Here is a 288,358-nt window from a genome sequence, read left to right as displayed (position 1 = left end):
TGAATGGTAAAACTGTGTGACTTGGCTGAGCTCTCTCGATGTATCACCCACAGATAAATCTGAAGCTGTACAGAACAAAGTACTCCGACATATTCATGGAGTCAACCAAGTTAAACATCATTAATGATGGAGCTGAAACTGTGCAGCATTTTTGTAAGCACTGCCCCGATACTTTTTATTGCTGCTGTATAATTGTTGCAGTTTCAGCAAATGGGATTTACCTGGGAAACCAGTGCAGAGATGCATGTTTAACTCAGGAAAGACACCATACTTCCACTGATGTTTATTAAAGAAGTGAAAAGTTCTTTGACAATGAAAAGCCCATCAGTGAAATCAATTTATGGGGGGGAAACCATATAAATTGCAGTCATTCCACATATCCCATAGGGAGCCATGGTGGGGGCCCTTAGACTAGTGGTGGAGAGAAGAGGCAGTGAGGCAGAGGGATATTACCAGACAGGCAATGCAGAGAGTGACCAGGTGGTGCAATAAATCTACACGCACAAAAACAAACACAAAAAGTGTGATGGTTTGCATGGGCATATTAAAACTTTGCATGGGTATATTGTATGCATCACAAGCACACTTTGAGAACTGCAGTGTTGGGGGCCTTAATATATTTATCCTCTGACTTAGGTACAGGGGGGGAAATTTTTTTGATGCGCTCTCTGAAGGACTTAGAGAGCTTATGTAAAGAGAAGTGGGCCAAGATCCTTCCTGAGACCTGAAACCAGGTGATGAACAAATAACGTGTTTGCTCTTATGCACATTTTATGTCATTTTTTTTCTAGATTTTTTCGTTGATATTCTATCTCTCTTAATTAAAATAAAACTACCAACAAATTGGACTGCAAACTGTTCATTTTTTTGTAAGATAGCATACCTACAAATTTAGCAGGGGATCAAATAATTATTTTATCCACTGTTGGTACTTATTATTATTATTATTATTATTATTATTGCTATAACTTTCTTCTGTGTGAAGTTACACTTATATGTTGTACCATGCGAAACATAACATGATTCAACACTGACAAAGATGCATTGTAAACCTGCTTTTCCAGATTAGATTAGATTAATCACAGAATATGCAGTACAGTATAAGGTACATCGGTGTGTCTGGTACTACATTGGTCAATCCGTGGACATCACTTACAGTCTCGTGAAAAAGACAGTATAAAACATTCTTTAAGATACATAACATTGCCATTTCAGCTCATATGAGAGAAGATGTGAACAAACCAGTTTCAGTTCACACACTAGCCATTGCTGAGCACTATTAATATTCATTATGACTCATTCATATGATACATTTTCATTCAGTGTCCTTTTAGTTCTGATTACAGTTTTCTACATATATTATATTATAAAAGTATTATTATTTTAAATAGCTAAATACAATGATTTTTCCTGATAGGCAGATAGCACACTGTAGCTTGAGTATTACAGTCTTGTGAAAACAACCATCTGATGTTCATTAACTGCTAATGAAGTTAATGAGAGCTTTGGTAGTAAACCAAATAATTTAAAATGGTAACGCAAGAAAGCTCTTTCACAATGCATGTGGTAAATTATCTGTGGTTATTATAAAAATATTGATTTTAGTAGGTTTAATTATCGCTACCTGAAGTCATTGGTAATGAAGGAAAAAACTGCTGTTTTGCAGTTTTGTTCTATAAATTGACTTCCCTCAGTTGATTTGTTTTGGGTGTTAGGTATCCGCTCTAAGGGACTGATACTCCTTAAAGAATTTAATTATGTTTTATAGGAAAACTGGTTTAGTATTACTTGCTTACCCAAATGCTGCTTCAGCAGCTTTTCCTCTCAGTTAGCACTATAAGTGGGTGAAAACTCCGGATACTTAGAGTGTTGTGGGATAAATCATTGGCAGCCAATGTATTTGCAGCATCAACCTATGTTAATGATACTTATAGGGGAGGTGAAATAAGGTGTCATGGCACACTGGGAAAATAAACATACACAACATAAGTAGCAGCTCAGCAGGACTACATAAATGAGTTCCACTCACTTCAGTGGCACACCACAGGACCAGGGGGTCCGCGGTGCGGATTGAGCACAAAGACACTCTGTTCTCTGAGATCTTCTGTCCTCTCAGCACAAAAATGACCTCTTCAAACCCCCAACCTTGACAGCCAGCTTTTAGTAGTCCCCGACTTGGAGGCTCTGCATTACACAATTATATTGCAACTCAGTGTTTTAACCATAAATACCAAGCCAGCTCCCCAAGGGAAGCTTTTCTGATACAGTGGCCCTTTTGAGTCTTACTAGGCAAATATTAAGGGTGAGTTGTTCAAATTAAAAGGGGAGGTAATCATAATACTAAACTGGAACATAGGAATGCATGCAGCTCATTGGGGAGGCATGAACCTCATGTGAAATGTGGTTAAGGATATTGACAAACTCTCTGCAACAGTTACTGTTAAAGTTCCTTTAGGCAGGTTTTCCTTCAAGCAGTTTGTCTGTGGACAAAGGTAGCCATCTAGCTGTGCTGGAAAGTTTTGTCGGTGAGTCTTAGTGAGTAAAAGACATTAAGATCTGGCTCAATTTTTGCAAAATCTGAAGGACCTTAGAGCAAAAGAGGGGAAAAAATTAGGACTCACTTTCCATTTTTTGTATCCTACAGAGGCAATGTCCCACCTCTGGTGATGCCCACCAGTGCAACTGGGTACTATTGTTCTGTTCAGTGGCCAGCCACACTGGATAAGATAGGATGGAATATAACTTTACTCAAGTACTGAAGCACAGTTTACATTTACTTACACTTCATTTAAGTATTTCTACATTATATTATTTAACTTCTACTTCACTCTAATTTGGATTTTAGTTACTTCTTTTAGTAAGTTGCATTATTAAATCTATTTCACAGTATATAAATGCTTAAATTTATCTCCACCTGCAACATTAAAGTAATTTACGAATTCATGACTGCAGCTTTGAATCTCAAAGCATCCATAATGACCAGCGCTGATGGTGGACAGATGACCAGGCCACAGTAATTCACTAAGTTAAGGTTGCTATCAAACTCAATGTTCAGTTTTTTCAAACGTTCCAGAGAATTTGAATGAAACTGTAGCTTTAAGGCCATAGTATCTCTTCTTTTTTAACCTGTAGTAACCGCACAGCTGACATCATTGCTGAACTATGCCAATGACCCCAGTGAGGCCCTCCTGGTGAGGTGATTGAGAAGGATCTGAGCTAGCTTTTGGCATCCTGCTTCCTCTGGTTAAGCCATGTGTACTGACCTATAGCTAGCCCGGAGGAGGTTTTGGGAGGAGATCACACACACAGTGAGTGGAAACACACAGTGTAACAGAATGAATGATTCCCATCTGGGGATATTTTCCCATTGCTTCAGGATTCCCTGTGGAAAGGGTTAATCCTCTCTGAAGATTGATACGACTCTGTTTTTTGTGCTTCCTGTTCTTTTAATTCAAAGCTTTGTTGAGTTATTGCCTGTGACATTCTGTTAAACACTGAATTTGTTGTTTACTTTTCCTGTAATATCATTTGTATTGCCAGCTTTTTTACAGATTTTTCTTTGCACGCAAATTGAACCCTCATCGGGCCCAGTTAAGTAAACATATGGTAATTATTACTGATTAGTATCTCTCATTGGTTGAGCTAACTAGGGAGGTCTGATGGCATTCTGCATTTGCCATTAGTGTTCAATAGGATTTAATGGCACTAAAGCCTAATCTAAGCCCTTGGAGTGATTTATGCTATCAAATTAAGAGCGTTGGGCAGTAGTGCCTGTTTCAAGGCCTCCCTCTACATTCTGGTCTAAAGGCTAATAGATTCATTAGGCCTCCTTTTTCCTTTAAACTGTTTAATTGCCAGCATTAATCAAAATTAAATCCTTCACCACTGAGCAGCACCAGAAGTTACTGACGCTCCCTTACGAGTGCTTTTACACCTTCTACAGTACCCGGTCTCAGCTCACATACGGCTATCGAGGCTTTGGCTGTGCTTTAGTTTTGCTGTAATTGTTCCCTCTGGATTTAGCTCAAGTTGCTAATGATCAGATAAATGCTTGAGTGTAGCTTTTGTGGATGAAGTCATGTGTTTTTATGAAATTGGGTGAAGTTTACAGCCAGCTGCTGCTGAGTGGATTTTATTTAAATCTATTGGGGAACACAGAAAGTTTTGAAAAGTAATAATGATGCAGTCTGGAATGAGTTGCAAGTGTGAAGCTACAGTGTCAGAGTAACATGCTAACAAGTAATGCAGCTGTGTGTTATTTTCATTCATAATAACAAGACCTTATACTTATACGACACACAGCACATTTGTCATCTATCCAAGTATCTGTATGGAGGATATAGATAAAAAATACTTGTGTTACATGTTTCAATAAAACAATTTCTTCACAAAAGAGGTAGAGATGTGTTTATAGTGACAAAGTACTGTAACTGAACTGGTAGTTCTGCATGTGATTATTTCAGTGGAAACTGCTTGAATTAAACAGTTGTGTAGTGTCTGCTAGGCTTCATCAAGTACATCTTTCAGACTTGACAAGATCTGTCAATATCAGTATGACTGTGAAAGACTGCTGACTGAGAATCGGGAAATTCTAGGAGAAATCTTTACAGTACCTGCTCATTTCTCTCTAGCTGTTCTCAGCACAGAACAAGTAAAATATGAATTTTATTGATCACACCTCAGCTCCTGTCTGCGTGCATTGAGTTAATATAGCATGAGCAGGACTGCTTTACAATCAGCCTTGTACTTAACCCTCTATTATTGTACTTCTGATGAATACAACCAGGCAGGCTCTTTTTCTAAGCTCTCCAAACTGGGGCACACTTAACCCTCCAGCAAGTCCCCTTTATTGAATGCTGTCTGGCTGTACAGACTACATATAGTCCTACCTGACAAATTGTGTCCTCTTAACTGTTTCAGACCAGCTGAAAGGGTTTCGAATTTCACCTTATTCTCCAGAATAAGGTGAAATTCGCAACCCTTTCAGCAATGACCTGCCTGGAAAGCTGTGTGAGGTTCTATTGAAACACACTAATTAAAAACACACGCACACAGATTGGGAGTGAGTCATGCTGACAAACTCATTGTACTGACATGTCAAAGCAGTTTATTTCAGCACCGACACACTGAGAAAAATAAATCCCATAATTTAAAAATTTACTTTAAAAAGTAAAGTGTATTTACTTATAAATGAGTGAATTTTGACTCTAGCCTGTGCAGGTGTAGAGTTCAATTCAAGTCAATTTTAACAACAACAGTTACCTCAAGGTGCTTTATTTATCGGGGTGATATGAGGTCTTTAAGATAAGCTGGGGCCTGATTATTCAAGACCTTGTTTTTAAATTTAATTCTGGATTCAGCTGGAGACAGTGGAGAAAAAAGCCAATATGGGAGAATTATGCTCTCTCCTTGTCGGTACTGTCGCTGTAACATACTGGATCAACTGAAGGCATTTCAGGGAGCTTTAAGAACAACCTGATAATAATGAAATAAAATAAATAACAAGTCTGGCCTAAAAGTAATACACATGAACTAGTTTTTTAGCATCATTCTGAGACAGGATGTTTCTATTTGCTGTCCTCAAAGTGGCTTTGCTGCAGAGAGTGATTAAAAGGCAATAAGACAGAAATAGTGCGATATCAGTTTGGAGTTGAGTTAGGAGTTAAATGCAGTCTGCTTGTGATAATCTGATAATCATGGCAATTTGATGCTTTGAATCCTTTTGCATTTTTGACTATTATTCAGAGAAGAAAGCAATTTGAAGACCTTACTATAATTGTTTTTTTTTTTTACGCTCAAACCCTGACATAACTTTAACTCGAGCATAAACATATGTACACTTATCTCTGCACTAGCTTAGGATCCTGCACCTGGTGTTATGGTCAACGATTAATGTTAAAAAAGTAACATAAAACTGCTAGATTTTTAATAACCTGGCTGAAACTTGAATCATGGCCATCTCATTCTTTACAGTTTCACCTGCAATTTTAATTCCTTCAGCAACATTTCAGAAAATATATTGATATATATTTATTTTGTTGATTTCAATTTCAGAATTTACTTACCCGCAGGAACCCTGTATATAGCAAATTTATTGTGTCCCGTGTCACCCATCACATGGAGTACAAAAACAATTTCAGAATGTGAGTGGTGCATTTACCTGCATTTACCCTCGACTACAACCGTGGCTGAGGTGCTTACACATAAATACAAACTCTCGCTTGAGTAAAACACTTAAACAGTCTTTGAACTTCATATAAATGTGTATATGAGCCATTGTGGGTTTTAAGCATAGAAACCCTTCAGGGAACAGGTGTTTGTAGAATGACAGTTTCCCTTTGGATATTAGCAAAGCTTTTTGTAAAGTGTGCCCAACCCCCCAGCCACCCTTGTCTGGCTTGTAATGCAGTGTTTGGCCTGAAGGTGCAGAGAGAAATCATGGTGCTCATTCACGGTTTATAAATAGAAGGCATTTTTTCTGCAGGATCTTTTGTGCCTCCTATCAGCTGGGCAGTGATGTCAGAGGGTTTGGGGAAGCCCTGAGTCTGCTGTGATCTAAGCCAGTGGAACAAAGCCACGTTGGTGGGGGCTGGCAGGGGATGGAAGATGGGGGTGGAAACCCAGCTGTCTGCCTCATAGTGCCACTATTGTCTCCACATTACCCAGACCTGCTCCCAACTCCCAAACCGTTTCAGAATGCGGTCTGTCTCTGAGCTTCCACCACAAACAGTATCCTGTTGAACCTCATATAAAATGATCATTGCAATAAAGTACGTTGATGGGTCACTTCTGTTCGGCCTGATAGCTACTTCTGAATTTCCATCTATGCCTTCAAGGCCAGTCATTATGAGACTGAACAGAAGAATTTTGCTCAATAGCTCACGCAACCATTGTGTCTCCACCCAACATATTTTGACTTTCAAGTTCACTTCACTAATGTGCACATTTGCTCTTTGGTGACCTACCGAGTCCCCAGAAGACCTGCGCCAAACTAGTACAGTTTAGTCATCATTAGAACATCGCAGCAGTTTGCACTATTCTCTTGCACTATAACTAGCCGTTAGCACCTTCACTAGGTCAAATTTTACAGTCTTTTTGTGCACCTTGTGATGAACCCTTGAATTTGCATTCATAAAAGCGACTCCAGCAATGATGTTCCTGTGTTCCTGTTACTCAGCTTGGCCATATAGTTGTTTTTCTTAAGTAAGGAAAAAATTCTGTGATCATTCACTTTTTTCCTTTTGGTGTTGCTGAGCCGGTCACTGCTTTACTTCTTTTTAAAGATGTATCAGATTATTTATCTGGTTGCTCTTATGGTTTATTTTGTTTTATTCAGCCTAATTACAACATCCTTGCATTTCATTGGCATCTCTTTGGACCTTGTATTGAGATTTATTAGCTAGCAAATACATATTCAACATCTTGACCGGGTAATTTAAAATCCAGTGTTGCGCTGCAAAGATTGATAAATAATAAGAACGGTTTCATTGTCCAAATACCCATGGACTTAACTGCACAGCTGCCCTTATTTACAATATCTATAAAAATTTGAAATCCCAAAATGCTTTTCAATACAACATAGAATATTGGTGAACCACCTCACATTGTCAGTCCTCTGGCTGTGGTCCTGGCCCATTGGAACATTGTTGGCTTTTTTCCTGTCTAAGATCTGGTGCAGTTATTATCCCAACAGAGAGAAGAGAGCACTGTAAATCATTCCCTCTGCATCGTCTTCAGATGCCAATTTCTACTACTGTGCAATCCTCCATGAATGTCTGGGTTGCTGAAAAGGCAAAATTGTGTTACAGTCATCTAGGGAGTCACCACTACTACGTGAGAGCCAGCCTACTGAAAGAAAAGAAATTGTAAACCCACATGGAGCAGACATTTACACTTTGTAGTTGCAGACACAGAACTGGCAACATGCTGCACTACACAGATGGTAAAGTACTGTGGACCTGAACTTTGTGGTTCAGATTAGGTTCAGTTTAGGTTCCTACAGCCCACTGTAAAATCTTGCTATCTTTGTGTGTGCAGGCTGACATATGTTTTAATCTAAATCTGACAAATTATTCAAACTATCCTTCCAAAACACTTAAGCAACATAATCAAGGGCACTCAGAAAAGGACAATCGGAATGACAATAGAGTTCAATAGTCTGATCTTGACCCTAACATTTAGGGAGGTCAAGTTCTAAATAGGTTGGAGATGTCGGAGGACACCGGCCGCCCTCCCTACTCTGACGTCGACATCTCGGTCAGAGATCCCCTCATTCGAGATGATGCTGCCAAGATATGTGAAATTCTCCACCTCTTCAGCACGGTGATGGTTGATCATGACAGGAACGCAGGCAGACAAAGATAACACATTACTTTATTTCTATAAATAAAAGTAATTTATTGGCTGTCATGTGGGACGTTTTGGGGTTTGTTCTCATTCTTTTTCAGTATTTATAGTTCCGTTATATATGTTATCAAACATGTTATAGTTTGATTATTTTAGTTAACCTTTTTTCCACTCTGTGTTCCTTATTAGGTTAGGTTTCATCTTTTGTGTTCCCTTTCTTTCCACCCCAGTCAGTCATGTCTTTGCATGTTTATTCTCCTGTTGCACAGTCAAGTTCATGTCTTAGTCCTGACCTCAGTGTTTGTTACTTCCTGTTTTATTTTGTTAGTCTCGTGTGTATGATGTTCAGTTTTGCTTCCTCCGTCTGTCCCTTCTGAGTTCTTCTGTGTGGATAGATTGCCCAAGTTTACCTTTGTTCCTTGTTGCATTCTTCCTCTAGCTGTGATTCTTCCTTCCTACTCATGTTTTCTCCCAGATTAACTGTTTTGCAGTTTTTGCAGCTATAAACAAGTTTTCATGTTGTGCTTTGTGAGTCCTGTGTTTGGGTCCTGCCACACATACTGTTGGCACAGTGTAGGCATACTGGGAGAAAACCATATGGTAGTGAGTAAACCGTGGGGCTAAGTGGGCACAATGCTGAAGTTTCCCCTGAGTTTGGTACACCACACATATAAACATTATTGTTGATGCAAATCCCAAATAACTGCACTTGCGTAAAGTAGAATTATTAATTTAAGTCATGTTTTCAACACTAACTTGTTTTCAGAGAATAAAAATATATCAAAAGAGAAAAAATTAACAAAAATAAAGGATAAATTAAGTTAAAGTTATAGACAAATACACAATATTAACTCACAAAAAGTTGTACTGGTCATCTGTTTGTTAAAATAAAAAAAGAGTAATAGCTTCATTGAGCAGGCTGGAAAAAAACAAACAAACACATTGAACCCCTTTGGCATCAACAACTATTTCCCGTAGTTGCTCGTAAAACTTTTAGAGATTTTGGTGATTCAAAAAGGTTTGCAATCTTTTTTTTTCTTTTTTTTTTTTTAACTGTACCTATATATCAAAAGTCAAACTCTGCAAAGTTATTCATGTTATTTTTGTCAACTCCTTCTGATGCTTTCCCAATATCAGCATCTAGCGTCATAGATCCATGTACTCATCGGAGCTTAAACTTGTAACCCAAATGCTTTATTTTACACCATTTTAGAGAATAAGAGAACATTTTAAATGCATCTAATGTTGATCTGAGTCAGAAGAGTTTATATCTGCTAAATATAAATTCCTTCCCAATTGTCAAATGGTCGGAGATCAACAGATGCTATGCTTCAATGTACACTATAACGTTTTAACATGCATGGCAGTGCATGAGACTGAAGCCCTGCTGACAGGAACTGAACACAAGACTTCTGACTTGGAAGCTTTTGTAGGTTGTTTGACATCTTTGTTCTCTGAGTAGGTATTGTGAATCAGTGTCTTTCATGTCATAAAGGGTCTTACGTGTGTTTTCAAGAGTTGGGAGTGAGAATGCTTTGGAAGGGGTTTGAATAATTTTGATGAAAGAAGAAAATTTATTTATACTACTAGTCAATACTGACAACAAATTCATTATTATTATTATTATTATTATTATTATTATTATTATTATTATTATTATTATTATGTTCTCAAAAAAATACTTTAATGCTTTAAAAAATAAAGTTTTAAATTTTGAGGTTTTTTTTTTTAAAGTTAAATAAAGTAGGTTAATATTATTTGCAGCTACATGAAGTTTTGCTTCTAAAAGACTATTTTAATAAAGTGAGAGGAGTGTGCATTGTATACCAGGAGTAGCATTAATTACTGCTTTCATCATCCAGCTGTACTGCAGCTACTGTACATTAACAAATGTTAACAGTCCTCATGCAAGCACTGATGAGAACATAAAGCTTGTCTCTTAGATCAGCGGTCCCCAACCCCCGGGCCTCGGACCGGTACCGGTCCGTGAGTCGTTTGGTACCGGGCCGCGAGAGTTGAGGCTCAGGTGTGAAATGTATAGTTTTCAGGGTTTTTATCAGTTTTCAGCGTTATTTCGTTATCGTTTTTATCGTTTACTCGGTTTTCCTTGGTCTTTTCACGTGTGTTATGAATAAATTTTCTTTTTTTCGGTACCGGTACTAGTTTTATTTTGTTGTATTTATCCGCGACACCTTAAAGGCCGGTCCGTGAAAATATTGTCGGGCATAAACCGGTCCGTGGCGCAAAAAAGGTTGGGGACCGCTGTCTTAGATCAGTCCAACAGTGTGTAGTCTGTGGGAGTTCTCCACACCGGTGTGGGGATGCAGCAGCACTAGCTTCAGCAGACAAATGTCAACAGCTTATGATGCTGGATCACAGCAATAATCTGATCCTTCCTTTTGTAAGTCACAGACCCGTTGCTAATGGGATTCCAGCTATCAAAGGATTATGATCATCTGGCTCCCTATGCACATCAGTGCTGCTACTTTACACATATTCTTTACCAATTTGACAACTACTTTGTCAATGGCAGTTAATGTGCCTACTCAGAATCCCTAAAAATATTTAAACTATAAGGAATGTAATGTGATTGATGGTGAAAAAAGTAAAATGGATTTGAGGTGTCAGAGTTTTTTTTTCTCTTTAAAGACAGTCTCATCAATGAGAGTATTACTTTGTGGAATGGTTCAGAGGATTACTGTCCATTACACTTCCTCAGTGATGGCAGGAGATTAGTCCAAATGACAGGCAGCGGGAGAGGTAGCAGAAAGGCAGGGGGTCACCGGCAGTCTGGACAATTTATTTCTTGAAGAACCATCTAGTCTTCAGTGCAGGAATAACAGGGTCCTTCATCATGAACATTGCCATGTAACTGAGAAATGATGAGGCTTTCAGATAAAAAAAAAAAAAAGCTCAGAGGAACACACCTGGATTCTTTTCTTTAGTGAACCACTTTCTATTACAGCTTATGATGATGTGTGAGCGTGTATAAGAGGTACTCAATGTCACTGTGTCCTTATCCTGAAAAAAGGTTGTGCTTCGTGTCCTGCCACACTCAAAACACATCCCTTACAGCTGGCCAGAGCTATAATGATGAAGCCAGGCGTGACGGACTAAACTGACCCCTCTCTCATGTGAGTCCTCTCAAGCGACCATTATTGAGCCAATGGTTTCTCCTGCTTGTCTACATATCTGTCCCTTTGCATCTTTTGGATGAATGCAGCAATGACTGAAGGGATGGATAGATGGGGAGCCACAGTATGAAGCTCAATGAGAATTAGGTCATTACCCGGAGCGAGTTCAATAGATGATTAGAAGGAAACGCCAAAAATTGGGCCGGCCCTCCATTTTCCTGATGCCACCGCTGTTAAGCAACATGAGATTCTCCCTCAGATCAAAATTCTCCAGGGTCCTGGGGGTACACACCAGAAATAAATTGTTGTTGTTTTACTTAGCAATTTCCTCTGGGAGAATCTTCAAATGTGTAACAGGTTAGAGCTCAAAAGAAAGACAACTTCTTTGTATGATATTTATTTTTTTCAGTTTGAACTACTTCAACTCTTTATTCAGAAACCATCCACAGACATGTTGCCATAGCAACGGTCTCTTTCTTTCAGGCATTCCAGGAAGTTGACTGAGTCTGCTTCCTAAGCTGACAGAGCAAGAGGAGGGTATCGACCATATTCTTCTTCCCACAGGACAAACAGTGCAGCTACTTTTTCTGCTGTCTGCTTTAGCTGAACACGCAGAGACTTACAAAGTGATCCCTCACATGGCTTGCGGCATGTTTTTACTTTGCCTACATCGAGTTTCTCTAGGTTCAGTAAGAAGGGTCGGAGTACTTTTTTGCTCCATGATGATTATCTCTGTGCAGATTTTCCCCGGAAATCTCATGAAATGATACAGCATACTGACTAATATCTTCCCACAAGATACATTTTGTATTTTATGCGTTAGTGGTTGCATTGCTTTGTTGTTTCTAAACTGCAGAGGCATCTCATTAATTTGTAGGAAAAATTTTAACATTTCCTTAATCTTTAGCTGTTTCCCCAATATCTGTGGTACTCATGCAATCGTGAAGAATTAGATCCATCAATCTAATTCTAATTCTAGGAAGTAGCCACCAATGAGTGAAAACTAGCATTACATCTATATATACACAGCCCTAAATGTTATTTTAATGTAATATTTAACATGGTAGCATAACCAAGAAAAGGGGGGCACAGTCTAGTGTACTCCTAGCGCAAGTCCCAAGTCTGCAAAAATAGGGAGGGTTGTGTCAGGAAGAGCATCCTGTGAAAAATCTTTCCCAAATTAAATGTGAATCATTAAAAATGTGATTTTCATATCAGATTGGTTGGGGCTTGGGTTAGCAAGGACTATGTTGCAGAATCATTACCAGATGACTGGGAAAGTACAGCTGCAGTGCTGAGGCAAACTACCAAGAAAATGTGTTTGGTGTATTCTCTCGACAGCAGATAGAGGACAAGGAGACATGGTGCTGGAATGAAGAAGTACAGGAAAGTATTCAGAGGACAATCTCACCAATGGTATTCGTAAAGTGCTTTTCTACTCTAACCTTTCCAATGAGCACGTTAAAAAAAAAAAAAAACTATAAGCCTGATTCACCTAATCACAGAACTTTTTTCCATAGCCACATTTTGGTGAGACTATAATCACAGAAGACAGTGTGAACTTTTCTTTCGTGTTAATAACAGTATAACGTCTAGGGAATACAAGGCATACTAATTAGAAACTTTGCCTTGTGTACATTATAAAAACCTCTCTTACAGATGCAGGGCAAGTCAGTAATCGGGTTATGCTAATCCATCCCTTCAACAGTGTATCAGAATGCTAAATGAAAGCTTAGTTGAATGACAAAGCTTTGAAATTCACAAATCTGAAGGATTAGATGACTTTCAAGAATTAGACATTTGGAGTGCAAGGATACAGCTTCTGCATATATGGATATCATTTTAGTTTAACAAAAAAAGAGGATTTTACAAAAAAATACTGATAGCATGGAAAAACAGACAGAAAACCTAGGTGGATTCTAACATCCAGGTGTTACATGGCGTTGCAGCTAATGAGAGCCATAAACTACCCCCATTGTTTAAAAGTGATTACCAGTTCACTGGGGGTTTTTACAGACAGAGAGAGTGAGAGAGACCATGTTCTACATTACTTTTTTTTGTCAGAGCTGTTGATAAAACATGCATCTGTTTTTGGCATTGAGTGTTAAATTGTGACAGTTTTAATAAAGCCTTTAAGTTCCTGCATTTATACTGAAGAGCAAAGAAAAGTTAGATGATGCTTGTACTATTGAAAATCACTTTACCCATAACAGCCACATGGACAGACATGAAAAAGAATGTGTTTGTAAAACTAACAGTAACATCTGAGAACTATAAGACAGACTGTTTCTGCTTTAAAAACAGTTCGTGTTGTCAGAGTAATCATCAGACAAAGATCATTTTACTCCAAACACAAGATGATTAAGCATCCACAGTATTGAGATGCTAATCTTTAGTATTTGAGATTGATAAAGCAACATCATTAAAGAAAAATACCTTTCCATGTCACCGTGCTTTCATTTGAAAATATAAAATGCAATAATGCAATAAGGTTGATCCTTTGCAAGTGACAAATCACATTGTTTTGATGTCATAGTATTTAGAGTACCAAACAAAACACCTTAAAAAAAATCTACTTCACTTGAGAGATCTCTAATCTCCAGCAATTAAAATTCTGTACCCTTAGGAAGATCACACATTTTTCGTGATCTTCTTAAGGGTAGAGAATTTGAAAAGTAGTTTTTAAGGCTTTTTTTTTTTTCGAAGTCGAACAGCTGTGACGTTTGGTCACTTGCCATGTTGAACCTGGAGCAACAAATTATGATGATGTGGGAACAATGCAAACACAAGGATATCTGATCCAGCCCGCAGCACTGAGTTTTGGGACAGCTGGTAAGGACTTGTTTATTTCTGGGGCGTCTGCAAAGTTGTCTTGGTTGATTTCAAATACTCTGTGCGCTTCCCTCGTCAGAAGAAAAATTGGGCTCATTGGTCAGATCAATACCGTCCCCAGGTCTCTTAGTGGCTGAAGCAAGAGCCTGCCTCTTTGGGGTGTTTTTTTTTTTTTTTTTTTTTTGGATGGAACAGAGGTTGAGAAAGATGAGGCTACATCAGGTGAAGAAGCAGCAGCGTCCCTCCTCCGGAACAAGCAGAAGCGTTTTTTCTTCTTTTTCAGTTGCTGTTCCACGAGTGTTTTTTTCTCCAGGATGAGGGTTCTCAATTCATTGATTGTTTCTGCATTTTGCATCTCAAGTTTCTTGCATCTTTGCTCCACTTCTTCTAATTTTGCTTTGTTTTTCTTCAAGCTTTTCTTTCAGTTCTTTAGATGCTGCCTTTTGCGCCTGCATTTCAGTGTTTTTGCACTTTAAGTTGTTAAAAGTTCTTCAAGCTTTGTGTTTTTTCTCAGCATTTCAGCAATCCTACTCTGCATCTCTGAGCATTGTTTTTCCAGTTTTTCCTTTGCTACTTTCAGCCCAGTTGTTTTGTCCTTCATTTCAAAATAAAATTCTTGCAGTTTTAGATGGTTCCTCATCTTGCGCTTTCTCTTGAAGTAACTCTTTCATTTTGTGCGCTGTGTCATCAAACCTTTTTTCCAGCACTTTGTATTTTCCCTCCACGTGTTTGAGTTTGTCCTGCGTGCCTTTGTGCTTTATGTCCAATTCTTCCTTCTCATAAAGAATTTCTTTATTTCTTTCCAGCGCTTCATCGAAATTTCCTTGGAGCTCCTGATTCTTTATGTTCATTTGTTGGAGGTCACACTGTAACTCCTCATTAATAGCTTCCCTGTCTTGAAGCTGCTTGGACATTTCTTTCAATTCAGCTCTTTTTTTCTTGATTTTGTTCCTCAGGAACAGAATCTGCTCTTGGGCTTGTGTACTGTTGTTAGTTTTTTGGTCCTCTGTGTTCTGAAGATTACGATCCATTTCTTTCTGTCTTTCTTGTAGTTGCTCGTTCTCATGAAGTAACTGTTCATTTCTATCCAGTGTTTCATCGAGTTTTTGTTTGAGCTCCTGATTCACTGTGAACATTTGTTGGACTTCACAATGTAACTCCCCATTAAGAGTGTCACTGTCTTGAAGCTCTTGGCCATTTATTTTAATTCAGCTTTCTTTTTCTTGTCTTTGTCCATCAGGTTCATAATCCTCTCCCGGGTTTGACCAAATAAAATTCCCCAGCCCTCATTAATAATCTTTATGTCAGGCTGGCGCTGCTTATTGTTAGTTTGTTGGTCCTCTGTGTTCTGAAGATTACGATCCATTTCTTTCTGTCTTTTTTGTAGTTGCTTGTTCTCCTGAAGGAACTGTTCATTTCTTACCAGTGTTTCATCATGCCTTTTTTGGAGCACTCTGTATTTTTCCACCATGCCTTTGAGGTTGTTTTCCACGTCTCTTAGCTTTATGTTCAAGTCTTCCTTCTCAAAAAGAATTTCTTCATTTTCTTCCAGCGCTTGATTAAGCTTTTGTTGGAGCTCCTGATTATTTTTGTCCAGTTGTCTACAGGAAGGAGAGTCAGTGTGAACTTTTGGTCTTTTCTGGTGTTTTCTCTGAGACATGTCGTGGTCTGTAAACTGTGACTCTGAAAACAATCCAAATGTTTCAAAATACTTCTCTGGTGAACCTTTGAAAGCTGTGAAAACAACTTCTGCAAATACAAATGCTGCAAAAATACTGACTACAAGCTGTTGCCTTTCTACCCTATTTAAAGAAAATCTTCAAAGGTCAGGTCACAGTCCCAAAGCGGCGCAAAAAAAAAGAAAAAACGCCACAAAACAGTCTCAGGCGGCCCATCACTACGACAAAAGAGTTCAGGTGGCCTACCTCGGGTCCCGTGATGGCAGTGTTGCAGCTCCGGCGGGCGGCCACGGGTTCGGCAGCAGCGGTGAAACAGATCCGGCGGCCTGCCCCGGGTCTGGCGGCGGCGCTGCTCCTCCGGCGGCCATTAAACACTGACCCCCGCGGGCACACACACAATCTGCACTTCCTAAACACACACACTGACTTGGAAGTCTAACGTAATGATCCTGCGTTGGAGAGAGCTCCACCACACTCTCAAGTAGCTCCTCCGACGAGGCCTGATCAGCTGCAGGTGTGTCACGGACTTCAGGTGTGGCCAATCACCTGCCAGGTCGCTCAGACCCAGGACCCTGACATTGAGAGTAACATCCTCCTCTCTGCCTGTAACTACTCTGGTCGAAAGAATCCACGCTTCGTACTGATGTCCACAATTCTTTTATTCCTCTCACAATCATGGAGCACCGTGAAAACTAGAAACAAGTAAAATAATATCAATAGCACATATGATATTCATCTCAGCCACTTATTTCGTTTCACAAAGTGCACAAGTGTTAAACAAATAACAGCATAATGATTTTTACCGTGTACGCCTTGTAAAACCAGCAGTAGAAAAGTTGTACATTCCGAAAAGTCCGCCGTGTTACCGTTCTGTCTTGTCTCTCCCGCGCACAACTTCCGGTTCCCGCGACTCACAGGAAGTGACTACTTCACAATAATATTTTAACAGAAACATTTCTTATAAGAAGGATATATCACTGGATTCATAGATTATCTTTTCCTACTGCAAATGTACACAAGCATGAGTAGCAAATAAAGAAAACAAATAGAAAACAATAACGATCTCAGATGCATTTTGATGTTGTCATGGCAACCCACACAAACATTTCAGCGTCAGCTACACTCCCACCAATTACCTTTGATTATTACAATTGTGAACGTAAATACACTTGCATTGCTCATTAAATCAATGGTAATTCCCAAACACCATGTTGTTGTTTTAAACATTCTTGCATTGACATAAACAATATTCTTTTCTCAACAAATGAATTCAACAATATGAACAGTAGATTTTACATCTCCATAACATGTGCATGAAGTACAGCATAATGACAACTTCTATTTTAGAAGGGAAATCTGATCAATGAATGACATTTTCCCAATTTTAGCTGTTTTTCACCAGGACCACTAATTTCTGAATGGGTCTCTGAATGATGGAGGGTTGGACGAGGCGTTCGCCTCCCTTTCCTAACTTCCGATCACCAATCTGGATTGTCACCTTCCGTACAAGTCCATCATCATCCTCCTGTGCTTCCACAACCCTAGCGAGTTTCCATTTATTGCGAGGAACATCTTCCTCTTTGAGAATCACAAGGTCACCCACCTCCACATTACGTCTTGGTGTATGCCATCGCTGTCTCAGAGCAATATTGGCCAGGTATTCCTTTCTCCATCTGTGCCAAAATTGCTCAGTCAGATACTGAACCCTTCTCCACCGTTTCTTAGCATACAGGTCCTCCTTGACAAATTTACCTGGAGGTGGAAGTGGGACTGAGGATTTCATGGTGATCAAGTGGTTCGGTGTGAGTGGCTCCAAGCTCTTGGGGTCGTTGATGTTATCAACAGTGAGTGGGCGGTTATTCACGATGCTCATAGCTTCATAAAGGAATGTCCTTAATGAAGCATCATCCAACCTTCCCACACTGCAGGCAAGGACCATGCTCAGTACACTTCTCACTGTCCGGATTTGACGCTCCCATGCGCCTCCAGCATGACTAGAGTGGGGCGTACTCATCTGGAAGTCGCACTGATTTTCTGCTAGGTATGCAGTCACTCTTTCCTTATCAAGTTCTTTCAGAGCCTTTGCCAGCTCGTTTCTTGCCCCCATAAAGTTAGTTCCCTGATCGGACCTAATGTGCCTAACAGCTCCACGAAGGGCAATGAAGCAGCGCAAAGCATTGATGAACGCGTCAGTCGTCAAATCCTCCAACATCTCTATATGCACTGCCCTTGAGCAAAAACATGTGAAGAGGAGGCCGTACCGTTTTTGATCTTTGCGACCTTGTTTGGTGTGAAAAGGACCAAAGCAGTCCATACCACAATAAGTGAATGGTGGTGTGGGATCAACACGGTCACTAGGTAGATCTGCCATCCGTTGCTCCTCTGGTGGCGTGCGGGCTCTCCTGCACTGTACGCACTGCCTGATGTATTGGGCTACAGCCTTACTTCCACCAGCGATCCAGTAACCATTGGCTCTCAGTGCATTGAGGGTTTGTCCTCTGCCTTGGTGTTGTATCTTGGTATGATGGTGTGCAATGATGAGATTTGTAACAGCACCATCTTTAGGAAGGATCACTGGGTGTCTTATCTCGAGAGGCACAGATGCCTTCCTCAGTCTTCCTCCCACTCTCATTATGCCATCTTGGAGGAATGGGTCAAGCTGAAAGAGTTGGTGGTTGCAAGGCAGCCTTCCTAGTTTCTGGCTGAGTGTGTTTAACTCCTCTTGAAAAGCATCTTGTTGTGCAAGCTTGACGAGAGTCTGTGCAGCTTGCTTTCTCTCTTCCACGTTTAAAGGCTCAGCGGTCCTGATCCTCTTTGCCAGCCGCTGGATACGAGCAATGACGTTGACAGCTGTAGTCCATCTTGAGAACCGCAGCAGATGCTTCTGGATGTCAAACTGCCTTGCTACATCAACCTTCAACGCCTGAGTAGTCCTCACCTCTGGGTCTCCCACCAGCAAATCTGAAGTAGCCTGTTTTGTGGCTATCTCTCTTTCCCATAGAAAGCTGGGACCAGAGAACCAATTTGACTTGATGAGGTCAGCTACTTTGAGGCCTCTCGAGGCATGATCAGCAGGGTTTTCTCCTGTGTCAACATAATACCATTTCCGTGCATCGGTGGTTTCTTGAATTCTCTGCACGCGGTTTGCCACGAACACATGGAACCTTCTTGCTTCATTATTGATGTAACCAAGCACGACCTTTGAGTCTGTCCAAAAATATTCGTCATCAATCTTGAGTTCTAGCTCCTCCCTTAACATGCTGCTCACAGATGCCGAGGTTACTGCTGCAGTTAACTCAAGTCTCGGTATGGTAACTATTTTGGTTGGTGCAACCCTCGCCTTGCCCATGACCAAGGAGCAGCATACCCTTTCTCTGCTTACCACTCTGATGTAAGAGCACTGGCCATACCCTTGACTGCTTGCATCAGAGAAATGATGAAGCTCGGCTCTCTGGATCTCACCAAGGCTGTCAGGTATGAAGCATCTTTGAATTTCAATTCTTTCCAGGTTCTCCAAATCCTTCATCCAAGTCTCCCACCTTAACTTCAAGCCTTTGGGTAGTGGTTCATCCCACCCTGTGCCTCTCTGACACATCTCTTGCAGCACTCTTTTCCCTTCAAGAATGACTGGGGCTAGAAACCCCAAAGGGTCATACAAGGAGGCCACAATTGAGAGAATCCCTCGACGCGTTGCTGGTTTCTCCTCAAGTGACACCTTGAAAGAGAAGCTATCATTTTCAATGTTCCACCTTATACCTAGCACTCTTTGAACTGGTAAATCATCGTGATTAAGATCAACATTCTTTACCTCCGTAGCACGCTCTGCAACATCAACAGAGTCAAGGACCTCTCGGCTGTTGGAGAGAAATTTGTGAAGGTGCAGCTTTCCTTTGGCACACACGGCTTGGGCTTCTTTGACCAGTTCAATTGCCTTACCCACCGACTCTACACTTATGAGACCATCGTCAACATAGAAATGTTTCTGGATGAAGTTAGCTGCGGAGGGGTACTCTTTCTCACATTGGCTGGCAAGGTGTTTCATGCCATAATTGGCGCAGCCAGGGGAGGATGATGCTCCAAACAGGTGAACCTTCATGCGGTACTCTCTGGGTTCAGAGTTTGTGTCTCCATTTTCCCACCAAAGAAACCGCAGGTAGTCTCTATCATCCTCGTTCACATGAAACCTGTGGAACATTTTCTCCACATCACACATGACTGCGATGGGAAGTTTACGGAAGCGGCACAGCACGGCTGTTAGGCTATTTGTGAGGTCAGGTCCTGTTAGCAGATGGTCGTTTAAGGAGGTGCCTTCATACCTTGCAGAGCAGTCGAAAACCACTCTGATTTTGCCTGGTTTTCTGGGGTGGTAAACTCCTTGATGTGGGATATACCAGACTTTCCCCAGCTCTGCTTGGTTTTCCACTTTCTCTGCATCTCCATCCTTGAGGACACCTTCCATAAATCTCACGTAGTCCATTTTGAATTTGGGATCTCTGTCCAGCTTCCTCTTTAGATGCTTCAGCCGTACTAACGCCAGTCTTTTGTTGTCTGGGAGATGCGGACGTGCTTTGAAAGGGAGAGGCATCTCCAGGTGACCATCCTTATTTTGTTGGATTCTGTCTTTCAAGATCTGCAGGAAGCAAATATCTTCTTGAGATATGCTTCTGTCACCAGGTTTTGTGTCTGCAAAATCAGACTCCAGGGCCTTGATGACAGCAAATGGTGTTATGGGTGGCACCTGTCTGACAGACACTCGATGGCAAAAACCAGTCACATCTTTAGCCTGCACACGCTGTGGTGCGCTTCCCACAATGCTCCAACCAAGATCCGTCTCAATAGCATAAGGCTCATAGTCACCCCCAGTGACGACCCTTCTTGGAATTAGCGCTCTGGAGCAGTCGTATCCAATCAACAATCCAACACCACAGTCCATCAACGGGGGTATCTCCTGGGCCATGCCTACAAGGTGTTTCCATTTGTTGGCTGTCTGGCAAGTGGGAATATGTGTGCGGTCAAGAGGAATGAAGTCCCTTGTGTAGGCTGGAGGCAAACTGATGGAAACATTAGAGGAAAATCCTCTAACTTTGAGCTTGCATACTCTTTGACTCTTCACGACTGAGTTTCTCCCCATCATGGTGGAAAGTTTAAGTTTCACTGGTTCCATTGTTGTTTGTAGCTTTTCGCACACCTCCTGATCAACAAATGTGTGACTGCTTTGAGTGTCCAATAGTGCATACACTAGGGTTTCAGTGTCCGGAGCACTAAGTGTTGAGATCCACACTGGGACTATCATCGACGTACTCCCACCTTCACCTCCACTCACACAACATGATAATGACGACGTACTTTCTTCGACTGCGCCTTGTGTTGATGCTGCTGTAGAACGATCTTCATGCAATGGCGTTGGGTGACTCTTTCTGCATATGCCACACATGGACCTGTTTCTACAGTCTTTAGAATTGTGACCCTTTCTTAGACATGCAAAACACAACTTATTTTCAAGTATGCATTTTTTCTTATCCTCTACAGACATGTCCATAAGCCTCTTGCATTTATGTATGGAATGGTTCTCACTACAGCAAATACACTGGCCATTATTGGAATTTTGTGTTGGTGTGGTCCATTTCTTTGGTTTCCCTGCATCTCCCAACTTGATTTCACCAGGGTCAGATTTGGCGGTGGAGCTTGATGGAATTGGGGGTTTCACATTTGTGGCAAACGTGTTTGCTTTTGAACGCTTCATCTCTCTTGGTGGTGCCTCTGCAGAGTGCCTTAAGGCATGTAAGGATGACACTGGATTGCATGCTATGCGTGACTCCTTAGAGATAAAGGAAGCAAACTCATGAAAGCTTGGATAGTCGTTGCCCCGATCTAGCTGCTCTGTGACATAACGGTTCCATCTAGATGTCACCCAATCAGGAAGCTTGACTAGTATTTTCTGATTCTCCTCACAGTCGTTAAGAACCTGTAAGCCCTTTACGTGAGGCATGGCATTACTACATGTTTGGAGGAAATCACTGAACTCTCTTAACTTGAGATATTCCTTTCCACCAATCTTCGGCCACCCATTTAGCTTCTCTCTGAAAGCCCGCTGCACTACAAAGGAATGGCCATATCTAGCATTTAACCTATCCCATGCTTGTTGATAGGCTTCTTCATCTTTTCTGTAGAAGCTGCCTTCAAGAGAAGATTTTGCCTCACCTGCTATGTACTTTTGCAGGTAGAATAGCCTGTCTGCAGGGTCAGAGCATCGTCTCTCTATGAGGGCTTTGAAGCTTATGCTCCATTCTGTAAACTTCAGAGGCTCGCCCGAGAATACAGAAGGTTCTGGAGTTGGCAAGCGAGTGAGAGCTAATGACTCTTGTAGCGATTGGACCAATGATGTCTCGTTTTGCACAACCTGCCGTTCTTGATCTGGGATGCGGAGAGCAAAGGGGTGTGCATCACTCACTTTGCTGAATGGAGGACTACGTGTCCCATCCCTTCCCTCTTCTTCAGTGTAGACATTTAGCTTTGCCTGAATTACATCAATGTCCCTCTGATTTTCAAGTTTTCTCAACTGCTGACGTTGAGCTTCGATGGCAGCTTCCATATCAATTTCGGCTCTCTTTGCAGCCAGCTGAGCAGCCGCTTCCGCCCTCCTAGCTGAAATGCTAGGTGACTCTGAGAGATGGTTAGAATTGTGACAACTGGGTGCAGTAACTCTGGAGGCTGTGGATCCATATATGGACCTAGCATATTCATTATCAAGTAGCATGCGTAACCTTGATCTTTCTGCCACCGTGTCAAACTCACCTTCATCTTCAGTCAGACGTACTCTCATCAGCTGCAGCAAGTCGGCCGTCACGGCTGAGCATGCATCGATCTTTCTTCGAATTACTTGACTTGGTGAGGTTTGGAGTCGAATTCTGTCATACTGTTCCTTTAATTCAGACTCTAGCTTCTCAGCCTCATCCATCATATCATACATGTCACTCTCAGAGCATACTTGCTTTAACCTTGTGCGAATGTCTCTTACGTTGCTTTTCCATTTCTCATATGTTGCTTTGAACCTATTCTCCTTTTGAGTTAACTCTTGGTCTTTCAGTTCCTGCATTTTTGGCGTTAATCGCCTTTCACGAGAGGATTTTCTTGTTTTTGTCTCAGATTTCTCAGACACTACACTTTTTTCCTCTTCCAAATCAACTGCATCATGTACTTCTGACATAACATCAGGGTGACTATGACCATCTTTAGACATTTTCAGACTTTAAAGGGGGTATCTTATGAAGAGGACAAGATATCTAAGGTAATTACAAGAATGGAATGGATGTAATAGGCGGAGAATTATTAAATTAACACAAAGGCACCTTAGCTTAGATTCTTGCGTATGACAGCAAATAAATCTTCAGTTTCAACCTTCATAAAGCTTGCAAACAATAGGTAAGAAAACAACAATAATTTCCAGAACTTCAACAGATTGTCTCTTTTTTTTTTTTTTTTTTTTTTTTTTTTTTTTACACAGTCCGAAATTTGAACACTATTAATTCCTTGTCCATTACAGCAAATTTGTAGCTCATGTTCTATCCATCAACTCATGAGGCATAATAACTGCGCAATATAGCCTGAGGACTCACGCTTTAGCCTGAAACCGCTTCTTGGAGTGTCCGCTGAATCTGCAGCTCCCGATTGGTTGTCACAAAATGCAAAGCAACGTGTCCACTGAAGCCTGTAGCTCACTGCAGGATGAGAAGCAACCGAGACCTGTAGCTTGCTGCAGGATGAGAAGAGCTTTGCACACCGAAGCCTGTAGCTTGCTGCAGGAGGAGAAGCGCGTTGCAAACCGAGACCTGTAGCTTGCTGCAGAATGAGAAGAGCTTTGTACACCGAAGCCTCCAGATAGATTGGGACACGTTTTCACTGTAACTACTCTGGTCGAAAGAATCCACGCTTCGTACTGATGTCCACAATTCTTTTATTCCTCTCACAATCATGGAGCACCGTGAAAACTAGAAACAAGTAAAATAATATCAATAGCACATATGATATTCATCTCAGCCACTTATTTTGTTTCACAAAGTGCACAAGTGTTAAACAAATAACAGCATAATGATTTTTACCGTGTACGCCTTGTAAAACCAGCAGTAGAAAAGTTGTACATTCCGAAAAGTCCGCCGTGTTACCGTTCTGTCTTGTCTCTCCCGCGCACAACTTCCGGTTCCCGCGACTCACAGGAAGTGACTACTTCACAATAATATTTTAACAGAAACATTTCTTATAAGAAGGATATATCACTGGATTCATAGATTATCTTTTCCTACTGCAAATGTACACAAGCATGAGTAGCAAATAAAGAAAACAAATAGAAAACAATAACGATCTCAGATGCATTTTGATGTTGTCATGGCAACCCACACAAACATTTCAGCGTCAGCTACACTGCCCCTTAATGCTCTCTCGTCGCCATGGTAACGCGCGCTGTGTTATAGGACAACCTGGGCAGCTGCCTGAACAGTAAGGAGTAGGACACATAGAGCTGTGATATTGATGCAATTTAGCTACAGTACAGCTAACGTTAGCCGTGTTGTACCAGATTAATGTATGCTTTTTGGGGATTTACTCTGGTTTACTCTAAATAAAGGCCAGACTTTAACTTTGCTTTAGCTGGGTGCACCACTGATATACTCAGACAACATCAAGTTCCAGTGTTTGCTTAAAACAGACCGACAATTTCATATTATCTTATTTATCGGTACATTTTGGGAATATTTAATCATCAATACATCCACTTTTTCCTTTAATGTGTTTCCATGTAAGCTTGCTAGCTTGTTAGTGTTAGCCTAGCGTTGCTGCTGCCGCTGTGCTCGTGGTACTTAAAAATTAACACCACAGCCTTAAAAACCTTATGTAAAAATATGTCTGTGAAATTTTCTGTTGATTGTTTGAAATAAAAAAGTGAGATAAAAGCCCATACAAAATTTTTCAGGAGGTGCAGGCGTTAGGGGTGGGGTGTGGGAGGTATTTTCAATCCATAGCCATAACTAACTAACTAACTAACTATATATATCATGTTTAACCTGAGGAGCAAAAGACCGCAGGGGGGGTTGAAAAACAATACGCCAGGAGTTAGCTGTGCTCGCCGGCTCTATCGAGCCCTGACCTCCCGGTCAGCTAAGGCGTTGGTGGATAACAGAGCTCTCCGAATACGTCGAAGCACTTTTGCAAATATGTGATATTTTGATAAATTAAGTAGATATTTGAGCATTACACAGCTACATTCTCGCCTGAAAGTATCTAAAAAGTTTATTTTGTGACCCAGAAAGGGAAATCTGGGGAAAAGGAGGCTCGCATTTGTCCTCTGCAGTTGTCGGAGCCTGTGGATGCGTATACTTGTGTGTACTTGTGATACGTCGGAGACCAAGTACTGTTCCAATTCAAAGTACACATGAAGCTGAGAACGCGAAAAATTGATGGGCAAAAACCCATCCCGTTTTATCGAGCATGAATCGGTGGTGACTAGTGATGTGTCGTTCGCGAACGAAACAGCTTTTAGAGCTGGATCTTTGAAGTGAACGACGCAAGCCGGCTCCTTATTGGGAGCCGTGGGTTTTTGTTTTTTTTCCCTTTCTCTCACCCTCTCTCTCGCACTTTTTTCCGCTTCACTCCGCATGCGAGCCTTGTGCTTTGCGCTGGGAAGAGGGGGGAGGGTATAGCGTTATTTTTGTGCCACTATTCTGAGCGCACGTAAAAAATGAAAATTGAGCGCACGTAAAAAAGGTTTGCAGGTGCAAGTGTTGCATTTTGAGGAGAAATTTATTTTGAGCGAAGAAAAGCTGAATTTGAGTGAACAAAATTCATTGCTGCATGCAAAAAATGTATTTCAGTGTTTGCTATTATCCATACACACACACAATAGCAGCCCCTCTCGCTCAGTTTTTGTATTTGCGCTCGCTCGCAATGTGTTACTCGCACTCTCAACATTTCTGCCCGTGCGTTCTCAACTCTCTGTGTACGCTGTTATATTTGTGCCACAAAACCAGCCAATCACAGACTTAGATGCAAAAAAATCTGATTGGCTGTTCTGGTCTCCAATCAGCTCAAAATGACGAAATGCAATATTCCAGAATCCATTAAGTCCAAAACTCAAACGAGGCAGTGGCGGAGGAACACAGAGTGGCGGAGTTTGAAATATTACTCTTTCTGGGTCACAAAATAAACTTTTAAGATATTTTCATGCGAGAATGGTGCTGTGTAAACTTCAAATATCTGCTGGATTTATCAAGAATCACATATTTGCACAAGTGCTCTAATGTTTTCGGAGTTGCCTGTTACCCACCAGCTGACCGCATAGCTGGACTGGCCATTGGGCCTATGGTGATTTTTCATTTTTATGTTTGTTTATTTTTGTAACGGTATAAACAATGAAAGGTGGTGGATTAGCCAATTGGTCATGATCAACTCTGGGCTGGACCAATTACAATTCATCAATATTGAGAGGAAAAGGAACGCGATTCGTCCCGTACTTCAGCTAGAATGAAAAAAAGACAAAGCTGGAGTTATTCTGTCTTTACGTTGCACAGCTGCCTCTTCTCCCCTCATTCTCTCTCCCTCCCTCTCCTGTTGCTACTTCAATCATGAAACTGATGAATGATCAGCTGATCGTCTCTCTTGTTTGTTTATCTCACACTTTGCGCCAGAAACAGGAAACCAGCGGATGTTGCGCTAAACAACAACAGCACGTTCAAGTTTGATAAGCTGTTGTTAGAATTTATTTAAGATTAATTTCTAGTTTCAGCTGATGTTTGCTGGAGCCACAGTTGTAAAAGCTGCTGCTCATGATATCGGTTTGGAAACATGAAGGTGATACAAATCATGCATATATACCAACAAGACAGTGTACATCACTGTCACAACAGCGTTTGTTTTAGTTCAAAAGCTTTATGGTTTTTCTTTATGGGAGAAAAAAAAATTACGATGAACTTTTGCGAGATCTCGCAAAACTAACTCGGGATCTCGCAAAAGTCCGTCTTAATTTTTTTTTTCTCCCATGTCCCTTGCGGGGCTCCGTATTTTTCCTATAATACTTGGTGGTGTAGTCGGTGATTTTTTTTGTCAGTTCAGCCTTATATATTATGTTTAACCTGAGTGACCACCCGGTCAACTGGTGGGTAACAGGTATCTCCGAAAACGTTAGAGCACTAAAAATCCAGAATAGTGGCCTGTTAAATGGTTAAAGTCTAGGTTGGCTTTATAATTGAGAATAAAGTATTATAGCTTGTCCTTCTAAAGAATTAAGTTAAATTCCACAGTTGAATCATAAGAAACATTATGTTACATATAAACCCTGCCATATGTTAGATCTGGTCCTTTTGCTTATCAGAAACTTTATATATTGGAAGTTAACTTTTAACAAACATGTAATGATTATATTTAAATTAGGTGGTCTTTTTTTAAAACACATCTCTTTAGGCCTGAACTGACATTGCCAGTACCACACATTCAGACACAGTAGTAGATGGTGTTTTAATACTTTATGTGTTAGTCTAATTTGGTTGTATGGGGTCTACATTGACCTTCTGTGTTGAAAGTTATAATGATTGCACAGCCATTAAGGATCAAATCAGCTTCTAAAAAAGTTCTGTTTTTTCTCCCTCTGCTTGCTTCTTGCTGTCTTTGAGGCTCGGGACCAGCACTCCTACTGTTGGACAGAAAGACATCAACTCAGTGGTAAGTATTTTGGTTTTCCAATATATTAGCAATTGTCAGTGACACTTTTATTAATCAGGCTGAACTTTAATCATACTTTAGATCAGCCTGTTTTACTTATTGTTTTATTTGTGCTTTGGTTTGGGGAAGTTGTTTCTTTACTGATCCTTTCCTGTCTTCTGTTATTAGACTTGAGATATGACTGCACTATGCTGTTGCTGTTGACTCCAGTTAATTCTACAAGACATGCTGTGTAAGTAAACAAACAACAACAGTTTGGTCTGCATTTCTTGAAAGATCACATCCCCCAAACTTAGTTTAGAGGGTCTACACTGTATATAGTGAAGTCTGCAAGTTTTCTAACAGCAAAATTTGTTTTGTGCCCAAATCATTTTGCACATCATTAGAATGAAAGCTATTGGCCATGTTTGCATAGCCCTTTTTAAAATGATGCTTTCATGACATTATTGTGTGTCGGGTGGTGGTCACGGCTATCCAGACTGACAAGTGGGACATTGAATATCACCTCTCCGGTAGGGAGGGAGCCTGAGATTGTCTAAATCGGAGTGTGTTCTATACAAAATGCAAAAAAAAAAAATGTTTTAAGAAAGCAATTAAGTTCATGTTCCAAAAAATATGATTGTTTGCTTGTGGTCAGTGAAGATGGTCGCCTGCAGGTTCAAGCTCATTACATCTCCAACCCACATCCACTGCCACTGTACTTAAGGGAAGACTTTCTTCTGCACCTACATTTGGATCACCTCGATCCATGACAGTCATTCAGGCAGTAATGCCTGGACTGGAAACAAGTCATCCTTAAAATATTACAACATTCCAGCTCCTGTGTTGGAATGAAAAACAAATGTGTTGTTTAAATCAGAGACTGCACTTGTGAAAGAACAATAAATATTTTTTATTTTGATTATGTAAGTAATGTAAGTACCAAACAAACTTGTGGTAGGCCTAAACTTATTTTCAGAATAATTAAATCTGAGACTTTGTTTAATTGTAAGATTATAACAGTGATGGCAATATAATTGTTATTCAGCAGAACAGTGTCCAGTATGTTGGCTGTTATACTTTTTTGCATCTGAAAATAAAAGTTGGGCTGATTTTAAAATCATTACAAAAAGTGTTGTTAATTATTTTTAATTATATTCAGGTTACCACAAATTGTTTTTTCGTTTAGTTGAACTTGAAATGTTTGTCAGCAGGTAAACAATTAGTATTGTACAGTCAGAAATATCAAGTTATTCTTAATACTGCAGACTTGCAATGAATACGTTGAATAAGTTGTCCTTTACTCGGTGTTTTTTGAGGCAACGAGTTTGCATATTTTTTTGAGTTCTAGAAACAAAATAGGTTTTTACTCTGTACTCAAAGTGAATAAGTTGCCTTAACTTAGTCATCTTAAGTAAACTTTACTCATTTTTTTTGATGCAACGTGTTTGAATAGTTTTTTTGAGTTCTGGGAACTAACGAGGTTGAACAGTGTACTCAAAATGAGTAAGTTGCCCTAACTTAATAATTTTTAAGTAAACTTTACTCAATTTCTTTGAGTTCTGGGAACTAATAATAATAATAATAATAATGGATTGCATTTATATAGCGCTTTTCGGGACCCTCAAAGCGCTTTACAATACCACTATTCATTCACTCTCACATTCATACACTGGTGAAGGCAAGCTACAGTTGTAGCCACAGCTGCCCTGGGGCAGACTGACAGAAGCGAGGCTGCCATATCGCGCCATCGGCGCCTCTGGCTAACTAAAGAGGCTGTACAGTGTACTCAAAATGGGTAAGTTGCCGTAGCTTAATCATTTTAAGTTAAACTTTACTCAATTTTTTGAGGCAACAAGTTTGCATAGTTTTTTTGAGTTCTATGAACTAATTAGATTTTACAGTGTAACTAAGAAACTTTTGAAAGAAATAGTCTTATAATTGTGTAATTGACCGGTTTGTGAATCGAGTCTGGTTCTAAGGTCTCGCGCCATCCAGGCAGCACACGCAAGGTTGATTGTTGCGGTTATAATTGGTATGGCTGTAATTGACACAGGTAATGATAAGTGTATGAACCATATACTGGGCCTCGCGCAAATATATGTATATGTATATATATATATTTGATTCAGGTATGTTGACCCAGGGTGATATCTAAAACCCACAGGACACCGGCCCTTGAGGCCTGGAGTTCCCCACCCCTGCCTTAGAACTAGACTCGATTCACAAAATTTATAGTAGCGTATTCGTAGGAGAGCTATTCAGTCTTTGCATTCATGTTGTTCTAGTTCTGTGGTCCCCTGGTTCACTATGGCCCAGAACCAAGTGATTCTGCAGATCCACTTTGCCCACAATAAAACCACACAAAAACAGAAATAGATATATATAAAAAGGAAAAAACAAACAAACACACTTGGCTTTCAATTATAAACTTGCAGTTTATTTCTACTGATGGATGTTTTAGGCATCTACAAATACTGTGTTAGATTCCCGTGTCACAAAATGTTGGAATTCTGCTTTAATGTAGTCATTTGACTGATGCGATATTCACTCTAGTCTTCCCAAGGGACATTATCTCACACGTGACATATTTTAAGTGAAGTAAAAGTCTGATCTATAGTTCAGTCATCTGGCAGTGAATGCAGATTAAAACAAACACAAAGATTTGCAGCTTCTGTGTAACCCAGGTCCTCTAGGTCTCCTGGTCCTCCTGCAAAATGTCAAACAGAGCTGCTGTGAGTTAACAGACAATGGAAATATCAGGTTCTCTGAGCTACAAGTAACAACCCTGCATCCTCTTTCAGTCTGGCATAGCTGAGGTCACAAATTATTAACAGTCACATACGGTAGATGAATACTGTAGGCAGGTGAGGCACAAGTTGTAAATGTCTGGTCTGGTCATAGGGATGGGGGCCGAGGATTACCTAGTGACAATGAAAATATCCTTAATGGTTTTTCCTCTGCAGCAAACATATGGTGGAGTGCAAGTTTTATGAGACACCATACAGAACTGAACGGGCATGGTCCTGCCTTGCTGTTGGCTGTAGACTGAAAAAAACCCATTACAGTCTGAGAGCAGTCTCTGTAAAAGAATTATGTTTTTTTTTCTTTTTTCTTTTTCTGGTGGAAATCGAGGCAAAACTTTGTAAAAGGTGAAGATAATTTAGTGGAACAACTCAGTGAAATCTGACCTTTTACACAAAGTAGTGAACACTGTGATGACAAAACTTGTTTGGAAGTGTTTCTAAATTGTCAGACTTTCAAAGACTGATACAAAGTGAGGGGACAACACAAGCTGAGATACAAATAAAGTAATCCACTAACAGATAAAACGTGGGAAAAACTCCCCTAAACTAAAGAAAAAATAATTATCGGGTAGAGCACACTGGTTCAGGCATAGCTCAGATTCTGAATGTGGTCTCAGACTATTGTTGTCATGAAGGTGACAGGATGATGTTCTCTATGTAAATTTCTAATTTTAACGCAAGCCTTTCTACATTGCTAGCACTATACATGCTTGAGAATGCATGCAAAAATATTAGAAAATGGTCGAGTAGATGCTTTGAATACACCTGGTACTAATAAAATACTAGACTTTTGCACACCAAAACTAAAGCACAAAGTTTGTGACTTTCCCCACAGCGCGACAGAAAACCATGCCTCTAAATTGAAGTCTTACGGTATCCAGATAAGATGGCTATGTTATTTTTAAAAAGTACAAAAGTAATATCGCTTTTTTTCATGTTTTAATAGACATATTTTACATGGTCTACTGGGCCTGGCTTACTTTGGAATCAACCTCAAGTAATCATTAGAGGAAGTGGACTGACATCATTTCAAGTAAGCTCTCGCACTGCAGGCCTACTTGTTGTTCCTAGAGTATTTAAAAGTAGAATGGGAGGGAGAGCCTTCAGTTTTCAGGCCCCTCTTCTGTGGAACCAGCTTCCAATTTGGATTCGGGAGACAGACACTATGTCTACTTTCAAGATTAGGCTTAAAACTTTCCTTTTTGCTAAAGCATATAGTTAGGGCTGGACCAGGTGACCCTGAATCCTCCCTTAGTTATGCTGCAATAGACGTAGGCTGCCGGGGATTCCCATGATGCATTGAGTTTTTCCTTTCCAGTCACCTTTCTCACTCACTATGTGTTAATAGACCTCTCTGCATTGAATCATATCTGTTATTAAACTCTGTCTCTCTTCCACAGCATGTCTTTTATCCCGTCTTCCTTCTCTCATCCCAACCGGTCGCAGCAGATGGCCGCCCCTCCCTGAGCCTGGTTCTGCCGGAGGTTTCTTCCTGTTAAAAGGGAGTTTTTCCTTCCCACTGTCGCCAAAGTGCTTGCTCATAGGGGGTCATATGATAGTTGGGTTTTTCTCTGTATCTATGAAGTGCCTTGAGGCGACTTGTTGTGATTTGGCACTATATAAATAAAATTGAATTGAATTGAATTGAATTGAATTAAAACTACCTGTCATGATCCTGGGTCGTTGACCCAGCGTTTTGTGTTTCTTTTTGGTTTCATCTTGTGTTTGGTGTTTATTCTGATTCTGTATTAATTCTTTGGGTTGGTTGTCGTGTTTATTATCCCTACCTGTGTCTCCCCTCTGTGCTCCGTTCAGGTCCCTGCGTTTTTGTTGTAAAACAGTCTGTGTGTTTCCGGTTTTACTGTGTAGGTCTGCTTCTCATCATGTCCATTAGTGTCAGCTGTGTCCACCCCTGCATGTCATCTCCTCATTACCTAGTGTGTATTTATAGTGTGTGTTGACTTCTGTTCATCGTCGGATCGTCTGTGTTTCTCGGTGTAACTACGTCTCTCTGCATTCTCAGCTCCCCGTTTCATGCTTAGGTTTGTCATTTAGTTTTCCCAGTCTAGGTTTTTTCAGTCATTCGTCTTTTCTCACTGCCTGTTCGGTCGCTCCACTTCTGTAAATAAAACATCACTCTCATCGCCAGTCCACTGCCTGCATTTTGGGTCCTTTTTCTCCTACACCACACGGCTCACCCCGCCAGCCGTGACACTACCAAGGTTGCCCAACTGTCCACAGGGTTACAACAAATTGGCGGGTATGTGAATGTCTGTATGGAACCACACATAAAATTCCCAAGCAGACTCTCACATAGACATGCAGACATGGAAACTGTAAAACTGCAATATAAAGCAAACAAATATTATCCATAGCAATGTTACATAATATATCTATTTTTTTAAACACTGAAGTATAACTCGGTGGCACAGATAAAATATGCTGTCCAGAAAACTTTAAATACAGCTCTTTGTCTATGATAATCTATTCTATAACTAATAAGTGTTTCTCTCTGAAAATAAGACATTAATCTGGTTTGAAGTGGTGAAAGTATCTTGTTTGGGCTTTGTTTGTTGTGTGGTTACCACACGTTTTATTTTACTGTTTGAAAATTTACCCTCAGTTCCAATCTTTTCGTTTTCCTGACACTTGTCCATTGGCTCGCTGACTTCCTCTGTCTCTGGTTTTCATCTGCCTTTCTATGTCCAGACCTAGAGTTATGTTCAGCATGGTAACTTGAGGATGACAGTCTCTCTGGGGGCTCAGTTCTCCGTGCTTGGGTGTTCCACTCTGCTCTGGTTTGATGGATGAAATCTTTTTTTGTGTTCTTTGGCAGGTGTGCTGTGGGTAAATGAGAAAACCACCTGACAAAAAGACAGACATTAAGTGAAAAAGGAAATGCTGACATCAGGGAGGAAGTCTCAGGGGTTATCTGATCACGCATAGATGTGAAGTGACTGGAATTTTGAGGTAAACTTAGTAACACAAATAAACAACAGACACAGATTACCCTTAAAATGAGTGTACCCCTGTACAAAGTGGAAAAATTAATAATCATATTCAAGGACACAGTACCTAGTTATTGTGGCCAAATGATGCACAACATATTTTACTGTTAATGGGCACTTGAAGGAGATTCAAATTCAATCGAATCCCTTTCCATCTTTTGGCGAAGCTACTGTCCACTGGCAGTAGGAACTACCACCTGCTTCTCTGTCTTCCTCTCGATTTTACAACTTAATCCACCTTTTGGGTGTGATGCCACCAATTGACTATTGGTTAAGGTTAGAAGTTAGGCTTCGCTGTTTGGCTTACTTGGAACAGGATGAGTGGTCCCATGAGGTGATGGGTGAATTTAAATGACAATTGGAGCAGATGTAATGTTCCCTATGGGATAAATACCAGTAGTGATCATGTGATGGCAGGCTTCCTTAAGTACAACCGAAAAGCTAAAACCAAAAAAGTTGTCAAAAAGTTTCAAAATCAGTTCCAATCAACAATTGTAATTTCTGTATGACTTTGATTATTAAATGTCAGCATGCTAACACTCTGAACATAGCAATCATTACATAAGCCACAGGGCATAGCTCTGTGGTAATTTCCTTGAGTTTTCAAATTTCTTCTACATTTAATGACACAATTCAGTTTCCCCCCAAAGCAGGAGCTAGTTAGTCAGCCTAATGATAAATGAATTTGTGAAAGAATACAAATATAAGTTTAGATGCTTGCTCAGCCGTGATGGAGTTTATTCAGGCTATAAAAACTGGATGACATACGTTTTATGTGCTTACCTTCTGGGAGAAACATGTCATACACTCCAAGTTCATGACGTGTAATTGTAATTTTAGGCAGAGGAAAACTTCAGTGTTCATGTTCTCTTTGACTAAAAGGAACATGAATGATCTTGAAATATGAGCTGTGGTTGGTGGTTGGGCATGACTCACAGTATACCGTAATCTACCTCTTTATGAATCACACTGTCTGCTAAGTGAATAAAAGCACAGTTTCTGAGGTGAATCTCGGCCAACTTAAGTAGATGGAAAGATGGAAAGTGTCCTATTACCTGCTGAAAGACTGAATGGAGGAAAAGACGTATTTGTGAATGTCTCTAACCATCTCTGTGGCAATCAGTCTTTAGTTTTTTGTGCTTTCATGGACTTTATTAAAGGTCATTTTTTATGTAGGTCACTTTTATTGTTTATAGACAAAATCTCATGTAATATAATCTCACTGAAGAATCAAAATGCAAGTTTACATTTTACTGTCATGTTAAGCACGGCCACTGAACCAAACTGATTTCATGGCATTGTCCAGTGTACAAGGACAGCTGTTAAATACTATTTTTATTTCTCTTATATTTCATTTGCATTGTTTTTGACTGGAAACTAATTTCACCAAAAAAATCCAACATCATAGTTTGATTAGATTGTGTTAGTTTTCCATTAGCATATTCCATTGTAAATGAAAATGGACACTTGCAAGGAAAAAAAATGTTTATATCAAGCAGTTAAAACAGAGCGCACAGTTTTGTATGTGCACATAAAAAACTCTTTTCCACTAGTACGTGTTCAGTTTTTAGCGTTAGGGTTAGGTGGTAGTACCTGGTACCAAGTACTTTTTTAGTACTTGCTTGGCCAGGGTCTTGGAAAATGTGATGTCAGCAGACCGTATGCCACCGATTGGCTAGTCAGTGGTGTCACTTGATGAGTCACGACAGTGCCTCCTTGACGAAAATCAAAACCGGCATTTTTGAAACCCAGTAACGAAGGAAGTGCCTGCACAAAAAGCAATACAATAGTCCCAGAATGAGGCACATGCTCCTTTGTTGTGGCATTCATGTTGCATACAAATGACGGCACGGGACTTTCGGCCGGTTTGCTATAACAACACGCACGTTAAGTGGTACTTGATTGCAATGGAGCAAATCTGAGTTAAGGCAAGTACGTAGTAGTGGAAAAAGGTTAAGAGTGTGTGGTGCAGACATGATCACTTATGCCTGAACATTCTAAAAAAAAAGGCAAAGGTATATTATATATATATAAATATATATTTTATGAAGTAAAGTGTTCAAAAGTGGAAATTGAGGAGCACCAATTGAACATCCACAAATGTACATAAGATTTACTGGTTGAACCACAAAGGATGCCCACCTCCACAAATCTGCATATGATGGCTTCTGAGCTTGACAACAAAGCCAGCATTTTTTTTTTTTAAGAAATCAGTGCTTACTCTTCTAAAGCTCCTTGAGGTTGAGAATACAACCCCCATGGGACTAAAGACAAGACAGTTTCTTGTGTCCCAGTAACCTATATTTGTTTATGAAATACTATATTTAGACTAGATTCACTTTCATTTGCATGTTATTTCATGTTAATGAGTGGATCAACCCCCACATCACAACAGTCCTTTGCAGATTTGTCTGAGTTGTGTGTAGCATGTGCATTTGTAAAAGAAAAATGTGGCCATACTCAGTGACTTTAGAGTAAAATTGCATAGGTAAATGCTCATAAACCCCATCAGTGCTAGAAAAAAAAAACATGATACTGTACCATCATAAGATGACAACAGAGACAACGGAAGGTACTCAGGATCACTGAGCATTAGTCAAAAGTAACATAAGTAACTGAGAGCAGCTCTAAATCTTACATGGACATGTGTTGTGTGGTCCAACAGAGTCAGCAGTGATGTGATAGGTAAAAGCCAAAGGGATAAAGGGAAAAACTACTGAAGTTATTTTTTATTATTCATCCTCGTGTATCTTTTCTCCAAGCCACATGTCCTGTGAAGTGCTGAAATACAGTATACAACATCTTCATCTTTTTAGGGAGCATAATTAAGTTGTTCCATTTATTTCTTTGTAAGAAAAGGCAATGAGGGGCGTAATATCTTCAAAAGACAATTTAATTTCTACTGTCAGCAAAGCCAGCATTGAGGTGTCTGTCACAGGCATAACATGCCAATAATCTTCCTTAGAACCTCCCATTCCCTGACCATGTTCAATCAATTTTCAAATTCCCACTGGCTACAGATAAAAACATTTGCCCAAGTCTAATGCCTTTCATTCATTTTAATGAGTTTCTGAGATGTGAGCATCTGTCTCCCCTAATTTCTCCTCCCCACACAGTTAACTTGTTTGGCAGTAAACAGCAAATGCCATTTTCAATACAACTTGATCTCATCTGGTGGCGAGAACAAGGCAAAAAAGCCCCATATTCTCAATATTTGGGTACACATCGAATATGATGTTTCAGGTCACTATACATTGTATATAGGCAACCTACATTAAATGTATTTCACTATACAGTCTCTAACTTTCACTTTCTGTAGCTCAGGACGTAAAGCAGGTCACCTACTGATCGGAAGGTTGGTGGTTCGATCCCTGGCTCCTCCAATCTGTGTGTCAAGTATCCCTTGGCAAGATACTAACCCCAAGTTGCTCTCCGATGCATCCATTGGAGTATGAATGTGTGTGAATATCGTTAGAAAGCACACAGATTAAAGAAAGGGCTGGTGAGAATATGTGTGATTGGGTGAGTGTGGCAAGTTATAGAGTGCTTTGAGTACGCCAGGAGAGTAGAAAAGCGCTATATAAGAATCAGTCCATTTACCATTTACCACTTTCACTAGACTGGAGCAAGCTGCTGTTACAGCTTTTGATGTTTTAAACACATTGTTTTACCAGTACAGTGCGAGACCCAAAGAACCAGTAAGTAGAACATGTTTGTGAAGTATCTTCCCAAATAGATATTCCTGTATGAGGTGATTTTTCAAAATGCAACCACAGAAAGTTATCATGAAGTGGTAGATCAAAGTTACAGAGATGCTGAGGCAAAATTCACCAATCACAGCTTGTATTTCAAGATCATTCATGTTCCTTTTAGTCAAACTCTCGTTAATCATACGCATAATAACTAAGAAACTGAAGAAGAGCAATACATTTTTGCATACAACATTCATTTATATCTATATGTGGAAATGGCTGCGTGTCACATTCTAAAACCAATGAAATGCCATATGTTGGGACGTAGTTGTTGTGCTTTGCCTCTGTTCACGCTCAAAAGGGTTGGACAAGGTCCAAGACTGCTGGGTGGTAAATCTGAATCAGGCCAGAAATCCAGTTTGATTCAAAGTTACTTCCAGATTCTTTGATACCTGTTTGGATTTAGGAAATAAATCTTAAAATCAGAACTTTTTGATTGGTTTTTGAGAACATTTTTCTTATTTCTTACTGTCATGTCCGAGTAAGAAACAGTCTTCCTAAAACTGGAGTCAGAAAACTCAAATGCCATTATTATCTAAAATGCAGTTGTGTACCATTTGTTTTTCTTGACCTCACTGAGACCTTAAAAAGCAGACTTGTCTATGCTTTTTATCAATCCCTTACCAAATGCAATTTTTATGCAATTAATTAACACATAACCACACACTTTTTTTTTTAAACTCCAGAGCTCCTTGACCTGACATGGCACAGTCTTTGAAGAACCCTCTTAGTGAATCAAATGTGGTGAAGTACAGTGGAGAACATTGAGAACATTGTCTACTGACACATTTTTATTAAGCTATTATTTATAGTAGTAGTATTTTCTTTCTTTTAAATATCCCCTCTGGACTGGGAGGGTGATAAGGTGGATTGCCTCATCCATAGGTTGTTTATTTTGGTGTTATAGTTTGGGGGCTGTTTGGAGATGTTTTATCATTAATGTGAAAATTAGCTTTGGGCCTATGGGATTAAAAAATGTTTGGGAGAGCCAATTGATGTTCCACTGAAATTAGTATTTCTTACAAACACTGTGTATTAGTATTTCCTGATCATTTCAAACCACTTCAAGGTCACTTTAAATCATTCAACTGTAAATTGTAAATTTAAAGTGTATATTTATTTCTTGCTCTTCTTATATTTATTGTTGTCTTTTTGCACTTACAACCCAGTATCACAGCAAAGAAGTATCAGTAAAGGCCTTTACACACCAAATGTGTAAAATCCTTGCAAGTATTTCATTAATTAAAAATATTTTTTGGACTCACCAATTCTTAATGCAGATGTTAACACTAACTGTGCAATTTTGCTGGACGGATTTGTGTCATTTATTTTTTCAAACAAAGCTCGATTTTCATATCCAAATAAACAGATCTGACCAATCAGACCACTGCATTTTGCAACAAGTGGGCAAATACTTTCAAACATTCATATCGGTGCTCAATATAAAATGATATGGAAATGGTAAAATAATACTATTTTACCTCAGGCACACACCTAGATACTGCTTCAGGTTAACCGGTTCTCTGAAATTAGTTCTTTGCCTCCTCAGATGTGGTCCTAACTCTGATAACAAGAGCTCAAATTGCCCCACTGACATCCTGAAATATGTAGGAAAGCATTCATGATACAGAATTTCCCCACAGGGATCAATATAAGTATACATTATTATTATTATTAGATTCAACTCTTGGATCAAACCATGAAATTCTCCCTGCTGCTGCTTCCCATGAGAATTGGACAAACCAAGAATGTCTGTTTCTGTCTTTCCTTGCTTAGAAACATCAGATTCAACTCATCTTCTCTTGATGTTGACTTTATTTTTTCAAATGCAAAATGTTCAGTGTGTATATCCATGATGTCACACAACAACTTTGGATCAGAAATTATTCACAATTTTGTCTCACAACACACTGGTATTGCTCCTCAATAATATTAAAAAAAATTTTCTATGTGCATATTTTACAAATGTGTAGAGGATCTTAAAATACTGGTGAGTTGAAGCTAGTTGTTTGTACACTTGTGTGTGTGTGTGTGTTTGTGTGTATGAGTGGGAGAGTGAAATTTGACCTTACCTTCACAATGAAGAACATTAGTAGAGGTGTGTAACATGATAGATGCAATCCCCTCACCGCAATGCCTACAGATTAGCCAGGCCTTTTTGACAGCCAGGTTTCTGTTGTAATGACTGTGTGGATTAATGAACCAGTTTAGCCATTCATCACATCAAAGAGAAAAAAGCTCTATGATCCACAGGCCAAGTTACAAAAAAAAATCAAAGCAACAGAAGCGCATCCACATCAATGTGTCAGACGTATAATAATGCAAACCCGATTTAGTTACACAGAATACAGGTTTTTATTGTAGGTTTATAGGACATAATGAAACCTTATCCACTGATAGTAAAAGATCTTGTTAGTGGCCTAACAAAGCAACAAATTAAAGTTTTTATTCATGAACAGGTAAAAAAAATATTAAGAGCAAGCTGGGGGCAGATACTGTTGCATGTTTTAAGCAATACGTTATAGAAAACATTCATAAACCTTTAAATGTTACCCCTCAGATAAGTTTTACAGTTTTTTCTGTTAAAACCTCTTTTATGTAGGTGTTCCAAAATAAATCCAAACAAGAGCTTGATGCAAATCTTACCCAAATACACTCTAGATGAGTTGCCAGTAATTTGGTATTAAGCGGTTAAGAGGCCAGGACACACCAAGCGCTTTGCAAAAAAGTGACATATTCTGAATGAATTTGAAAACAACATAAAGTTGACATCAAGCAGTGATGAGCTGGTTGTGATGTTTGATGTGATGTTTCTAAACAAGAAACAGAAGAAACAGATTCAGAGTCCACCCAGATCTCACGAGAAAACAGCAGGGAGAAATTCATGGTTTGATCCAGGAGTTGAAGCTGTATCATAAATTTTGTCCAAATTTCAGGATGCCAGTGGGGCAGTTTGAGCTGTGATTGGCAGGGTTGGGACCACATCTGAGGAGGCAGAGAAATCATTTTAGAGATCCAATTGACCAGCAGCGCCTAGCTGTGTGTCTGAGGTAAAATAGCATTATTTTACTGTATGTGTATTCAGGACCGGTGCACATTTTGAGCTACACTGCACTTGTTGCCAAATGCAGTGGTCTGATTGGTCAGATCTGTTTATTTAGCAAATACTGAGCCTGGCTTAAAAAAAAAGAAGTCACAAATAATCCAGTGAAATAATCACACAGATTTTATGCTTCACACACACTGGTGTGTGAAGGTCATGAGGCAACCAGCAACTTTTTGGAAAAGGGAAATGTAAATAGCATTTGATGTTGTCTTTTGGAAAGTAAAGTTTGGAAAGTAATTTTCATTGTTCTCTTGAAATTAATTTATTCATTAATTAAATTACAGCCTGTGATTGCACAGGGGCTAGACGCATCACTGGTGTCTTGGATATCATGACAAGTTTCGTTTCAGAACAGATGTGGTTTCTCGAATCAAACATTGGTCATAAATTGATCAGTAATGTCATGGAATTCTGAAATTGTGCCCCCTTAAGAACTGAATGCATGAAACCCCTGATTACAGAATACTCCCAGATTATCTTTTCTGCTACACAAGTTGAGAGCGTGCAGCTGTAATCACTAAAGAATGAGCACCACCACTGTGCAGCAAACACAGGGGACATCTGTCATTCAGATGAGGATAAATGTAGGTCACCCTTCCTTGTGTCTTTGCTGAGCAGGGCCTGATTAAAGCAGCAACCTATGACCTAAGGACTCACCCGACACTGCCAAGTTACACAACATTTTTTAATATATGCATATATATATGTGTTTATATATTTATATATATTTATACCGCATGATTAGATGTTCTTTCGAGAACTCTTGCCCTGTGCCTTGCAGACTCTTTCCACACTCTCACTCGGAGAGAATTGGAGAGATTGGATTACTCAACTGTCAGTCAATCATATGAGTGTTGATGCAATCACACCATGAAATGTCCCCAAACAGATGGCCAGCCACCACCACATGCGCACACCCCCACCCTCTGTCAGTAAAACACTCTAAGCTCCTTAGAATTTTTTTAACCATGCTTATCACTAATTTGTGTATTTTTGTGAAAGCGATCACAGTCATATTTCTGCACTGATGATGATGCTAACGACACCTCCCTTTGTTTATAAATTAACAGATCATTCCCATTAGTTTACATCTTTCACATCTCATGCAACAGATGAGAAATGTGCAAGCATGTCTTAATGAGTTCATGAATCCATGGCTGCGCTTAAGACAATAGCATGCCAGGGGGCTAAGTGCTGGGTGTATTTTGGGGCAGGGCGGCAACCCCAACGCCGGGCCCGACAGGCAGTGGAGGAGGAGGTTGAGCCAGAGCAGGTGTCTCGGCTGACATCTGCTTCAGTTCACTGGGGAAACACAAGCACCCTGCAGCTACAGCACTGACAGTGCCCTGGCTACATATGACCAAGGTAGAATCTTTCCACTTCTTCTTCTTGTTTTTGATTTATCATCCAGAGGATGTAGTCTCTTTTCCTTAAGAATTGTGTTTTTTTCTCTCCTTTGTTTATATAACATTAATGATTCATGTGGTAAAATTAGACTGTTGTGTGAACATGTGACTTTGCACTGGATAATTTTTTCCCTACTTTTTCTTGCTTCTTACACTTTTCTATATTCTATGTTCAGTTTTTAAGCTTAATCCATGAGAAAAACAGGACGTATTTATGTCAGGGCATTAAGGGGATTCGACCCAGATCTCTTACAGACATTAAAGAAAGAAATCGTTGGATCTTCAGTCTCATGTAATATTGATGCTGTCGTGTTTACTCATCAACCCACTTTCCTCCTGAATCTAATCAAGCTGACAACACAAACCCACAAAGCTGTTGATTCAAAAGCGCTATCGATCCAAGTTTGGGTTCCATTGACCCAAGTGCATTTTTAAAGACTTTGTAGTGTAATCAAAGGCTCTGTGGACAGGCTCTCTTCTCTATGACCTGAGCTCTGCAGACATATATTATATTTTGCCCCTATAGGTCATATACAGCCCAGATTGCCTTATTCTGTGCATTTCCCATGATCAGACATTGATTTCCCCGTGTGCTTCTCAGACAATGGATGATGATGATGATAAGACTAGGATATCATGGCAAGTGTGGAGGAGGATGATCTGCTGAGACAGATTTATGCTGAATTGAGGATGGGGAGGTGGAGATGGTGTTGGTGCTAGTGGGGGTGTCTGACAGCAGTATCTGATAGAAATTCTGAGCATGCACTGGGGTGATGGTGAATCCCAGTCCATATGCGTCCTGTAAATAAAAGAAGCATTATCACAGTAATCTAACCTATTTCCAGAACTCCACATTTCATGAAAAATAAACATGCAGCAGTTCTGATCTCTGCTCCTTTGCATATATTTTATGATCAGGGCAATTTTAGTAAGCCCTGCCAGAAATTGCACTGACTTATTTTGCAGCTAGTACTGTATATGTTTTTCTCTTTCCAACGATTTGCTCTTTTGCCCTTGTGTTCGAGGCATAATTTTATTCTGCTCACACACTCTCCCTTTCCAGCCAAGAAATTGCCATTGTTTATCTCACAGCAGCCAATAAGCTCCTGTAAAAAACAAAAATGTCAGGAGGTGAAATTGATCCTGGGTCATAGATGCTTTGTCCATTTTGACATATTTAGTCATCTTTCTGGGACTGAGGTATAGATGTCTGTGCAACACCTCCTGATCGTAGCCTGGGTTTATTGGCAGTAAACCTGCATGGTTGGATCTTTGAATGTGTCAGCTTACATTTGAGCATTTCATATTTAAAGAAGGTACATATATATGTATGTGCATATATATTTATATATGTATCTTGATGGTAAAGACACTGAAAGGCCTTATTAGTGATGTAAACTTTCAAAGAAGTCAATGGGGACAATCCCTGGATTTGTAAACTTGAAAAGCGGTGCTTTTTGTAGCCTTGTGATTTGGACTTTAAAGAGACCAGCACTCCACAAAGGTAATTAAATAGGCAAAGCATTTTGTAACTGAATGTGTTGGTACAAAATCAAACCTTTTAAACCTTTGTACTGCTGCTAGGTCACATGAGAATTATCTGAGGTAAGAGTTGGGTTTAGCTTTAGTCACAAACTAAATAGTCCAAACTGAAAAAACTTCAAAAACCATATCATGTTTCAAATCATGTCTGAAACAATTCGGAATGACAGTTTTTCTGACTTAACAGAAACCCTATACCTGTTTCCAGATGGATCATCAATGATCTTGGGGATGTTAAAAGGTTAAAAAAAGAATCAGTACTGTCTTACTGACCACTCAAGACTAGATCTACCTGGCCAGTCAGCCTAACATATTTCACTGGATTGCAGAAGAAAACTGCAGCACCAAAACGGAAGCCAAAATGGTTTTTTTCCCTGTGAAATGATAGTGCTAACCTCTGAACAGATTATATTATTAAATAAACATAAAAAAAAAAGTATTTTGCACCTACCTTGCATCTTAAGATGTAGAAGAAACAATACAAATCGGAACATAAATGGGAACATAAATTTACATTTTTGGCTGTTAAGAAGGACAAATTACCCTAGAAAGTTGATTTTATTTATCTGAAGGCAGTGTTTTCAGAAGTTATGTTGAGGCCCAGTAATCAGCTCTAATGTATTATTGGAGTAAATTGGTCTTTAGAGACAAAAATTGACTTTTGCTATCCATTTTTGTACAGTAAAAGTCCAAAATTATTGTCTGTTTGTGGGAGAATCCCAGCTAGAGGGCTTTTGTACCAGCAGCTGTAGCCTCATAATTATCTGCATGACTGAGCGTTCATGCAACAAAATGCTGAAAATAAATGACTTAGTGGCACTCGAGATGGGTTGTATTAATCAATAAACACATTTATAATACATGTTTAGCCTTTTTTGACTGGGGATTCGTGGCTTCTTTGTTTCTGTTGTTCCATTAAAAAAATGCAAAGAATTTTTCAAGCAGTGCAAAATTCTTGAAAGAGCAGTGTTATATATAATAGATTAACCTAAATAACTGGGCTTGTGAGTATGCTATAAAGAAGTACAACTTTTTTGCAGCTGCCAGGTGTGGAGCAGTTCACTGCACCATCCATATACTTGGTAAATACTGTTATAGGGGGTGTCTAACAGCCGTGTTTGTGGAGACATGGGTCCCTCCAGCCTGAAGTCACTGATGATCTGGCATCAGCCTGTCTGGGAACAGGATTAGTGGGTGAATACGGAGGTAAGGACTTGTAGATAGATCAGCGGCCACTAACTGAGCCACACATGCAAACAAGCGCATTATCAACAGGACTAATTTAGCTACATTACTGAGCACATGTCTGCAGTAGATCGATGTGCTGTTTAATTCCCTTCATGCAGATCCTAGAATATGATGTGATTGGTACAAGAATATAAGTTATAGGTAAACTGATCAACTCGTATAGTAAACAGAGAATCCCTCTCATTGATGGTTGTATTCTGCAGTAATTGTCTTTGTGGAACAAATTTAGTGTATATTGGCAGCAGCTATTTAATCCAATAGAGCTTTACTTTTATGGCAATATTATTGTTCAGAACAGTCGCCTCCTGCATTTAAGATTTTGCTCAAGTCATTATCATTTTGTTGTTACAGAAAGTCCACATTAGCTTTAATCCTTCTTATGAGAAATCCAAATAACCGTCTAGCTGGGATATAGCTTAATTAGATGGGATACTGAACGCGTATACACCCTATCCTATTAAGTTCTGGATTTTGCAGTCTTTGTTAATTGAGTTCAAACATAAGCTTGTTTTGAATTCTGGTCAGACTAAGTGTATGCTGTTTCAATACATTTTTCAGCATTATTTTACGTAGTTATTTGTCAGCTATAAATGTAAATACAATTATGACTGTAGATAAAATGTAATGTAAAAAAAATAAAATTGCATTAAAAGCAGTTTCTCAATGAATATATTCAAAAATCAATAACTAAACATTTCCTTTAGTTCTTTTTTTTTGGCTTTTTCTTAAAATTTCATCCCTAATAAAGCAATGTAATTATTATCCCATCTAGACCCAAATGTGAAATACTACTAACTGTGTTTAGTCTCTGTTTTGGCCTCCAGCAACACTGTTTAATGGATTGGTTTTATTGTGCAATGCTCCTGCTCAGAGCCTATGCACAGCTTTGCAGGCTGTTGCCTATATGGTGGAGCTGTTTAATGTCACCAGGTAACAAAATGTGAAATACGCAGTCTGTGGGCTACTGTAGTCTTGTTTGTGCTGCTCTTGGGTTTTCAGCCAGTTTTGGAAATAGAAATTATAATATATAAAGACTTTCTCTATAGTGAAGTGAAACTTAATGTCAAAAACAATAGACACTGTGGACATTGTTTCTCGGGGTGTTTCTAGAGAGTTTATCCAATGTTGTCCATCCATCTTGCAAAGTTAAACCAGAAATACTGTGAAAACATACTTAACTATACTGTGAAATAATTTTTGATTTTTGCTGGACATCAAAACTTGCATCCAGAGATTTTAAAAATGACGTGATGTGTACCTCCAGGGGTAGGTCCGTTTGACCTTTGACCCTTGTAGGATCAATTGTCTCCTCTAACCTGTTTAAACTGGGAGAAGGTCATGTCCCTTAGGGACGCATGGTGGTTACAACCTTGACCTTGTGTAACACAGCCACCCGCACACACTCATCTAAGTGCCTTGATGTATATTTAGGTGTGTCTCAACAGTTATTTGCTTTTGGGTCATCACCAAAGAATGCACTAAGTGAAGTTTGTCATCAAAGTGTTTTCAAAATCTTTTGAGTGCACAAGAGGACGGATGAAAGAGGAAGGTTAAATGGGGGATGAAAAATGCCATTAGCAAAGCCTGTTTAAGGATGGAGCTCCATAGCTGAAACACACACACACACACACACACACACACACACACATGCATGCATGGCTGTAAATACACATGCACAATGCCCTTCCGGCAGGCAGATATTCAGGAGATTTAGTTCCTTTTGAATATGTAATGAGTTTAACATGCATGATGAGCCGCTGGTTGATTCCTGGTGAAGCAGCTGTGATCCACACAGCACATTCAGGATTATCTGCCACCAAAGATAACGACAAGAACAAAGCCAGGGAGAGCGCTGCAGGCAGAGGAAGCCCTCGCTCTTCAGCAGCGAGTCCCTCATGGCTTATTTGATTGGAGAATTTCCCCCACATTACCTTTGCATGCCTCTAGGCTGGGGTCCCCTTTTGGGGGTGGGCAGCCTTGGGGGAGGCAATGTTGGCTGTGGAGGCAACAAAGCATTAGCAAATATTGTTCTTTGAATGATTCTGTTAAAAATAGAACAAAACTTCTTAGAGCTCTGCTTTCCATCAATTCAATCCACCCAATAGACTGAAGAGCCATGCAGCTCAATAGTATGTAATCTGTAGAGAGGTCTTTGGGAGTTTAGTTTAATTCTATAGTAGTAGCCAGATTCTAACTACCTAACAGACCTACAATCTCATCTGCAACATGTGTGCTTTGATTGAGATGTGCATGTTAGCAAAAAAGCAACTGTGCAAAAAGTTACAGCTCTCATATATGTTCAGGGTCCTGCAACATACCTGGTTCCACATTATTCTAACCTTCCCTAATAATGTCATCAAGCATTAGTATTATATATGTTGGCACTGTTTGGTGTTGCGCATAGACAGTAACATATTAGCTATTGTTTTGTGTTTAGTGTTGATTATTTTGTATTGTTGGCTCTAGTACCTAAGGTACCAGACTCCCATTGATCACCCTGATCAATTATCTTGAAGACGAAGATGAAGTGTTTTAAGTGGGCAGTTATTGTAGAAAAGCATAACTTCCATTCCATTTACTATTTTTAGTCCCTACAACACAAAAAAGAGACACATCAGTCAACAATAATTTATGACGGCTAATTCTGGCATTTAGATAATGCAAGGATAACTACTGCCCTACAAAACACATTTCATAAACTCAACTGTTGTGTACTTTTTTACTATTAGTTTAATAGTTTTAGCCTTAACCTATAATAGAATACGCATCCATCCATTCTCTAGTTAGAGAGAGGCTGGTTACACCTTGGACAAGTCGCCAGTCTGTCGCAGGGCTAAAACATAGAAACCTATCCCCACTAACTGCATGTCTTTGGACTGCGGGAGGAAGCCGGAACACCCAGAGAGAACCCACGCAAATACGGGGAGAACACGCAAACTCCACAAAGAAAGAATGTTACATAGACTACCATAGTCCACTTGTAAATCAGATCCAAAGTAGCGATTATGGAATAAAAGAGTTATAAAGTCATAAATCTGAAGCAATAATGTTTGTTATAAAGCTACCTTTCAAAAATGTAATAACACAAATCAATATTTTAACACTCTGTACACTTTATTACATATCTCCATACAATTTTTATACATATTTCCGTACATTGTTACCTGTATATATGAACTTCAGTTGGTTATGTATATAGGATCACTTTGTGTCTTCCTTCTATATTTCATATTCCCCTTGCTATAAGAGCTGTGTAACACCCAAATTTCTAATTCATGGGCTAATAAAGGTCTCCATCCATTCGCTTATCCTTTTCAGGGTCGCGGGGGGCGCTGGAGCCTATCCCAGCTGTCATAGGGCGAGAGGCAGGGTACACCCTGGACAGGTCGCCAGTCTGTCGCAGGGCCAACACACAAGGACAGACAACCATTCGCACTCACATTCACTCGCACATTCACACCTAGTGGCAATTTGGATTATCCAATTAACCTATCCCCACAAGCTGCATGTCTTTGGACTGTGGGAGGAAGCCGGAGTACCCGGAGGGAACCCGCGCAAACACGGGGAGAACATGCAAACTCCACACAGAAAGACCCCGGCCTGATGATGGAATTGAACTCAGGACCTTCTTGCTGTGCGGCAACAGTGCTAACCACCGTGCCACCGTGCTGCAAGACCTAATAAAGGTCTATTCTATTCTATTCTATTCTATTCTATTCTATTCTAATATTAGTCACTGTAAATTTTGTATTTAAAAAAAAAAACATAAAAAATGAAGACAGGAAATTCCGTGCACTTCCTGGTACTTTACAATGTATTCTTACAGATTTTTATTCAGTTTACTTAGGATGCCATTACTGATCAGACTGGACCTACAGTGAGCCTAGCTTTCCCCTTGTGCACGCATCATTTCATTTATTTATTGACTAGTAAATAGTAAAATGTAGATGCATTTATTATGGAATCCAGGAGTGGATAAATAAATGTGGAGTACAGGAGGTGTCACTCCCTGGTTTCAGATTTCTACTTTCATGTCTACTCTGCAGATAATGAAGTACAGTATTTCTCCTTGTATTGTGGAACAAAAAGAAGGTAGGCTGTCCTTAAAACCTTTTGTAGTGCTAAAATGTACAGTGCCAAACAGGTGACAGGTTATTGTGCTCCAAAGGCTTTTAAAAAGTGCTTCTACACAATGCTGTTGTTGTTGCTGTACACATAGTAACACAGTAACTCTTAAAAATATGGAATATTGGAATTTCTAATTTTTGTGAAAAATATAAACTCCATACAAAAAAGCAGTTTCAAATATTAACAAAAAACTGACATTTTTGATTGGCCCATAAACCATTAGCAGAAATTTTAAATATGCAATTAAAACAATCTGGTACTGGTAAAGGGAAAAAGTCATGAAAATGGAATGATTGGGAAACTATAACCTTGAAAGCGACATAGGAGAAAAGAGAAAGTCATATTTCCATCATGTTTTCTGCATCTCTCATGTTCTGTTCTCTCTTTTTTTTTAAACATTTCAGGTTTGAGTGGCACTTCATTTATATCATTGCGTCCCCTTTTCCTGCTGTGGTTTGATTGCACCTGACTGAGCACCATTCTAGCACCAATTAGTGCCGCCAGCTGTTTTTCTTGATGAATCAATCCCTAATATAAAGACACTGGGTAGAAACATGAATTCAGTTCAGTTTGTTTCTGCAGATTCTTTATTTGGCTGGAAAGCTAACTGATCTGAGTAGTAAAGTGATTTATACATATACTTCATCAGTGCAAATATTTCATATGGACAATTAGAATTCTGGGTCAAGACACAGAAATGTTAACTCCATCCCATTGAATGTCACATGGAAATTGCTTCAGTGATAACAGCACATCATATATTAACCGCAAAAGGCCTATACAGAAGTAACATCATCCTTTCATTCCCCTGCACTTCTTACCACAAGCCTTCTAAAAGTTTAATGGTTCTGCAGGTGCTCTCTTTTTCTGCTGGAGTCTCTCATTTTAACCTCAAGCCATTGTGGTGTAAGATGATCGGTGCAGAAGTCATTGAGAGTCCCAGCATTTAACTTGAGAGAGACCTTATTAGAGGCAATTCAGTGTGCTTCTTTTCAGAGCCACTGACACCTCAAGCAGCAGCCGCTCACTAAGGTTGTCCAAAGTTGAGGCCGCTGTTTCTGAAGAAGTGTATTTTTTTGTCACAAGTGTCTGAGATGGGAGTTTCTTGACTGACATGATGACGACCACTAAAACGAATGACTTGGCTTTTGTCTCGTATCTCCAGATGAGGCTCTTGACAGTGGCAGCGGTCGGGTAGATTTGTGTAAAATGATCCTCAACTTGACAACAGCATGCCAAAGGAATACTAAGCTCATAAAGTTATAAAAAGCCTGAATTCTTTATCAGTTTCTAGTGGTTATTTGACTATTCCCCGTAGCTGTAATGGCTCAGTAAATTGTACTCTATTGAAATAGGAAAGTGCATGAAATAGAATATCTGTGTTACACTTTTTTGTTCTAGAAATGAAATGAGGCTTGTTCTATTTTCCCTCTTCGTTTTCTGTGGCATCTTTAAACAAGATCTCCAGCGGCGGGTGAGGGGGAGTTTCAGTATTCAGCCTTCTCTTGCTTCCAGTCTCCTGCTGGACTTGAATAACACAGTGACCTAGTTAGGAGGGAGCTGATGATCTCCCCCCACCTTGTCACCAGTGGAGACTAACGGATGAAATAATTTCCTTCTGTACGTGATGCCTGAAACAGAGCTTTCATCCAAAAAAGAGTAGACCCAGGCTTAGCCCAGACTTGTGTGACACACAGCGCCTGTCTTATCAATGCAAATGATCCGGCTCCCTGGTGATTTTGGCACTTAGACCTGGCAAAAAACAAACCCCCCCAAAAAAAGCCCTCCGCTCATCTGGCCCCAGCTTTTCTCTGGACAGAGCGAAAAACCTGCCAAGTGGGGGAGGCTTCAACTTGCTACAGTCAAGTGGTGTTGGCAACCAATTAATGGGAGCAAAAGGGTATAAAAAAGCACCTTGCACAGCGCTTTTCTCAGGCTCCCGTTTCCATGGGCACAAGCTCTCCAGGGGAGCTGGTGTCAGATCGTAACAGGTAGCTACACAACGGTGCAAACTCCTCTGAGGTCAATTATGCCTTTGGAGGAGTTTTCTTCATTTATCAGCTGCAAACTTTGTGACTTGAGGGCTGCAGGAATGTGTGATTTTGCAGTTTACCTTCAGGTCTGGTGTGAGGGCAGACTCTGCTTGAGGCTTGTATTTTTTCACCCCCTCTCCTCTCTGAGAGAAGGCGGAACTGTGCTACTGGATCATCTGCCAGCAGAGCTACCCCAATGCCAGCTCCTTTTCATTCAGACAGAACAAACGCCTGCATTATTCAGACTGCCATCTCTCTATAATGGATCTCCTATTACTCTGCCAGGCCGCTGGGCTGCAGACTTACCAGCAGATATGTTTACTGTTCTGCTGCTAGTTTCCTGCAAAAATGCAAAGGCATGTTCCAGACAGCATTCCAGAGGATCACTCTCAGAGCTAACACCCTAGCAATGTGGGATGTTTTCTGTTGATTTATTAGACAGCGGTGAGCCTGAGTAATATTTGAGTGTGGCTGTGAAGTGTGCCACTTTACATCACCACCACCACCGAACTGCCAGCAGAGCAGATTTAAGCATGTCCACACTCCATGCATCCTGGGATAAATGCGTTTACATAGTGCACTTAGGTCTGGTGTGCACTATTGTCCTTCTCCCATCCTTTTACCTGGTTAATGGCCAAGTGGTGATGTATAGAAGGTCACACGGTAAGCTGCCATGCCAGTGGCCCAGTGTGTGAGGGCGACCTGTTTGCCTGCTGCTCAGTGTCTTTCCACCCACTGTTTTATTGGCATCAGTAGCAGTTGGGAGTGCTGCTCTCCAAGATGTAATCAGCACGTACATTCCAAAGGCCAAATAGGATTTTGCCTTAGTCCTTAGTTTGGCTCCCAGGTGCTTGCCAAGTGCATTGATGAGGTCATTATCCTCTGAGGCTGCCACACCAATTAAAAAAATTGGTGTCACAGGTCAGGTCATATAACAAGATTTACACTCCGAGCTACTGGATTCAGACATAGTTTCAGTGTCTGTGAATTGAAGCATTAACCAAACTCAGTAAGTGAGCTTAAATCTGGCTTTCATCAAGATAATACTGTGGTCTCATCAGACTACAATCAGATGTGTCTGTTCTGCAAATGCATGACTCATCTCCTCAGAACGTCCAAATGTAAATCTGACATTAAATCTTCTGATGTCAGATGTGTGCAGAGGTGCTGTTAGAATCCAGTTTTGCTCTTTAGCACAGACAAGGTCAGCCACATGTTAAAATCTTTGGGGTGATAAAGTCTGTGTCTCTACATACCTGCATGGCAACATCAGGCTGCTGTTGTAATTTACAGCAGTCACCACACAGAGTTTTCAAACCTCAGACTCAGAGCATTTATAGGCTGTGTGTAATAGTGTGTAGGGATTTTCCTTAATCATCATTTCCTTGCACAATATAACCACTGTTTGAAAAAGCAAAGGTGATGAGGAATCGGAAAACATTTTGAAGGAAGCAGTCAAAAAAAAAAAAAAGATAATAATAATAAAGAGAATGCCTTCATTTTTCAGCTTTTTTGAAATGAGTAGGCCTCCATGTCCTGCAACACAGTAAAATTTTGCCTTTTCATGTACTTAATTCAGCCGGGACATGTTCTTGTGAAAAGAGCAATAGCCACACAAGATCAGACCTAGTAATATTTAAGTGTCACTGCCAACACAGCACAAAGTTTTTAATTCAGTTACAACCAAATCGCTCATGCATCTTGATCTTTTCAACTCAATATGCTATATGAACCATATGCCTATGAAAAAAAGTGGTTATATATCAGTGCTGTTTGGTGACTTTTACAGAAATGCAGAAAGCACTACACTGTAACCCAGACCTGGCCATTACACAGCCCCCAGGCCACATCTAACCCTTCGGTGGTTCGTGAGCGGCTCTGAGATGCAGAATGGAAGGCAGATCTTGCATTTCCGTCTTAGACATTGAACCTGACTTTAATGCACTTGTTCAAGGTCAAAACAGACAACATTTCTCTCAGCGAACAAGTAAATAACTGAAAAGTGCAGAGGAAGCAATTAAATTACAAGTAAAATGACATTTTGCAAAAACATGCACATTTCAATAAATTAAACATTTAATAAAATGTTGGTGTTTTCACTGTGCCTGTTATTGGTGTGGCCCTACACAAAAGTCCCAGTTTTCATGGGGGCCCTTGGGAAAATCAGTTGCCCATCCCTGCCTTAACCCTCATCTCTAGAAACATAAAAAAAAAAATGCAACGATGCAGAATGGCGATTGGCCACTGGATTCAAGATGGTGAGATAACATGACAGCTTGGACTAACTGATGCACACTCCTGTGTAATTTTAATGGATTCATTCTCAGTTTATAAGTATGCATAGATTTGGTGGAAGAATTAATAATACACTAATCAATATTTATATGTAGAGTATTCTTTTTTTCTATTAAATAAACTCAAAAATGACTGGTCATTGGTGACCTGATAGATGTTTAGACGTAAAATCCCCAGATACATCACTCAAATGAATGCCAGTGTTTCTTCCTGTCAATGGGATATATATACAGATGATGTCTTGCTATAACTGTCATGGCGTCTGGGTTTTTTTGCTTTTGAATTTAGGTTTCAGTGAGGTTTAATGTATGCTCATGTTTCCTGGTTTAGTGTCCTCCTGTTCTTATTCTATAGAGTATCTTATGTCTTGAGTGATATTTCAGTCTGTGATTTTCGTCTCATTTTTTGTGGGTTTACCTGGTTCTAAGTTTCTGTTTTGCTTATCCTGTGTTTGGGGACTCCTGATTTGTTTCTGATCTCAGTCTCTTCTATATTATTTATTTTTAGTATTTAGAACCACTTTCTTCAGTCTCCTTTGTTTATGTAGTTTATTTATTTCCTGTTTATTTTGATAATTTTGCATCATGTTTGTTATACATAGTTTTTTAGATTCAATCCCCTCCCCCCACACTTTTGAACATAGGTCAAAGTGTTCTACATATTGAGCAGAACACTTACCCATGTTCTCTTCACATCTATTTCATATGATTTCCTGTTAAATTCTACTCGGCACACTGAGAAATTAAGTTAAAGTGGTAACCAAACCACCTATATTCATCCAGACAAACTGTCAGTATGCTCTGACTTGGGAACATGAGAACATATTGGGCTTAAAGTCAGTGGTCACAATTAGACACCTCACACAGAGTAATCTGAGCCATTGTTATTATGAGATAAAGATCTGAGTATTGTCAGTTTTATATGTGTATGCATAAGAATAATATTTCAAGAAATAATCTCGGGCAAAATTTGTACAAATATGTAGAAATATCATGTTAGTGGGATCTCCTTTCAAATTACTGTGAGCAGTGAGCTGTAGCCATACTGACGGTCTCTTCAAAATTAAGTGAAGGGCCTTTGTTCGCAGACCAGTCCTCTGTGCTGACATGCCATTCCGAGACCAGATGGATCATATGGCGTCTCCTTAATGTCCTGTGTAAAGCAGCTATAAAACTGGCTCACTCTATTCACAGCCTTCAAACAACCTCCCTCACAGTGAAAGCATTTATAAGAATCATAGCAATCACCAGAAACTGAAATATCATCTTACATTCTCTGTTGCCTCTTTTTTTCACATGCCTACTCATCTTTTCCTTTACCACAATAAGAAAAGGAGATTGATTGAGTGCTAGCCCTGCTACCTCCCTTCTGATTTCCAGACACATTTATACTTTAGTAAGTCTCCCCTGACTGCCACATGACTGTAATATACTGCCTGACTAGATTCACTTATGGCTATAAAAACCTATTGAACCCCCAAAGCTATTATTGTGTTCGGTGCTGCTCTGACTGTTTATCGAGCTGAAATCAAATAAACAGCCTGTGAGTGCATTTTGCAGTGTTTGGTATGTTCTGCAATGATTCCAAGCATTTTGCCGAGCCAATGTACACCTACATAAATGTCAAACTAAACTATAACTCGAATCCATTTAAATGGAAACAGTGAATGTGAATATTTCATATTTAGTTTTATTAGTCCAACAAAAGCATGTCAGGTATTAAGTTCCAGCCTGTCTTACATATTTGTCTTCTGAGAATGCAATGTACATAGAAATCTGCTTTAAAAACAGAGATCTTTCTGGCTGAGCATGTGGTAACACCTTGTCCTCTGAATACATTCGCATATTGTAATGCATGCATAAAACATCATTTTAATGTGATCTGTTAATCAGTGCAAAAGTTCAGAATCAAAGAGTAACATTTACCAGCTGCATTATGTGTCTACTTGGATGTGTTTTGCCATATTTCTGATGACCAGTTTTGACTTTGAATCATTGTCGTGAGAACATTTAAGTTGGTACTCATGACCTTAGAGGGAAATTAAATTAAAGTAAACCAGACTTTGCAGGTTAGGGACCCAAATGCAAACTCAGGAGGCTGGCAGAGTAAACAAAAACCAAGCAAAAAATTTTTTTATATTTATATTTATTTCTATTTATATGTACACTGGGTGATCGGGTATCGAGAGAAGACAAAAAATACACACTATCAAATAAAACAGGAATTGACAGGAAAGACACTCAAACTTGACACAAAGGAACTATGACATAGGACATATGGGGAAATAGCATAAAAACTGATATCATGAAAGTTGGATTTAGGAAATTTATAGAAAATTTGCAGTTCAAGGTCAAGGTTAGTTAAGCACTTAAGCCCTTTTCAAAAGTAACATTACTGGCTTACCCTGGAAGTGAGAGCATTTTGTCATTCAGAGATAAGTCATGTTTCTGTTTTGTTATGCTTTAGTAAGCAGTGTAGTAGTAGTAGTAAATATTAAACTGTTAAAGTACTTAATATGTCCAATGTTTTCACAGTTACTTATTATCAGGTTTAGGGATGGGAATGATAAGAATTTAGCAGCATATCCAATAATTACACATGCTGTTTAGTTTTTCCCCACTTTGTTATGATCAGTGTTGGGGTTGTTACTTAAAGTAATTTATTACACATATTACACAGAACAATATTCTTAAAAGTAATGCGGTGCATTACTTGTGAATTTCTCCATAAAATGACCTGAAACACACTGTTGCATAATTGCTATTTAACAGTATAAACCTATAGACTAAAGTGTCACACACCAACACAAATCAATATCCTAATGAGGACACACATATGATTTTTCTTTTAGCGTTAAGATATGAACACAAAGCCAAGAGCACAAAGCTCTGACAAAACTGATTCTACTGTAGAAACATGAACAGGTAGAAACGAAGGCTGACTGCTCATCAGTTTGTAACCTGTTGAAGTTCAGGGTCTGGCTGCTGTCAGAAATCACTCCACTTTAACATCACTCTGGGTTCATGGCTAGCTTAGCATTAACATGCTGTCCCTGAAGTTGTTAAGCAGCATACTGCAGTTGTTTTTGTCCTGGATGCTTCTTGCCCTCCAAAACGCACTCTCATCCTTTTATGCAATAAAATAAAAACAATGTCCATGTCCATGCTGTGGACATTACCCTTGGCTTCCATCTCCGGTGCATGAATTGAAATCAGCTGAGTGTAGCACAAGTGCTAACAATGCCAAGAAACCGAACAACTGGGAATATGTTTTCTACAAGAACTGGTTCTCCATGACAGTTGACAAAAGGCTGGCTAAACAACAATAAAAGCTGGTTATAAGCTAATATAACAGCTAATGTTAGGTTTACGTGTTCTAATAATCACAGCATTGAATCGCCTCTATATATAAAAACAAGTTTACTTTGAGGTGGAAATGGAGAAAGTGGTGACATATTGTAAGACGAAAGCCTACACGACTAAAACAAAACCAAAAAAAAAAAAGCAAAAGAAAGCAAACTAAAAAGCAGGAGAAAGTCTAACTGAGTAAACTGAAACAAACAAAACAAGTTTCTAAAGTGTTTCCATTACTGAAAACACTTTGTATGATGCTACTGCTTATTGATAATAATAATCTTTATTATTACTGCTATATATGTTTTTAAAGATGTTTTTAATTGTTTAGAACAAATCTCAGATTTTTACTTAGAGCGTTTGTATTAGTGGATAATGCACAGATTTGGACATATGCAGTGTTTGTCAATGAAGCACTGCTGAGAACAACGAGAAAGAACCAACACTTACAACAAAATATTTTTTCAGGTCATCTTGTAATGTGTAAAGGTTTAAGTCTCTGCTCTTGCCTTATATTCATACTGAGACCAATGCATTTATTTGAAACATGTTTGGTTTTCACAGCTTGTCTTTTTATCTCTCAGATTATCTCTTAGATTTTATCTCGTAGATTTAGATTTGCAGGTTGCTTGGGGTAAGAACTCTGGTAGTTACATAATCCTCAAATGCAACTAATCATCATGTATGTTCCCTAAATCCAACAATTTTGAAATCCAATGACAAAAATCTACAAATCCACTCTCCCTGCACAAAAAATAGCCAGTAGCTGAGAGTGTATTGTGGAGTGGAAAGTCTTTTCACCGTCTCTTCAGTCTTGAGCTCAAGTGTTCTTTGTTCGGGTTTGACATCGTGCTACTGTATACAGTGAAATTTTTTTCTCCACTTCGACATTCACACACTGAGCCCTTTTGTATATCTCACAATCCATCAGGGAGTAACAGAATTGTACAGCATAGAGGGGGAAATTACAGCAAAGAAACCAGTGGTCTCCTCCATTCAGTCACATCTATCCTAGCAGAGGCTTTATTCTGTTTGACTCCTCAGATCGCACCACTCAGCCATGCAATGAGATTACAAAAGCTGCAGCGCTTGTCAATCACTCCATAGGAAACTGCAGTGATACCCAACCCTCCTGGGATCTCAGTGATGTTTTTCCACATTTCAGAGGAATATGCAGACCTGTCACCACAGAATACACACACAAACATGTACACACACAGAGATACATCTACATCATCTACCAAGGCACTGTCTACCCATTTAAGGTTAAAGTTAGGGTTAGGGGCAGGGCTTGGATTTAGTTATCATCCATCACTTCTTCTAGAACATTTTGCCTGTTTGGAATACCCAAAGGGAAAAGCTTTTTATTCATGAAAACATGCCTGTTGAGCATTTGGCTCACATCTCAACCCTGTGTTGTTATCCTCACTCACCATCCAGCAGGTCTGACAAACTGTTGCTTTGGCCATATTCCAAATAAAAACAGAAAAAGTTAACTTTCCAGAGTTTTTCCATTTGGGTGCTCCAAATAGGTAAAAAATCTATAAAAGTTGGTTTATTTAACTAAAACCCAACTGCTAGGGTCACCAGAGACCTGATGGATGTTAAGAAGTTTGCTCAAGTTAGGGTTTTCTCCTGTTACTGTGGCCCAGTGCAGTGAGATGATGCTGCAAGTCTCCAAAGCCTATGGAAGACTGTGTTTACTAAACTTCTGAAAAATATGTTGGACTGAACAAATCCCCACTGTTTTTATAGAAAACACAGCTCTGCTGTAGATCTCTGGTCTCCAAATCATGTCTACAGGTTTACTGCAAGGTGTAGTTATAGTGATTGACAGATTGATACAGAACATTTCAGGGGGAGCATTTCGGAAGAAATCCAAAGAACGTATTTGTTTTCGCATTAATCCAAAAGAGCTTTGCAAAGGTCAGAAATGCATGTAGAAATACAAGTGACTTTATGAGAGTTTTGGCTCACAAGTTATCCTCATGTATACAGTAGTGGATCCATGTGGACCCTCTGGATATAGCAAGTGAGAAGAGTCAGGAGGGTCAAGGAGCTGTGTCTGCAGCTGGGCTTTGGCTCTGAATAAACACGAGTGCTAGTGAAAGCCGAGACAAGCTGTGGGGCTGCCCTCAGTGTTTTACATTCACATCAGTGTGCCTCATAAATCCCACGTACAAGTGCTGAACTGAATCTCCTTCATTCTCACACAGACCTTGACCAAACCTGTGCAGATCTTCATTTCACTGCCCTCTCAGCCTTTTCCCAGCATGGCAGTAGAATATGATTTACTTGTGCACAGTCTGAGGATTTTGAGGTATACCAGTTTTGAGCTGGGTTAGTGAAATGGTCCAGGGTCAGATTGGGAACAATCAAGGTTACTGTCTGCTGTTTTATTGCATACACAGCTCACTGGCTGTCAAGAAAAGTTAAAAGGAAAATTCAAGACGAAGCCAGCATAGTGCAAATAAGCACCCAGGAGGGGTTTTCTTCAGTTGTGTGTCCATATGTTCTTTATTTTTATTTAACATAATCTATACACAGTTTTTATAAACACTGCATACAGCAATACAGACCATACATTAGATGTACACATATACTTTTGTCAGTGGATTTGGTATTTTCAGCTTCTTACGTGGTTTAAGACTCTCTCTATTAATGTTTTAATAGTAAATGTTGTGTATTTCTGATGTTTATCTGAATCTAAAGCAGTCATACACCACACACAGTATATTAAAGATGGATATAACCACCGTGATGTCACCCACTAATTTCTGAATTCCACGTTTTGAAGTGTTGTCACTTCGGTTGTCTTCATCGAGCAACAACTGACCATATTTGGACAAGAGGATGGATATATTATTAAATACTGTCATTTCCCTCATAGTTGATGCACAGACTTCTTAGGTGTCCACAGTAGTTCTTTATTTGTGTATACACACAGCACTTGTATTTCTATATAATTACCTATATGCACAGTCGCTCCTGCTAAAGAATGAAGCTAATTAAAAAATTTCTTCACACTTTTGAAAATGACCGATTATTATTGGAACTCTATGCCCTGGTCTTTTGTATGTAGCCTTTTCTAAAGGTTATTAAAGCATTTTAAATACAACACATTAAAAAAAAATTGACCTTACTAATCTCCCTTACCAGAGATGGGCAGTAATACGATTACTTTTTCAAGTAACCACTAAAGTTAGGGATTAAACTTTACTAAATTAAACTAAACCTTGATTTTGTTTGTGAGAGTGTGTCATGACCAGTGTTGGGCAAGTTACTTTGAAAAAGTAATTAATTATAGTTACTAGTTACTTCTTCAAAAAAGTTACTGAGTTAGTAACTGAAGTACAAGATTCTTTTTTTTCCTTTATGTTTTATTGGTTTTCTTATTTATACAACATGTACAACAATACAACTTAATCACAGTGGGGGGGAAGAAAACAAACAAACAAAACAAAAACAAACAAACCAGCAAATACAACGACATTATACAAAATCGGGCCTCCCATTTTGTACATAGTTCAACCATTTCGACCAGTATTCGTCAAATGAGTCCGCCTGTAACTTTAGCCTAAAAGTTATATATAGTATATAGTATATAGCATAATAGTAGATATCACATCAATCCACTTATTTGTAGTAGGAGTATCCTCATTAAGTCAACGGCAGGTTATGGCCTTTTTGGAAGCTACCAACACCACACTGAACAAATATTTATCCTCTAAGTTACCTGGGTACAATACTGCAAAATGAAATTTTCTTTTGGAAGATTGTTTCCAGGACATTATGTATTTCCTTCAAAAATGGAGCCACACGAGGACATTCCCAAAAAATGTGGAAATGATTTGCTGCTGCATGTCCACACTGACTCCAGCATGTTGTCTTATGAGAATAATTGGATTTTTGAGCCGGGGTATTAAAATAACGAATTACATTCTTCCAACTGTATTCCCTCCACGAGGGGGAGCTTGTTACTGACCACTGCTGCCTACAGATCCCATCCCATTCCTCTCCTGTTAGGGATAGATTACCCTCTGTTTCCCATCTTGCTTTAACATATCTTGTATCATGACCAGTGAACGATATAATTTGGAAATAATTTTTTGATAGGATGCACCTCTATATGCATTCTCGAATATGTAAATAATTTCTTCATTCCCAGTCGATAACTGGGGATGTTTTAGCTTTTTATTCAAGATGTCCCTCAGTTGCAAATATCTAAAAAAGTCTTGATTTTGCAACCCAAACTTATTCTTAAGGTCCTGGAAACTCATCACTTTTCCGTCTTTCAACAAGATACTGTATGTGGTGAGACCTTTATTAGCCCATGTTTTAAATGTTGAGTCGGTCTTACTACGCAAAAATTCTGGGTCATATGCAAACCACCTAAGGAATCCGGCCCTCTAGTTTAATTGACACTTTTTAAGTACTCTTTTCCATGTCTTTATTGAGCTTACTATCCAAGGGTTGCCCGGGTCTCCCAGGAGACGCAACGCTGAGGGATCAGTGCCCCGACAGGGAAGTTACCTCCCAAGGAAAATTCCACTTCCTTCCATCTTGAACAATATCCAGGTTTATACCAGCCCACCAGAGTTCTTATTTGGGTTGCCCTATAATAGTCATGTAGGCAAGGGAGGCCTAGTCCTCTATCCTTGGGAAGCTGAAGTAAATCTAGAGAGGATCCTATCCCATTCTGCAAAGTATCTATCAGGGCTTTCTATAGAAACAGACTGGAACAAGTACAATATCCTTGGGAGCATATTCATTTTTATGGTGTCCACTCTAGAAGAGAAGCTTAGATAAGGAGTTAATGACCATCTGCTAATATCTACCATGATATCTTTTTTAAGTGGGGGTATTTGATTTCTTCCAAACTGGTTATATCCATTCATAAGTTAATGCTCAAATATTTAATAGTTTTTTGTCCCAGCCTAGTTTGTATTTGCTGCACAAAGTTTGGGCGGGGGCTATAGAAGCTACTGAGAACTTGTGTTTTTTGTACATTCAGTTTATATCCCGAGTAGGACCCATACTCCTTTAACACTAACATAAGCTCCATAAATGATTCAGTAGGTTTTAATATGTAAAGTAAAACATCATCTGCGAACAAGAAGTACAAGATTCTAAAAGCAATTACTTGAAAAGTAACTATTGCATTACTTTAAAAAAAAAAGTTTAACCCTCTGGGGACCAGGGTGTAATTGGCCATTTAAAACTACTTTTGATGTTCCCTCTACATTTCACCTTTAAAAACTATTGACTTTGCCTTGTTTGGTATCATCCGTTTCAGCACAACCTCACGTGTCTGAATTTACAGTTATATTTTCATTTTGACATACTGTATTAACACAACTGATCTAAAAATCAGACAAAAAAAACCCAAACAAAACAAAAAACAGAAAATCAGAGTAGAAAAAATTATATTTTTTACTGTAACAACCACAAACATGTTTAATGAATCATATTTCACAACTTTAAATGCAAATATAAATTGTCAATTTTAAAATCTTATGCACAAGTTTTGCAAACAATAAAGTTATTTGCAGCCGTTTACCTTTTATCCCTTTTTTAAATAACCATTTCAAACTATTTACATAACAAATCAGCTGTTCTGCATTCAATAAGATGCCACACAAATTATTTGTGCCACTCCAAAAAAATAATTTCTGTCCACTATAAAGGAGAACATCACAGCCTGATACCTGCAGGTCTGACAGCAGCAGGTGTATCACTCATCCTGTTTTCTACCTGGAGACAGCAGTCACCTCATTGTTCTGACACACAACACCAAACTATCCACAACACTACACACTAACTACACAAGACAACACATTAACTACACACTCCAAACACGCTAAACGTCACAAATCTCTCACATCTCTAAACTCTCTCTCTCTCTCTCTCTCTCTCTCTCCTAAACTTCCCCCTCTTCCTAAACAACTAAATGTCATGTTGCCATATCACTTTTTGATTGGTCGACATGGTACATTTTTCCACCAACACAAATGGGCTGTTTTTTGTTTTTTTGGTCATAAGCAGAGAGTGCTTGCTAGCGCTGTCCTTAGACAGTAAACGTGACGAAACTATTGAGGAAAAAACACCGCATATATATTGTTTATCACAACTCTGGTTTTACGTGGCCTATCAATACAATTTAAAAACTGGTATATATCACCTTGTTGCTTTGTCATCTTGAAGTGGTCATGTGATTGGCTTACCACGACTACTTTATTCTTCCTCAGTCAAACAGCAGCACTCATGCGATTGTTTTGCTCCCTTAGCTCCAGGTGTTGCGCAAAAAAGTGATTGTCGGGCAGAAAGTGATTGCCGTCTGCAGGACCGCGCGCAGCTGCTTTAAAGCTGTAGTGCCCAGACTACTTACGTAGACAGCTACTTCCGTGGAACTGATATAAGGTGCGGTAAGCTGAAGACAGCTTCAACCATCTGTTTGTTGAAAAATAGTAACGCGACCGCACCGCATTTTCTTGTTAGTAACGGTAACGGCGTTGTAACGATAGAAATAGTAATTAGTTAGATTACTTGTTACTGAAAAAAGTGACGCCGTTAGTAACACTGTTACTTGTAACGCCGTTATTTTCATCACTGGTCATGACAATGATGTATGAGTGTGCGACATCCATGGCAGCAACAGATGTGTGTAGATCAACAACGGATAACATGGAGTGCGGAAGAGAGGACGACTATGCAGCATTTAAAGCTTGGAAGTACTGACCGTACTTTGAGTTTGATTCTGTAAAAACTGTACACCGCTGTACACTCTGCATGGCAAGAAAATTTTCTATAGTGAAAAATGAAACTTCAAATCTGAGCAAGCACCGAGCACGCTACCACGGGAATGTGAAATTCACAGAGAAACCCCCGGATCCCCCCACTGACATGTCCACTGCTACACTGGGCAAACCTCCACCGGCCCCACTCCTGCTAAACAGGTGAAAATTTAAGAGCGACAGGACTCAGTGCTGCTGAATCTTTGATTTTTTTTTGTGTTTTACTTGCATCTTTTTGAAAGACTGAGTGTAAACACAAGAAATTATTTTATATGCAGGAATATGCAGAAAATAGGTTTAAATGTTAAACAAAAGTCAGAGAATGTTGCATATAATTAAATTTTTGGTTGATGCAATGTGCTAAAGTTAAAATATTAAAACTAATAAAAGAGACTTTTTCATTTGATTCAATTTTATATGATGGATTATGCAGAAAAATAGAATTGGGCTGAAAGATCTATTGCTTTATTATGTAGGTTGTGTACCATGTTTTTAAAAAGTAACTAAGTAATAAAGTAACTTTTTTACTTTTGAAAATAAGTAATCAGTAGAGTAATGGGATTACTTTCTTGGAGAAGTAATCAGTAATTAGGAACTAATTACTTTTTTCAAGTAACTTGACCAACACTGTCTGTAACCATAGTTACAGCCCTGCTTACTTCTGCAGCTGATTTTGTGTATTTACAGGTTATTTTAATGGTTCTTAAGTTTCACAAATCAAATCTGGGTGTTCAAGTTCTGCACCACAAATTGGTGGGTCATGTACATTATTTACATTTACATTAAGTCACTAATTTTTTTTCTTTTTACATTTTTGGTTTCGGCTCTTTTGGTCCTCTACACATTACTAATTTGATGCATCTACAGGAAAATGTGAGAGAATATCAGATGAAGCTCAGCAAACATGACCTATTTGAGCTGGATGCTTCACATCAGCTGAAGAGATGACATCTTCTTGAATAAACCCCCACTTGAGACCCATGTTGTGGTATTGTTATGTGACTAGCTTTGTTCTCAGAGAACCTCACATTTGTTGCAGTGAGCTGGTTGTATGCTCAAAAAAACATTTCACCTACAATCAACCAGTAAGGCTGCAGTCTGCTGAAAACTACTGGGATCCTAAGGGATGCGTAAGATTCTACTGGCTTGCCAAGACTTGTGTTTCTGTGTTTGCTTTTATCGCCTCTTTCTGTAATTACCAGCCCAGCCTCCTTTGAAGAGACTGCACCAAAGACATAAAACAGACTGACTTGTGTTGCTCATTCTGGATGTCTCTTATGCAGAAGGAAGTCAAGCAATACAGAGAATCACTTTTAATAAGTCTTCATTTGTTTTTCACTTCCATATTAGTCTCAACAGTAAGCTAAGACTCTACCCAAGGTACTGTAGAGCACAGCCAAAAGATAAACCTGTAGGATAACCTGTGTTAGATGTTGTCCTCTTAAGCAAACCAGAATTTATGTTTGTTAAAATTGATATTTATCTGTAGCCAGTGTTTCAAAGTATTAGCATAGCAAGGGATTCTAATGAACATATTCAGAAAGTATCAAATCAATTGTTTAACCCTTTAGTGACGTCCGCTTCAATTGGCTGTAGCAAAGAACTGGATTTTCAGGTCTGTAGGGGGGGAAAAAAAGTAGTAAATTTCATAAGGTACTGTTTTTTCATCATTTTTTGTGACTAAAGATATATTTTTATGTTGTTGTTTTTTTTGCAGGTTTCAAGTTTAGTAACAAACTTTTCAGGGTTGTTAGGGATATCAAGGCACCATCACCGTAAAGCATGTGCCATTTTAATTACAGATATGAAGTGAAGAGCAATAGAAAATTTCTAGCAGCAGCTTCCTGATAACATCAACCACCACAGCCAGCTGTTTCTTAGAGATACATGGAACTTTCCCTTTTAGCTTTATTACGCTCCTGACCTCTAGTTATCATTTGTAAACGGTTGCCCCTTAAGGGAGGAATTCATGTTGTAAATCAGTAACAGGCCAGTCAGCATGTATTATTGGAATGTTCACATTTTCAGAGCAGAGTTGGCTTAATTCTAAAACCTGTAAAACACATATTTTAAGAATCTGAATTGGCTGTGTTTTATTTTATGTCTTTGTTTTATGTCGAGAAGCAGGTATCAATACAAATTTTGTTTAACAAAGTCCAGTTCATTAAACACAAACTTAAAGCACTTTCTGCTGCACCTCAGGTGGAACTGTTTATCATACAGTTTCTGTATGATGGGGTTGGTACATAATAGAACGGCTCCTGTATGCTGGCTCTGAACGTATGAATTATCACAAAGGTAAAAAAATAAATAAATAATGCATGAAATAAAGCTAAAAACTAGGTTAAAAATATAGAGATTGCTGGTGTTTTATTGCACCAGCAAAAACTCAACGTATACTTATTTATTTAGGATTTATTTAAATCCCAAATTCATTCACATTTAGGATTTAAAGTAGTAATTTTTCAAAATTAGTCACATGAAAAAAATATTAGTAGTACCATTAGAGGACTATACCTATGTACTATATACACTGTACAGGTATAGTATGCAAATGATCAATTTAATACAGTACATTAAATATATAGTCTTTGTACATTCTCCATCAACCAGTGATGTTTCATGGCAATGGTGAAAGTTTAATATGTTCATTGATAAACATGTTGTGATCACATATAATCACATTTTTCTTTTCTTGTTTTCTTTCCCTTTTTTTGTTTTGGCCATGCTTGATTTCTGGAATAGCTCAATTTGGTCCATTGAAATAAGTGCTAGATGTAAAGGAGCCATATTTCCTCTGGTGCTCTTAGTGGCAATTACCCAGCAGGCACTCTGCTCTCACACTAAAGCTGCCTCTGTAATTATAGGCTGCTGGTACTGAGACTGTAGCAAACCAGACTTTTGCAAGCAACATATATCATATATACACACACATAAATGTTCACACAGAGCTGAGGAATGTGTAGAACATACGAACACACACACACACACACACACACACACACACACACACACACACACACACACACACACACACACACACACACACACACACACACACACACACGTCTAAGTGCTCCTAATCAAGATGCATTTTTGGTTTAGGTATATTAGCTGAATATGAAGGAGAACAAGACATGTCTGAGACACATGAGTTCTCAGTATGTCAGGAGCAGCAGCAGAGGCAGCTTTAGTAGAATCACATGTTAAATATGCACATGGAAACCATTACATTCTGCCTGTATTGTTCAAAGGCTGCATCTCAGCAGTGTGTGATGATTACCCTGAACAAGCAGCACCAAATCTTTCAGCAATTCTCTCTGTTCCAGACTGCATTCACCTCGCTTCAGGCAAGGAGTGTTGGTGGCAGACAGATGTGCAGTATAGCTGCAGGTCAGACAGAGAGTTACCTGTGAGAGGAAAAACAGCCCAATTTTTCCAATATATACAGGAGGGTAAACAAGTACCAACACTAGTACATAATGCAAAGCAACAATAATGTGATGGGAAAACTGGGTGGAGAGAGTCTTTTGTGTTGGCAGTTGCATTGTGGTTTGCTAACTGAATCAACTCAAAAGTCCTTTGAATTGTTAGATTACCAATATGCATCCATCCATACACATTTACACATCTTTAAAAACATTGTAAATGTAGTAAAAAACATTAACACTAGCCACATGCTCGGAGTATGTATTTTTTTGTTCTTGTTAAAACTTGTTCTCCCTTGACTTGGTAATCAAAGGAAAAGAAATCAACCATTCTACACAGATCAAAAACCTGTTACATTTTTTCCAAAACCTGCAGACTACTTTTGGCTTAGAGGTCCGGGCTAGGGTTGAATCTATTGCAGACAATAACTTAGATCACACAGGATTAAGGCTCCTTCTGATACAGAGTATAGAGTCAAGTCAGGGTTGGGTTTTGTTCTAGCCACACTGACCACAATTAACAACAGAATTTTTTGAAAATTAGACAATGTTGGCTTTAAATAAACTGTCATATCCTCATGTTGGATGTTCCAAATAGAAAATAATTGGATAATTTTAACCGTGAGTGAGTGAGGCAGGCAGGCAGGCAGGCAGGACACACAGCTAGATAATAATAATAATAATAATAATAATAATAATAATAATAATAATAATAATAATAATAATAATAATAATAATACATTTTATTTGAGGGCGCCTTTCAGAAACCCAAGGTCACCTTACAAAAAACACAATTAATAAAAGGAACAGTAGTCATAAAATACATGAAATAAGTTAAAATTACAAAACAGAGCGTGACAACAGATAAAATCAGCATTATAGGGAATAAGCCAGTTTAAACAGATGTGTTTTGAGCTGTGTCTTAAATACGGAGAGGGAGTCAATATTTCTTAGTGCAGGAGGAAGAGAGTTCCAGAGCCGGGGAGCAGAGCGACTGAAAGCTCTGTTCCCCATAGTAATAAGGTGTGAGGACGGAACAGTAAGATGAATAGCAGATGATATATGTAGACAGACATACATTGATTAGTACAACCAGCTTCTCCAGAAGATAAACCAGAGTCCATATCTGGGCAAGAAACTCCACAGAGTTGCTGAATTCTATGTCTGCTGGGTCCACGACGGCCAAAACACACTGTCATGATCTGCAGGACACAGATCGTGTTTTTTGCAGAGAGGACCCAAAAGCAGACACTAGAAGGCAGCTCTGGATTTAAGAAAAAGCAAGCTGTTTATTAAGGCTTCACAAAAATACAAAATGAAAGGCAAATGGAGACTAGACTTTTACTAACAGGAAAACTAAACTGGGCAAAACTAACAATAAGAACATAGAATGTAGAACCTGAAACAAGGAGAGAGATGAACTGATGTTCCAGGATGGAATAAATGGCAACTCACACCAAAATGGAGACACATGGGAACATAGGAGGGATAAATCAGGCATAATGAGGCAGGGGAAGCAAAACTGAATACAATGCACATGAGAAGAGGGACTCACAAAATAAAACAGGAAGTGACCCACACACTGAGACCCAGACCAGGATGGGTAAACTTGACATTAGGACAGTGCATAAACAGACATGGAAGCACATCACAGACTCAAGAGACAAAGGATGAAATACAAAGACACAAAGAGGGAGAGCGAGGGACACAGAGAGAGGGAGAGGGAGAGGGAGAGACAAGACGTGCTGGGGAGAATAAGGGAACGGAAAAGAAAGAGATGAAGCCTATGACAGACACAACATGACAACAAGACTGACATCCACAACAGACACTCAGGACAAAACATAGGGACAAAGACATGAATGGAAGCTAATATCAAACAAGGAGATTTCTCTCCACACCAACACAATCTTTTCTCACAGTTTGCTCTATTTGCCAGAGATTTGTCAGCCAGTGACTTCAATTTCTCCTAAATAATGAAAATCATTTTGAAGGATCACTAATTTGACACAGTTGAAGAGATCCAGAGATCAAGAGGCAAAGCATCAAGAAGACATGACAGGTCTTCTGCTTAGTGATCTAAAAATAGCATCCTCTAAAGGTTTGGGCTTTTTAGAGGGCCATAACAAAACTTTTTGATCACACCTCGAATGTGTGTAGAAGCACAGCTCCAAAGAAACATACATACAGTTCTTTACAAGTAAATCTGTTAGAAACATGTAACCATTTTATGCTTGTTCCATTAAGTCTCAAGTGGTTGAAAAAGTCCATTTACCTCTGCTTTGTAACTATGACGATAGTTAAAAGCTGCAATTCATCTGCTTTTGATACGTTACTGCTCATAGGCAATTATTCCTATGGTCAAATGAGGTGAAATACATATAAAAACACAAAGACACATTGTCATTATTTCTTAACAGGTCATTGTCATTTTTCAAGATCATTAATGTCAGTCATGGTTCCTGGGATTCATTCTGCCATTTTTTTTGTAGCCATGTAATCAGAGTAATTACCTGGTATCACAGAAAAATCAGCAATACTTTAGTTTCTGGGAATAAAACACTATTTTGGTTTCAACAGAACACTGCTGTGCAGAATCTACAGAGACCATTTTAACGATTTTGTTATGTTACTGAAACCACAATTTCTGTTTCCCCAAGAACACAGTCTAATTCTCCTACCAATAACCCCACTATTATAGTCTTTCACCATCATTTTTTTTAATGTTTCCATCCATAATTTGAATCCATTAGAATTCACACTGACCTACCGTCATTAAAGAAAGGCTCTGGGGTAAATCTGTATGTAATTCATGTAAGGGAGACATTTGCAAACCTCCATAAGTGAGCACAGCAGGGCTCCAGATATATTTTCTCTTTCTTTCAAATGGCTGACAGGTTGAGATAATAAATAGAGCAGACACCTCCAGAGATCACTTGAACCCTCCAGAGTCTCTGTAGCTAGTTTATCATTAATAAACACTTAGTAGTCCCATTTCCCTCCATCCTTCCCTCTTTGCTTCTGTATCTCCATCATCCATCCCCGATGAAACATTAAAAATGTGTTTTTTTCTTTACAGATGAACTTGCCTACAAGCTGCAAATTAAAAGAGCGCATTATAAAATTATGCAGTATATCGCAAGGGCAATATTTTCTGTGTTTTTGAACATTTGGAAGGATAGTAATCAGCAAAATTCACACATCTTAACAGATCATTTAAGCGATTTGTAGAAGACATTTTATGTGCAAAAGCAATTAAAAGTGCTTTACATGTGGATTATAAACATTAGGCAGGAAAGGCAACATAAATATTAAACAGCATATTAAAACTTTAAAAAATGAAAAAGATGGGATACTATTAAAGCCAATTTAAGTTAAAGCATGTCGCTGTTGGTCACTACAAGCTGCTTTTTACTAGCCGTTTTTCTGCTGGTAAGCTAGAAAAACGGCTAATGGGGGATATAAGTAGTTTTTGGTGTGTGTAGGTTAGAATCTTTTGTCCCTTGACAAAAACCTTGGAGAACAGTTTGTAAAAAGAACACGTTCTAGTAACACAGGATTAAGGGCTACAGCTACCGTTAGCATCTTCACTGATAATGGCTTAGACCTCAGAGAGTAATAGTAACCTTTACTATGGAGACTTTGTTTCATGTGTTCAGTTTTATTTTTGTTGGAAGAAAAACTGAGCTCTTTTAGAAAAGCCCAAGTAATAGGTACAATGACCTAGGAACATGACATTGTGACATCAGAAAGAACCTTCCCAGTGACTCTACACCGTAAAAAAAAATCCTAAAAAAACAGTAATATTTCGGCAGCTGGGGCACCAAAATAATACCATAAAATAACAGAAAATAACTTTCTCATTAAAATACGGTTATTTTCAGTAATGACAATACAGTTTGTTGCCCTAATTTTACATGGGATTTTGCCTTTTTCAAGTGCTTTTAAACATTAAATTAGGAACATTTTAATGTGATTAAACAATGAAATTACCTATAAACAAGGTCAATGAATGCGGCAATATGAATATTAATACTTAAATGTACAGAAATATACAGTTAACAGTTGGTTTAAATAATAATGGATTGCATTCATATAGCACTTTTTGAGACCCTCAAAGCGCTTTACAATTCCACTTTATAATTCCCCTCTGGCCATCACCAGTAGGTGGTAGGTGAAGCGTCTTGCCCAAGGACACAACAACCAAGAGTGTCAGAGCCGGGGCTCAAACCGGCAACCTTCTGATTACAAGGCGAACTGCCAACTCTTGAGCAACGATCGCCCTAAATAACAACAACAATAATAATAATTATTTGATGTAAAAAAAGTTTATAAGAATCATTTTATATATTTTTCTATAGCATTACATTTGAATTTAACAGTTCAAGCTTTCAAATAACGGACAAATATTTGTGAAATTATGATACATTTGTGAATGTATTTTAAATTTATTTTAAATATGCATATGTACAGACAAATACATTTAAAAAAACAAGACAATTATGTTTTATTACATTTACAGTGATTTTACGTTAATTTACATTTGAAATGTAAAATCACTGTCTATTTATGTAAATTTAATGATGTTCTAGAAGAACAGTACAAAACTGTAAAATACACAGTGAAATACTTTTATATTACAATTTTTTTACAGTGTATGCTCTCACTTGCTACTCCAGTTTCTTATTCAATTTAGCGTGATTATTTTGTAAATGATAGTCTTTACGAGTAAGAATTATAAAGGATAAAGTGCAGTATTTTTAACGGTGGGCCTACCTTGTGATGTGCCACGTCATGTTTCAAAACACCAAGAGGTTGAAAAACAGAAAATCAGTTTTTGCATTCAGTATGTGACAGTGTGGTAGAAAAAACTGATGTCATGATGGCTACATCCTGTCTTTTATATAGAATCTATACAGCGTGTGCTGTTGGTTTTCTGTTTGACTATAAAATCTTTATATTTACACTAACAGTCACTTGTGGAATAATAAAAGCAACATTCTGTACCAACAGATATTTTTATAATGGTTTCATGTTTCTGTATTTCCCCTCAGGTCAATAGTGTTTCATCTAGCGCATAGTTTGGATTTTATGGTCAGCACTTTCAGTGTTTTGATTCCACGGCTCTCATCATTAGCAGCAAGCAGCTATTTTCAGGAAAAATGACAAATCAGGTGGATCAGTAGGTGCCTTAAAATGGTAAATCCTCCTTTAACTCTCATCAAAAATATTTGGGTTGTACTGAGATTTAAATGAATGTTCTTATGAGAATTTTAAATTAAGCAGGTTACAAACTATCCACTTCTAACCAAACCACAGGGCCAATATCCTTTTAAACTGACTACCCACAAGTACTGTTTTGTTGATTGTCTTTCAGTTACATAATTGTAGTCCCTTCATCTGCGATGGCTTAATAATGAGCCTTCCAAAACCATGTGGTAATTATTGCAACCAATTTAAACAAAGCTTCAATAATGGTAATAAAGTAGTACTTGAACTCAAACTCAAGATCAAAATCTACCATGCTCTCTACATCTGTTTCTCTAGACATAACATTTTATAACAGTTGCTGCATTAAAGTGCTAGAGTTCATAAAAAACTGCATTTTAACCCAAACCAAACTTACTGTGCATTTTTAAGGATGCTTACAAGGAATGTATTGTGACATTTCATGCTTAACATCGACAAGGTCACCAGCAATCTGTCAAAGGGTTCAATGTGGGTTGTTTCTGTTTTAGCCACATGATAAATAGGCAGTTTCTCAGAAACTAGAAGATGCTACTTTTCAAATAATGCATGAGGGTTGTGTAGGAAGGGCATGTTTTTGACCGTCAAGGAGGGAAGCGTACCAAGGGCGTGTAGTTAAACTTGTCATACCATTTCAAATAAAGTCTTATACATTTTGATATTACAGTTTTTCTTAAATTTTCCATGTAGGTTCCTCTTACCCCCAAGCAGATGGTGTCTCTCCCTGAGCCTGGTTTTGCTAGGGGTTTCAGTTAAAGCCAAAGCCTGGATTTAACTGTCAAGATGTATTGTTGCCTGGATTTGCTTGTTCAATGGTACAACTCTCACAATTTAGTGCTCCAAACTTTCCTCTCATTAGAGTAAGAAAAATTTGAACCTTAAACAGTATTCCTCATCTGTGATTCTGTCTATCAGGTATGTTTAGTGGCCCTGTTCAGGGACACGTTGGCACTTGATGGGCTGCTGTGCATACTGCAGCAAAGACCTTTCAGTTACACAGTTGTTTCAGGAGGCAGTCTGTTAATGCACATTATCTGAACAAAAATGACTTTGACTTGACTCAAAACAGCTGCTAGCATGCTGAGATAACTTCTCTCATATCCAGAGCAGTTTCACTTATCTCTCACAAGCAAGGATTGCAACAGAAAATCCTTAAGTGGAATTACTCAGACAAGAAGCTAACATTAATGAGTCTGTTTAATCCTAAGCCTCAAACTTTTCCTATTTTATTCAGTTTTATTCTACTTTGTAAAGTACTTTATTCTACTGTATATAGTATTTTATTCTTGTTGTATAGTGTGTTATTCTATTTTATCTTGTCCTATTCTATTGTGTTTTTCTTAACTTTTACTGCTCTTAAACTTTTACTTTCTGCCGTGACCAAAACAGTTCCCACGTGTGGGACTAATAAAGGTTCATCTCATCTCATCTCATCTCATCTCATCTCATCTCATCTCATCTCATCTCATCTCACCTCATCTCATCTCAACTTGCCTAACCAAACATTAACAGCGCAAAAAACCTCAGAAAATACAAAAATATGTGTAATTATGAGGGAATCCTCAGACTTTGGAATAATCTTCCCTTAAATATTAGATCTGCACAAACACTTGATCAATTTAAATCGCTACTAAAGGCATATTTTTATGCCCTGGCTTTTAACACACTATGACCCAAGCATTTTGGTCTTATTTTAATAGTCTTACATGCCCAAATAATGGGCGTGTATGGTTACCAGCTGAGGATATCTGTCTTTTGAACTGTCGTTTGTCCTTTGAACTGAAATTTGACACCACCCACTGGTGTGTGTGTGTGTGTGTGTGTGTGTGTGTATATATATATAGATAGATAGATAGATAGATAGATAGATAGATAGACATATATAAAATCCAAGATTCCAATTTGACAATAAAGATATTTCAGTGGTCCAAAGACAAAGACTAGAGAATATTGAATATTCTACATCATTAAGAGACCTTGGTCACCTCGGCCCTTTTCCACACTGGAACAATGTTGATACAATGAATAGCCTTCTAATGGCTCCTTGTTGAAAGTGATTGAGAAAAGGTAATGGATGTAGAGAGGGAATTGGCATTTGGGTCTATTCACAGCTGCTTCATCTTAAGTCCACACTTCAACCTATTGTCCCACAGACCTTCTCCTCAGTGCTGACCTTCCTGCCCTCACCTCTCACCTTTATCCTTCCCAGCTGCTGCACTCTTATGATGGACAGCTGTTTCCTCAAGAGCCACAGGCTGTGCTCTTTGGCTCACAGCTGATTTATTCACGCTAGTAAATTTACACTGGAAAATCACTAATGACTTTACTAAATAAAGACAATGATTTATTCTGGTCATCTTTAAAATCTCATGAAGTCTAGATTATGAAGCTTCTTCTTCACTGTTTACACAAAAACAAAGAGGGAGAAGATTTTTATGCATTTATAAAAAAGGGAAATGAAAGGAGATGCACCCTAAGCCTTCCTTAGAGTGTTTATGCTTCCAGCTCTACTGTTGGGTAATATAAACTGTGGAGATAAGCTATAAAAGTTAACATCCCCCTGTCTCAGTTCCCATTAGAAACACCTCTTACAAAGTATTTCTAAGAGAATGGTCCTCATTAAAATTCATTGCACCACAGTTTCTCTAACAGATATCCTCACAGAGCTTAAATAGATTTACAAAGCATGCCATTTTTTAATGTCTCCGCCACTATAGCAGATGAAGATATTGTGAATGGCTGTGGCACTGTGACATGACTGAAACAAGAGCTACATTTAATTCACATTCAGGGACCACCAACAGCCTATCAGAGCCCGATCCTGAGGTGGGCATCAATCATGGGAGCATGGACCGCTCTGGCTTGTGTGTTAGCTCTTCTAAAGCAAAGGAAAAGGCTTTGACAAGGGCCCATTATTCAGTAGCTCATCTTATGTCACTTCACACATCACCTGTCAGCCTGCCAGCCCAGCTTTGCTCCCAAAGGTCGCCATCAGCGATCAGTCACATCACAGACATCCAAATCACAGCCTTATAGTCGACTTTAAACTGTGTTTTTATATGTTTAGGTGCTATTAGATGTCATTCAGGAGCACAAGGCACTCAGAGAGGACCAATTAACACCAGATACAGAATTATTTTTGATAGCAAAGCTTTAACATCTTTTCACAACACGGTTGGGCACTCCAAAAAGTGCTGATACTGAAGCCTTAGGCTATTTTTTCAAAGGAGACACTGCAGGTAAATAGAGAAAAATTGTAATGCATACATAATATGTAAACCCAATTCCAACCGTTACCATATATGAGCTATAAATAACATGATGGATGTTAAGAGGTTAAGCATAAAATTTCAGAAAACTGATACTGAATCATTATGGGTGGTACAGAGGTGCAGATCTTAGCACTGTTGCCTCTCAGGAAGAAGATTTGACGTCTTTCTGTGTGGTGTATGTTCTCCCCGTGTCTGTGTGCGTTCTCTTTGGCTTCCTCCCACAGTCCAAAGACAGTAGTTAGTGGGGTTAAGTTAATTGATGATTCTAAATTGCCCACAAGTGTAAATGTGTTAGCCCTACACCTGGGTGTACCTCACCTTTTGCCCTGTGGCAACAAAGATGACCCTCCAGTAAATCTAAATTTGATAAACAAAAGAAAATAGACAGACATTTATTTAGTTTGATTCAGAGACTCATTGTTATAATTGTAGGGTGTTTACCTTACAATACAAAGCACCTTGAGCCAAATGTTGTTGTAATTTGGTGCTATATAAATAAAATAGGATTGAATTGAATTGAATAGGTCTTCAAATAAATATTGGCATCAGTAGCTTTTGATCCGGCAATTTTAAGGCACCCACAGCTAACCCTTACAGTTAAAAAATGATGCTGAAGAATATCTTGTGCTGTGATACCAAAGGGTCCTGACTGCCCGTATTCTGTAAGTATTAAAAATACCAGTGTGTGAACACCAGTACATCACAATACCGATTGCAAAGGACACTGGGGATCTATATATAACCGTTTATCCATGCGCACTGTGTCCCTTGACTTTTCTAAACATTACAATCTTGGTGTTCAGCAAACAAATGATATACAGTGGTCCCGCACTGTAATGCAGTTCACCTTTCGCGGCCTTGCTGTTTTGCGGATTTTTTTAGTGTATTTTTTTTCCTGTTACAGCGCATTGTGTTCTGCGTTCTGATTGGCTGTAGACCATTGTCAATCAATCTTGTGCCGTACAGAATGCGTTCAGCTTGTCAAATTTACATAAATCTTCGATCGCTAGCAGTGTGACTCTGAAGGTCTGCACTGTATGTTTGTAAGTTTTCTCCCCAACAAACACAACAATGTTGACGAAACATTTTGCACCATCAAAGGCACCTGCGGGTTCCTTTGGTTTCATTGTATAAATCTGGACTTATTTTTCTACGAAGGTTTGAACTTTGAGAGTGTTTAAACAAGAGAGAAAAGTGTGAAAAAGTTAATACCTGTCTGATAAAAGTGTATAAAGTGTGTAGTCATTCTGTCATGATTTATGAGATAAATCATTAAATTGTAAATTCTGAAAACATTTTAATTACCACTAAATCACTCTATTTTTCATTTTCCACAATAATTGGTTAATATAACAAAATACACCTTTCCGTTTTGCATGTACTTTGATAATTGGTCTTTTGGAGAGCTGGAATGTAAATGTACCTGTCTCTAAAGCACTTGGGGTTAACTTCTGTTATTTAAATGTGCTATAAATAGAACAGATGTGACAGTCAACACAAAAAGGTTCAGACTGTTTTCATAGTGCATGTTTGATGTATATTTTTTCATTTTCAAAAAAATGATTTATTTAACACAATTCACCAGACTAAAATCTGAGGATAGAAACAAAGTATTGAGCCTATCGCGCTAGTATAAATCAGATATCAATACCAGCATTGGTATTGATACTATTGATATTTGGATGGAGCTAGCTGCCTGAGGGGTTTACTAAGAGTTCTTGGTCCTGTATCCTCTGATGAAGCAGCTCACTCAGCTAAACTGTGCAGTATTTTCAGTAGTGTTAGTGCATATGAAACCCATAATTTCCTATCGCAACCTGATTCTCCAGCAATTATTCATGGGTGAAAAACATCTTATGAGATAACTGCAATTTTAGGACGCCCTGGAAGAGAGGACAGCCTGGTTCTTCTTGGATTGCTCTAAGCAAGTGTAACTTCTTCTCTGACTTGCTGTCTGCAGGATGTGCAACAGAGAAAAGAGAAAAGCTTTTAAGCAAGCAACAACAGCAGCAGACAAGGAAACCCATAAGGGAGATGGGGAAAATGACATAGGGATGGTGTGGAGTGTGTATGTGGGGGGAAGAAGGAATGGTTTTTTTTTTTCAACAAAAAAGAAAGTGAGAAGCAGCAAAGGTGGAAAGAAGGATGGAATTTAAATGGCATTTGTGATAAGGTGACATTTAGAAAAATCTCAGCTCCATCTCCTTTGAACAAAAAGGTCTTGATCCCAGGAAAAAGGGGGTCTGGCACCTCACAGGTTGTACCGGTGAAGGAAAATACAGCAGCATATGAGACTGAAATGCAGAAGTGTACACATGGATTCAAATGCTTTAAATCCTTAAACACATCCGAATTTAGTATTCCTACGTTCTCGTGTGTTGCGGTAATATAAACTCTTGTGTATAAGGTCATTGTTTTGAATTGAGCGTAATGATATACGGGTGTTTTAAGTGTGTCATGATGATCACCAGCTATGGGTCAGAGTTCAGCCTCCTTTTTATGAGGACTACATCTCTGATCGGGACTAAGAGTTGCCATGGAGAAACATGCAATCAGCTGGTCTTTCTTTTCACTGCTTTTCACTGACTCGCTCCCTTCCTCTGCCCTGTAGACAGTACGGGCCCTGTTGTTGTCGTCGTCAGATAGTGACTAAATATATGCAGTGTGGGAAGGAGAATCTCAGCTGTTCATCCTGGAGAACTCATCTCCCCTCCCGTTCCGGTCCTAGGTGAGCCACAATACTTCTTCAGACCTCCCTTTCCTTTTGGCTGCCATTACCCAAACTAAGCTCATTTGTCCCCCCCAGTAGACCCATGATCTGCCTTTTGTTCAGACCCCAACCTCCCATTCATGTCCCCCAGGAGAGCAGACAAAAGAGGAAAAGACATAGGCTTAAACCCTTTTGCCCAGACAGACTGTGGTAAAGCAACCATAAAGAGATGCTGGGCGTGAATGGCTGGGGAGCTCTCTAGCTTCAACTAGAAGCTGTCTGTGAAGATGCCCTCCCTTGCCCACATCAACAGAAGTCTCAGTTATTGTGTGAACATGTGCTGAAATGAAGACAACATCTTTGGCAATTTGACAACACATATGCGGCACAGCCAGATTTTTACTTGCATTTCAAATGCTGAAAGTACATCCAGAAACCTAAGTTGAATATACACAATTGTTGAAATAAAAGCAGCTGTCAAACAGGGAAGTGGATACATCATAGACTGCATATAAGTATATGTTACCAACTGTTATGTGAAATTGGTAAATGGACCTGCTTCTTATATAATGTTTTTCTACTCAAGCACTCAAAGCACTTTATACAACTTGCCTCATTCACACATAGTCTATGCCTAAGTGCATTTGCACTCCAATGAATGCATCAGAGAGCAATGTGGGGTTCAGGATCTTGCCCAAGGATACTTTGGCACGCAAACAAAAAGAGCCAGAGATCAAACCACCAACCATGGTTGTTTTAATAGATGACCTGCTGTAAATCGGATATCATATGTGAGGTTTGGAGTTTCCTCTGAAATAGAGGAACACTTGCAGTAGGATCTTGTCAATAACAGGAGGCGTCCATCCTTAAGCATACCTCATCCATTTTTAGTACAGTAGGGGCCATATTTACAATTCATATTCACTTAGATTTTAAACTAACAACAGACATAAACACACCAGGAAAGTGTTTACTGGGCCTATAGGACACTCCCTCATAGATTTCTATAGAGCCTGATTTTTGCAGTCAGTGAACACATTTGAACCAAGGCTTGGCAGTGCAGGGGGGACATATCCACAGAGCACAGATGATGTCAAAACATTTTACAGGGTTCACGTTTTCATTCAAATTTCAATTTATATGGATCAGTTTATGAAATTTGAATCATGCCTCTTTATTCTGACTGAAACCTTCATATGGAGTTGTGGGTTTTTCTTTTAAAAGCTCTCACCCTGGAGGCTCCACTATCAGGCTTCATTTAATAAAAATTTGAACCTGACCCATTTTTCGAAGGTTGCTTAGCATGGTACATTCACTGAATTGGCCACCTACTACTAATAAAACTGATATGGAGGTAACATTTTTCTGCTTTGATTTAGTTACATCAAATTGGATTGAGTAGCTGAGCTGTTTTTAAAAAGAATAAAATAACACCAGCATCATCTATTCATTTATTTTTACAAGAGTGCTTTTTGCAGATTTCCAAATCTCCCTCTGTACATGCAGTAAGGATAAGAAGATTTATTGTGTTTCAGAATTCCCCCAAGTGTCTCTTATCTGTAAAACCCAATGTTGTTTATTTTGGCTCACAGTTTGTAAAGCTGTCACTGAGTTTTTGGATGTTTGTTTCAGGTGGAAATGTCAAACAACCTAAGGCTTAATGCAGTCAAACTGATTGCAATCACAATATCGGGCTTCATCTAAATGGAGCCAGCAGAAGCACGCACGGAAGGCTGGGCATGTCCCCATACCCAGCAAAAAGATTTAAGGTCATCTTTTGGGTCATTGCAGTTTTCCAAAGGTAGATGAAATACAGTCTCACTGGTGTGTTCTGGGTCTCCTCTGGAGCCTCCTACCTGTCTGACATGCTCATAAACTCCCAGTGGATTGGCTTAGAGCTCACAACATATATATATATATATATATAAAAACTAATTTCAACCACTCAGTCATTTGGTGAATATCCAAAGATTAAGACCATAGCTAATAACTGAATGATGGTAAATCAAAAAGTTTACCACAACACCTACAATATGACTGAAGCCAGTAAATAAATCAATGTTTCCTGTTCCCAGTTCTATGTATTATTTAGTTTTTATTCACAGAGAAAAAATGTCATAAGATGTTACTTTTTATTCAATGATTAAAAGTAATGCCTGTTCTCTGTTTAGTCATGTTGGTCATATTCAACTATTTGTTCTTGGCATGCTATACCTTTATCTTCCTACTGAAGTTCCTGAAGGTGTTGTTCTTTAAATGTGTCCCAGGTTTCACATCAGCTCTGCAGTAAGAGTGCTGGGGAAGAGAGATACAAAAACTTAAACTCCTCTAACGATGGTGCAGTGCGCCCCTGATAGTAAAATATCAACCTTATTGCCTCGTTGTCAGATTGAATCCAGCAGCTTATGCTTCTGTTATGGTTTGTGGCACAAATCACATCATATTCAAGCCATAAGCTATATTACTGTAGCTTAGGTTTTATAGGCTTGCAGAAATTCTCTGAACTTGCAGACACATTAATCTACAAAGCAATGCAGGCTGACATAGACACTAACTGCGTATCTGTCTCCACCTGTGTGATGTCAAATACAAGCTCGGGTTCAGCGAGGAGACACAGAGTGGGATCTGCCATACTATTCTATAGGGACTCCTCTGTAAGGCTTAAAATAGAAGAGATCCGTCTTTGCAAGCATCCATGCTGTTACACATACTACTACTACATAGATAAAGCAATAAATAAATGAATAAATAACTGTGTTCTCCACTATCTTAGTTACCTCTTGACAGCCTCCAGGCACTGGCAAGCTGTACAGTGTTGGAATTAGAGATTTGTTTTTTGGCCACATGTTAAAACACTACATTTTCAGAAAGAAAGAAAGTCCACCGTGCGTTTCAAGTAAAACACCAGTACAGGCTGAACATTTGCTTACAGAAACTCATAACTGATATAATACCCTAGTAACGTAAATGCATCATGCATTAAATATGGTTCATTTTCCTTCAAACCTGATTTTTCCAGCAATTTCTGACTATATTTCTGTGCAATATGACACGATATTTCAGGACATTTTCATCGTCTCACTTGATCCAAGCGATACTGCCTCATCAAGGTGCTGAATGCAGACCTGCCTACTGCTAAAGGCCTAGTATGCTTGAAAGTAGTCTCACCTCCGCACAGCTGGCATATCACTGTGTGAGGTGAGAACCTGTCGGATTGTCAATTTCAGAATGTGGCAAAAATTGTGCGTTGCAGCCCCCCAGGCTTCTGACATCAGAAAGATGTGTGGGGGAGGGGTTTCAGAGGCTGTGTGGCAATCAGACAAGCACTTTGTCCACAGTATAGTGAGAACAGGCTACAAATTTAACACATCTTGATCCTCCTTAAATGCATAATACAATTTTATTTTTGATTTATTTTGTGTGCACTTTCTTTAGATTTGAGTGGTCGTATATTTTTCTATTATTTGTTTTACTTCATTTAGCTTACTTACAAGCACATCAATCTTTGCTTCTATTATAACCTTTTTCTTGTGTTCTTTAGCTCTGAGCACTTAGCACAGCTTAGCTTGATCAAACAGACCAAAACACAACCATTAAAAAGATTTCTCAGTGCAGCATTTAGAAAAGTAAATGTAAAGGACATCATATTACAGAAATAGGCTGCAAAAAGTCATGTATATCTTTGTTTCCAAGAAAGCTAACTGGAAAACTCTGAGGTCTAAAATCAGATCAAGCCTTCATTCATGTTACGATCCAGCCTGTGGGTGCAACATTACATTAAGCCCGCACCAGAGAACTGACAACTGTAGACCTCACTTCCCTCAGTTGAGGTCAGTGTTTATGATTCAGCAAAAAGCAAGAGACTGGAAAAAATGGCATGCAGGAGAGAGTTACAGAGCAAAAGCTATTGCTGACCAAAAAGAACACAAAAGCTCATCGCGCATTTGCCAGAAAACATTTTGATGACTTTTGGGAAAATATTCTGGGGACTGACTTAAAGACTTGAAAGGTTTTCATCTTATTACATCTGGTGTAAAGCTAACACAGCATTTCATACAAAGAACACCACAACAGCAGTGAAACATGGTGAGAGTAGTGTGAAGCTCTCCTGCTTCAGGATCTGGGTGACCTGCCATAACTGATGGAACTGATGATCTTTACCACAATCCAGTGGGTGGCTGTAGCTCAGGAGGTACAGCAAGTCATCTACTGATTGGAAGGTTAGTGGTTTGATCCCTGGTTCCTCCTGTATCCATGGGCAATATACGAACCCCAAGTTGCTCTCTGATGGAGAGTATGAATGTGTATGAATGTTAGCTAGGAAGCATTAAAAAAAGCTTAGAAGAAAGTGCTTGTGTGATTGCATGAAAGTGGCATGTTGTATAGAGCACTTTGAGTACTCTGGGAGAGTAGTAGAATCAGTCCATTAATCCTGAAGGAGAATGTTTGGTCATCACTTTGTGCCCTGATGCTTAAGCATACTTGGGTTACACAGAAGCCCAATGATCTAAAACACAGTACAAATAAACCTAGTCAAAGGCTGGGCCTAAATCCAACTCTTCATACTCAAAAACCCTCTAGTGCTGCTGAATTTTTAAAATTCACCCAAAGTCCTCCATGTCAATGTGAAATACTTACTGCCAAATACTTTTCAACAATGGGTGAGGTAGGTTTGGATAATTGTTATCATTAATAAATTAAACAATCATTGAAAAACTGTATTTACTTGAGTTCTCTTTGTTTAATTTAAAAATGACTTTGATGATCTGAAGCTTATTCACCTGCCAAATTCTCTTGCACCGTCATCTCAGGCCCAGGGATTGCAGAGGTACATAACAAGCGCTGGGTCTCAAATTAAGTACTTCTGTACTTGCACTCACTATTTTCAGTACAGTACATGTAGTGTCGTAAAAGTAACAAGATGGTGTGCTTGCTGGCATTTCTCAGTTGTAGACGAGGTGTCCTTGGGTGGTGGAGCTTGCTGCACCATGCTATGACTTTAGTGAGCTTGGTCAACTCGTCAACTCATCAGTTTTCAGTGTGAACAGTTACTGTTATAAAGGAGTACATATGATCTCAAACCCTCAGTCTAACTAAGTAGTTTATAGTGTCTCAACCTAACCAGTAAATAAAAGTGGAAGTACAATGTAACTAATAAACAACTAGTCTCCCTGAGGCCCATTATGAGGATTTTGTCACTCAGTAAAACGGTAAAAAGCTGGTTCACAATATCCAATATTACAGCAGTGAGGGTGTGAAAGCACTGATGCCAAAAGACAACTTGTGTGCAAAGATGACAGTGTACATTTCTCATCTTCAATAGTTGCCATATGCAGGAAAAGGAAAGAAACCATCTTGTTGGTGAGAAAGATGAGGAAAGGTCTTTAACACCCAAAGCTAATGTTCGCCTATAATCATTCTATCGGACATGGATCAAAATCTATTGCAATTTGTCTCCTAAATTTAAGGTTAGGACTAGTTGTGACTAATGACAGCCTTAAAGGATTATGGTTATATATCTTTTGGAGTTGTTTGGTGGATATTTTGTCAAACAATCAAATGGATATATAGCTATATGTGTGATTAAAGGTTTTACCAGCTCTCAGGTGAGTTATTTATTTTGGGGCTATTATTTACTTATATTTTACTATGTACTTATTTAATCATTTATTTCAAGGTTTCATGTTTAAATGGTCTTTTTTCCTTTTATCAATTTTGTATTTGTCTTTCATTTAATTAGAGTTTTATTTTTTCATTTCTTTTAATTGTACATAGAAATAATTTCCTATTATTTTATTTCTAATGTGCCTTAATTTGAACGCTAATTCTTAGCTTGCCAGTCGCCTTTATGGCCCTATAATTTTGGAGCAACATCTGTCAAGGCTTGTAGTGGTAGTACAGCCCAATTTTCCCACCTTCTGTTTTTCTAACCCGATGTTGGAAAGAATGAGTTGAAAGATGGGAGTCTTGTAACCTCGACTCTCTTGGGTGTCCTTTTGGCATTGCTTTCTCCCCCATTACCACTGAGTAAGGTCAGGTCTCAGAGGGGTCAGTTCACCCAGGAGGGTCACCCACTTCATACTAGACACTCCTGTGTCTGGAAATGGACCGGACAACTGTGTTCACTCAGCTATACTAGCTGCCAGTTTCACTTTCCAAACCACTGGTTATTAATTCCTGTCGGCACAGATCATCGTTTCTCCTCGGAACCAAAGCACATGGAGGAAGCTTAGCATTTAACCTTGCGTTCCTTTACTGTAGCTTAGCTGGCTCCCTTGTGGTAAAATTCTTATTCACTCTAAGCCCTGAGTTTTTTGTAGGCAGCCAGTCAGGAGGAAATGGTTTACTGTCTTTGACATGTTCTATTTGTTTTTTAGTGCAGTGCAGAAAAGGTTGTTAACATTCTGTGCCATCTTGGAACATTTTAGATCTTGTGTATATTACGCAGATCCTGAGAGCTCAAGTGTTGAATCTGCACTGTCAACTTTTCTGAAGCAGTTGGCAAGCACAGAGATACAGAGCGCCAACTGTAGCAACACAAAAGTTATGTGAGAAGGATTATAGGGTCTGAGGTCAAGGGCCAGAGCACAGATACAAGCCCTGACTCTGTACTAAGGTCGTTTACCGGCCATTTGTACTGATGAATGCAGCAGTTGTGTCTGTGTGTGGTCTTTTCTGGTGCAATGCTCAGTTTGCAATGCTAAGCTTCTCACCTAGAAAAAAATGCATTTTGTATTTACTCAGGTTATCTTTGTCTAGTATTTACATTTGTTTGATGTATGGTTTTATAACACGTGAGCTAGTGAAACAATTTACACTTTGATGAGCTCCATTAATTCATTGTTGGCCAAAAATGTTATACGGTCTAGCTAGCGCCAACCTGGAAGTGACGAAAACTGCAGTTCCTTGAGGTGCCGCGCGAGGGTGAATGCAAAACTTCCCATTGTTTCTCACATTTAAATGTCTAACCTCACAGCATTAAAAAGCATATTTATAGTTATAGTCTACTCCCCACTCACCCACCACACACATACATTTTTTAATGCTGGAGTTAGGAGCATGTCTGTCTCTTTATACAGGTGCCAAGACACAGACAGCGGGAGCTGATATCTCAGCCTCACCCTCCAGTGGACCTCTCTATTCTGTTCCTGTTGTTTTCTCGTCATGGAGAATTTTTAATGGATTCTCAGCTCATATTCTGACTTGGCGTGTGGCACAGTTTGTGCTTCAGTTTTGGTGAGTGAAACTAGAGTATTTTGTTAGCTAATAATGAACTAATATGACTAACTGTTCATTGCACCCTTGCAGCTTGCTATCCAAATTTGAAATGCAGATGCTAAAATGCTAACAATGAAGTTTTAAGAGACCGGTGGCTATGTCCATCTTGTAGACTGTCTGTGGTTCCTGTATAAGAGATCTATTAATGAGTGAGCTTTAAACTGCTTGCTCATAGCGGGTCAGGTCTGATTGTTGGGGTTTTCTCTTATTGTAGGGTCTTTACCTTACAATCTAAAGCACCTGCTTTGAATTAAATTGAACTGAATTAAATTGGAATATCATTGTCAGCTACTCCCCCCACCTTACACACATCTTGTTTTTTTCCATCGCACAGAGCTCTTGAAAGCAGAGTCTATTACTTTGTTTCTCGAAATTACAGTCCCTCTTAGATTAAACCGGTTATTATTACAAATACACTCTAATGCAGATAGCCCTCAAAAAAACAGCTGATGGCTGCTGCTACCTGGACTCCCTGCCGCAGTGCTCGTCACTAACATTATACTCCCCATTGCTGTGTTATTCTCTCATTATTGAATCATAGAGGGGGTTTCAGTAGCTTGTGGAGGAGGGGGCAGACTGGGTGTCCATCCAAGTGACCCTCCCTGAGGACTTAACCCACACCACCCCACCTCACTGTTGCATAATGGATGAAGGACAGACATTGGGAGGGAGGAATGGAGAGCGGAGCCCTTATTACCTTGTGATTCATTTTTAATGAGGTAAACAGGTCTTTCCAGGTCACCTGAAAGCTCACACACACCAACTGCAGGTGGTGTGTCTTCCCATCGACAGCCTTATTGCTGCCCGCTTTGACATGCACCATGGCTGCAGGGGCTGCAATCGTATAATTAGGTCTCACTGTCATTGACAGAATGTGTCTCACTTCCCACAGAGTCCCTTTTCCTTCCTTCCTTCAAGTTAGACACCACCAATTATATGGTGGCAAGAAGACCTTATTATACGTGCTCTAGGCAACCTTTGCCTCACTTTTCCTTTTAGATGAAATTTTCCTGCAGTGAGGATTGCAAAGACCACCAAAATCTCATTATTGTGTATTGTTTCATAACTGATTTGATTGCGCTTTCCAGCTCAAAAATTGAATTTTATATTGATTATTTTGCAAGAACCAGTTCTTGAAAATAGCCCGTCCCTTGTGATGTTTCTTGCCCTATATAGTAACACTCCACTCAGGTAGCTGTTCTCTCTTTATGCTCAGTTATTGTACCACTTTTCCTTCTGTGTATATGTTAAGACAGCCGATAAAACCAAACCTTGTTTTGCTCTAATGGAAATAAAATAGGCTCCCTCAAGCAGACGTCTGGTTTGAAATTGGATGACAGGCGAGGATTCACGTACCAGGTGTCATCTGGGAAATCAAACCCGTTCAGTTCACTTGTTCCGAAAGTTGGCGAACAGGTACGCCTTTGCAAACAGGGAGGTGGAGAACTCCCACAGCAATTCTCTGCGAAGCCTGTCGGGGCTGTGAAGGAGGGAGAAGGAAAGAGAGAGTGCAACAGGAAGGTGAGAACAGGAACAGATGGAGAGACGCAGGGATTCTACATTTACAGTCATTTAAAACAGGTGCTATACATAGCCAAGCCTTCAACCAGTTCTCTCATCTAAATGATGTCATTACAGCAAGAAGTCATTAAAAAAATCTTTATCCCCCAGACTGTGTACATTTCCCTCTTCTTTCTGGGGAGCAGGGATGAGAACCAAAATTTAGGGGCCCCTCAAGTCATTGAATTTTGCTTTTTATCACCCTATAGCTGTGCTGCATGTGTGTCATTGTGCTTTATATGGGATTAGAGAAGATGTTTTCTGCCTGACTGGCCACAGGCTCTCAGCAGCAAGACGAGGATCATTTCCCCTGAAGAGAAAAGCGCCGCTCAGTCTTGATGTAAACCTCGGCACGTACACCCCACTGATGTTTAGAATAGATTGTCGCTCACATACCAGCAATCTTTATCAGTGTTTCATGCGTTTGAGATTAGAGAATGCATATTTCCCAAAAGGTGCTTCAAAAAAGATGGAAATGTACAGTCGTGTTGCTCGAGAAATTGCAGTTTTACCATTTTAGCATCCATGAGGTTACTGTCACCTGGGTTAGGATTAGGATTTGTTTAAGTTCACATTCACAAATTTTTTATAGAATGTTCACATCTTTGAAATGTCCAAATGGGGATTGTTTTTTTAACAGAAAAAACTGTAATGCCAAATGTCTGTTTACAAACCCAACCCCAACTCAACACCTAGCTAGATTGCTGGTAGCCTGATAAAGAGGTTAAGCACTGAGCAGAACCCAACCCAGTACCACCAGTAAAGGCTTTTACAATCAGTCTTAGGAGTGATATTTTGACTTACTGAATGTCACACCCTCCTCCACACTCATTCTCATGAAAGAGCTTTTCTCTCTATTTTAAAGTCACAGGTCCAGTGTAATCTGAACTGAGTAAAGCAGGATCCTCCTAAACTCTTTGTTCCTGTATTTACTTCAGGCGGCTCTGCCTGTTTACATAAATTATTTAGTGCAGAATTGCATCCACCATACAATTGGCATCCAAAGAAAACTATAGACATTGTTACTGACACGACTGTTTGATCAAACATGTCAGGTTTTAACTTGGCAGTCACAGCCTTAGTCACTAAATGGATAAGTCAATGAAACCCCCATTATTCTATCAATATAATCATCCAAATCCCATCTTTTTTTGTTGGACTTCAGGAACTAACTATGGTCTGTACCATAATCTGCAGTATGTAACCGAAATCTGAAATTCAAAGATACTAAAGTAATCATTCGAATAATAAAGTAATAATGCTATTATATGCCGTATATTGTCTGAATACAAGAAAGTCTCTGACTCAGTGGCCTACATGTGGGCACTGGAGTGCTTGGCACTATACAAGGCTACAATACTGAACTGGTAACCTTAATCAGGAACTCAATGGGACCGTGAAGGCTTGTACCCTGAGGCTGTACTGCAACGGAAAGGACAACTAGGATCAGCGGCAGTCAAGCCACAATCCAGGGTAAAGTATCCATAAACACATCACAAAGCTTGCATCCTGAGATGAGATGCTCCAAGAGTGCTTCAGGCAGCTGAAGACAGACCGTGATGAGGAACAGGAAGAGGAACTATCATGGATGATCAAGTCCCTGCATGGGTTGTACCAATTACCGAGGAAGAGGCTAAGACAAATCCTATCAGTGGCTAGAAAAGGCTGTGCCCGGGCGTTGGTTTAGCTCAGTGCAGGTAACCAGATGCCATATGACTGAGAATGGCGGATCCCGGTTTGAGTTCGACCTACGGCCCTTTTGACTCTTTCTCCACCTCTCCTTTACTTGCAATTCTTCACTGTACCTATCAAATAAAGCCAGAAAACAAAAACAAACAAACATAAGAGCAAGCCCCCGGCACCGGATCCAGGCAGTCTGCCACAGCCAACAGTACCCAAGTTGCAGGCTGTGCAAAGGTACCTCTGTACAGTACATAACAGCAGAATGTAAAAGCATAGCCAAGTCACTGGAATAGAGTGTGGGAAAAAGCTGAGCTGCATATGGACTAGAAGTCCCCAAGTACTGATGGGTGACATTGCCAAAGGTATTTGAGAATGGCAGGGCTGTGGGACTTCAAGTTCCAGACAGACAAGCAGCTACTGGCCAACCAACAAGACAGAGTGGTGGTTGACAAGGAGCAGATTACTGTTGAGATGGATGTGCCAACATCAGAAAGAACAAGACACCTAGATTGAACCATATTGTTGTGAAACTGGGTGGATGTGTATTTGATGTGTAACTGAAAGGAGAACAAAACTTTTTCCTAAACTTTTTTTTTTTTTTGCAAAATTGGTGAAGCCTTATGTAAATATTTCACTGCTTATTTTACATATAGTTTTTTTTCTCTGCAACCACTGTTCATTTACATAGATCAATCGATCGATAGATGCATTAAAGTAACTTCCCAGTTGCAAAGAAGGCTGCCAAGTTTCACGACTTGCATCTAAAAAGACTTACTCAAAGATGAGTTAGCATTCCACTGAAACTGGAGAACACTGATCACAAACATTTCACAAAAGTGTTATGGTTTGTTGACAGTTTTGACACTGACGGTTGTATAAACTGCAAACGTCAGAGAATTTATGTGACTTTCAGTTGGCGTCATTTTCCATGTTCAAAAGTAATTCCTCTGACATTGGTATGTTTCTGAACTTTAGGTCAGAAAGTGTAAAAATCTATAAAGAGCATTTAAATAGATGGATCGCTATTTCTAATCTTGAATTCCCAGATGGATTGTAGAGATTTATCTGGTGCCATTCTTTGGTGTTGTAAGGTTTTTTGCCCTTTTTTGTATAACCAATCAGAAACTAGCAACAGTAGCTAGTTAAAACTTTTGTTTTAATATGATATGTTCAACATGGGTCCAGCACATCATTTGAGTGCATATTCATTGTTACCCAGGCTCATCAATCTCACAAACGAAGCCTTTGGCGGCCCTTTTTCACTCCCTGCTTTCAAGTCCTTTAATGCTATGTTAATGCAGGCCCTGCATTCACTCATATCTTGCTTTCCATTGGCTTGCCCGCTGCAATTTGCTGCTAATGGTCCAACCACCACCCCATCCCATTCCACCCCTTCTACCCACCTCCCTTTCCCCATTTTCACTCTCCTACTCTCTCTCTCGGTCTCACTCTCTTCTTCCAGCCTTGAGGCGTCCTGTTTCAGCTCCTTCGCTTTCACTCACAATGCTGTGGAGAGGGTGAATGGGAGAGGTGGAGGTGGTGGGGTGGGCATTTAAGAGAGCAGTAGGTGGGAGTGGAGTCTGACCGCAGAGGGTCTAGTGTTTAAGAGAAAGGGAATTCTCTCTTTCACTCACTCTTTCCCTCTCTCAGCCTCTCGTTCTCTCTCGCTCTCTCTCTCTCTCCTCACTGGCTGCTCAACATCAGCTGGCTCTCTAGGTAGACTCGAGTAAACACTCAAAGAGAACAGAGAGAAGAGGGAAGATGACAGAGCTGTCAGTGCTCTGAGAGATACAGATCGGTGAGAACATTTGTCAGGGCTGGCTGATAAGGCTCTCCTCAAGGCTTCTTAGATTGCTCATCGGTGGAGAGGCTGCAAGCATTCTCTTCAAGGTAAGTTACCTCTTTTACCTGCACTGAGCCAGTGTTTGAATAAGAGCAGAATGAATGGGCTGCTTCACTTACCTAATTAAGATCCATTTTGAAAAGGAAATGGCAGTGAATGACAACTTTAAACACACTGTCTCAGCTCTGTTCTTCCATATTAGTGTATATTCAAACTTTTTACAAAGATTTCTGTCCTGTTTTGGCCAATTTTATTAAATGCATAGATAGTGCAATGGTTATTGGCATTAGAAAAAATCTTTTGATTATTCACTGGATTGTTTGCCCCCAAAAATGAAAATTTGGTGTAACTAGCGTAAGCCGACCAACATTTCAGATTTTTGCTTTGATTTCTGAGGTGCTTTGACAGGTTTTCATGGCAGTGATAGTGACCATGTTGAAATCTATACATCGATCTCACATGGAGAATGTGTGGATGATGTTAGCAAAACCATTGCTTGCTCTGCAAAGCAGTTACTGTAATTCATTCTATGTTTTGTAATTCGAGCCTTCAGGTTGTCTTAATTGTGCTTTTTACTGCATGCACCTGGCTGCCAATTATGTTTTACTGGGAAAAGTTTTTCCTCTTGTCGGCTGTTTCCCTATTATTACCAGAGAGCTGGTAAAAAAGAGTGATGTTTGTAGATAGAACAGTGTCATAATCTGCTGAATTATTCTACCTGCATTAGGGCTGATGCTGAGTTATTGTCCGATGGCACAGCAGTGCCAAGATGGTTAGTGTTAGTATGCGTTTGTCCAACATATGTGAGTGTGAGCATGCATGTGTGTTTGGACTACTTGCTGAAGTAGGTCCAGCTGTACACTTTATGGCTGCCAGCAGACAGTAGGCTTCTGTAACCCAGGAGACAGACAGCTGCTCTGCATTAGATGCTGCCGGTTGGTTCCTGTCCCAGATCTCCAACATACACAGTGCCTGTTGTAAAGCGGCAGCCTTACTGAAACAAACACACCAGCCTGGTCAGATGGCAAAAAATGTCTTTAGAAATAAGCTCTTTGATCGTGTACACAGACACAAATAGTTTTATTTCTTTAAGCTCAGCACGAGTTTGAAACAAATACAACAGGAAACGTGCTTTGTTTCTGCATGCATACGATCACATCTATGGATGAGATTGTCAGCAGCTCTGCATCACCCTGGCAACCAAGAAAATTTTCTAAGAAACCAAGTACTTGGCTAACCCTAGCTAGGTAGTTTTAATATCACAAACCTAACCCTACTTTTATTGATTGAGTTAAAAAAAAAAAGGGAGTCTCTTGGAGGACTTGAACTGTGGTCACACATAGACATGTCGGTGGCATGGCTATATGCACAGAAATTAAAATGTGTGAAATTAGCTGGATAAAAATCACGTTCAAGGAAATAAAAATAATGGGGTGTGTAGGAGGAACAAAGAAACGTGTTTCTAAAAGTATAAAATATTAGATTACATGTGGTGCTTATGGGTTGAACACACATCTCCATGTGCTTCCCAACCTCTTATCATGAGTTCAGCTTCATGTTTTTGTTTCCAACAGGAGTTTGTAGAGAGAGAAACCATCAACCTGAGGGTGTTTGATAGACTAGTATGCTGACAGTAAATATGGGATTTTTAGGGTTGCTGCCAATTGTGGGGTTTTTTTCTTCTTTTTTTGGACAGAAGATAAAACACTTAATGTTAGTCTTCTGCCATTTCTGTCAAAAATGTTGCCTTTGTGGTCACAACTCCCTAAAAGTGTGGTGGTAAAACATAGTAACATTAGCAGAATTATAGAGCTGTCATTGGTAACTGAAGCAGCAGCAGTATCAGTCACACCTACAGTATGAGGCAAAGAGAGTTACTAGTCCTTTTTTCAATTTGTAAGAGAATAAAAGGCATTTTTGCTAAAAAAAAAAAAAAAAAAAAAAAAAAATTCAGAAATATATATCTCTTAAAAGTTTTCAGTCTTGAAAACTTTATTTTGGGCCACTATAGGTTTTCCACCAAAAGCTGGTGAAATCCTTTAAGGTGTGTCAGCTGTTCTTCAAGGCAGGCAGAGACGGGATTTATTCATTTAAACTTTACACCTCGAAGCTGTTTGAAGAAAATCACATCCTCATGGTGGCTGATATCAAAACCTTTATCTACATCTTAGGGAGAATGTGAACGGGTAAGTTGGTGCAGAAGGCGAGAAGTGATGAGACCCACAGGAGACCCACGGGATACCAGGGGAGCATGTGCTGGATGGTAATTGTGTATGATGAGAAGATGCACACACGGGGAAGGAGCCTGGCTGTGTTTCAACAGCCGTCTAAGCCTTCAGGTCCACTGCAGACCTTTCATATCTTCCTCAAATATCTCTCAGAAGATTTACAAGTAATTTTAACCTATTTCCATGTCCAACATGGGTTTGAGTAATGTCGGTGTAACAGGAGTGCCATGTGACCTTCACTGGCAGCGCAGGCTCGGCATATTAATGTTTTATGATGCGTTGGCTATGCATATAAGTAGCCACTGACAGTGACACTTGGCGTAACGATGAGTGGGAAACAGGCCTTTGTTTGGACAGCTGTTGGCTCCGAATGCTCCGTGCCCTACAAAGCTTTATTAGAGGGCGACTGTCTTTAACCCCACTTTGCTCCTCCACTGGTGATTGAGAATGAACAATAACGTGGATATTCATGATGACCCACGTTAGACAGGACTCAGGAGAAATGCTCTGGTTTGACTAAATGAACCTCATGTTTAATTTAGTCTGGTCTGGACAACCTTTACTGTCTCTTCTGCTGCTCCTCTCTTTGTCTTTCCTCATTGACATTGTTGCTGGTTTTTGATGAAATGTCTCGCTTAAATTATAAAGTTAAGCCAAATTTGACATAATTTATTATTTACAGTGCAAGATAATTTAATCTGGACTCTGATAACAGATTCAGGGTTTACAAAGAATAAGTCAGACTGCCTTTGGTGATCCCCTAATTTTCACGTAGGACAATAGCAGAACATATTTTTTTTATTTATCCTCTTAAGGAAATATCTACCAAAATAATTCCCCAGATCTAAGACACTAAACACTATATGTGTAGATGTGTAAATAAACAGAGTGTGCAAGTTCAAAGTTCAAGCGTAGTCTAGTGGTCAATATCTCAGCTATATGAAAGAAATGCAAAAACCAGCAAACAATTTCTCGCCATTGGAAGGAAGATTTTGGGATTGATGATCTAGCTAGCAAGTTAAAAAGAACTTGTTTTTACATTACAGATACAACTACATATTGTATGTGTTGCGGCATTTTTTAGCATCTATGCTTATTAAATGGTAGTCCAGTAGAAATTATATGAAATTTGTCAAAGTCTCACTTCAGTTCATATCTGATCATGTTGTATACTTCACTCCTGAATTGAAAGGCATCATCATAGGGAAATCATTCAGCAGGCATCCAGTTTTATTAATTACAAGACGATGATGTGTCCATTTATAAGGGCTTTGCTTTCCTGTTCTCTCTTTTTTTTAAGTATTTGTCAGCCTTGGAATTTACACCGGTTCTTCAGAAAGTTAATTACAGCGTTGCCCCTTTCCCACTAAAGCTTACTCAGATTAGTCATCACCAAAAACAAAGGCACCCCTTCAAAGAAATCCAGTGTTTTAACCATCCCAGATGGTTGTTCCTCTAATGCTAATGGGTAACGGGAAAGAAGTGGAAGTCTTGGAGCTGTTGGATCCGGGATGCCTTTGTATTGCCTGGCCCTTCACTGAAGGCAACCAATAGATGAACATTTGTGGTAGACACTTTGCTCTGACACTTTGCCACCACCAGTGACCTCACACATTGGAATGTATTAGCCATAATGTTTTTGAAACGTGATGGGGGCCATTTCGAGAGGGGCAGACAATTTAAATTTGAGAAAATGGTAAAAAAAAAAACAGGGAAGCCAATGAAGAGCCGACCCCGGGCACCGGGGTCATTAGGCTCATACAAGTGTCTGAATGGAAGGCACTCCCAATTTGGACACGCAACACGCTTCAGGCTTTCATTGCAGACAAGGACAAACAGATGTCCGTGTATCACAGCCAACATGCTTGCTTCCATTGCTACTGAAGAGGGGGGAAAAATCTTTTCCATCCAGTTTGAATAGAAATAGCAAATAAACCTCCAGTGTAAAGCCGTGTAAAGTGCTAAAACATGCAGTCTTTGAATGGGCATGAAAACTCTTTGGCATGTTTGCCCAGAAATGCTTACATTTACCATTCCGGTTACTCTGGAACTCAGACATTTACGATAGTTGACATGGGACAAGGCCTGTTCCCTGAGTTCATATTGTTTTCATCTGCACATGAACAGATGTGGGTTAACAAATAAATTTGTCAGTAGTGACTTGCTGTCGGAATTTTCACATTCCTGAGTTTCATGACTAATAGCTGGCACCTCATTTCTAAGCAAATAGTGGCCTGTGGCCCAATTCCGACCATGTGGAAAAACACATAACCCTGTTGTTAGTTGACAATCTTGATTACATAAAAACGTACACTGTTCTTACTCACACATACTGAGAGAAAATATAAATAAATAGCTCCTGTTTTCAAAGAAAAATCTTATACTTCTTACTATTGTCTGTCATAGTTTTATAAAGACAAACATCAGTATATGAGAAGAACCATCAGTGGTAAAGTTTTTGTTCTTGAATGAATTAAAAGAAATGATCGTGATTGGGGATGCCCTAAAAATCTTTATCCAACAGCCATTGCCAATATTTCTTTTTCTTTTGTTCTTTATAAAAGAGTGACCAGTTTTAAAGTTTGTCATTATCCAGTTGATCCAAAAATGACAGAAGTGATAACCGCGAATACTTAATGGGAACTGACAGTGATGTAATCTTATCTGCAACATGCTGATATCAGTCAACAGCAACAGTATCATCCAATACCAATATTCAGCTAATATATTGGTACATTGCTAGAAAACAGATGAAAGTTGTTGACTGTATCTGATGTAAATTAAAAGAAACTAATTCCTGACCTTTGCGTGTGACCCACTGCATACTCAAAAGTATAAAATGACAGTCATGTAAAATTAGACAGATTGCAAGGAGATATTACACCCACCTTGCAGCTGATAAAGCCAGGTGTTTGTTACATGGTAAGTTTAGACAAGTGCCTTCAGTTGACATCAATACCTCTGTATAGCATTACAATACAAGCAGCGCTAGATAAAGTCAGATTTCTATAGTAACTGTAGTGCAGAGTACACAGTGAGGAGAGGAACTAGGTAGAATGGAGGGCCATGAGTACACAAGCGTCTGGAGAAAACAGCAGGTGGACGTGCTCTAAAGGCTACTCATATGAAGCTGCCAAGCCTCCACACCACACAGGGGTCACACTAATAAACAGTCGGTCACCAGCAGCCAGCATGTTAAAAAGCTCATGAACAATGAGTAGCATCCAACCTCTCCATCTGGACCCAGTGAGAACAGCAGTGCAAGACCGAGGCACCGCAGGGGAGGAGTCATAAAGAATATTAATGGGCATCACAGTAAGCCATGACTCAGATCACAATGCTGTAAAAACTCCGCCAAGATTTGAATGTCTGCTGTACTACTGACTCAGTCTCGTTTGTCAACATTCGTTTTCTCCATATCTTTGTGTCAAAGTGGGAAATTGGTTTTGGTTGAAGAAATAGACTTTCTGGGGGCAGTTTCAGTTTGACACGTCTGCTGAGGCTTCAAATCACTTTTTGTGAGACAGGGCACAGCATTGGCAGAGCACTCTCTCTGGTATCGAGATAAGTGTTTCTGCCGGTATCTCAGATACAGCCTCCCATGTCCACCTTATCAGCCGCAAACACACTAACCTCCACTAACTCCCCCGCTATCTGTGTCATCGGATCCAATGGGGTCACAGTGGAGTGCGAGCGAGCGCTGTCTCAGTTTGATGAAACCAGTCTTCTTTTCATCTATGAAAAACAGACTACTTCACTTCATTATTCTTTAGAAAGTCAAGGTATTGTTTTTATTTTCCATAAGAAAAGCAATAAGCAAATAACAGACACAGAGAGTTTTAGTGAAAATCATAATGTACTTAAATCAGGCTAAAGGCACTGACATGAAATCAGTTGTTTCTTTCAATCTTCAAATGGAAAGAACTGGGCGAAGGCTGCCACCTGGACCCCAGATCAGGACTAAAATAATCTTATTTTCCTTTATTGTTAACGTGAGTAGAGAATTAAACCGTTTGCAAATAATTTTAATTTTAAAAAAAAGCAGAAAAACTTTTAATGGTATTCATATTCCAATATCAGCTTTTGGAACAAAAATACAGATGGCTATTTTTAAAGAAAAATACTAATAAATCCAAACCTTTTTTTAGTCCAATTAACAGTCCAGAACTGGAAGATATTAATTTTTCTATCATGAAAACAAAGACAGCTTTTAACATTTGTGCAAGAAATACTGTTTAAAACAACTGATAATGAATTGTTGGGTTTTTTTCACATGCTATTTATGATTTTGTCAGCTAATGAATTTAGCAATAAATGTGTTAGCAAAGATGCCTGCTAGACATGCAGCATCATTAGCATTAATGCCAGTGGGAGTCTGACAGTTGATCAAATTAAAGTGCACAAAGATGCTAAGACCCTCTGTAAACTGAAGCAGACTGCTGTCCCTGTGTGGCTACACATTACTGATCATAAAAAGAGTTCAGCTCAAAAGACTATGATTGTATGAAATACGATAGTTTTACACACTGATCTAGCTAATGTTATGACTGAAAGCAAAGTCTCATTGATCTTATTTAGATAATAATTTACTATGCATGGACATATTATGTAAGATTTCAAGGACTGTGTTAAGTATGTAGGTTGTATGTAGTCATTTAGCCTTAGATCATAAAAATGTAAGCTCCTGGTTTTGTGCTTTATAGTTTTATGACCGTAGCTTTCTTGACTTTCTGAAGTGACTATACAGTATGGCTACTGTAGCCCAAAATGCCTTTAACAGCGCAAATATAATCAAGACTATCTAGCTCAGTGGCTTAAATTAGCCTTTTGAGGACTAGCAGACAGCAGCTAGCAGCCATACTTGTCAATCAAAGCAGGAACAGACCTTATTTTAAGCTTCAGGACAACACCAGGCTGTAAACATGTGAATTCTGTCCCATATATTTAACATGGCAGTCTAAGAAGATGGATTTGCTCTTGGAGCATTTTGCTTACACCAAACCCAACTTTAATCCTAACCATTAAAGTGAGCTGCTAGGTGGTAAGTTTAAGATTCTTTTTCTTACTGCCAGGTCTAGAGGCATCAGCTTTGTGCATGGCAATATTATTTATCTTGCACAAAGGGTGACCAACAGGATCAACATGAAAGTGTAACCAGGACAGTGAAGTCAGCACAAACTGCCCTGGAACAACTCAAAACCCAAACCTGACACATCACAAGGTTGTTGTATTTTCTCGGTCAATCTTGTTTCCATGTGGCCAGCGCTGTTTCCTTGTTGGTTAATGATATTACCAGTTTTCTCCTTTTCTCCAAATGTGCACTTCCTTCTCTTTTAGACGGAAGTTTGGGTTGAAAGATTGGCGAGCTGGCTTTGTTTTCTTCCTGCAGACTGCAAATGTAGAAACCAGAACTTTTAAACTCAGGGCCCAGTGATGACAAATTTAATTGTCACTGGAGTCCACCTTAGTTGAGACATCTACCATATGGCAGGTCCAAAATAAATCAGGGCATGAAGCTGTTACTCTAATAAGGCAAGCATTATTAGTCTTTGAAATGTATAGCAGAATAACACAGAGCCACAGTCACTACTGGTGGATAACAGGAGCAGCGTCAACAGACGACGCAGCAGCCATCTGATAACTCGACAACAAACAAACTGAATAATGAAGCAGTGTGCCCCACTTGATGTGTAAATGTTGTAAATATTCAATGACTACAACTACAAATCAAGTCCCAGGACTGCATGTTAAACAGGTCTGATAGGATGCACTTGCTTTCTTTTCATTTCTGAAGAATTTATCAAGCTTGCCTAGTTTTGTAGGTCACTGGTGACAAAAACTCAGCTTGCCTTCTTTGGTACAGAATACGGATCTGGGTCGCTATAAGAACTGAATGCAGCCTTATTGTCTGGGGTTCTTTTCACCTTGAGATTCTGTCACACTATAATAAGGGAAAATGACCAGGAAATGGGCCTCAGTCACGGATACGGAAAATGTGTTTTTTTCTCTTTATCCTACCTATATTTAAAGGGTAATGTCACATCCCAAGGAGCCACAAATCAAACTAAAGAGCTAAACCCTGCTGACAAATAAATGAACATATTTATCAAAATCAACCTGCCTTCAAGGTGGGATAAATTCCCAACATACAGCATCGCTGTCTGATATTGATTTGACTCTTGTTTTTCCATCAAGGTCACAACCAGAGAGAGATACCAAATTGCTGAGGACAGCACTACAGCTATGAGTTATAATCATCAAACACAGAAATGATTTTCCAGGAGGAGGCCTAGCTTGAGTCGGCTGCTCAATGACTGATCAATGATACGGTTGTTGCTTCTTCTCAGAAAAGGTTTTAGAATTTTATCACCTCGTGCTTTGGAGGACACACACTATATTTCTCTTTCTGCCTTCTTTTTATGGTCGATGAGGCTGTTTTGCTGAACTGCGTAAAATCCTGATGGCAGAGTGAAGAATGGCTGGGGAGATGCACTGTTAGTAGACAGGCCCAGAAGCAATCAGTTTTGGCTTGTTTCCTTGTGTAAGGTGGGATAAGGGGTGAATGAACAGGTGAGATGATGAGTGCAGGATGTGGTTCAAATGTGGCAATGATCGAGCCAGCCAATGATATCACAGCAAAAGAGATGGAGCTCCACTCTGTCTGCTCTTTTGAAAAGTCTTGCTCCAGCTTTGCCAAAATTCAGATTCTAGCAGTTAGTTAAAGTCAGCAGGTCACCACATGCTTTGCATACTGAAGTGAAAGGCCACTCCAAACTTGCTGCAAATTCTGTTTCAGAGGAAACTGTACAGACTTCACAAATTATATGATTTATATATAGGGGGTAGCTACGACTCAGAAGTTGGAGCATGTGGAAGATTTGTGGTTTGATTCCTGGATGCAAAGTATCCTTGGGCATGATAATGAATCCTGGGTCGCTCCGAATGCATTGTGACACAATGCACAGCGTGAATATATGTGTGAATGGATGGATGAGACATGTTGTATAAAATGCTTGGAGTGCTGTACAGAGAAGATGCAATAAAAAGTCAATTTAGAGTTGTAGTCAGAAGTTTAAATGATTCATGATTCTGTTTCTTTAAACTGTTCTTTTCAATGGTGGAATGATTATACAATATGCACCATTAATTATTACTTTAAAAAGACTTTGAAAAGAAGTTTGAATTTATTTTGTATTTTTTTCTGATACACACAAGGTCAAAAGTATACCTACAGACTAAAATATATATACATACACTCATTTAAATCTTCCAATAAGTAGTGCTGGAAGTTCTCCAATATCCTTACTTGGCAAGGCCAACTTTTTGTTAACTCTGTTTTTTAGTGATCATAATTATCTTCAAATACTAGTTTCTGTCTGCAGCATAAAAAGTATTTGTTTGACAGCACTCATTTGGATTGATCAGCAGTCAGGATCTATAATGGAGAACTGTAGATTTACACAGTTTGGGAAGGACTCTTGGAGCAATTTGTAAACAATGACAGATTCTAAAATCATCACTTCAAACAACTCTATATAAGTACAAAATATTCAGATTTGTCACCACTTCACCAAGGTCTGGAAGAACACCCAAAACAGTCACAGTCAGATGAGAGGAAATTGGTGACAGATATTTGTGAGTCTCGATGGTTCACGAAGGCTCAAGTCTCCTCTGTGAACTGTAAACTGCTGGAACACCAGCAGTTTACAGTTCACAGTGAAGCATGTTTTACATCGCTGTAGCTTGAGACCATGACAGACCATAACATGAAAAAAACTTCTGCTCCAAAATAGACACCTGCAAGTTTGCCGAAAATTTGCAGCTGCCCACGTGGACAAAATTCAGGGTCAGATGAGACAATGGGTGCAATGACAAGGGGTATTTTTGGACAAGTGAAGACGAGACTTTAAAATTTAAGAACACATGAAGATGAAGCGGGCAAATATTAAGCTTCTTGAATGGCTTTCCTAAAGCCCCAACCTCAATCAAGTTAACTATGTTTAAGTCACGTCCATGCAGGGAAACCAACCAGTTTAAATGAACTCTACCTATTCTTTCAAGAAGAGTTGTAAAATATCCAGCCAGAGCGATGTCAAAAGCTCATCGATGGCTATCAAAGTGTACGGCCAAGTTGCAACTTGCTAAGGAATGTTTAACCAAATAGAAGTGTGGGTTATATGTGTACGTTTGACCATGTGTGGATAAGAGAAAATTCGATATAAATTCAAACTTGTGTACCCAGTTCTTCAGATATAGAACTCTCTCTTCACAGTATGTACAAAAATCGATAATCCCTGCTAGAAACAGTGTATTTTAATCCAAGCCATGAATTATGCCCAACATGGACCAAGTTGTTTTGTTGTCTAAATCAGACAATATACAAAATCAAAAAGCAAAGAGCAGCCTGAAGTAAACATTTGTCTCATTATCACATGATTTTTGTTGTTGCTGTCACCAGCTATTGTGTTTCCCAGCCTGCTAGATTGTAAAGGTGAGTCTTTTTAGCAGCAAAGCAAAAGCACTTGCTCTCACTAGGTTGTGATCAAATTCATTTTGGATGATACTGAATGAAAAATTGTGCCAAGGGATTATTTTTGAATGAAAATAAAATATTGTCAATTTGTTAGCTTTTTGACAGCTAATCACTACCATCACTGACCAAAACCCCAGACTAAAGTGTTTAGAGTTTTCCTCTGTGTGAGGTATAAAACTTCAAATGTCTCTGTAGCGCTCATTCACAACGGGGCGATTTAGATCAGTTGCACCAAATGCTTGTGCGCCAGCAGGTTTCCCTGGGTGAAATTCTCCTCTCATTCAACTACAAGGCAAGCAACAAGCTTTGTTACTGTTTGAGAAGCTAACTATACAGCAAAACTAAGTGAGGGAATAACAAAGCAGCAGCAGTCAGATTGTATCAAGTCCATGTCTACAGTGCCAACAACCAGCTGCATTAGCATAGTGCCAGGACCACAGGGTGCCCATGAACGAAGTCCAAACAGACGGATCAGCTCTGTGTTTCTCAGAGTCACACTAAGATTCCCTCATTCTGAGTGTTCTGCTTCATATTAAAAACGACTTTATGGCAACTAAGAAGAGAAAGATCAAATCAAAATATTTCAAGGGCTCAGTGGAAGTTTCTTCTCTTCATCTATTTCTAAGTAAAGGCAACCTTTGCCAGAGCCACAGAGCTCATACAAAGCCCACTTTGGTCTCTGGGGGTTGGTTTCCCTTAAAGGTCCATGTGGAGAGCAGCCAGCCTTCAAAGTGAGAAAGCCAACCATCCGCCCAGAACTAAAACCTTAGCAGCAACTCAAAGCAATTTTCTGGCTATTTTGTTGATTTAATCCCTAGTTTGTGATGCTTGGGCACAGCGGTGTGACTGTATTAGTGTCTTGTGTGTGTGGAGACAGGAGGATGGTGGGGGGAGCTTTCACACCCCTGAGGGCCCAGATCTTCAGCACTCCCATATTAGAACTTTTACAGTCTACCCATCATGGAGGCGTTCATCCCTGTCTGTCTAACCATGGGACTGGTAATGTTGTGGCTGAGTAGGGGGTGAAGCTGTGGGATCCTTCCAAGCTGAGCTCATCTGTCAGCTTGCCTAATCATGCGTCAGGCTGAGATGAAGAGAACAAGTGGAATGTTACCTGCTGACTGTCACCCTGTGGATGTGAAAATGGCCAGTTAAGATGATCTTGAATCCCACATCATTGCAACTAAGTCTAGAGAGAGGAGAGCAAATTAAACCCCTCCATACATATTCCACTGCAATCACACATTTTTGTGTCTGCTTAGCTAGACATTTTCATGTTGACTTCTAACTGCTGCCATTAACCTTTAAAGTAGCCAAGGCAAACACTGGTTTTTATTAAAGGTAGGAAAGGATCAGTGTCAGCATCTTTGACAAGGTGGAGAAAAAGCACAATTATATAAACTCAACCTAAGCCAAGCTCCTCAAAAAGTAGCGAGTCTGTGGTGATGCATGGAATCTATATTTGTGGTTTTCTGTTATCCTCTTGGTTCCAATTGCTGAAAGGGCCAGGAAATTTACTTTACTTTACATTTCTGCATGTAAAAGAAAAACAAGAACCAAAATGCTTTAACTTCTTTACATCTACCAAGTTCACCAACACCAATTAGCAAAGATTTAGACAAAGGGTTCAACCTCTTTTAAGACAATTTTCAATGATTTTGAGCACCCAAATGTGAAAATATTTAACAGTAAAACAAATGCCAAAAACTGATTTGATTTGATGTGCAGCATATTCTGGTTTCTGAAAATGTACATTGTATGTGGCCAGAACAAAACCCAACCCTCACCATAGACATATTGCTGATGACCTGATAGATTTTAGGGTCTGGAAAATGGGATGACAACACCTTATTGTGTACACTTTTTAAAACTCTCTAACAAAGGCATGCATATAACAAACCTGTATATTCAAATTTAATATAAGATCAAAGCAATAAACAGTTTGGGTTTTTTTTGTTTGTTTTAATCCCACAAACTCAGCACATTTTCCAGCAGACCTTTTTAAAGAATCATGTTTCAGAAGCATTAAGAATCAAGTTACAGAACTAAAAGAAAACCAATTGGCTTTCAAGGGGGAGCGCTCCGGGAATGCTGACCTGCTGGTTTGCGGGAGTGGAAAGGAAGTTCATCCAGGCCCTCTGCGCTTTTATAGAAAGACCACAGATGGTTTAGCTATACACCAGTATTAATCTGTCAGCTTGGTTTGTGTTCTGGGCTGGGGGAATAGAAGAGGTTCTACACCGTGCAGGTGTTATTGGGGTTGTTTGTGTCATGACAGCCCGTCTTCATGAATGCTTCACTTAGATCCCTAAGGTCACAGGCCAGCCCTTGATCCTTCCCTGGAAACAACAGGGTGTATGTCTCGTCTATTGAGAGCAGAAGGGCAAAAACGGGTAAGTGGTAGCAACAAGAATAGAGATGGGAATTTGTTAGAGGCAGGTAGGGGGAGGTGTTATTATCATATTTCTGTCAAACAACCAAAAAAAAGCCCCAAGCACTTAGTGACTGTAGGGACAAAGAGGATGAGTCCTCCAGAAGAACCTGGATAAGGGAGGTGTAGCTATCGCTTGTGAACAGTTGTGGAATGTTGAGAAAGAGAAAAAGAAAAAAAGCAGCATAGTCAGACAATGAACAACAGAAAGTTTAAAATACAAACTATTGGAGCCAGCAAAAATGTACAGATGTATGTGTGTGCAATCGTGTGACTTTTTACTTTATTCTATCAAGAATGGCAGCAGAGAGAATGCAAAACATGTATAAATACATGTTTTTTTTACATGTGAATGTAATAAAGATATGAGACAAACCTAATTTCTTTCTCAAAATTGGTCCTCTGTTTGTTTGTACTTACTCTTTCCTATAGGAATCTGGAAGGGAATACCTATTTGCTACTAAACTCATAAGCTGCAGTGGCAGGGTGTCATCATGGGAATGAGAAGTTTCTTTTTGGGCTTCTTAACTGTGGCCCTCATCCTCCAGTTTGCCACTGCTGGCCTTGTCAGGAATGTCATCCGCCATCGCAGAGAGGCTCTGATGCCGAAGAAAACCCAGGAGAACCTCACACTCCCCCATCCTGACCAGCCAGTAGTTTTCAACCATGTCTACAACATCAACGTCCCCTCCACGTCGCTCTGCTCTGTGGACCTTGACTCACCAGGAGGTACTGACCTCAAGCACAAGACCGTCCCGATGGAGATGCAGAACACCGAGCACATGGAACACACGATGGATGGTGACAATCAGATCGTTTTCACCCATCGCATCAATATCCCCAAGCAGGCATGCGGCTGTGAAAACCAGCTGCCAGACATCAAGGCTATACTGAGCAGGCTAGAGATGCTGGAGTCAGAGCTGTCTAGTCTGAGGGAGCACTGTACCAGTGGAGCAGGTTGCTGTGGAGCTCAAGTTACAGGTATGTCTACATCTGTTACTGTATATGCACTCACTGTAATTAGAAGTGTTATAATGACAGTGTGTTTACTGTACATATAGGCTCACATGTGTACAGGCATTTTAATAAACATCGGCAAAAATGCACAGAAAAAGCTTTTGTCCTTAAAGGTGCACTCAATAAATCTTTGAGGTTATTTGATAAAATAAAAAATAAAAAAATTTTAATTAACCTATTAAAAATAAATATAAGTGGGCAGCAGTTTGTGGAAGCCACCATGTTCCCCAACATATCTATCTACAATCTACTGAAGTGTCCCATCCATGAATGAAATGTATTATTGAAAATTTTACACAAAAAAGGCATTTTTGGTCACTGAAAATAGCAGTTTTAAAAAATTCTTTCCAGGAAGAGAAGTTTTAGAAACTATATGTGGATGAGGAGAAGAATTTGTCTTGCAACATCTATAATAATATGCAAGTATGCATCTTTATGTCCTTTTCTGATGTCAAACTAGGTGGGAGTTAAGTTAAAGCTGTCCAAGGTAGATTTCTTTAAAAGACTATGGTATTGCATATTTGAAGTGAGTATAACTTATATGGCATATAAGCTATATTGACTTATATGACATAAAAGTCCTATGCCATTGACATAGGGCAGCACGGTGGTTAGTACTGTTGGCTCACAGCAAGAAGGTCCTGAATTCAATTCCACCATCAGGCCAGGGTCTTTCTGTGTGGAGTTTGCATGATCTCCCCGTGTTCGTGTGTGTTCTCTCCTCTGGCTTCCTTCCACAGTCCAAAGACATGCAGTTAGTGGGGATAAGTTAATTGGAAACTCAAATTTGCCCATAGGTGTGAATGTGGAAGTGAACATCAGTGGAAATGGTTGTCTATGTGTTAGCCTTACGACAGATTGACATCTTAGGGTGAGAGACAGGTGTACCTGAAACCTGAAGGTGTACCTAACTCTGAAAAAGGATAAGCAGATGGATGGAGGATTTGTATGACATGCACAAATGTTTTTCATCTCTCAAGACTGCCCATCAAAAAAAAAAAAAATGTCAGGCAACTAATCTGTAGACAGTAGCCGGTTATAAAAAAAAATTAATAAATAAAACAACTAACTGTTATTGAAGTACATAATTGTGCAGTCCAAATTCAGTTTCATCCAGAGAACTTATGGTTGAGTTGAATATTTAGAGCAGAAAAATATAAATAAAGTTTGGTGCCTGCGCTTTGAGCTTATATCTCCTTACCAATATAAAATTTTTATTTGGGGAGTGATGAGTAATTATTTCCCAGACTTCAGGTGGATGTTAGGGTGGTAGAGGGGTTAGAGAAGGAGCTGGTGATATGGGGCAACAGCAGCACTGACTTGTCAGTCATAATTACAATTTTGTTTCCAGGTTCTATATTGTATGGCCATCTGTTCATAACCATTTAGTAACCATGTTAGTCATCAGATATTGTTACTTTAAACAAAGGGCATATGCATTTCATTTCTTCATTAAATTAAAATGATGTTAATGTTTCTTGTTCAGAAGATAGTGTCAGTGTTTCTGCCATGTTTGCTGGGCAGAGGCTCCAATTACTTAGACTTCACTTTTAACACAGTAGCTTCTGTTTGTTTCATACTTTTGCAAAAAATATTATTACAGGACTAAGTAAAGCAGTGCCAAACTGGAGGATGAGTAGTGCACATTTGCAATAATTTAAAAGGAAATCCTTCTCTTTTTTGCCATTCCTCAGGTGAAGTGTCCTCAAAGCCCTACTGCAACGGGCGCGGAAACTGGAGTACTGACACCTGTAGTTGCGTATGTGAGCCTGGATGGAAGGGCCCCAACTGCACTGAACCTGAGTGCCCCAGTGACTGCCAGGACCAGGGCCGCTGTGTAGATGGCAAATGTGAATGCTTTGAGGGCTTTGGCGGGGATGACTGCAGCATTGAGCTCTGCCTGCTGGACTGTGGCGACTACGGTCACTGTGTTGATGGGTCCTGCCTCTGCGAAGACGGTTTTATCGGTGAGGACTGTTCTCAGACCAACTGTCTCAACAACTGCCTGGGCCGCGGACGCTGTGTGGACGATGAGTGCATCTGCGACCATCCATGGGCGGGTTTCGACTGTTCTGAACTCATCTGTCCAAACGACTGTTATGATAGAGGACGCTGCATTAATGGTACCTGCTACTGTGAAGAGGGCTACACTGGGGAGGACTGCGGTGAGCTCACTTGTCCGGGCAACTGTAACGACCACGGGATCTGTGTGAATGGCCAATGTGTGTGTCACACTGGCTACACTGGTGAGGACTGCTCTAAGCTCACCTGCCCCAAAGACTGCAGCGAGAAAGGTCACTGCTTCAACGGGAAGTGCATCTGTGATCCCGGATTTGAAGGTGAAGATTGCTCAGTCCTCTCATGTCCTGACAACTGCAGCAACAGGGGACAGTGCATTAATGGAGAATGTGTATGCGACCTAGGATATCAAGGTGAAGACTGTAGTGAACTCTCCTGCCCCAACAATTGTCAAGACCGTGGCCACTGTGTGAATGGGCAGTGTGTTTGTGAGAAAGGTTATGCTGGTGAGGACTGTAGCATCAAGACCTGTCCTAAAGACTGCATGGGACATGGAGAGTGTGTGGACGGTGAGTGTGTGTGTTTCACCGGCTTTACAGGGAAAGACTGTGGTGAGTTGACCTGCCCCAATAACTGCCTGGACCGTGGTCACTGTGTGAATGGGCAGTGCATATGCGAGAAAGGTTATGCTGGTGAGGACTGCAGCATCAAGACCTGTCCTAAAGATTGCATGGGCCGTGGAGAGTGTGTGGACGGCAAGTGTGTGTGTTTCACCGGCTTTACAGGGAAAGACTGTGGTGAGTTGACCTGCCCCAATAACTGCCTGGACCGTGGTCACTGTGTGAACGGACAGTGCGTTTGTCATAAGGGTTTCACTGGTGAGGACTGCGGTGAGAAGACATGTCCCAAGAACTGCCTAGATAGAGGCTACTGTGTAGATGGCAGCTGTGTGTGCTATGAGGGATTCACTGGTCCAGACTGCTCCATATTAACCTGCCCAGAAGACTGCCACAACCAGGGGCGCTGTGAGAATGGAGTGTGTGTCTGTGATGAAGGATTCATTGGAGAGGACTGCTCAGAGGGTAAGACAGTTTATATATACTTTCTAATAAAATCATTACCTACACGAATAACTTTCTACGCAACTTTACCCATGTTTAGGGTTAGGAAATGTTTTAGCTACATTCTCATCTGTTAAAATTCACCAGATCATTGGCAACACAGTCTTTGGGCAGGTGTTGGATTTTGTTTTGATCAAACGATTAACAGGTAGTCCATCTGCATCTAATGGACAAAGGTCACTCTTTTGAGGATGTCAATGTTCACATTATGGAAAGAGAAGACAGATAGTTTGAAAGAGGAGTGAAAGAAGCCATCTATGTCCACTGTGAACGACCATCTTTGAACAGAGGGCGGGGCTTACGACACCAACTGTCTGCCATCTATAATCCAGTTTTGAGATCCCTTCTCAGACACCTTAATGCCCACTCACATCCTGGGCCAATTGACCTCAATAAATCACATGATAGGGTGGGGCTAGATTTTACAGTGGGTTAACCCAGAACCTTGGCTGATTGTGACCTACACCCGTTTTCACACCTTGGTTCATGTGATTAGGTAGAGGATCAATAGGGGGTCCATGACCCACTTGGGGACACTCCCATAGGGCTTAAAATCTGGGACTCTCCACCAATTGCCCTTAAAACTGAAGAAGCTTCTTGGATGAAATGTCTCCAAGGAAACTTAAAGGAGTCCAGACACTTTTCTTTCCAAGCTCCTTAGACAATAGGTAGTTTACTTAAATAAAGACTCCTTATGTAATATTACAGAAACTTTAGCATTAAAATACACTTAAATAAGGTTTTTTAGTCTGTTGGTAGTGTGTGCCAAGAGTTCAATTTTATTTATATAGCACCAAATCACTATAACAGTCGCCTCAAGGCACTTTATCTTGTAAGCTACAATAATACATACAGAGAAAAACCCAACAATCATATGACCCCCTATGAGCAAGCACTTTGGCGACAGTGGGAAGGAAAAACTCCCTTTTAACAGGAAGAAACCTCCAGCAGAACCAGGCCAAGGGAGAGGTGGGGCCATCTGCCGTGACCGGTTGAGGAGAGAGAAGGAAGACTGGATAAAACAGCAGCTTTAAGTTATGGTGGCTTAAATTGTTTTAATTAATGAGAGAAACCTTTACAACAAAAAAAGTTTAAGAGTTGTAAATTTGTTTCATTTCTTGTGTGGGCAAGACCTAAAATGTGCATTTTCTACATTTATAATTTTTTATTAGATTGGATTATGTAGTGCTGACTAGGCAAGAAGCTGACACTAGGTAAATATTTATCTTATCTGAATTTATTTTTAGCCAAATATGCCAAATAAGTGAAATGTTAAACTTTTAGCCATTTGACTTGTGACAGTATAAATTCACATGTATCTAAACAATTCTAGACATTTGATTGAATTGGTTTATTTGTAAAAGCAATCACCAGTACCAAAGTAATTTACTGTGACTGGGAGTAACATGCCAGATTCTTTGTTATAGATCCTGGTTCTGCCGGAGGTTTCTTCCTGTTAAAAGGGAGTTTTTCCTTCCCACTGTGCTTGCTCATAGGGGGTCATATGATTGTTGGGTTTTTCTTTGTATGTATTATTGTGCGATCGACTGTGCAATATAAAGCGCCTTGAGGCGACTGTTGTTGCGATTTGGCGCTATATGAATAAAATTGAATTGAAGTTTCTAAGGCAATTTTTGCCCTTAGGACTAGGGATGGGTATTGATAAGATTTTCACGATTCCGATTCCAGTTTCGATTCTGTTTAACGATTCGATTCTTTATCGATTCTCTTATCGATTCTTTTTAAAAAAGGAGAACACTAAGGTCGATTAGCTTAGAACTTTGTTTTATATCTTCTCTTTGAACAAGATAGAAATTTAGGAGTAACATGGCCTTACAAACCCAACAGTGAGATCTTAAAAGATCCACAGCCTACGGCTCTTCAATGGGGTGTCACAGGGTCCCCAGGAAAAAAAATTGTAAATGTAAAATAATAAAATAAATATTCTTCTGTAGCAATAACAAAGTATAACATAAATTATTCTGTAGCAATTACACAAGAATATCCAGTAATGTCCCTGCCAACATTAAACATAATTTTGCATATTCGTAGTATTTCCCCTCTTAAATGAAATATCTACTTTGCAAGTATTGCAAGTTGTCATCCATTCTCGTAAAGTATAACCAAACTTTTGAGCGTTTGAGCCTGCCAGGTTTACCTGCCAGGTAAATGACGCTCCGCAACGTGGTGACGTCATTCGGGGCGACTGGAATCGATAAGGGAATCGTTTGCAAAAATGGCAAACAATTCCAAGGAATTGAAACAGTGAGAACCGGTTCTCAACAAGAACCGGGTTTCGATACCCATCCCTACTTAGGACAAAGCCTTGTTATGTTTTAATCACTGTTTTACATTGGCAAGTATGTCATTTTCGATTTGTGGATGATGATTTCTCATTACAACCAACTTACCTAACTTTACCCAAGGTAATATAAAGTCACATGGAAAAATGTTTAAATGCGGTTTTGGAAGCTGCTGGTTAAAAATCAGCTCTTTAGTGGTGAAGCTTGAATTTGCACAGAGACAGTAGTTAAAGTTCTAAAGAGCTCTGGTTACACCACAACTTACATTACCATAAAATAGGCATCAAGCTTGTATATTTGAATTCAATAATGCTATAAATTAAAATAATGAAATACCATAATAACCCTAACCATTGGATGGAAAAAAGTTTTTCTGACATGGACCAAAAGCTATTTCTTTTTTCTCCAAAGCAGTCCTTTTTGCCTGTCTCCAAAACATAGAGGGCTGGTATTTGAATTTTTTCAGATTTGGGAAACAAAAAAGGAAAAATTTACAAGAACTGTAAGAGTGAAATACACAATACCCTGTGTGAAAAGTAAAAAAGAAAGAGGAGAAAGAGAGGTATGAGGAAAACTTATCAACTGTATGCTGCTGTTACCTTTTACTTATGTTCATCTGTTTAGGCCAGGCAGTAAATACTTTAATAAAAACTTCCTAAGTTTCATGTTTAGAATAAAACTTTTTAAAAAGTAACAAAAAACAAGCTTTTATTAAGGTGAGGCTGAAAGTCCAAAATCAGGTAAAAACAAAATGCATAAAGCCAAAATGGAACAAATCAGGGATAACACACAGGCAGATAAACAGTACAACACAACAAAGGACTAAGGCATACAAATGACTTAAATACACACAGAGTTAAGGAAAGAAATGGAAAACACCAGAGTATACAGCAGAAAGTAATTAGGGACATCAAGACAAGGGAATCAAAACTAAATACAACAAACACGAGTGAAGAGAATATCAAAATAAAACAGGAAGTAACTAAACTATGGACTATAACACCATGACAAAGACTTAACAACAAGACACAGGGAAGACAGGAGAGGCGGGATGACTGAAACTTAGTAAATAACTTAGAAATAATAACAATTCTTGTGGATTACAAAATAGGCATAACTAAAACTGAAAAACCTCAGAATGGAATCATGGAAATAAAAACAAGAATACAAACTCTGCAAAATCCAAAGAAGAAGCATTCCAAGAATGTAAAGCTCACTCTCTGGGCATTATTTACTTATAATGGAACAGTATTGTATTTTGTATATATTCATTTTGTTTTCTTTGTTCTTTTTAAAACTACGTTAAGAACTTGTAGTGCAGTAGAACATAATTAAGGGTAGCAGGTAATGGATATTTACTTTGATTACATAAACACTATGGAGAAGAAGGCAATAGATAACAGGTATTCATTAGCTAATACCTAGGCATGAATAACTTGAGCTTATTATATAATATTATACTACAGAATATTTTTAACTGACTAGCCAACTAATTCTCTGATCCCCAGTATCCCCACTAGGTTTGGGTTTTGTTTCAAATGCTACATAGGTACATTTAAAAAAAACTAGAACATGGTGTATCAAATGAAGTGTCACATTATGGTGGTAATATATGCATTACCCAAACCAAACTAAGCTCTAGGTGAAACGGTAGATGGACTGGTTCTTATATAGCGCCTTTTAGCTTACTGGAGTAGTCAAAGCACTCTATACAACATCCTTATTTGCCAATTCATACATCCTTTTTCTACACCTTGCTATCTAACACTTACCCACATTTATCCACTGATGAACATACTGGAGAGAAACTTGGGATTGAGTATCTTGCCCAGGGATACATAGGCATGCAGACTGGAGCAGCCAGGGATCCTACCACCTTCCAATTAGTAGATGACCTTTTCTACCTCTGAGCTGCAGCCACTCCACTGTGAGCCACCAGTATCCACGTGGATATAAAGAGGTTAAAGTTATTCGTTCCACAGAGCACTTTACACTGTGTTTGTCACACCCACAAATAGCATGGCAGACAGTGAGGAGTAACATAACAAAAAGACTTTGGAGGTCAGCATGTTTTCAGCGTTGATGCAGATCAGTGATTTTCAATGTTTCTCTGCAGTGTCGCCACCTAAGGACCTGACAGTGGTGGAGGTCACCCCAGAGACAGTAGACGTATCCTGGGAAAATGAGATGCGTGTGACAGAATACCTAATCACCTATGTGCCCACGGCCTCTGGAGGCTTAGAGTTGGACATGAGGGTACCTGGGGACCACAAGAAGGCCACTATTAGGGAGCTTGAGCCTGGAGTGGAATACCTGATCAGTGTCTATGCTGTGCTCAGCAATAAGAGGAGTGTTCCCGTCACTGCTAGGGTGGCAACATGTAAGTGTAAGATTCTAAAATGCATATTTTAGTATAAATGTAGATGAAAAATTGTAAGAGTGTTATCATATTTCCCCTCACAGATCTTCCTGAGCCTGAGGGTCTCAAGTTCAAGTCAGTGCGGGATACTTCTGTGGAGGTGCAGTGGGATCCATTGGACATTGCTTTCGATGGCTGGAACCTCATCTTCAGAAACACGGTTAGTTCTGCTACCTGACCTCATGTGTTCCACGTAGTAGTTAAGCAATTATTTACACTTTCCACCAGGGGAAACCAATCATTAAGTGCATTAATGTGCATATTTGAGGATGGAGTTTAGAATCTTCCTCAAAAATGTTATAGCCACGCCAGAAGACAAAAACACAGCAGTTAAAACTGTGAGCAAGTCCTGACAGCTCCAGTGACCATAAAGCACAGAGTGAATGTCTCTGTTTAACACTTTATTTTCCTTTTAGAGGAAAATAAAACCTTTCCAAACAGGGCTACTTGGACTTGTTCAATACTATTAAACCAAATTCCCTGTCAACTCTTAAATTCAGTTGCCACCCAGAATGCTTTTATGTATGATCGGACTGGTTTATTTTCCCCTCTTTCGCTTTACGCATGATGCCAGGACAAGTCTTTGTAGTGGGTGCTGATTGGTGGGGGTTTTTGTTGGGGTTTTTTTTTGTTGGTGCTGGCAGAAAGAGGAAGACGGTGAGATTCTGAACTCCCTGGGCCGACCGGAGACCACCTTTGAGCAATCGGGCCTGGGTCCAGGCCAGGAGTACGAGGTCAAACTGGAGGTGGTGAAGAACAACAAACGTGGACCGCCAGCCTCCAAGAATGTCGTCACAAGTGAGTCTCCACATTTATACTGGCTGATTTATTTTTTTATTTTATAACAGCATCCTCTATGTATTTAAAAAAAGAAAAGCATTAACCATTAACCATACTGAACAGACCCTAACCTCTATATTTATGGTCTTGCTTTTTAAACATGTGCACATATAGCATACATTACTTTTGTCATTCATATCATATCAGGATTTTCTGAAGCCAATTGGCATAAAAAAGATTTATCTCAGCTGAAAGATGTTTATGTATTTTAATTTCTAAATACTTTTTGTATTTTAAGCCTGGGCAAATTTTTTAACATTTAGTCCTAAAAAACACAGACAGTGTAATATACAGAAATAGGAATCACAATTGTCATTTATAGTTGTCATAGTTAAATGCAAGTTGTTACTTTTCAATATACGTTCATTTGTTCCTGGGTTATCTGTCGTGTAGTCAGAATATACTGGAAATACCCTGACATGTCAGCATCAAGTGGTTTGCTCATTCGATAGCATTACACTGCTGTGGTTCAGTACGGGCAGTAAAATGTGATATGGATTTTCAGATGTCTGCTTTATTAACTTTATCTAGCTAAAAGCCCAAAAGGCTTCTACCACTCTGAGGGGATCAGGCCTGAGGATCATGTAAAATGAGGAAACAGGGTTTTAACTGTAACTTCATCAGCAGGGAAGCCAGCAACCAACAGTGAGTTTTAAGGTGTCCTGACTGGGGAAATATGGGGAACATTTTTATGTGCATAAGAAGGGAAAAAACACCTAAAACTGGCACTTCTCGTTATTTAACTTCAGCTGCTGCAAATGAATTTTACTTCAGACCTGGATGTATCTGGTTTCACTGGGTAAATAGAGAATGCAGATTTCACTGTTATCACTGTTATCTAACAGTACCGAGTTAAAAAAAAAAAAACACAAAAAAAAACAAAAAACAAAAGGCAACAGAAACATCAAATGTTAAATATTGTGCATCAATACTTTCTGTATAACAGTGTACAAATGCATGAAAATCAGGTCAGATCTTCCAACTTCCAAAAACAGTATTGTTCTTTGAGGTACGTACGTGGAGCCTCCTATGGGTTAGCCTATGTGCTTCATTTTGTGCTACCATTAAGATATAAGCCCAGATAGGCATTTTATACCCTTAGAAGAGAGTAAAATACTGTAGCTGTTTCTCTGTGTTTACACTTTCTGTATAAACACCTTGTTGAAGGGGGGGCAGGTATAGCCCCTCACCCTATCAGAGCTGAGATGGGCTCCTGGGGCCTTGAACAGGATAACTGGTGAAGTAAATAGTCAAAGGAGCTTGCAAAGAAAAGCGTCTGGACTTCTTTAAGTTTACTTGAAGACGTTTCACCTCTGGTGAAGTAAATAAATGAATGAATGAATACATTTCTGCATATGACATTTTTTTCAACTGATATATTTAAAAAGCTTTTTCACACACACACACACACACACACACACACACACACACACACACACACATACAATATAAAATGTAATGCATGTTTTATATGTCTTACATTTTCTTAAGCATACATGTGTTAAACACCACATGGATTATGAGGTCTGGTGTTCTTCTTGTCATTCAGGCTCTCTTAATGTCTCCCATTATGCCAGCTTGCAGGCCATACTCTGGGATTTGCATGCTGAAGGGCTAATTGTATGAAGTGTATCGCTCAGCTCTCCCCTCTCTGTTTCCCCTTGCTACCTAACCCACCATGTGTAGGAGGCACCAGTCAGTCAAGCAGTCAGACTCAGAGGGCAGCTGGCCTCCCAGAAGAATAGTACCATGACACTCAAACGACACTTTCACAGTCTCCTTAGAAGACAAATCAGTATTAAGCTCAAATGCAGATTTTTCATTTTATCAGCCCCACACAGCGGCTTGACTTTCCTAAACTTGCTTATGTGTGACAAATCAATTTGAGCAGCAGTGAAAAGGCACCCTTCATGGAGCTGGGAATTGATAGTTTGAATAAACTATTAATGCAAACAGGCTGACACATTTTCAGCACCTGCATTACTGAAATGATGATATCCCTCTTTTCAAGGTCTGTGGTCAGCAACTTATGAATAGGCAAGATATGACCGGCATGAAAAATTTCTTTTTCTGCTCATACACAAATTCTTGCTGAACACAAATGCTGTTTTTACATTTTAACTCGGGAAAATGTCAGGTGATTCAAGTTAGGACATTGTCCAAGTTGTTATACCGCATATGTGGCACCTAATACCTCATATGTGGCACACAGCAACTGAGTTTTGCTAATGACATTGTTACCTCTTCTTCAGTGATCGATGGCCCAAGCCAGGTGAATGTTCGTGATGTGACTGACACCACTGCGCTGGTGACCTGGTTCCAGCCCGTGGCTGAGGTGGATGGGGTCACCATCTCCTACGGACCCAGCTTGAACTCCGCCGATCGCACTTTGGTGGAGCTGACCTCTGCTGACACCCAGTACCACCTGGGAAACCTCACCCCTGACACAGAGTACGAGGTGTCTCTGACAGCGCGGCGGGGAGAAGGGACCAGCATTCCCATCTACGAGTCCTTCCTTACAGGTAACACCTGTCATTATTTGGGTTGATGCCCCTCCCCCTCCAGGTAGACTTCAGTATTGAATACTCTGTGTGCGCCTATAACACAAAAATAATTCTTGTTCGTGAATTAGTACAGCAGTTCTTCATTTTGTCAGAAAGAATGTTTACCAAAAATAACATGGAGGGAGCTTCATATTGTTGTAGGCATACAGTTTTAAAGAATTACAACTGCCCATTGCATTAACAATTATTATTAACAGCTTTACCATAAAAAAACTTCCTTTGTGTTTTCCACTCTCTGACATCACCTCCTGAAAGATTTGACAATTTTTCCAAGTGAAATCCCTTATTTTTTATGATGCATTAATTTTTTTAAATTTGCATGTGCTGCCCATTTCAAATCCCCCAGAACATTTCCTTACATCATAACCAAAGAGATCAGCAGGCTGCTGAAGCCACTCTTCCAGTTTTGGTGGTTACAGATCCTGATGCTCCTATTACCACTGGGATCACTTTGGACTTTACCTTCCACATCTGCTCCAGTTGCTACCTCAGGCCCTGGTACTTCTTTATTTTTCCATCCTCCTTCTTCCTGATGTTGCTCCCTGCTTGGATTCCCACATTCATCACAACTGCAGTCTCCTGCCCCTTGTCAACCAACCACTATGTCTTTCTGGAATTTAAAGTCCCATGGGACCTTATCCCAGTTGCCTGAGAACAACAGGACTTGGGAAATTTTAACCGATATGTAACACAGATGTTTCTGAACACTATCCCAGCCACTTGGTTGTGCCTCTCAGTATATGTATACACTGTCCCAGCTTGTATCTTATGTCTTGCTACTATGTGCTGGAAAGTCTCTGGGGCACTTTTTTACAGCCTGCAACTTGGACTGTGTTGGCTGTGGTAGACTCCTGCCTGCATCTGGTGCCTAGAGCTTGTGCTTGCATCATCTATGCTCAGGAGGTGGCGGATGGCCATTCTACTCCTGAATCCATATCTGTATCTGCTCTATGTGATATGATAGCTTAGCAGGCTGAGGCCTTTGCAAAACAGCAGTGGTGACAGTGTATCACCATCGGATATTCCAAACTTAATAATGCCTCTGACTTAGTCTCCAATGTTGTCTTTCACAGTTCCATTGAGTTCCCGATGAAAGTTACCACTGCACTATTAGAATTGTACAGTATACAACACTCTAGTATCAATGTGATTCTTTCTTGTAGCCGATCCATCCATGGATGAATCATTTCATTGCAGAATTGAGGGAACAGTAAAGGCTGATTTCAAAATGATCAGTATCTATTGTATGTTGGTCCCTGTCCAGACTTTCAAAGTTTAAAGATGACCATACCTGCTAGATATGCAGAGAAGAGATCTTTGCACCCTGATTGTAAATACGTGAAAGATTTTTTTTTTCTTTTTTTTTGGAATGCATAAATGTTAAAAAGGAACATAAAATTGTTATTCTGACACATTAGGGTTATCACTGATGATGATTTAGACCTCAGTTAATGCATGAAATCTGCTATTATCCATTATATATTACTGCTATTTTATAATATGATGATAAAATAATTATATGTGTGGCTTCTACCAGTACTGACATGAACCTAAAATTGTACAAAAAAGATTAACGATCTATGCAAGAGAACCAGGACCAAGAATGTGGAATGCACTGCTACTCCTAACAAGTCTTACAGTACATGTGGTGCACAACATATCCTTTGTCTTAATGCATGGAATAGAGAATTCTGCTCAACTAGCCTAATGGATCTTACCAGCAGCTATATAAGCTATATAATGTGCCTACTACTGTAAAAAAATACCGTACAATAAAGCTATAATTCAACAAAAATGTCTTCAAGGCACTTTACCTTTAAATATTAGTGAGAAAGCCCCAACAATCACTTGAGGTTTTGGTGTAAAGGGAACTTCTTGTTTTTCCTTTATTCATAAATGAGAAATCCATTTATGTTTAGGTCAGGGTAAGGTTACATCTATCTAAAGTATATTTCTGCATTGTAGACCTGGACGCCCCCAGAGACCTGCAGACAGTAGAGCTGACAGACGAGAGCATCACTCTTGAGTGGAAGAACAGCCGTGCTCAGGTCGACAACTACCGCATCAAGTATGGACCTCTGTCTGGTGGAGAGCATGAAGAGCTGCTGTTTCCCCCAGGACCTAAGGACTCCACTCAGGCCAAGATCACTGGTTCTGTATCACAAACAAACATCTATCCAAATAACATACTGCTGTTCAAAAATGAATCTAAATTAGCTGTATTATATTAGATGTCTATGTAGCTTATAAAGGCTTAACAAAGCACAGTTGATTGGAAAATGGTAGCATGACAGATTTTTGTGGAATTTCTGTAAATTTTTATCTGCTTATAATTAATGTGCAAAATGTTAGGAAATTATTAATAAACCATTTTATTGGTATGGATACAGAATAGTTATAGTGATTAGCTATATATAAGCCTACCTACCTTGTTCTTCCTGTTTCGTTATGCCCATAAACTGTTTATGCATGACCACTGGTTTGTCAACTTGGATTTTCAAGCCTTTAGCGTTGTTGCCCGTATCATGTTGGCATTGTGAACCAAAAGTAACAATATATTGGTAGGAAGGTTGAGTGGTGAGTTAGCAGCTAGTGCTAGCAAGCTTGGATAGCAAACTGCATCGGTAAGGGTAGTGCATTAAGGACAGGATGTGATTCAGGTGCAGCTCAATGACTCTACTTACATGAGGTGGAAGCTAGCAGAAAGCTGGTGTTCACCATATTATTCAACTAATTTATATGCACTTGTTTCATTTCAGCTTAGTGTGGGATTCTCTGCTGTTTTTTACATGTAACAGCTCTTTATGCACACAGAGTGGAAAGACATGTGAGCATTACGCAACTGCAGTACAAGCCTCCCAACAAGTGTATATCTAAGTCCAACATATCAGGTCTGTTTTTTAACATTCACAACTAAAGAGAGGCCAGCAGGGAAATGTGCTGTCATATGCTCAGTTAAAGCATGATTCAAAGACAAGCTTCCTACACATCAGTTAAAAAAAACACAAGGGAATTTGGAAAGGTCCTGACAGCTGAGTAGATGACATTTGCAGAAAAGTAAAAGGTTTATAATATAACACAGTGATAGTGATTTATTAGCCATTATTGCAGATTTGATATAGTAGTTAATTACAGCTGAAAGGATAGATCAGCGGTCCCCAACCCCCGGGCCTCGGACCGGTACCGGTCCGTGAGTAGTTTGGTACCGGGCCGCGAGAGTTGAGGCTCAGGTGTGAAATGTATGGTTTTCAAGGTTTTTATCGGTTTTCAGCATTATTTTGTTATTGTTTTTATCGTTAACTCGGTTTTCCTGGGTCTTTTCACGTGTGTTATGAATAAATCTTCTTTTTTTTCGGTACCGGTACTAGTTTTATTTTGTTGTATTTATCCGCGACACCTTAAAGGCCGGTCCGTGAAAATATTGTCGGGCATAAACCGGTCCGTGGCGCAAAAAAGGTTGGGGACCGCTGGGATAGATTATAGAGCTGTCCTGAAAATGACTTATAAAGGATCATTTTGTTATCCATTAACAAAGTTTTGATACCCTTTGTTTGACTTAAAAATGGTTATTTTTCTCAGAAACTATCAACCTCAGTTGATAGTAAAGTTCTCAGTACCTTAGTGCTATCATATACTCAGTGGGCACTTTTTTCCATACACCTCAGCAGGAACATGCAGTTGCACATGTACACATGCCCACAACTAGCTGCTGTAGTTGAAACAGAGCATCTGAATGGGGAAGAAAGATGACTGAAGAGACTTTAAATGTGACATGATTGTTGGTGCTAGATGGGGTGATCTGAGTATTTCAGAAACAGCTGATCTGCTGGGATTTTCCCACAAAACAATCTTTAGGTGTGTGGGCCACTGAGTCATAGCCCCTCTGGGTGGAAATGCCTTGATGATGCCAGGGGTCAGAGAAAAATGACCCGCACAGCTTTGAGCTGACAAAAGTTACCCAAATAAACCACTCATCCTCTAAGTATGAAGATACAAATCCATACCACATTGTATCACTGGGTCAAGTTAGTGGTGATGTGTGGTTTCTTAGCACAATTTGGGTCTCTTAGTACCAATTAAGCCATAAAATACTTGCGTGTTGTTGCTGACCAATAGTGGCTAGGCCTTACGTCACAGAGCAGGTTTTCTATCGGTTAGAAGATTAGTGGATTGATACCTAACTACTCCAGTCAACATGCTGAATATCCATTTATTCTTCTGTTTGCATCCATTGGACTATGAGAGTGTGTGCAAAGATAAAAGATAAAGACAAAAGTACTGTGAAAGTGTGTATGACAGAGGGACTAAGTCTTACAGTAGAAGCTATTTATTCATTTATGACCATAGAGTTCCCATCTTCTCACGGTTGCTGCCAGCAAGATAACACAAATCCTCTCAAACTTGTTTCTTGAACATGACAATAAGTTCACTTCACTCAAACGGGCTCCATTGTCACCAAATGTCAGTTCAATGGAGCTGGGATGTGGCGGAAAGGGAACTCCTTATCATAGATGTGCAGCCAACAACTAGGTGATGATACCATGAAAGTATTTTTCCAAAATCTCTGAAGAATCTTTCCAGCACTTTGTTAAATCGGTGCCATGAAGAATTGAGGTACTTCTGAAGGCCAGCTGTGTATAGCAAGGTGTACCTGTGAGTGTTTAATACTCACCAGGTCACAAGTGACCCATTTAGGGTTAGCAGTAGCGTTTGGGTTAAGTTCATGTCCACCCCTTTTTCTAAAAATTTCACCTATTTGAAAGAGCCAAAAAAAAAAGACAGTTAAATACAAAATCTGTAACTCTGTATCAAAATCACTGTAAGTTTCATTCTAGTTTCTTAAAATTACATGTATAACTTGGAGTACAAAACCTAATCCTTATTCCTAAACCACGCTGAAAGAGGGAAAACGAGCCATTAACAAAGCCATGACTTACAGCGATTGTTCCTTAGTTATGGAGAAGGCATCATGGACTTTTCCACAACCCATTAACCCAGATGATATCTTTAATATCTTATATAACTGCTATATCAAGAGAATAAGTAAATCTTTGTTAACCTGTACTAAAGGTTTTGTCTAATCAGGGATTTTGTAATTACTTCTTGCCAGTTGTTTCACTCAGCTGTTTTCAGGGTTTGTTTTGCTGCTTTGTGATCATGTTGGCTCATTAGTATTATGCATCCAAATGGCACAGCTGAAAGGCCCCTGTGGAAAACTAAATGATACAGTGTGAAGTGTTTATTTTCCAAATTCATGGGACAAGCGTTTGTGGGACTCTGTGTTAAATGGCTAGAGTTATTTTCAGCCTGCTCATTTTCCAAGACAGGTTCTCTTTGTTTTGTTTTGTGAAATGTTTGCTTGTCTACAAAAGACCCACTTTATTAGAAAATCACCCAGGAGGGGCTTGGCATTGAGACATTAATTGGAAAACATTGCCGCTTGTTTCGCTGGGAGACTTTGCTCAGACAAGAATAGCAGGCACGTTTTTCATCTCTCTGCATTGCTGACATTAAAAAGCTATGCTTTGAGGCGGATGAGTTTTGTTTTTATTGTTTGTTTGTTTGTTTGTTTCTACACTGTGCATTCAGCATGGTAGGATTAGAAACCATGAGAAAAAAGACCCCCAAAACAAGCTCGTAGTGTCTTTGTCTGGCCACATTCTTTGTCCTTGGGAGGCCCGGCTCATGAAAATAAAGCACTGTGTCCTTTCAGCTGACGCCCCCCTCTGCTCCACACACACCTCAGCACTTCTTTCACACACTTATTATCTGTAATTGCCTTCACGCTCGTGATTTTATTGATAATGAGTTTCCTGGGCATTAGGTGTAATTTCATGCTGTAAGGCTCTGTGTGCGATGACCTCTGTGGGAGTTAATAAAGGCGATCAGGCCCAGAGAGGGCTTAATTGTAGAGACTAAAGGGCCTCTGGAGCCTGCTATATCATAGCAAGTAGTGTTTCTGCTCTGCAACAAGGGCCCTATAGATCCATCAATGCAAATATAACACTGATGTTCTGCAGCGAGCGCAGGCTTACCATGAAATGCAATTAGGCTGCAATCTATTGTGCAATAAAGCCACAAGAGAGTGTTTTTTTGTGCATTTGCCATAGGCATTGGCGCCATTAGCTGAAACAGCTGGCCACTTGACTACAGAGGCTCCCCGTCGTTCATTTGTTGACACCTCAGTGGATGTGAACAAGCAAAACATGACATAGCTTTTTATTTCCGTATCAGTGTTTTTAATGTTACCCTGTTCTGTAGGCCTGAGACCCGGCACGGAGTATGGGATGGGTGTGACGGCAGTGAAAGATGAGAGGGAGAGTCTGCCCACGACGGCCAATGCTGTGACCGGTGAGATGCTGACACTGACACACTGTTTTTAATAATCACGTTCTATATGTAACGGGGTTTTTTTTTTCAGAGACAAGATATCCTTTTGTGATTCCTGCTACACTGATAGAATTTATATGCTAATTCTACAAATTGATATTTAAAAAGAAACATAAATTTTTTGGACATGGCTCAAGTTTTGGTTCGAAGGATGTAGTTTACCGTAGTGAGAGAAGTCAGGGTGGCACCCACCTCTCCTCAATATTCATATGAATGTTTTTGGCTTTATTCCCTCACGGCTGAATCGTCTGCTTTATTGTAAAATGTGCCATATCGTTATGAGACAGTCACCTTTGCTTATGCATGCTAATGTAGACAGGAGGTGCGTCCATTTTTAAAGTCTTTAGAATTGCTGAATTTTCAACAGATTTTTCAAATTGATTGACATTCATTTGGTATTTATTTGATCCTATAGACAGAATATTAGAACAGGTTTTAAAGCCAGGTGGCCCACTGGGCCTAAGTTGGTCTATAGCTGTTACATTTACTAATATATCTTATTAGCACTAATCGAGAGGTTAAATCATTTGTCTTCCTAGAATTTTGTGGCCTCATGCTGGAATATCTATAAATTTCTTTTTTTCTGAATGCGACAGTTAGCAGTTAATGTTATAATGGATAGATAGTCTTACAACTTTTCTGATGGGTATCCTATAGTATATTTAGCATAACAATAGTTTGGAGACTAAATAATCAGTGTTTCTTGACTACAATTGTGCAACAAGCTTTATTCCTTCAGAATCTATTACCTCTCGATAATTCTGCCCTCTTGTTTCACTGCTCTGATCAGTTCTTTCAAATCAGATCTAACCACGATAACATATTGCTTTTGCATGCCATCAAATGATGTTTTATTAACTAGTATAGTAGTGGACGTCAGTAAGCATCAGTAAGGCAGCAAAACAAATCTAAACAGGAAAATGCAACTGTTGAAAAAAGGTCTTCAGTGTAATACCTCCCCTCTTTCACACACCATCAGCCCTCGATGCTCCCAAAGACCTGACTGTAACAGAGATGACCGAGACTACTATGATGCTGGAGTGGAGGCGTCCCTTTGCCAAACTGGACTCCTACAGGCTGGTTTACATTTCCGCTGATGGTCACAGGGCTGAAGAAGTGATCCCGGGCAGCTCTGAAACTCACACCCTGAGGGGCCTGACACCCGGCATGCTGTATACCATCAACATCAGTGCAGAGAGGGGCCGCAGAAGCAGCGTACCCGCCACCATCTCAGCACCCACAGGTCAGCACGGCTGAACACATGTGAAAAGAGAAGTTTCTAGTGAAGCAGGAGTGGTTTGTTTGACATTATAGGTTTTCTGAATTGTCTGGCAGAAAAAAACATAGAAAGAAAAGAGAAAAGAAAAAAGCGTCGAGAGAGGAAGCCGAGCAATCTTGATAGCTTTTCTGCTGGCATTTATGCCAATGAGATAACATTTAACATTTTCAGATACCCAGATAAGAAATGATATGTAACCTGTATTAGCATTGCCACCATCCACTCCACATTTATTATACTCTGTCTCCAAACTGTTAGCCACGGCACTTGTGAACCCTGCGGTTAGTTTTGGCCAAAGCACTTCCACAACATTGCTTATAATGTAATACCGCACAAAAATAACTTAAAATCTGAGCAGGTAAAAACAAAATGAACCTGCATACCACTAGAACTAAGTCAGCTCTTAGCTGAGACTTGGTCTGCATAATTCTATTGCCTGGTTTCAGCTGGCGATGCGTGACAGACTCACTGAAGTTCTTATTGACCAGAGGTTTATTTACATTTCATCATTCGTTACAGCAGCCACACTGACGCAATGAATTGAACCCATTGTTTGCTTCTCAGTTCAGTGTCTTAAACTCCCTCATTCCCCCATTGATAAACTGTGGGTTTATTTTTTCTATTTTCCAAGTTTTCCTTGGAAGAAAAGGCAAATAAGGTGATGGTGGCAAATTTTTCATGCTGTGGTCTGAGAGCCTCCAAGGCAAATATTTCACTGTTAAACCTTCCGGTTATGTAACAAGTGCTCATTAAATGCATAGTTACAGGCAAAAATTGATAACCTTTGAGGGAAAAGGTGAGCCATTGGAATAAATATTTTTTGATACGTTATTGGCTGCTGCACCATGCTCTTTATGTTCACTTGTTTGTGTGGTCATGAATAGTACCTATGAGTGAACCCCGGAGTACGTGCGTTGTGTATTGGTAGGTTCATGAGGCTTGGGGTGGGGTTGGGGGGTGGTTGTATGGATATGTGTGCGCCATGCACAATGTTCATTCATGTGATAATTGTTGGCGTGAGCCCCGCTCCCCTCTGGGTTTGTGCGATTTGACCACGATGAACTGTGGGTCTGTCAGATAAAAGGCCACATGCTGAGACTCCAGTTAAAACATTGTCTCTGAAATCAGCAGCCCTCTAATCCACAGCCTGGTTGATACTTTAGCCTTTATCGTATCCAAACACGTAGTGCAAACACAGATCATGCTCTTGTTGCAGGAGGGGCTCAAGGAAAGAGGAGGGGTGGAGTGAGGAGTCTGGGAACCTTACAGTCATCAAAAAGTATCAAGAGTTTGATGTCAAGTCTTTCAGATAAGTGTGCAGGGAAATAGTGGCAAACCAAAATGCACCTTTCAAAATCCAAATAATTTTAGAAGCAGGATATACAATTTAGATACTATGCAATAAAAAAAAACAAAAATAGGGAAATCAGGTGCCACAGGCAAGGATTATCATAATTTAAACTAATCAGCTGACTGAGTTTGGATCACAATATCTGACTTCCGTGAATATGCGCATATTTGCACAAAGGAAAACTAAACCCACAGAGTTACCCTATAATCAGCTGTCCTGAAAGCCTTTTACAAAGTGTTGACATATTTGGATTTTGGCAGTTGCTGCAAATTCTGCCAAGAAGTCAGTTTATATGTGACTGTTTCCATCAAATTTGATTCATGGTGCATTAACAACCTAACATAATAGAACAGAAAGAGAAAGCAAAACATTGTGAATAAAGCAAGATCAATGTCCTGCATGCATTGACATGATCTGTAAGAAGGTCTGGACACTGCCTGGTGGAGAAGTTCAACTATCATTCTTTAAATTAACACACTGAGGATGAATGAGTATCAAATGGAAGATATCCATATAAGAAGGTGATATCTTAGGGGACCATTTGATAATGTCATTGCACACATCTTCAACCGCATGAGCAGATTTTAAGGGTTCTCTCAAATTCAAGAGGAAAAAAAAGACATTCCCATCACCTCTATAGTAGACTTTAACTAGACCTTTAAGATTTAATACATATAGAGTAAAACTGAATTTTGTTTGAAGAGCAGAAGTGCTATGTGTGAACAGCATCTCTGTAGGACTTGCTGTGGCCATTGCTACATTCTTATGTAGGGAAGAAACATAAAATGCAAAACAAGACAAACAAGCTTAAAAGAGATTTTTGTAAAGGCTTGTTTTATATGTTGAAAATTGAAATTTCATTCATCTCAATTTAAAGCAGCACACACACTAAAATCTTAGAGTCACACTTTGCTAAACCAAATATTGAAATCGCGGCTAGATCTCACTGAGTTAATGGGAAAGTTTTTTTCCCCTTCTGTTTGTTTTAAGTTAAATAGTATTTTTTGCCCTGTTAAAGACAAAGCGTAGGTTTAAGTTTAGAAGCTAGCTAAAAAGAAATTTATTTTTAGCTAACTATAGTAAATATATAGTTAGTTAGGCTAGCTAATAAGATTAGAGATCAACTTTAGAGCCTGGGCGAAGAGAAATATCGGTGAGCCTGGGCTGAATCACTGAACAGGACCTTTATATGCTACTTGCCTGGCATTTAAAAGTTTGGGCCCTATGAAGAGTTAAACGTGTGTTTGGTGAGTATCTGGTGTTAGCTTTTGTGAAACCATGGTGTCTCCATCTAAATACAGACTTTTGGTCCTTTTATCAACACCAAGGAATCCATGTGCCAGACACAGCTAAACTAATCGACTAACTGCTATGACATTTTAACACATTAACTAACTACCACTTTGTGCGTTTAAGACAGCCATGAAATTTATAAAAGATGGATGCAGCCACAGTGATGTTACCTGTTGGTTTGTAAGGTCCTGTTTTTGAAGATTTGGCCTGACAGTTTTGGCCTTTGACATCTTAGCTTTTTTTTAAACCTGACATCACAAGCAAGGGACAGATTTGACTGGGACTTTCCATGGACAGTGCATGCAGCACACCTAGAAAATCATATGGCAGGTGAGGCCTAAAGAAAACCCTGCCTTCAAGTTTCTTCTGGTTTGTACCATAATTGACAAAATAGGCATCATGTTGTATTTAATAATTGTTAGGTAAGGGGCTGGATTTTAGTACTTTGTATTTTATTATTAGACCTTGAAGGTATGTCCATCTTTTATATAAAGTCCATGGTGAGGGCCAGTTAAGCTTTTTTCTTTCTTTTTAACCTCAGATGAATTGTGACCAAGTGAAAAGCTAATGTTCACTTCTTGGTTTTCCTACATTAACTCCTCTGATTTCACATTCAAAAGCAATACACAAGCATTTCTGTAATGGTTTATATAGCACCGCAATGCAACCGAAGCTTACGTGGTCATAGGGATATTTCAAAGGGTTTTACTGATTTACAGTGTATGGTTTTGTTTTTCTATATATTTATCATCTATTATTTAACAGAGTCAACAAATTCCAAAATTATATCTACTTACAATTATAGATGTGCGGCCCTATGCTTCACCAGGAGTCTACAGGAAAATTGATTGACAATTATAGATGTATGTTAGAAATCACTTAAATCACTCTCTGCTTTTCATTGCTCAATCCAGTATCACAACAAAATATGTACATATATATATATGTCCATTTCATGCTTTAGAGAGGCAAAGCGTGAAATGGACATGGTGGACCAGCATGTCGATTACATGCTTTGATGTAATTCATATGATTGCTATATAAGGAAAATTAAAGAAAAGATTAGGGTATTTCCAAAAAACAAAAGACTCAATCTCTCTTTATACTGTAGGCACAGAAAATGGTCATGCATTTTCCTTGTCCGTCTGAGCTTTCGGTAATCAATGATCAGCTGATTCCAACCAACCCCCCACCTTACATTCCTATTGTCTACCATCCCATTTACTCTCTGCTGTGCCGCACTGTGAAAGAGGATAATGGGAGACTTGATGTTTACCTGAGCCATCTATCTCCATCTCTTTCTAATCTACTCTGTGAATGCTTGCACACACAATGGACTACAATTACAGGCTGTTCATGGCTCTGCATGGCCTCCCCGTAGGTTTGAAGTGGACAGCGTACTTCTGCCGCACTGGCCGGGCTCCGCTGCACCTTCAAATGTTAATGGCTCATTCACAGCCATTAATGCGCACAAGCTGCATCAGCATATCTGCCCACTGCTCTCTATCTTTATGTCTTCCACTGATATGGTAATATAGAGTAGATGGCTATAGGTAGACAATGATAATGGGGCTATTTGTTCTCTCTGGTCTTTTGTAGTGGAAATATGAGAATATTTCCATTCTGGACCTTTTCTCCTTTCTCCTGACGGTGAAATGAAATTACTGAGTGCTGGAGAATTGTCTTTCCCCCTACATGTGATTATATAGTTCTTTGTTGGTTGTTATATGTTTCACATCTACATTGTTGTGAGTTTTTGTCAACAGAAAATGTTCCAAAAGAACCTAAAAAAATTTAAAAATGTGTGTCCATCGTGTGATCAAAAACTTCCAGAAATTGGCGTACCCACAAAAAAATTTGCAGATCTCTATTTATTTGATAGGAATAATTCAGCTTAAGGAGTACAAAGCGTGACACTGGTAATTTGCACAAAGAGGTTGATTTCCAACTCGTGTCCCTTGTTGGGTTTTTCACATCCACCATACACAAATAAAATATTCTAATATTCAACCACATAAAACTAAAATACAATATAGATACATAATGACAACGAATTACAAATAATACACATAATCAGATACATTCATGAAAGGAGATACATTCCTAAAAATAATCTTCACTTCAATAATCTTCATTAAAAAATATAGTCTAATTAATTCAAATGACCTCAGCTCTGATTATTATTATTTTTGGGGGCCAGTTTGCACTAGCTCTCAATTGCATACATATTTTTAAATACAAGTATTTGAAACATTAATAAATGAATTTACAAGCAGCATATTGGTACATCCTAGTAGCCTACCACTAACTGAAGGAAATCCAGGTTAGATCGCATGGTCATAAGTACAGAGAAACCGTGTGACTTCCAGTGAGAGATTAAAAAAAACAGCTGTTCTTGATTTTTATAGCACTATTCCTGGAATGTTTTGATCAGCACTTGTATGTTTGTGTTTTAAGGTTTGACCAATATATGAAGCCAGATGTATTTTCTATCATCTTAACATCCACCAGGTTGGCAGTGATCATTCTTTATGGGATTATCTAGCCCTTGAAAAGCAAGCTTTACCCTACCCCTAAAGAGTTCACCGGTGACCTCGTGGATATTAAGCACTTAGAAGTGTAAAAATGAGTTGACCATCGGCTTTGCCATATGAATTGGTCTAACCTTTTGTTGATGTGTTTGTCATCACCCAGAGGAGGAGAAGCCCGTGGTGACCAACGTTACCATCAGCGATGTAACGTGGGACAGCTTCCTCTTGTCCTGGTTTGCCGAGGATGGGGCTTTTGAGTCTTTTCTGATCACGGTAACTGATGCAGAGACGGGCGCTGAGTGGCAAAATCACACTGTGCCCGCTGATGCTCGCAGCCTCGCCATCACCGGCCTCTACCCCACCACCTGGTACAGAGCTATTGTATACGGGGTGTACAGGGGAGCCCCATTAGACCCTGTCATTGCAGAAACCATCACAGGTATCAATGCAGTCAATTCTGGGGCCTAGCATTTTCCTCTGATTTCTTCTTTTTCTAATTGACACAGTCCTGTAATCTGTCCTTCTCTCTGTGAATTTTCTAAATTACTCTGTTCAGCACTGCCTTGAAGTGTGGCAATCACTAATAGGTGTTATACAAACACTTGTTCTTGTGCATTTTTTATACCTTTGGACCTCTTTCTTGATTTGCTCAAAAATGTATCAGATTGCAAAGAATTTATTTTTATAAATCTTTGAGAATGAAACTTTTAATTTAGGGATGAAAACAGCTTGTTTTGTTCATGCCCATGGGATTTCTGCAAAGCAACAAGTCGGGTCTTATTTTCTTGGTTAGCTTCAGGTTTGGAAATACATTTTTTTAAAAAGTATACATAAAGGCAATTTATCAGCCCTTGCAGTGGAGATTACTCTTTGCAGGGTAAACAAAATCTCTGCGCCTTCCAGACACTGTGAACAATCCAAATCCCCAAGCAACACTCCTTCATCAGCCATCCATCACACGCGTATCCCTGCCTTTGATGCAGGGATCGTGAAATGGGCTAACACTACAGCGCCCACACAAAACTCATTTAATCTATATTAGTCCAGCCGCGGAGCTGCGTTTGATCCACTTGTCAGTCTGCCTGTTGGTATGAGTCCAGCCTGAAACAGCACCTGGTCTGGTATGTGAACAGGGAGAAACACGTCAAATGAGAAGGTCAAGGTGCACTGGTTTCCCCTTCCCCAACACCAGTCATTATCAGTGATTAGCATGCTGTAAATCCCAGTATGTCTAATAAGAGGTCTTTAAACATCGAAAGCATATACTACCAAGAATGTTGGAGAATGTAGTTTTACATTAAATAAGGGATACAAAAAATATGACACAATTCTTTACAGGACCATAACAACTGAAATCTGAAAGACCCTTTAGACTTTGACTATCTTAAGCAGGTCTATGGTAGAATTAGGACTAGGATACTGAAAACAGTGGTACTAATGAGATATGGTGTGGAGTCGCTTCTGTTCTGGGGCATAAACGGTAGATAGAGTCAGTCAAAAAATTGTTTTATTTTCTGAGAGTATACTAATTCACGATTATAAAAAGCAGTGCTTTTGGTATTCATTTTTCTCAGATTAAAAAAATTAAGACCAGTCTAGTCATAAAGAAAATTTGTGGAAAAAGGCTAGAGAGAGAGAGAGAGAGAGAGAGAGAGAACAGTAATCACAAGCAGGTGAACTCACACACTAATGAGGGTGGGGAAGCCGGGAAGTAAAAACCGTGAAATGCATGTGCTCTAATATAAAACGGGATGGAATGAAAGAAAGATCAAGTGTAAGTGCACAATGACAGCACTGTCAATATTCAAAAACACTGAGGTAAACAGGTAACAGAAACACAGATCATTATAAAGATTTTGTGAAACACATGAAATATTGTGCAGGCTTAAAAGTCAAAAAATAAGTAGCTGAGTATCCAACAGTATCATTCAGCATTTGACTGATGAGGATCATTCATGTGGAAGAAAGATGGTAGGACTGATGGAGAGAGGAAAAAAACCCTGAGGCTCTTTTGTCACTTTGTGTGAGGCCTCTCTTCTGTATGCATCCCCAGTTCCCTCAAGCCTGGACTGCACTTCATTCTCATGCTGCCGTTGCCCCTGGGCTCTGGTGCTAGGGTGCCAGGGGCTTCTGGGGCCACGCAGAATATGGCATGTGCTCAACACGGCCCATTGTCTGCATGCTAATGGTGTGGCAAAACCATCTTAACATTTTTCATTAGCATCACTTAATCCATAAAACATTCCGACTTGTGAATACAAGCGCTGACTAATTATGTTATGCACGGTGGCCGTCGTCGGTCTGCTGAAGAAGGACACTGCAGGGAAAATAAAGTTGTCACTGAGGATGGAGTGAGGAAACTTTGATTAACAGAGAGGGTGTTTTATACAATGAATGAGTGGAACCACTGAGAGCACCCAGAGAAAGCTCAGTTCAGAATCGTATCCGTACAAGCTATTATCAGGCGAGACTGGGACCAGCCCTGGGGTTCAGCTTGCAGACCCCCTTAGCAGGTTAGCTGGCGCCGGTGTGTACCTCATCCACTAACAGGCTCCTTTTTGTTCCCTCAGGTCTTGAGAGGGGGTGGAAGTGTAGAGAAGGTGGAGGCGGTTGTGAGAGGGGGAAATCAGTAGCAAGCTAACACATGTTAGCTGATGGATGTAGCTCTCTTCTCTCTTCCGCTGACCAGCTGAAGCCGGCTGGCGGCTAATGAAGAGTGACAGCTCCCTGGGATTTGTGTGCTCTGCTTCTCATTTCCACCGCTTTTTCTCACAACAAATGCCTCATGGTTTTTCCCTCACATTAAAAAAAGGGGGTTTCAGGCTAGTTCAATGACCCCTGAGACCCTCACATTTGGTGTTGTGTTTTAATGAGCAGTGGCGCTGGGCTTCACTGAGCCTTTCTTGAGCCCACTTATATCTACTTCTATCCAGGCTGCTTTAAAAGCTCTGTCCAGTCCGTGTATCCATCTGCATGGCTACCGGAAGTTTCTCTGACTAATTAGCAGCAGCGAACACACCCTCAGGAGAAACAGAGCTTTTTCTCCTACAGCTGTAGACTCCTGCTGTGTCTCAGCCTTTCTTCCTATCACTGTCATTATTAGAAGCTGCTAACGACTGCTTGACTACCGGCTTTTACAAGTTCACATTCACACAACCCCATCTGTATGCACATCTGCAACTCAATCTACTTTCAGGATTTCACTGCTATTTTGAGTTATTTCCTTTGCTTCGAAATTCATAGTATTGGAAACATAAATCTGAAATGGGACCAAAATTGTTGCTTTTACTAGGCTATAGAGATTTTTATTTTTGCTCTAAAGTTGGACTTTTCAACATTTATTGAGATCATTTTTAATTTTGACAGCAAATTTTGATTTGGTTTTCGCCATCTGAATTCTTTTACTTTTAGTCAGCTAAATATCATAGGATTTCCTTACATCAAATGTAAAATGTGCCCTTATGTTTAATTTTCTGTTCCTCCCAAGTGTTGATATTTTGTCACATTTTCACGAGGAACAGGAACTTGTACCGTTTCCAGAAAAATTGAAAAGTTGTACCAGTGTGCAGAAAAGGATTATAGAGGCACATCGAACATTACTGTACAAGGAGATTACTTCAGATTATATCATTCGTGGCTTTCTACACGATTTATTTAGTTCTGATTGGATCTCATCTCTCTATGATGAAAATTACACTGATTAAGATTTACTTCTTTTTGGAGTTAGCCTCAATTCCGCATCTGAGGAAATGCAGTATTTTAAAGGCCAGAAAAGCTATATGTAATCTATACTTTTCTCAGACTTGATAAATTATTCCTGATCACAGTTTTGACTCAGTTTTTTTTATTTTATTTTATTAATACTGCCATTAAATGTAACAGATCAGTCACATAAGCCCTAAAGACTCCACTTTGAATTTTGTTTCTTTCATGTTGTTGTACTAAAACTCTTCTCTTTCCACTCTGCAAAGTCAAAATGTTATACGCCTTTTTTGTTTGCCATGTTCTTCAAATCTTAAAGTACTCCACAGAGAAGCCAAACTGACTATCACCCCTGTCACTCAGAGTACGAACCGGAGGTGCAGTCTCTCCTAGTCTCCGAAGTCACCACAGACAGCTTTCAGCTGTCCTGGATGGCCGAAGAGGACTCCTTTGACACCTTTGTCATAATGGTCAGCCAGGCCGAAGGCTTAGACCAACCAAGAGAGCTGGTGCTGGGTGGTGAAGAGAGAACTGCGGTGATGACAGATCTCAATGAGGATACCGAGTACAAAGCTGAAATCTTTGGCCTCATTTTGGGAAGACGCTCCAAGTCTCTCTTGGAGGTGTTAAAAACAGGTACACAGTGAAAAGATGGAACGAGAGGCCCAAGCTGTGAACTGGAACTCTGGATACGTCTTGTCTGCGTAGTCAATGTGGAATGGTGTCATATCCTGTCTTTGGTGGTAACAGCATGAGTAGTAGCTGTGCTCTAACTTTCGTCCTTTATAAAGTACATCTTTTTGTCTACTAACCTGGTACCAAAGCATTACAGTATTTGTCCAACAGACATTTGGGTTGTTTTATGTCTGACAGTACTCCTGAGATGCAAATGAACAACCAGGTAGATGGCTGTGCTGTTTTCAAGGCTGATGCTGGATAAGAATCTGACTTTCACGTGGGTTTTACTGAGATCAGCCCAATATTAAAAGTACTTGGTATGGTTGAGATGAAGCAGTAACACTTAGGATGCATTAAATTATAGTATTATTGTAGTTTTGACCTCACAGCATCCACCAGTACACCAGTTAACCACTAAGGATAGGGTTAGATTTGCTTCACATTTGGGTCACAAGCTTAAAAAGCAAGTCAAAAATCCAAAATCACTTGTATATGCCATATAGATGAGAAATTCATGTAGAGGTGTAGATTTGAACCTAATCCTAACACAACTCTGAATGTTAAGAGGGTAAAGGAGATTTCACTATTCCCAAAGTGGTATTAAGACCTGTTAGTAAATGATCCGGTATAAAGAAGTGTGCATGTGTGCACATGAGTACATCAATCTGAAGTATCAGAGAAGGCCATTCAAACTGCATATTTTCAGTCGAGCCCCACTCAGGACACGTACTTAGCGCTTTACTCTTTTTTCATTGTGTTGATGTGGTCTTTTATTAATTCTTGTCTGAATGCCCCTGCCAAAGGTTGTCTTTGATATCTTGACTTCATGTGCCGGTGTCTCTATGTAAAGAAGGTGGTGGTTGTCCATGTCATATAAAACTGCTGCCTGTGTCCTCCATCATCCCCCCTAAGGTAAAGGATTTAGTCTTGGGTTGCGTGGCGCATGCTTCACTTTTGTGTTACCATGAAATGGGAGCAAGTTAATCTCTTCAGGTCTGTCACGCAAGATACCGCAGCTCACTTTTAACTGGGAACAGTTCTGTCTGTGTGAGCCCGGGCCTCCGCAGGCCCCCTTTGTCTCTGGACTTCACTCTCTTTTATGCTTTCCTGCTTTCGCTCTGCTCTAAAATGAGTGCCTTTCAGTGGTGGATCTGCCCTGCTACAGTGTCTGTGTGTTTTTTCGTGTCTGTTTCTTCACTCAGTTGGAGGAAATCCTCACTAGAACATGTCAAAACTGTTCACTGATTGATGTTTGCTTCTATACAGTGCTTTCTTAGAATTCTAAAAAAGGCAGTACACATACTGACTGATGCTTCTGTTTTTGTCTTTGTCCCCATCTGCTGTTTCTGTCTTCCCTTTGCCAGACCTGGGTTCACCCAATGGCATTCGCTTCTCCGATGTCACTGACACGTCTGCAACTGTTCACTGGGTGACCCCAAGAGCTCGAGTGGACAGCTACCGGGTCACTTACATACCTGTCTATGGAGGTCAGTATTTTTATGAGTGCGGTGGGACAGGGAACATTTAGACATGCTGTTCTTAAGATCCTCCAAAAGTCACACACAGGAGATCTCTAACCATCAACTGCATCCATGATTGCATTAGGAAAAACAGATTTTAATATCTGGCACAGCAGTATGAAACAAGCCTAGATTTGGATGACTATAACCAGCATGGACATTCTCACTGCTTTTAAATTGCTCGTCCATTCATCAGTTTATGTTGTAACTGTTTTGTCCAGACATAGACAGATGCTGCCCTCTGTTGGCTACTGATAAGTGTGTCTACTGAAAATCAAGAAAATTGACCATCCTATCACAATAGAGTCCTGTATATTTTGTGACAAAGAATAAATTATTAACAAATTAGTTACATCACGATGCATGTACAATTCAAAACTCAATAAGTGATCAAGACTCAAATATTTTCAGCACCTAGATAAATTCCCACAAAAAACTGTATCTGTAAAAAAGGGTTTTTGTTCATCACTAACTTTAACAAGGTAGAATAAATAGTAGGAAAATACAAAGACATATAGACATATAGGCAAGGTTTAATAAAAATAAAATCAAATATAAAATCCATCCACCTACTAGTATTTTATCTGCTTAACTTAAAGTCAGTTCAATTCAGTTTTATTTATACAGCACCAAATCACAAGGCACTTTATATTGTAAGATACTTTATATTGTAAGATAGACCCTACAATATTATACACAGAGAAAAACCCAACAATCACATGACCCCCCATGAGCAAGCACTTTGGCGACAGTGGGAAGGAAAAACTCCCTTTTAACAGGAAGAAACCTCCGACAGAACCAGGCTCAGGGAGGGGCGAGGCCATCTGCTGCGACTGGTTGGGGAGAGAAGGAAGACAGGATAACAGACATGCTATGGAAGAGGAAGTGTACAGCCCAGACAGGTGGAAAGTCCAGCAATGAAAAGAAAGAAAATTATCTGCAAACTAATAAGAGTATTATCTGGCAAATGTTTACTTGTTAGACTTGAAGTGATGGTGAAATGCAATATAGAGACAGAGCTGCTAAATGACTTGGAAAAGTAACACGTTAACTGATGGCCAATTGCATGTGTATTGTTTATGGGTATGACAGAAGTGGTTAAATCATTCATCAGTGGGGAAATCCGCATGACTAGGAACAAGAAGGGATGAATGAAGATTCTTCTCCGATGAAAAACAAGTACTTCACTACTTCAGCTAAGTGTTTGTTCATTCATTGAAATGATGTAAGTTATCAAAATTCCCAGGTAACGCCAAGACACTGTCAGTGGATGGTTCTGCATCTCAGATTGTGCTGCCTAACCTGACACCCGGAGTCACGTACAAGGTCACTGTGATTGCTATCAAGGGTCAGAGGGAGAGTGAACCTGGATCTGACAGCGTCACCACAGGTAAAACACACACACACACACACACATTCATAATGCGAAGAACAGATTTGCTGGCCACAACAGTATTAGACACTATATTATAACTATGATATGATGTTGTAGTTTGGCTTTGTACCTTACAAATGTGCAGTGTTAAGACAAAGAGAGACAGTTAAAAACTCTGGCTAGTTAAGGTTAATTTTAGCCTAAGCCAAAGCTACACTAATTAAGCCACTGTTTGCTTTAAAGAAACTATATGTAGATTCTTGTGTGTAAAAGGTTCAAGCCTTCTGAAATTATCCAAAGCATTAAATGGAATGTGAAGAAACAATTGTGATGATCCTATGTCTAAACCATGTATTGTGTTGAAGCGATAGCAAGTAAAAAAGAACTTAGGTGTAACTGTACCTTTGTGTAATACCACTAATACTAGTGTAGTACCACAACAACTGGCAAGTTATTAAGAGCACATTATGTGAACAGATACATGTATGTCATTACCTATAGTGCTATTAAAAGCTATTAAATAGGAGCACACATCCAGAAACATCTCAACACATGCAGTGACAAAAGCTGTCTCCTGGAGTTTTACTCTCATTTTGCTAAGAGCGAGTACAAGTTTCCTATAATTAATCTGTTCAGTTGGTCAGACTCATCCAAAATATTTTTTTTTCTGTTTCATAAAACACTTAAAATATAATGGCGAGAGAATGTAATTAACAGGATACAAAGTCCTCTAATTAGGACTTTGTATCATGATGAACTAGAATACTAACAAACTTAGCTAACAAATTAGTTGCTTCTGGCTACTATTACACTAATGTATATATCTAACATATATCTATATATCTACAATATCAGAATCAGAATCAGAAGACTTTATTTATCCCCAAGGGGCAATTAACAAACAAACAACAGAGCAGCATAACATTGAAGATAAGGACAATAAGAACAGGCAATAAGAGTGAAATAATAAATACACAGAATATACAGCATATACAGTTTTAAAATTACACAGTTTTAAAATTAAAGTGACTGAAAGGTGAATAAATAACTAATAATATATGTTAGTGTAGTTTTCTCTATCTGGTTTTGTTTGCCATTTTGGTCAGCTCACACTCTTAATTTAGATGCTATGTGTGTGACTGTGTGTTACAGCTCTGGATAAACCACGTGGTCTGAACGCAGTCAACATCACGGACAGTGAGGCTCTGCTGCTCTGGCAGCCCGCCATCGCTACAGTGGACGGCTATGTCATCACCTATAGTGCAGATTTAGGTAAGTACTTATGTGTGCACAACTTAGCACAGACAAGAACAAAAGAAATGTTCAAACAAAAGACAGTTCAAATTTTCATACTAAAGCAACATGACCAATATACCAATACTGAGTTGGCATATTAAAAAAGTAACATGTGACACGTAAGTCATAAGAAAGTTTGCTGCCTTTTATTTAAGTGCTCTTTTATCTTCAGAGGTGTCCTGGCTAGAACCCCCCCCCCCCTTCCCATGCTAAAACCAGCCCTCAAGTGGCACGGCTACGTCTGCAACCTGTCCGCTGTTTAGGGCACAAGCATTTCACTATATGTTGTACTGTGGATCTGGCAAATAAAATTTGTACTTTACTAGAGTGTTTCTACTTTCTGTTTACTACACTTCCAGCCAATTATCTTTCACGGGGAAGTATTTTTCCTCTGCTATATTTTCCCAGCAGGTTTAGCTGCTTTTAAATTTTAAACGTTTAAATTTATTATTATTTCTAGTAATGACTTTATAAAAACAAACCAGTTTAAAGATGTTGTATGCAAGTATTCCATTTCTGTAACGCTCATAATTATAAGCATGAATATTTTGAGATTTACTGTGAAGGTTTGGTTCTTGTGTCTTGGTTCAGACAGATATCATTAAAGTACATTTAAAGAGTGTACATAACAACTTTAAGTGAACTAAAGTGAATTCAGTGGAGTATTTATTCATCATGATGTTAATGTTCAATTAGACAGATAAAGGCTGAATACTTCCTCTGCTGGTGTTTGTCCTTCAAGTTTGATTTGGTTTCTGTACTTTGTGTTTCTCAGTGGCTCCAGTCATGGAACGTGTGTCAGGAAACGTGGTGGAGTTTGAGATGAACTCTCTGGCACCAGCCACACACTACACTGTGAAGGTCTATGCTGTGCGGGACTTGGCCAAGAGTGCAGCCACTACAACAGAGTTTATCACAGGTGTTGTTTCCCTGGTGTTTTAAATGATTAGTTCAACTAATACAAATGGGAAAAGCTAGTAGAAATCAAGCAGTCAGTCAGATTTCTTCATTATAACTGTAACTGTATGTATGTCAAAATCTGAGAGAGCAACATCATAAGAACCGACTAGTGCTGCTGTGCTCTAGCTTGCAGGCACTACAAAGAAGGCTTCATGACTGTTGTGAAGTTATGTAGAAATCTGTAAACAAATGTAAACAAAGTTTGGATTCCTTCAGATGTGGATGCCCCCCAGGACTTGGCAGCCAGTAACATCCAGACAGAGAACGCCATGCTGACGTGGAAGCCTCCTCGTGCTGACATCACCGGCTACATGCTCAGCTTTGAATCTGCAGACCGCACCATCCGGGTCAGTACACAACTTATACTGCTCTCTGAAGGCCAATGCCGATCCAACTGTATGTTGACTATGTGGAACATGTTCAGGAATGTTTGTTTCATCCTTCAGGAGGTGGTGCTGAGTCCGACTGCGGTGTCATACAACATGGCTCAGCTCAAAGCATCCACCGAATATACAGTCAGCCTGCAGGCCCTCGCTGGACCAAAGAGAAGCAGAGTGATCACTACTGTCTTCACCACCAGTGAGTAGACTCCTGCACATTCAGTTTTAGAGATACTGAATTAAGCTGCTAAATCAGGGCTGTCAATTATATGGCCTGTGTTTAAAAAAAATTCCAGGAAAGGGTCAAACATGGTCCAAAGGATGACTTTAAGGAATTACAATCTGTTTCTGAACTCTTCATTTCACACAGCCAGAGGTCATCATCTTCATCAGTTTTACGGATTTCCTACTGACAGACTTTTTAAACCATGTGGTCACACTGGAGTAAGATAAGCCATTGAGCAATGCTAACCTGCCTGAAGTTACAGCAGCAGTGTTTGTAATGACATCGACTGGCTCAGTGTGAAAACCCAAACGCAATTTTTCAGTTCTGTAATCTGATGGTTGATTAAATGTGAATGTTTTCACAATTTGTATGATTTCCACACATTATTCAGGAAACAATAAAAAAATAAGATGGTTAGTGTTACACTGTAAAAAAAAATCCTAAAAAAAACAGTAATATTCCGGCAGCTGGGGCGCCAAAATAATACCAAAAAATAACAGAAAATAACTTTCTCATAAAAATACGGTTATTTTCAATAATGACAATACAGTTTGTTGCCCTAATTTTACATGGGATTTTGCCTTTTTCAAGTGCTTTTAAACATTAAATTAGGAACATTTTAATGTCATTAAACAATGAAATTACCTATAAACAAGGTGAATGAATGCGGCAATATGAATAATAATACTTAAATGTACAGAAATATACAGTTAACAGTTGGTTTAAATAATAATAATGGATTGCATTTATACAGCGCTTTTCGAGACCCTCAAAGCGCTTTACAATTCCACTATTCATTCACTCTCACATTCACACGCTGGTGGAGGCAAGCTACAGTTGTAGCCACACCTGCCCTGGGGCAGACTGACAGATTTTATGTTATTTTACATTTGAAATGTAAAATCACAGTCTATTTATGTAAATTTAATGATATTCTAGAAAAACAGTACAAAACTGTAAAATACACAGTAAAATACTTTTATATTACAATTTTTTTACAGTGTTGTTTTTAAATGAGGTTGAAACTAGATGAACTGTGAAGCAAGACTACTTGCTGAACTGAGGCTGCTGGCTGAAAATGTTAAATTCAGGCAAACACAAGAGTATAAAGAACCTCTCTGCAGCATCCTGGCTTTGCAAACAGGAAATTCTGGAAGGGAAAAATCCTATTTATTTATATAGCATCTTTTCCCCTTAATCATTATTTTGTGTGTGTGTCTGTGTAGCTGGCGTGTTGTACCGACACCCCAGGGATTGCTCCCAGGCCCTACTGAATGGAGACACCTCATCAGGCATGCACACCATCTACCTGGGTGGAGATGAGAACCAACCCCTGCAAGTCTACTGTGACATGAGCACTGATGGAGGTGGATGGATCGTAAGTCACTGGCTGACATACTTGTTGATAATGTGCAACCACTCTTTCGTTTTCAAAATCTGGCACATATTTGATCATCATTAATCATCATTCCATACTTTGTATTCAGAAATTTTCAGTTCAAATCAATTCCATTTTATTGGTATTGTGCCAAATCACAACAACAGTCATCTTGATGTGCTTTATATTATAAGGTAAAGTCCCTACAATGTTACAGAGAAAATCCCAACAGTCAGACGACTACCTATGAGCAAGCATTTGGCAAAAGTGGGAAGGAAAAACTTGGTTTTAACAGGAGAAAACCTCCATAGAGGTTGGAAAAACAGTTTCATGGCCAACTGAGACCTGCTCCCTCAATATTCCATGACAGATTAGCAGATAATAGACCTGGAGTTGATTCCAAGTGCTGAACTTGCATTTGGTAGCTGTTCACTGGAATGCTCAAAGACTGACAAGTGTCAGTGCAAGTGAACCAGCGCTATGCTGAAAAAACAAAATAAACCTATCTGAGAGACAGCAGAAATATGTAGGAATGGCCAAATCAAAAATGTGTTACATTTTTAAAAGAAGTACTGCACTGGCCAGCTCAGCAGCACTAAAAGACCCGAAAGACCACAGAAAACAACTAAGTGCAGACCTCTTTCTTTGGCTGATAAAAAACTGTTATGTCTGAGTATAAAAATATCATGAAGGTGAGCTAAGACCAAGCACATAAACAAACAGAACTATCCATCAAAACAAGCTCAGATGACCTGCCCAAGAGAAGCACACCAAAATACAAGTGCTTATCTCAATGGACTAATAAAACCAGGAGAAAATGGGTACAAAAACAAATGGCAGCTCACCTTACAAAACAGACTTTTTTTAGTTCAATGTGATGTGTTACAGCAGTCATGAGGGAAAACCGTTTACCTCTAGACTTTCATAGATTAAGACGTCTTTTTGCAACCACAGCTATGGTCATCTGGTTGCCTTCAAATAGAAAGCAGGTTCAACACTGCACTCTCTTTATCCAGCTCGAGAACTGCTTTCAAGTTTTATACTGTCCATTTGCTTTCCTTAACAAGATTTTTATTAAATCTATTCTTTGTTTTTCTCTCTCTTTGCAGGTTTTCCTCCGACGTCAAAGTGGCAAACTAGAGTTCTTCCGCAACTGGAAGAATTACACAGGCGGCTTTGGAGACATGAATGATGAATTCTGGCTGGGTAATTTTTTAACAAAGAACCACAGAGTTTTCCATAATACACAGGACGTGGTCATATATCAGGGTCCAAAATAGCTGCACACATAAGTTAAACATAATTTACAAAAATGCAGTTCAAACATACAAAAATCCAAAAAGTTAAACTTCCAGAAAGTCTTCCATTTCCAGAAATTTCCACAGCACAGAGTAATAGGACCACACTAAGAAAGTAACTCAGGTCCCAAAAGCAAGATCTGACAAAGGCAGAGAAACGGTTCTAAATACACAGAAGGAAAGCTGGCAAAAAGGATACAGGTGAGGATGGAACACATGAGGAAGCAATTAAAGGAAAGTAAAAATAATCAGGGAGGAGGAGGCAATCACAAAGGCTGAAAAGGGCAGAAAGTAAAAAAGGGAAAACTAGCATTCAAAGTAAAACAGGAAATGAGCAAACGTTAATTAACAAGTTATAGTTTTAACTACATAGTTTTAAAACGAATTTTTGTTTAAACTATGTAGAGCCTACAATGTAATTTCTGCATGTGGCCAACCTTGTTGATGACATACTTGTATGTGGTGGGCCAAAACACTACTTGGTTAGTTAGTTGTCAAACATAAGGCCAAATGGTCAGAACTGGCCTGGCAAAGACTCTAATCTGGCCCGCTCTGGCAGAAATTATGTAATTTTTGATTGTACGTTCATAGGTTTTACATCTTTTTTCTTCTGGTAAAGATCTCTGCCACATAGTAAACCAAAGTAATTCGATAATAAATGAACAAGTTACATGACAGAAAAGTTGCTGTTTTTTTACTTTATAATAAACATTTATGTGTAGTTAAACATCTTTACAGTTACAGAAAGGGGAGTTTGAGTTGTCCAGCCCATAACGTAAAATGAGCTTAGATTACAGAGTAGGTTACTGCATAAGGGATGGACATAGGCATAAATTTCATCTAAGAGCTCCATAGATAGTAGTCATTTAAATGCTAAACATTTGTAATGTGTAGAATGATACTTTTAGTTTGATAATAGGATCTTTTGTAAGCCATTGTTCAGCTGTCTCCTTTTTCACTCAGGTCTGTCCAACCTGCATAAGATCACAGCCAGCGGTCAGTACGAACTGCGAGTAGACCTGAGAGATAAGGGAGATACAGCCTATGCTCAGTATGACAAGTTCTCAGTCGGTGAACCCCGGACCCGCTACAAAGTCCACGTAGGAGGATACAGCGGTACAGCAGGTAAAGCTAGTATCTGTGCTCTACAGTTTATGCACAGTGATTTAAATGTCTCTTGATACTTTGTCTTTGACACCAGTACTGGCCTTGCACTAGCGATGCAGGAGCCTGTGTGTGGTAGATGGGCTTCATTTACCTTCTTTATATGCTGCCTTGCTTGTGCTTTTGTGTCACTCTGTTTTGCGATGCACGAGTCAGGTCAGGACTCGTCAGTACAATGTGTAAAATCTCACCACTAGATGTCAGTAGATTGCAGATTGCAGTTTTCTTACCCTTCTTAATTCAAATGCATAATCCTAGTTATGGTGGCGACTTAGGAGAAACAACTCTGGCTGTGTTCATCTGAATCAGAACAAGAAAAACACCAGGAAACTTAATCACAGCAAAAATGTAATGACTCTCTTGTTTGGCCTCTGTAGGCGACTCCATGACCTACCACCACGGCCGGCCGTTCTCCACCTACGACCATGACAACGACATTGCCGTCACCAACTGCGCTCTGTCCTATAAAGGAGCCTTCTGGTATAAAAACTGCCACCGGGTTAATCTGATGGGACGATATGGAGACAACAGTCACAGCAAGGTAATGAATAGTTCATTGCAGCACAACCTACAGTACAGTTATTGCACATTTAATGGGTCACCAAAGGTCCTGACTGGGTCAAAAATAACTGCCTGAATATGTGCTCACAGGCATTTTACAGTAGACATTAGAAATCATGAATCTGATTTATGATTAATGATTCCACTAATCGTTTTTCATTATCTTGATTATTTTCATGTTATTTTGATAAAAATAAATGTACTTCTAAATCTAAATTTAGAAGGAACAGTTGTAAATGACCAACTTTTCATTGGTAGTGCGCATAATATGAGTCTGGTAGAAACTGCCCTTCTGTTTCACTCTGTTTTTGACTTGCACATCTTGCCTGCCGCCTCTCCAGGGCGTGAACTGGTTCCACTGGAAAGGCCATGAGCACTCAATTGAGTTTGCTGAGATGAAGATCCGGCCATCCAACTTCAGAAACCTGGAGGGAAGGAGGAAACGATCATAAATGATATGAAAAGCTCCGCCACCACCAATACCACCTTCACCACCACCAACAACAAAAACAACAACTACTACTCTGGACTCCGCATGAACCACCTGGACTCCCAAACCCTCCCACCCTGCAGCAACCAAAGCCACTGCCAAGAGCCCTGCTGTTCTCACATGAAACAAATGCTCCTCGATGTTTTCTGTTCCCTCACAAATCTGCCTAAATCTGCCATATGACCCATCCCAGCCTTTCCCCCCTCTGATACGGCTACGCAAAAATGCTGCCAGTGCAGAAACTGACGTTACAAACTGGACTTGCATCAAACCCCATGAGGTTCACCAAAGAGAGTCTCTCCCTCTCACTCAATTCTGACCCTGATCTCTTGTGTTGCAGCATTTGCGGGAAAGCGTGAGCACAGCTTGGACATTATGTTGTGAATAGTTATTAATACAGTTTCCTATTTCATATCCATGCCATGTCTGGCATTTGACAAAAAAATCTGACTGTTTAGTACGATGCAATCTTGTTTAGGATCAGGGCCTCTTTGCGAAAAGTGTTAATGCAGCAGGATTATCAGAGAAAGTCTACTCCTTGTACAGCTCTGTACATGTCTCCATCTGATATGAACGTCTGAAAACTGATTCTTCAGATGTCACATATCTCCATCTAACTTGTCATTTGTTTGTCCATGTGCAACTAAACACATCTCAGTGTCACTTTATAATCCCCAGCCTCCCTTCACTCCCATCCCCCCAATAAAAAAAAATGTAAAAAAGGAAAAGAAAAACCTACGGAAACACATTTTACTCTCTACATCCCATGTCGTTGTGGACGGTGGTATTTCCGTTGAGTCCTTGAAGGCATCATGCTGTGGCCACAGTATTGTGTTAGCAAAAAAAGAACAGAGAAGAAAAGAAAACGTGTTTTGTTTCTCTGATGAATCTGAGACGGGACCTGTTATTCAGTATAAAATGACTTTCGGTGATAACATTTTGTTTGTTCTTTGTTTTTGAAAAATGTGAATACGGTACATATATGTGGAACATGAGAATGTTATGTGATGCTCGAAACTTTAAAAAAGGCCAATTTTCAATTGAATTCCAGTTGTCATAGTAAGGTCTCTATGCTTGTGTTAATGAAAATAGTGTTTGGACAGGCCAAAACTAGAGAACTAGTTACTGTTTTTACCCCTTTCACCTCCCCCAAACCCCGCCCCGTACCCTTTCCTGCTATTGCAGGATACTAAACCACTGACCTTCTAAAGAATGCCTGTGTAAATTAAGGTTGTTTTGATTGTTTTCTTTGTTTAAAACTGGGTGAACAGCAGGTGTTTCTCTGTAAACTGTATTACAATAAAACAGTTTGTTTAAAACGACAAGTTTCACAAGTTTTATTTTGACTATCCTGGGGTCTACTAGCTCTTTGTCAAAATGGATCTTTGGTGATTACGATTTTACAATGCTGCGCAAATCGAGGTCATTTAGATTAGTTACAATCACACTGGGGAAAACAGTAGCTGGAGACCAGAGCATGACCAAAATTATTTCAGTTATCTGCAATGAACTTGAAATCTCATTGCCTTTGAAAGACAGGACTAGGTCTGCAGCCGCTCACGGTCAGTTGGTGTCTTCAAAGTGACTTTGGTACATCGAGATGGCAATAAAGTAAGAAGATGGGGTTGTGATAATATGGTAATTAATTGTGACGAGTCATTAAAAATCGCAAATCTGTTGCCTCGTACATACACCGAAATTCACATTAAACAGAAAAAAAGAAAGAACTCACAATGAAATTCCTCATTTTAATGTAAGCTCTGCTTCAATAAAGACATTATAATTCAAAATTCACTTGAACTACTTATTGTCAGAGTCAGAACCTAACAGATTTGAAGCAGAAACTCAGATTGAAAAATTAACAAATACTCAGATTGGTTGGCAGTCTGTCTGTGTCTATAAATGAGATCGCAATTATGTGCCAACCTTCACCCTGGGAGTGACTCAGTCAGTCCAAAGTGGACTGCGATGAACATTTGAAACTGCTCCCTTTCGTGTGGTTCATACATTTTTCGACTGGGCTAATTTTCAGATGAAATTATTAGTATTAATTAATTATTAATATTAAAAGTAGTATTAAATGTAAGACCCGTTCCTAAAACTTTTAGTTTTCTAAACACGCCTAATGCTCCTTTAGCGGCCAGCCACAGGCCATGTAGCGGAGCTCCGAGCGGACCGATGGTAGTGCAGTATAATCAATCACCGGAAGCTTCGAACGGCCGCTGCTATAAAACTTCGTTTATACGCCTCTTGAGTTCAAAGCATACACCGGGAGAAACGGAAAGAAGCGGACGGCAACAGATGAGCTTAACCTGTTGGGCCACAGGTAACATACACGGTGTGGAGGAAAACGAGGAGTGAGGAAGGCAGCTGCTGCTTCAGCGCCTCTTAGCTAGAGACTAATATGCTAATGCTAATTGCTCTTATGTGTAGAAGAACGTCTAACGTGGAGTTAAAGCGAAGCTGCACGTATTTATTAAAGAATGACAAAGAGGCAGCTGAGGGCGAAAAACGGGAGGTTCACTGCTGCAACATCCCGACCCGTACTCAGAGACACGTGAACACATCACTGTGAGGTCAGGTTGTTTCGGATCAGAGCAACAGCAGCAGGGGCAGGACGCTGAGGGATACTGTGTGCGATTTTTTTTTTTTTTTTAGAGAAGGGGACATCCAGGAAATGTGTTATGAACTGAGGCTTCGGAACGATTGAAGCAACGAAGCTGTGATTGAAGTGCAGATCCTATATAAGCTTTAATTGTTTTTAACAAAATTGCAATTGCTGTACTCCTTGAAAGACCTTCATGCTGGGGGTGTACAGGGGCAAAAACTAGAACACTGCCACACTGACATCACACTAATGTGTGTGTTAAAGCTACGAACTTGATATAAAATACGGATTTAGCCACTGTGGTGTCACCCATTTGTTGTTCACTTGCCAATTGTGATTTTCTTGCTGCCATGTTTGGGTTTTTGTAGCCATTCACATAAAAAAAACGTAATTAGGACAAGAGGGTGGAGTGTTAAGTTATCCACTGACACTAGGTAGTCTAGTAGTTGGACCTGTGACCAGGAATTTAAGCCTGTCCCATGTGCTATAGGGAAAGAGGGAGCATACACCCTGAACATGTCACCTGTCAATCACAAGGCTACAATGCATCCAGGAAGTCTCCACATTTTTCCACATTTTTTAAAGGTAGTCTTATTCCAAAACGGGGTAAATTCATTTTCCCCCTCAAAATTATACACAACAGTACTCCATAATAGAAACTCTTTTCTATGCAGAACCTCTCAAGTTCCATCGGGTTAGATGGGGAATGTCGGTGCACATCCATTTTCAGATCTCTCCAGAGATGTTCATTCGGGATCAAGTCTGGGCACTGGCTGGGCCACTCAAAGACAAAGTGGTCCCAAAGCCACTCCTTTGTTATCTTGGCTGTGCTTAGAGTCGTCATCCTGTTAGAAGGTCCAGAGGTCAGAGGTCCAGAGCACTCTGGAGCAGGTAATCATCAAGGATGTCTCTGCATATTGATGCAATTCCCCAACCCTGACCCATCTCCGTGTTCCAACTGTTGACAAACATCCCTACAGCATGATGCTGCCACCACTATGCTTCACTGTAGGATGGTATTGGCCAGGTGATGCTTGGCATTTAGGCCAAAGAATTCAATCTTTGTTTCATCAGACCAGAGAACTTTGTTTTCATACTGCAGAAATGATTTCTCTTTTAGAAGGTTCCTCTCTCCACAGGGAAATGTTGGGGCTCTATGAGAGTGACTGTCACAGTCTTGGTCACTTCCTTTACTAAGGCCCTTCTACTCTAAATGTTCAGAATGACTGGGCAGCAAGCACTAGGAAGAGTCCTGGTGGTTCCAAAGTTCTTCGTTTAAGGTTAATGGAGGTCACTGTGCTCGTTGGGACCTTCAATGCTGCAGAGTTTTTTTTCGGTATCCTTTCCAGATCTGTACCGCGATGCAATCCTGTTTCAGAGGTCTACAGACAATTCCTTGGACTTCATGGCTTGGATTGTGCTCTGACATGTGTCTTTCCAAATCATGTCCAATCATCTGAATTTACCACAGGTGGATCCCAATCCAGTTTTAGTAACTGACAGATCTGTGGAAGCAGGATGCAGCTGAGCTCAGTTTTGAGAATCATGGCAAAAGAAGTTTGCCCTTAGGCACCCTTCCCGGGCCTGGCTCCAGGGTTGGGTACCACCACACCACCAAGCTGTGCTCGTACTGCACAGCTTGGTGGTGTGGTGGGTAGTACTATTGCCTCAGACCTGCTGCTCCACTAGTAGGTTATGGAGTTTGCTGTGTTGGCAGTTGGCCGTAAGTGTGAGTGAAACTGGTTGTCTGTCTCTCTGTAGTAACTCTAGATAGCAAGGGCTCCCTCCATAAACTGTACGGATACAGCAGACGCGTCTGTTTTAAGTAACGGACTAATAGAGTCCTGTAATGTCACTGACTAAAACTTCCTGTTCTTACCTCAGACAGGGTGTTGTATCTTCCTCCAGAAAGGGCAGATAGCACAAGAATGATAGAGAAGTCAATTTCAATGATGTAAAGAGGTGTGTGGTTTTTTTGTTTGTTTGTTTGTTTGTTTTTTGTTTTAGTTATAAATTAATTACTATTAATCAGAGGTTATATGTTCTTATTTTACAGTCACAGCTGTGTGTCAGAGATGCTACAGCTCCCCCTGGTGGTGACAGCCCAGGTAGACCTGCTCCTGGTGCTGGTCTCCTTGCTGGCCTTCTGGACCAGGCTGAGCCATCTTAGTTATCCCAATGCTGTGGTGTGAGTGCATCTGTTTCACACACCTGAACATCATGTACACCCACATACAAACTTACGTACCAAGCTTCATTCTGTTATTAACTGATTTTTATACCTTGACCGTTGTGCAGGTTTGATGAGGTGTATTATGGTCAGTTTGTGTCTCTCTACATGAAGAGGGTTTTCTTCATTGATGACAGCGGACCACCTCTCGGTCACATGATCCTGGCCTTTGGAGGTGGGTTATTAAAATACCAACACAGCCCTTTGTGAGTGTACAGCTATATTTATACTTTGCTCCAACATGTGCTTCTGCTTTTGCTGTTTCAGCATACCTGGGAGGTTTTGATGGGAACTTTGTGTGGAACAGAATTGGAGCAGGTACAAATCCCCAAAAATGATTTCATCCAGTTAGAGGTTAAACCAGAAAATTTGTTAATCTATATAAACCAGCGTGTACCTTCTTCTTTTTTTCTTTCTTTTTTTTTTTTTTTGAAACCAGTTTCTATATTTCCTCCTGTCTAACTTGGTTTTGGTCTGTTTAAAAGTAGTGTGTGTTTGTTTTGTTTTGCAGAGTATCCTAGCACGGTGAATGTGTGGAGTCTGAGGCTTCTGCCGGCCCTTTGTGGAGCTCTCTGTGTTCCTCTGGTCTACTTGTTGACTTTAGAGTTGAAGTTCTCCCACCTGTCTGCTCTGGGAGCTGCAGTGCTGTTGCTGCTGGGTGAGTGCGTCCATGCTGAGTAAGAGTTAGTGTCTTCCTGCTGAAAAGCCTTTTAGCTGCTGCTTTTTATAAACCAGTGAAGTGATGCTTTCCCGGTGAATATGCAGCCGGGTTGCTCTTTTCAGTCAAGTCTGACTTTGGATCTTTGCTGTTCCAGAGAACTCTCTGATTGTCCAATCACGTTTCATGTTACTTGAGTCTGTCCTCATCTTCTTCGTGCTCCTGGCTTTCTTCTCATACCTGCGCTTCCACAATGCGCCCAGCAGGTTAGTCTCAGATTTCTCTTCTCATGTGTAGAAAGTGTAGACTGTAAATTAAAGATGGCTGTAGCCACTGTGATATTGCCCACTGGTTTGTTTTGAAGCCCTCCGTTATAGTTTTATGGTGGCCACCTTCTTATTTTTACTAGTAAGTGGAGCGCTAAATTATCAGCTAATGCTAGCAAGTTTGGTTAACTCAGGGACTTTAAACCATGTGGAAGCACCAAAAACTGCAGTTCCTCATGTATGGTTCAAAAATCAGACTTCGTTTTTATAGTGTTTGACTTAACTGCATTAAAAACTACATCAACAGCCTTGTAGAAAAAACATTTGTAGGTGATAACTCTCCTCTAGTTGTCAAAGGTTGTCATTTCTGGCTTCAAAAACGGCACAAAAGCCAAAATGAAACTTAAAAACAGATTTTCTCAAACCAAAGGATTAATTATACTTTGTGTAGTTTTAGATACAGTAGAAATGAATGTATCACACACATACACGTCTGCTAATTAGTGCAAATAAAATACTACAATTTCACTCATCAAAACGGGAACACAAACTTCACAGATAAGCTGTTAGCAGAATAAATCCAACAGTTAGCCATGTTATATTGAATTACTCCTACATTTCTGTAGGACATACACATAAACCAGCTTCTTTAGTCTTGACTAATCCTACTTAAAATTTCCATCCATCCTTCTTCTTCCACTTATCTGCGGCTTGGACTCAGGGGCAGCAGCCTAAGCAGAGAAACCCAGACCTCCCTCTCCCTAGCCACCACCAGCTTGTCTGGGGGAACACCAAGGCGTTCCCAGGCCAGCCGAGAGATATAATCTCTCCAGCGTGCCCTGGGTCTGCCTCCTCCCAGTGGGACAATTCTGTTAATGAAATTAACGAAAAGAATTGTTGACAAAGGGCAGCCCAGGCAGAGTCCATCACCCACTGGAAACTAATCTGACTTATTGACGGCTGTGCGGACCAAGCTTCTTGCAAGGGATCAAATGCTCGTAGCAATGGGCCAGACACCTCATACTCACAGAGTACCCCCCACAGAACCCTCCAAGGGACATGGTCGAATGCCTTCTCCAAGTGCATAAAACACATGTAGACTGGTTGGGCAAACTCCCAACCACCCTCAAGTATCTTTGAGAGGGTAAAAGAGCTGGTCCAGTGTTCCATGACCAGGACAAAAACCGCATTGTTCCTCCTGTATCCGAGGTTCAACTAACGGATGGACTCTCCTTTCCAACACCCTGGCGTAGACTTTCCTAGGGAGGCTGAGGAGTGTGATTTTTTTTTTCCCCTAGAGTTGGAACACACCCTCCGGTCCTCTTTCTTAAAAATGGAAACCACCACCCTGGTCTGCCAATCCGGAGGTACTGCCCCTGATCTCCATGCAACATTGTAGAGGCATTTCAACCAAGACAGCCCTACAACATTAAGAGCCTTCCCAAAATCAGGGCAATCTTCATCCACCCCAGGGCACCAAGGAGTTGTTTAACTGCCTCAATGACCTCACCCCCAGACATGGACAAGTCGTCCCCAGACTCTGCTTCCTTCACGGAAGCAGTGGGATTAAGGAGGTCCTCAAAGTATTATTTTCACCGCCCAACAATGTTCTCAGTCGAAGTCAGCAGCGCTCCACCCGCACTATACACGGTGCAGGTAAAGCACCGCTTTTTAGCGAGTTAACCCTCCATGAATCGCTACCTTATTGTGGTGGAGGGGTTTGTGTGTCATAGAGATCCTAGAGGCTATGTTATCAGGGGGCTTTTGCCCCCTGGCAGGGTTGCCCATGGCAAATTGGTCCTGGGTGAGGACCAGACAAAGACCGACTCAAAAGAACCCTATAAGTATACAATCAAGAGAACAGTTTGCACTATCCCTGCCTGGGATAGGGTTACTGGGGCCCCACCCTGGAGCCAGCCTAAGGCCAAACGTCTGGTGGCAATGCTTTAGTTCATGGGGCCTGGCTGGGCATAGCTGAAAAAAGGACATGGGCCCATCCTCCTGTAGGCCCACCACCCACAGGAATTGCAGAGGCTCTGGCGGACTGATCCCTGGCTACCAAGACTAGCAATTGGTGGTTAAAATTTCCATTTTTTTAAAATATCTTTTTGAAACTTGTATTTTCACATGTTCAGCTGTTGCTGTTAATACGGAGAGCTGTGCGGTATAGTGTGTTCACTCTACGGCCCACTCTCAAACATAGGCAAGTAGCTGCTGGAGGTTTCTTTATCTTAAAAGGAAGTTCTTAATCCCTACTCTCGCCAAGTGCTAGCTAATAGGGGATCATGTGATTACTCAGGATTCTCTCATTAATACTGTGGGGTTTGTACCTTGCAGTGTAAAGCAACTTGAAGCAACTGTTATTTTAAATTAGTGCGACGTTAATACAACTAAACTGAATTGAACAGTTTGTTTCCTTTTTAAACTGACCCTTTCTCTGCTCTGACGTCATATGGTTACTCTCTCCTCCTCAGCTCCTGGTCCAGATACAGTTGGCTGATTCTCTCTGGTGTCTCCTGCGGTGCGGCTGTAGGGTGAGAAAGTGATTTAAGGCCTGTTGCTCTCTAGCGTGTGCTGTTATCTAAAATGCAAATGTTAATGTGAAAATGTGATTGGTGTAGGGTGAAGTACATGGGTCTGTTCTCATATCTGCTGCTGCTGGTCGTGGCCTCTCTGCACACCTGGAAGCTTATTGGAGACAAAACTATCAGTCATGTGAGTCTAGACTTCCTGATTGTATCATATCCAGCACTTAGCTGGCAAACCCTACTTTTGCAGCTATGACTGCTGGTACTTTCAAGAATACTCCATGTCATGTGTCTTTTGAAAAATGGTTCCCAGCTCCACAGAATCCATTCTCAGGAATTGTTTTTGTTGTTTTATGGACTAATTTGCCAGTTTCATGTCATCAATGATCCTGCATGCATGTCTTTGTGCAGATGAATGTGTGTGTGCAAAGTGTACATAGAGTTCTGTGTCTGGTGGTGGTTCCAGTCCTGCTCTATGTGTTCTGGTTCTACGTTCACCTGAGTTTCCTGAACCGCAGCGGACCACATGACCAGCTGATGAGTTCTGCTTTCCAGGCCAGCCTGCAGGTAAATACTGTCAGCTACACTTAGTAATTATAGACCTGTTTCCTGAGAGAAAACAGATTAGAAAGTTTTGAAATATTTGTTTACCGACAAGTGAAGCTAAATCTTTGATCTCACTGTATTTACGATAAATACCCAGCAGTTTTCAGAACCAATCACAGCACAGAAGCAGGTCTTACTAAGGTTATCAGTGACCTGAAGATCAGCATTAATTAACATAAAGTTTCAGTCTTTGTCCTTCCCGATCTCACTGCTGCCTTTGACAGCAGTGAGATCCTGTGATGGGTTGGGGGGGGAGAAGGGAAACAAAACAAAAGGAACACTGCAGAACAGAGCCAGAGATTAATAATAACTAATGATTAAATGCAAAGGGGTGTATAAAGAGTGGAATATCACATTCTGGAGCTGATTGATTGATTTTTGTGTTGTAGGGCGGTCTCTCCAGGATCACTCGGGGTCAGCCTCTAGAAGTGGCTTACGGGAGTCAGGTGACTTTGAGAAGCTCTGTCTCCCAGCCAATCCCCTGCTGGCTCCATTCTCACAAAGTCAACTATCCAATCAGGTGCTTCCAACACAGCAGCTAAACACCTGCTTCAAAAAGCATCCCAGTTACAGTTCAACTTCATGATTTATTTAATGATGTTTCCTGTTTTTATTCAGGTATGACAATGGGCGGGGCAGCTCTCACCAGCAGCAGGTCACCTGTTATCCCTTCAAAGATGTCAACAACTGGTGGATCATCAAAGATCCGGGCAGGTAGATCACATTTCTCTTCAAGTGCTATACATGGAGACGTGGCCGATGTGTAACTACTGTCTATATCTCTGTCAGGCAGCAGCTGGTGGTCGACACTCCTCCTCGACCTGTCCGTCACGGTGATGTCATCCAGCTGGTTCATGGGATGACGTCACGTTTTCTTAACAGGTAAACAACTCAGAATATGTCCTGATTTTTGAGGGCTCTGTTGTCTCAGTAACTCTGGAGCTCAAAACTTGAAACATTTAGAGGCAATGAGTAAATAGAAAAGTTACTAATCTCAAGTTTCTTTGGAAATAAATGGTTAGGTCAAAAAAGTACTTTGAAGTTCTGTACTGAATAAATACCCCTCTGTGGGTTGTAGTCGACCCCTCTCCATCAGCTCTGTGTGTCCCTGCCTGTTTACCATCAGCTGGTTTATTTCAATGTTACAATGGTTGTGTTTCAGTCATGACGTAGCAGCTCCAATGAGTCCTCACACTCAGGAAGTCTCTGGATACATAGACTTCAATGTGTCTATGCCGGCACAGAACCTGTGGAGGGTGGTGAGTACAGTTTGTGCTGCATGTGATTTCTGATCTCTGTCTAAATTAACAGGAGTGCACCCACACATTTAATTAAAAGAGTATGGGATAATGTTGGCTTACTTAATGTAATCCCTGGTTCTTTGATAACAGAGTGAGGTGTTTCACTATGGGAATCGCCTTGGTGTGACCAACTACGGAAGCTCCAATGACACCACGTCTGTCGATGACAGACCTGTCGAGCCGTGCTCAGGGCTCTGCCCCCTCATTCTAATACGGCCGACCAGCCCCTCCTAACTTATTCCAAGCAGATTTCTTTCTCCTAAGCACTCTGTCCGTGCCTAAGCAAGGAGGGAAGTGTTGGTGAAACGCCTCACTCTGTCATCAGAGAACCAGGGATTACGTTAAGTAACCCAACGTTCTTTTTCTAACTTTGCTCGGTGTTTCACTATGGGAGATATGGTCCACTTCCGGATTGGGTCAGCTCCCGAAGCTACGCTCCAGTACTACTCCAGGATCTCTGGTCGAACCTGAGGCACCAGAATCCAGCACTGCCTGAGCCAGGGATGACTGTGCAACATCCCAGCTTGCTGCCGCACAAATATCCTGGACTGATACACCTCTGAACAAAGCCCAGGATGTGGCCACACTCCCTAGTGGAGTGAGCTCGGAGTCCCGGGGGGGCCTCTACAATCCAATGAACTAGCCTCTGGCGTGATAAGGGCCTGCCCTTGTGAGGGGAGGCCCAGGAAACAAACAGCTGATCCGACTTCCTGAATCCGGCTGTTCTGCCAACATAAGTCCCCAAGGCCTGCACAGGGCACAAAGTGTTCAGCCTCTGCTCTGTCTCTGAGGAGAATGGAGGAGGGTGAAAAGCCAGGAGCTCTACTGTAGAGCACCTGTATGATGTTTCCAACACTTTAGAGACAAAGGCTGGGTTAGGGGTGAATAGACAAAGCCTGTAATTCACTAACTCGCTTGGCTGTGGTTAGAGCCAACAGCAGAGCGGTTTTAAGAGAGAGAAACTTCAACCCCACTGCCCCGATAGGCTCAAAGGGGTGGTGGGAGAGGGCGTCTTAAATGACTGACAGATCCCATAAAGGACCAGTGGTCTAGAGACTGGGAGCGTTCGACGCGCCCCCCTCATGAAGCGACATACAAAGGGGGTGCTGACCAGCAGGTTTATCACCAAACCCCATGTGACAGGCTGAAATAGCTGCTAAATAGACCTTTATGATAGAAAAAGCTCTCCTTTTGTCCAGCAAGTCCTGAAGAAAACACAACAGCTCCACCACTGAACACTGAAAAGGGATTATCTGCTTTTCAAGCACCACTATTCAAAAACACGCCATTTACTGCTGTAAATGGAATGAGTGGAGGAGGCTCTAGCATTTTGAATGGTTTCAATAACCTTCGGAGGCATGCCTGCCGCCTTCAAATTCCACCTTTCACGGGCCAGGTCCATAGAGCAACCTGGTCTGGATGGGGATGTTATATCTCCCCACGCGCCTGAGACAGAAGGTCCCTGCGGATGGGGAGTGGCCATGGCTCGTCCACCAGAAGCTGGATGATTCCTGCTATCCAGTGTTTGGATGGCCACTGTGGAGCTATTAAAATCAGTGACCCGCCCCTGATCCCTCACTCTGCTCAGTGTTGGGGAGATCAGGCTGAGGGGAGAGAAAGCATACAGCAGTGTTTTTTGGCCAAGGATGGGCCCGCGCATCCACGCCCAGTGGCGCATCTGCGTCTGACAGAGAGAGAGAAAAACAGAGGGCAATGTGTGTTTTCTCGTAAGGCGAAGAGATCTACGGCAGCCCGGCCGTATCTCTGCCAAATCTGCTCCACCACCTGTGGATGAAGCCTCCATTCTCCGAACAGTGGATTCCCTCTGGACAGGAGGTCCGCCCCCCTGTTCATAATTCCTGGCACGTGAGTTGCTCGAAGGGAGAGGAGCCATGTGCTGCTCTACGCAATTATTTCCCTGGCTAACCTGTGTAGCTGCCGGGAATGGGTGCTGCCCTGGGGGTTGATATAAGCAACTACAGTGGAGTTGTCTGTTTTCACTAAAACATGTTGTCCCCGGAGATACGGCAGAAAATGCCGTAAGGCTAGGAGCACCGCGCGGAGCTGCAGCATATTTACGTGATTCAGCGCAAGTCTCTGTGACCAAACGCCATTCACTGCTCTGCCCATCATGGTTACACCCCAACCTGACAGGGATGCATCTGTGGTCAGTGTCACCCTGGATGATACTGCCCCGAGAGGTACCCCCGCAGCATGACTTTCCCCAGCTGAAAGCAGGAAAGACAGTGAGTGAAGGATGCGATCCTCTGCTCTGAAAGTGCGATGCGATAAGAGATGGAGTCTATTCTGAGCCCCAGATACTTTGTATACTGTACAGGTTCCAAGTGGCTCTTTTCCAGGTTGATTGTGAAACCGAGCTCCGTGAGGTGATTGACTACCACCTCACGGTGGTCTTTGATCGGCTGCCCGGGATGCTCAGGGATGAACTGCACATGCGCGCCACCGCTCCACCGCTTCAGAGCGGGCCCCTGAAGACGCGATAGTGTGACGTCACTCCTGTCTCCCGGAAGGAGTTGGGGCTGTCCCCCTCGGGTAGAGCGTGAGCTCCCCCCGCTGGTGACAAAGACAAATGGCAGTGATTTTCTTTTGTTTTTATTTTGAAACTGGGGGGACATTCTGCCCTTGGCGAACTGCCTGGCTGCAGGAATACACGTTTTATTTCTTTTGTTACCCCCAAAACACAGTGAAGTGCCTGGTGACTCTGGGCAGTGCTTGGTGACACAGACAGAGTGCTTAGGAGTGCTTGGTGACACTGCGCCATTTGTCCACAAGTCTGTCCTCCCTGAACTGGAGGAGGAGACTGAGAGGGTGCTCCTGGTGAACTGGAAACTTGCGGAGATTCTGAACCTTGGAGTGATTTGGTTACCCCTTCTAACATCTTCCTTCTCTTTGGGGGAGAAGAGAGGGGTGACACAGAACGTTGCATGTGTGCTAGGCTGACCGCTTCTTTTCCCCCTCTCCGGGGTGTGACAGCTTGTTCTTTGCAGCAGCTGCTGCAAAGGAATGCTTGCCCCAAGGTCTTTGGTTCTCTACTTTGGCCTGGTGGGTGACTGCAGGCCTCCTGCTCCTCTCTGCATTCTGACCCCACTCTGTCTCCCTCTCACAGCTGCTGCTGCTGCTGCTGCTGCTGCAGCAAAACCAGCTCTTGGCACCTGCTGGGGCTGAGGGGTAGGTTTTCTGGGTAAGCAGAGGTTCAATGCTTCTCCCTCCTGCTTTCTGTGGGTGCTTGTCTCTCTCATTCTCTGGGCCAAAGAGACCCTTGGTTGGGTCATAGGCTGCATCCATGACCTCAGCCTTCTGAGCATCCCCTAGGCCCGACAGGTTTAGCCACAAGGCTCTTTCACCCGAGACTGCAAGGCCCATAACATGGCCACATCCCTGGACTGCTCCCCTGGAGGAGCGAAGAATGAGATCATTAACCATGTAGATTTCATCCCAGAGGGCTGGGTTTGGGGAACCCGAGTCAAGCTGATGGCCCATGTCTTCCAGAATTTCTGCCTGATATGCTTATAGCAGTGTGACTGCATTAAGCGAGCATACTGACTGTGCAGCATATTTGTACATCCTTTGATAAATAGATGCCGTGAGGCAATCCATCTTGTTAGGCAAAGAAATGCTAGAAGAGACTGAGATTGCACTGCAGTTAGGGTGAAGGTGATACGCCACTGAAGGCTCCACTGCTGGGGGTTCGGTCAGCCCCAGTTCACCCATCCTGTGGATCTCAAGCTTAGAGCAGCCCTTGGTCGGAAGCTTGCTTTTTAATGAGCTTGACCAATAGCAACTAATTTCTTTCATGCAAGCCGGGACTGCTGGCTAAAGCTGCTTCGATGGCGGCAAGACTGGTGGGATCCTCTTTCCGTCATACAGGTCACATTCTGCCCCTTCGGCATCCTGGGCGGCTGGCCATGGGATGCGTAGCTTGGCAGCCCGTTTGCAGACCTCGTACAAATTGCTGTCCACCGGGGGTGCAACTTCAGCCCCACTCGGTGGTCTGGACTGCTGGGGAGGAAAGGTAGAGTCATCCTCCTCTTCCTCATCCATGTCCTCTAGGTCGAGGAGGTCGGAGTTGGCATCGCCCTCCGCGTCCTCGCCACCTGGCTCGCTCACGTTTTGATCGAGGAGGACCTCGAACGATGGGGGCATGAGCGGGGAATCTTCTTCAATCATGTCCGCCCAGCTTGTGGAGTCTCGCAAATGACTGATATCACTCGTAGCAGTAGCGGTGGACAGGCAGGGGACCTGACTGTTCGTTACTGCTACTCTCAGCCTCCTTTCCAGGACTTTCTCTGGCATCAACACACAGTGTGGGCATCCCTGAGGGTCCGCCAGTGAAGCCTGAGCATGCTTGGCACCCATACAGATGATGCACATTGGATGAGGGTCCCTGCCCGAGATGGTGGCACCGCATGATGCGGGGCACGGGCGGGGTACATCCTCTTTGGCCTTCGGTTCCGACCCTTTGGCGGGGGTAGGAGCCGTAGACATGGTTAGCGGAAAGGGGTGAGACTAGGCTACACCAGGCTTGTCGCAACACGTTTGCCCGTACGTAGCTAGGACTAGCAGCGGGAGTTAAATCCGAGCTAGTCGCCGCGGGAGTCAGCTCATTGTGACATGTTAGCTGCACTCCGCTAGCCAATATCGTTAGCAACTTAATGCTAACTGAACCCTAGGTCGACTAACAAGCTAATGCTAGTGAGACGCTAATGTGGTCCGTGGCCTGCTAACAAGTTAATGCTAGCCGGACACTGAACGAACAGCTCACTGTAACGCGTTAGTCCGAGTTACACAACGTCAGCTACCTCGCTAACTAAAACCAGGAACCACTGGGACAGCTCACCTGACGCGATTGCTGTTCCACAGTGTAACTCTAAGTACACTTCTTTCGAAGGACTTACTCAGCACGATCCAAACTGGAACTGGAAAAACTGCGTTCGGCGACGTACTCCTACACGGGACGCCTGAGAACTGTTAAGCAGCTAATCAAGTTGCCTGGATGCGCTGAGGGAGCTCAAAGTAGTTTCTCACGGTAAGAAAGCAAGAATGAGTTAGGAGGGGCTGGTCGGCCATGTTAGAATGAGGGGGCGGAGCCCTAAGCACAGCTCGACAGGTCTGTCATAGACTGTCATTGGAGCTTCCGTAGTTGGTCATGCCGAGGCGATTCCCATAGTGAAGCACTGAGCGAAGTTAGAAAAAGAACTTCCAGAAAAAGATTGTTGTCAGTGACTCCCACGGCCATTAATTGAACTGCATTTAGCATTCTTTTGCTCGTATTTGTATGCAGTACATGCACAAGCTCAGACTCTGTGAGCCAACTAGCATAAGCCAAAACATTACTATAAGTTAGTAAAATATTACAGATTACAGTTTAGATTAGGTAGCTTGCTGTAACTTAGTTATGCTACATTAATGTTTAATTAGTAACTTTAGCTGGTAAAACAATTTGAAAATGGTGAGATAAGTTGGAAGATTGTCAACTAAAGGATGGCTTAATTAGCCGAAATTATCTACTCATGAGAGTATTTTGTAGATAGGATATACACAAGAGTACAGGGCCATGTTTACATTACACCTACAGGAGCCGCTCAAATATGGAAACCCCTCTTATTTTTATACTAATCAGTGGCTGGAATGCTTTTTACTGAGCCTGCTGTTTGTTGGTGTGTTTGTGTGGTCAGGACATTTCAAACAGGGAGGCAGAGTCAGAGGTGTGGAAGACCATCCTATCTGAAGTCCGACTCATTCATGTCAACACTTCAGCTGTCCTCAAGGTGCAGACAGAATATGTCTCTGCTGAATGCCTGTACAATATGAAGTTATTACAGCCTGTTTGTGTGTGTCTGTGTGTGTTTGCGAATGTAGCTGAGTGGTGTGTCCCTTCCAGACTGGGGTTTCCGTCAGTTGGAGGTTGTAGCAGACAAACTGTTCAAAGCTCACAGCAGCAGTTTGGAATGGACAGTGGAGGAGCACCGCTATGGAACCAGTATGGCCCCTAACCCCCTCCTCCTCTTGACCTTCTTCTTCCTTCACTATTATCACTCAGTAGCTTTGCAATGTTACTTTAGTGAGGTCACAACGCACACTGTCAATCTTGTCCAGGTCAGGAGCAGAAGGAACGGGAGGCAGAGCTTCACTCTCCAACTCATATCGACGTTGATAGAAAAATTTCTTTCTGGGCAAAATTTGTTGAACTGCAGGTATGAACCTGAATTCAAAACTCACTGTCCAATCAGATTTGTTCCTGTGACACTAGCAAAAAAACAGAAAGGAGTAAAATAAAACAAATCTGATATCTTGGCAGTGGAAGATGCTGACAGTAAAACAGGAAGAGTCGGAGCACAAATACAGTTCCTCCCCATTAGAGTGGATCACGATGGAGACCAACATTGCATACTGGCTGCACTCCTCCACCAATGTAAAAACACGACACACACATGCAGAGTAACACACACGCTTTGTCCTGTTTAGCCCTGTAATCCACTTTTTCTGTTTCAGGCTCAGATCCATCTAATTGGTAACCCGGTGTCATGGGGCGTGGCCAATCTCAGCCTGCTGGCCTATCAGCTGCTGGCAGTTGTCTACTTGTTGAGGAGGAGGCGGGGCTTGAAAGATGTACCTGATGGTACGTAGAGAGACACTGAGTTCTGACAGTAAAACAGGAAGAGTCAGAGCACAAATACAGTTTCTGCAGACCCATCTGGGAGGCCAGATGGGTCTGCAGAAAGATGGTCCGCACTGACATATTTGCATCAGAGACTGAGTCTAACCTCAGCTGTCTGTTCGGGTTATGGTACCATTTCTAACTAAATGTGTGTTTTTTCAGGTGTGTGGGACCAGTTTGTGTGTCTGGGATGTGTGTGCGTTGGCGGCTGGTTGGTGAACTTTGTTCCCTTCCTGCTTATGGACAAAACTCTTTTCCTGTATCACTACCTGCCAGCACTCTGCTACTTGTACCTACTAAGTCCGGCTCTGTTGGAGCACGCACACACTCACCTGCTCAGGTACGCTCATCAGCTTCAGCAGCATATCCTCTTGTGAGCTACCCTTCTTTTTCCTGATTTAAATTTAAATTTAAATTTTCACCTTAATCGTGGCAGTCACTGGCAACTACCAGTCATTGAGTAAGATGACCTAATGCAACACAGAAAATGGATATTAAAATTTTTGTTATTTAGTGGTTGCTTAGAAGTTGCCAGTAGAGTCAGCGAGTGGTTTTTAGGACTTTGTAAATGGGGTTTTAACTAAACTGGGATTAATATTGCCATTTTCTCATTCATTCATTCATCTACAGAACCACTGCTTGTTTTATCTTATGATGACTGACATTTTCTACCACAGCTGCTGAACGTTGGTGGCTTTGTCTTGAGTAGAAGTTGGTTGTATTTTAGTAGGACGATCCACTTCCACTATTTTAAATTTCCTAACAAGGCTCTAGTGTGAAATATTTGTATGAGATTCATGTGAAAACCTCAATTTTATGTGCAACCATATCCCTTTTTGCCAGCTTTCAAAAAAGGTGGTTTCGATTCTTGTGAAGAAGTCACTATCATGACTCATTCAATGACATCACTCCCTGGCCAATCAGTGGCCTGCAGCTTGCTGACATCACATTTTCATCTTGACTGAAATTGCTTGGAACCCAAGCTAAGTACCTGGTAATGGAAAACCCTAAAAACCAAATCGAGCCAAGCAGATCCGATTAAGTACTACTGGAATAGAGGCTAAGAAGAGCGGGACAGCCATCATTAGCACTGGTATCTGCTGCTTTGTGCAGGGAGAAATAGGATGAGCAGTGGTAAAGCTACAAAATTACTTCCAGCATGCCACTGGTGTGAATGTCTCTGACTAGACAAAAACAGAGACAGGCCTTTAAGACTGATACTACCATAAATCTGTATGTTTGTAAGTTTTCTCCCCAACAAATACAACAATGTCGACGAAACGTTTTGCACCGTCAAAAATGCGGGTGCCTTTGGTTTCATTCTATAATACTGGGCTTATTTTTCTACAAAGGTTTGAACTTAAAGTATTTAAACAAGAGAGAAAAGTGTGAAAATGTATTATTTTTTTCACTTTGATTTTCAAGATGTCTTTGAATTTAGCCCTTTGTAGATTGATAATTTTCATTTCCCTCAATTGATGTGGCATCCAACACAAACCTGGTCTAGTATCAGTATACAGTGGTCCCTTGCTATAACCTGGTTCACCTTTTGCGGCCTCGCTGTTTCGCAGATTTTTTGGTGTGATTTTCCATGTTGTTTGTTTGTTTACAGCACATTGTCTTCTGGCTCTAGACCAGCGGTCCCCAACCCCCGGGCCTCGGACCGGTACCGGTCCGTGAGTCGTTTGGTACCGGGCCGCGAGAGTTGAGGCTCAGGTGTGAAATGTATAGTTTTCAGGGTTATTATCGGTTTCCAGCGTTATTTTGTTATCGTTTTTATCGTTAACTCGGTTTTCCTGGGTCTTTTCACGTGTGTTATGAATAAATCTTCTTTTTTTCGGTACCGGTACTAGTTTTATTTTGTTGTATTTATCCGCGACACCTTAAAGGCCGGTCCGTGAAAATATGGTCGGGCATAAACCGGTCCGTGGCGCAAAAAAGGTTGGGGACCGCTGCTCTAGACCATTGTAAATCAATCTTGTGCCATGTCTCCTGTCCAGTAGAGAATGTGTTCAGCGTGTCAAATTTACATAAATCTTTGATCACTAGCAGTGTGAGTCTGAAGTGCTCTATTGTATGTTTGTAAGTTTTCTCCCCAACAAACATAACAATGTCGACGAAACATTTTGCACCGTCAAAGGCATCCACGGGTCGCTTTGGTTTCATTCTATAATGCTGGACTTATTTTTCTACGACGATTTGAACTTTGAGAGTGTTTAAACAAGACAGAAAAGTGTGAAAATGTTCATGCCTGTCTAAGAAAAGTGTATAAAGTGTGTAGTGAGGGGTTTTACAGCCATAAAACATCTATAATAATTGTAAAAAAATAAAGTTTGCTAATTCGCGTATTTCACCTATCGTGGGTTATTTTTGGAACATAACACCCGCAATAAACAAGGGACCACTGTATTATCCAGTGTGATTTTTTTGTTTTTTTTTCTCCATTGAGAGCTGATTCGTTTTCTGTATTTTTTTTTCTTTTCTTTTTTTTTAAGCCGTGTAGTTGAATAGTAACTTTGCACTGTGTTTACGTGGCCTTCGAAACAAGCAACAGCTAAAATGTGCACATCCAAGCACCATCATTTAAACAATATCCCGAACTGGATTTGATTTTGGGCTAGCACAGCACTAGGGCATTCAACACACTCTTTGCACTATTTTCTTTACACCTCGTCAGAGGTGTGTTCAGAAATATATGGATGGAACTGCAAACAGTCTGAACTTGTACCTGCTTTATGTTGGTGTGAAAGGGCCAGTTAGACATAGAAGCACACTTTGTCAGGCTTTAGATCTCACTGTTGAATTTTCATGAAAATGTGACATGTTTTATGTTTTTATCTAAAAAGTTTTGTTCATATTTGTTTCTGTTTGCATCTGCAGCAGCGTGACACATCAGCGTGCACTGTGTGTGGGTGCATTGGCTGTGTTGCTGTCCATCTTCCTGACCTACCGCACCTTCTGTCCCCTAACCTATGGAAGCCCTGAACTGTCAGCCCATCAGCTGCAAGGACTGAAGTGGAGGGACACCTGGGACATACTGTACCGACGTCGGTAGAGGGATAATGACCCACATGGAGAGGAGTTTATGAGTTGAACAGAAGATGAACATATATTCGGCTTGAGGTCATCAGAGTTCTCAGACCTCTGAAGCACCAACCCCTGATGATAAACCAGTGATGACTGACGTTGACCGAAGGCTGAACACAAAATGAAAGATGAACAAAACAATAATGTGCCCTCATTCTTTTTGTGTTTACACTGGAAAAGTGGAATTGGTGGCTATCAACTGGATTTTACTTTTTCTTCAAAGAAACTATATTTTTTAGGACTTAAAAAATAATTTAGAAAAAAAATAGATTAACAGTGAGATTAAAGAAAGTGTTGCACCATAGGATTTTTCTTGTAAACAAGTTGAAGCTTAGTTTACATCAGAGTAAAGAAAAAAAAAATAAAGAAAATGTGGTAAAATATGAAGTCAAGTTGTGGGTTTATGAACTAGGGATTTTTTAAATGGAAAAAAAATAAAAATGTTACGTAAATAATTTTTTTAGGGCTCATCATGGGCTGTGGGCATTTGGCCTAAAAACAAAAATATCTGAAGAAAACGGACTTCTATGCTGAATGAAAATACGCAACAACCGGAAGTGACATCGGGGGAAGGAACCAAACAACGGATCGGCGGCATTGCAGGTTTTAGGCTGCGGGGTTTTTGTCCTTTCTTATGTGTAGCTTGAAGCATCGCAGTGACAAACGGAATAATAAATTGCCATGCATGTTTTTTGTGAACTTTCTGAACCGGAACTTAAGTGTGAACAACGGAACGTCCAAGCACAATTTTCCCCGCCGCACAGCCTGCTGGGTAATATGTTAACGTCGGAAACGCGTTGATTGGAGGTCCCCGCGTGTGGAGGTAAAAAGTAGAAACGTAATAAGATTCGGTAAAGACACATAGGTAAACGATGTTGCACGAGATGCTGAGGTCTTAGACGCTCGTGCAGTGTGTTAGTAATACTACTCAGTGTGTATTGTAGTGCTGTTACAAGTACTGCTACTACTGCTGAATCTGATACTGTTTGCTTCAGGTTAAACTCAGTTTAAGCTTTATACAAAGAAAATGAACAAGACTCTCGTTTACATTGTTTTGTCTTTAATGCATATAATTTATAAATGTTTCCAACCAGGAAGTTAATAAAAATATTTATATTTGTTTGTGTGTGCGCGCGCGTGTTGTTTTCTATCGAAGTGGTAGCCCTGACCACAAGTCAGTCAAAAGAAAGACGCTTATTAATCAATAAATATTTCGGTTTGAACCAAATCACCAGGTTAAAGGCTCATCATGATGTTTGTCGTGACAGAATAATGCAACCTTCTCTGTGTCTGTCCACAGATATGTCCGCCTCTCTGGCAGCAAAGAGGGACAAGATCCAGAGAGAGGTGGAGGAACTGGAACGGAGTCTGTCTGTAACCAATGCTGAACTGGAGCTCATAAGCAGCGGGACCGGTACCCATCTTCTCTCTCTGTCTGTCTTTATCGCGTTCTCTGTTTGCTTGTCTCTAAATAACCTGCTATATCTCTGACTAGATGATGACTCTGATCGTGAGGATGTGGATACCCCAGCGGGACAGGTAGATCTCACAGTAAAACTTGGTGCATGAATTGAATGAGAGTTCCGACAAAGACACAAACTGTGTGTGTGTGTGTGTGTGTGTGTGTGTGTGTGTGTGTGTGTGTGTTTGCTTGCATTCAGTCTGCAGCAGGTCTGTTGGCTGAGAAAGAGAAAATCCAGAAAGAGATCCAGAACCTGGAGGAAGTGCTGGGACCACACAGTCCCATCATTGTTTCAGGTACCTCTCTCTGGCTGTCCTGCAGCATGTCTGTGGAGCCTGAATTTATTTATCTATTTATTTATTTTCACATAATCAGAAACTAATGAAAAAGTCACCATGCAGTTTATCTGCTAAAATATAATTTACATCAAAAATGAGGAAGGAACCTTAAAGGAACCACACTGAGAACTCTGGTACTTGTTAGAGAATTTAAAAAGGCAAATAAATGTCTCCTGCTTTCTGTCTGGCAGATGATGATTGCAGCACCAGTGGGGAGGTAAGCGTCCATGTCCTTAAGCTGTCAGTACCGCTGTCAGTAACTGTGAAATAACTTTGTATAATTACACTGATTACAGAGTGACCTTGGCCTGTCACCGTCAGTGGACTCATGTCTTCAGATGAACCTCGTGTACCAGCAGGTGGTCCAAGAGACTCTGGACCAGCTGGAGAAACTACTAACACAAAACCAGAAGGAGCAGGTCGCTACTAACACACACACACAAATACTCAGTCAGTATTAATGCATACAACAGGTCAAAACACAGACATTAGAAGAGTATTAACACACAACCCGAGACATTAGGAGTGTTAACAGACAATCTCAGACAGCATGTCAGTACTAACACATGACTACAGACAGTAGGTCAGTGCTGATATTAAATGTTTTTGTTTGTTTGTTTGCTTGTTGTTTTTGTAATGCAGAAGGAGCTGGAAACTCAGCTGTCTGGACAGATCAAAGAGCCTTCCAAACAGCAGCCCACCAACTCCTCCTACCAGCAGCCAGTGAAGATGTATCTAGGTCGCTTCCTAAAACCATACTTCAAGGATAAACTGACGGGACTGGTAAGACAAACATACCCAACAACTGACACAGGGTTACTGTTACTGCAGCTGACCAATTAGGGGCTGCGTTTGTCTGTATGTCTTCAGGGTCCTCCAGCCAATCAGGAGGCGAAGGAAAAGGCGAGCAGGATTGCAGGATATCTCGACGACAAGAAGCTGAAAATAAAACGATGTAAGACAGTACAACCCCCCCCCCCCCCCCCCTTTTCTTTTTTTTTTTTACCCAAAGTGAAACAAACCAAATAAATGTATATAAATAAATGAACATGTTAGGTGCATTGTGAGGCTGTTTAGGCCTAAATACTAGCACTAGCATCTACTCATGCTCATGTAAGTAAGACTAACATGCTGATGTTTAGCAGGTGCATCATTTATGTAATCAACCTGATTTCAGTGATGTTTTTGCAGCACAAATATAAATTAAACAGAACCATAACGATTTGCGAGTGATTTAAACCATACATTAAATTTGAAAAGAATACAAAGAGCATCTCAATTGCTCAAACACACAAAAACATTTTAAACAAATTATTAAAAGTTGGGACATGGGCATGCAAATGTAATATGCTTTGTTAATATGCTGTTTTTTGGACTATTTGTTTTGTTAAAATTGGTGGTTACAGTAGTGGATACTCATATTAAATATGGCCAAAGTTTCAACAAGGTCTGTAATCCTCGTGAGCCAGAAAGTACAGGCAGACTGCTCCACTTCAGGGTAGCTTTTTTTTTTTTTTTAAAGAGAGAGCTGTAACCTGTGAACATAGAAACTTTTCTATCCTAGAGGCAGTCAAAAGAAAGGTATCTTAAAGGGACTGGAGTTAAAACTGCTTGTTTTATTCTAATGAACTGAAGTGAAGTCCCACTGAAGTTGCTGCACTGATAATAAATAAATAAGGATTATTTTCAACTGTCAGTCAAGCAAATTAGAGCCCAAAAACAACATTGAGGGGATATGAGCATAATAGGTCCTGTATAAGTTCAGACCATTTACCATTTTATCACCAAGTGGTGTTTGTCCCTTCAACATCTCTGATATCTATGTGTCTTAGGGGAGAGCTGGCAGAAGACTCTCTTGATCCATGCAGTGTCTAGGGAGAGTCTGAGGAGACTCATCCAGCCCAAACTCTCCAAGTAACATCACATGCTCTCATCTTTGTTTTTAATTATTACTGATATGATTTTTTTTTTTTACATTACATTTTGTCTGCCTTGTTTTTGTGTCTGTGTTTGTGTGTTTCTCTTTCAGGGTGGACTACCTGAGTCAGAAGTTGCTCTCCGTAGAGGAGGCAGACAGGCAGCTAATCAGAGAGCAGATAGACAGTTTGGAGAGAGAAATCAACTTGCTCAGGTTAGCTGGATATCAATTTTGGACTTCAGTGTTCTTGCAGGGCCAGATGTGTCCATATTTATACCAGAAATGGGAATTGTCACATTATCAGGTAACATCGGAGAGCAGTAGAAGTCCAACAAACAGTTTACGGTCTGTGTTGGCACAGCTGACAAATACCCTTAACTTAAAGATCATCTGAGAAGCTTCTTCAGTTCTGAGCTGAAGCCAGTGATTTACCAGAATGTTTTAGCTTGGTTCAGGTTTAGTTTAGTATGGTAAGAAACAAGTATTTAGAATAATGCTAGGCAGTTAACTTTTCTATTAGCCACCGCTACAAATATTGCCATCAATAGCTTTTTATTGTAACAGTCTAGTATGTTCAGCAGTTTAAAATGTAACGTGTATCTCGTTCTCTGTTCTGAATGGTCAGACAGAAGAAGGAAGAGGAGCTGATTGGTGATCGATTTGAAGAATATGACTGGCAGAAAATATCCAACATTGATGTAAGTTTTGAAAAGTAATTAGTGAATCCGATGACGAATGCAAAAGTGACGGAGTGTTGAGGTGATCACTTCTTTTACCATCGTCCCCAGTTTGAAGAGACGAGGGATGCAGGGGACATCCGCTGTTTCTGGCAGAACTTCCTCCACCCGTCCATTAATAAGACTCGGTGGAGCCAGGAGGAGGTGCAGCAGCTGAAGGAGATCAGCAGGAAACACAAAGAGAGACACTGGGAGATCATCGCTCAAGAGCTGGGGGTGAGCAGGAGGGAGCACTGTCTATTTGTCTGAAATGTGTGGCTATTTTTGACCTCTCTCTCTCTCCCTGTCAGACTGGAAGAACAGCTTTCATGTGTCTTCAGATGTTCCAGCGTTTTGTCTCGGGATCATTAAAACGTGGCAGCTGGACTCCGGCTGAAGATGATCTGCTGAGAGAGTTGGTGGACAAGATGAGGATCGGGAACTTCATCCCATACACACAGAGTAATCACATCACACTGTTACATCAGTCCGCCTGTCTCTCTGTCATTAATGAGTTGCATGTGCTTGTTTTACATGCCAACACTCTGAAACCTCTTCTGTTCCCAGTGAGTTACTTCATGGAGGGTCGTGACCCTGCACAGTTGATCTACAGGTGGAACCAAGTTTTAGACCCGAGCCTGAAGAGAGGGCCATGGACCAAGCAGGAGGATAAGGTACACAGAGGACTAAGTGGATACACCATAGCAGAGCCACGTCAGTGTACAATCAGTAGTGTAAATAGTTCAGAGAGGAAGTACTTGTTTGTGTTCCTGTGATGAGATTCTGCTGCATAAGGTCCCAGTTTGGAACCTACTATGAGAGTTTTTTATATATTTGCATATATATATTTGATACATATGATAACATCTAATTACTGACCGGTCTTTGTCTGTCAGCTTCTGCTACAAGCTGTGGCTCGTCACGGAGAGAAGAACTGGTGGAAGATCAGGTTGGAGGTTCCCGGACGCACTGATGGAGGCTGCAGAGACAGGTAACACTTGACTGGAAGAATAGAACTGAGTTTGTGTGATAATCTGGGTCCTAGTTAAGATGTGTGTGGGGTTGCTTGCAGGTATTATGACTGTCTGAAGGCGGGGACAAAAAGAGGCCCATTCGACAGGAAGGAGAGAGAGCTGCTACTGGAGCTGGTGGAGAAACATGGAGTCGGTGGGTCACAAACATGCCACAGAGCAGCATATTAAAAGCATGTTGCTGCAGCAGCTTTCACAAACACAAAAAATCTGAAATCACAAGCCCAAAATCTTTCCTGCAGCATCTTTTCTGTTCTGACTTATTAACCAAGGAACAGTTTTGACAACAGAATGAGAACATAAATCATGTTCATCAGAATATAAACATTCATAAACATTACTGACAGTACATTTTTATAAAGATTTTATAAACGTATACATCCATCCATCGGTCCATCTTCTTCCACTTATCTGGGGCCGGGTCACGGCAGCAGCCTAAGCAGAGAAGGCCAGGCCTCCCTCTCCCCGGCCACCTCCTCCAGCTTGTCTGGGGGAACATCAAGGCGTTCCAAGGCCAGCCGAGAGATATAACCTTTCCAGCATGCCCTGGTTCTGCCCCAGGGCCTCCTCAATGGGACATGCGTGGAACACCTCACCCAGGAGGCATCCTTATCAGATGCCCGAACCACCTCAACTGGCTCCTTTTGATGTGGAGGAGCAGCAGCTCTACTCTGAGCCCATCCTGGGTGGCTGAACTCCTCACCCTATAAACTTATACAGTACTGTGCAAAAGTCTTGAGCCACCCCTTATATTTTAATAGGAAAATGGAAAGTCAGTACAGCAATAAATGGAAATATAGTATACAAGGCCAAAACAGAGTTTGTACACTTTGTAATTGGCCTTTGACCATCTTTATTCTTCTTCCTAAAGTCTCTTAGGCTTTTTTTTGGTCTTTTTTCAGTGTTCTTCAGCTGTAGTTCTCCAGGCTCTTTGAAGAACATCTAGAGCCGTTCTACCCTTTGCTCGGTTCTCTGTGAAGATGATCCCACACTGCTTCAATAATGTTAATCTAGGGAGGCCAATCCATGACTGCCCCTGTTCCACACCACTTACTGAAATACCATGGTGGAGTCTCCAGTGTGGTTTATAGATGACATGTCTGTGAAGGTTCTCAGTCATCCAGGTCATCGTAGACTAAGGAGCTTGGAAAGAAAAGCGTCTGGGCTTCTTTGAGTTGCTTGAAGACGTTTCACCTCTCATCCGAGAAGCTTCTTCAGTTCTAAGGGTCAATTGGTGGGGAGTCCCAGATTTAAACCTAGTGGGAGTTTTCCCCCCCATAGATGACTGTAAACACTCACTGTTGTACCGCTCACTTGACCTTCCACACAGTGATAAATAAATATGTTTCCACTCTTTGTTTTTCTTTTTTTTTCTTCAGTGCCCTTCTTGTGTAATTTAGATACCTCAGCCTTTTCTCCCCATTTCCCTTATTTAAGAACGGCCCTTTCATAGCAGCGTTCTTCTTTCTTTAGCTGCAGCATACAGCAGCCTCCTCTGTCACAACAACCCACTCCGTATCCTTCTTCACTACATCCATGGATGTTTTGTGGTCTTTCTCTTTTCCTCCTGCCTGGCAGCTCCACATTTAACATACTTTAGTGTGATCTGATACCATGAATCTTTAGCTAAATCTTCATCTGCACAGCCATTTTTTTTTATTAATATCCAATGAAAAATAAAACTCTGCACTAAACATTTAAGCAGCTGCAGTGACACACTCTGCTGTCAAGTGTGTGTGTGTTTGAACTCGTGTGTGTGTGTGTGTGTGTGTGTGTGTGTGTGTGTGTGTGTTTTTCTTTCAGGTCACTGGGCAAAGATCGCAGCTGAGATTCCCAACCGTATCGATGCTCAGTGTATGAGGACATGGAGGCAAATGACCAAAGCTGCAGATGAGGTACATGACTTGTTGTCTTGGAGGGAGGGAAATGTTGGTGTTGTGAGAGGATTAACATAGCATTACCTGATTACCTGTGTCTGTAATTCAGCTGGTGGTTCGGAAAAATTCGGACTTCTGGGATCTGGTCTGTAAACGAGATGAAACCAAAATAATCAAAGAATTGTTATAATATTAGGAAACATACCAAATGGTACTTTCATTACACTCCTAATGTTAATTTATTCATTTACTTTATTTAATGCCAGCTTAACCACTGGCAGAAGATAGAATTACAATATCAGCTACATAAATGAGCAATATCCACAAAAAATGTGACAACTGCTTAACTACTTAGGAACCATGGAAACTGAAACAATGACTCTTTTTAACTCTCTGAAAGCAGAAATTAGGGTGTGCTAGAAAACCACAGAGGAAACGTGGGGGAGATGAGAAGAAGAAGAAGGCTGCTAAAACCAACAACAACATCAGGAGACGCCTCAAGGCAATAAAAGAAGAAGTGATTAGTGAGGAGGAGGAGGAGGAAGAGATGGCGATAGAATACATGGACAGTGATGATGAGAAGAAAAAGAAGATGAAAAAGACAGAGGTACCAGAAGTGGAGAAACTAGTGGAAGTGCAAGAGGAGCAGAAGGAGGAGGAATTGGAGGAAGAATATACGTTCCCACCCATGCAGGAATGGATTCCAGTTGAAAGAGCCCAACCATTTACTTCCTTGAACTTTCGTCCAGTGGTGTTGGCTTCCTCCAACGAGTCTCACAATGACAAGTTAGTGCGGTCAACCATTTTGGGGAAGTCTGGACGCTCTGTAATCATCGGCCCACCTCCCAGGGAGCTGCGATGGGAAGAACGCCACGACAGCGGCGCCATGATGATGGTGTCACCTGACCAGCTCCGAGCCCACTTGCACAATCAAGCACGGAGGTTTTACAGTAGGTCTAAATGTAAGACAAAAACTTCCCAAACCAGCAGGCCACTCTTTATGAAAGGAATGACTGGCCAGGGGGTAGACCTCATGCTTCAGGCTGCAGTGACACCATGGATCGGCAACCTGCTGATCCCAGCCGGCACCAAAAGAATGGCAGCAGATGTCCTAAGGGAGCGAGCAGAGAAGAAAGAGCTTTCTTCAACATCTGTCTTCACGCTGTTCCTCAAAGTCATGAATGTGGATGTCATGGGTTGTAAGGAGATGATAGAGCGGAGGCAAAGCGGGGTGACGTTAATAACTCCACCTTCCAATCCTCCTCCTGGCAAATTTAAAAATCCAAATACTGTGGCAGGAATACTTCAGCGAATGCATTTGGGCATGCAGGAGCCATCTCCGGCAGACAGGTGGTGCAGACAAACTCCTCCTCCTCAGCTGCACCCATCAATTGTTACTCAGGTGCCTCCTAACATCCGGACTCAAGTTGCCCCTTTGTCATTTCCCCAGCCTGCCTCAATTCCTCATTCTGACTCACAGCTGAATGCTGCTTTCTCTCGAGCTCAACACACATCTCTGCATGCAGGGGTCACTATTTCTCCATTTGCTCTTCCTGCTGCTTGTCAGAGGCAGACTACCACTCCAGTTTTTGTGGTCTCAACGCTCCAGAATGTCTCCTCTAGCTGTAACCAACAGGCTGTACCTTTGACCCAAAGCCTCACAGCCTCATTGCCCCCATTCCTTAATCAGCCTATTAGCCCCTCACAAACTGCTGTCCTCTCCCCTCCTGCCTGTTCCCGCCAACTTTGCCTTTCCCCCTCCACCCTAAATCTACCCAGAAAAAAGCAAACAGAGAATCACGAGAGTCAGAATGGGGTTGTACATGCAGGTGTGGAGGGAGAAGTTAGTATGAGCAAGGACAGAAAGAAGACGAATCTCAGTCAGAAGGCCAGAGCTCCACGCCAAGTCACTAAAGCAAAGGTAACATTTTCAGATTTCTCGCAATCAATGATTATACAGAAGTCACTATTTTTGCTTGTTTTCTAGTTGCTTTTATTACAAAAAATATTGTATTATTTATCTTTTAGACTGGGAGTATAACAATTAAAATGCTGCTTTCACTCATGCTCGATTTGTTCTACTTGCAAAGAGACTTAGAAACCATTATCGAGCGAGAAAAGTGTGCTGCAGGGGGGAAAAAGGTACTTGCCTTTATTGAGCTCAGTGGATTTTTTTTAAACTTATGTAATCTAATCAGCTAGCCTTTACGAGTCCACCATAACCATGCAATTTTTCCCACACTATTAAGTATACCTGCTATTGTTTGAACTTTTCAGTATTCTGAAAAAAATCCCAGAATTACCTAGAAATTATCGTTTAATATAATTTCAGACATTGTCAGGCATATGTTTTCAAAATATGAAACGACTCGTTCAGTTCAATGTTATTAGTATAGAATAGAATTGAATTCAACTTTATTGTCATTGCACATGTCACAGGTACAAGGCAACGAAATTCAAGTCAGCTCTTCAGCAACTTCTACATACAGCTTATTTCCCCCTGGCATAATTCTTGAGTTTCTGCTGAAATTCTTCACCATTTTCTTCTTTGTTGCCAGAAGTTTAGCACACAGCACACCCACTCGGGACACGTCATGGTCTCACGATTTCCATTCTCATCAGAATGCCATATAGTTCTTGCTGGCTCATCTCTGTCTTTGTTTTGTTTTGTTTAGGGTAAAGTAAAAAAGACGGCAAAGTCTGCTCCATTAAAGATGGCCAGTCCTCCCATCGAGCTGCTACCTCAGACTGTTCACTCCTCCCAAACCACACCTCCTACAGCTCATCCAGTTGATGTTATCCCTTCTTCATTAGTCACATCCCTTCGTCTCACACCGAATGACTCTTCAACTTCTGATAACCTGTCCTTCCCATCACGCCAGTCTGCCACGCCTTCCCACTCTGATGGAGCCATGTCTTCAACTCTAAACTTTAGTTTAGTCCCACTCCCATCCAGTGTGACCAGCCAACATGCTGTTTCCTCCACTTCATGCCCAAACTCCAGCGACCACAACTACACATTTTTAACACCTAGCCCCACTGAGCATGGGTCTGACTTGAGTCAGCCTTGTCCTGTCCCAAAGCAGCCAGACAACAATGTTCCAGATGGCCAGGCCAGAGGAAAGAAAAGACCGAGGCAAGCAGCAGAAAAGCAAGAAGTGATGAGAAACGAGGACGACCAGTACAGGACAAGTACAGGTGTGGACGGAAAGCGAATTCGAAAGCCGACTCATAAAGCCAAAGCTCTGCAGGAAGATGCTCAGGCCAAGGTAAGATTACTAGATTCTGTTCTTCATTCCTCATTTAGTCACATAATTACAACAACAATAGCAAAGCATGTACAGGTAGTGTAATCACCTAGTTGACTTTAAATGAGAGTTTCTTAGGTCTCTTTAAAAATCAAAATACCAAACAGCTGCAAAAGATTTGAAGTTGACGAAAGCAGGAGACCGATGCTGCAGGTCATTAGCTGGTAGTTTTTATTAGCTGGTATCTGTCACCTCTTCAGACTGTCTCCTCTGTGGTCTGTGTTTGCAGGCTGAAGCCAAGAAGAAAAAATCTTCTACCTCATCTCCTCGGCAGAAGCGTTCTCGCGGTGCTTGCTCTAAAGAGAAAGCGAGCACACAGACTCCAGTTGCTGCTCCGGTGCCCAGGTTGCATTTATGTCCGGGTCAGTCGATGTGGTTCATGACTCCTACGGGCCTGGTCCAGCTTTCACAAGCCCCGTCCCAGGGCCTGGAGATGGCGGTAATAAACACTGTCCCTCCTTCCCCAGGAAGTAGTTTAAACCAACACACAGCCACATCACCTGTCCAGCTCGCCACCAGAGGCCTGCGGCCAATTGCACCTAAACTGTCCTCTGGGCCTGTACCAATAACCCTTCCAAATCAGCCTCACCCACTTCCTGAGCCACCCGTTTGTAACCCAAGGCCTCTCGCCCCACCCTCAGTGCAGCCATCTGACCTAGACCATGGTCGCTACTCCCTCCCTTTTTGTCCCCTGCGGTCTTCCACTAACTTCTCACCGCGGGGCACAGTCAGAGTGGATGCCCCACAGTCCAGGCCACTGAGGAAGGAGGTGCTGGAGATTGACCCCTCTCTTATGTTCGTGGAATCCCCAGCAGCCATACATGACTGGCTAAGTGGGTCAGGAGGGGTGGTAGTACCAGGATTGAGCTTGTCCCTGCCCTACCTTCCACCCTTTGTCAGCAATCTGAGCATGCTCAGTGGACTGCTTTGTGCCAAGAAGTCCCTAACCAGGTCGTCCCTGCAGCTGGTGCGTGAGGGCAACAAATCCAGATGGCCCCAGACCAATTCCAAGCCTGACAGCAGCACAAAGAACGGCTCCAATGACCCTCCGCCTCAACCTCCACCAGACCTGCCGGACTCCACCTCAGACATCACACCCGCCGAGAAACAACCAGGTAACACACCATATGACCCGACAGCAGGTGGTGTCTCCTATGCTCTAAATTCTCTGTTGATAAAATATTAAGTGCTGAATGTTTAATAATTGGCAGTTTCCTCCAGAGACTTCAGGTTGTTCTGTTTGTTTGTGTCTCCCTGCAGCTTCCCCCGCAGCCACCCCTGTCAGCTCTGACCACCTGGAGCAGCAGGAGAAGAATGAGGAGGAAGAGGAGGAGGAGCTGGTGGCAGCAGTGCGTCAGCTGGTAGCTGAGCGTTTCTCAAATAATCCTGCCTACCAGTTGCTGAAGGCACGCTTTCTGTCTTGTTTTACTCTCCCCGCACTCCTGGCTACCATGCCACCAGTCCCAAAGGTTGAAGCCTGCCAGACCAATCAGGAAGAGGAGCAGGAAGAGGAGGTGGAGGAGGAAGGAGAAGGAGAAGAAGAAGTGGAGCTAAGGAAACTCAAAGAAATGGCAAAACTGAGGAGAGCTGAGGTGAGTTGCGTAGGTTATTCAGGTAATTTCAACTTCTGGTTATATCACAGTAACACTGACTCTGGCAGCATTCAACTTACTGTGGGCACATATACTGTCATTTGGGAAACAAATTGTTAGCCCCAAATGCCACAAATTCGAGTTCTTCTCCGTAAGGTTTCTATACTTTTATCACATGATAGCAGCAATAGCCAGTTTCTTTATGTAGAAATCTGTCTAAATCTAAAGCAGGGATTTCAAACTAATTTTACATAGTGGGCCATATACAGCCCACTTTGCTTTTAAGTGGGCCGGACCAGTGAAACTAATTTGGTGTTGTGTGGATAGTAATTGGGGGTCTTTATCAATAGGAAAAGCTGTAAAACTCCTCCCAACATCCCTGATCTAAAGGGAAAAACAAAGAAAAGGATGGAAAAAGAACCTTGTTAGTTTCAGTGTGGTTTCCACTGTTTGATTTCAGTGTCAATAATAATACCCAAGTGCCATCAAAACTAATCTAAATCAGCCTGCCATTTCCAACCTGCTGTTCTCTAAAAATCTGAAATCGATGTAAGTTGATGAAAGGACACAAGCTAAAGCAGCAGTGATGCTGTCATATTTTTCCTTGCGTGTCTGAGACAGAGAGGTGAAATAAGAAAGTGAATGTCATGCTGGCCACGTAATCCAGGCTGCGATAGCTCAAGTGTATTTAAAATAGGACCATGATAAAAACAAATTTGTGACTATATAATACTAACAAAATGAACCAAAGAATGTAATTAATAGCAGTAATGGTTATTTTAGGAGTCACATAGTTGTAATTCTGCTGTTCATTAACTCTGGATTTCTGTAGAAAACACTGAAAATACAACAGCTGAGCAAAAATAATTCAATGTGGGTAACCCTGCAGTGACTTGCGCAGTCGTGAAGTCTGATCACATCAAAATCCTGTGGTTCAGTAATCAGAACAGAGGCACAAACACACTGAGAAATTTTTGTTTTTGTCCACAGAAATCACTGCAGCTGCTGTGTGACAGCTCTGGAGCTTCAGCCAGTCACTTTTCAGGGATCACAGATGTCACCAGACCCACGTCGGACCAGACGAGCAGAAACTAAAGAAAACAGAAAAGGCACTTTCTGGGGAAAATGTGTTCATCTATACATTCAGGTCACATGTTCAGTTCCTCAGGTGAAAATGACTTTAGTATGTAATTGTTTATACATCTGTTTTTATATCAATGAAAACACTTTCCTGGGCGACTTCACAAACAGATACAATGTTCTGTTTTATTAGGTGCATTCAGGGACCCTCAAAATGCAACTTTTGAGTGCAGTGATGATGTTTGGAGGAGTTGGTTTTCTAAGAATGGGAAGCTTAGTTCTTACAGACTAAAGTGAGACTGGTGTCTTTATAAAGGATGACTGTGGTCGGCAGGGAGTAAAAGGAACTGAGTGTTAGTGTTGAATATGTGTAGCAACTTAAGAATGAGTTCAAAACTCACTAAATTGCACTAAAAAAAAATTTTTTGGTTTTGTTTTTTTGCTGCTTCTGCTGCTGCTGCTGATGAAATTTTTCAGCTTCTGTACACAAATGTTGTTTTATTTTCGAATAAAAAGGTTTGTTTGGAATTAAAAGGCATCTGTGTGTGCGTGCCTGTTATTGGAGACAGTGAGGACATGTCTTGTTGCCTCCTGTTTGTGAAATCTGCTGTGACTCTTAGACTTTCATTACTTCTTTTACATGTCCTTGTGTTGGTAAAATTTCAAGACTGAGAATTCTGCTGTGGCACAACTTCCTGTTTCAGTCAGATGATGCTTCCTGTTGGCTGGGAGTGATTCCCCTTCAGACTTCTCTAATCCTTCACTTCTTCCTCTTTTGCATATTTAACACTATAGAGAACTCAAGCTTCTGTCCATCTGTAATCTTTTTTTGTCATGTGGTTTAGGATTTGGACACACAATTTCATATGCACACTCATAGGCTAACATTAAAACCACCCATTTAATATCATATAGGTCCCCCCCCATGTCTCCAAAAGAGCTTTGACCCATGCCCAGAGAAGGGCTCAATGGTGTGTTCCTCCAGCCTCTGCTCAGTGGGGGGGAGGCTTTGGGAGACCGCAGATGTTGGGGGGGGGCCACATTATCATAGAGAATAGTGATTGGTCTGCAGCAGTGTTTGGGTGGGTGGTAGACGTCAAGACTCAGGTTTTCACAACAGAAAACTAAATTATTACAAGGAGGGGGGAAAAAGGCAAATTAAAAAATTATTATTAATGTTCACTGACTTTATTGAAAAAAGCACTTGTTGCTATCTAACATTCACACTCTGATCAACACATCAGGGCTAACTCGGGGTTCAGCCCAAGGATACTTTGGCATACAGATTGGAGCTGCCAGAAAATGAACTGCTAACCTACTTATAGACTATTTGTTTAAAAGAGTGCAGAAACAAGTCCGCTATGTACAAATGTAAGCGGTGAACTGCCAGAGGTTAAAAAAAGTAAGGTTACCCAAAATTGAAAAATGTACTTTTAAGAATTAACAATGGAAGAGAGACAGAGACAGACCATGCAAAGAAAGTGTGTGCCACAGGTGGCTAATTTGAGTCAAAAGTTTAGAATACATTTTGGCCTATAAATTAATTCCATGATTTCTTTTTTCACTCTAATTGCATATTTGTATTATGCTTTCATTTCAGAGTGCAATGAGACATTAAACAGCATAATTTTTAATAAAAAACTGGAAAAATTGGGGTTTTCTGAAACTTTTGACCGGTGGTGTGTATATAACAAAACTAATGATTTTAAACAGCATTTTTTATTTTATTTTTTAAACAAATAGCAATTAAGATATTTTGATAAGATACATTACTATATCTAAAAAGTTGGGAAATTTGGGATTAATTAAAAAAGATCAATGCTCATTATCTTGCATGGTGGTCAGATAGTGTGCACTGTCACTTCACGACAAGAAGCTCTGAAGATCTTGGCCCTTTCTCCGTGTACCTGCGTGCACATTGCTTCCTCTCTCAGCTTCCTCCCACATTATAAGAATTTGGATCCATTTAGTCAAACAGTGGTAAAGTGCTGAGTAATTGTCTAATCAAATCCATTCATGTCAAAGTGAGGCAAAACAGGTCATTTGCACGCATGCAGGAAGCTTTACTTTACTTCTCCACATTGCACTTACACATCCACTCTTGCGGTAACTTTATCAGCCAAATCCTACTTTAACCACTCATGACAGGTAAAGTAAGTCAATAAATTTTAAAAGGTTGATAGAGTGTAACTCAATAAGAGAAAAGTCACTCAAAAGAAAAGAGCTCAGTTTTTGTTTTTGTTTTTTAAAAAGTAAATTTAAAGGAGCTTATAAGTAAAAGTATTGTTTTTTTAATCTAATGAAATGGTTTTATAAACTTAAATAGAATAATATAATAAAAAAGTGTCTTCAATTATAGAATAAAAGTAAACACAGTGACCATGAGATGATGTTAAAGTGGCTCTGTACACGCAGGTTGGAAAGCATTGTGAACATTACTGATGTTATAAAGTATTACCCAAGCAGAATGTGGACAGTCAGCTTGATCAGAAAGCTCAGTGCTAAACAGCTGTGACCTGATTGGTGTATTCAGATGAGCTGGAATCAGTCAGCTCAGAGTCAGTTAAATGAGGCGGAGACTGACAGTAAAACAAGAAGTGACCTCAACGAAGTGTTCAGAAAATCAGAGGCAGATAGAGAGAGGCGGGTGTGTGGGACCAGTGTAACCAGCGTACTCAGTGTAGTCCTCAGTGTGTACAGTGGTGTGTTGTGTAGTGTGTAACGGCACGATGGATGGAGTGAGTGAGGATGACCTCTGTTGGCTCCAGCTGGATGACTTCAGGATGCTGCTCATCAAAACTATTGATCCTTCAAGAATCACCCCCTACCTCCGCCAGTGTCAGGTATGCTCTTGCTCCTGCCTCTTCTTCTTGCTGCTTCTTGCTACTCTCCTCTCTGCTCCTGTGGTTGTTGCTCCTCTTCCTTCCTTTCAGGTGGTGATAGGTTCATGTGTGGTCTACCTTATCAGGTAATCAGTGCTGAGGATGAAGAGCAGCTTTTCAATGACCCGGCGCTCGTCATCAGGAGGCGTAAAGTTGGTACGTTTTTTTTTTTTTTTTTTAAACATACCAGATTGAAGCCAGTACAAACCTTTCAGTTAGTCCAGAAAGGCCTCCACGTGAACCTCCTGATCCACAAGGAGGAAGAAAAAAAAAACACAGCAATGTTTAATTAATTCATCTGAAATGTGGGTTCATGTAACTGCTGGGGAGAAGTAAATACTTGAAAAATTTAGCTGAAAGCACACATCTTCACTGTTCATCCTTTATACTGTCTATGAGTAAGATGAGTCAGCAAAACACATTCATAAATTACAAAAGTCTCCTGGCGGAGAGGTCTAATTCAGTGACTTCCCATCAGCCTAGCTTACTTCTATCAGTAAAGCTGTATGAGACAAGATCAGAAATGTCTTAGAAACAAGACAAAGAGAGTTCTCACTCAGTGGCTGCTGCGTGTGGTCAGAATGGTCTAAAATACTAGGAAGTTGTAACAGTGTGGTTCCTCTTCACCTTGGCAGGGTGTTGTTGACGTTAGTCGGCAAACCCACTTCCAGAGTTTTTCTGTTAAAAGAAACTGTAAGCATTTACTTAATCGGTTAGGTCATCATGAACAAAAATTAATTAAAAAAAACAACCAAAAAGAAAACAACAGAGTGCGCATAACCTCACCAAATATAGATATTCATGGTGACATCTGAGTCACAGAGGTCAGACCATACTCACTTAGATTATGCCCCGTTCATGTTTAAAGAAGTGTTTGGTTGCCGTTGTTGTTCTTATACATGTCAACGTGGCCAAAACGGTCGCAGTGACTCGCTGACCCTTGGTGTCCCTATATAGATAGCACCATTATATATCAGCGTAATGAGTCTTGCATCCGCTGACCTTTGTTGTAACCTTTAATCTGTAGGAGCCCTACTGGACATTTTGCAGCGAACGGGAGTCAAAGGTTACACAGCTTTCCTGGAGAGTCTGGAACTGGATTATCCTCAACTGTATAGCCGGATCACTGGGAAGGAACCCAACAAGACCTTCAGCATCCTGATTGGTCTGTCTTCCTGAATGTTTGCCTGTTCGGATATTTTCATGTACTGATTATAAATGGATTCTGATCAGCTGTGTATTGCGTGTTCAGACACTGCAGGAGAATCGGGTCTCACTCAGTTCTTGATGTCGGAGCTCAGCCGCCTGCAGAGGGCACTGCAGGATGAGCGGAGGCGCCGCCAGCAGGCCTGCTCTGCTGCCAAGGATCAGGTTGGTTCAGCCACACGGTTACTGAGGAACAGAGCGAGATGGAAATTACACAAAAAACGTAAAGTTCAATCGCTGTGTTCTCTCTTGCGCTTGTCTTCAGGAGGTGTGGTCTCGCCAGCAGCAGCTGAAAGACCGTGAGCTGAAGAAGCTGACTGAGCGCGTGCAGAAGGTGCGAGATGAACGGGAGCGGCTGAGTGAGGAGGTCAAGCAGCTCAGAGATCACAACTACAGTCTGATGGCTGACATCAACAGTCTGAACCAGGAGAAGAGCAACGCCCTGCTGGCCAACAGAGATCTGCAGATAGAGGTCAGCTAACGTGTGTCCATCTGACATGCTGCTGACCCGTACAGAGATAGAGCCTGACCTCTGACCTCTATGTGTGTAGGTAGAGCGCCTGAAACACACAGTGATGCGAGCAGAAAACCAGACTCGACTGCTGAGGCGACGAACACTGAGACCACTCCAGGAGGTACTGGATATCTAACACACACCAGCACCCTTTTACCTTTTATCTGACCCTCACTACAGCTATGTATGAATTATTCAGCTTCGACTGTTGAGTGTTTTTAGTTTGAGGTCATGCCTGCAGGTTACATTACATAACTACAGCCACATGAAAGAGGAAGATTTCACATGGCTTTGCAGTCCTGTGAAAAGCTAAGAAAATATTAAAATTCATGACCATACAATGAGAAAAAAAGACTGAATATGAATGCTTGTTTGGAAGGGTTGCCACGAGAAAGCATGGCAGCACAGCTTAGGTTTCCAAGGTTGCATGTGAAGAAACCACAACCACATCCTGTGGATAGAAACAACCAAAGTGGAGATGTTCGGCCGTAGCACACTGAGCAATGTTTGGTGAAGACCAAAACTTTCACATGACTGTTTCTGCTGCTTTGCCTAGAATCTGCTTTTCACTACAATTTTGTTGCACTGGACTTGGTTTTAAAGGCAATTTTCACAGCTACACTTTAACAAACAATTCAAACACCTTTCATATGTTATCCCACATGAACTGATTAGTAGTGAAAAGTATTTCGCACACGTCTTATCCCAGACTACACTTCAGTTCTTTTTGCAGAGCTTAAAAACTGTTTAAAGGTTAAAAAACACCACTTAGATTAACGTGTTAACTTGTGTATTTCAGAGCAAGAGTCTAGCTTTGCCCACTGAGACCTTTTTCCACCCGGATAAACTGGAGGAGCTGAAAGAGGAGAAACAGGAGGAGAAAAAGCAGGAGAAGAAGGAGGAGGCACCAAAGCAGCAGCAGCAGCAGGAGAAGCAGGAGAGCAAAGCTCCTATGATGAACCTGCTCTCCACTGTGTTCAGACTGAGGAGAGAACTCCACAAAACAGAGGAGCAGAGAGCCAGGGTGAGGAGCACCGGTAGTTTCAAACAAGACTATAGCACATGGCTAACAGAATGCAAAGCAGCTCCCTTTAAGCAAATAAATATGATGCATTCAGGGAAATTTAAATTGTAGAATGTATCACATGTAATATTAGCATTTTGGCTGATTCCATTTAGTTTTCTGGGACCCTTAAGTGACCATATTTGGATTAGAGGGTGGAGTGTGGTCATGAGCTGTGGGTAGTGACCGAAAGAACGAGATCGCGAATACAAGCGGCGGAAATGGGCTTCCTCTGAAGGGTGGCTGGCCTCTCCCTTAGAGAGGATGAGAAGTTCGGCCATTCGGGAGGGGCTCAGAGTAGACTCGCTGCTCCTCCACATCAAAATGAGCCAGTTGAGGTGGTTCGGGCATTTGACAAGGATGCCCCCTGGGCGCCTCCTGCGCGAGGTTTTCCGAGCATGTCCCACTGGGAGGAGGCCTCGGGGCAGACCCAGGACACGCTGTCGAGATTATCTCTCGGCTGGCCTGGGAACGCCTTGGTGTTCCCCCGGATAAACTGGAGGAGGTGGCTAGGGAGAGGGAGGTCTGAGCTTCTCTGCTTGGGCTGCTGCCCCCCGGAAGAAAATGGATGGATGGATGGATGGATGGAGTGTGAAGTTCCTGCATCAATACATTGTACAGCTTGTGCACATTTAGACGTCTGCTGAACACAAAGTATTTCACTCACCAAAACCAAATCACAAACTTTTCGGGTGTGATGTTCTACACAGCAGATTAATATATTATATAATATCATGTTTTACATAACTCAATTAAAAATGCTTTTATAGGCACAAACACATTCCTGACATTTAATTCAGGGACTCAGATTAATGGAAGTGAAGTCTAGCAAACACTGATCAGTTACAGCTGGATGTGTTTCGACACCAATTAATCAAAACAATCAATTTCTTAAACAATGTCCAAATATTTTTTTTTTTTAAAAGAGTCTTCATAGAGGTTCCAGACATGTTTATTGTTGCTCTAAAGTTGGACATGTTACAGTAAAAGTTTGTAGGGATGGGCTCATTTTTGCTGCCAGCCTTAAGTGGTCACTAGAGGATCTACAGTTTTTGGCATGTTTGTGTGACATGCGACATATTCAGGGGTACATGTTATTTTGGGTACTTTCACATTTAGTGCTTTCAGGGACTTTTATGGTCTTCAAATGATCCTGATGTTATATTTAAACAACTTCAGTGGCTTTTAAACGTTTCAAGATAAGTGTAATCTCTGAGATGTTCCTTGTGATGAATCATTACTTTTGTCATACTTTCAGCGATATGTGGTTTTAGGTTGAGTTTAGTTAGTAGTGAATGTGCACCATGGTGTTTCTGAGCAGCAGCATTGCTCATGCCACAGTAAAAGGATGTTTTATTGGACCAAAGAGTAGCAGGAAATCCACATGCATGCTTCTATTTGATGTGAATCCCTCGAGTGTGTCATGTGTCAGCTATCAAGTGCAACTGCTGGAGGCTGTATGTGTGTGTATGAATCTCATTCTTGGTTTTGCAAGCCTGAATGTGTTTGTTTTCAGAGTTTGGAGGAGAAAGAGGAACTGGAACTGCGCTGTGCTCAGCTGAAAGGAGATGCCAAGATCTACCGTCAACAAAACAAGCAAACCCTGAGACAGCTGGAAGAGGTGATCAGGGAGAGAGAAAAGGTGAGGAGCCTGAGAAGGAGAAAGGATAAGAACGGGAGGTGGGGCAGAATGTTGGTGGGTGTTAACTCTGGTCGGTTCCTCAGGCGCTGTCATCGCAGTCAGAGAAGCATGAGGAGGCACGGGTACTCCTGCAGGAGAAAGACCAGTACAGGGAGCAGGTCAGAAAGCTGACTGAGCAAATGGACAGGCTGGAGCTTCTGCTGCTGAGGTCACAGGGGGAGGAGCTACAGCTGAGGACACGCCTCCGCAGAATCACTTCCAACTCTCATCAGGTGAGGAGCAGCTGGAGGAGCTGGAGGAGGAGGGATTTTATGAAGGTGAAGTATTGATGAGGTAATAACACCGGCTTCTGTCCTCAGTGTGAAAGGAGTGTGAGCAGCGAGGAAGAGGAGGAGCCTCCAAAGAGCACTGCTAAAGGTCAGTCATGTCATGTGATGAGATGACACAGGGTAATGTGAGGTGATGTCACGTGCAGTGGTTTTGTGTGAACAGGCAGCAGTGAGGAGGTTCGCAGCGGGACGTCGGGGGAGAACGACGAGGCTCAGCGGCAGCAGAATGACTCTTCAGGAGAAATCGTCGAGCCTGGCTTCAAATCCAGTAATACTGTATCATGGGTAATTTCTACGTGCCTTATTCACACTGCTAATTTAACTCATGCTGTTTGGAAGAGACTTCAAAGCCTGTCTGTTCGTCTACAGGAGGAGGAGCAAGCAGAAGTCTGTTTTAGAGGTCGTTCAAACTTTGTTTACCGCAGGTTAGTACTGGCTTTTTAAAACTTTATTTCTATACATCTGTACATGCATACAGTGTGAGTATGACTGTGTTCTTATTTCCAACAGGAAGCGAGCCCTCAGGTCAAAGCTCAACAGTACAGACTATATAGCCTGTAACCTCGACGACAGCAGCGACATCACCGACTCTGACTGATGTGACGCCATGAATGTATTTAACGTTAAATGCATGGCATATTTTTACCAACCTGCAGCTCAAAGTGCTCCACATGGCAACACCAAAACAACTCTAAGAAGCAGCATTTAAGTTTTACTTCAGACAAATGAAGACAACATATAGCTGTTTATGTTTAATACAAGAATTTCTAATAGGACTTAAAGAAAAAAAAAAAAGGAAACTTAATAGCAACAATACATCACAACTGTCAACCTAAAAACTGAAGGCCAGATTTACTGAAGGATGCAAGATTGTGTGATGCTGCATTTGCAAAAGTGCAGAGATGGGAGAGGAAATTCTGCATCTCACTTGTTAAAATCGCTCATTTAAAAACTAGATCCAGCCAGTTTATTTCAGTAATGAGAAATGAACCAAGAGCAGCACAACCTATTGAGTCAAAAGGAGCCGAACTGATGAACCTGATGATGGTTTTGCGCTGCTGCAGACCGTTAGAAAATCTGGCCCTAAGGGGAGTTGACAGAGGAAGCAGTTTGTAGAAATTTTGTAGCAGACGATTGGTCACGAGTAGACGTTCCAGCTTCAAGCTGCTTAGGTACGTCGCTGAGGTATTTACCACCCTTTCATTTGTGAATTAGCAGCATCTTTGGATTCACCGGTAGTCATTTAAAACGCTCAGCTTGAAGTTGAGAAAAGTTTAACTCAGACCCGCCCACTGCACATCGCCAAAGGTTATTTCATCTTGACATAACTTAATTCCATTGACTTTCTATTATCCCTGGTGGTCATGTCACTTCTAGACACTTTTCTGGATTCCCCTTATAACTATAATATATGTATTAATATTTCACATTAAACGCGGGAAATTTTCCTTTAAAATCACTGACAGAGCTCATAATTCTGATATAACGAGGTGGGATATTCCACAGTTAAGGCGTATCAAAACAGAAGGTGCTTTCACCTGGTGTAGAAGATGGATGCACCCAATGAGACATCACTTCTAGGTTGGTGAAGCCTTCAACTGAGCATTTTGATGAAAAAAAACCCACAAAAACAAATGCCACGTGCTCATTGGCTGACAACTTGTGATTTTCTTATTGATTTTTACACAACTGGAAGTCTTTTTGCAACCAGAGAAGTCGCCCCCTCCTGGCCATTAGAAATAATTCAGGCACTTTCATGAAGATTTGTCCAACTTTAACATACAGTCTATGGAATGGACACATTTATTGCTTTTCCCATAGTTGGCAATCTAGACCCAGGTCCAGAAAATTCCACAAGAAATGACTCTTGCTGATGCTAAAAACTTTGTTCCTAACATAAAATTGTTGTGTCCAAAGTTTAAACCGCTGCTGGTGACTATGGGAAGGGCAAATGCAGCTTACAGATTCTGTCTGCCATGATTTTCACCAAGTCAGAATTGGCTCTGCACTGGCACTGTTTCTGGTAGCACACTAGTTAAACTAGTGTCTATGATGTATGTAGTTATGTGATCAGTGAGAAGAGCAATGATGCGGTATGTTGGGGTGATGCAGAGATGTACAGTTGTACATCATATGGTTTTTAGTTATTTTAAATAATCTTTCCAAGTTAAAGCATGAAAGCTAAATATTCATGTTTACATGCCATTGCTCTCTGAGATACGATCCCAAAGACAAAAAGAACTCTCCGCCTGTTAAATAAGATTTCAACTCAGGAAAAGCACAGAAAGACCAGACCATGACCAAACAGTGGATCTAAATCTGCTCAGATTTCTAAAAATTGACAGAGCTTTCAGTTTCCAATTGAATCTGAAGTTGGCTTTTTCTTCACCTAGAAGTTAATTTTTTCACTTTAACATTTCATGCTCTGAAATCAGGAAACTTGCAGTGTTTGTCGAAATGATTTGTTTTGTTCAATACAAAAAGCGTTACCTGGAAGCCGGAGAAAATCTCAGATTCCAGACTCTGATACTTCATTTAGACTTTGCTACATATTAATTGGATTGTTATTATAAATAATGAAGCGATGTTTAGTATACAGTATTTACTTTGTATAAGTAGGCTTGACATCAGTGGCTGTGAACCTGGAGACTGCTGTTTTTGTTCTTGTTTCTTTCACTAGCTTTAGGGAGAGATCCCGGTTTAAAATATAATGATTTGAAATTGAAACTGGTCTCACTTTACTATTTTGATGAATGTTGCTGGACACCAAAATCATTATGTCTGCAGAATGCAGTTAGCGTGTCTTATCTGCTATGATTGAATACACAATGCAACATAAATGCTATAAAATTATAATTGATATCATTACCATTATTTTAAACACAAATTATTGACATTATAAAACCAATTAAAACTTTACTAATGGCTTTTAAAAATTCTTAATTAAAAATTACAATTAACTTTGAATAATTAGGTACACAAGGTAAATTAAATAGATAGTTATTATTTATTAACAATGTTTATTTTTCTTTTTTCTTGTCTGAATGTCACTTTCCATGGCATTCAAACACCCCAATAACCCATATTTTTTATTGATGACTTTTGTTGCAGTGTACATAATCTGATTTTTCTTCTTTACTTCTGTCTATATGTAATTTACAGTGTGGCTTGTCTTTATTATGAACATGATAAAAGTTTCAAATAATGACAGTGATGTGTAGAAGTAATGCCTGCGAGCCAAAGTTCTGGATTATGTTTTCAGCTTCCTTTTTTCTTTTTCTTTTTTTGGCTTCCATCACAAACTGATGTCAGCTTGTCACAAATTTATTTATATAGTCACCTGCAGCAGGTACAGAATGCCTACAAACTACAGACAGTACAGATCATCAGCACAGGCGCTGCTCTTCAGGAGGCCTCCAGAAGCTGTTGAAACAGGGAGGCTCAGTCTTTTTGAGAAGGAAGAACTTAAATAAAATTAAACAAAAAAAAGATGATCTTGTAGTGGAAACCCAGAATAAAAACATAATCTGATTTCATTTTTGTGAAGTTTGATTTAAGAACTTTGTTAAAATTCATTTTACTGTGGGATTTAAAGAATTTATAAATTGAGCTTGATGTCATAAAACATTTTTCAAAACTCTCAGTTTCTTGTTATTCCTATTTAATTTCTTAAAAGTTTGATTTTTGTATGAAGTGTTGTGGATGTTAAATTATTAGAATCAGGATATAACTTTGTTTTGTTTTGCCCAGAAGAACATATTGGATTTTTGTCTTTTTTCAGTATTTAATCAATCAAGAAGATTTATTTTTCTAGAGAATATGATCAGCTCTTGCACTGATTTTTCAGTTTTCTTCTATCGCTGATGAATTTTCAGATTTTGACAGGTGATCCAATATTTTCTTCAGAGCTCCTGATCTCTCCTGATAGAGTGAATCTCCTCCACCTCAGGATATCTGACAGTAAGGCTCCTGCTCCGCTTTAAAGCTCCTAATTTTAACAGGAGTCTGTATGACTCGCTTCTGGAGCCAGCCTCAAGAGGTCATCGGAGGTGTTTTCTTCACAATTCCATGGAGAGGTGGTGTGGAGGGTCAGAGGATCTTTTGTTTTTCACTCTCTGGTTTTGGAGACCAGCAAAGTTTACTCTCCAGCTTTTTATGTTCACTTTCAGCTACATTTTGGAACAGTAATAACCACAACATGTAGTATTTCAGCTACAGTAGGTTTGCTTTTTAGCAATTTTCAAATAATTTACATAAATGTGAAAAAAAAATGAAATACAGAACTGATGAGTGACACAGTCTGAAGAAAAGGTCAACTGGAGAAGACATTTTGCTCTTCGAGGAACCTCAGACTGGATGTTAGGACTTTATTGTTTTACTGCAGTTTGAGGAACCATCTCGACACATGGACGAGGTCTCGGTGCTTCCGTTTATGACAATGTTTATTTAAAGGGACAGTTGGCCCAAATAACTAAAGCTGTGTTTTTCTCGGTCTATCGCTTTGGTTGTCCATACTGGTTTTAGGTGCTTCGGTGCTACTTGCGTTTTACCTTCTTTTTACTCCTTCACACCAGGAAAGTGGTAAAAATGTAAGAAAAGTTTGATTTCTTGGAACTGCAAACAGAATGCACATTTTTCCCGTTGACCCTGAACGCCACACAGCTTTCGTCCAAGTTACATTGTCATGGTGACGGGAAAAACGCTCAGCCCGAGCAGGTTTAGTGTGTGTGACAACAGAAAGAAAGGTTATTAAACAGTGTTTCTGTCAGCCTGGACTGAAGATTGCAGCAAGCCTCATCGTCATGTGTGAGAGCACCGCGGTTCCGAGCGGGGAAGTTTACCGGCAGCTGTTCGACGCTCAGGTGGGTTTGAGGTCACACTTTACCTGAACGCCGCAACAAAGAGATTTCATTTTCATTTATTTATTTATAAAGCACATTTAAAAACAACAGGGAGTTGACCAAAGTGCTGTACAAAATAACAATTAAACAATGACATTAACAACAACAACAGGTAAGAAAATTAAAAATAAAATTAGGATAAAATAATTGGTAACTCTCATACAGTTTCGAAAGCCAGAGTAAAAAAAAAATATGTTTTAAGATGCGATTTAAAAAGAGTAACAGTTGGGGCCTTTCTAATGTGGAGAGGTAGATCATTCCACATTTTCGGTGCCACAATCGGTGCCCGATCTCCTCTATGAACCATCCTAGACTTATGTAAGGTAAGGAGCAGGTGATGGCTTGATCGAAGGGCACTAGAGGGCGTATAAAGCTGCAATAGGTCAGACAAAAAGTCCGGTGCCTGGCCATTTAGCACTTTATAAGTCGAAAGTAAGATTTTGAATTTAATTCTAAAACGCACTGGAAGCCAATGAAGGGAAGCAAGCACCGGAGTAATATGTTGGTGTTTCTTCACACGAGTCAAAAGGCGAGCTGCAGCATTCTGTACAAATTGGAGCCGGGCCAAGCTGGACTGACTGACACCCACATATAGTGAATTGCAGTAATCCAGTTGAGATAAAACAAACGCATGAATTGCTCGTTCCAAGTTTCTAAAGTATAAAAAAGATCTCACTTTGGATAGGAGCCTTAATTTAAAAAAGGACCGCTGGACAACTGAATTAATTTGTTTCTTGAATGTAAGTTTGCTATCCAAGAAAACCCCCAGGTTTTTTACATGCGTTTTAACAGCATGGATGGATGGATGAATGGATGGAATGGATGACAGTGTAAAGATAGTTATTTAAACATTTAACCCTGAAATGTCTCACAGTCTCTCAGTCTTTGATGTTTGCACCAGAGGTCATGTTTAAGTTTCCTGAGTAGAAACACTTTTGTACTCCTACCAGCTGTTGTCCGCAGATAAATCCTTTGTCATATCAAGACATATTGGTTCCAAGTTCGTCACTGCAGGCAAATCGCAGATTGAAGATTTAAACAGCAGGTGGTGATAGAGGACCCAAGCGTCACTGACATGTCAGAGATAGATGGGAAATCCTGCAGTTTAAATAGTAAAAGTATAACCGTGTGAGTGACAGAGATGGGCAGTGACGCATTACTATAATCCGATTACTTTTTTCAAGTAACGAGTAAAGTAAGGGATTACTATTGCAAAAAAGGTAATTAGATTACCATTACTTTCCCGTAAGCACGCTGCGTTACTGCGTTACTAAAACCGCCTGAGTATCTCATGACAATGACATAAGCGAGTGCGACGTTGGTGGCAACAGCTGTGTACAGATCAACAATGGATAATATATCAAGTGCGGGAGACAGTATGCCCGTGCAGCGTTTAAAGCGTGGAAGTACTGACCTTACTTTGAGTTTAATTCCGTAAAAAGTGACTAAAACATTAGCGTCCGCTGTTCACTGCGTGGGACGAAAACTTCTTTTTACAGCGAAAAAACCCCTAAACTTCCAGCAAGCACCGAGTACGCTGCCACAGAATGGGCAATTCACAGAGAAACTCGCGGATTCTTCCACTGACTGCTGCGGCACACCTGCACCAGGGCAAACCTCTGCCTGCCCCACTCCTGCTATACAGGTGAAAATAGAGCAACAGGATCGCTGTGTCTTTGATTTTATTTATTTTCTGCTGTGTTTTACTTACATCTATTTGAAAGACTGAGTGTAAACACAAAAACCTATTTTATTTTATGTGCTGGAATGTGCAGAAAATAAGTTTAAATGTTAAACAAATTTCTTCCAGTCAGAGAATGTTGCATATAATTAAATTTTTGCTTGATGGATAAAGTTAAAAGATTAAAACTAATAAAAAAAATTTAAAAAGAGACTTTTTCCATTTGATTACATTTTACATGATGGATTATGCAGAAAGTAGAATTGGGCTGAAAGCTCTATTGCTTTATCACCTATTCAGGTTGTAAATCATGTTTTTAAAAAGTAACTAGTAACTAAGTAACTAATTACTTTTGAAAATAAGTAATCACTGAAGTAATGGGATTACTGATTACTTTTTTCAAGTAACTTGACCAACACTGGTGAATGATGCTGCAGAGCTCCAGCTGCCTGCCTGAACCAGATATGGAGGGAAGATTGAACTCACTCTTCCCTCCATATCTGGTTAAGTTTTACATTTTAAATATTATACATAAACTTGAAAAAGAAATTCTCATTAGCACAGAGCATTTGGGAGTCACCGAAGTACACATTTACAGCCATAGCAACACTAAACCATAAGGCTTGTTGCCGTTGCACATTGCACTTTGTTGATGATAAAATTTGGGCTGTGGTGTTTGTTTGTTTTTGTCTCTCTGTGTACGGACAGACTGCAAATCAATTTCCCATTGGGGACAATAAAATTACCATTGACCATTGATAACTGCCCCATGAACTGCAGACTGCAAAAGGAAAAGATATGAACATAACGATTGAAGTGTGCTGCTTGTTGCATTAATTACTGATTTTGCATGCATGCATTGATTTGATGAGGGTTAAGCATGTTTTAGAAAAAGCTGACACTTTCATACTTTGAATCATGGAGCAGAGGTTAACAAACCTTACTGACTCCTTCCCAGTAAGAAATCACAAACAGAGGCCTCAAGCAGTGGGATTTGATGCTGCAGTAGGAGCACTGTGAGCGCAGGAGGTGTGTGCAGTCTGACTGTGCACACCTCCTGTGTTCATACAGAACCACTTCACTGTTTCCTTCCTTCTTCCTTGAAGAGTAAAACTGACAACGTGGGCTCACTGATCAGCAGAACTCAAGATGTCTGACGAGGGCTGACATGTTCTGTTGCAGCAGTGACTGAGCTGTTTCTTGTTCTCATGTGTTTCAGGCTCAGCTGTCCAGATCTCTTCTAGCCGGACGCAGAGACACCGGGACAAATTGTCTGTCTGCTGTGGACAGCAACACACACTGCAGCACAGCCAGCAGGTGGACAGAGACACACACCACTGTTACATATCTGTACTGCATCCACTCTCTCAAAACATGTTGTGTTTTTTCCTTTAGTAGAAGGCAGCAGGCGGAACACAGTGATGATGATGATGATGTCATAGATGATGTCGGCAGACTTCCAGATGCCGTGGGTTAGTGGTGCTTTTACTTCTACAACAGACATGCAATACAACAGGGTCGTAGCTAAAGTGGGTCTGGGGTGCCACTCGCCCGAAACTGTGCTGTCAAGTCATGTGCAGTCATGGCTACATACAGGGTGGACAATGGATCTAGGTTTACTTGTGTTCACTTGTTGTTTTTACCTTTTTTAGAATGCATGGCGTCTCACTGCCCACTATTCCTTAACACAACCAAAGCTGAGCCCCCAGCAGGCTCAGGTTACTATTCACAGAGGGCAAAGCAATTTTTTGTAACATTTAAAAAAGCTTTTTACTACTATAAAGCTGGGATTTACTTGTTTTTGGACAGGAAGAGAGACTACAGAGTGGGGTTTTTGGCACTTGCTTGTTTCATTTTTCAGACCTGAATGTTTGCAGCTAGATCAGCTAATCTAACAGAAACATTAAGTTAAAATGTCAATGTTCACATCACAGTCAGAAGCTTCTCTCTTTATTTTAGTTGTTGATCATCCCAGCTCTGACATCATTGAATGTCTGACAGAGAAAAAAATTCAAAAACATCAAGAGGCTCTCAAACAGCTGGATTCAGACCTGAGCCAGCTGTCTCAGGTACAATGCATCGTAGTTACACTGCACCTGAGGGCAATACATGCTGTGGTGTCACAATACATACTCTGTGTGAAATTATTGGCCACTGTCTGTCATTGTGTCAGGTGTGTGAGACTCAGGTGAAGGCCATCAGTCAGGAGCTATTGTCCAGTCTGCAGGAGGTTGATCTCAGATTGGACACCCTGAAAGTCAGAATGAATCAGCTGGAAGATCTGGAAGATGTCAGTATGCAGGTACAGATGACATAAAGTTTAGAAGATCAAATACAGTTTTAAACCTGCAGCCTGATGAAGCTTGTGATTTTTTTTAAAAATCCCCAAACCTTCAGAATAATTAGACTTGGTGTGGTTGGTGGAGTGTGAAAATAATATCTTATGGGCTGGAGAAATGTGATTGGTTTTGAGAGTGTTAATTTCATGTGTGTGTAGGAGATCCACGGTCTTTGGAAGGAGGTAGAGGAAGACGTTAAGCTGAAGAAGACCACTATCGTAGAACTTAACCTCAAACTGACTGAAACTGAAAAACAACGTACTGACCAGGTCAGACTGAGCGTCACTGACACTTTTAAAATTTTACCCAAAGAAACCATTTGACACCCACAGTCAGTGGTTGAACAATAGAGGGCAGTACTGTACAGTTGTGGTCAGAAGTATACTTAAAATCTTCATAATATATTTCTTTTTTTCCTATTTTTTTCCTATGGTGGAATGACTATACAACAGCTTTGATGTCTTAAAAACAGAAATTGGGTCCACAAGTTTAAATTTGTTTTGGATTTTAACTAATCCAAACATAGACACAAGTATGGATACAAGCTTAAATATATACATAGACTCACTTAAGTCTTTTAATAAGTGCTGCTGAAGGTTCTACATTTACAGCCTTGTAAAGAAGTCGTTGATCTATGAATTGTACATTTACACAAGTTGGGAAGGTCTCTTGGAGTCATTGGAGCACATATTAAGATGATCAGTTCAAACAATTGTTCAGATGTGTCACGACTTTAACAAGGTCTGGAAGAAGACCCAAACTATCACCCTGAGACAAGAGGAAAATGATTTAAAACCGGGTTTTACATCTTCATGGAATAATAGAGTGCTGATCACGAAAGAAGGCCCTGCTCTTTAACAGACGCTTTTAACCTTGGCTGAAATTTGCAGCTGCTCATGTGGAGGAGCCAAATGTCCCCAAGAGAAAGGTTTTATGGTCAGAGACAAAGACTGAACTATTTGGCCACGATGGCATGATGAGTAGTAAAAGTGAGGCTTTCAATCCTAAGAACACTTTATCAGCTGTCATTGATGGTGGTGGTAGTTTGATTCTCTGGGGCTGGTTTGCCCTCAGTGGTACTGGTACACAAAGTGGATAGAATAATAGAACAGCCAGTGTGTATAATGCTGAGCAGCTGTGGAGAAAAACCAAACCAAAATTCAAACTTGTGCACCACTTCCTGTTTGTTTAAGACATTAAAGATGTACATGCTGTATAATCATTCTGGAAAAAGAGCAGTTCAAAGAAATCATTATAATCATTATAACCCCAAAACATTCGTGCCCATCATACATGTATGATGTACATCTGACCACAACTGTGGGTCTTTCAGCCACAGGTAGGTGGGCTCATTTCTTGTGGGGATGAGTCCACCTACTTGTTGCAGAGTGGAAACAAAACAGGAGCTCAGAGTGTTAGCACTGCCCAGAAAATTATTTGATGCCTCCTTCCAACTCTGGAGGGCCTGCGTAGTTTCAACTGCCTTAGAAAGGCTAATGATATGATAAGGGATCAGTAAGATCAGTCAATGTATTTTTCTTTTTCTCATAGATCAGAGCTATTATCAGGAAGTACTACCGTGTGTTGGAGCAGATCAGTTTCCTGCATCCATCTGACATCCACAGGCTGATCCACACTGAAGCTACAGTAAGTCACTGTGACCTCTCATCTGACCTCTAACCTACCTAAAATGATAAATTGCACTTCTATTATCTCTGTTTGTCTCAGATGCTGAATCAGTCTCTGCTAGCAAACCGTCGCAGCATTGCCCGACTGCTGCTGCTCCTCCAGGAGGAAAATCTACATAAGGAGTCGATCCTTCGTCGGCACTGGGAGGACTGTCTGAGTCACTGGAGAAGGAAAAGAGTCCACAGAATTGTAGATCAGTTCAGGTGAGTGAAGCACCATGTTATACATTGATGTGAGTTAAAGAAGCCAGAAGCTTAAAAGATTCAGGATTAGCTTGTTCAACACTCTAATCCACTTTGTTCATTTTCCCAAAGTCAGAAGAGAATTAGATTGGAATTGCTGAATTTGGTAATCCAAAATAACTCCTCTTATGACTCTAGAGGTCATTAACTACAGAATATATCAATAATGGCAGGGCACGAAGATTCTCCTCAGCAAAGCAAGAATTCCTGTTAGGGGAGGACTGGGATTTAGACTACAGGCATTGTCACCAAAGCAACGAAAACAAAAAAGAAGGGGTGGCAAAAAGTGGCTGACAATATTAAATTTAACTTATTATAAATACAGGGCAGTCTGGGTAATCAGATACCAGAACATTTTCCGTAATTTCATCATGAAGAAAACTGAGAGACTGTGAGACATTTCAGGGTTAAATGTTTAAATAACTATCTTTACACTGTCATCCATTCCATCCATTCATCCATCCATCCATTATATCCAGAGATATCATTTCTCCAGCGTGTCCTGAGTCTGCCCTGCAGCCTCTTTACAGTGGAATGTGCCCAGATCACTTCACCCATGTACACTCTTCTTACAGCTCTGTCTGGAGGCCTGGCTACAGGGTTGGGCAACCCTACACGGTACACTGGTACCTTGATTTTCTTCTGTCCATAGGTGTTGACTGAATCACTCTTTATTTGGCCACTCACCAAGGACCAATTTGCCTAACATTTGTCTAACAAGGACACTATCTCAAACTGACATTGAGGTAATGTCTGCAGCTTTAATTTTTTAACTCCCGGACCCTGGACAAGTTGGAGGGCTTTTATTTCCTAATATTTTTCTATATTTGTGGTCAGTTTCAGAACTGCTGTGACAGTCAGTCCTACAACTGAAAGATCAGGCATCACTCCAAATTGTATACCATGGTAAGTTTTTGAACTGGCTGATAATCAGTAGTATTTGTGTCGTAGAGGTCTCTGCAGCAGGAATGAGGATCAGCAGCTGGCCTCAGTTCAGCAGATAAAACTAACCCAGCAAGATCTGACTGAACGGCGCCGTGACATCATTAACAAGATCAGGTAAGATCAGGTAAAAACAAACAAACAAAAATCATAATCTTTTCATTGCCTGGAGATCCAGTCAGTCCAGTTTCAGTGTAATTTCTTTTGTTTTCACCCCTTGTTGTTCTTGTCAAGTCACATATTCTCTTTGTGTTTCAGCTCTCTGGTCCCACCCACCTGCTCCAAAGCTTTGGTGTCTTTTTGGTTTGACCAACTAACAGATGTCAATCAGCAAATTGGTAACTGTCCTCTGGAGTCACTACTACTGATACAGTATGAGTTTCACTTTACAAACTTAAATCACTATTTGAACAGCAGAAAACATCACTGTATCACCTTCATGAAGCAGCTATGTTACCAAGTCATCCAAATCATCTGTTATCCTGCTTGTGGTAAATTGGCAGAAGCACAAGTCTGAGTTATACTATGGTGATGATAAATGTAGGTTTGTATTTGTGTGTTCAGAGCATTTCCACACTGAGCTTCTCCATCAGCTGCGTTGCTGCTTTGAACAGACATGGCAGAATCGGCTGGCGGAGGTGGAGCACTGTAAGGTAAATGCGTTTGGTTAGCTCTGATGTAGCAGCTTTCAAATACCTTTAGTTAATAGCTGACTGCTGTCTGCAGCTACATCACCGTAGCAATGATTACATTCCAGCATACAGGCCTGTAATTTTAACCTGTCATCCTACAGGAAGTGCTCTCATCTTTGGAATTGTCAGAAGAGGAAGTGAATGACATCATCAACTCACAGCTTCTCACAGTGATTGGAGCACAGCAGAGTCAGGATGAAGAGCAGCTGGCCGCTTTAGATGTCAGTCACGTAAACCTGCCTCAGACTGTTTCTGTGCACTGTATCAGAGCATCCACGCGTTCATGCTTTCTGCTTGTCTGTCTGCAGGTGAGCAGTGACTCTGTGGCCCGTCATGCTTTCAGTCTAAGTAGGAGTGTATTTGTTGTCATGCGAGCAGCAGCATTGCTGTGGGAGACACATTGCCAAAGATTAGAGAGGAGAGATGAAAAACTACAACAAGACCTGAATGATCTCAGATGCTCACAGCAGCACCACTTACAAGTGAGTTGCAATAAAACACAAGCAGGTAAGTCAAATAAAAACAACAAACACAATCAAGTAGTAAAAAAAAAAGACTGCTTGGACACTGCTAGCATAATGGACAGGTTTTCGACGGGGCTCCCACACAAACGCAAAGCAGGAGATGAGGCATCGCTAAATATGTTTCCAAACCAACTTCCTTCCAAGCCAAAGACTAGAAAATATGGTGAAGCATATCTTCCCTTTGGCTTCACCTGCACAAGTGCCAAGGTAGGTCTCCCCTGCAGAATTGGTTTTCCCTGCGTCGGGAGCAGGCGCCGGACTCTCCAAATCACGGACAAACAGTATCCCACATTCTTGATTTTTAGTTCACAAACTTGTGATAACTAACTACTCCTGACATTTTGGAGATGTTAGCTCTTTATACAGTAAAGTTACAGTGGGATACAAATAATATCAGGCTGATCCTGCCATAATTTGCTCCCCCTGTCCAAATCACGGACAAACAGTATCCCACAGTTGTTTATGTTTTTGAACCCATTTTGCACAGAGATGCATTTTTTGAAAAATGTATTGATAGCAATGTTGAATATTATTACCCAGGAACAAAACAACTACACGTAAAATAATTCCACCATGATGCCTCTGCCTTTCTAAATGAAGGGACAGTAACTGCGTGTGTATATGTAAGAGTGTAAAACCTGAAGATAGTAAGATTTACAGTATTTTCTCTCTATCTGCCATTCTGCAATTCATCTCATGTAAACAAAAAAAGTAAGCAAAAAAAGTTTGGGAACCACTGGTCTAATATAAGAATTTATTTGATGATCAGAAACGTGTAATTGTGACAAATATGAAGAAAAAAACCTCTAAGAAATCAGGAAGCGGGCAAAGTTTTTAATAGCACCTTAAAGGATTTATGTTAACAAATTACATACAGGTAAGTCACCGTCACAGGTCGACGTGGTCTTCACACTTTTGCCCGAGAGAGAGCACGACAGGTTCCCTTTTCCAACATGCTTGCTCTTATTCTATCAGAAACGGAAGATGCAAATGGATGACCTGTTAGGAGGACTCCGTCAAGAGAGCAGTGAGGATGCTCTGAAGACGTCTCTGGACAAAACTATCGGTTACTTGCTGCAGATTAAGCACAGGTACTACAGGGTGCCAGCTAAGGCTAATCCCAAAGCAAAATCCAAATAAAAGTTCATTTTCTCTCCAATTTATTACAAATATTGAAATTCACAACATCCCCACCCAGTTTGTTAACATTTTGCCTTGGACCATAGCAGGGAAGCAATGTCTGTACAGTTCCTCAGGGAACAATCAATCACATCATGAAAACTCAAAGCTTAGCTGACCAACTCTGATTATTTAACATGATCATTTGTCTAATTGGCCGGAGGCGAACACAGCCACAACTTTAACTGTAAAAAGGACAGAGGTTGTGTGGGCAGGAAGAAAGGTGAATTTGAATAAAAGGTCCTAATTTTCAGTGTGTGTGTGTGTGTGTGTGTGCAGTTGCAATCAATTTGTCATTGATCAATGGACCCTGTTGAATCTTCACCCGTCGTGCTGTTTGGAGGAGCTTGTCTCCTACAGCAGGAACCTCAGCTCCTTCTACCACCTGAGTCACACCTACCAACCGGTAACCATAGCAGACAGACCTCACTCACTACATGTAACCACAGAAACACAATTACAGTGAAGCCTGAAATAGTTTGCATCGATCTGAACACATCTGACTTTTTCATCTCATTGTCCTCTAAAAAAGGTTATCATCAATTTAAGTCATGTCTCTTTTTTCTCAGAGTCCAGGGGATTTGGAAAAGCTTGTTCAACCATCTAGCGGCCGATCCAGCCCATACCCGGGTCTGTTCTTTCACACTCATGCTCAGATACTTAAACTGGTTTTATTTAGTATTGACATGTTTATTTGTTTGTGTAGAAACCAGCTGGCAGATTGAAAGTCCTGAAACTTCACACAGCTCTCAAAATTGGCTAATTGAGGTGACGCTAATTAATGATAAACAAACAATAATCAATTTCTGATTGATCCAGAAAATATCAATGGTTATGTGATTGTGTGTGTGTGTGTGTGTGTGTGTGTGTGTGTGTGCGCGCGCGTGTGCATTTCAGGCAGGGTCCATCCTGAAGGAGATCTGTGATTTCAGCAGCTCTGTCACCTTTACCTCATCAAAAGATGTGGTCTGCTCAGCTCCTGTCTTCAGATGTTCCACTCCCAACCTGCCAGTCAACCTGGAGTGGGAGACACACCTGAGCTTATTTCCTGTGGACCTCCTCCTGGACTCACTGAGCAGGTACTCACACACGCACGCTTGTATTTCCACTCTTGTAAGGACTCTCAGTTGAAAGATCACCACCTCAAAGGCTGACTGTCTGTGTGTCAAGGTCCCGGACTCTGTTCTTGAACCACCTGGAGCAGCATTTCCACAATGTGCTCAGTGTAGCGGTTTTAATGATGAGAGACAGGAAGGAGGCGGTGCGCTCAGAGCAGGAGCTCCATCTCCAGCAGCTGAGCCCCCGACATATCAAGACCCATATATACGAGCCCCGCATGGGTAACAGACACACACAAACAATGCACAAATGTTGGTGAAAGTTAGTCAAAGGTTATGGAATTTGCTGTAACACATGGTAGTAATCATGATTCACAGAATGGATATAAAAGATGGGTTTAAACAGTGATTTCACCTTTTTTCCTACTGACATCTTAAGTTTTGAAATCAGACTTGAATGCATGAGGCTAAAAGACACCAAATCCTTTTACAAGCAAGTGCTGCCACTCAGAAATTATTTTAAAATGTCTCTAATGTCTAATTTTAACAGCCACTGACATAAATCGACAATAAAACTGCAGTTATAGAATCATCAGTGAACTTTTTTTTTTTGAAGCAACTCATAAAAGGTTTTCCGACTTTGCCAATTAGTTATTATTATTTTCCTCGTATAAGATTTTGTTTTTCAACTAAATGACTCACTCATGCTGGCCACTGAAAAGAATACAGGTTTAAAACTGCATCCACCCTGGAAGTAGTCTAGTTGTTTGAAGCTAACGGCTAGTGGTCCTTCAATGCTCCAGTTGCCTAAGTGACCCTGTAGCATATTTAATACCAGGCCATATGTCAATCAATTATATTTTTCACTCTCATTAGTAGCTTGCGTGGAAGTTGAGAAAAGATTATCTTGTCTGCTCAATAATCCAGGTAAGAAAGCTGATTGGTAATGGACTGATTCTTATATAGTGCTTTTCTACTCCAGCCGGAGTACTTTAGACAAGATGCCACATTCACCCAAACACTTTCTCTATACTGAGTGCTTTTTAACTACATTCACCCTGATGGATGCATCGGAGAGCAACTTGGGGTTAGTATCTTGCCCAAGGATACCTGACATGCAGACTGGAGGAGCCAGGGATTGAACCACCAACCTTCCGATCAGTAGGTGACCTGCTCAACCTCCTGAGCTACAGCCACCCACTGTTTCTCCCACTGGAAGTTCAACATCCAAAATTGTATTCAGAATCAGCTTCTTTGGGAAAAGATTACCTCTTGTCTGGATATGTCTCATTGCCAGCAGTTAAGTTAGATGCTTGAAGTCACAAAATGTCATTCACTTTCTGTAGCATCTGCTTGCCACGTCACTACCAGTAACAATGTCCATCTATATTAATAGTCTGTGGTCCTTCCCATATTATTTTTACAGAAGCAGTTAGAAGCATATAGTGACAGGTTAATAATGAAAACACCTCTTAACCAAACTGTGTTTTTCTGTGTAGCTGAGCTACAGCTCCACAGACAGCATGTGGACACCCACTTTGAGGGTGTGTTGGACCTGTTGACCTCCTGTAGGATGGAATTGCAAGACCTGCAGGCCTCCATAAAGACAAAGAACATGGAGCTTATGGTCAATTTGTCCAACATTGAGGCCAACATCCAAACAGCCAGCAGCAGTCAACAGTAAAAACTGTCTATCTGCACCTTTATGTGACTGTCAGCTTAGTGAGGCTGAGACACTGACCACAGGTATGTTTCTCTGCAGTTGGGAGGCTGCTAGCACCACCCTGCAGGACTGTCTGCATGGACACATCAAAGAAACGCAGGACTGGCTAACCAACTTCAGACAGACAGTCAGGATAAGAATGGAGGAGGCCAGAAACAAAACAGCACAACTCCTCAGCTCCTTCAGGTAACAGCAGCTGCAGCAGACTCTTCAGCAAAACAAAGTGATCATCACCAGATGAGTGTGTTTTCCTCCTGCAGGCTGTTCAGTGAAGGAGGAGATTTTGCACCTCAGGAGCTAAAGATGTTTCAGAGAAGAGTGAGGGAGGAAACTAAGCGTATCAGCACGACTGAGGAGTCCATCTACTCTGCTCTTGAGGCTTTTGAATCCAGGAGCTTACAGCAGGTGCAATGTTTTGTCCTCTGTTAATTGTTACTTCTGTAAAGCACAGTTTGTATAAAATGGTCGAGTAGAGCCTGGTCGCTCTTTGGACAAAATTCCTATTTCCATCCCAATTCTCTTGCCTGGTGGCCCCATGATGACATCAAACCTAGACTATATATAAAAGAGCCATATGGTCACCATTTAATTGTGGACTCTGGATTTTGAAACCTTATTCTTAGTATTTTCACTGAGAACAGTTGGGGTCAGAAGTTACCATATTTGGACAAGAAAGTGGAATGTTCGATAGGTAGATAACACTAACAAGCTTAGTAAGCAAACTGCATACATGAACTGTACTGGGGCAATGCTCAGACACACATATTAGCATATTAGCTAAACAGTGGAAAGTAACACACTGGGACAATACTAGAATATCACTCACCATAAGTGAAGCACAAACATATTAGATAACTTTTAGTTAGATAATTTTTTAATCCTCCAAAAGGCACCAACAATCACATTTTCTTTATTTGTATAGTTTCCCCTTTATAACAGCTTTTGCCCCTCGGTGTCCCAGGGATTCCAGGGGCTATGTTGTCAGTGTTCTTTTTGCCCCATGACAAATTGGTCCTGGGTGAGGGACCAGACAAAGAGCTATTCAAAAAGTAGAAATTACACAAAACATACAGCCAAAGCAATCCAAGTTTTTCCTGGTTGGTGACAGAGTTTGTTCCCTGTGCCTTCGGGACGGGGAATAGGTCATAACTGTCATCTGCGGTTATGTGTCGAATGACAGTTTTTGGAGTCCCTGGGCGGGATGCTTGAGGAAGGTCCACCTGGGGACACTGTCGTCTTACTGAGAGACTTCAACACTTGTGGGCAACGACAGTGAGACCTGGAAGGATGTGACTGGGCAGAACACTGGACCAGGTGGAAGGCTTCAACTTGAGTGGTCTCAGAATCTCATCTCTGCTTTTTGCAGATGATGCAGTTCTGTTGGCTTTATCAGGGGGTAGCCTGATAAAGCCAACAGCTGTCAATTTACTGGTATACCTACGTCCCTACCCTCATCCATGGTCACCAGCTTTCGTTAGTGGCGGAAAGAACAAGATTGCAGATACAAGCGGCGGAAATGAGCTTTGTCTAAGAGTAGCTGGCCTCTCTCTTAGAGATAGGGTGATGAGTTGGGCCATCGGGGAGGGGCTCAGAGTAGAGCTGCTACTCCTCTAAATCGAAAGGACCCAGTCTCTTTGATAGCCAGGAACATGCTACTGTAGGCCCTATGTCCAATAATCTGGTGTTTATTGGTGTTTTTTGGAATAATCTGAAAAACAATATTGCTTTCTTACACTATTGTCAATGTCCAGGTCGCTGTGTACATCTTTTATGTACAGTATAGATCGTGAATATAATGTGTTTATATCTGGTTGTCAGCAAAGCAGATTCTTGGGTCTTTACCTTACATTTGGTGCTATATAAACACATTTGAACTCAATTTTATAGACACTACTATACAATAATTAACTAATAGAACAATATAGAAAAAGTCCAAGCAACTAGAGAGATAAGTAGTAATAGTAATAAGTTTTAAAGTGGAATGATATGTGAGACCACTAAATGTCTGGCAGGTGGAAACTGAATTTTTTCACATGATATTTATGGTAGCAATACTCTATGCACACTAGTGGAGACTCCAGAGGCAGTTCTGGTGTTCAACATTAAACAGTCTAATGATATTTTGCAGGTGAAAGAAGTGTCGGCTCCCTTGGAAGAGAAACTGTCCTTTCTGAAGTCTGAGGTGAAATTTATTGAGGACGCCCAGAAAATGATCACCAGCACACAAGTTCACATCAAAGCTGAGGTGCCCATCTCTCTCTCTCTGTCTGCTTGTCTCTCTCTTTCTTTGCTGGTTGTTTATTAATACTGTTGGGCCCCTCCAGGCTGCCAGAAGTAACCACCAGCAGACTGTTATCAGCAAAAGACTGGAGGACCTGAGGAAGATGTTGGATGACACACAGGTAGTAAGGTAGCTGGGAGATTTGACTGCGCAGTGACAAAGTTATATTGCAGCTGGAAGAACAGTGGCCCATAAATACAAGAAGTAATCAAAAATGTCCAAGAACAGGACCAATTAAAACCAAAAGGCTTACCTGATATGAATTTGAGTGATCTCAGACTCGTGGTCATCTTTTTGTGCACCTCTGAAACAGAAGCTTATATAATTTTTTTATTTCCACAAGTTTGAGGGCTGTGGTGAAACTGCAAAGAACACAGTGTATGTGGTCAGAGCTTCCAGGAAACAATTCTGAAAAGCAGGTTTGCTGGATGCTGTCAGGACATGTCTGAGAAGATGACAATGGAGATGGTCTAATCCAGATATAATATGAACATTGGCTAATTGAACAGGGCTGGTAGTAAAAAAAGCAGGGAAATGGGAAAACTGGTAGAATTAAAAGAGGCAAGAATGAACAGTACAAACTCCACCAAAACTGCACATAATTAAACAAAAGCCACAGAAAAAAAATCTGTGTCCATACTTATAGTAGTAACATAACATTATTTTTTCACCCCTGGTCAAATGACTACTGCTATTACTCCTATTCAGTTACTGTACAGAGGACTGTAGTACTTATACCAAAGAACAAGAGCTCCAACGTGAATATTTTCTCTATATGCAGTTGTCTCCAGATCAGGTTTGTTCCTTCCTGTCATCAATCAATAAAGAACTCAGGGAGTGCTGTCAGTACCTGGATTTGAGTTTGGTATGTCACTTCCTATCCACCACCTATTGCCTTGTTTTTCTGCACTGCTTCTCTTCTTTCTAGGCTGCATAGGGTCTATGCCCTCCTCTTCTATTTTTCTTCTGCCTTTTGCAGACAGTCTTGACCCGGTCTATTTTCTTTCCACGTGGATTAATTTTTCATTTTTGTGTTCAGGACTCTGCACTGGAGGAAAGCCTTGCTTTGTCAGGTCACCATAAATCCAGGAAGCAGGTCCTGCTAAACCCATCTCCTGGTTTACTGCAGCCAAACAAAACAAATATGGACCCCCTTGATGATCCTGTTGTGGGGATCATCAGGTCCTTGAACAGGTATATATGTGGAAGTCCATTTAAGTTAACTTTGGGTTGATGGGGCTGCTCTGATTTTCAGAGTTGAAAATCCAACTTCCAGTTGAAAATTCTAACTCGGAACTCAGACATTACAACTTCCAACTTTAATAGAAGGCACTAATAATCCGGCACAGCCCGAAGAGGAGACATGGGCCCATCCTCCCGCAGGCCCACCACCCGCAGGAGGCGCCATAGGGGTCGGGTGCATTGTGTGCCGGGTGGCGGCCAGGAGCGGAGGCCCTGGCGGACTGACCCCCGGCTGCCAAGACTGGCAATAGGGACATGGAATGTCACCTCTCTGGTGGGGAAGGAGCCTGACTTTGCGTGAGGTTGAGAGGTACCGGCTAGATATAGTCGGGCTCACCTCTACGCATGGCTTGGGCTCTGGAACCAGTCTCCTGGAGAGGGGCTGGACTCTGTCTCAGTCTGGAGTTGCCCCTGGTGAGAGGCGGCGGGCTGGGGTGGGTATTCTAATATCCCCTCGGCTTGCTGCCGGTACGTTGGGGTTTTTCCCGGTGGATGAGAGGGTTTGTTCCCTGCGCCTTAGGGTCGGGGAACGGGTCCTGACTGTCATCTGCGCTTATGCGCCGAGTGGCAGTTTGGAGTACCCAGCCTTCTTAGAGTCCCTGGGGGGGGGGGGGGGGGGGGGTGCTGGAAGGTGCTCTGTTGTCCTGCTGGGAGACTTCAATGCTCACGTGGGTAAAGACAGCGAGACCTGGAGGGGTGTGATTGGGAGGAACGGCCTCCCTGATCTGAACCTGAGCGGTGCTTTGTTATTGGACTTCTGTGCTAATCACAGTTTGGCCATAACGAACACCCTGTTCGAACATAAGAGTGTCCATAAGTGCACGTGGCACCAGGACGCTCTAGGCCGTAGGTCGATGATCGATTTTGTAATTGTATCACCAGACCTGCGACCATATGTTCTGGACACTCGGGTAAAGAGAGGGGCTGAGCTGTCAACTGATCACCACCTGGTGGTGAGTTGGATCAGGTGGCGGGGGAGGACGCTGGAAAGACCTGGTGCACCTAAACGTGTAGTGAGGGTGTGCTGGGAACGTCTAGCAGAGGCCCCAGTCCGCGAGATCTTCAACGCACACCTCCGGCAGAGCTTCAACGGCATTCCGAGGGAGACTGGGGACATTGAGTCCGAATGGACCATGTTCAGCGTCTCCATTGCCGAAGCTGCTGCATTGAGCTGCGGCCGCAAGGTGGTTGGTGCCTGCCGTGGTGGTAATCCCCGAACCAAATGGTGGACACCAGAGGTGAAGGGAGCCACCAGGCTGAAGAAGGAGTCCTATCGGGCTGGTTAGCCTGTGGGACTCTGGAGGCAGCTGACAGGTATCGACAGGCCAAGCGGAATGCAGCTCGGGCAGTGGCTGAAGCAAAAACTCGGGTGTGGGAGGAGTTCGGAGAGGCCATGGAAAAAGACTTTCGGACCGCCTCGAAGAGATTCTGGCAAACCGTCAGGCGTCTCAGGAGGGGAAAGCGGTGCTCTACCTGCACTGTGTATAGTGCTGGCGGAGCGCTGCTGACGTCGACTGAGAAAATTGTCAGGCGGTGGAAGGAATACTTCGAGGACCTCCTTAATCCCACTGACACGTCTTCCGAGGAGGAAGCAGAGTCTGGGGATGAGGGGAATGACCCGCCAATTTCCGGGGGCGAGGTCACTGAGGCAGTTAAACAACTCCTTGGTGGCAGAGCCCCTGGTGTTGATGAGGTCCGCCCCGAGTTCCTGAAGGCTCTGGACGTTGTAGGGCTGTCCTGGTTGACACGCCTCTGCAATGTTGCGTGGAGATCAGGGGCAGTACCCGTGGACTGGCAGACCGGGGTGGTGGTCCCCATCTTTAAGAAGGGGGACCGGAGGGTGTGTTCCAACTACAGGGGGATCACACTCCTCAGCCTCCCTGGGAAAGTCTATGCCAGGGTGCTGGAAAGGAGAGTTCGTCCGCTAGTCGAACCTCGGATACAGGAGGAACAATGCGGTTTTCGTCCTGGTCGCGGAACACTGGACCAGCTCTTTATCCTCTCGAGGATACTTGAGGGTGCATGGGAGTTTGCCCAACCAGTCTACATGTGTTTTGTGGACTTGGAGAAGGCATTCGACCGTGTCCCTCGGGGTGTCCTGTGGGAGGTGTTGCGGGAGTATGGGGTGTCTGGCCCATTGCTACGGGCCATTCGATCCCTATACAACCGTTGCAAGAGCTTGGTTCACATTGCCGGCAATAAGTCGGACTCGTTCCCGGTGGGTGATGGGCTCCGCCAGGGCTGCCCTTTGTCTCCGGTTCTGTTCATAATTTTTATGGACAGGATTTCTAGGCGCAGCCAAGTGGCGGAGGGCTTTCGCTTTGGTGGCCTCAGAATCTCATCTCTGATTTTTGCGGATGATGTGGCTCTGTTGGCTTCATCGGGTGAGGGCCTCCAGCTCGCACTGGAACGGTTCGCAGCCGAGTGTGAAGTACCTCCAAATCTGAGGCCATGGTTCTCAGCCGGAAAAGGGTGGAGTGCCCACTCCGGGTCGGGGATGAGTTCCTGCCCCAAGTGGAGGAGTTCAAGTATCTTGGGGTCTTGTTCGCGAGTGATGGGAGAAGGGAGCCGGAGATCGACAGACGGATTGGGGCTGCAGCTGCAATAATGCAGACGCTGCACCGGTCCGTCGTGGTGAAGAGGGAGCTGAGTGTAAAAGCGAAGCTCTCAATTTACCGGTCGATCTACGTCCCTACCCTCACCTATGGCCACGAGCTGTGGGTAGTGACCGAAAGAACGAGATCGCGGATACAAGCGGCGGAAATAAGCTTCCTCCGAAGGGTGGCTGGCCTCTCCCTTAGAGATAGGGTGAGAAGTTCGGCCATCCGGGAGGGGCTCAGAGTAGAGCCGCTGCTGCTCCACATCGAAAGGAGCCAGCTGAGGTGGTTCGGGCATCTGACAAGGATGCCCCCTGGGCGCCTCCTGGGTGAGGTGTTCCAGGCATGTCCCACCGGGAGGAGGCCTCGGGGCAGACCCAGGACACGCTGGAGAGATTATATCTCTCGGCTGGCCTGGGAACGCCTTGGTGTTCCCCCGGATAAGCTGGAGGAGGTGGCTGGGGAGAGGGAGGTCTGGGCCTCTTTGCTTAGGCTGCTGCCCCCGCGACCCGGCCTCGGATAAAGCGGATGAAGATGGATGGATGGATGGACTAATAATCCCGCTGCTGCAGAAACAAGATTACTGCTGGTTGTGTGATACTCTTTGATTATGCAGACAAAAAATGTTTCACCCCCTTATTTCTGTCCAACACCCAAACATACAGGATTAGTTGCCAAGATCCAGCGAAGGAAAGAGAACGGAGACAAAGGATATCTTCTGGTAAAGTACAAACATTTGGTTCCTTTTTCATTCTGACTGAAATATGTCTTTTTTCTCAGTAGTGTTGCAGAGAGTTGCACATAAACTACTTCACCACTCATACAACCTGTAGGCAGCTTAGTGCAGTTCACCGTTTTTCTTTTTAAAAAACTGGTTACAGGATTGAACTTGTATTGCTAACTTATTCTAGCATTACAATAGAATTTGCCATAACTTCTGTTGTGTAGAGCACTTTTACAGTGGTTTTAGCTTTCACCAGGTTATCTCAGACCTCGCTGGGCTGAGTAGGTTTATGGTGAGGATCATGATTTCTTTCAATTCAATTCAATTCAATTCAATTCAATTCAATTCAATTCAATTCAATTTTATTTATATAGTGCCAAATCACAACAACAGTCGCCTCAAGGCGCTTCATAGATACAGAGAAAAACCCAACAATCATATGACCCCCTATGAGCAAGCACTTTGGCGACATTGGGAAGGAAAAACTCCCTTTTAACAGGAAGAAACCTCCGGCAGAACCAGGCTCAGGGAGGGGCGGCCATCTGCTGCGACCAGTTGGGGTGAGAGAAGGAAGACAGGATAAAAGACATGCTGTGGAAGAGAGACAGAGGTTAATAACAGATATGATTCAATGCAGAGAGGTCTATTAACACATAGTGAGTGAGAAAGGTGACTGGAAAGGAAAAACTCAATGCATCATGGGAATCCCCGGCAGCCTACGTCTATTGCAGCATAACTAAGGGAGGATTCAGGGTCACCTGGTCCAGCCCTAACTATATGCTTTTAGCAAAAAGGAAAGTTTTAAGCCTAATCTTGAAAGTAGAAATAGTGTCTGTCTCCCGAATCCAAACTGGAAGCTGGTTCCACAGAAGAGGGGCCTGAAAACTGAAGGCTCTCCCTCCCATTCTACTTTTAAATACTCTAGGAACAACAAGTAGGCCTGCAGTGCGAGAGCGCAGTGCTCTAATAGGGTGATATGGTACTACAAGGTCATTAAGATAAGATGGGGCCTGATTATTTAAGACCTTGTATGTGAGGAGCAGGATTTTGAATTCAATTCTGGATTTAACAGGAAGCCAATGAAGGGAAGCCAAAACAGGAGAAATATGCTCTCTCTTTCTAGTCCCTGTCAGGACTCTTGCTGCAGCATTTTGGATTAGCTGAAGGCTTTTCAGCGAGTTTTTTGGACATCCTGATAATAATGAATTGCAGTAGTCCAGCCTGGAAGTAATAAATGCATGAACTAGTTTTTCAGCATCACTCTGAGACAGGATATTTCTAACTTTAGAGATGTTGCGCAAATGGAAGAAAGCAGTCTTACATATTTGTTTAATATGTGCGTTGAAGGACATATCCTGGTCAAAAATGACTCCAAGGTTCCTCACAGCGTTACTGGAGGCCAAGGTAATGCCATCCAGAGTAAGAATCTGGTTAGATACCATATTTCTAAGATTTTCAGGGCCGAGTAAAATAACCTCAGTTTTATCTGAATTAAGAAGCAGAAAGTTAGCGGCCATCCAGGTCTTTATGTCTTTAAGACATTCCTGCAGTTTAACTAATTGGTGTGTGTTATCTGGCTTCATAGATAGATAGAGCTGGGTGTCATCTGCATAGCAGTGAAAATTTATGCTAAGTCTTCTAACGATGCTGCCTAGGGGAAGCATGTATAGTGTAAACAGAATTGGTCCTAGCACTGAACCCTGTGGAACTCCATAATTAACCTCAGTGTGTGAAGAGGACTCTCCATTTACATGTACAAATTGGAGTCTATTAGATAGATATGATACAAACCACTGCAGCACAGTGCCTGTAATACCTACAGTATGTTCTAATCGCTCTAATAGGATATTATGGTCGACAGTATCGAATGCTGCACTAAGGTCTAGCAGGACAAGCACAGAGATGTCAGAGGCCATAAGAAGATCATTTGTAACCTTCACTAAAGCTGTTTCTGTGCTGTGATGAGCTCTGAAACCTGACTGAAACTCAGTCATATCCTTAATAAAAAAACTTTCAGAAACTGAAAACTTTCAAATGAAGTATTTTGGTATTACAGTTTTTCATTTGTGTGTTCAGAGTAAGCAAAGACTATATAAACAAGGTGTGTGTCTGTGTGTCAGCCTTGTTCCTTAGCATACCCTTAAGCCTGGATGGTTAACTGGTGACTGAAGGGGCTTCACACATTGAATGCATAAAATCAATATGAATATTTTGTGCATTCTAAATATTTTTCAGACAAAGCTATTCTTTGTGCATCTGTTCACACTGACCGCGTTATTTCACTGGGACACATTTTTGGCATTTATTTTTTCAAACCAACCTTGATTTTTTTGGATCCGAATAAACAGATCTGACCGCAGACTGCATTTGGAAACAAATGCCCTCATAGCTCAAACGCACACCAGTACTGACTACTAGAGAGATGGAAATAGAAAAATAATTATGTTTTACTTCAGACATACAGCTATACGCTGCTCCAGGTCATGCTGCCTACTTGTGAGAATTGGATGAACCCAGAATCTCAGTTTCTTACTTTTCTTGTTTAGAAACATCAGAACCAGCTCATCATGACTTGCTGTCAACTTATATTCTTTTAAAGTGCGTTTTTTTGAGGATGAATTTTCCACAAAATGTGTTCGGTGTGTATATACGTTATACAGCTAGTTTGGATCTGGAAAATTCTCAATTTCGTGTTGTTTTTTTTGCAATACGTTTGGTGTTTAACAGCCAACCCGGTTCAGACTGACAGCATGTTGTGTTTCTGCAGGTCTGAATCCTATCCAGCTTCAGCAGAGACAAGATTCTGTCAATGCACCGAGGTAAACACATGTAGAAACATGATGCATTGTAACTCATCTGAACATCAATGTCAATTTTTTTTATGGCTGCAAACATAACAACACTGACAGCCATTTTACTTTCTTGCTATGTCATCATCACTGATGACCCTTACACCAAGATTGTATAATTTTTATTATTTTTAAATACTAGCTAAGTCTTTCTAACTGTCATACTGTAATGTCATACACTAATACTTCTAGTATTATTATCCTAGTATATTGCCCCTAAACCTAACCTTATGTTTTGGAGAAAAATAAAGTTAAACTTTTTTGGAATAATATAAATATTTTAGAAGTGTGTCGAATACAATTATTTTTTGTTCTCTTATTGCCAAGACATATTTTCATAAGTCACAAATCTCATAATCTGGTACATTGGGATAATGGAGTAAGGGATACTAACCCTAATAGAATTCCATAGTTGACTTACCCTAACACATGTCCTATTTTTAGAGGAAAATGGGGTTTGCCAAGACTAGGGAGAAGAATTGTAGGGTTAGGGTTACCCAAATCAAATGGTGTTAGCTGATCCGTTCTGTCCCCTTCCTTCAAATATGGTCATGTGAGGTTTAAGGTTAGCTGTAGACAAAATGGCAAATTTGAGGATTCATATTAAAGTCATTTTTAGTACAATAACCACTAATAGATATATGTTATAGATAATCTATGACTTGTTTGTCCTATTTTATTTTTAACCCGTGTTTGTATTTCAGTGTAAAGAGGGGCGCCAGGTTTATCAGGACTGATATCAGGCATGAGAGAAGGTTCCAGATTTTTGGACCCGAACCAGATCTGAGTGCACAGTGAGTCCCATCTGATTCAGATCTGATGTGTAGCTTATGGAATGTTCTAGTTCCATTATGATATTTCTGCATTTCAGGTCTTTTAGCTCCAAAGTTAATTTGGCGTTGTGGAAAGCCAATGACATTCTCCTGCAGCTTGCTGAGGTAACATAAACATGACTGAGGGGAAATCCTATCCCTAACAGTTTCCTGAAAACCACAGAGCATTCGATAATTAAATAATTATCTGATGCTAAGGTTCCACTTTAACTTCACACTGATCCACATCATCTTCTCACTTGATGTTATCATTGGTCCAAACTGAAGTCAAATTGACCTCAACCTGCACAAACTAACACGAACCTTTCGCTTGTCCATCCATCAGGACTTTTATCGCAGTGAGCGTCTAAGCTGTTTCCAGCTTCTTCCTGACTCCTTGGACCAATGGATTGAGAACACGCAGCAGAAGCTGGTGGGATACCACGAGCAGGCAAGGAGGTTTCTGGACACCAGCAGAGATGGTACCCGTTCAGAAATACAACAATTTTCTGTCCATGTTTTTGATGACTAACATTTCTATAATTTTGCACTATAATCTGGCTGAGGCCTTAACCTTGTCCTAATCTGAACTCTAACAGTCCTTTGAAGATCTGGTCCAAAGAGATGCTAGATGAAAATATCCAGCCTTCCTTTATATACATAGTTGGATTTTCTCCGTTCTGAACTCAGCAACCTTGGGTGAGGTAAATTAAAAACTCCTTAGTGGCAGGACCACTGGAGTGGATGAGATTTGCCCTGAACTCCAGTGCAATAGTTACACCCTTTTACACATGCTCAGTAAAATGACAACTGATAAAGTTTAACAGGTTAGAGTGTAACTTAAACCAGTCCCAAAGAGTGGACTAAAACGACAGTTGCCAGGTTTAAATTATTTATTGCAAGCTGCCTGATACAGAGAAAGCAACTGTGGAGGGGAGTGAATAGGCAGGTTTTGGACACAACATCTGGACTAGCAACCTTCCCAGAGCATAGTCTTCCTAGTTCCAATCCCACCTTTGTCTCTGTGACAGACAATGGTGGAAGAACAGGTGCGGGATAGGAAATAGCTGCCATATTAGAGATGCAAAGAGACGTGGGAGCTGTGGTTAAGAAGCACACAATTGGAGGAGTTGCACTGAAGATGCCCACGTGTTGAGGAGAATTAGGAGAAAGTGATGGAGGAGCAGCAGTGGATGTAGGTGTGACCACAGAGTAAAATCAATTGAAGAACTGGTTGAGTTCATCAGCTCTATCCACTTCACCCAGAAGTGGCTGTCTTTTGTTTTTGCTGTAGCCAGAGATGGTGTTGATTGCTCTCCACACCTCACAGATGTTGTTGGGCTGTAGATTCCTTTTTGTCTTCTTTTTGTATTTCACTTTTGCCATTTTCAGTCTCTTCTTCAGCTCATGATGCACATGTTTGAGCTGTTCTATGTCACCATCTCTAAAAGCTATCTTTTTCCCATGTCCCAAAACAAAAACTACAGAATTAGAACAGACACATGAGAGATACAAACAGGAACATCAGGCTGAACTTATATATCTTAGAAAGATACAAATGTCTCAAAGCAGTCACACAGAATAAGCACCTAAAAAATCTATACACACTGTCTGTCTCTACCTGTCTATGGGTCAGATGTGGTGAAGCAGCTGTCTGTGTTCGAGGAGCTGCTACTTTTATCACCTGCAGTTTTGATCAGTGACCATGAGCGACAGCATGAGGCGGGGCTCAGAGAGGAAGTGGGGAGACTCACACAGAAGCTGGAGGAAACTCTGGCAGCCAGTGAGAAGGAGAAGGTATGAAGCTGAGATGCAGAAGGCTCTGATACACACAGTAAAGATCTGCAAGCTGACTGGTTTCTATGTGTCTGGTTGTCAGAGTGTGAACATAGGTCAGCTGCGAACGTCTCTCGGGGAGGATGAGCTGGAGATGCCTAACAGCAGAGAAGAGCTGAGACAGCAGCAGCTACACAGCACTATCTCCAGTGCACACCTTGAGCTGCAGGTATGTGACAGTGGCACCAAATAACACCTTTCTAATCTGCAGTCTCACTTTGAGTGTGCATTATATTATTGAATGCAGGAATGTGTGAGAGGCAGAGGGGAGGAGTTTGTTACATCACTGGCTTCTCTGATAGAGAAGCTGCTCCATCAGATGAATGACCTCTTTAGACCTGCAGGTAACCTTTACTCATTTGTACCATCATAATGGCTGTGTGTGTGTGTGCATGTGTGTGTGTGTGCAGAGATGCGTAGCTTAAGCTGTAATGGACATATTATAAACATCTGTTCAGTTAGGCTATAAATCATAGATGATCACCTGCCTGACGTGCTGCAAGTAATGGAGCCTACATAGCAATTTCCCTGTGGTAATTAGCACCAAGACATCTCTTAGGCTCATATGTCAAAAGATGGCAGTGTTGTCAAGTTTTTGAATTGTTTTTTATTGGAGTTTATTGATGATTCCAATAAAATGACCTTGGAAATGTAAGTTTGTCTGAGCGATCGGATTTAAATGGCATCCATCAGGCAGGTGCCCAAGAACATAATGATTGCTCTGCCAGAGCTCCAGCATTGCTCTGTAGAGAGACAAGAACCTTCCAGGAGTACAACCATTTCTGCAGCACTCTACCAATCAGCCCTGGGCTGACAGAAGTGACTCAGCAGTCAAATGCACATGGCAGCCTGCCTGGAGTTTGCTGAAAAACCATATGAAGGATGCTCAGCCCATGAGAAACAAAGTTCTCTGGCTTTGGGACCACTCTGTCAATGTCCTTGAGTTGTTCAGCCACAGACCAGACTTGAACCCAATTGAACATCTCTGGAGAGATCTGAAAATGTGCACCAATCCTTCAAATCCAACCTGATGAAACATGAGAGGTTCTGCAAAGAAAATTTGGAGAAGCTACCCCAAAATATGTGTACCATGCTTGTAGCATCATACTCAAAAAGACTTCAAACTGTAATTGCTGACAAAGCTGCTTCAACAAAGTATTGAGCAAAGATTGTGGGGTATTGTGTGTAGAATTTTGAGGTGAAAAGGCTGTTACATTCCAAAATGTGAAACAAGTGAAGTGAATACTTTCTGGATAAAGTCACTAAAATTTGAAAGCATCTGAATGGTGATTTCCCACATGCATTTTATATATCTGGGTAACCAATGAAATTAAAGTTTCTTTATATAGTGCTTAAAAATTTCTGCCCGGATAAGTTCCCAGATGCATTTCAAGATGAGTACTTCCAAAACAACTTTGAATAATTTTTATGTTTAACCTGTTTCCATAGAAACTGGTACAGCAACAGCACGACAGCAGACAGAAGGTGGTGCTGTTACTGTAGAAGCAGCATCTGAAACAGGAAGCAGACCAAGCGCTGAAAATAGGTAACCTTTGACCTCTGACCTGCATGTTACCCCTGGCAGTACAGATGTTTGTGACTAGAGAAGAAACTATAGTCAATTTAAAGTGTGTGTGTGTTTGTGTGTGTGTGTGTGTGTATGGACATGACAACCAACAGCACAGGTGACCTGCCATCTTCTCATACTACGGTAACAACAGTTTCGATCGCTACATCCAAGTGGACCCCAGGACATGTGACTGTTATGGAGCAAAGAAACACTGCTATGAAGGTGTGTATACACACACACACACAAACAAAATGACACATGTAATTAATGTTTGTGTGTGTGTGTGTGTGTGTGTGTGTGTGTGTGTGTGTGTGTGTGTGTGTGTGTGTCAGCGGTTTGAGCAAGTGGTCAAGTTGGAACTGTTGCTCTCAGACGACATGAAACGAAGACAGCTGAGCGAACAGCAGAGCTGGAACACACACTGGAGACAACAGATACACTCTCTGAAACTGATACAGAAGCCAACATAGCAGCAGCTGACTGAAAGTTTTTGGTGTAGGCTGTGATGCCATTTACTGCATTTAATTGTTAATAAACCAGAGAAGAAGAAAAACTTCCTGACATCAGTTGTTGTTTTTTTCTACCAGCAGCAGAGTCATGAACATCTGACCACCTACATTAGCCGTGCAAGAGAAGCAGAATGAGAGCCTTCCCATAACCAGACATATGTCGACACCTGAACACATTTTACTCTGAATGTGACAAAGCACTAACTTGAAACATCTAATGTGATTCTTGTCTCACTAGGAAATTAAGAAATATCTGTGCCTGTTCCAAGGTTGTTATACTTAACTAAAAGTAACCTAAAGATATGTAGGTTATCTTTATTAACCTAAAGAAAATTACGTATGAAAAACGTACTAACATAAAAACTCAAAACTAAACTTTAGAAAGAAAGGAAAACTAGCTCAAAATATGTTGCACTTGGGGAAACAGAGCTTGCTCCTTACTGTCATTTATATACTAAGATGCAGCCAGTTCAATAAAAACCATCAATCTGCTGCCAGCAGGACGAGTTAGAGGCTCAATCCTGAGGAGACGACTAACGTAAATTTTCCTTGAAGTCGATAAAGTGTTTTTCGAGGTCAGGAAAGTGGTTAGGAGTAGGCGGTACGAGGTACTTTTGGAACCGTGGAGTTGGCAGTAACACGCCTTATTGTTGGCCTTCAACCGCGGAAGAAGAGACGAAGAAGAAGTGGCAGCTTGTAGGACAACTTTCTACTTCCCGGTCCTCCCAGCTGGGAAACACGTTCCGTGTGGTATCACGGGGACCCGGGCTGAGGGGCCTGCTATCGGACGCGTTAGGGAAATAAAGAGAGGCTCGTCGGTTTAGACCATGCGGGCAACTTTAATCCGGAGGCGGGTGAAGTTACTCAGCGCTGCCGCTGTGCTGGCCCTGACTGCGCATATCGTAGCGAGCTCACTGAGTAAACAGACGCCAGAGCCCAGCCCGCTTCCCCCGGAGGAGTACCGTCTCGTAGACCCTCAGACATACCGCTACCTCCTCAATCAGCCCAGTGTTTGCAGGCACAGGAGCCCCTTCCTATTGTTCATGGTGCCCGTGGGGGCTGAGGACGCTGCGGCACGGGAGGCCATCAGGAAAACGTGGAGCGCCTCTGGCCGGGACACCCTGACTCTTTTCTTTGTGGGGATCCCACAGAGGCCACAGATGTCGGCCCTCCAGCAGAAACTGGAGGAGGAGAGCAGGCAGCATGCAGACATCGTCCAGATGAACTTTGTGGATAATTACCACAATCTGACAATCAAAACCATGATGATGATAAGGTGGCTGGCTACTTACTGCCCCGGTGCGTCCTACGCCATGAAGGTGGATGCAGACATCTTCGTTAATGTCTTTTACCTGATCCAGTGGCTGAGGAACTCCCCCAAGGAGAACTTCATCACAGGGTCGGTGATCCAGGATGGCAGGCCACGGCGGGAGCCCAACAGCAAGTGGTACGTGTCAGAGGAGCTATATCCAGAGGAGAGCTTCCCCTCCTACGTGTCTGGAGCCGGTTACGTGTTCTCTGCTGACCTGGCAGCCAGGATCTCCTGGGCCTCCAGGTTTGTGCGGGTCATCCCTTTGGAGGATGTCTATGTGGGCTTGTGCTTGCGGATGCTGGGTGTCAGGCCTGTGTACGCCTACAGCCTGCCGTTCTTCAGAAGCCTGTTCGAAATCAAAAACCTGAAGTACGACAGGTGCACCTTCGCCAAGTTGATCATTGTTAATGGCTTTAAGACACCAAAGCTGCTGAGGGTTTGGCAGGACTTTGCCAAAGGCCACGAAAGATGCTGATCACATTTACCTGGTGCCTTGCAGGCAATTCTAAGGGAGTAAGCCTGCTGCAAAGGAAAGAAGGCTAGCGACACACAGAGGTTAGGGTGGCAAACAGCATCAGCTAGTCAGCTGATCAGTCTATCAACAGAAAAATATCTTCTTGAAAACCTCTTAGGTCTTAGTTTAGACTCATCCTCATCAGTCTCCTTACTCAATACTGAATATTTGGCTTGTAGCTAGCCACTATTTTCATAAGCAGAATTATAGCAGATATGTTTTCAAATCTACTAATAAAAAGAAAAATAGGAACATTTTTGTATTAACACTCAACTCAAAAGTTGATCAAGTACTCATTCAGGCTAATAAAAACCCTTTTGTGATAAGTTAATTGTTTAATTTATTTCTGTGCCAAAAGTTTGGCAGTTCCACCTTGTCAAATGTGACACTTTGATATTTCTTTTTGTCATAAATTACACTAAAGTCAATCAGATGAGTTGCTGAAGAATATGATCGCTGTAGGGAAAGTGAGAATGAAAATGGTTGTTGCCTTAAATTTTAAAACCGATGAGGAAAGAAAGTATGTTGAAAAGTTGCTCAACTCAGACATGTCAGTAACATCAAAGATCAGATGTGCCTAAACACTGATCAGAATAAAACCCTGCCATTGAGTACTGATCTACCTCCTTGGGCTAAGGCCACGTTAAGACACAGCTTTAAACCTTAGCTTCAGTTAGTAAGTCACACAAGTCATTTAAAAAATGACTTGCCACCTTTTTTATTTTGTGATATTATTTTTTGACCCAAAAATAACCAAAGAATTGAAAATGTGACCGAATTTTCTGTTGTTTGACTCATCAGTGGGCTCAACATATATGTTACAGTCCCTTCCTTGAGCAATCAACAGTTCTGTGATCTTTGGAAGAAAATGTGTATTCACTGCAGTGCTTCAGCTTCTTTTACTGCTCCTAGTCTATGCCAAAGAAGTGCTTTTATACCAAAGGTTCTTTGAAAGTATTCTCCCGTTAGTGCCTGATGGGTTTAGGGTCTGTGTGTACGTGGAGTCACAAAACCCAGCACAACACAGTACTTTTATGCTTAGTTTTTGCTTCCTGTTTGAATTGGCGACAGGAAGTTATGGTAAGTCGCTCAGTTAAGACTCATGGATGCCCCCTCCTCTGAAGCAGTTTGCCCTTTATAGAGTTCAGCAGCAAAAAAAACAAAACACAGCATTTCAAGAGAGCAAAGCTGTACTGACACACATATTTCTAAAGCAAAGCGTTCGGTGACTAGTCATATGTTGTCTGAATTAACATTTTGTTTTTGTGTGTTTGTCAGATTTAGATTAAGATCAAATCACGGTCCTCAGACCTGCACCGTGACGTTTGTTTGTACTGCAGAGAAAAATACCAAAGATGCCTCACCAGTGGCTCATGCACTGCACTTTAATACGGGTTTGTTGGAATGAATGGTTTTTGCATGATTCTCGATGTGTTAAACAAAAATGTCTAAATTGCACTGATTACTTTATACTGCAATCAAGCTATGTGTATCCTGCAGCTTTTTGTGTCAGGGTTCCGTTTACTCATGCATAGTAGTCATACACGACAAACCAGCAGGTGGCAGTAGTGACTTGAAGATGAGAAATCAGGTTTACTGCTGGTGATTTATTGTGATAACTGTAGGGTGTTGCAGGGATAAAATGTTACCTGTGAGTTGGATCAATATAATTTTTGCCTGTCAAACAGGAAGCCTGATCATCCCTGTTTAATATTACTGCTGCTGCTCCTTTGGAGGCTCCTTTGCCAACCTTGACAAATGCTGTTTCTATTTAGCGTATATAATTTTTATATAAATAAAAGTTTTGGAAAATGTGGAGTGGGGTGTTTGAGATGTTATGTGTGTTAAATAGTGGAGGAATTTTTCCATTTTTGTTATATTATTGCACAATATTTTTAAATGTATCCTTGTTTAACTCTATTGGATTTGTTTTGGCCATAATTTATTATTCTGACAAAATATGAATTGAATGTGATTTATTGCAATTCAGAATTATAACAAGCCATTTGGTGAATAGATTACATGGGCCATCACACCATAACAGTATCCTGGTAGTGATATTAGAATAGGACCCTCTGGAGGCTAGACGCTGGCGGTGATGAAGATGAAGATGGTGGCTCCGGTGACTATGGGGTGCTTTTGAAGAGGGCTGATCAAATGAGAATCTGAAAGACAGAAGAGCACAGAGAATGGAGGCTTATTGGCTCAGAGAAGAGGGGAAAGAAGTTGATTGGACAAGAGCAGAGATATCAGCATTGAGTCTGACAGTATGGGGAAGTGGAAGTGATCCAAAGAACAGACACACAGCTAGATTAATGTTCTGGTTCTTATATAGCACATTTCTATTTAATTTCAGCACTCAAAGTGCTTTCACGTCACTCACACACACAACATTTATCTTATTTAAACACGTTCTGGTGGATGCATCAGGGGCAACTCAGGGTTCATATCGACAGGAAGCACCAGAGATCAGTTCCCTAACCTTTGGACTGCTACATGAACCGCTTTACTGCCTGAGCCACAGCCACCTGAGATGTGTGATTACAGTTGTTCCCTATTGAACCTGTGTAGCAGCTTCATTTATTAAACATCCATTGTATTCAGTTTTGTTTTTTTCTCTTTTTGCTGTAACTAAAGAATTTCTGAATCTGTATTACCCAGTAATTAAATGTGTAAATCTTTATATTTATGGCATTTTGAACGAGTTTAAAAAGTCACTACAAGTAGGTCTGAAGTTCTTTGGCACATTGTTGGCACAATGGGTAAAATGTAAATAAAAAGAAAATTCAGTGTCTTCTGAATCTATTATATTATGAATCTAGATTCAGATATATTTGTCAGAAAACCACATGAAGTTTGAGGAAAGTGTCATGTAGACAACAGCATCTTTCATCTTCAGAGAAGTCACGTTACAGTCAGTGTTGTTTCAACCGTATCCTTAAATGCATGCATAAATCAGCCAAGCATGCAGCGACACACGCAAGCACCAGTGTGGACAGAAGCACATGGCTACAACATCGCCTTCTTTACCAGTGCACCTCACTGCAATTCTTCTCAAAAGAAAAACACATTGGGGTATTTTCTATGGTGCTTCGACGGGGGATAAAGCACAGGTAGCACTGAAAATCCAGCCTGGAGAGAGTGAGAGCGCAGATGAAGATGGAAGTACTCAACAGTAGGAAAGCAGCAGGAAGAAGCTGAGAGTGAGAATGAGGAACTTGCTGGTGGTAAAAATAGAAGCACTGAAGCAGAATTAAAGCAGGATGTTTGATCGCTTCATTTATAGCTGGAATGTACTGCTGCTGGCAGACCTCTGTGAAAACAACCAGTGTGAGGATGTGGAAAAATCTTCAAATCTTATGTATTGTAATGATTTTACAGATAATCCTAGAGGTGTCTGTAACTGTAATATTTCTAGCAACACTTTAACACATCAGAACGGGGCATCCTGTCCTGTCTGATTAGACGGTAATGTCACTTTTTGATGTATATTTTATGCAGGTTTTGATTGGCTGTGATTCAAGGTGTGGCCTGTGAAATTTTTGAGATTTCCACAAATTAAAAATTGGGCATAAACACAGCTGCAGTTTAGACCCACTGAGGGCTCTGTACACTGCTTAAGGTGCAGACAACAAAATTTAACAGGTTCTCAACCACTCCACCAATTTTTATTCAAATCAGAAAGGTCGTTGTTGTAGCACTTACAGATGGACAAACAAATGGGAAATACAGCAACACCCCTGGTTGAAGTAAAGGAAAAAAATCTCATGTTAGATAAGTAAACAAGAGAAAAAAAATGCAATTAGCATTTGATGCTGTGTAATGACTGGAGTGCTGACTGATGATTGCAACAGCACCAGTGAGTGGGCTCAGAAATGGACAGCTGAGTCTCCATGATTCACCAGCATGGCTGATTGTCAGCAGATGGCAGCCTCACAGCAAACCTGCAACACCCACAGCAGCCTCGCAGCTGATAGTCTGCATGTATTTTTTTCCCTTCTGAGCTGGCAGTAAACCAAACGCATCGCTCACAGGGAGAAGACGGTGCCAGTGTTTCTTTCAAGAAGCTCGACACACCTCTTGTGAACACACAGATATTCGTCAGCTTCTGGGCAACACGCCTGCGTGCAAGCTGACCTTTAAACTTTAACGTAGACACAGTTTTTCTCCTGTAATGTCTTTAAGCAGTCTTCAGGAATAGTTCTCCAGGCTTCTTGAAGGACAATCAGAGCTCTTCTTTGGATGTTTCTGCTTTTTGTTGCGTTCACACAGCTTCAATAATGTCTGAGCTCCGGGAAGGCCAACCCATGACTGATAGTGTTCCACTATGTATTTTCCTATCTAGTTATTGGAAATCAGATGTTTTCCAGATGATATCACATAGTAGATCAAAAGATTTTTTTTCTTCATCCCTAATTCAATCAAATTTAACAAGATCTCCAACACCACAGACTGAAATGCAGCCCCAAAATATGACAGAGCAACCACTGCGTTGTACAGATGGCTGTAAACACTTTATCCTGAGCTTACATATCCATAACAGTTTGAAAAAAAAAAATCACATTTGGATTCATCACTCCATAAAAACATATGGCTTCTTGACAGTCACCTTTCCACTGACACCATTACTGATGAGGCTTGGTGAACACTAGACGAATCAGCTGAAGGTCCAAATGCATCTCTCGGTCCGGTGTCAGGTTTTTGCTTTTGCTCTTTTGTAAGCACAGGCCTTTAGATACTGTTCTTCTGCTGTAGGTGTTTTTTAGGCTTGCCACTTCTTCTTTTGTCCTCCAGTTGACTTTGACTGTGCACCATGATGACATATGCCAGGCTTTCAGTTAATAGCTATTTTGGAATTACCCTTTTTTTGGGAAATACTATTTTATGTCTGTCAGACTGTGTGGCATTTATTTTAAATAAACAAATTGGAAAAAAACATCAAACTATCTAAATGTACATGCTGTTATAAGTGGAACTTTTTACGGTGTAAATATAACATATTCACTGCGTTGCTTTGCTGTGGTGGGGACCTGGTCTTGCGTTTTGAAGCTGGCATTATGTAATTTGAAATGTAAATCAGACTAAAGGGACTAACAGGACTACCCTGTAGGGATTCTATTTTGAGATAATATGTCAATAAATAATTTTCTGGTGCTATCAAGTATGTTAATCCACAAATTATGTTGCTAATTACCTTGATTGATAGTGACAGCAAAGGGTTAGCCTAAATGATCCTGTATTGTTGTGTTACCCTTGTCATATACAGACCCCCGCGCCCCTACGTCCATTTTTCGTTTATTTGTGCGCAGTCTGCTCCAATCTATTCATTTCCCACACTGACTGAGTGGGAGTTTATGCTCTGAGCCAGTACTCAGCATTGTTCAAAACACTCCCACCTCTGTGCTGTATCTAGATACTTCTCATCAGTACGAACAGCTGTGACAGCACTGTATCCTTTATAGTCAGTATTGTTGTGAAGACTCAGCACAGGCTTGCAGGGTCCTTGAAGTACAATAGTTGCCCTCTAACAATACATTTAAATCCAGTGTGTCATAACGCCTGTAAAAAACAAAAATCGCCACTGTATGTGAAAATGTTCATCATTTCCTCAGTATCCTCCCGACATCAACACAGACTCTTTGAGGCTGACTCTTTGAGGCTGTCTCCCTGCCTGCCCGCGCTGGCCGGCCTCCTCTCCTCGTGGGTGGAGTTTCATCCACCGACGTGCTGGTGAAGCTGGTTCCTAAGACAACACATGAAACATGCATTTGCATTAGCGAGGCTCGTTTCAACACCGACGCCGTGAGCTGACTTTACCACCCGCGCTCTGTGAAGAAAGCTACCAAAACAACCGCGACTTCCTGCACACACAGCGAAGTAGAGCGGATATATGATGCCAAGTATTTCAGCGACACTTTAAAGCAGATCTGCACATCGACGCTGGGACTCAGTCTATGTAAGTGCTGGACGATTTAACAGAAAGTGGATTATGTTAAACGGTTAAAACTAAAGTTTGTCTGCCACTAGGCGCGAAATGCTCAGCACCATCCGAACTTAATATTGACTACAATGGAAAACACCAAACTGTGATAGTGCCCACTGGTTTCCAACCCAGGGGTAGTCATTCATAGTGCGGTCCCCAGAAACTCTGAAGAGGGGCCATTTTTTTTTACTTAAAGTCAGATAGAAGAGAGAAAAAGGAAACGTGCTTTGTGGTTAGGTGTGCACATCCTTAAAGCTGTCTTAACAGATATTTACAGTTTGGCAACAGGACTAATTATAATGTGTGATATCAAATTTGTTTAGCATGGTGACAGATCCATTTAAAAGTGTCACCTCAGCTTTCTAAGCTGAGAAATGAAACCAGTGACAAAGTTCCAAAAAGCTGCAGTTTCTCTAATGTCCACTTGACTTTGACTCTAAAAATGAGTCAATCCCCATAGAATCTTATTTCAAAGTGGCCACTTTAAACAGGATTCAAACACATGCGTGTAACATGGTACAAAAAATGTTGGCCTTTATGGATAGTTTTCATTTTTATGGCAACTCTTTAACGAGTGAATTCTGCTAAGTGAAGCTGCTAAAGTGGATGTCTCTGCTGTGTTTGAGCTGTTCTCTGACAAATGATGTGGCCTAGTGTGAGGTACTGACCATTCAACTGCACTTGTACAGTTTATGGATGCTGCTTGTTACTCAAGCTTGCTAGCATTAGCTGCTAATTTTTACACTGGTCAAAATATTGATATTCCAATTAAAGTACAGAATTCAAAATCAAGGTTAATGTTTTTGCTTTTTAAGGTTTATAACTCTCCTGGAAAGAAAAAAAAATCACTCACTCAAATCACTTATCACTCTCCTGATAAGGAAGGATCACAGGTCACATGGGTTGTGGACCACTGTGACAGTGGTGTTAATTCAGCATCATGAATAATAATAATAATAATCATGAACAGGAAGGTTTGTATGTCTTTTTGTGCAAAGGCACTGATTTTGTTTTTTTAGCACTTTTTAACCATAATGCATGAAGTAACAGCTGTCTCGTAGTTCAGTGTCCTGTCTGTCAATCAGTGTTTGTGTTATTGTTCAGTGTTGCTTGCTTGCTTGTTTTTCTCTTGTCTTGTCTTTGTAAAAGGCTGTGTGTGTGTGTGTGTGTGCTTTTTGACTGTGGTTCCTCCTCAGTTTCTGCAGAGGCTTCTGGATTTGTTCCACTACAAGATGCACATGAATAGCTTATTAAATCAGTGGAGTAAGTATTAAGATTTTTAATGAATTTTCATTCCATTTTCATGTTGTTTGCCAATGGATTGTAAATCCAACGACTCCAAAGCAATCTGACAGTGAACTGAGAAATCACAACTTTATCACTCGTCTCGAGCTGTGATGTGTTTCGGTGCTGCACTGCTTACCGTATTGTCAGTGTGTCACCTCCACAGCAGCGGCTGTATGTGTTAAATAAGTGTGTATTTGATGGACTCTTGCTTTAAGCAGGTGAATCTGCTGTAGGGTATTTGTGTCTAGCTCTGCAATGTTCTGAAATAGAAAGACTTTGCTCAGCAGCAGCCTGTCTAAATGTGTCCAGAGATGGTGCGTTACAGAGGTGTCCCGTTACCTGGGCTCCATGTTCAACACATCCTGTGTAGGCTTGAAGTTACCAGCTACAAATGTCTGCATTTGACTTGGTGACTTGCTAAAATAACATGTCAGTTTTTATAAAATGATCACAATAATGATAATCTGCACTGGAGCAGGTTAGAAGTTACAGTGATGATCCATCTGCGTTAAAAAGAGAGCCAACTTTGTGACACTGAAAACCTGTTAATGAATTGCTAACCCACGATGCGATGAACTTGTGGTTTGTTCTTACCTTTTGAAATGGCTGCTTTAAGAACAGGAACCAGGTTTGTGAACACTCGCAGTTGACTTGCATTGCATGCATTAAGACGGCTTTGTCAGTCTGCTATCAGGCTGCTGTCAATGTGCACTCAGTTTGCAATTAACTTGGGTCAAGCTGTCAATTAACTGCAACTGCATATTATTGTTTTTAGTAATATGGCGAGTAGCATCGATATGAAAATTATGAATCGCTTGTACAGAAATGAACTACAAATACTTAACTAATTACTCCTTACTTTCCTCCACAAATTGTAATTTAGTTGCTGCGAAATGGCATGGGTAGAACTTGACAGGTGAACTAACTTTTATTTAAAGACCTACCCACTTGACATCTTTGAAGTTATATAGGCTTTGAGGCGAGTGACTGAACTCACTACCAATTGGAGCAAATATACTGCTTTCCCACATTAGCTGTGATAGCTGGAATAACTAGCTTCTGTTGGCTAGTTTCACTTGTGATCTTTTTTTCTCTTTAATCATATTTAATGTAGTAGAGGTGAGTCTGAATTATCAACACTGTATTCCCTGTCAGTGTTGGTCAAGTTACTTGAAAATAGCAATAGTAATTGCTAATTTTCAAAAGTAATTAGTTACTTATTACTTAGTTACTTTTTAAAAACACGATACACAACCTAAATAGGTAATAAAGCAATAGACCTGTCAGCCCAATTCTATTTTTTTTCTGCATAATCCATCATATAAAATTGAATCAAATGAAAAAGTCTCTTTTTAAAATGTGTTTTATTGGCTTTAATCTTTTAATTTTATGCACATTAAATCACGCAAAAATTAAATTATATGCAGAAAATAGGTTTAACATTTAAACCTATTTTCTGCATATTCCAGCATATAAAATAAAATATTCTTTCTGTGTTTACACTCACTCTTTCAAATTGATGCAAGTAAAACAGAACAAAAATAAATAAAATGAAAAGATTCAGCAACACTAAGTCCTGCTGCTCTTAAATCTGTTGTCACCTGTTTAGCAGGAGTGGGGCTGGTGGAGATTTGCCCGGTGTCGCAGTCATGTCAGCGGGGGGATCCGAGGGTTTCTCTGTGAATGTCACATTCCCATGACAGTGTGCTAGGTGCTTGCTCAGATTAGAAGTTTCATTTTTCGCTGTAGAAAATTTTCTTTCCATGCAGAGTGTACAGCGGTGTACACTTTTTTACTCAGAGTAATGTCAGTACTTCCAAGCTTTAAATGCTGCATGGTCGTACTCTGTTGATCTACACACGTCTGTTGCTGCCACAGAGGTTGCATGCGCTTACGTCATTGTCATGAGATACTCTCACAAACAAAATCACAGTTTAGTAACGCAGTAATGCAGCGTTCTTACGAGAAAGTAACAAGAATCGAATTACTTTTTTCGCAATATTAATCCCTTACCTAACTCGTTACTTGAAAAAAAAGTAATTGGATTACAGTAACACATTACTTAACACGTTACTGCCCATCGCTGTTCCCGATTCTGTATTCTCTTTGGTACTTAAGCTCATAAGTAGACCAAGCTAGTTGGCTTGTTAGATAGTTAAAAAAATGTTCTATTAGTGTAAATAAATTGATTTGGAATAGGTTTGGCTTTGATGTTGCTCTAGCTTACAGGTGCTAATTGGCGAGCAAACTTTTAGAGTTTTAACATTATTTCTTGAAAGGTGTTGCAGCAGAAACAACATCAGTGGTGTGAAATATAAAAAGAACTTTGCAATAATATTGCTATTATAACATGAAAGTAGTAAAATACAATTTTATTTATAGATTTTTTCTGTTTCTTCATTTATTTATTTAGCTTTGAACTCTTTGGGTCACATAGATAATTGCCCTGAGTTGTTTTCCCATTACATTGTTGTCCCTGAACTCCTGGGTTTGTCTCTATTACGTATTACAAAAGATATGAGATTGTGCTAATCGCTGGCCAAAACAAACACCTACATCTGAGAGTTACCATTTGACATTTTAGACAAAGAACCATATGTAAATATAATAAAATATTTTACTGCTTGCTCACACAGAATTTATATCTGGAGTTTTTCTGATGACGTCAGGCTTATCTTCTTTTCAATGGTCTGTAGGGGCAGTGAGTTAAATAAATTTGTATTTAGATTATTATCTCTGTTAGCCGCTGGCGTTGTAATCGGCGTGCTGTTTCAAGGTCAGAATTTTACCGCCTTTTTGTTTACCTTCACACTTCTGCTACATGGCTGGGAATCTTGGCTGCTTAGCTGCAGGGCTCATGTTTGCACTGATTGTGTAAGATGGATCATCCATTTAAAAAGCAGTTCTTAAGTAATCAGTGGTGTTTGCCTCAATCTATCACCGAGGGAAGGATTTCTTTATAAGCAGACTTGCTGTGGTGGAGAGGATTCTATGATATACACACGTGTTTTGTTTTATTTTTATATAAAATCATACTGATGAGTGCATCTCGACTAAACTAAGTGCTCATCTTGCAGGTGGTAAATGCTGAGAATGTCATCTCTAAAATCTCATGTTGTTTTCCTCATATCTGCTCTCTGTGGTGTAAAATATCACAGAAAGTAACATCAGCACTTTTTAATGTGCTAACATTGCGAAAGGGTCTTTCTAAACCCAAACCATAATTTTTTACTTATACCAACTAACTAGTTTTGATGCATCAGCCAACATCAAGTAGTTTTTATGCCTTAGCCAAAGAGCTGAGTTAGGTGGCGAGTTTGTTTATCCCCTTGTCTCTCTTATAGAAAGTTTAATGCACATTATCAACGTTGTGAAGCTTGAAGGTGAGCATGTTTACTGTAGCCATCTTTGATTTTGAAACATCAAAAATTTACAAAGTGATTGCCACACTTTATCCAGTCAGACAACTCGTCTTCGTTGGTCGCTTGGGGTGGAAATGCACTTTTTTCCTATATAGCCTGAAGTTGACAAACATTGATGTTTGGCTCAAACACTGGATGAGTTCAGTGTTGCTGCAGCGATGGTGGGAGGCAGTAGAAGGGGACAGAGATACATTGTGCTGTTTCCACATTTTGTATGACCTCCAGCGCTGTTTTCAGCCCACTCAGCCATCTTGTACAAGTGGTGTCTTGTTCTCAAATGGCATTTTTCTTTTTCAGAAGAAAATATAGAGTGAGGCATCTCTCTGCCCAGTGTTTCCATAAGCGGTTGGGTGTCACTCTGTTGTGGAATAGAATCTTCACTGTTTGTTTGCATGCCATGCATAACCACAGAGAGAAAGAGAGACACTCGCTAATATGGTGAGACTCCCAGATGGCCTGATTGCATTTGGAAAAACCAAAGAATTTTGGTTGATCAATGAACATTAATTGACGTTTTATAGACCATGCGCATAGACACATGCAATCCTTTTACGCCACTGTCTGCATGGGTACCATATGGGTCACATGTGCTGGTGAAAGTTCTCAGTGGATCTATGGTTACAATCAACTTATAACAGTGCAACAGCTTGAGGTGGTTTTAAACAAATGCCATTTTAAGTGTTTGTTTTATTTGCTTTTCAGTTAATTAGTTTACTGTTGCTTAATTGGGGGTTTGGTTGCTACATGTTACCATGTCTTAAATTAAATCTTATATTAATATAAAATATACCCTTCTCTTTTAGCTCAATAAATCAAAATGCATGCTGTGTGTAAGCATTGTGTAAAATATCTTGTCTCTACTGTGAGCTTCACCTGCCATTCCTGTACACAGCAGAGCTTTTCACACATGCAAATACCAAGAGGGGAGAAAAGTTTAGGAGACGATGTAAGTGCGTGTCTCTGCAAATGCACAGTCACATTATGCTTCGATTTAGGGAAAGAAACAAAAGAAAAGAATCAGTCGGGCAATCAGAGATCAGTGTCGCTGTTCCACACACATTAATTTCAAAGTAGCACAGAATTCTCAGTATGAACCTGTGTACTTTCACTTATGCACAACTGTGTTGCAAGGTGTGACATAAAACCACAATGAGGCAGATTCAGTTGATTTTGAATCTTGTAATAATAATTTCATGCATCAACGGGGAAATGAAATTTTCAAAACATTGCCTTGCCTGGCCAGCTGTTGCCACTGGCGATCACTGATATTATTTGTTGGCACAACCCGAGTATGCTAGCTCGTCTTTGAGGCAGTGACGCAGCTACTAAAACAACAGATACTACAAGAGATGCCAAATAAACTTATTTAAACATTTATATATACTCTTCAGTGTTTTACTGTTTAATCTCACAACAAAATGAATCTTGTTCTCCAGCGATGATTTAACCTGGCTAGACCAAATTGCCTACATAACTGTTTGTCTGTGTCTGGCCCCTCCCCCTGTATCATCTCATCATTTTTGTGTAGTCATTACCAAGAGATTACGCTTAAATGTGCGCAACTATGGAATTTTCTTCCATGGGGATGTGGTTGGAGCCACAACCACATTACCACTTCACCATGGCATTAAGAACTATACCGCAGGGCAGAGCACATTACAGAATTACCACCATTACAACTTTGTTGTATCTGAGAATCTTTCCATCCTCTTAATTATATTGTAACGAAAGCATTGGGAAACTGAAACAGTACAAACTTGAGATTGTTTTTTTTGTTGACACTTGACACTTAATGTTCCAGATGTTCCAGTAAAAACAAAACCAGACGCTGCGAAAGTGTGGGGTGGTGTAGCAGAAATAGATTCAAGGTAAAAAAGAAACAAAAGCCTGTAACTTGATCTTTAGCACAGTAAACACACACAGAGAGGTCAGTGAAGAAAGATGTGGAAAAGAAGTGGAAAGGAAAAACCTCCTTGCTGTCTTGAGAGCTTGAAAAGAAGGCAACTGTGCTTCTTTAGGTCTGTTTTTTGAAACACCTTGGTCAAAAGCAAAACCCAAGAAAATGACACCTCCACTGAAAAGTTCACCAGGGAACATACCAATGAAGACAGGTTACGATTCCTGTGCTGTTAGTAAAAACATTGAGGAGGATGGAAACCTCAATGCTGAATTTTATCGGCAGTAGCAGCCCAAGATACTGTGTGTCTGTGCATACCTGTTTGTACACCTGTGTGTGTGTGTGAGCGCTAATAGTGGATGCGGGGAGCCACAGGCCCTAATGTCAGCACCTAAAGCCGGCATGATGAGACCTGGGCCCCAGACATCCAGAGGCCCCCCCATGATGACCACTGCAGGGACAGTCACGGCCACTTCTCCTCAGTCACTTCTCCTCAGAGAAGAGCAGAGGAGAGCTTTGGGGGAGGGGTCATGCAGCAGCAGCTGTCACAGTGCAGAATTGGATGGCGTACACACATTTACACTCCCCCATACACACTGTGTACTCCCAGGTCCAGGCACCAATACCCTCAGAGGGGCAATCAGCCCCCAGAACCCAGGAGATAGTCCCCTTCACTTTGAGGTGGAGACAAGCAGACCTCCCTGGTCGTTGCAGCAGAAGATAAATGGTAAATGGCCTGTATTTGTATAGCGCTTTAGTTAGTCCCTAAGGACCCCAAAGCGCTTTACACATCCAGTCATCTACCCATTCACACACTGGTGATGGCAAGCTACATTGTAGCCACAGCCACCCTGGGGCGCACTGACAGAGGTGAGGCTGCCGGACACTGGCGCCACCGGGCCCTCTAACCACCACCAGTAGGCAAGGGGTGAAGTGTCTTGCCCAAGGACACAACAACCGAGACTGTCCAAGCCGGGGCTCGAACCGGCAACCTTCCGATTACAAGGCGAACTCCCAACTCTTGAGCCACAATCGCCCCAGCAGTCCACCAGCCCGACCTGACAGCCAGCTCCTCCTCCCGGCCTCCATCCGCGGACGGCAAACACAGAATGGTGGTGTGAAGACGCCACTCCATCCACTCACATGTGTTGTTGATGCGTGCTGTTTTAAAGTGTATTTAAAACCTCCCTGCCAGCTAAAGAGGTCCTTAGTTTCACCAATGTACCAAAGGCCACCGGGCCAGGGCCGGGCCCCAGTGCTTATTTGTGCTTCTGAATGGTTTAAGAGTTTTATGAGTTGTGATTTAAAGAAAAGGTTGAATATTAAAATAAAGATCGTATTTTTTAGCCGTTAACCGTTTTAAGCCCATCGGAGCATGTGCTTTCCGATTTGCGTAACAATTTTTAAATCCCGGTAGAATTGCAACCAAATTCACAATCATTTTTTGGAGGAGTTGGAGGAAATTGGAGGATTTGTACTTACATTCATTCAACTTGTCCCAGGTCACAGTTTCCTTCCACTAATGCCTTTGCAAAAAAAATTTTTTTAAAAAGTTGTTGTTGGCAACAGCAAAAAGATTGTTTCCAGAAACGTGCTTTGCCGATCTGATCAGCTGTTCATACCACTTTCTACGTTGGAATAAACATCAGTGCAAACTATCACATGTGTATCATATTCTTGCAAAAACCAGAAGTGATGTCATTTTTTGTGGGAAAATGTTGTAAATTGTGCACAATAATATTTATTTAAATTTTTCCTGCTGTTCATAAAAATTAGTGTATCTCAAAAATGAAACTATAAAGACACTCAAAATAAATTTCCTGTGTTTGGAAACTATTTTGTGCAACTTTTTTACATTTACAATTCTGAGGGATATACCTCTGAAATTTCTGTAACTAGAAAAATGTATAAAACACAAAACAATTTTCATTTTTTTTGTAGTTTATTGCACATTTTTACGATTTATGTAGTTACTATGGACTTAATGCATACATATTATTGAAATTTGGGATGTAATAGTTGTATTGATGTATAGCAACTTGAAATGCTCCAATGGCACTGCAGCATGTAAAAATACAAAGATAAGCTCTGGTGGGCTTTCTGTCTTGCAGTATTAATGGTAATGCTGAATCACTACTTTGTCAACCACCAAGTGTGGTTGATGACAATGGGGTGCCACCGCTATGCATAGTCTTGCTCTGGGCCTCCCTTATTGATCTGATATCAGCAAATGGCCTGCATTTGTATAGCGCTTTTCTAGTCATTAAGGACCCCAAAGCGCTTTACACTACATTCAGTCATTCACCCATTCACACACACATTCACACATTCATACACTGGCGATAGCAAGCTACATTGTAGCCACAGCTGATGGCCAAGTCTGATGCATCAGTGATCCTCTAGCCTGCCATCTCTGGTTTTGCAAACTTGCAGATGAAGGCAGAGCTCTGAGGCTCCTGTGGCTCCAAGACAAACGTCACCTTGCTTTGGAAAATCCATGAAGCAATTAACAGCTACTGTGGCTTGGCTCAGGCTAGTTGAAGTGCTCAGCTTTAATGCACCAGGCTGCTGCCAAAAATGTCATGACTAGAGGGCTGTTACGTGCAGATTAACACTCTGCTGCGGTGCAGTTACCCACATCATCTCCATGCTTTATGCCTGAAGTCAGTGTGGCTCTGAGGATCATGTTATCCACTCATATTCTGGCTACAATATCAGTTCTTCACAGAACTGGCAGACTGGGTTTTTTTCCTAGGGAAGTGTGATCATTTTTGACAAAAACCACAGATATTTTTACCCTTTTCTCAGTAATAAACAGAGCTGAAATTTCTTCAGTGAGCTCACTCCTCTTTCTGTGATTTTAGTGCAGTCCAAAGCTGAATCTTTGTATTTGAAAGATCTTTCTTTCTACAGAATTTTGTCAGCTTAGCATTAGATTCAGCTTTTGTGTGAAAACAGAGGAAACCAATAAGGTTGTTTGTGTAGCAAATGTGTGTGTCTGTCAGAGCAGGAGGTCTATCCTAAATAAAATACTGACCACTCACTGAATGTTCAATTGATTTTTCCAGCTGTAGGTTTTCTATTACATTTTGAATTTGTAAATGAACAGAAATATATAACCAGATGTACAGCTGCCTGTGGCAAATGTAAATAAAGCCAACCTAGTCTCTTTGCAGACTCTGCAGAAATGACCTCTTATATTGCTCTTTGTATAATTGTCAGCTTGCTTACATTGTTGACAGCTCCTCCATGCATAATTTCTTCAGTTGCACAATGTTTCTGAGTTTCATGTGTGTATTGCTCATGTAGCTTTTCAGAGTGATTCATATGTGGGATTTTTGCTAGGTTGTTCCATAACCCATCGTTTTGTCTGGTTGGGCTCTTCCTTATTAATTTTCTAGCATACTTAGGGTCATTATTCTGTTGAAACATCCTCAGTCCTGGACACATTGGCAGTCACTGGAAATCTTCAGCAAATGATGGTGATTACAGCAGAATTATTCATTTCAAATTTTATGGAGATGTTTTCAATCCTCAGAGGTCTAAGTCAACATCAGTGGTGACCGTAACGGTTTATACATTTTGAAAAATCAATTGCAGTCTTGTAGCATAGGGTTAGGAACTTTTATTTTTATATATTTTTGTATGATTTCCAAAATCATTGGACAAAGAAATAATCGTTGTAATTGACACACAGTAAAAAAAAAAATATTTACATTGTTTCCAGAAAAGGTTCTGCTTTTCTTCAAAGCTGATGATTCTGTGATGATGACTTGGTTCTCAAATGCAGGGCTCGCAAAATCGCTAGCCCGACGTCCCGGGGCTAGCGATTTTTCCAGTCGGGCTACCAAAATCTATCTCTGCCCTGCCCGTCGGGCTATCGTAGGAAGGGAAAATATATGTCAATGCTTTTTCGGAAATTTCGTTTGAATTTGCTTGTTTTTTTTGCTTTCACTTTGCAATCGCGCGAACTGTGTATAGAGAGCGACAGTACTGATTGGTGAGTGACGATAATTTGCGCACCAATTCCTCTGACATCGTCTTATCAATCGTTAGCTTACTATGCAAACATGACAAGTGAAATCTCCCGCAGCAAGCTTAAACATGTGAGAGGTTGATCGCGCAGAGAATCGCTGAGCGTTAAGTGAGTGCGTGTGTAAAAGCAGCAGGATATATATTTTAGTTCTGCTGAGCCAAATAAGACAGGTCAGGGTGAAGAAGTGACAGCCAAAGAAAAGCTTACCACAAAACGGAAAAGTTATGACAAATCAGACTATAAGGCAAAAAATAAAGTGCAGCTTTATGGTTTCATGGACAAAAGAATTTCTGTGGCTGCAATATGACGAGCTAAATAATAAACAGGGGTGCACATAAGTGGTCCGCAGGTGCATTAGCTGTCAAAATAAAAAAAGGCGCACAAGATAAGAAGTTGCAACGCGTGTTTGCGTACATAAGATTTTCTGGAGGAGGACAGACATTTGTTTAGAACTCTTAAAGATGTCGAAGAAGCAAGCTCCTTTAAGAAATTACTTTGGTGTTCCTCCACCTCCAAAGAAATGTCAGAAGGACTCCGAACCACAAAACCGCAAACACGCGTTGCAACTTCTTATCTGGTGCGCGTCTTTTATTTTGACAGCAAATGCGCACATGCGGACCACTTATGTGCACCCGTGTAAATAACATAATGTTCTGCCGGGTGTGTTGTTGGTTTTCCCTCGATTTCTGAGTCGACAAGCGCCTTTGTTACTGGGACCAGTCATTTTAAGAAAGACCCCCATTAGAACCCATGAGAAATGCAAGAAATGCATTATTGCTCAGTCTGCAATATCTTTCCCAGAACAAACACCAATTGCAAAAAACATACTAAAAATAAACCTGAAAAATCTGTTTAGAACAGCGTACTATGTTGCAAAGAGTGAACTACCACTGGCAAAATTTAGCAGTCTTTGCAAACTTCAAAAAGCAAATGGCCTCGATCTTGGTTCCACTTGCCTCTTACCCGTGACTTCAGTGGAAATTTCAAATTCAGGATCTGACACAGACTGATTCATGTTCTACACAGTTCTTACAAGTTCATAGAAATTTCTGTTCAATTAGAACCAAGTATTTGAGTTGATGATTGTAATTTTTATACAATGTTGTAATTTGTGTTTCAACAATTTTTTGATTAATGTTTTGTTTCCGTTACAATATTATACTTTAATGTATAATAAGGAAACAAAACAGGAAACAAAACATCAATCAAAAAATTGCTCTCTTTTTTATTCGGGCTACTTAAATTTATTTTGGGCTACCAAAAACTGAAGAGTCCCTGCCCGAAGGGCTACCAGGGATTTTGAAATTTTGCGAGCCCTGAAATGGTTACATCCCTTGCTAGAATCAGATATCCACAAGCTTTTATCTGAAGGTCACAGAAAGCTTTTTATATATTTTCATCACGGGATACACTTCAATTGAAAAGAGATCACCAGACCTGAGATCAGAGGCTGAAATAACCCTTCTAAAGAGGGTCAGTGGAACCTCATCTGCTATCTGTTTCAATTTCTTGGATTTGAAAGTGTAAATAACTGTAGGGATACATGCTGACATCGTGGTGTTGTGCTTGTGACTACACTTGTCAGTCTTGTCTTTTGGGAAGTTAATGTGTCATCAAGCTCATTACCTGGTGTTTGGTTTAATTTAGAGAAGATACCAGCCAAGACCCTTGTGTAATTCTTATTAAATTGGCTTCAAGTGGTAATACCTGAATCTAGGGAGACACTGCACTGATGTCACCTAATGACGTTAAATTCCTGCATTTGCACTTTTCCCAGTATGATCCTTCTGACATTCTTCTGTGAGAATCCTCATGTTGAGAGGCAGAGCACTGAAGAAACATGTTGCCCTGGTGCGAAGTGGTATTTATTTTGCAACTTTCTTGAACGGCATTCCTTATCAGCTGGAAGGACGTCATTGTGGTCATGGCCAGCATTACTATTCCTGTTGAGGGGGTGTATGGTCAGACAGGTCTAACTCACAGCGGGTTGTGATAACAACATATTCCGTTATTTTGTTTGCCTAACCTTCTCATCTTATGTTTGGGGAAAAACAGAAAAAAGACAAAGCTTGAACTCTTAAACCTGTCATGGATCACTTGGAGTAACCAGAGCAGCCAAATTATTCTTTGCTTGATGAAAGACTGTTTAAATCTTTATAGCAGTGATGAAGAGTTAATATGCAGTATGGTAGCACATTCTTATTCTGCCATCTAAATGTGGATGTTGTGGCTGGTAGAAGACAACGACAAGTGGTAAACCTAAAGTGAAGGCTTAAAAAAGTTCAGAACCAGCTTGTGATGCAACACTTGGAATGTCCACCTTTTCCTGAAATGCGATGACTTTGGAGACAGCGGAGTGGAAAATGAGAGGGAGGATGAGAAAAGCAGACAGAAACAGAATGTGGAAACGCACAAGAATCTGAAACTGAGACATAAATCATGCAATGTGTTTACCTTCAGCTGTAAACGTAGCCATGTTGCTTCACTGAGTGTACTGTTAGCAGAGCGCATGTGACAACACTTCCACTAAATTAATGAAAGTGGCTCTCACTGAATGTGGAACAGCGCAAAAGTGGACTTCTGTTCAATTTTTTAAATTTTTCACACAGTCCATTTTATTCAGGGAATTACTCCAGCAGCTTTTATAGTTATAGTTTCTTATCAGATTCATTTTGATGGTAAAACAGACCATTTGAAAGTTTAGGCTGAGATAGATGGAGACAGACAGTGGATCAAAGAAACATGAAGTTCTCGTTAATGTTATTCAGTAAAATTTGCAAGTTTCCCCCAACAGTGCCAGAAATAATTTCATCTAGTTTCATTTAGTTACACTTCATCATAATGTGACAACAATGGAATCTAAAAGCTTGCTGACAGGTTCGAGAGCACGATGTCCTTCATCTTACAAATTTGGGAACCGACCAGTCAAGATGAATAAGGAAGAGAGATGATGGATGGAGGCGAGAGAAAAGAGATGCGGAGAGATTGACAGTTAGATGATGGGGCTGCACTGTAAGCATTTCTCTCTGACAGTGCCAGAGCTGAAAGTGCAGTGATTGTTTAGTCTGAAGCTGAATGAACAAAAGCAGCGTGAATAGCTGGGGTTGATTCCCCCGACTTTATTGACAAAACCCTGCCAATTGTTTTAGCGTGTCAGCGCGCGCTTTCCACCAGCGTCATTGTAAAGGCAACTGAGATTGTTGTTGGGGGAAAAACAAACTGACCTTCACTGCTGTCACGCCAGCCCTGTGTGCCTGGAATTGGGTCAGGACTACCCACTTTGTGAAGGAACAGAGAGCAATCTTCACAGTGGGAACGTTATCCTACCCATCTGCACTCCAGAGTTACAACCAATATTTTGAAGAACTGAATGAAGAGAATAAGGAAACCATGCTTAATAGTTTTGGCACTATGGCTGGTGGCTCACCAGGCCTAAGTTTATGCCATGGTAAGCCTAGTGTAGGGTCAGGGTTAGCACCTAGGATGAATTAGACCTCATAGGATTGCAAAGAAAGAACTGTAAAGTCAGAAAGTTGACATGACTGGATATCTTTTTACATAGGTCTAAAACCATTACGTTAACTACAGTTTTATGAGAACAATGTTAATGGAGTTAGCCCACAGTAAGTGAACCGAAAGGTAAAACAGTAAAAACCAATGATGCGAGTGTCTAAACAAAAAGGTCTTCAAGTTAATGGCCAGGGATAGAGCACAGGACAAACTTTCAATAGTCCCTATGTGCTGATTTTCAATATGAAACTTGGGCTGGGGGTTGAGGAATGGAGGTCAAAGGGTGTGGGTCGACTCAGAAGTCCCACAAAACAGCAAAACCCACAGTGCATAGTTTGCCTCTTAATAACTTCTCTGGAGCCTTAGACACTAAGTGGGGAGTTTCTAGTAGACAACCTCAGAGCTGATTCATAGCCCCCGCTATGTTGGGGTGGATAGCTAGAAATAATAGATAAGCACTTTGCACATGATGGAACTTTGCAGTATACAGTTAGTAGTATACTGTGTGTGTGTACGTATGTGTACGTGTGTGGCTTTTTTGTTGTCTTGCCCTGAGTTCACAGTTGAACACGAATGCAAACTCTAAGACACTGATCACTTCATCATCATATGGTGTAAGGGTCTGTGTGGATGTCTGCTGCCTGCCAGTCTTTTTGTGGACTTAGGCATGTTGACACTACACTACAATGCCCTAACGATAAACACGCTCTTCCAACTCACGTAAAGCAGACTTTCAAGACAGTTGAACAGAAATCTCCTCGTCTTTGTCCTTCTGATTACTGGACTTGAAGTTCTTGTTACTGTCTTAGCTCCAGATGCAGGACATATATAACTGTCTTATTTATTAGTAATTCACTGATAGTCCAGAATGACTCTTGACTGTGTTGTGTTGAAGATAGAAACTGTTGCTAAACAATTTTTAGAAAGATTCTGTGTTCAGCAAGCAGCCCTGCCCTCATTTTAATCATTTTAAAAATCTTTTTTTTATCACCTTTGCTGCAGCCTGTTAAGTGGAAGCGTTTTCCCTCATCTATGCTGCCTAGTGTAAGTGTGAAATTATACCTTTTGTGAGCGTCTCGTTGATCTGTAGTTGCTTTCATGCTGTTAAATGCATAAATTGCCCTTTTGGTTGGTGTGTTCAGTTTAGCAGCAGTGAGCAAATACATATGCGCTCTAATATACAGTCCCGATCAAAAGTTTAAGAGCACTGGAAAAATGGCAAAGAATCATATTTTGCATGGTTGAATCTTAACAAGGTTCCAAGTAGAACTTCAACATGCAAGAAGAAGAAATGGGAGTTAGACAAAACTCTTTTTAGAGCATGCTGTTTATTGAAAATAACGCTTAAACTGAAACAGAGTTGGAATATGTTTATCACAGTGTGAACATAATTATTACAGATGCTTTAAGGGCATGTTGCGAGCATGTGAATGGCATTTATATACTTTGCAACAACTGAATAATGGAGCCATAACCAGCTGCCTCTTTAGTGAGTTTGTTATCCTGATGATGAACTCCAGCTCCGCCATCATGGTCTACAGCTGGGAGGTTTAGTCCCTGCTCTGCAGCTTTGGAGAGCATCATAGCAACATCAGCCCTCCACCAACTCAGTGGAGCGGCTTTCTAAGATTTTGTGCCCTAAAGGTAATTTCAACATGCAGTCGAAGATGGTGGAGGTTTTGTACAAGCCTGCTTTAACTTGCCCTGACGTCGCCTAGAAAGACACTAGATGGAAAGAAGCAGTGTTAGCTGATTGGCCCTTTCAAGTCTAAGTCTCATTGGTGATGAGCCTAATTTCAAAAATACATTTAGCAAGACTGTCTACATTCCCAGAGTTTTTTATTTAACATTGCAGAGGCACAAAGTGATTCTTTTCTTGTCCTGTTTGTTGTGAAAATGAACTAATAACTATAATAACTAATCCCAGGACAAAAAAACATTATTTTGTAGAGGGTTCACCCTAACTTTTCAGTCTCTGTTTTCCCAGCGGACATCTCCACGATGTGTGATGTGGATGTGTCATCAGAGCCCACCAGTCCCACCCTTTATGGTGAGTCTTCAGACAAATACTACCATGTGGAGCGATGGCAGAAGCTTCGCACGGCTGTCCGTAAACTGGAATTCTGGGAAAATTTCAGTGCTGAGCTTATCGGGAGTGGCTTCTTCTCCAAAGTCTATAAGGTATTTCTTCTGCCCCTCCACCCTTTCTGTTTTGCCTTGTCAGCCTGCGAATGCCATCAGACCCTGCTTTGTCCAAGCCACTAATTGGGACATTCTTGCCATTCTGTAATTGGCCCACCAGCTTCGGGGACCTTTGGGTTTCTGTACTCAACCCCAGCTGAGACCTTACATAATTCTTCTGCTGGAACAGAGCTATTGGAAGAGCTATTATACATTTAGACTTTGCCCCTGATGAAATGAGTTAGAAAGAGGCCATGGGATTTGTGAGTGAGTCAAAGTCAGCACTTTGCCCAGAAAGAGTGTGCTCTCTGATTTTGGACTTTTGTTCCAGTTGAGTCAACTTAGAAAGCTAAGCTTGTTTGTGGTCAACCGTGTAAATCGTTAAAATAGCTCTCTGTGGCTTTGGAGATGCCAATGATGGAGTAAGACTATTACCTCTTAGAAAAAAATTGAAATTATAAAACATGTGTAAGCTTTGCTAATATGAAAACAAATAAAGATTAAAAAAGTCAATCACAGTACAGTTGTGATTGGTAAACTATCCATAGATGCCTTTTTTTTGTACCAAACAGTGAGCAAGTGGTTTAATAGTAGAAAATTGGGTATTTTAACATGACAGTCTATGGGGATTAACTCTCTTTTGGAGCCATCATCAAGTGGCCATTAGAGGAACTGCAGTTTTTTGCACTTCTATATTTGCCTGATTCTTTTCAGCTGCTGGGAGTACTCAGACAACGTTCACACTGCAGGCGAAAGCACATCAAATCCGACTGTTTTGACTCTTATGTGACCCATATCTGATCATGGTATGACAGTGTGAACAGCACAAATCCGATATTTTCAAATCCGACCTGGGTCACTCGTATGTGGTACTGAATCCGACACACATCTGATGTTTTAGAAAGCGACTGCTGTTTGAATGGTCATGTCGCATTAAATCCGTCTTTTACGTCACTGACACAAGACAGACGCCAATTATCAGCGTCGGAGAAGTGCCCGAGAAGACATCGTGAACACTTCCTGGCCATCCAGTGAAACTGTTGGGAAGACAACGTTGGAGAAACGTGAACATTTTATTTGTACTGAATAATCTGCAGATTCTGACAGAAATCTGCAACTATCCTTTGAAGCACCGCTCCTCTCTAAAACAGCAATAAGGATAAGTATTAGGCCATACGAAAATAACAAAATAACTTTATAACTTAAAGCAAAATCGGGAAACGTAAAGTCCGAAACAAGTCTTTATATTAAGGCCATCAGTCAAACAATACTGTTTGATCTGGGTCTAAACAGAGTGCGTTGTGTCTGACGTCTTCTTTTGCGCATGCGGGCCGCTTTGGGGGTTCACACTAGAGCGCGTTTGTTGTCACATTTTATTTGTAGTGTGAACAAGCAGACAAAAAAATCTGATTTGATCAAAAAATTGGAATTGAGCATTAAGACCTGCAGTGTGAACGTAGCCTTGGTTTACTCACTTTGATTTAGTTGTGCTACTGTCATTATCTACTGATGTGTTTGGTTTTATGTATTATCCTTTTTGCTGATGTGAACATGTTGGCAGCTGTGGATAAGTTATGCAGCGACAGCAGCTGTCACAGTATCCCCACTGTATCGCTTCTGGCCTCAGCATTTATAACCACCGCTTCTTCCACTCCTGCTAACGGCCACCACTATCCTTTAGGTGATGCACAGGACCAATCGAAAAGTGATGGTAGTGAAGATCTACAAAAACGATGTGGACCAAGACAGCATTGTACGAGAGATCAGCCTGCTGCAGAAGCTCTCCCACCCCAACATTGTCAGGTAACAGCCCTCCCGCATCACCTGCATGCTGTACTCCTATTGTGGTTAATCTAGTAGGCTCTGCTCTGCTCTGCTAAAAGCAAAAGAAAACGCTTGAGGATTTCCCTCCCAACACATGCAATCTCTCCTCTCTGTCTCACCAGGCTCTACACCCTCCCACTCATCACTCTTTTCTCCATCACAGCTTCACAGTCTGTAAATTGGGTAGCAGGATTGATGGCAGTTGTAGTTATTGTGCAATGGCAATACCTTTACACATATTTATATTTAGTAGTACTAAACAGTTTTAAAGGGTTCACAGTGTTATGGTAATTTTGTTGACAATTACTGAAAAAATGGACTCCAGGGCATCGTGTACAATAAACAAAGGCAGGCAAATATACAACACATCCATATATGCACAAAATCCGAATATCTGTTCTCTCATCAGGAATATTTGTCAAAATGCACACCCACTCATCACTGTTATATAATAACCTTCATATGGTATCAGTTAAGTATTAATGTAATGCTTTTTCCCCCCTTGGGATTTCAAAATAAACAAACACAAGTATCCATTTTGCAAAAGTGAGGTAGGTTTGATGGGCTCTCTTTGGCTGCAGATTGCCAAATTAACAGTTGTACATTAGATGAGCTGGAAGATGTCCTGGATTTGTTCACAGCTTTAACAGTGATTTTATTTCTGAGTGGCCAAAAACAACCAGGCAATTCTAGCTGGCAAACTTTGAGAAGAAGTCTGCTGTTTTTCTTTTGCTTATGGTAGTATTAAAAATGATGCTGGTGCATGGCAGTTGAAAGATACACAGAGCAGGGATTGTGAACATAGTAGCAGAACTAAATATAATTGGTACATGTGATCTGAACTAACAAGAGGAAGAGAGAAAAATCACTTGTAGTCATTTAACTAGCTTTGTTTCTGAATATAAAATACTTCACTTGGAAGTTGGTAGTTTGGTAGCATGGCGTATAGCCTTATGTATGTAAATGAGACCCTGGTGCTTTTATCTGCAGCAGTGACATAAGGTGCAAAGCCAGGCAGACTTAATGTTTGCCTAAGCAATTGCACTTTAGCCATTTAGCAAGGTCAAAGTGGTACGGTTATCAAAGAGTAGCTCATTATCGTATAGCCAGCTGTGATGAAAGCAGTACCTTGCACGCACCGATCTGTGTAAGCTAAAGTCAAAAAGATATACGAGTGATATTTCTTGGAGTTATCAAAGACGTCGACCGTTTGTGTGAATCAATTAATAAACAGGGCCTTATTTTAATTGTTCCTAAATTTATTATGTAAGTTCAGTTAAGTTCATTTAAGGTCACTTTACAGATGGGCAGGACTGATCATGTACAAGCTGCCTAGTTCCTCCTAATGTTATAATTTTATTATTAGCCATAGCTGGTAATAGACTTCTTACATGGCTTAATGGCTCATAGTTAAACAGTTAACATTTGTGCCTCCAGATTAACATTTATGACTGTTTAATACTTCAATGTTGTCGATACAGGAGCTTTACTGACCTTGTGAAATTAATTGAAGTGTACATTGGTGTAAACAACAACTACATGCTACTGACGAGGGGAGAGGCTGTGTGCCTGTCTGTCTGTAGCTCTGCTGTTTGAAGTTGTGTGAAGGTGGCACTGTTGGTATCAGTATTGTTGCAAATGAGATTATCTACTCTACCTTACTATATACACTATCAAATCCATAAAGGAAAGGATATGCCATTCTTTATTTTCCTATTGATACCATGTTTTTTTGTGTTTTCATCAAATTTGTTAACAGTTTTGGCTACAAACAAGATTCTAAAAATTTACCACCAAAAATCTTCTTGTAATGTAGACATTGTTCCCTCTGGTTTGAGTGGCATTTCCATAAACGTCCATACACTTTATTTCAATAACAAGACAAACAATTGATTAACACAGCTCTGCTTATTCCAGGTATTTGGGAATATGTGTGAAAGAAGACAAACTCTATCCAATCTTAGAGGTGAGTTCCACTCATTTTTCGCCTATTGTGAGTCATCGTTAAGGTGTATACCTGCAGGCTGGCTCTGTTAACACAACAAATAACACTGATATGAACTGAGAGTGATAATGAAATGGTGAAAGAGTTCATAGGTAACCAAACTGGGTTTGCTGCTATCACGCTGACAAATTACATCTCCTCAGTTTCTTGTTTCAAGAAGAATGTTTTGTTGATTAAAAAAAAATCTTTTCATTTTAGAATGAATACCCATTTATTTTTATGGAATTTTTTTTTTACTACAACATTTTATAGTATGCCATTGTTCTACACAGATAACAGGGCGGTGAAAGCAACAAAAGCCATGTACTGCCACAGTAATCTAAGAATTATTTTAAATGCTTGAAGACACAGTATTTATGTGGGCAACAATGTATGCTAGCATGTTTTTATAACAAGTCTTCTTGACTGTTTAGAAAAGTTGGACTTCGCCACTGTTCGACACGTAGCTTTAGTGACAACTGCCTCGAGCCTTCCATCGTGTTTATTTTTTAAATAATATTTGAATAATTGGATATTTTGGTAAGGGCTGTAATGCCATCACTTGCTAGCTAGCTTAGTTAGCAAGTTCATCTGCTATTCCCTGTAATATTATAGGTGATGTAAATTTTGACTAGCAAACAACAAAAATAGGCTTAAAAATAATTTAGCTTACAAAATAGAAGTAGTGGCTTCAGTGTTCGTGTCTTTGAGGATAACTGAACAACAACAACAACAACAACACCTCAAAGCGGCCATGCCATAAATAAATATAATTTTAGGTCTTGATATAGTTTACGTTGTTATACTCATTGAATTTTATATTTAATTCATATAAATTGATAAGGACCAAAGCAAATTTTTGTAAAATTTGCTTTGGTCCCCCCCCCCCCGACCTTACATACACAACACAGACATCACATGGGGAGACAGGTCGGAGACCGGTAGTATTATGGAAAAACACTGAAATGTACAATACAATGGGCAAGACGAGGGGGGGGGGGGGGAAGAGACCTCTACTCATGCTGGGCTCCTATGGGGGGACAGCATCAGAAAACAAAAAAAACTCCTCTGCACAAACAGCACATAAATGTCCACAACACAACATCATGAAGCACGTGACAAGCAACAGGGGTGGGTAAGGGGTGAGAAGTAAGCCGATCCAGACACAGCCATTGGAATAAACTAATTTGTCTAATTTATTTTACAATAACGTGAAAATGATTTTATTTTTTGAAGACAGTTTCTTGTTACAAGAAAAACCTTTTAATAGAAAAGTAAAAAAATAAGTCTTCATGTATTTCCTGGATGTTTCAGTATGTAAACGGTGGCTGTCTGGAAGAGCTTCTGGCCAGGAAAGACGTTCCCTTGTGCTGGAGAGAGAAGGTGGACTTGGCCTGTGATATAAGCAGAGGAATGATCTACCTGCATTACAAAAACATTTATCACAGAGACCTCAATTCTAAGGTGAGGCACACAATTAAACTGATTTGCTTTGATTTGGATTGATTTGTTTGTTGTTGTTGTTTGTTTTAACTATTTTAACTGTACTTTTTTTATTAATAAACTGCTCAGGTTAAATAATTTTCAGTCCAGAATAGAAACCTGTGATCTCCTAGTTTCAGTTAAATGAGCACACCCTGACATCCTTTCTAGGCCGCTCTGTAACAATCACGAGGCCTTGCTGAGAAGCTGGTGTGTAGGTATGCTTGTGTGCGTAGGTGCTGTCCCTCCTCCAGTTGCCAGGCTTCCCTGAAGAAGCAGTCAGTAATGCGGAGTCACAACATGATGACAGTCACTATTATCATGTAAAGAGGTTGTTGCTATGTAAGTGCTGTTGCTGCACGTATAACTGCTGCTGGGACTCCCCCACCCTTACCCCACACGTGTTACCCTGAGGCTACTCTTTTGGCTCTGTCCTCGTGCAGTTTTTTTTCAGGCTTTGTTGAATTTACGTCACAGAAACCTGATGGATGCATCCATGATGTTGGATCAACGTGGGAGAATTACAGGCTAGGCAACCACTGCTAACAGACCAATAGAGTAGCAGAAATCTTGAAACAGATGTTTAATGTCAAAAGTGATGATGAAAATGGCTAGCCTCTTTTTTTAATAAGCATTTCAGATGAATGATATTAGAGCAGATTATCTGTCATAGATGATTAAACAGTATAAACAACATATAAGTCATTTAAAAAAGTATTGCTGTATAAAATATCACAGGGTCATAAATGAGTCCACTTAAGGTCAAGCTTAGGGTCACTTGAGGATTTCTGTGCAGTGTCTAATATGATGTTTGTGAGTCTGCTTTTATGTATTTTATACTGAGTGAGATGAGCTTTATGTTGCATTTAGTTTGTAATGGCTTTGGAGATTTAAGTTAGAAGACATTAAGATGACTTTAGCAGTTACCCTTAAGTGAATCCTTAGTATTGAAATGATCTGAGATATTTAGACCCTGTGTTGAATATAAATAAACACAGAATGCAATGAGAAAATGTACCATTTCAGGAAAAATATGATTAATTTTGAATTCACTGGCAGCAGGACATCTCAAAAAAAGCTGAGCTGACCCCACTGCAGTCCAGACCTTTCACCATCACAAAACATCAAAATATGACGAAAACAATGCAAGACTGTTGAGCATCCTCTGTCAGACACGAATTGGACATCATTCCTCTCCCATAAGTCCATCAGCTGGTCTCTACAAATCCCAGACATTTACAGATTGGTGTTAAAAGAAAAACAGCTACACAGAAGTAAACACAGCCACGTGCCAACTTTTTTTAGACATGTTGCTGTCATGAAATTGAAAATGAGCAGATGTTTTTCTAAAATTTTAAATATTTTATGCTTTTCATCTTCAGTTATGAGTAAAATATGGGTTTATGAGATTTCCAAATCATTGCATTCTCTTTTTTACACTTCATGCAGCGTCCAGACATTTTCAGAATTGGTTTTGTATTTTGTAGGCTTCCTGCTTTTTGCCCCATGAATGAAATGACCAGATAGGTGTGATTTATGTGAAAATGCTAATATATTGAGACACATTGACAGTCATTTTGTTCTTTTTCAAGCCAGTGGTGATACAGTTGTTGGGTACTTAATTCCACTGCCAATACCAACATTCAGTTCAAGTGTGAATTTAAAGTAAGAAAGGCCCCGAAGTCACGTCAGATGACTTAGCTAATAGTTACTTGTAATTATTAATCTAATTAACAAGTAATTTCATTACTAACATATTAATAAATAAATATAATTATTTAAGTCTGAGATTAAATCAGAGAACTGTATGTGTGAGCTCTGAGCTGCTAGCATTAAAATAAGAAAAAAGTGTTTAGTAAGGTTATACTTCACATGAGAACTCTGTGCTGGCCACTAGAAAGACTGCAAGTTCATGGCAGTTTTGTGTACACTTTACAGACCAGGAAGTTCAGTTTATCTCTGTGTCTGAGTCATTTTTCCTTATGATTTGTTGACAACTTCCAAATTAAAAAATATCCACAAATATTTATGATATAAAACACATGTCGTTCAGCTTTATCTCAACTTAGGACGCCTGGTCTGTGGTGAAAGAAGGATTTATTGAAATTAAGTTGCCAACTTGACAAATCCACTTAGGTTGGTAGATGTGTGCAGTTTGTGATGTCAGTGCTTCTGGATGTCCAAAAGGCCAGTTGCCTCCCAGATCCCCTGAACTAATCCAGTCTTTGTTAAAGTGTCTGTGAAAGTTACACTTGAATGAAAATTTGAGCTTTTTGAGTAGTTGGTCAGGTTCTTGCGTTACTGGGGATTTTCGACTTAAGTTCCCCAAATTGTTGCCTTGCTTGGCAGAGAGGTAAGGGGTTGTGGCTAAATTTAGAGCTGGAGTCTGGAACTGAAGTAGTTTTCCTCCACGTAATGTCACGTAATGACAGGCTGCTGGATGGAAATAGCTTCATGTGCAGTGGGAGCCAAATGGCAACTATGTCACTTCCACACACGCCCAGCGAATCTTAAAAACAGAAGAAAATGGGTTTACATACATGCAGAGCAATGCATCAACGTTATACCTTTACATTGCAGACCTGCTGTTATTATGCAACAACAGCTCTGAGCTGCTCTCCCACTTCCTGCCTCTGATCACACTTTCTGCTCTCAGCCTCTAAACTCAAGTCTAGCAGGGTTTGTCTTTTTCCACAGTTTGCTGGTCTTATTAACATCTAAATATGAAGGAACCAGTCAGTGTGATGGAGGCTGGCCTTTGGCACACTGAATCTCTGGTCGGTCAGTTATTTAGTCGGCTGAAAAGGTGCTGCCAGCAGATCCTTTTGAATCTATTGACTGTTTGTGACTGTGTGGCAGTGATTCCAGGAAACACATGCATTACACACAATAGAAGCCCAAACAAAGACTAAAGACGGTGGAAAAAAACAAGTGGTTGATGGTCCTGGTTGTTCAGCCTTACACTGCCCTCTGCTGGCACAAATATCCCATTGCAGTCCTGCTCCTCAGTGTCCTCCTCGTGTATCTGTAGAACTGCCTGATCCGGGTGACGTCTCGGGGACGAGAGGCTCTGGTGACAGACTTCGGCCTGGCCAGGGAGGTGGTGGAGCTGCCAGTGAAAGACACCGGCAGGAAACTCTCTCTGGTGGGCTCGGCTTTCTGGATGGCCCCCGAAATGCTCCGAGGAGAGCCATATGACCGCAAGGTAACAGTCCTGTTTCTCGTATCAGCATGTGTTACACACAAGAAGTATTTTTGCTGTTTTTTAGCATTACATTTTTTTCTTATATGTCAGACAGTGTATTTATTAAGATGATACAATAAAGTAATGCAGCACATTGTGGGAAGCTGCATCTTTAATGTAAAATGGCAAAAGTCAGATTTCTTTAGTTTATTCTTTGAAGTATTTTCTGATATGTTTTTTTATGTTCTAAGAGGAAGACAAAAAAACCCCAATATGTTTGATGTCTGACTTATTCCAGGTGGATGTTTTCTCCTTTGGCATTGTGCTCTGTGAAATCCTGGCCAGGATCCCTGCTGACCCTGAAATACTCCCGAGAACACAGGTAGAGCTCACTGTACCACAGCAGAGACTGTGTGCTGCTGACGTGTAACGTGAATATTCACGTGTGAGAGTTAGCTATTGCCCACTTTTACTAGTTAACTAGTTAAAAAGATGTCTAAACAACCCTGAGACTTGCTGAAAAAGTAGAAGAATGGAATGTCTCCAATTTAAAATGTTGATGGAGTGGATGTGTGGCTATCTGCTCACTGCTAACCATGGAGCTAATGTATTTAAAAAAAGTGTGTTAAATTAAACCGGTCGATGCGTTTAAGTTAGCTCAAACATGGTCCATGACGCGTTGACTCGTGGGCTTACCAACTTTATAGATATGTGACTGGAAGTGTGGTTGTGACAGTGACGTCTTTTAAAGCTGATGATTGGCTGAGCAGTGTAGTGCTTGGGGTTTGTGATTAACTCAAGCCGAGCTGTGAAAGATACAAACTGATGTAATTTTAGCACAACTTAGCTGACAGAACATTTTTGTATGCGCAGTGAAATATTTCTTGTTATGACACATGGACTGTTGATGTTGATGTGTTTCAGGACTACGGGCTGGATGTGAAAGCTTTCAGGGAACTGGTGACAGACTGCCCACAGCGCCTCCTGGAGTTGGCAGCCAGCTGTTGTATGGTATGTGGATCAGAGGAGATGGAAGACCTGAAAATGCTTGAAGTAAAAGTCATGATATACATTTATACTTTGAAATATTTCGTATGTTTTTCAAGTCATAAAAGGACGTCTTGCTTAGGGAGACTTTGCTTTATTTTGACTCAAAATAAATTCAAATTGAGGAGCTGATGAAAAATTATGGATTTTCTCTTCCTGTTGTTTCCCTGTGTGCTATATTTCCATTTATTCCACAAGTTTGGAACATTTTGCGGCACTTCAGTTTTCTGCCGTTTCTAGTGGGGACTGAGCTTAAGAAAGCAGTGTTTCCAGCAGGTAGAATGTACTTTGGCAGGCTGCGTGATCCTCCACACTTCGGGAGTTCAGCTGCTGCCAGCAAGCTTAGTTCCAGCTATTCTGTCTTATGCTTTTGTCTCAGGAGCCAGGTTGCTGTGCTCTCTATCACTTCGCTGGCAAGCTTGATTTTGTTAGCAGGCTTTTACAACTCTCACTGGTTTGGGAATGAGATTATTCCTGTTGATCAATTTGTTGTCAGTGTGGACAGCCAGGTGCTCGTACTCCTCCACCACATCAACTTCCTGCCCCAGCACAGACACCACTCATTCAGCCATCCTCTTTCTTTTGAAGCAGGCGATTCCTCCCTGACCACTCCAAAAAGTCATCCTTTTTGTACTGAGGCTGTGGTGTGTGGTGCTAGAGGCAGCAGAGGGCTGAAACTCGACATGTTAAAGAAACTTTCAGCTCATTTGCTGCCTCCAGGCTGCACCCTGGCTGTCTGTAACCAGTGATTTCTTCAGTCCACTTATTTTGCTCTGCTCGAGTTTGCCCTCCAGTCTCTTCTTTTAGGAAACCTTGTGATCGCTACAACAATCACATTAGCAAAAAGCCTCCAAGTGTCAGACATGACAGTTCTTAATACTAAGCTGTGAATAGTAGGGCCTCTGTACTTTCCACCAAGGTTTTCTTATAAGTTGTGAAACTCACCTGTTTTTTTTAATTTCCTCTCTCCCAATCTAAGGTGGAGTCCTTCCGACGGCCAGCATTCACAGAGCTGTTGGATGATTTAGGAGAGGTTGCTGAGACCCTGGAACTTCCTCCCAAATCTGACGTGGATACGAGCTGAGCAGCGGATCAGGGAAGCCCGCCTACCCAGCATTAGGACCGCAGACTGTGGGTTTACTATTGCTCACTGTCTGGACAGGAAGCAGGACAGATGTGAATTAAAAATAAAAATTTAAAAAAAAATGGAAGTTTTTGTGGCATCAACTCTTCTCCTCCTGCAGACATTCAGATCTAGATGTTTTTTCAGGGCGGTGGATGCTCCCGACTTGCCATGGACACTTTGATTTGACCCAGCAGTGTTCACATGATTATTAGTTCAACTTGTACTATTTTTGGTCTTGACTAAAAGGGCCCTCTCCTCCCACTCGACTCCTTGTGGTGTTTGTGATTTGTTTGTAACCGACGGCGCAGACCAAATCAGGCCTGTTGATATATTTTCCTCTTCTGTCTACTCTGCCTTTGTCGTTCCAGTAGGAAATGAGAAAGCTCTGCTCTCTATTAGGCTTTCAATAGTGACATAACTTCATACACAACGGGGATCAAAAATAGCCGTGGAAACATGATTTTAGGTTTGATTTTGAGAGTTGGTTTCATGTTAACAATTTATAGGCACGCTTACGAGTCAGTATGAGTCTAAGATATTTATTTTCATGAAATAGTTCTTTTTATCGTATACCGAAAACTTCAAACATATCCCCTTTTTCTAGCAACAAGACTTTTTTTAAGCTTGTGGATTGTCAGGTGATTTTACAAAACAAAAAATTCCTATTTTGTTGTTATTTTGTGCAGTTACTCTGAGCTGAATGTGTGTATGTAAATAGTCAAGCTTTGCTCATTTTATTTTTTAAATCTGGCACCTTTTATGGGGTTTGACAGGGTCCATAATCTTTTCAGTTTAATCTGTTCTGGTTTTGTGTGTTGTCTCAAAAACTTTTAGGCAGCTACATTACCAACTCCTTTGGTTTCTTATCCTTTAAAAAAAATATATTTTCTGCCTTTTTTGATGAAAAATAAAACTTTTATTTCTTGTTTAGCAGTATAGCTTTCTAGATTTGAAAGTATAAATATTCATCTGCTTTCAGAAGTTTCTGATTGATCCTTCCAGTATGGGAAACAAATGGAACCATTTTCATTTGAACTACTTAAATAAACATGGAAAATAAACTTTACTTGTGTCTTGTGGTCCCTCTCATTTGCTCCGCCTCTCTGTGTATGTACATGAAGCAATGCCTTTATTAAAGGGAGATTCTGTCACACTCTATAAGGAAGGATGATGAGGCTGATCTAGCAGAGCTGTTTCACTTTCCTTTAATGAAAAGTGTGAAGAGGTTGGCTGCAGTTCTGATGGGGATGCAGCAGAGGGTGCACATGAGCTAGAACTCAATGAATGGACCTAAAATCAGCTCAGTTTAGAAGAAAAAGCCCACATTTGATTTTAGCTGTCTTAAGTACAGAATTCTAATAAAGCTCGAGGTGCTGTGACATCCCAATTATTGCCTGATTCAGTCCTGGACTGGTATTTGTAGTTGTTTAGTCCTGTGAAAAGCTAAACACGCCCTGTATCGATAGATTGTAGAATAACAAAATTCACAAGAGTTCCCACCCTCTAGAGTTGGAAGTCACCATAATCTGACACCACCGCTAACAACAGTCCTGTAACTTACAAAACATTACTCTAGAAGCTGATCTGAGGTCAGTTTGCTGGGACATCCACTCCTGGGATGAATGTGTGTCAACACACAGCTGAATAGTCCAAACCAAACCGCCAAAACAAAACTGCTTTCACAGAGGTGCTCACACTTGCTCACGTTCAATTCATCAAGTGCATTTGATTAGAAGGACCTGGCTGCTACTTACCCACTTAATTTCCATGGAAACAGAAAGGCTGTTCTTAGTTTCACATAGAGATATATAAGCAATTCTGTGTGACTGTGTGTTTTGGATGTATCCTTGTGCATCTTTGTTTTCCCTGTTGTTGACGATAGACTTTTTAATACTTTATAGGCAAAGAAAAACAATAGGAAAAAAGAAACAAACTCTTCCTCTAATGCCCCTGTGTTGCTATGCATCTGTGATGTGCGGTGTATTCTTGGACTAACTTTCTGATAAATGTCCTCTGATGGCCACTGTCACATGCTGAGAACAGCCTGTAGTTTATTTGTTGAACAGAGAAGCCTGGTATGAGGATAGACTGATAAATGCAACACTGACGAGTCACCTGGAACAGGAACCAGAAGGGAGCCTTTAATGGGAATATGATGTAAAACAGTATCTGTCTAGCCTTGAAAAGTGGAATGAAGTCACTGTCCAAGTTTCCCCTGGCTGTTGCAAAGCCTGAATGGTTTTCCCCATTAATGTTCCTTTGCAGATTACACTGTCAGAGTGCAGCAAGTACAGGAGCAGTGAAGTCGAGGCAAAAGGGTTCTAAGTTTGAAGGCCTTGTAGGCAAACCAGACACAAGTTATAAAACGTGATGAATTACTTATTAGCTGAATATAAATGATTGTCGCACAGACCTCACCTGAACCTGAAAAGGCATTCACAAAACAGCAGGGAAAATGTATCCTCTACAAATAGTACATGTTTGTGTTGGGATATACCCTGCTCTGGAGGAGGTTATTTTCCAGACTTCGAAATAGGACCCCCCACCACACACACACACACACACACACAGAGTTAACCCTGAAGTTACATGGATAAGATCAAATCCTACTTTGTACCTTAAGGGGTTACAATAAAGGTTGTCGTCTAGTCATAATGTGTCCTTAAAAACACGATTTGTTCATGTTGATAATCCAGTGATTGTGATTATTAACAGTACAGAATATGGATAAAAGTTGGATATAGCGTGTCTGTAAGGCTCCAATTGGTCTCATTGTAAAGCATGGTGCTTCTGAACTCTTGCCATCTTGGTGTTTTGAAACTAGATGTTATGAACGAGCAGATCAGGTGGGGAATTCACATCCACATCCAGCATACACTTGACAGTTCTTTTTTCTAAAACTTGGAACAACCAAAATTTACTAAATTTCAATAGCAACCACATGTATGGTTCCCTGGTAGTTATTAAAAGGCGCACAACACTTTAATCTTGCCCTCACTGTTCATTTCTGCCATTTATGACTGACATGCAAAGACATACAGTATGGGTCATTTTATTTCTGCTTTGAAGCTCTCGATTACATAAACCAGCATCTTAACTCATACTCCTCTTTAATTCTTTCCAAGTGAAGATCTAACAAACACGCTGCTTTTCTGTTGATTGCTCGAGCACTTTCTACCATCCTGTGAGCTCTTGACCATGTTAATTGTAAGTGTTTGAAGCGAGGCTTTCCAGCATAATCAGTGTTGAAACATAATACAAATAATTCCAATTAATGGACCAAAGCAAAGCTTCCCTTTGAGGTGTTGTGAAAGACACGCTTGTTTTCTCCTGCCTCTCAGGACTGCATAGTCATTCATTGGCTTTATTTTTAGTGCTAAGCTGATATGAACACACCGTGCAAACACATCAAAAGATCATGAAAGATTGAGTGGCTCCTTTCAGGGTTTTAAAAACACGCTCCGTCTGCCCTCACTTTCGCTCCCCAACATCAGAATATAAACAAAAGGCTTGATGAGAATGAATTATGTATCACTGATCTGTTTTCTTTGTGTGGGTGTGTTTAATTTGAGGAGAATGATTGGCTATGTAAGGTCAGACAGAAGAAGCGTGCTAGACGGTGGGTTTCGTAATGTAATCTAACTACTTTTTCATGGCTTATACACACACACACACACACACACACTTGTTAAATGGACTGGTTCTTATATAGTGCCTTTCTACTCTATCTGAGCACTCAAAGCACTTTATACAACTTATTAATTCACCCAATCACACCAGCACTGTTTCTAAGCTGTTAGTGCCTATCTAACATTCACATCCACACTCCAATGGATGCATCGGAGAGCAACATGGGGTTAGTATCTTGCCCAAGGATGTTTGGCATGCAGACCAGGGGGAAGCCAGGAATCAAACCACCAACTTTCCAATCAGTGGATGACCTGCTCTACTGCCTGAGCTACAGCCACTATACACTATATTTATTTCTAAATAAATATATAGTAACATATTTAACCTCATACAACTAATAAAGTGCCAATGTCCACAGACCTTAAAGCAGTCCTAGAAGAGAAAGCTGAGCCTTTAATTTGGAAATAAAGCCCATGAGGCTCAATCTGTGACCTGTGAAGAGATGGTGAAGGGTGTGGATGTGCCCTTAAGGTTCTAACTTTCCACTCTGGTTACTAGCTTCAGACAGTGGAAGGTCAATGGAAAACACCCTCCACTGAATGCCACAGACAATAAAAAAGAAAAGCATTTTAAGAGCTTATAGTGGTGAAAATGCCGTCTGTTAGGTTTAAGTGGGAACCTCTGTTGCCAAAAAATGAAGCTAACATGTAACAACACTTTAACAGTCACATGAGGCTGTCTTCAAAAGTAAAGCAATCCCCATCATCTTGTTAAGTGATGATGTAACAATCCTGTTTCTGGAACCAAACATCTGTTATGTTGGATGAAGCTCTCGCCTTCTTAATGCACTCGTTGGTGTCTCTGGGACATGAGCCCCAGAATCAGTTGTTATCTTAGGCCTCAGCACTATTCAAATATGTATGAATAGTGTATGGACACCAAATATTTTCTGCAAATTAAAGTGTAATGTCATTTGTCCATCTTTTATATATAGTCTATGGTTAGGTGCATAATTTACCTTTTACTTTCCCTTTTATTTGGGATAAGATTGCATGTATAATGTAAATGTGGTTAATTAGTTCGTAATGACCTGATGAGAATTAGCATTAAACTTCTGTTTAATGTCTGCTGCCAAAAGCCATGCACAGTACACAGATGCTGGTGTGCTGTTGGTGTGAACTACCCAGGCTGTCCACAGGGTGGAAGTGTTTGCTAAAGCAACAAATACTGACATTTGTTAAGTGGAAACAGTATTGTTTTAAGGAAACAAACAAACAAAGAAATATGTAGTGTACAGCAATGGGTTTGTTAAGATGACTTCAGTTTCATTTGCTCCACTAGGTTCATAATCACAGCTCAGGGGTCAAGAGTTTCAAGTCTGTCACTTGCACACTGATTGGACCTCACAGCAGTGTCTCTCAGTTATTTCTCCAACATTCCTTATTACATCCAGATTAATTATCACTCTTTGCAAGGTATATTTATATAGTGAGCAAGCCTTTGACTCTGGCTTTAATTAGGATAAAGACATTTTATGATGAAACCTTACCTTTTAAAACAGCAGGTCTCTTTTGTCTAAAGCAGCACATAAAGTTGACTTTGCCCTGAAGAGGAACATGTGGCTGCGTTATTTTTCCATGAGGATTAAATTGCCCTCTAGTATGACACAAAATTTTAAAATGAGCCAATTTTCTATCGTTAAGTTAAGAATATGTCTCAGGGCTGACGTGCTAGACAATTCTTTTCTCTAACAGCATTGAAACGTGCTAAAACACTGAAGCAGCTCAACACCTTACTAAGATATTTTGTGCCAGTTTCTCAGAATTCTCTGGAGAAGAAATATGGTTTGGAGATGGGCAAGGAAATATGGGCAAGGGATGAAAAATCAAGTCAATGTGCAAGTGCCAGAAGCTGCATTTCCTCTAACGGCAAAAGCAAATCAATCTCCACAGACTCCCACGTTAAAAAAAGCAATGACATTACCATGCTTATTGGCTGCTGCAAAAACCAGTTTGGTCTCTAAAGCCAATTCCCCCTTTCCTATAAACTGTGCTAATGATACAAAAAAAATTCATTCATTATTAGCAGTGTTGGTCAAGTTACTTGAAAAAAGTAATCAGTAATTAATTACTGATTACTTCCCCAAAAAAGTAATCCCATTACTTTACTGATTACTTATTTTCAAAAGTAATTAATTACTTAGTTACTTAGTTACTTTTTAAAAACACGATTTACAACCTGAATAGGTGATAAAGAGATAGATCTTTAAGCCCAATTCATTTTTTTTGCATAATCCATCATACAAAATGTAATCAAATTGAAAAGTCCCTTTTTAAAACTTGTTTTATTAGTTTTAATCTTTTAACTTTATGCATCAAGCAAAAATGTAATTATATGCAACATTCTCTGACTGGAAGAAATTTGTTTAATATTTAAACCTATTTTCTGCACATTCCAGCACATAAAATATAATATATATATATATATATATATATATATATATATATATATATATATATAGTGTTTACACTCACTCTTTCAAATAGATGCAAGTAAAACACAGCAGAAAATAAATAAAGTCAAAGACTAGCGGTCCTTTTGCTCTATTTTCACCTGTAAAGCAGGAGTGGGGTAGGCGGAGGTTTACCCTGGTGCAGGTGTGCCGCAGCGGTCAGTGGAAGAATCCCGAGTTTCTCTGTGAGTTTCCCATTCGGTCGTAGCGCACTCCCGGTGCTTGTTTGGAAGTTTAGGGGGGTTTTTTCGCTGTAAAAAGAAGTTTTCTTCCCACGCACAAGGGACACTAATGTTTTTGTCACTTTTTATGGAATCAAACTCAAAGTAAGGTCAGTACTTTCACGCTTTAAACGCTGCACGCTCATACTCTCTCCCGCACTCGATATATGATCCACTGTTGATCTGCACACAGCTGTTCGTCACAAACTTTGCACTGGCTTACATCACTGTCATGAGACATTCTGGCAAAAAATCACGGTTTTAGTAACGCAGTAACGCAGCGTTCCTACGGGAAAGTAACGGTAATCTAATTACCGTTTTTGCAATAGTAATCCCTTACTTTACTCGTTACTTGAAAAAAGTAATCGCGTTACTGCCCATCTCTGATTATTAGTTTTATTCAGTAGGTAAAGTGGTTGAGATCTCCTCAGTGTGCCACTGTAAGCTCTGCAAAGGAAAGATGCATTCATGAGTTGAAGTGATTCTCCTGGACTTCTCTTCTCTCTTCACATCTGGCCACTGATAAGGACCTTTTTTTTGTACCTGTATCTATGAATTGATTAATGTTTGTATCTGTTGAAGTGTAACAGAAATGGGAATTATTCTCTGGGTATCCCCTTTGGGGTGGCGTCAGGAAGGACACCTGACATAAAACTCTGCAAAATCAACCTCCTGTGATAAGAGAGCAGCTGAAAGTAGCTTTAATTATTCTCTGGGTGAAATTTCCACGGTGCTGTTATCTTTTAGGTCTTTACCTCCAGGTTAGTGCTAATACTGCATAAGACTTTTGATGAACAGAAACCTTTGAACATGCCTCCTGGTTCATGCCTTTTCTCTGTGATGAGCCCACACCTGGTGACATAATGAGCTTTTGGACTCGTGGGCGAGACTATAAAGATTAATCTCCCTTCTGTCTCATATGCAAAACACTATAAAGACCCTTAATGTTTCATCTGTGTGCATACGCAGTGTATGAGCCTGTCTGTGAGCATTTGTGTGTAGGTTAGTGCACTAATGCCTGAATGTGTGCTTTCGAATACCTCATTGCATGCTTTTATATACATATTCTATATCTGTGTGTGTATGTGTTACGGTTCATAAGAGTCTGATTGCCATGTAAAGACACTCTTAAGTTTTTTTTATGAGCCTTCTGGCTCTGGGACATTATCAGCTCAGTAATCATTGCAGCTCAGACAGAATGACTTCCAGTTTAATGTTGTGTGTAGAATGGAGGTGATAACGGGAGTCTGGAAGGGGAGGTGATGATGATGAGGAGTGAGGTACTTCTGACCTTCAGCTTTCATCTTGAAAACCCACACTGCACCTCTTGCTTTGCAGAAGGTTTGCATGCAGCCTGAATAACTTATAAGGCTGAATTATACAAGCTCTTGATGCACTGATGACCTCTGAGAAACATCTTTCTGTTGATGAGCTTCTGGGGAGGATCTGTGAAAGGTGAATGATGCACAAGAAACTGAGTTACTGTAAGAAATTAGGTTAAGACAGGAAATCATAGAATGAGATAACATATAATGCAAGGATGTGGGAAATATTCTGGTTTACACTCTGCTGGTCAGTAATCAGATCTCTCCCATAGTACCATTTACTGTACCATGTTTCATATAACCATGACTGGCCCATTTGCAGTGTTGGGTTAATCAGAATGGGGAAGAAAGGTGAGTTAATTGATTTTGAACATGTCATGGTTGTTCGTGTCAGATAGGCTATTCTGAGAATTTCAGAAACTGCTGATCTGCTGGGATTTTTCCCCAAACAACCATCTCTAGGGTCTGACAAGAAATCAACTAGTGAATGGCAATTTTCTGGGTGAAAATCAAAAATATCTAACCTTTAAGATGGGCTTTAACAGCAGAAGACCACACTGGGTAACACTCCTGTCAGCTAAAAACAGGAAACTGAAACTTCAATTTGCACAAACTCATGAAAGTTAGACAATAAAGACTAGAAAAATGTTGCCTGGTCTGATGAGTCTCTATTTCTGCTGCAACAGTCAAATGGTAAGGTCAGAATTTGCTGTAAACAACGTGAAGGCAGGGATCCATTGTCAGGGCTGGGCGGGCCAGTGTGTTTGTGGAAGCAGCAGTCACATGACAGGTACACTGTTAATGGACGTGATTAGCAACAATACTCAAAATGTCTGCAGTGTTTGAACAATGCTCAGCTGGTGCAATACTCAAATCATCTCAGACTGGTTTCTTGAACATGGCAATGAGTTTACTGTACTCTACACTCTACTGAAAAAAGAATTTAAAGAGCATAGCAGTTAAAAAATAGACTACTATCTAGTACAAGATATAATAACTTTTATACATTAACCTAAGTGCTAAGGCCATGAGAGGTTGTGTGTACAAAACCCGTGGAAGCAATTTTACCCTACAAATTATAGTAATGACCTGATAATTGATAAAGCAATTCTTTAATGTTTTTTATAAAAAAAGTCAAGAAAGCCCTTATTTGTCAGAGTACATTAAACAGAGTACAACATTACAAGGCAGTTAGCACCTAACCAGTTATCTAATTAAATGTTAGCAGCTAAAGATATCACGCATTACTGGAAACCAAAAAAGGCCAGCAATATCACTTAAAAAAAATGTTATGTTACATACTTGCTAACCACTAGCATATAATGTCAATACTGTGTTTGCTCTGCCGAAGTGTCTCTTTAAGATGATTAAAAAAAAAATAAAAAAAAAATACAAAAAACCCTTAAAACACAATCCAGATGTTTATCCATTGGACAAAAGCCAGGAAAGATTCATGTTAGCAAGGCCGCTTGATATATAAATATAAAAATAATTGGTCACTTCTATTAATCACATAAATATGAGGACTTTCACAGTGATTTACCTGATCTTTATATAAAACTCTTAGTATTACCAGCCCTCTGGACAAAAGGTGGGCTTAAATAAAATGGTAAATGGCCTGTATTAGTATAGCGCTTTTCTAGTCCTTAAGGACCCCAAAGTGCTTTACACGTCCAGTCATCCACCCATTCACACACTGGTGATGGCAAGCTACAGCCACAGCCACCCTGGGGCGCACTGACAGAGGCGAGGCTGCCGGACACTGGCGCCACCGGGCCGGAGCTTAGGCTCATTTAACCTACTAGCTATCTTTAGCACTACTTTTGGCCTTAGTGACAAAGCTCAAGGCTAGGCTAGTAAAACAGCTGCTTTACTGCACTATTCACAAATATTTTAGTATAAGCCTCAAAACAAAGTAGCACATTGGAAAAATAACATTCCTTAACTCACGTATTTGAATAATCTTTTTACCTCTGCATGTGTTTGGCTCTTTCAACATGCTATGGAACACACACAGCCTTTGACTGATGAAAAGGTTGGAAATGTCACGCCACAGGCATGGAAAAAAACAGGCCAGAGGGATACAGCGCGATTCTGCATGGCATCAGGTCCATCCCCTGTAGATTCACAATGAATGGCCTGAATGAGTCAGTAAGATGGGCCACTGGTGAAACAGCGCGTGAAGGTGTGTTGCGATGTGGGGCAGCTTTTTTGATCAATGACTGGAGGTAAAAAAAAAAGGACTGGTGACGTGTGTATTAAAATAGAACATCTGATGACATAAGTCTGTATGGATTTCTCTTGTTTTTATGCGGTGAAGTGGTTCGTTTTAAGGTCAAAGTCGAGAATCATGGATTGGTTGTGTAAGTGTGTTTGTGTGCGTGTGTGCTTATGTTTAAATAGGCCAGGAGAGGACTCCCTGGTCCACAGAGAGGAGGCCAGTGAAGGTGACCTAATATCAAAGAATGAAGCACAAATTGATTTTAGAGAATGGATTTCTGGAAGGACATTTGTGTCAGACTGAGGCAGATGGATGAGAAACCAGCCACCTAAAACAGCAGGTGCCAAGTGAAAATGCAAACCAGGCTTTTTAAACCTGGCTGGAATTTTTCTAAAATTTTAAAATATGTCCTTTCTAAACCCTTTAGGGGATAGAAAAAACAAAAAACAAAAACCCAAATAACTGGGGCAGCAGGTTGGTGTAGTTGTCAGCACCACATGCTTGCAGGCTGAGGGTTGGGGCTTTTCTGTGTAAAGTTTGCATGTTCTGTTTATGGACACCCCCCCCCCCCCCCAAAAAAAAAAAAAAAAATCTATCCATTGACTCCAAACTGTACATAACTCAGCTGCCAGGCTTTTAACTAAAACCGAATAGAATTGACAACTTCACCGTGTGTGTGTTAGAATGCATTGTAAGATTTTATTGATTACCTTCAGCAATCTTGCTCCTAGCTACATCTCTTATCTTGTAGTGGAGTACATGCTGGTACATACTTTGAGACTATTTCTCATCTGTGGTGTCCAAAAAGTAAGATTTTTCAATGATCTGACCAGCATACACAGGCAGAGTCATTGATGTGGAGCTCCTTCGCACATCACCCATTCAATGAATGGCTCAGGGGCCTCAGTTTGGGGCTGTGTTATTCATTTGACTTCCTGCAGTTCACCGACCCTTAAAGTGCTGACAGAGCTGGAAGGAAGAGCAAACGTGCCTGGCCGCAAATGCGTGCCGTTAATGAATAGTTGGAAGGAGAGATCTATAAAGGGCATGGTATTACGAAGGAGGGGACAGAGGAAATATGGCCAATCCCAGAGGTTGAACAGTACAGATGACACCCCCCTAGTCCCCACTTCCAACACTTCCCCCCACCAAAGAAACGTCATTAGTATTCTTGTAAAGCTTTCCATCAGCATCCAGTGCATACAAAAGAAACTGTACATTACTATTGTTTTCTGTGAGTGGAGTGCAGTTGCTCTCAGAGGATTTAGTGTTATGCCACAGCAGAGGATGGAACGTAGATCAGGGTTGGCGGAACTGCAGCAGAGCAGTTTGTTATTTGCTGACCGCCACTCCAAGCTCTGCAAACGGTGATGAAGTGCAAGCAAGAAGGGATTTAAAGTGACTGCAGTAGGAGAAGGGGGAGGGAGTTCTGAGACACAATAGGGTTGAATTTCCCAAGGTGTTAATAAAAAGAAGACTGAGGCCTAACCTCTTTACATCTGCCCGGTCAGAGCAACATGTCTTGGGTTAATACTGGGTTTTGTTTGAAGCCTTGATAATGCTTACTGTGCCCGTGAGTCTTTTGCTATCAGCTATGGTGTCTCCAGCTGCCTGTATTTGTGTCAGCAACAGTGTCAAATCAAAGCTTTGGCTAATTCCAAATATACAAAGTTTCAAAAACTAGAGGATGTTACATTTCATCTAAATGTAGGGCATTTAGCCATAATACTTTATATATATTTGGCAGTTACAAACTGGTAACTGTAACCCTTGGTGTGAGGTCTACCCCATCACTGGCTGAACCTAACCCAATGCTTTCATATGTCATATCTCAGCCAAACGCAACTCTGTATCTGGTCCAGTGAATAAGAGGATGAGTTGTGGTCAGTGTTGGGGTTGCTACTTAGGAAAAGTAATGTATTACACATTACAACAATATAAACCTTAGGATACAGTTTTACACCAAGAAAAATCCTATCCTGTTGAGGATACACATACAATCTTTCTCCTAAAGAGACTTCAGAGGGATCGTCACAGTGATTTTCCTTTAGAAACATGAACAGTTAGAAACAGCATGCACTCAGTTTCAATATCATTTTGGGTTCTTGGCTAGCTTTGTGTTAGCGTGCTGTCTGTGCACAGCGCAGTCGTTTCTGTCCTGGATGCAGTTTGCACTTTACCATTTTGCTCTTACCCTTTTGTGCAAAAAATAATAGTAATGTCCATATACCCAATCCTGAAAAGCCGTATCACTGTAACACTCCACCATTGTCCTACTCCCACACAAAAACTGAAATCAGCTGATTGTAACACAAGTGTACAGGAAGAAAAATAAAGTTTTTGTCTTCCTATCCACCCTGTGCGCCTGAACCTTTGTAAGCAAGTAACTTACAATTCAATACCAGCATAATTCTAAGTGTAATGTAATTACTGAACTTAGTGCAGCAACATGTTAGATTACAGCGTTACTGAAAAATGTAATGTGATTACAGTAACACACCCAACACTGGTTGTGGGAAAAGTGATCTGATTTTTACTCGTTAATTCGGGATAATAGAGGAAGTTCCAGAGATGCCTTCTTAGGATATAGTAATATAGTAATTTCAGTAGTTAATGCTCTGATTTCCTGCTAAGGAAGACACTGTTTTTTTTTTTTTTAAGAATCGCACAGTCATGCTATCATTTTTACTGTGACTAGACATTTGCATTAATGGTTGTGTCTGTAAAGCAGTGAAGTACAGAACCATTCCCAGATAGAGTGTTTTGCATTAGGGAAAGGTAATGTGGCATGCAAAGTAGGAAAAGAAACCAGCTGTTACCAGTTTCTTAAATGTGAACACTGTGTTTCTCCTAGTAAAGGAGAGTAAACTCAACATGTCCATTTTGACTGACAGATCACCACATATGTAGGGTGTTAGGTGGTGTTAAATATGCATTCATTAAGGTAGTAGTATCCATCCTTCATAATGATGTGAGACCCAATGACAAAAGCATGCAACAGTGCTTCACACCGGTGGTGAGAGGTACCAAGACACTTGAGCTGGGAGTTCATTTCTCACTTTCAGCTCAAAGAGAAAGGCTGTATGCTAGACCTTCTGGAGAACCTCGTTCAAATTCAAGAATGAACAATTTAACCTAGGTTAACAGATCTCAGACATCAGCATATGTCAGCTGAACAGCTAAGCAGGGGAAGAGGAGATAAACTAGTGTCTTTTTAATTTAAAACCAAACCAATAGGCAAAACAACCCTCCCGTTTTTAGTTGTGAGATAATGATGATCAGTGCAATGCTCCCTACACATATTCAGTTTAGAGGGCACTTCTGTGTTATGTTGTTGAGATGCTGGCATGTGACAACACATTTAATGCTCTAATGTGGAAACAAGGACAACAGAGATGAGGTTATACATCTCACTTTAACTTTAAATTGAAAATCTTTCATGAAACTTTAAATATAAGCTTTAAATAACTGTTTACTAAATGTATACAGTCTAACTGTAATTAACAGAAAATATGTGGACAAAAGAAAACTGGATTAATTACTACTACAGCTGTGAGAAAATGTGTCAGGTCAGCCCAAAGGAATGTCAGGAAGAGGATGCAGAAGAAGTTCAGTCTCTTGGCAGCACGTCTATGTGCATTTACAATGCAAAGGCAGAAGGCTGAAAAGGTTAACTCTGTTTCCTAAAAGCTATTTTTAAATGCTGCTCATTCGCATGAATAAATATAAGGACATGCTTCAGCTGAATACCAGGGAAAGTTATTTGATCCATTAGTCGTGTAGAGGAAACGAACACACATCAGTGAGAATAGTCAACATGCCTAGCTTTTATTATTTATTTACAGCCCACCCTTAAGGCCAAGCTGTGGCTTAGGGTTTTACAGAAACACAACCCCATCTACACAAAAATTGCTTTGCTTATGCTTAATCTCTACATTTCATGAAATTCATCCTGGTAGTTTTTGTGTAATCTTTACAAACTGACAAAAAACTGACCAGCCAGTACTGTAAAAAAGCCTTAGCAAAGCATCCACCTTAGTTGAGGAATTAACTTTTCCCTTAATAATAAACTCAGCTGCACATTAATGTCTTAACTTCAAGACATAAGGTCATTAGTGACTTCTGGTTGTGAGGGTTAGGTTCAAATCCGCCTCTACATGGGAATTCACCAATGTGGTGTCTAAAAATGAAGAACTGTGACTCGTATGAGACTTGATCTGAAAGATTTTCTAGACTCTTAGACTATGCTACTGTAGTATGTGGAGAAAATGCAACCTGTTCTGGTAGCTGTTATACCTCAGTCACAGGTCTAGAGTTGCTAAGGAAAAATGCATATTCTCCAATCGATCGCAAGTGTCATGTAAGATGCTGTGGATTGGACGCAAAATGCAGGACTCACAGACACAGGTGGTTGAACTTAAAGAGGTGCTGGGCAAAAAAACACTCAAAAAATAAACTCACGAAAAACAAACCTTAACTAGAAAACTGGGAAACCAGGAGCAAGGAAACCCCACAACACAGAGAACACACACATGCATGGGATGACGCAACAACAGGAAGAGGAAAACACAGGGCTTAAATACATGAGCCATAAGAAGGGAAGTACACACAGGCAGGAAACACAGCTGGGACTAATAGACAGAATGACACAGGGGGGAAATGAAACAGACCAGAGTTTGATAAAGTTTTCTTTCAGCTACACTAGCTACAATAGGCAAATATTCAGAAAATAGAACATGATATCTCATCCCAACTGGCCAGATGGCAGATGACACCACCCACCAAGTTTTTTTTTTCTTCCCACTGTCGCCAAAGATCTTGGCAACAGTGGGGAGGAACTGTTGGGGTTGTCTGTTTTCTTTGTATTATCACAGGGTCTTTAAATTGCAATGCAAAGTGCCTTAAGTTGTGATTTGGCGCTATATATATAATAACATTAAAATTAAAATAGATGAAAATTAATTAAATTGATATCTTTTAAATGAAATCTAATACATTCATTTTGGCATTTGAGGTTTTCTATTAAAAGCTTTTCCATTAAGATATTTCAAACAGACCAGAGACTAATATAAAATGAGGTGGATATCACATTAACCCAGTGCAACAGGCTGACATTGAATCAGAATACCCTTTGAGGCAGGATCAAAGCAAGATCAATGATCAAACAGAAAATGCATTCACTGTATTATAAACAGACATTTTTTTCTGCTGCTACATGTCATCAAAAAGATTTTACTTTTTTTTTTTTTTTGATATGGTAGTGTTATGAATTATCTCAAGTGTTTTTCTTTTGACTTGTATGAATTATCTTAAAATACTGAATTTTTAAAAACACATATTAAGGTGTTTTTTAGCAGATTGTTTGGTTTTGGCAGAAGAGTCATTTAAAAAAACTGTTTTCTTTCGTTTTTCACATTTTTGCCATTGTGAAAATCTATAATAGAGGTTCAATCATCATCTTCTTCTGACTGCTCCCTTTAGGGGTCACCACAGCAGATGATCTGTCTCTATCGAACCCTATCCCTAGCATCCTCTTCTGTCACACCAACTAGTGATGTGTCGTTCGCGAACAAAACGGCTCTTAGAGCCGGGTCTTTGAAGTGAACAACGCAAGCCGGCTCCGTGTTTTGTTTTGTTTTTTTCTTTTCTCTCACCCTCTCTCTCTTGCACTTTTTTCCGCTTCACTCCGCACGCGAGCCTTGTGCTTTGCGCTGGGAAGAGGGGGGAGGGGCGGTAGTTACACTCGCAGTAGCACAGGAACAGAACGGGAGGGAGAGACAGAGAAAGAGAGGCAGGGACAACAACTTCACATTAGAAAAGTATAGTAATCATCCACAACTATTTTCAGTTGCGGATGATAAAGGATTCAGAAAGTTTTTTCATGCAGGCCTATATGACAGAGAATGTGCATCTTCTTTTTGTTTTCATATTTTAATTTATATTTAATTGTGTTATGGTTTTCAGTGTTTTGTGTTGTTTCACTTTAAATTTGTTTAAAAGGAAAAAGCTGAAAATTTAAATAGTTAAAAGTTGAAATTACATTTTATGTGGAGTGAATAAATAAAAGTATATTTACGGTAACCGCTAGAGACAAAGCACGTACAAACTCCGAAGCACGTAAAAAATCCAAAACATGTAAAAACTCCAAAACACGCAAAAAACTCCGAAGCACATACAAACTCCGAAGCACGTACAAACCCAGAAGCACGTAAAAAATCCAAAACACGCTAAAACGCCAAAACACGTAAAAACTCCATAGCATGTACAAACTCCAAAACTCGTAAAAACTCCAAAACACGTACAAACTCCAAAGCACGTACAAGCTCCAAAGGACGTACAAACCCCGAAGCACATACAAACACCAAAGCACGTAGAAACTCAGAAGCACGTACAAACTCCAAAACATGTACAAAACACAACAGAAGTGCTCCAGGATGCTAGGCTTTTGTTACCTAGTGGCTACACAAGCCAGGAAGTATCAACGACCGGATTTGGTGTGTGGTAGTAAAAGGTAAATGAACATTTTTTTTGAATTATTAGAATATATATGAATGCTTGTGTATAAATACACAAACAATACACATATGCGTTCAATTGTGTAATTTAAGTGATCTAGGTAGCTCTGTTTTGGAAGGTCAGTTAACGCTAGAAATGTGTTTTGGAGTTTGTCTGTGCTTTGTCTCTAGGAACCACCGTATACATTTATATATAAACATATATAAGTAAAACCACGTTTGTTTGTTTTTTACATTAGTAATTCTTTTTTCCAATTTTATATTGTTGTTAACAATAAATTAATTAAAGCAACAAAACAACCTGAAGGTTGGGAGCCGAAAGAGCCGGCTCTTTTTAGTGAGCCGAGCCGAAAGAGCTGGTTCTCTAAAAAGAGCCGGAAATCCAATCACTAACACCAACCACTCTGCATGTCCTACTTAACAACTAGGGGTGCAACGATACACAAAATTCACGGTTCGGTTCGATACTTTGGTGTCACGCTTCGATATTTTTTCGATACAAAAAAATGTTCATGCCTTTTTAATTTGTCATTTATTAAAATTCTAAATATATATTTTAACTCAAAAGTACAGTTTTTAAATTTAATGTTGCTGAAACAACAAAGTAATAAAAAAACTAAATCTATCTGATTGAGAAATCACTCATCTTTGGAAAAGAGAGTTTATTACAGAGAAATTTCTCTTTCCAAAATAAAAGCTATACTATACGCTTCTTCTGGGCTATATTCTCAGCAGTATATTAAACATATCAGGTCCCCCATAAGGAGAATCGTGTGCTAACGGCTGTCTAAATTAGTGATGTTCGATTTGTGAACGAAGCGTTCAATACTCGAGAATCACTTTACTGACTTGTGAATCATGATTCACAAGCCCAACTGACTCACTGACTCATCCCTGTTGCTGTTAGCAAACTAATTCCATTAGTAGAAATATATCTAGCTTATAATTAAAATTGTGTGTGGGGGGGGGGGGGGGGGGGGGGGGAAACAACAGCCAGTTTCTTAACAAAAGCATTTCTGCTCTGAACTGGAAGAAAAAACCCTTAGTAGAAGCTCACATCAAGAAAATAGCTCCTGGGTTCACAGTAGCATCGCTCTGCTAACATGCTAACAGCACATTTGAGCTACTCACCCCCTCCCTCCTGTGCTGAATCATAGAGCGAACGAATCACTCACTCACTCACTCACTCACTAACCCCCTCCCTCCTGTACGGTGCTGAATCATAGAGCGAACGAATCACTCAGGACTCACTAACCCCCTCCCTCCTGTGCTGAATTGTAGAGCGAGTGAACGAATCACTCACTCACTCACCCCCTCCCTCCTGTGCTGAATCATAGAGCGAACGAATCACTCACTCACTCACCCCCTCCCTCCTGGCTCACAGCTTCTTCTTCTTCTTGGTTGGCAACCAATGTTAAGGCGCATTACCGCCCCCTGGCTCACAGCTCAGTGGACATTTAGATGAGAAAATATATATTTGACACATTTAAGGAAAATACTAATAAAATACAAATAACCAAAATAAATGTTTATTAAGCAATTTTGATAGGAAATTGCTTAATTTTAGAAATGTTTTTGCTCTTTTTTGCTCTATAAAATAGTTGGTTTTTTTTAGAATCATTCATCTTAGCAGTGGGATTTACATGAAAAGAGAAACAAATTAAGTTTGAGTGAAAATGTAAATTTTTTGCACTCTCTGGTCAACTGACTCAGTGAATCAAATGACTCAAAAAACCCGATTCACTTTGGTGAGTGACTCATTAAAACTCGATTCAGTAAAAAGAATCACATTTACCATCACTAGTCTAAATGACTCGGGTAAAGTTTGTAGCATGCGTGCTTGTTGTTTTTGTCTGCTTCCACTTGTCTTTGCACTAGGATGATGTCGGAGTAAATGTGCAGTCATATTCATTGTGTTCCCACTAGTGCTGTCAGCGTTAATCTGAAACGACGTTAATGCCACAACACGGCAAATCTCAGTTAACGACCTACCGCGGATCGCCCCGTGCGTGGGGCTGGATGGCGTCAACACGTTAACGAGCTAACTGCGCTAACGCAGTAGTTCCCACCCATGTAATTGAGCATTGCGTGGCACATCCAACATACTGTTTTATTTTTGTCCATGACACGCTTACCTTCAGGGTCATACTTCACATAAAAACCAAAATAGTTCCAAACGCCACATCTGAATTAGGGTGGGGGAGGTTCAATTTGCCATATTGCAAGGAAAGCTTAACTTCTGTCTCTCTAGCTTGCCCTGCGCTCAGTGAATCTGCGTTCGACTACTCCGCCTAGGCTGCACTGTCGAGCGCAGATCCACTGAGTGCTCAACACAGACAGCATCGTCAGAAGGAAAGTTGATAAAATAAATTAAAAATTTTGTATTGTTCGATACATATGCGTACCGAACCGAAAGCACTGTATCGAACGGTTCAATATCGATACGAGTATCGTTGCACCCGTATTAACTACATCCATGAAACTCCTCTGTGGTCTTCCTCCTGCCTGGCAGAACCATCTTCAACATCTTTTGTCCAATATATCACCCATCCCATTCTCTGCACATGTCCAAACTATCTAAAACTGTCTCTTGCTTCTCTAACTTTGTCTCCAAACGCAACCTGAGCTCTCCCTCTGATATCCTCATTTATGACTGTCAATGTTTTCACTCCCAATTAAAACACTGACATCTTTAGCTCTAACTCCTGTCTTTTTTTCAATGCTACCATCTGGATACATCATAACAGGTCTCACTAACATTTTGTTAACCTTCCCTTAAACTTTTTCCATCCTTCTGTCACAAATCACCCAAACACTTGTCTCCAGCTGCACCACGTTGCCTGCGCTTTCTTCTGTCCTTATACTACCTTATCACCCCATTAGAGCACTTCGCTCTCACACTGCAGGCTTACTTGTTATATAGAGTATTTAAAAGTAGAATGGAAGGCAGAGCCTTCAGTTGTCAGGCCCCTCTTCTATGCATCCAGTTTGGATTCGAGAGACAGACACTATCTCTACTTTTAAGATTAGGCTTAAAACTTTCCTTTTTGATAAAGCACATAGTTAAGGCTGGCCCAGGTGACCCTGAATCCTCCCTTAGTTATGCTGCAATATGCTAGGGGATTCCCATGATGCACTGACTATTTCTTCTTCAGTCACATTTCCCTCTCACTTTGTGTTAATAGACCTCTCTGCATGGAATCATACTTGTTATTAATCTCTGTCTCTCTTCCACAGCATGTCTTTTAACCTGTCTTCCTTCTCTCCCCAACCGGTCACCACAGATGGCCGCCCCTCGTTGAGCCTGGTTCTGCTGGAGGTTTCTTCCTGTTAAAAGGGAATTTTTCCTTCCCACTGTCGCCAAAGCGCTTGCTCATAGGGAGTCATATGATTGTTGGGTTTTTCTCTGTATGTATTATTGTAGGGTCTATCTTACAATACAATGCGCCTTGAGGCGCTGTTGTTGTTATTTGGCGCTGATTAAATAAAACTAAATTGAATTGAACTGAATTCTCCCTAAAACTCTGTGCAACATTCTTCCTTCTTCAACTTCCACCATTTAATCCTTGTCTTTACCTTTACTCACGTCCTCTTCTTGATTTCCAGTCAATCATTTCCAATGATTTCCAGTCATTCTACAGATTACCATTCAATAATCTCTAGCTACAACCTCACCTTGCAGTCACCTTCTGCATTAATTGCAATCTACCTTCCTCAAATCTTATGTTACCTTATGTTCCTCCCTCTTCTTGAAGTATGTTCACCACAACCATTTCCATCCTTTTCACACAATCCGCCACCATCTGTCCCTCTGCACTCTTCTCCTTAGTACCATAACGACCCAGTACCTCTTTGTCACATCTGTTCCCTTCAACTCCTTGTCCATTAAAGTCTGCTCCAATCACCAGTGTCTCCAGCCAGAAACAATTTCTCCCACTTCATTCAACTTACCCCAGAATTCTGCTTTCTCTGCTAACATCCAACCTGTGATCACTGTGCAACCACCGATTTTTTCCTACTCTACTCACAAGGAGGTTTCCATCCTTTTACTCTGATATAGCTCATCATGAAGAGTCAGCCATATGCTGGCTGCTGATAACTGCTGTTTTCTGTTACTAGTTACTAGTTAAAAGAGAAAATGAAGTTCTTTCTGAATAAATAATTTATTTGAACTGACTTCACAGAGACCTGAGAATCAAGATAAGCCAGGTATATGAAAGTTAAGTGCCATTTGATTCTCATGTGGCAGGCGTATTGTTACTTTGCATTAAATGTTCTCTTTTTATACTTTACTTTGAGTGTGGTGAAGAAAAAAGATAAAAATAAATACATTGTTTTTTTCTGGGTAACTTCAACATGGGAAACCAGAGTATCACATATACATCTGCCCTGGAAAACTGACTGGTAAAATGTAACTACGACAGAGTAGACAGGTGATCCTTGAAGAGTAAATGAGTGAAATCCAGTATGCAGCATAACTTATAGCAGGTCAGTCCTTTAGTTCAGTCTCTGGAATTACCCTGCACTTCACACTGTGCAGTAGATTTATAGTTGTGTGGCTGAAAGGTCAAATGCTCTTCACGTAAAATTATAAAATGTGTATCTAAAATATTAATTAGGTCCCTGACCAAGCAAAAGGCCACCTCTTCTGTTGCTGATGAATATGATGCTACAAGAACGCCAACAAGAAGATAAATAAGCAAGTGTCCTTTAAAGTGTTCTCTCTTCTAAGTGGATTTGAATTTATTTGGGCAAGTATTTTATGTGTTTTACATCCTTTCCTGAACTACACCATTAGGAAGCATTCAAAAATTAAATGTTTGAAAATTAAAAACTTTGTTCAAGGAGAGTCAGAAGGATGCAGAAGGATGTAAGTCGAGCTCAAGAGAGGTGAAGTTCAGTAAGCAGTTGTGGTCCTCGCTGATATATGTCAATGTGTATACGCATACACAAGACTGGGTTTCACATCTTTATTATTTGCACTATTTGCAAGTTATTCCACATAGAAGTCAGGTGCAATGTTACCTATTGTGAAATGTAATTGGCCTCGCTAGAAGTCTGACTAGCTATCCAAACAGCTAAACATGAACCCAGGAACTCCAGACAGTAGATGAGATCTTATGAAGTTTACTGGTTCTTTCATTTTGTGAAACTGTAACAATAAAGCATATGTGGAAATGTACATTACTCATCTGTACTGTTAACAACAACATGTGCCTTAAACCAATGACCTAACAATGCATTTGAGAAGCTAGCATGACGATTAGCACCGCTAATTAGCATATGAACTGGCGATCTCATTTACATATGAATAGCACATTGAAAACTTGTTAACTGTGATCCATCACACATAAAGACAACACTTGGAATGTCTCATTGCTTTTTACCATTAAATACTTACTGACAATGCTTTAACAAACACCCAAAGAAAGACATGAATGTGGAGCGGCCATCTTGAAACAGCATAGCAAGAAAACATGAACTTCCTGTCTAACTCTTCTTCTACTGTCACAAAATATCGACTTAAAGGGGCCACAGGGTGGCACATTTTACTAACATTTAAAACATGAAATTAACTAAGCAGTAACATAACACTCCCCGCCTGGGATTCTAACAATCCCACATTAAACTGTCAGTCACTAAACTTTTCGGGGGACAGCAGCAAAACTACTTCTGTTACAGGACGAGAGAAAGTCTTCTTATTGCCTGAGTGAGAAGTACTTACTTCGATTTTCCTGACAAGTCCATCTTTCCCTGGGAAAGTCTTGGTTATGATACACATGGGCCGATTGCTCCTCTTCACCTGAATATCTTTGAGCAGAACGATGTCCCCTTCCTTGAGACTTTGTTTCTTGTCCTGCCATTTGTGTCGCAACTGAAGAGTATGAAGGTATTCCCGTCTCCATTTGGACCAGAACATGTCAGCAAGACTTTGTACTCTTTTCCATTGTTCTTTCAGAAGTATCCCCTTTCCAAAGTCACGAGGTGGTGGCGTTGCTGAGTCTGGTTTCATCGTGAGCAGCATTGACGGCGTGAGGATGAGAGGTGACTCAGGATCAGTGGACACAGGAATCAGAGGGCGAGCATTCATGATGGCACAGACTTCTGCCATGAATGTTGACAACAGTTCATGTGTTAGTAGTGCTCTTTCGCAGTCCTGTAACATAGAGTCAAGGATACGCCTGGCAATCCAAATCATTCGCTCCCAGGCACAGCCCATGTCTGTGCTCATTGATTCGATCAACTCGATATGGACTGCTCTTGTCGACACTTGGAGTGTCTCATTGCTTTTTACCATTAAATACTTACAGACAATGCTTTAACAAACACCCAAAGAAGGACATGAATGTGGAGCGGCCATCTTGAAACAGCATAGCAAGAAAACATGAACTTCCTGTCTAACTCTTCTTCTACTGTCACAAAATATCGACTTAAAGGGGCCACAGGGTAACTAAGCAGTAACATAACATGAAATGAAGAAACTTATCAGAGAAATAAAGGGAAGCATATATGTTTTAGGTAGGTATCAACAGGTATCAACTCTGTGGAGTTACCATGATGATGATGATGAAAGCTAATAAAATGTATAACTCACCAATTTATTAAAGTGTCAATGGCAAACTTAACCCTGTCCCACTTTCATGATATCCCTGTGTTACTCATTCACTTCAACTCAAAGTTGTTGCAGATCCTCTGCCGGCTCCTGGAAAGAATCACTCCAGACACAGTTAACTGCCTCGTTAACAGAATCGATAGAAATACTATTTTAGCCTTTTATAACAATGAAGTTAGGGGTGAAGCGGCTCTGATTTGCAGGTTTACTGACACAGACAGGTTTAGCCAATTATTTTTGGCTCTCTCTTGTAATTGAAATCACCGAAGTGGATGTCTTATGGAATATTTTTGAATGGAAGTATCTGAAGTTTCCTATTACTCTTACTTAGCAGTAATTAACAGTGTGCCTTGCATCTATACAGTTTATAGATCCAGCTTGCCAATCAATCTAGCTAGTGCCGCCTGGTAACATGTTCTCACTCCCTAAGCGTGTATGACCTACCTTCTGTTCTAAATATGCTAATTTCTAACCAACATGTTGGTGGCCAATTGGAGATAAAGTATCTGAATTTCACGAGGCCGTCCACACCTCCAAACACACCCCTTCCGGTTCTTATCTGTATATGATTCCCCAGTTTTACAAGCTGTTCGCTCGTGCCCCACCCACGCTTGTCTTTTTCAATTTTTTCACTTCTTTACTTCTCATTAGTACATGGGGATCTGCCAGGCCCAGAAGCTGCTGCCAGTCCCCTCCGAGGCCTTCCCCAAACCACAGCTCAATTCACGTTTAAGCCATGTCAAACCTGAAATGACGACGTGGGCCCAGCTAATTAAATGCTAACTTTGAGGCTTTAAAAATAATGGATGACTTCATAGCTAAATTAAGTTTTTTGTATCTAGACAGTGTTAAGTTAAGCTACCAATGATAAGTTAGCTAAATTAGATAAGGTAGCTTAACTTAACACTGTCCTCAACCTTTAACACTCATTGTACTTTCATAGCATTCATGAATCAAATACAAACTGATTACATGAGTTTTAGAACACTTCTAACTAAACAATATGACCTTGATAGATTGCCTTACATTGTTGTCATTACTTCATCTCTAGCCCCACAAAGTCTATAATACACATTCACGCATTCACACAGCTCTTTATTATCTTCCTGTATGTGCTTTCTATCATGCACACGCTCACATGATTGACTCAGGGACAATCTGGGTTTCAGAGTCATGCTCAAGGACGTTTTCTGGAGGGACTGAACCACTGACCTTGTTGTTATTGGATGACCCACACCATCTCCTGAACTACACAGATTTTTGTTTAGTTAAATGACCTTCTGGGGTCAGATGGTTAATTAGAGATCAGTGTAATAATAACATGAAAAATGCAAAGGTGTTTCATGAAACAGAAAAGAACTTCAGAGTCAGCCATGCTTCTCTGTCAAACAGCTCCTTTCACATACAAATTTCCATTATTTGTATAAAAGTTTTGTCTTTTAGGTCCCAAAGCAGATACCACAGAAGCAAAAAATAAAAGTCCTGCAATACATTATGTTGCAAATATTGATATTGATATTGATGTTCTACAAAATGTGCTTTATATATAAACCTGCAAATTCAACTGTGACAACACAAAGGTGTTCACTAATTTTTGGGGGAGCTTTAATTGTCCTGAAGATGGTGCTCAATTTTTTGTCACACTGACAAACAACACATCAGCTGCAACACCCCAACAACAAAGAACGAGGTCTGACTTTTCATTCTATCCCTCGGTTTCACTGTAATTTCCAGACACAACAGATGAACCCATAACTAGGGATGGGTATCGAAAACCGGTTCTTGTTGAGAACCGGTTCCCACTGTTTCAATTGCTTGGAATTGTTTGCCATTTTTGCAAACGATTCCCTTATCGATTCCAGTCGCCCCGAATGACGTCACCACGTTGCGGAGCGTCATTTACCTGGCAGAAAACATGGCAGCTCAAACGCTCAAAAGTTTGGTTATACTTTACGAGAACGGATGACAACAGGGCAACTTGCAATACTTGCAAAGTAGATATTTCATTTAAGGGAGGAAACACTACGAATATGCAAAAGCATTTGCTCACAAAACACGCGATGACCTGAAATGAATGTCGTAATTTTAATTCCGCTCCGGACTCGTGAATCTCAACGCAGCAGCAGCGGTAACGTTTGCACGTCCTCTCCCGTTAATGCGGCAGGTAAATAATCAACTAACAGTGCATATTATGTTAGCGCGATCTGCCTTATTACAAAACCTGCCATTACTGTGCATTTAGGTGACCATGATGAGAGAGACAGAGTCTGGCTGGCTCAGATGCTGGCAGTTCTCGCTGCAGTTTACCGGTAGCGTCTCCTTTCAGGCCAGGATAGACGAATGTCACCGAGCAGTGACTAAGTTTGTGGTCAAAGGCTTGCACCTATTTGCCACAGCAGATGCCCCCGATTTTTGGTAAGTGAATGTGTTTAATTGTAGGCAGGGACATTACTGGATATTCTTGTGTAATTGCTACAGAATAATTTATGTTATACTTTGTTATTGCTACAGAAGAATATTTATTTTATTATTTTACATTTACTATTTTTTTTTCCTGGGGACCCTGTGACACCCCATGGAAGAGCCATAGGCTGGATCTCTTAAGATCTCACTGTTGGGTTTGTAAGGCCATGTTACTCCTAAATTTCTATCTTGTTCAAAGAGAAGATATAAAACAAAAGTTCTAAGCTAATCGACCTTAGTGTTCTCCTTTTTTAAAAAAAGAATCGATAAGAGAATCGATAAAGAATCGAATCGTTAAACAGAATCAAAAATGGAATCGGAATCGTGAAAATCTTATCAATACCCATCCCTACCCATAACATTGATTTATATGGATAAATGTATGCAAATAAACTGGATTACTTGCCCTGCTTTTCATTTACATACCACAGATCCCTAATGGTTCACCGTTAGAAATGAGAAGCTGTTACAAAGTCATTTTCTGACTTCGACTGCTATCAGAAAGGAGCCATTTCACTGATACATTACTCAGCTGAGTTTACAAGAACAGCATTTCTGTTTAGAAACTCCAAAGCAAACAGTGAATTCAGACAGCGATAATAGTAAAAAAAAAAAAAAAAAAAAAAAAAAGAAGGAAGAAGAAGAAGAATCCCAGAAAGGCAGTTGAGCACCGTGTGCTGTGAAGAGTCTGCACCCTCCCACTGCTTCTTTCTCAACAGTCACGACTATCTCATAGTCCAAGCCACCTCAGTTAAAGGTCATTCTGTTTGTCAGCCTGAGTGGGAGAAAGAAGGGAAAAAGAGATGGGAAGCAGGGAAACAGCAGGACATATGTGTGGAGTACAAAAAAAGCCCAAATTGCAAAGACAAACGAACCTTTAGTGCCAACTGATTGATGTAACTTGCTGCAAAAAGTGGAGCTGGTTTAGGCAGTAAAATTCACTCCCATGCCGGGTCAGACAACACAATATTTTAGTCTGTTACAACGGTCACTGTGTCAGATTGTCGATCGCGCCTTTTCATGACTGAGAGATATGATGGACTACATGTCATACACCGATCAATTGCACTCGCCTTCTTTCAACAATGAAGAAAGGAGGTGATGGCCCACAATTTCTGGGAAAAGAAAGTAAAACATTGATGGCAATCGAAGTGGTTTATATGATACTGGCTGTCTTGTCTTACTTCTTTTCACAGATTTACTGTTACACTGGCACCATTATTGCCATTTTACTGGTGTTCCTGTTGATCAGCATTACAGAAGTGACATAACAGCAGTGAAAGAACTAAAAAAATCCCCCATACTTGTCTTTCTGCCAGAATTTTGTGAGGTGCTACACTTCATCAAAGCCAGTGTGCTTCATTATCTTATACAATAACTACTGAAAATAATGCCCGTTTTTGGTCCTCACCCCAAATGTTGCTGAAATGTCACGGTTCTGGGTCGGTTCGACCCAGCATTCTGAGTTTATAATGTTTTGGGTTTATTTTTGCATTATGGAGTATTTTGGGGTTCTCTGGTGTTTTGATTATTTACGATAGATTTTATTACTGTGGTTCTGGTTTGGGGTTTTGTTCACAGGGTTTGTGTTCTCATGTTTTGTGTGGGTTTAGTTCTGTGTCTGGTCTGCGTCCTTGTGTAGTGTTCTTCTTTCCCGTTTTATTGTGAAGGTCTGCGTCTCATGTGAGTGTGTTCAGTTTTACCTCTGTCTCGTCTTGTTGATTACTCCCAGCTGTGTCCCCCACCTGTGTGTAATCTCCCTGTGTTTCTCTGTGTATTTAAGTCGCGTCTTCTGTCTTTGTAGTTGCTGGTCTGTCTGTGTATCCACCCTGCTTCATCTGTGTGTTTCCCTGCTGTCAACCGTCATCTGCTTCTGCTCGCTCTCATTCATGTTCAGGTTTGTGTTCTGTAGTCAGTTTGTTCCCAGTATAGTTTAGTCTTTGCTCCGTTCGCCATTTGTCCATTTTTATTTTGTGTTTAATAAACCACCCTCGCACCTTTACAAGTGCCTGGGTTTGGATCCTCCTTTATTTCTCCACACGGCTCATCTCACTCGCACTGACAGTACAGACCAGCCACTATGGATCCAGCGGCATTGGCCCCTCCCAAGGAGCTCCAGGAGGTCCTAATGGACGCAGCCTCGAGGTTAGTGAACCAATGGCTGGAGCATGAGGGAGAGGGATCTCTCAGCTCTGTAGAAGCGAAGCTTCAGCAGCTTATTTCCGATCACCCCTGGCTCTTGGACTCACTGCACCCGCTCATACAAGATTTCATCCTCCATGAACTACACCTTCACCCCCCCCCCGCTGCTACCGCTCGCCCGCTCGCTTCCACGGAGGACGTGCCATCCGAACCACCGGACGAGGAATTACCCGGCCCGTCGGAGCCGTCTCCGAGAAGAAAGCGACGTTCGCGACGTTCGCGACGTTCGCGACGTTCGCGACGTTCGCGCGGCACCCCACAGCCAGATGTCGGGACATGTACACAACCGGCAGTGGTTAGTCAGAGGAACACTGTTTCTGCTTTAGCAGATACAAGGACTATTTATTCTGGGGCTATTTTCTGTGTTTCCACTGAAGATAATAGTGGTTTTTCTGTTTTATCTATGGCCACGGCTTCAAAGACTGTTTTTCCTGAGCCCAGGCTCTGTGTTAATGACTGTTTCCACTCTGTTGTTTCCAAGCCTGGAGTAACTGAGCCTGGCATTATGAATTTAGAAAATGGAAATGTTTGGGACTCTTTTTCACCTGCACTGGTCCATTCAGGGGAAGCTGTAAACCTCTCTGAAACAGTTTTTCCTGACCATGTTCTCCCATCCACTCTTTCACTACAGTCAAACGTCAGGTCTGAAACGCTGCCCTCAGTTCAGTCAGCAGCCACGCTGCCCTCAGTTCAGTCAGTCAGTCAGTTCAATAGTCACCTATTACGCCTCCACTACAATCGTCTCCGCTACCTATAGCTCAGTTGCCACGAGCTCAGCAGCCTACCCACTCATTCATTTAGTCACCATCCTCACCGTCTCATTACAAGCAGGGAACACACTTCATACAAACTTTAGCTGGTTCTCAGAAGCTGGCCATCTCAGAGACAGTTGCTCCCTCTAGGGCCTCCCCAGGGGCTGAGTGTCAGTCACCAGCCAACTCTGGACCCCTAGAAGTCAAGACGCCAGCACCAGCAGCTTCACTGGAGAACTTTACTGAGCAGTCTCAGCCGCCAATCTCAGCTGGAGGGCCCGAGTTGCCCATCCAGCCTCTATCCACGTCAGCTGGGGGTTCGGGAGAACCCAGCCAGCCCCAGGTCTCATCAGCTGGGGGTTCAGGTGAACCCAGCCAGCATCATGCCTCGTCTGCTGGAGGTCCCGAGTCGCCCATCCAGCCTCATGCCACGTCTGCTGGAGGGCCCGAGTCGCCCGTCCAGCTTGAAGCCAAGTCAGCTGGTGGGTCTGAGGAGCCCACCCAGCACCACGCCTCGTCTGCTGGGGGTCCTGGAGGACCAAGCCAGCACATTCTCATGTCAGCTGACGGTCCGGGGAAGTCTGTTCAGCCGTCACCTGCTGAATCATCCCCTGCGACTTCTACACCGTCACCTGCAGCATTCACATCATCACCTGCAGCAGCATCGCCACTGTCAGCCCCCACGCTGCCGTCAGGTTCCGCAGCCGCCACGCCTGCAGCGTCAGCCTCATCCACGCCTGCAGCGTCAGCCTCATCCACGCCTGCAGCGTCAGCCTCATCCACGCCTGCAGCGTCAGCCTCAGTGTCTTCATCCACGCCTGGTCCATCCTCGTCTGCTTCAGCCTCGTCCTGTTCCGCCTCGCCTCTGCCGGCCGCATTCCAGGCCTCTAAGTTGGCATTATGGCCGTCGAGGATGGCCTCCGGAAAGAGTTCGTCGCCGCCGCTGGCATCGCGGCCGACCTCCGGACCTGCTCAGTGGCCGCCACTGCCTTCCAAGTGGCCAGCCTCCTGATTGGTTTTGCCTGCACCGCCGCCGTTGCCGTGTGCACGGTCGGTCCCCAGAACTGTTTGCCCGTCGCCGCAGTTGCTGTCCGCACGGCCGGCCTCCAGAACTGTCTTGGTCCTTGTGTTGTCGACCCCCAGACCTTACTGTGGACTCATGAGTGCTCTTTTGTGTTGGACTGTTTTCTTCTGTTTGTGGACTGATCTCGACTCTTCTGCTCCTTGTTTTGTTTTTCATCTGTGTGTTTCCCTGCTGTCAACCGTCATCTGCTTCTGCTCGCTCTCATTCATGTTCAGGTTTGTGTTCTGTAGTCAGTTTGTTCCCAGTGTAGTTTAGTCTTTGCTCCGTTCGCCATTTGTCCATTTTTATTTTGTGTTTAATAAACCACCCTCACACCTTTACAAGTGCCTGGGTTTGGATCCTCCTTTATTTCTCCACACGGCTCATCTCACTCGCCGTGACATGAACCTGCCTATTCATTGAGCATTCATGGTGAGGCACTCTCCTAAAAACAGGAGCACAGTAAAAGTCTACAATGATGTACGACCTAGAGTAAGTTATTAGCATAAAGTACACCTTAAATGCACGATTTCTAAATGTCCTCATTTATTAATGCCTAGCTATGAACTGAAGTGCCGCAAGTTTAAAGCTATAAAATAAAATAAAGGCTCTGTAGCTTCACCAACCACCTGTAGCAGCAGCTGAGGTCTTCCAGTTCAGTTCACAGCAAGGAAACCCCTCATCCTGTCAAAAACTACTCTTGCAGCCAGTTTTCTCCCCCCCCTTACCAAAATCAGATGCAATCAGTATTTTACTACAAATACCATCATTAAAATTACTCCACTGAGCACAACATAGTGTATCAGGTTTATAACATTTTACAGATCTTTTTTTTTAATCAATATGAAGAACTTAAAATTAAATCTCAGAAAATAAGATCTTGAAATCATCTATTAAAATGATCCACTGCTGTCACAATTTAATCCATTTCAAAATTCTATACAGATTATTGTACCAGTCAAAGTGCTGAACACACAAAGTATGCAACCTTTGCTTTTTTCCATTTGTTTGATTCATTAAGCTTGTAATCGCAAATATCTAATGATCAATGCCAGTTAAAAGTTGTTGACTACCCTCAGACAAAGTATTAGGGTATTAGCTGCCTTCTCTAATCTGTCCAATACAAAACAAACGTTGTCTAATGTCACTGATGCGGTCAGCAACTTTAACGGCTTCAGGGCAATAAATTGTATACCTTTGGAAAGCCTGCTTATTTCCTAGAAAATATATTTGTGGGTTGAGCAGCAGAGCTGAGTATGTGGGTTTTGCCATGAAAAACTTGCCTAATGTTCTCTGCCAATGCCAAACAGCTTATTATGCTGCTGGCTCTTGTTTGGTGCTGTTTATTGGATTGGATGATCGAAATCTCAAGAACAAGACATACTGGCAATTTAACAATTTATTCATTTAACAAACAGGGGCCTCATTAGCATGTGAAAGAACAATGTACAGCCGCAACAGCCTTGCACCTCCGCCTCGTCCATGTCACCAGCTTAGTCACACACTGCTGACAGTTGGCACCAATTCTGCAATCAGCATTTGTCACAAGTCAGCCAGCAGGGTTGTGTCGGTCACCAAACTGATCGCACAAGTTTTCAATGGGGTTGCAGTCAGGACTGCAAGCAGGCCAATCCATCATCTCCAATTTGGAGGTAGTCTTTGATAAACCCCGCCCTGGGGGGACAAGGATTGTCATCTTTGGAAATAGAGTTTAGTCCCAGACTGTGGAGATATAGGATTGTCATGTTGCAGGATCTGATCTCAATATCCATTTACATTGAGATTGCCTCCAATGAGCACAAGCCTTGTTTTTTCAACGATGCCACGGGAGATGCCACGCTAAAACATTAAATGCAATCAGCAATTAACATAGAGTTTTCTGCGTCTTCTACACACTTTTACCCAATGATCCAACAGAATCTGGCTCATTGTTAAACATAACATTCCTCCACATGTTCAGGATCCATTACACCAGTATGCAGCCTGGTCCGGATTGTCTAGGTAGAGAGTCTTGAGGCATGCTCAATCATCTAGATAAGGAAATCCCAAAAAGCTGATTCTGTTTATCTAGACGTAACGTTTTCAGTGGGAGAAAACCACTAGCAAGGGTAGAGAGCCATCGTCAATATCGTCCTGCAAAAATTGACTGCGCATATGTAAAAGACTGCTTACAGTTCCTAAGTGCATCTAGTACATCTCCCATTTGGAACTTGGCCTTCAATTTGGAGATGGTTCTAGGCCTCACTCTAAAAAATGCTGCAGCCTGGTTTTGCACAACACTAGTTTGAAGATGGCCTGTGGCATGGATCCTATCTAGATCAGTCAAATGTGGAACACTTGGAGAAAACAACAACTGACTGCTGTAGCAGGGTCCATGCTCACAGGTGCTTCTAATGAGGCACCTGTGAGTGCCTGTTGTCTCTTCAAAAACCAACTTTAAAAACTCCGGTTCTGATAAGTGAAGCAAATGTTGGGGTACCTTAAAAAGACTTTAAAGGTCAGGAGGGGTCAACTGATCTGGTTCCAAGTCTGTCTTTATAGAAGAAAATGATGGTCCTCTCTGCAGGCAACAGGACGGATAAAGCAGGATGCTTTAAAGTGTTGTTGACGAGCTGTTACCATGGTGAAAGGAAGTCAGTGGAGCATACATTTGCCCTCATTAAAATAGGTATTCTGTATTTATCAATCAAAGTACAGAGGCATTAAACCTTTATTATTTTACCCATTTGCACATATTGTTAACAGGAAGCATTGCTGTGCTGGAGTTAAAAAAAGGTGCTTTCTGTCCTTGTTAGTGTGATGTTGTATCTCAGATCTAGTTTATTTGCCTCCAGGGGCATGGAAATCTTGCAATACAGTCAAATCATTGCCTTATAAACAACTTAAACATAAAAAAATCACAAAGAAAGAACAATACAGTATCCACATCTGAACCAAAGAGTAAAACAGTGAAATGTGGATTATTAAATATTAGGTCTCTCTCCTCCAAGTCTCTGTTAGTACATGACTTAATCATTGATCAACAAATCGATTTACTCTGCCTTACAGAAACCTGGTTGCAGCAGGATGATTATGTTAGTTTAAATGAATCAACACCAGTCATTCTAACTACCAGAAATCTCGAAATCTTTCACACCAGCCTGTTAATCAACGAAAGACCAAGACAGACTTTTAATTCATTTGAAAGCCTGATGCTTAGCCTTGTCCACCCCAGCTGTGAAACTCAGAAACCAGTCTTACTTGTTATCATCTATTGTCCACCTGGGCCTTACACAGAGTTTCTGTCTGATTTCTCAGACTTTTTATCTGATTTAGTGCTCAGCTCAGATAAGATAATTATTGTGGGTGATTTTAACATTCATGTAGATGCTAAAAATGACAGCCTCAACATGGCATTTAATCTGTTATTAGATTCAATTGGCTTCTCTCAAAATGTAAAAGAACCCACCCGCCACTTTAATCACACTCTAGATCTTGTTTTAACATATGGCATAGAAACTGAACATTTAACAGTGTTTCCTGAAAACCCTCTCCTGTCTGATCATTTGCTGATAACATTTACATTTACAATAATTGATTACATAGCAGTGGGGAGTAGACTTCATCACAGTAGATGACTTTCTGAAAGTGCTGTAACTAAGTTTAAGAATATAATCCACCCACTGTTATCATCTTCAATGCCCTGTACCAACACAGAGCAGCTACCTGAACGCTAGTCCAACAGAGGTCGATTATCTTGTTAATAATTTCACCTCCTCACTACGTACGACTCTGGATACTGTAGCTCCGGTGAAAACTAAGGCCTCAAATCAGAAGTACCTGACTCCATGGTATAATTCTCAAACACGTAGCCTAAACCAGATAACTCCAGATCTCCAGGATATAGTTACTCATATACATCCATCAATATGGCATGTTGACATAATTCCAACTAAAGTCTTCCTAAAGAGCTCCTGTCAGTCATAACCCTTTTCCTTTTCTCTGCTATCAGTCTTCTGGTTACATCCCACACTACACACCACTGACTTCGTTAATTATAGGGACATTTTTAAACTTCTTTTCAGTTTCAGAATTCGTGAACACGTTCTCCCTCCTCAGCCAGTTTAACTGGTAGTGTGAAGCAGTGTCTTTAACAAAGATGTTGGTCTTTTTAAAAACCTGCCCTGACAGTGTGTGTCTTCTTCCACTTCTTTCTCATCTGGGATTGCTCAAAAGTCAGTCCTTGTACTCTATCAGTTTTGATTATGTGTTTCTTTCTAGCTTTCTCCGGAGCTCCTCTGCTTGTCTCAGACTGGGCTCTGCCAAAACTGACCTCACTGGAAAAACTAAGGAGGTTAAGCACTGCATTGGCCCCTCCAAACCTCTGCCAAGGCAGCTCAATCTCTGAACACTATTTACTTTTACCAGTATCATTTCCTAAATGTTGCCAAACAAAGGCTGTACCATTTTAAGCATAGTTTTAAGACATTTGATGAAAGATTGACATTTAAGTAACATGATGTTTAGAATCCTCATATATTATTCCCTGTATGTCTATATGCAGTCAATACAAACAGTGGCTGTAAGACATAGTTTCAAATAGTTTTACATAACACATGAACTTGAGATCCTTTTTTTTTACATCAATTGACATCATAGGAGAGGTCAGAGGTCAAATGTGATGTGATGAAAAATATAATCTTTATATGGTAGCTCCTTAATGTTCTATAGATGCACACACCACACTGAGTATCATGTTTCTAAGTTATAAGGCTTCTTGTCAATTTTAGTCCAATTAATCATTAAGTTGACCCTGAAGACCTTGGTGGATGTGAGCCAGATTGTAATGGATTGTTAGCATGACCCCACTCTACACCCTGCACAGTTTTATCTGATTTCGATCCAAACAGACTATCGTGTTTATAGACAGAAAGATGACACACACGCAAACAATACATTACACAATACATTTCAGTAATGACACCACACTGATCATTGCAAATGGGGGAAATACCTCCAGCATCTACAAACATTTGACCACACACTGTGCAATTAATTTCCACAAATGCAATGTCTTTGATATGCTGCTTAGCAGTAGTGGTGACTCTCAACCCAGAGCCAACGAGAACCCAATCAATAGGAGACTCAGTAAGAAATCTGTCATGGTCCTGGGCCTTGAGAACCAGTTTTTTGTTGAATTCTGTGATTTAGTTTTCATGGTTTAGTTTTGTATTTCTAGCTCCTTTAGTCATTGTTTAGTGTTTTGGTTTTCTAGTCTATAGGTTTTGTTACTGTGCCTCCCTTGTGTTACCTCTAGTCATCCTTGTCTCTAAGTTTGCGTATTTCCTGTTTTCCTGTATTTCCCACTGTTAATGTTTTCAGTTTTGCTCTCCTCCTTGTCTAGTCTTGTCTTATTGGTCTCATCTGTGTTCCCTTCCTGTTTCTTATCGTCCTCATTACCTTTGTGTATATATATAATAGTGTGTTTCCCTCTGTTCCTTGTCGGACCGTCTGCTTGTCATCCTCTGTGTTACTTCCCAGGTGTTCACAAATCTCTTGTTCCTCGTCCCCCGTTTCAGGTTTTTGTATTGTTTCCTATGTTCCACATGTCCCACAGGTTTAGCTTTTCCAACTTTAAGTTTTGTTAGTTTTTCTCAGTTCCTCCTGTCGCCTTTTGTTCATGGTGTTATTGCAGCCAACAATAAAGGCTCGCTATTTGTTCATCTCCGGCCTCCTCTCCGTGTGCCTGCTTTTGGGTCCACATCCACGTCACTCCACGCTGTTTGCTTTGTTAGGTAATCACAATTGCTAAATTCTCATCATTTCCCATCCCTAATCATATGACTTATCACATGAATTTATATGCTTCAGTAATTATACATTTGTTTATTATACATGACTAGAAACTGAATATGTATTATTATTGTTGTTGATTTGCCAAGATTTGGTGTCAACCTGAAACCCAGAGTCTAAACCTTCCCTATTCTTCGAGGAAAAGTAAAACACGCTTGTGAAACATCTCACTTAATAAGATCTCGTAATGCATGACTACATCATCCAGACCGTAAAGGATCTCCTTGAGAAACAACATCACCCTTTTTATAATCAATAAAATCTGCTCTGTGACCACCTTGAAGAGGAGTGAAAGGGAGGGGACTGGCAAGGCAATAAAATACAATACATCAAGGCATCAACTCTGCTAATCTAAATGAAGGAGGTCACTGGCTCAGCTTTCACTGCTATGAGATCAGTTATGTTCTGAATGTTTCATACATATGAAAACCAAAGTTGCAGTAGACAGTACTGGATTGTATTAAATTAAAGCATTGGCTTGTACTGAATAGTAACTTTTTTGCCTCCATCTGGCCAAATCAAAAATGCAGAGCTATGTGCTGTGGTGACCCCTTGTAACAAGGGAACAGCCAAAAGCTGACATGATAGCGTCACAATTTCTGCACATTTGCCAACTGCACATCCATGATACAACTGTCCTGCTCCACTAAATCCCAGAGATGCTCTTTGGCCATTTGAGTACAGTGGACTTATTGTCATGTTCAAGAAACTAGTTTGAGATGATTTGAGCTTAGTGACAGGCAGCCATCAGAAATCGAATACTCTGCGGTCATAAAGAGAAGGGCATGTTCAGCAATAATACTCATGTAGGTAGGCCTTGGTGTTTTAGCAAGTAATTCGTAGTACGAGGCTCAAAGTGTGGGAAGAAAACATTTCCCATACCATTAATCCACCAGTCTAAAGACGGGATGGATCCATGCTTTCATGTTGTTCATGCAAAATTCTGATCCTGCTATCTGAATATCAAAGCAGAACTGAAGGGCCCCAGTATACCCACCACCAGTGGCTCGTGAACAGCACTGTATGATAGAGTTGATGTCTAATTGATGTCATGTGCACTGTCACTAGTTTCTCTCTCTTGATTTTTATAACCTGGCACATTGTGGGATGAAGACACAATTGTATACAGCTGTAATGCTTTTATAAAGATATGTCAGTACAGATGCTCACAGACTCACAGATTATACAAAGGGAGATGTTGCAACAGTTTGAAAAGAAGAGATATCCTGGAAAAAAACACAACACAGCACTGATGTGGAGGTAGTGTCTAAGTGGCAACACCTATTCTTCAAAAGAATACTGCAGCAGAAATTCAGCAGAACATCTCAACCATGTTTACATGCCTAAGATAAGCAGGTGGTGCCATAGACTGACTGATTAGAAGTTTGTGTTAACGAGCAGTTTAACAGGTCTATAATAAATTGCTTGTGAGTAGAGTATGGTATGGTACACACATACACTTCTGCAATTTGACCCCCCTGAGTGTTGAGCACTAACTCTGGTCTTGTGCTTCTGTAGTCTGGTCCTCTCCACCCTTTCTTCTATTATTCATACATGGTGGTTGCTGTAAGGCTGCCAACATGTGCTGGCTGCAGTGTCCCTGTGTAACTGTGTAGGGTAGTACTGAATTCATGATGTGTGTTCATAATAATGTAGAATGAAGTGTTTTTGATTGCCCTGCACATTTAACATGTTACCTTAGTCTGCAACACAGCTAGTTATGAGTTCTTGCGTGCTATCAATGGCTGTTCCATCTGGAAAATTTGTAGCTGCAGCTTACAATGCATCACTGCAGCCTCTGAACATATGCTACTTCCATCTGTTAACACAATAACTATATTTGATACTCACAGCAGAGCAGCATATGCATATTTGTACTCTACGATGCTTCTATATTATGAACTGCAAAAATCTGTGGTGTATATAATTTCTCTCTGATTCTGGAGAACTAGGATAACTGTACAGATTTTATTTTTGATTTATGTAATATTTAATTTTACATCAATATCAGTCTTGACAAATGTGATTGGGTATTTTTGCCTTTAAAAGAAAACATTATCATATGCATCATTATTCCAAGTCTCTTTGTATGTACACTAATATTTATCATTGCTAAACTCCGCTTCTGGCTTTTTAACATCTTAAAACAACCAATGTCTGCTTTGAATATCACCATGGGAACACAGCCCATAGTAATCCAGACATTTTCCACACCATAAATGGAAAATGACAAGACAAAGTGTGATAAATGTTAAAGTGTTATTGAAGTATTTCGAGTTTATCCTCTGAGAACCAGAATTTGATGGCCATCCATCCTCTAGGTGCTTGTAATACTTCCATCTACGTGAAAAAAAGAACATTTACCCCACAAAATGAACATTTTTATGCTTCAA

The 288,358-nt window shown here is 40.7% G+C and overlaps 8 protein-coding genes across 18 annotated transcripts; 7 read left to right on the top strand and 1 right to left on the bottom strand.

Annotated features, from left to right (window-relative positions):
• Positions 1-89,795: 89,795 nt before the first annotated feature.
• Positions 89,796-144,841, top strand: tncb (tenascin Cb). 3 transcript variants are annotated; one of them, XM_084945606.1, is made up of 23 exons: positions 89,796-90,216; positions 103,794-104,342; positions 106,073-107,479; positions 111,938-112,201; positions 112,285-112,400; positions 112,885-113,038; positions 115,333-115,602; positions 117,610-117,795; positions 121,906-121,995; positions 123,014-123,277; positions 128,652-128,927; positions 132,554-132,826; positions 134,233-134,355; positions 135,635-135,778; positions 136,916-137,035; positions 137,835-137,978; positions 138,236-138,366; positions 138,466-138,598; positions 139,852-140,003; positions 141,113-141,209; positions 142,265-142,426; positions 142,843-143,006; positions 143,368-144,841. In XM_084945606.1, the coding sequence occupies exons 2-23, from the start codon at positions 103,856-103,858 to the stop codon at positions 143,476-143,478; spliced, it is 5,268 nt and encodes a 1,755-aa protein (XP_084801732.1). In that variant the 5' UTR covers positions 89,796-90,216; positions 103,794-103,855; the 3' UTR covers positions 143,479-144,841. The 3 variants fall into 3 exon arrangements, with proteins under 3 accessions (XP_084801732.1, XP_084801729.1, XP_084801731.1); XM_084945603.1 differs by lacking the exon at positions 132,554-132,826 and having other exon boundaries at positions 89,797-90,216; XM_084945605.1 differs by lacking the exons at positions 128,652-128,927; positions 132,554-132,826 and having other exon boundaries at positions 89,799-90,216.
• Positions 144,842-145,531: 690 nt separating this feature from the next.
• pomt1 (protein-O-mannosyltransferase 1) lies at positions 145,532-163,866 on the top strand. Of its 2 annotated transcripts, XM_084946038.1 has the most exons (21): positions 145,962-146,709; positions 146,799-147,015; positions 148,181-148,312; positions 148,423-148,529; positions 148,622-148,672; positions 148,866-149,012; positions 149,170-149,278; positions 151,753-151,812; positions 151,900-151,993; positions 152,218-152,373; positions 152,802-152,932; positions 153,031-153,126; positions 153,202-153,294; positions 153,575-153,671; positions 159,410-159,502; positions 159,594-159,714; positions 159,831-159,928; positions 160,033-160,146; positions 160,227-160,353; positions 160,555-160,732; positions 163,273-163,866. In XM_084946038.1, exons 3-21 carry the CDS (start codon positions 148,200-148,202, stop codon positions 163,445-163,447), a joined length of 2,160 nt encoding a protein of 719 aa, XP_084802164.1. In that variant the 5' UTR covers positions 145,962-146,709; positions 146,799-147,015; positions 148,181-148,199; the 3' UTR covers positions 163,448-163,866. The 2 variants fall into 2 exon arrangements, with proteins under 2 accessions (XP_084802163.1, XP_084802164.1); XM_084946037.1 differs by lacking the exons at positions 145,962-146,709; positions 146,799-147,015 and adding an exon at positions 145,532-145,842.
• Positions 157,548-158,219, bottom strand: LOC146375756 (uncharacterized). The gene has a single exon (XM_084946658.1). The coding sequence runs from the start codon at positions 158,217-158,219 to the stop codon at positions 157,548-157,550; it is 672 nt and encodes a 223-aa protein (XP_084802784.1).
• Positions 163,867-163,991: 125 nt separating the features above from the next.
• Positions 163,992-177,339, top strand: snapc4 (small nuclear RNA activating complex, polypeptide 4). 2 transcript variants are annotated; one of them, XM_084946036.1, is made up of 22 exons: positions 163,992-164,302; positions 164,780-164,893; positions 164,975-165,018; positions 165,141-165,237; positions 165,471-165,496; positions 165,576-165,698; positions 165,922-166,062; positions 166,150-166,234; positions 167,112-167,193; positions 167,309-167,410; positions 167,823-167,895; positions 167,986-168,150; positions 168,225-168,375; positions 168,481-168,587; positions 168,810-168,904; positions 168,986-169,080; positions 170,748-170,839; positions 171,225-172,742; positions 173,497-174,090; positions 174,359-175,244; positions 175,390-175,721; positions 176,712-177,339. In XM_084946036.1, exons 2-22 carry the CDS (start codon positions 164,782-164,784, stop codon positions 176,814-176,816), a joined length of 5,025 nt encoding a protein of 1,674 aa, XP_084802162.1. In that variant the 5' UTR covers positions 163,992-164,302; positions 164,780-164,781; the 3' UTR covers positions 176,817-177,339. The 2 variants fall into 2 exon arrangements, with proteins under 2 accessions (XP_084802162.1, XP_084802161.1); XM_084946035.1 differs by having other exon boundaries at positions 171,222-172,742.
• A 2,075-nt stretch (positions 177,340-179,414) lies between these two features.
• card9 (caspase recruitment domain family, member 9) lies at positions 179,415-188,080 on the top strand. Its single transcript, XM_084947112.1, has 13 exons — positions 179,415-179,644; positions 179,770-179,839; positions 180,711-180,848; positions 180,936-181,054; positions 181,155-181,361; positions 181,441-181,524; positions 182,203-182,427; positions 183,983-184,108; positions 184,192-184,380; positions 184,468-184,525; positions 184,601-184,722; positions 184,807-184,862; positions 184,948-188,080. Exons 1-13 carry the CDS (start codon positions 179,531-179,533, stop codon positions 185,033-185,035), a joined length of 1,596 nt encoding a protein of 531 aa, XP_084803238.1. The 5' UTR covers positions 179,415-179,530; the 3' UTR covers positions 185,036-188,080.
• Positions 188,081-189,137: 1,057 nt separating this feature from the next.
• Positions 189,138-215,861, top strand: ccdc180 (coiled-coil domain containing 180). Of its 5 annotated transcripts, none has more exons than XM_084945153.1 (37): positions 189,138-189,299; positions 192,239-192,336; positions 192,418-192,491; positions 192,979-193,088; positions 193,193-193,321; positions 193,517-193,627; positions 194,910-195,005; positions 195,087-195,250; positions 196,241-196,348; positions 196,490-196,569; positions 196,796-196,884; positions 197,025-197,144; positions 197,232-197,405; positions 198,423-198,538; positions 198,906-199,032; positions 199,196-199,256; positions 199,333-199,394; positions 199,524-199,705; positions 199,797-199,966; positions 201,184-201,364; positions 201,447-201,593; positions 201,668-201,812; positions 203,536-203,652; positions 203,732-203,809; positions 204,470-204,553; positions 204,728-204,882; positions 208,193-208,248; positions 211,019-211,070; positions 211,805-211,894; positions 211,972-212,038; positions 212,259-212,394; positions 213,549-213,709; positions 213,792-213,917; positions 213,996-214,092; positions 215,198-215,294; positions 215,378-215,540; positions 215,651-215,861. In XM_084945153.1, the coding sequence occupies exons 1-37, from the start codon at positions 189,240-189,242 to the stop codon at positions 215,786-215,788; spliced, it is 4,221 nt and encodes a 1,406-aa protein (XP_084801279.1). In that variant the 5' UTR covers positions 189,138-189,239; the 3' UTR covers positions 215,789-215,861. The 5 variants fall into 5 exon arrangements, with proteins under 5 accessions (XP_084801279.1, XP_084801280.1, XP_084801277.1 ...); XM_084945154.1 differs by having other exon boundaries at positions 192,415-192,491; positions 215,429-215,540; XM_084945151.1 differs by having other exon boundaries at positions 192,415-192,491.
• Positions 215,862-216,494: 633 nt separating this feature from the next.
• Positions 216,495-222,569, top strand: b3galt8 (beta-1,3-galactosyltransferase 8). Its single transcript, XM_084945160.1, has one exon. The coding sequence runs from the start codon at positions 216,655-216,657 to the stop codon at positions 217,612-217,614; it is 960 nt and encodes a 319-aa protein (XP_084801286.1). The 5' UTR covers positions 216,495-216,654; the 3' UTR covers positions 217,615-222,569.
• A 732-nt stretch (positions 222,570-223,301) lies between these two features.
• Positions 223,302-251,682, top strand: LOC146375750 (dual specificity testis-specific protein kinase 1). Of its 3 annotated transcripts, none has more exons than XM_084945158.1 (10): positions 223,302-223,609; positions 238,791-238,832; positions 239,776-239,969; positions 241,651-241,772; positions 243,711-243,759; positions 245,092-245,241; positions 248,291-248,464; positions 248,742-248,825; positions 249,368-249,454; positions 250,470-251,682. In XM_084945158.1, the coding sequence occupies exons 3-10, from the start codon at positions 239,790-239,792 to the stop codon at positions 250,572-250,574; spliced, it is 951 nt and encodes a 316-aa protein (XP_084801284.1). In that variant the 5' UTR covers positions 223,302-223,609; positions 238,791-238,832; positions 239,776-239,789; the 3' UTR covers positions 250,575-251,682. The 3 variants fall into 3 exon arrangements, with proteins under 3 accessions (XP_084801284.1, XP_084801283.1, XP_084801285.1); XM_084945157.1 differs by lacking the exon at positions 238,791-238,832 and adding an exon at positions 224,833-224,899; XM_084945159.1 differs by lacking the exon at positions 238,791-238,832 and having other exon boundaries at positions 223,466-223,609.
• Positions 251,683-288,358: the final 36,676 nt, after the last annotated feature.

Source organism: Perissodus microlepis, chromosome 12, assembly GCF_051167445.1.
Source record: "Perissodus microlepis isolate ML-2025 ecotype Zambia chromosome 12, ASM5116744v1, whole genome shotgun sequence".
Classification (NCBI taxonomy): domain Eukaryota; kingdom Metazoa; phylum Chordata; class Actinopteri; order Cichliformes; family Cichlidae; genus Perissodus; species Perissodus microlepis.
This window is presented reverse-complemented; position numbering and strand designations above follow the sequence as displayed.

What these genes read in the sequence shown, in the direction of transcription:
- tncb (XM_084945606.1), top strand. Translation starts at nt 103,856, where the DNA reads ATGGGAATGAGAAGTTTCTTTTTGGGCTTCTTAACTGTGGCCCTCATC. An exon ending in GACGGCCAATGCTGTGACCG is followed by an intron (nt 121,996 to 123,013) that starts GTGAGATGCTGA and finishes ACACACCATCAG; the next exon opens with CCCTCGATGCTCCCAAAGAC. An exon ending in GAATGATGAATTCTGGCTGG is followed by an intron (nt 141,210 to 142,264) that starts GTAATTTTTTAA and finishes TTTTTCACTCAG; the next exon opens with GTCTGTCCAACCTGCATAAG.
- pomt1 (XM_084946037.1), top strand. Translation starts at nt 148,200, where the DNA reads ATGCTACAGCTCCCCCTGGTGGTGACAGCCCAGGTAGACCTGCTCCTG. An exon ending in CTTTCCAGGCCAGCCTGCAG is followed by an intron (nt 152,374 to 152,801) that starts GTAAATACTGTC and finishes TTTGTGTTGTAG; the next exon opens with GGCGGTCTCTCCAGGATCAC. An exon ending in CACAGAACCTGTGGAGGGTG is followed by an intron (nt 153,672 to 159,409) that starts GTGAGTACAGTT and finishes TTGTGTGGTCAG; the next exon opens with GACATTTCAAACAGGGAGGC.
- LOC146375756 (XM_084946658.1), bottom strand. Translation starts at nt 158,219, where the DNA reads ATGTCTACGGCTCCTACCCCCGCCAAAGGGTCGGAACCGAAGGCCAAA.
- snapc4 (XM_084946035.1), top strand. Translation starts at nt 164,782, where the DNA reads ATGTCCGCCTCTCTGGCAGCAAAGAGGGACAAGATCCAGAGAGAGGTG. An exon ending in ATTGCAGCACCAGTGGGGAG is followed by an intron (nt 165,497 to 165,575) that starts GTAAGCGTCCAT and finishes CACTGATTACAG; the next exon opens with AGTGACCTTGGCCTGTCACC. An exon ending in GAAGCTGAAAATAAAACGAT is followed by an intron (nt 166,235 to 167,111) that starts GTAAGACAGTAC and finishes TATGTGTCTTAG; the next exon opens with GGGAGAGCTGGCAGAAGACT.
- card9 (XM_084947112.1), top strand. Translation starts at nt 179,531, where the DNA reads ATGGATGGAGTGAGTGAGGATGACCTCTGTTGGCTCCAGCTGGATGAC. An exon ending in CCAGTAATACTGTATCATGG is followed by an intron (nt 184,723 to 184,806) that starts GTAATTTCTACG and finishes GTTCGTCTACAG; the next exon opens with GAGGAGGAGCAAGCAGAAGT. An exon ending in TCAAACTTTGTTTACCGCAG is followed by an intron (nt 184,863 to 184,947) that starts GTTAGTACTGGC and finishes TATTTCCAACAG; the next exon opens with GAAGCGAGCCCTCAGGTCAA.
- ccdc180 (XM_084945151.1), top strand. Translation starts at nt 189,240, where the DNA reads ATGTGTGAGAGCACCGCGGTTCCGAGCGGGGAAGTTTACCGGCAGCTG. An exon ending in AGAATTGTAGATCAGTTCAG is followed by an intron (nt 195,251 to 196,240) that starts GTGAGTGAAGCA and finishes TTTGTGTCGTAG; the next exon opens with AGGTCTCTGCAGCAGGAATG. An exon ending in TTGCTGCAGATTAAGCACAG is followed by an intron (nt 198,539 to 198,905) that starts GTACTACAGGGT and finishes GTGTGTGTGCAG; the next exon opens with TTGCAATCAATTTGTCATTG.
- b3galt8 (XM_084945160.1), top strand. Translation starts at nt 216,655, where the DNA reads ATGCGGGCAACTTTAATCCGGAGGCGGGTGAAGTTACTCAGCGCTGCC.
- LOC146375750 (XM_084945157.1), top strand. Translation starts at nt 224,869, where the DNA reads ATGCACATGAATAGCTTATTAAATCAGTGGA. An exon ending in TAGCTTATTAAATCAGTGGA is followed by an intron (nt 224,900 to 239,775) that starts GTAAGTATTAAG and finishes CTGTTTTCCCAG; the next exon opens with CGGACATCTCCACGATGTGT. An exon ending in AACTCTATCCAATCTTAGAG is followed by an intron (nt 243,760 to 245,091) that starts GTGAGTTCCACT and finishes TGGATGTTTCAG; the next exon opens with TATGTAAACGGTGGCTGTCT.